Genomic DNA, 272118 nt, shown 5'->3' on the forward strand with positions numbered 1-272118 from the left:
GGTTGCAGTAACTCCCCCTGGTGCACGAGGCAACTGGGATCATTACCCAGGTATACTCCCAGGCAGCACTTTCAGTATGCCCAAGGCTGGGTTTGACTTCCTGGGTCTTTGGGCAAACTCTACAACCTCACAGAGACTCAATTTCCCCATCCGGTCAAAGGAGGTAGCAAGAACGCCCTACATCTTTTAGTGGTTTGAGGATTCCGTGAGTCAGCAGTGAGACAATGGCTGGCACATCTCTGTACCAGGGGTCTGCCCCCAACCCAGGAGGGGAGGGAGTGTAGGACGTATTCTCCTTGGTCCGAGCCCTGCGGGACAAGGATGGCAGGGCAGGGTGGGCACTGCGAGGTTCCAGGGTGGGTGGGTCCCAGGCCCAGGGTAGGGTGGCATGCATGTGGCAGTGGAGGCCCCCATCCCAAAGCTGGAACTGGCAGCACCTGCTGCAGGCTGGCGGGAAGGGGGCCTGGGTGTGAGTCACCGCCCAGCAATGAGCAGTGAGTCACGCAGGGCGGGGTCCCCCGGCAGCCCCCCCAGCTGCTCCCACAAAGGCCCTTTGAGAAGAGCTTCCCCACCCCCTCTCCCAGCCCTTAGGCCCTCTGGTGGGGTGGGCTGTGGGGCCAAGGCTCTGCTGAGCTGCCCCCAGAAGCCCTGACTGGGCCCAGGAGGTGCCAGCCTGCTTCTGCCATGTCTGTGAAAAGTCACCATGGGCAGCTGGATGTCCCTAGGGAGGGGTCTTTCAGGCTGCCTGAGTCACTCTGAGGACAGTGGAGGGTCACATGCACACAGCGGGCAAATTGAGTCAGGCTGCCCAGTGGCGCAGTCAGGCTGAAGGCCCTTGGAATCAGGCTTTAGAGAAACCCCAGCGGCAACCATCATTGCCCCAGAAAGCCTGCAACTCAGAGAAGCCCATGACATCTGGCAGGAAAAAGGGATGCTGGGGGCACAGCTGGACATGTCTCTCTGGTTTTATCACCCTTTTGCCCAGAACCCCGCTCCTTGCCTTCCCGGAAGCCTTCTCGCCTTCTTGAACTTGGTGTGGAAGAGGTAGCAGGACCCTCTGACTAAACGCAGGAGGCTGAGGCATTTCACCAGGATGTAGAAGTGAAGGGGGCACCAAAACACTCAGCAATCAAGAGTAAATATTTTTATAATAGGTTTATTGAAATGAAATGTACATGCCAGACAACTGACCTATTTAAAGTACACAATTCCATGTTTCTAGTAGGTTTGCAGAGTTGTGCAACCATCACCACAATCAATTTTAGAACATTTGCATCATCCCTAAAAGAAACCCCCCCGTGCCCATTGGCGGTCTCTCCCCATTTTCCCTCTCTCCTCCCCAGTCCCTGGCACCCCTAATACACTTTCTGTCTCTGTGTATGAATGGATTCACACAATGTGACTGTGACTAGTTTCATTCACTTTCAAGGTTCATTCATGTCATAGCACGTATTTGTTACTTCATTCCTTTTTATTGCCAAATAATTTTCATTTCCATTTGTCAATTGATGGACATTTAGGTTGTTTCCACTTTCAGGCTCATACGAATATGGCTGCTATGAACATTCTGTACAAGTTTTCATGTGGGGGATTAAATAATATCTGAGCGCACTATTTCTGAAAATCAAAATTAATACGAAAAGCTCATGATGAACAGAATATCAACATTTCAAACACAGGCAGGATCTGGCAGGGCTGGGATTAGGGAGCTGTGAAAGAGGTGAGTCACACAAGGGCAAAAATGGATCCTGTCTAGACCTGAGCTTTCCAATGAGATTGCCACTGGTCATATGTGGCTACCAAGCACTTAAAATGTGGCTAGTCCAAATGGAGATGTATGAAATTATATTCAAAAGAATGTAAAGTATCTAATAATTTGTATCTTGATCACATTTTGAAACAATACTACTTGGGATATATTGGGCTAAATGAAATACATTGTTAACATTCATTTGACCTAGTTCTTTTTACTAACAATTTCAGTGTGTTGCTGTTCACATTTGTGGTTCACCATATACTTCTTCTGGAGGGTGCCATGCTATATTCACTGTCTCTGGTTCCTTTCTTCCCATTTACTTCTCAAGAGGCTGCCTGGTCACACTATTGACACCAAATTGTCCAGTAAGGCCAGCTTTCGTTGACCTCTAAGTAGCATCTGTCCTCTTTGCACACTTCCTCCTTGACTGTAGGATACTGTGTTCTCCTGGTGTCCCTCCTCCTCCTTAGTCTTCTTTGGGAAATGCCTCCCAAATGTTCTTCTCCCCAGACATAGCTTGGATCAGCATATACTGATGACACCCTCTCTGAACATCTCGTCCCAGGTGTTCATAGGTGCCTCCAACTCAGCCCCCAGGGATTTCTACTCTTCCTCCTTGGTTTATCAGCCCCTACACTTGGTCCACCTCAAAGAACTCTCAGCCCCGCTTCCTGAAGCTGTGCTTTCCCATTTGTCCCCTCTGACCCTGCCTTAATCCAGTCCACCTGGACAGCCACACAGATCTTCCCAGTGGCCCTCTGTTTCCAACCTTGTCCCCTTTGCTGTGTGCATGGCCTGGTGTATGTGACCTCATATTCTTGCTTAAAACCTCCCAAGGATTCTGCTATATGATGATTCAGGCAGTGATGACCCACCTGTTGGCATTTGTCAAAACTCACAGAACTGTATAAAAGCTGAATTTTACTTTATGTAAATTATATCTCAATAAACCTAACTAAAATTAAAAACCCTCCAAATTTTTGTCTTACTTAAATCCAGACTCCTCACTAGCCATCAAGTCCCTGCGTGATGTCACCTCCTCCAGAATTCTTCCCTGGTTGTACCCCATCTTCACCTCCCCTGCACTCACTGTGCTTTCAGCTGTCAGCACGAGGCAAACTCTTCATTGCAATTGGCAAGCTACGTGATTATTCTCCCACCAAGCAGTGGCAGACAGGTGCGATGTCTGCATTGTTCCCCAGCGTGCCAGGAACATGGAATTAATAGTATGTCAGCTCAACAGATACTGTCTGAGACTCTGTCCTCGGTGCTACAACAATGATCAAAACAAAGCTTCCTGCCCTGGAGGAACTGATATGTGAGGACAGGAGGCAGACAAGAAACAAGGTATATAGTAAAACATATAGTGTGGTCAAAGGTGATAGGGTAATGGAAAAACAGCAGGATAAAGCAAGGGGGTGCGACTTTAAATTGGGAAAGTCGGGGGGATTCTCACAGACGAGGTGATATTTGAACAGAGAACTTAAGGAGGTGGGGGAGGCAGCCATGTGGATGTATAGGGAAGAGAGTCCCTCACAGAGCAAGCAGCCAGTTCCTAGGCCCTGAGGCAGGACCATGCCTGGTGTGCCTGGGGAAGCATGAGGAGGCCCATGTGGCTGGAGCAGAGTGAGCAAGGAAATGAATGGAGGAGGTGAGGGCAGGCACAGGACAGAGTCTGAAGTTCCGTGGGGTTGGACTTGGGCTTTGCTCTGAGTGAAATGGGAGCTATGGAGGGTTCTGAGCAGAAGAGGCTTGTGGTTTGACTCAGGTATTGACAGGCACCCTCGCCCTCAGGCTGCCCTGGGAAACAGACTGTGTAAGACTGGGGCGGGGAGAGCAAGGAGGTGGCATTTGCACTGGATGGGGAGGTGGGGAACATGCTGGGGGCTAAGGGGGTGTCCTGGAGAGGGTGGCATTCTAGATGTGTTTAGGAGACACCGTTCACTGAATCTGTTAATAGGTTGAATTTGTCAAGAAAGATTTTGGCTGGAGCAGCTGGAAGATGGAGCTACCATTTCCAGAGACGGGGAAGCTGGTTTGTGGTTGGAGGAAATAAGCTTCCAGCCCAGGGCCTTGTGCTGGCCCTGGATGTCCCAGCGGAGACTCTGGTGGGGCGCAGAGGAAGGCATCCCCACCTCCTGTGCCTCGCCTCCTTGAGCTCTCCTCTCAGCTGACTCCTGAGGGTCCAAGCTACCCACACATATCTGGGCACATATGGGCACCCAAGACCCCCACCAACTGGCACGGGTCACCTTGGGGCCCTCTGGTGTATGGAGCTCGGTGTTGACGGAGCTGAGAAGGGCCTTCTGGTTCACACACCCTCCTGGCCCACATCTAGGTCCCTGAGGAGACCCCCAAGGGGCCAGGAGGTGACATTGGGTGGGAAATCTCTCGGGGAGAGGTTCAGGAAGAGCCGCCACTGAGTCACAGCTGTGGGTCTCCTATGAGTCAGCACTGGCAAGAGCCCCGGGAATTGGGGGCTGGGGCTGGGCTGGGGAGGGCAGTTCCCACGCCCGAAGGAACCAGGCGGCCCGGCGGCTCTCGGGCACTGGGGCTTCCCCTACTGCCTCTCCCATCCTGAGCTGGGCTCTAGGGGATAGTCAGAGGACTCGGGGAGGCGGGGAGGACTGACCACTGAGCCGGGCTCCAGGAATCCTCTCTCCTGGTCTGACCCAGTTCAGGAATGCCGAAGCTTCCCGCCCTGAAAACATGTTGCAGCAAGAAGAAGTAGAGTTAGACATTAAGAGGGACCACGTGCCAGGGAGGCACTGGTGGGGACGGTAATTCTAGAGGAGTCCATTGAAGAAGAGCTCCTTCCTTCTGGGGCCTCTGCGTTTTGGCAGTGGAGGTTCCAGCCCGGGAGGTCCAGGCGCAGTCCTGAGCTGCTGTGGGGGTGGGGAGCGTGGGAAGCAGAGACTGCTGAGATCCACCAGGCCCCCGAACGAGTAGAGAGGAGGCGTCTGCTGCCCCCTGCTGGTATACGCGGGAAGCCCAGCGGGCGGGAGAGCCGGCGGGAGGGCTTCTTCACGTAGGTACTTGGAGGGAAAATACGGAAAGGCCTCGCACACAATCCCAGCTCTGCGGCTACCAGGCTGTGCCACCCTGGGCAAGGGGCCGCCCTTCTCTGGGCTTCTGTTGCCCATTTGGAAAAAGGGTAGTTGGGTTTTCTCTTCGTTGGGTTGCTGGGGTGAGTCTGTGATGATTGGAAATGAATTAATGAATGTTGTATATTCCACAACAACCCTCTTTCCCATTTCAGTTAGAGGTGGGGGTATATAGGAGGGAGACCAACAAAATTGATCTCATCCACGGAAGCCTGATTACTCTTTACTCTTAGCCTCTTCCTTGCATGCCCCCTTCTCCTGGTGAATTAGCCTCTGTTTAGTGGGAGTATGGGGGGACCCCAGTGGCCTCTGTGGGTCCTGGGGACCCTACCCGCCTGGGCCAGCTGGAGCTTGGCTTTCTGGGCTCAGAAAGGAAAGGGGGAGAGGGTGGGAAGGTGGCCTGTCAAAGAGAAACGCAGGCAGGACATGGTGAGGGGGACAAAGGGGTAGGGCATGCCCAGGTGGAGGGGGGGCCGTAATCCCCCAAGAGTTAAGACTTGGGCTTCGGGGGGGGTGTCAAAAGTTTCTCCGGCCCCCTCTCAGACTGTGGGTAAATAAATAAACAGAATGAAAAATCTGTCAGCTCAGCCCTGGCCAATGGGAGGCCACCTGGCACCACCATCTGCCCTGAAGTGACCTCCCTTTACCAGTTCCGCCCCCCCACGGTAGTGTGTTTTGGGGAGTGTGTCGAGGGTCTGTATGCAGATCCTTGGAAGGAGCCTCAGGCAGTGTACAATTCCTGCTGCCTGCGTCTGGGCACCTGGTGTGTGTGTGTGTGACTGTGTGGGCACCATATAAGCATCTCCAGGAGGTCAGGAGACCCCTAACCTGGTACAACTTTGAGCCCACGTGTATGTGGCCCAAGCACCTGGCCTGTGTGTATGCTTACACCAGATGGTCCCAGGCACACATGTCCCGAAGTGCCTCTGTATTTCCAGTGTGTCCTTATGGACCCCTGCGGCCCTGGGGACTTGTCCCAGGGCATTTTGTGGCTACTGTTTTATGAATTCCAGTGTGCCTTTAACCCTTTGTACATGAGTAATTGTGCATGTATTTGTTGAGTCTGTCAACTCTCTCTGTGTGTGCTCCTGAGACTGTGCCTGGCATGTCCCTGTGGGCATGTTCCTATTTAATGATTTAATGGATATATTTATGTGTTATATTTATTTATATCCAAGTCTGGCTGTCTTTGTGTGTGTGTGTGTGTGTGTGTGTGTGTGTACTCTGCAGCCATCCCTGAGAGTCTGTGTATGTGTATGTATTTTCTGTGTGTGCCCCTGGGCTCCCTCTCTGTGTATTTCAGTTCTGAAGCTCTTCTTCCTGCCCCCTGTAAGTAGTGTATCTGTAGCTTGCATGTCTGTGAGCCCCGGTTGTCGCTATGTGTGTAGCTTTACTTTATGGACATTCTCGTGTGGCCAGTACCCCAAGGCCCCGGCATGTCCCGCCACCATGTCCCCTGGGTGTTTGTCTCCAAGCCCCTCGCACACCCTTCCCTGTGTGTGCGCGGTTCGCGTGCCTTTGTGCGCGTGTGCTCCCCGTGCGCCTTTCAGGTCTGCGTGCGTCTGGGTTTCTGCGTGTGCCCGCTCGCGCCCCCGTGTCCCCTTGTCCCCCGCGCGGGCCCCGAGAACTGCGTCCTGGCGCCCCGTGGGCATCCCCGCGTGCGTCCCGGTGCGCCTGGCGGGAGGCCCCGGGGCTCACGCGACCGGGGCTGGAACCACAGCTCGGCGCCGGGAGGAGGGAGGGAGCGGCAGCGGCTGCGGGGTGCGCGGGCACGTCACCGAGACAGACAGGCGGGCGGGCGGGAGGCGGCGGCCGCGGGTTCGAGCCGGCGCCGAAGCCCCGCAGCCCCCTCCCCCTGCCCGAGGCCTGGGGAGCCCCCGCCCAGCCCCGGAGACGCCGAAATGCAATTTCCCGTGCAGGCGCCTCGGCTGGGGGGCTTTTCCGGGCGGGTTTTGGAAAGAAGAGGGGAAACGCGGCGGTGGTCCAAAACGAGGTGAGCGCGGGCGCCAGGCGGGCCGGGGGCCGCCCGCGGGGAGAGGGCGCGACGGGGCGGGGCGGCGGCGGGACCCGGCCGAGGCCCCCTCGCGCACCTGCTCGCGGCCCGGGGGCTGGCGCCCCGGCCTCTGCGGCCCGGCCCTCCATTGTTGCGGCGGCTGAGGAAGGGGGGCGGGGAGGCCCCGGCGGCATCTCTGCGTCTCGCCTTCCGGGAGAAGGGAGCCGGGGGTGGGAGGGACGAGACCCCCAAAGGGGAGAGACCCATAAGTCCTCGAGTCGGGGCTGCCGTGGGTAGAGCGGGCCGGGATGCCCCGCGGGGCGGGGAAGCATGACAGGGGGCGCAGGGGCAGCGGTGCCCGGGCCGCCTGACACCTGACCGCCGGGAGGCTCCGGGACAGGGCGGCGACGAGCTTTGTTCTTGGGGGCGCAAAGCGGGTGAGGACCTTGGATATCCAAGGCTGGGAGAGGCTCCGGCTTGGCGCGCGCGTTCGGAAAGGCGCCCCAGGCCAAGTTCACGGACGCGCGGGCCTGCGCGGGCCCTGCAGAGACCGATCCCGGCGGGGGACCCGCTCGGGCCTGGCTGCGGCCGCGGACCCGAGGCTGCAGCGGTGCCGCCTGCAGGATCCCGACGCCCTCCGCGAGCTCTCTGCGGGCTCCCCGCCGGCCTGTCATTACCATCGGCGGCTGCAGGGCATTTTACTGGGGCCAAGGCTTGCTAACAGGAACACGCTCTCCAAAACTGGCCATAAAAAGGAAAAATGGCCCGGAATCCCACTGCTGGGGAGCCCTTTTAAAGTGACAGGGCGCCTTTTAAGGGCTCTGGAGGACACTCCGGGGGGTGGGGGATGGAGAAGACCCTTCATTGGCTGTTGGGAGCTGAGAAGTACCCCCGCACCCCACTACACTTCAGTTCCCCATCTCCTTTCCCAGACATTCCCCACCGCCCCCGACTGCTAGCAGATACATTTCCGGAGCCACAGTGAGATATTCCCAAATCCCTGCTGGAGACCCCCAAATCCAGACTCTATCCTCAGGCATACATCGCTGTCGGTATTACATCACCTGCAGGGACACCGATACAGCCATGTACACACACAGTCCCCCACAATAACACTACCACGTGTGCACACACATCACCCCTGATGACGCGGTCTCTGCCACTGGGAAAAATACAACCGCCACTGACGATGGCCAGGGCGAAGGCACAGCCTTGCATATGACACTGACACACAGAGTTCTCTGTTACATGCACACATGGATTCCCAGAGGCTCACTGTTGTGTCACACAGAGTAATGGGGACAACCAGAGATGTGTTAAATGCAGTGACAAAAGGTACAGATAGACACCATTATCCACCCAAACTTGGGCACACACACACACGCAGACATCCATGTGCCTGCATGAGCAAGGACACACCTGCTGTCACCCACGGTCTCCTGGGCAACTGGACACACACACACAGACGGTACAAGGCCCATACAGACGCTGACATCAAGTCATGGCAATCTTGATAAACACACATACAGACTCCCAGTTGCACAGCTGCACCTGGTGACGCACAGTTGCCCATAGTAAGACTGTTAGGTCACTACCACCCTCAGATAGGAACACTCCAGTAGTACCTACATCCATGGTTACCTACCCTGACCCCTGATTATACACTTGGACACACCTACATAAAAATGGCACAGAGACATGCACAAATCCACAGTCACCTGCTGGGCCATAAATCCAATTTTTTTTGTTTATTGAGCATCTGTTACATGTTGGGCACTGTTCTAGAACTGGGGATACCAGAGATCGAAATCCTTGCTCTCCTGGAACTAACGTTTCAGTGAGGGGGATTCAGGGGCATCATAGATGACACACAGACTACAGTCGCCCACAGTGACATTGACAGATGCCAGACACCCACATTACACTGGCTCACACATCGACCTGCAATTACCCACAATTAGCCTGACAAACACCCACAGTCACACTGACATCCACACACAAACAGAAACCCACAGGAGCACCAACACATGCCAGCACACACACACACACACACACACACAGTGGGCATGGAGAGAGCCTTCCACGAGGCACATACCCACCTGCATTTACAGACACTCAGACCCCCCTCAAAATAGCACACCAGAGTAGCTTGGACCCCAAGCCCACGGCAGCCCTGTAGTGACAGGCTCGTACACAGCTGCTGCCTGCATTTTGGCAGATGGAGCTGACCCTGACTCACACCCAGGGTGGCCTTGCACCATGAGCCTTAGGAGAAACATCTGAATTTCCCATCAATCTGTCCCAGGCCCTTCCACAACCTCCAACCCTAACCCTGGAGAAGCTAGAGCTTCTCACCCTCCCCCCTCCCCCAGCCCTGGCCCCATATCTAGTGGGCCTGGGAAAGAAGCTCAGGCTTCCAGGCAACTGGTTGCCCCCAGGTCTGGGCGGGACAGACAAGCCCGTTGTTTGAGGAACGGAATGAAAGGCCTGGGCAGCTGGAGAGGAAGCTAAGGAGACAGCAAGGGAGGATGGTGGGAACCTGAGAGCCCATAGCAGGTTATTAGGGAAATGAGGTGCCCCTGCCTACCTGTCTAGACAGCCTGGGCCATCAACAGGACCCCACTTGGGGACCCCCATGTGCGCTTTCAGCACACACCCCATAATGGGCTCTTTGTCTGACAGGCCCTGACCACTTCTTACCCCACGTCCCCTCCAGATCCACGCGCATGCACACCAGGACACACATGGGCATGTATACCGGAACATATGCACAGACACACATACAGAGGCTGCCGGACACCCTCTGGCAGCTCTGCACCTCTGACCTCATGCCTCCACCCTGTTCTTCAACTTGACAGCAGAGTGGCCATCCATTGCCTGCCCATCTGGCTCCTGGCTCCACCAGGACTTCTCACCTCCAACCCCAACCCCCAGCCATGCCAGCTGCCCTGCCTTCCTGGAGCTTGGGGGCGGGGGGACAGGGCCTGTGTCAGCATGGTTTTGGGGAGGCTCTCCTCACCCTACTCCCTCCCATCCACCTGTCCAAATAAACCCTCCCAGCTGGGGTGTGGCTGGCAGTAGGTGGGATCCCAGGGACTATGGATAAAGCAGCAGCAGAACAAGGGCCAGAATGGCCCTGAAGGGCACCCCTGCCTTGCACCAGGGCCAGGGGTTGCAGGTGGAAGGAGGCAGTTTCCCCCCTCCACCTTGCTAGGCTTCAAAGTCAGATGGAAGCCCATCTTCACAAGGCCTTAGGACACTTGAGAGAACAGTCAGGTTCCCCCTGCCTCACAAGTCCAGACAGTGAGGTGCAGACAGAGCAGAGGCCACCCTTCACCAATGGCAAACCCTGGAGGAGGAGGAGACCGGTGGACAGCCGCAGATCAGGTGCAAAGGGCCAGCACATGCAGGCAGACCCAGACAGCCAGAGACAGGAGCACAAGCCCAGCAGGGGCCCCACACGAATACAGGACCGTAGGGGGCAGAATCAGACCCAAACAGGCAGACCCAGACAGACACCGGGGAGGGCGGGAAGCCTGCGCCTACCACCGCTGACAAAAGGAGACAGTCACACCCCAGGTAGGCCCGAGGAGCCCCTCCCGCATAGGATGGGGGGGGCGGTGCCCCTCCAACCCGTCCCTTTGGCTCAAAGCCATGCTTGCCCCAGCCCTGCCTTCCTGACAGCCCAGACCAGGCATCCCCGACCTTCCAGCACCTGGTTTAGGGAAACCCCTTCCAGGGACCTCCCTCCTTAGTAGGTCAAGGTCAAAGCCCTCAGGGAATCAAGCGGCACAGAAGGAGAAGGGGTATCGGGGAGTCACCAAATGTGGCCAGAGTGCCTCATGCCTGATGAACCCCTCATTCTAGCTTCATAATCATCGAGAACAAAGCTTTTGAGGAAACGCCGAGAACCGTGTTCCCAACTCTCAGAGCCTCTCCTTCCTCATGGATAAAATGAATTTCCTATTAACAGGAGGATATATGTAAAGCGTTATTATTGTTACCATTCCTACTCCCCAACTCAGAGTTCTAGGCATCATCAAGACAGGAGACCCCACATGCTCGGAAGTGCCTGGGTACTCTGTGGGGGTAAGGGGGGCAGCCCCGGTCGCTGCCCACCCACCCCCGTGCCTGGATGGGGCCCTGCTGGCCGGGTAGATGGGCCACAGGGGCGGACGCCCCACCCGGAACTCCAGGCCAGGGTGGGAACGTGACCTGATCCCAGCCTGGGGGCAAGGGGGTAGGCTCTGGGGAAGGGGCTTCGGGAGGTGAGGGAATGTCGCCGGGGCGAGTCCTGCACGGGTCGGGCCCCGACGGGATCCATATGGGGGCAGGTGCCGTAGGAGCGTTGGGCTGCAGGGGTAGGCCTTGAGGACCTGACAGGTTCGCGGTCGGTGGAGGTCCTAGGGGACGGGACTCCGTGGCCTTGGTCGCTCCCGGAGCCGACGACTGGTGGGGTGCCAGAAGGGGTGGTGTCTGGGGGCGAGGCCCGAGGGCAGGCCTCGGAGGAGTGGAGCTGAGGACAAGTTTAGGGGGCGGGGTTTATTGGGCATTGAGTTTGGGGGCGGACTTCAAGGGAGTCTATGTGGGCGGGCCTCAAAGGGAGGGTCCTAGGAACCGGCAGTCTGAATGGGCCTTAGGGCACGGGTCTCGGGGGAGGGGACTGGGGCTTCCGGGGGACGGGCCTCTGGGGGCAGCCTATAGGCAGGGGCCTCGGGGGTGGGGCTTGGAGGGCCGCGTTGACTCTGCCGCCTCTGCCTAGGGCGTTTTGGGGTTCACTCAAATTCAGAACACAGATGTCCCCGATATGCCTTAGAGTTATGCTCAGGGTTCCTTTGGGGCTCGATATTTCCCTCAGACAAATGGGCGGGGACTGGAAATTTTAGGCCCCTCTCTAGGCCGTCCTGAGGTCCCCAGCCCTAGATGGGAGGCGGCCTCCCATGAGTGGGCGGCGCCCAACTCCGCGCGCCCCCGTTTTAGGGCTCAGGAAATGGGAGTCCCAGCAGGGTTTTGACCGCAAGCCTACTTTGAGGCCGAGAGTTAACGACACTGCATCCTACATCATGGAGGCAGCCCTCGTTCGCGCGTCTGTGAGCTTGGGTGCTGACCCCAGAAAAGCCTAAATTCAGATGCACTGAGACCCTGCAGGTGGACTGCGGGTGTCCCCTCTGGTCCTCTCCCTGTCCAGTGGAAAAGTGGACCCGCAGGTGGGCCCCACATTTGCAAAGTGGGGACTCTTACAACTCCCTGGGGGTTGTAATTCACGAACAATCTTGCCCGGAACTTGGTGGAGCTCACGGAAGTTTTACATTGTATTAAAATGACTTGTTTATCTCTTTGTTGCATGGATATCCTGGGGCCAGAACCTCCCTGGGGCCAGAACCACTTGGCAGCCGGACATCCTGGGGCCACTCACTAGGAATCCCTCTCTGCTGCTCACTAGCTGTGTCAGTTGGCCTGAGTCTTCCAAACTGACAAATGGGAGTACTCCACACTTTTTGAGGACGACTTGAGTAAATGCAAAAAGAAACAAGCCTTCCGCCCAGTAGTGCTACATCTAAATAGCAAAGGCTACATAAATGTTTACTGTTACTATTATTTATATTTATCTCCTGCTTTTTCCAGGTGTAGAGCAGACAGTTGGTATCCAGTAACTTAATGAGTCAATACGTCTCTCAGCCCTCCTCCCCTCCCTCACCCTATCTGATTCCCTGTCCCCGCGCCACTCCTGGTCCCCCAAGAAGTTGCCAAGGGTTTGGGGGAACATTCAACCTGTCGGTGAGTTTGGGCAGCTTAGGCAAACCATCGACCGTTGAGTGGACCCCGAGGCCTGGAACTGCCGTCCACCCATGGTGACCCGCACCTTCCGGATATGGGGACCCCACATCTGACCTGAGCACATCCCCTCCCTTAGGCCACAGCAAAGGTCACAATCAACATTCATTGTTGTCGGTGGGTTGTGAGGACGCAGGCCAGACCCACCGAGGGATGAATGTCACTGTGGCTGGGCCAGGCACAGCCTGAGGGGAATGGGCTGGGGGACACGACCCACCCTGGATTCCCCCACAAAGTCTCTCAGCCCATACCTTGCCCTGACCCTGGCCTCTCACCCCTTGGGGAGGGTAGGCAGCTAGGATCCTAATGGACACAGGCTATATTTTGGAAATAAATCCTGGAGGAGTAAGGGGATCACCAGCTCTGGACTGGGCAGCAGATAAACCTTTCTGAAACTGGGTGGTGAGCCCTGCTCCCAGAGGGCTCAGTTAATATTTCCTGAATGAACGAACGAACGAATGAATGAATGAATGAACAGGGTGGGTAGGCAGTGTAGACCCTCTTCTGTGTACAAGTCTGGGTCCAGCTTTCTTTCTCTCCTTGCCCAGCAGCTGCAGACCCCATTTACCCTCAAATTGCCCACCAGTATCTTGATGCTGGCTGATTCCTCCACCTGCTAGTCTGTGCCCCACCTGGGTAACTCCTGGACACACCCCACCCTTCTGAGACTGAGCTGTCTCATTTGAGGGGGTGGGGATCACAGTTCCTGCTAGTGCTTGCCCCCCCACATTAGCCCAGCCTCTGCTTCTGCTAACCCCCCAGAGCCAGCATATAGTCTTGGGGGCTCTGGTAACTGGATGGGGGAAGCAGGCTTTTGTGCTTCTCTTTGTGAGCAACTCTACGGGTAGGTGGCTTCCTACCACAGTTTATACTTCCATTATATGGGTTTTGAAAGCTCCCTAGGGGGACCAGAGTTGGGGGTGCCTAGTCATGTTTCCCCCCATCCTCCCTTCCCCCACCCCACGAGCCAGGTACCACCTTCTGGAGACAGCTGGAGGGGCAGCAACTCCCTGCCTCCCCAAAGAGCCCAGGGGCACCTGGCCCCTCCCCACCATCCAGGGGAAGGAAGAAAGAAGTTACAAAGTTACTGGTTCAGTCAATGCTTATCTTTGGGGAGGGGCTTCCAAACCCACCCCCCATCACCCTGTGGGGCAGGAGTGGCCAGCTGTCTCAGGAGGGGTAGACCAGGATAGTCCTCCCATTGTCCTTTGGTAGGGGGTGGTTCCAAATTGTGGGAGCCCCCTGCAGCCTGTGTTCCGCCCCTCCCTCATCTGCAACCCACCCAGAGATCATGCATTCCCCTGGCAGGTGCATTTATAGGGGAGATACAGCAAGACGCCTGTGACGGTATGGAGCCTCCCACTGCCTGCTCCTCCCCCTTCACACTCCCTTGGAGGTATAAGGAGGGAACCGACAGTCCAGACGCTTAGGCTCCAGAGAGGGCAGGGGAGGGGACGGGACGGGTGGGAAGGGCTTCTCTCTCTGCCCCTCTGCCTGGCACACATTGCCCAGCCATGGGGACCTTTGACCTGTGGACAGATTACCTGGGTTTGGCAAACCTGGTGGGGACTCTGCATGGAGAAGAGGAGCCCAAGACCAGGTCGGATCCCCAGCCAGAGCCAGCTCCAGGACTGCAGGGTCAGAGGCCCAGCCCAGAAACTGCACCAGCTCTTGAACGCCTGTGCACTTTCTGCAAACACAACGGCGAGTCCCGGGCCATCTACCAGTCCCACATGCTCAAGGACGAGGCAGGCCTGGTGCTGTGCCCCATCCTTCGAGATTATGTGTGCCCCCAGTGCGGTGCCACACGTGAGCATGCCCACACCCGCCGCTTCTGCCCACTCACCGACCAGAGCTACACCTCCGTCTACAGCTACACCAACCGCAACTCTGCTGGCAAAAGGGTGGCCCGGCCGGACAAGGCGAAGACACAGGATTCAGGGCATCGCCGAGGAGGAGGAGGAGCCGGAGGAGGAGGTGCCTGTGCAGGTGGCTGGGGGACCTGCTGTGAAGGGCATCTGCCCTGGGCTAAAGGCTGAGCCCCTCAGGGCCTCTGGGGAGTGGAATTAACCCCAGTACCCACTTCAGAGGGTTTGGAGGAGATGATCAGTGTAGACAGTTCAGAACAATATTCTAGAAGTGCTGTCCAATGTGGGTAAGCTGAAGCTGGGGTTTGCTGTGTGGCGTTAGGCAAGGGACTCTACCTCTCTGGGTCCATGCGGGAAATGCCATCCTTTTCCGGGTATGGGGTGATCTGGAAGGGAGGCCAAGGGCACTAGTGGTGGGAGCTGTGAAGAGTTACAACAGGAGCTCCCATTGCACTTGGCACTCAGGAGCTGTGTGGTCTGAGAGAAGTTGTCAACCTCTCTGAACCTCAGCTTCCTCATTTGTTCTCCCTTTGTTCACTCATTTGCCAGATAGTTGTGTGCTTTTTCTGTGCCAAGCACTGGGTTGGTAGATGGAAGAGAGGTAGTTATGGGTGCTGAATGGGACTAGGGGGTTGCTTGGTCCAGATGAAGGGATCCAGGAGGGCTTCCTGGAGGAAGTGGCTTCTGGAAGTCTAATTCTGTTTGGTGGAGCGCTGGAAGTGTGGCCGGGGCATCGGGGCTTGTGCAGGAATTTAGTGAAGTTCAGTGTTTCTGGGAAAGAACGTGTGTGCATGCATGGTGGACAGGGAGGTGTTAGTGATTTGGGCACAGCAGAAGCACCTATAGGTCTTGGACTTGGGCACTAGGGAGCCACGGAAGGGGCAAGACCAGGTCTGCATGTTAGAGTGTTAGATCGAGGCTAACTGGCTGGATGCTGGGGACGGATTTGAGAGTGTTAGAAGGGGGGAGGCCTGTCTTTCAGGCAGGGGTGTCTAAGAGAGTGAGAAGGAGGGAGAGGCCTGGCACCTGGGAAAACATCAGGTTGGAGGGGAGCTCTGAGTTTGCTGTGTGGGGATCAGCTCAGGAAGGCAGCTGGGGCTGTAACTTACGGAGCTGCAGCTGGAGCCTCCTGAGGTCTAAACCACTTCTCCCCATACTGCACGGGGCCACCCCATCTTGCTCATGAAATGCAGACTCCAATTCTGCAGGTCTGGGTGGGACCTGAGCATCTATATTTCTACCCAGCTCCCTGTGACACCACTCTGCTGCAGGGCCAGACACCAAGCCAGACTGCAGGCTTTGAGTAGCTAGGGCTTTAAATGGAAGTAGTTGTTATAGAAGCCAAGACCTCAGGTCCTGTGGGTTTTAAAGGAGGAATCCACTTTAGCAACTTTAATTGCGTTTAGGGAAGTCAGTGGCAGAGGAGGAGGTTTTGCCTGGTGGTATCTACCCATTTGGGTGTCTTGGGTGCGCAGTGCCTCCCCACCTCAGACTGGGAGGTGACTGGGCGGGATGACCCCTCCCCATCCTGGCAGCCACACAGTGAACATTTGCTGTAAGTGAGAGACATGGCCCCCAGGAGAAGAAAGCATTCCCTGTGCGGCTTCCTGAGGTCCAGATGGGACACCCGGGAAGCTAAAGGGACCTGGAGATGAGGGTCTCAGAATCTCCCTTTTCCCCCTTAAGTCCGAGGGAACAGAAAAATCGCCTCCCTGCGTGTGGAGGATGGATGGGGGAGCCCTTACCACACTTTTGAAAGACCGGCCTCTCTGGTAACTCCTGGGTATAACAAATCTGGGGTTTGGGGGCCCTGCGGCAGCAAGAAGTCAGCCCGGCAGGCCAGAGTCTAGTTTCTTGGGCTTTCGGCTCTGGGTCCCAGGCTGGGCAGCCCTGTCCTGGTACCGGGAATGTCACTGGGGTGCTATTCCAGGAGCATCCTCCAGGTGGCGCCAGAGCCTAGCAGCCCTGCTCCTTTGAAGGGTACTTTGGGAGTCTTGAATCCTAGCCGTTATTAAGTGTTCTTCTCCTTTCCTCATCGCTTTTAAAATCCAGGTTCCAAAGGTGCTGGGGAGCCTTCTGGACCTTCGCCCTCCTTCTGCTGTCCCTCCACTTCTGCCTAGGAGGCTGGTTCGGGGAGGATGGGAATGCTGCCTTCCCGGGGTCATGGGGACCCAGACTCGGTGGAGGCTGGATTTGGGGGAAGATCCGTCTGCAAGGAGCTGACTCTGGGGACCTGATGGGGGAGCAGGGCCTGGCAGCACAGCCGAAAGAGCCCCCAGGAGGAAAGAGATGGTCCTCAGGCACCCCCACTCTCCCTTCCTCTCCAGCCTTTGGCATCCAGTCAGCACTCAATAAACGCTTATGAATGGATCAATGTCAGCAGAGGCCGGATCTTGGGACAAGGTAGCATAAACAGCTCTGGAGGGACTCGGGCACCTTTCCCCCTGGCTGCATCTGTCAACCCCCACATTAATCTGACCTCCATTTTCCTAGCAGCTATTTGGACTTCTGTTCACCCCAGGTGAGCTGCTTTGAGCTGAGAAATGGGAGTGGGCACCACAGGGCAGCATGGGCTTCTGAGGGGCCACCCCAGCCCGGGACTTCGGAGCACAGTGCTCTCTGCTAGGTTATTGCATTTCTGTGACATTTGGTGTTTTCAAACTCCCTCCTGACCACTCCTCAATACTGACATGCCAAGTGGGCAGAATCCGCCCCTGGATGTGGGGACTTGATTTCAGGGGGGATCGAGACCAGACCTACCCCCTTCCCAATCATCCTCCCCAAGGAGGCCCTCAGTGAATGTTTAGGTCCCCAGCAACCGATTCCATGGAGTTACATGCCAGGCCCTTTGCGGGAAGGACTTCTGGGGAGGTGGGAGGACAGGGAATGGGAGTATGTCCAGGGAGGTTGGGCCAGCTTGGGCCTTGGGGCAGTTTGGCTCTGCTTGGGCAGGAGCAGGCTGGAGATGGAGACCCAGCCCTACTTGGGGAGTGTGATCCTATCCCCTTATAGCTGCCCTTGGAGGATTCCCCACACTTGTCTGCCTCCTTGTGCCCCAGGCCTCTAGAGGGCAGCAGGTGGCAAGCGCCAGGGCACATTCCTCCGCAGAGCAGAGGACTGGCCCAGGGACCTGGATTCCACTCCCAGCCCACAGAGTCTCCTGGAAGTGGGTGGGGGGTGGGGGCTGGATTTGGACATCCCAGGTCCTCTCTGCACTTGGATTTTGCCTTTACTGGTACCTGAGGCCACCCAGGAGGGCTGGGGTGAGCCAGGGAAAGGAGGTGGCCCTTGAAGACAGCCTTCTATCCAGGTAGTTTCAAACCGAGGGGACAACATCCTGGCCACTCCCAGCTGTCTGTGACTGCTAATTGTATAAGCCTGAGCTGCTGGGGCTGGAGACCCAGGAGATGGGTGACAAGGCATGTCCTCATGGGTTCAAAGGAGGAGCTACATGTCCAGCTAGGAGTGGCGGGGGACCCAGACCTGCCTCGTCCCCCCTCATGCTGGGATCTCTTGGGGTGTAAAGCAGTGGGAGGAAGACCCTGCCTTGGCCATAGGAGTTGGGGCACAGGGGCCACAGGCAAGGTGACTAATGTCTTGGGTCTCTCATTGACTGATTTAATAGAAACAATGTTTTCTGTAAAATGGGTTTGGCAGCAGCACCTGAGTCTGCTTATGATGCTGGCTTTGAGGTGGCAAGCAAAAATTAGTTGTGTTTGCGTCACTGACAACCCTCCAGGACTGCCTCCTTCCAGATTGAGGCTTCTAAGCAGCTTGTCTCATGGAGGATGGAGCCCTGAAAGCAAACTCCAGGTGGACAATCAGCCACCGCTGTCTCTGGGCTTCTTGCTCCACAGACACTAGCGTGTATGTGCTTAAATGTGCATGCACACACCTGTGCACTTACAAACATACGAGCTACCTGCTCCTGGAGAATTCTACACACTAGCTAACCCGTGGGGCCCCCCTCAACTGATGGGGCCCAGCATAGCCCAACTTTCCTCCCTGGAGAGAATAGCAAGTAAAAGGAGAAAGGTTTGGGGGCAGAATATCAAGGAACAGAAAATGCCTCAAATCCCAGACAGCAGGTCACAAGGTCTCACTAGGGAATAATTTATTATTAATAATAGCCTTCCGGGAAGAAAGAAATAAAACGGAAATCCGGAGAAAGACAAAAAAAGATACAATCAACAAAGAGCCCTTTCTCCTCTGGGAAAGAAATTCGGAACCTTTTGTAACCTCCCTTGAGCCGAAATTTGCAAACCGAGATAAACATCTGGGTTGTGCTAGGCCTGGCTCTCAGGCAGTGGGCTTTCTGGGGCTCCAGACTGCTGCCTGTAAAGAGCCTCAGCCTTGGGGAGGAGCAGGTTCCCTCCCCACCCAGACTCCCAAGAGAGGATTCTGATACAGCACCAGCCTCCTGTGTGTTTCTGTGGGAAGCTGACTTCCTGATCGCCTGAGCAGAGGTTTCTAGAGACCCCTGGAGCATCTTGTAGGGTAACAAAATAGCACGGGGCATAAGGAGGCCTGCAGGCTTTTGGGGATCTGCTGAGGGATTGTTTCCAGCTGTCTGGCAGGAACATCAGGCACTTCTGGGGGTGGGGTTTGAAGGAAACCCGCATTTGCACTCTTGGGAGTGATCTTGAGGCGGTCTACAAATCCCTCCAGGATTGCTCCCCTCAGGGGAGACTCCCAGCCCCCTTATGTGTAGGGTGCCTGGGCTTTCCCTGCTGGTTTCACTTTCCTGTAGCTGAGGCGTTTGAGAGCCTCCAGGTCCCGGTGGGTGCTCATGATCAGCCGGCTGCAGGGGGATGGAGGCATAAGCTGTGTACTGTACCAAGCAGGACCGCACCTCACACTCAGTCAGGTACATGCACACACACACATGCACAATCAGAATCAGCCTGTTACAGGGCATGCTGTGACTATTCTGGCCCCTCCTCAGAGGCTAACAACCCTGCAAAGGTTGGGTCTCAGATGCATTGGGCCAGGGCCCAGGCATGAGGCCTTTCCAGAAGTCCCTCCCTGTGGATCCAAGCCGGCCCTTACTTGAGATTGGAAAGCTCAATGATGAGGCCGCGTACAGTGTCTGTTGCATCCTCCATCCTGACAGCTTCACAGGCCTCAATCCCCACGTGGGTCCTGGCGACAAAGGAGGCAAGACATGGGACCTGACCTTGTGAGACAGGTTCGCCAAACTCCACTGGGGGACTTTTGCTGTGCCTCAAAACCATCGTCTTCTCCAGATATCCAACCTGCCCTTAGGCATCTCACCTTTTCCAGATGGGAGGCCACCATGGGCAGCATCCTGCCCTGATGGCTGGTCCAGCTGGCTCTGCCATCAAAAGCACACCTAGGATCCAGCCTTAGCCCCTCTCTGGACAAACACCACCGCCTGTCAGGCCCTGGCTCCTGCCAGCCCACGGCAGTCTCCGCCCGTGGCCTGCGGTATCTGCAGGTACCTCCACACCCCAGGTACTCCCTCTTATCCTCTTTCCCCCTGCTCCAGCCACATGGAATCCCTGGCTATTCCCTGAGCACTTAGGACTCTGGAATGTTCTACTCCAAATGTCTCCTCCTGGGGGTGGGATGGCAGTTGGCCTTGGTTAAAATTTAAAGGCTCCCCTACTCCTTCCCCAGAGCCCAGAGCAGTTCCTGGAAGAGCCAGCACTGGGTGGTGTTAACATCTACGGAAGGGGTGTGGCCCCCACTCTATCTAACACTTGCTCAGGGCCTGCGGTTGTGGGCAGAGGGTTAGCCTCCTGGCTTTCCCTAAAGCCTCCCATCCCAAAGCTTGGCTGCACCTCTGGGTGTCACTGGGAACTCCAGTTCTGGTCCACCTGCCTTGGTCACCCCAAGATGGCCAGCCCAAGCCTCAGCCTTGTGCCTGTCTCACTCAGCCACGGGCCACTGAATCAGACCCCAGGACCTGTCTGGGGGCTTCCAGGTGTCTATGTGGGGTTGCGTGGGAGGCCTTTGCAGCCACCTTGACTAAACTGCCTGTCGTCCGTGAAGGGCGCGTGTGTGACAAGCAGTACAAGTTATTGTTTACCTGTGGGCTAGGGCAGAGGTAGGGACACATACACTCTCTGCCCAGAGGAGGAGAAGGAGGAAGACACACCCGGCCAAGGGCTGTCTCTAGCTCCTCCCTGACACTTGCCGGACAGAAACAGGCAGAAACAAAAACTTGGCCATAAATAATTGATAAGCCGCTGCCTCTGCAGAGAAGCCAGTCCAAGTACAGGGTAACAGGAGAGGGTTGTTGCCTGGTGCTAGCTGCCGGCAGGGCGGGGACACAAAAGGAGGTGATGGGTGGGGTAAGGCGACCCCTGACACACTCCTGGGCCTGCCTCCAGGAGGGAGAGAAGTTGGCCTGCCTTGGGATACAGAGCCAGGAAGTGAGACCAGTCAGGTCAGAGACTCCAGAGGGCCTGTTGGTGCCAGACAGGGACCAGCCTGTGGTCGTGTGGCCCCAGGTTCTTAGGCCTGAGTCCCCTCCCCCTGCAGGGAGATTCAGGGGAAGCTCGGCCCTGTCTGCAGAAAAACACCCATGTGTGTATTAATTCTAGAGCTGGGGGCACGGTCCCAGGGCTCCTGGGGAGGGACGCTGGTTTGGGTGCAGATGGCTGATCACAGGTTCCCTCTTTGTGAGGAGCAGGGACCACACAAAAAGTTTGAAAGATGGGCTGACTCCCTTACTGGACTGAGAAAAGTGAGGCTGGGGGAGGGAGAGCCAGGCGGCCTCAGTCACCCTCATCAACAAAAGGTTTGCTCACAGGGCTGGGATGTGGGACAGCATATGGTGCCGGGAAAGCAGGGACACTCTCCCCTCCCAGGGACGAAGGAAGGACTCCCACCCTGCCTACCTCAGCGGGGCCTCAGTGAGGGGACCTCCATCTGCATGTGGGCTGGTGCCAGGCCAACAAGGGTCCATCTCGCTCCCTGCAGGAAACAGCTGGAGAGAGCACATGTGAAGGCCTAGCCTGGCCAGCCCTGCATGGGGCAGGGAAAATCCTGCAGGGGTTGTCTCTCTTCCCCTCGCCCCACTCTGGGAACACTGCAGCCAGGACTCCTGCAGAGGAAAAGTGGGTTGGGGGAGGGACGCCATGATGGCTAAACCTGGGGGCCACCAGCCCTGGCCTGACCCTGGCATCCTCTCTGGGGCCTGCACCTCCCGCCCTTGGGTGGCAGCTGGTGGGTGGCTCCATCCAGTCTCTGTCCTGACAACTGAGGTATGGTGCTGTCTCCCACTTGTCCTGCAGTATCTGGAAGGGTACAGAGAAGACACCCTCAGAAGTGGTGACTGTGGCCAGGTGGGCATCTGGTATCGAGGGGAAGAGGTTGGCCAGGTAACCTCATGTTTCGTGTCGAAGAGATTTTGCAAACACATTGTGGGGGAGAAATTAATAATTAATAAGGGAGAGAGCCAGATAACCCTGAGCAGCTTAAATTTCTAAATGTCACTGTTTTAATCTTCCTGGAAAATGTCAGGCTGATCACAGAGGTGACATAGGTCCCTCCAAAAAGAGGCAGAGAGGCTGAGGTAGGGTGGCAGGCCCAGGGCCTCATCTGAGGAGTCAAGTCTGAGGAAAGATGGGGCCTGTTCCAAGGACATCCTTCCTGGACGGAGCCCCTCTGATGGGGAGCTGGGGATTGGGGAAAACACTGGGAGCCTTCGGTGTCACACAGTCAGTCAACTCACCCCCACAGGGTTGTGTAAATGTTTTACTTGATGAGGGCAGTCCTTGTCCTGAATGTGCTGGGGGCCATCTGAACCTTCCCATGGGAACCTGCTTGTGCCTGGATCGCCCCAACTCGTTGAGGAACGCCCAGTGTCAAAACAAACCGTGCCTGGGCGCCTCCTCCCTGGCAGGCCTGCCAGGTCTCCCGCACAGCAGACTGCTCGGTGTTCTCAAAGCCTCAGGTCCCTGGCGACCTGACCAAAAGGCTTGTTCCTTTGTCTGCTGGATGCCACCAACTGTCCCAATGGCTTTCCCAGCCTTCTCCCTTAGCCATTGCCAGAGGCCAGGGTAACTCAGTTCTTTCTGAGCCAGGGGTTTGTATTTTTCAAGGGATGGGGCCCCAGTTATAAAAGTTCAGCTCTGCCAGAGCTGGAACACCTACCTACCCCCGGCCACCATGTTCAGGCTCTAGAGCTGAGCTGCACTGTGGCTTGGCTGTCCAGTCTTGCTCATTTGGTGACAGAGAAATGTGTGGCACAAGGAACCGGGGCCCGCCCATGGCGGTGGGGGGCTGGGTCTGAAGTCACCTTGTGGGTGAACACTGTGGAAAACGACCACCCCTTGGGAAGGCAGCCCCTTGGAGACTCCTGTCAGCCCGACCCAGCCCCGTTCCCCTCTGCAGGCAGAACAGCTGGCTTTCCTTAGATGAAATCTTTCACTTGTTTTGGGGCCAAAAAGACTCTTTAAGTGCTGAAATGCTAGGGCACGAAATGCTAAGGAACAGAATGAGCATTTTGTTTGCTAGCATTTCAGCACTTAAAGAGTCTTTCCACTGTGGGAGAGGTGAGGCAGAACATCTCGGGGGCAGGGACCACACCTGATCTGCTGCTCCTGGTGCAAAGCAGGCTCTTGGTAAGCATGTTTCGAATGAATGCTTAAAACATCTCCAGAGGGACGGCTGGAGAAACAGAGGCTGATGTTTGTGAAGCAAGCTGGGCTCAAGTTCTGGGACAGGGCGGCTGAGGCACAGCTGTAGAGTCAGGCGGACGTGGGCACAGGTGGCTGGGATACCTCAGGCAAGTGCCTGACCTCCTTCAGCCTGTTAGCCGCACCCAGTGTGTAGAAAGAGGGACACCTACTCCTGGGGCAAGACAACAAAGCACTTAGCCCAGTCTGGGTGCGCCACTCGCCAGGGGTGTGGTGCTTTACGCAGGGGTGGGGCTGAAGCAAGGTGGTCGCCTGCCAAGACAGGTGAACGCCAGCAGCCCGGGCTCAGCAGCTGGGGAAGGCAACATGGGGCAGCTCGCTCTCCCTGCCTGTTGGGCAGACAGATCCCTGCAGGAGGCAGAGTCCCTACAAATCCCAGCAGGAAAACAGAAGTCCATGTATATATTTGAAAAAAATCATTATTGGGGTCCTGGAATGACCCCTATAGATGGGCAAAAGCTCTTTCTAGTTGGGACACTAAGTCCTCTCCCCTGGGTCAGCGTCAATATCACTGGCCTCTCCAGGCCACCCATCTCAGTTTTAGAGGAGGACCCTCCTTATACCCCTTGGGAATAAGGGCCAGGGCCAGGCCCTGAAGATGGGTGCACCTGGGGGCTCTGGCCAGACGGGGGAAGACTGCCATCAACTCTGCTCCAGCTGACAAAATACACCTGGGTCTCTGCCCAGGGCTCCAGGTCCCGACAGCCCCTTGCAGAAAGGTAGGTCTGTCCTGTCTGGAAGATCACTGACCCTACCCCCACTGGAGCTGCAACTCTGACCCCAACTCCAACCTGTGTGCCGTATAAACAGATGGCCACGTGCCCCATCTCCTAACCCCCTGCCACACCGGACAGTTTGGGAGAGGGCTGGCAGCCATTTGGCTCTTACCTGCTCAGGTGAGGCACCGAAGTCGGGGGCCTCCAGGGCATCCTGTATCTGGCTGTCTGGCAGTAAGTCAAGTTCCATGGCTGGGGACTCCCTCGAGGTAGCCTGGTTGGCAGAGTCAGGAGGGTGCCTGGGCCAGCATGCAGGGTCAGTGGGAGTGTCTGAGCTGCCCTGACAGTCCCCAGTCTCCTTGCAGGGGGCATCCACCGCTTCTCTGTGCACCAGTGGAGCAGAGGCTCTAATAGACAGACTGAGTTCCTCAAGGTCTTGTTCAGGGCACTGGCTGCCTAACTGAGCTGCGGTTGTACAGTGTGGTGGCAGAGACAGCACGCACACACCTTCCAGACCCTCTTGAGCCCAGCCAGGAACCTCTTTCGGAGCAACACCAGGGCCCATTTCTGAGGCCAAAGGACTAGAATCTTCATCGCCTATTGTGGATTCTTGGACCCTGTGGTCCAGGGCTGGGGAGGCTGCAGGCACCTCTGGGATGTTGCCAGGGGGCCTGTTTTCCCACTCTCCCTCCCCTCTGCCTCCTGCAGTCTCCACAGCAAGAGGCATGCTGCTTAGCAGGGCCCTGCTGTGGCTTCCATTGGGGGCCTTTCCTCCAGGAGAGGCAGGAGCCCTGGTGCTGGCCTGCCCGTCTGGCCTGCCCACCTCTGGAGCCCTCTGTCCTGACTGGATGGGGTCTGTGCTTATGTCTGCAATGACCATGATCCCAAGGGAAGAGCACCTTGGGCTGCTACAGCTCTGCTCTGCATCCCTGACAGTCCTGTTGGGCTTTTGCATGGGGTCAGGGGGGTCCTGGGCTGCAGATCCAGGCTCTGGGCCCTGAGTGACCAGGCCCAGGATGCTGTCTGCTTCCTCCAGGTGCCCCGTGGGCAGGTCACCCTCTGTTCCCCCTTGGGCACCTTCCTCCTTGGGGGCTCCTTGGTCTGGCCCCTTCTCTTCAGCATCATTGCTCAGCAGGTGTCCTTTCTGTCTGTGATCTCCTGAAACCCCACCCTGCTCCAAGTGTCCACCATTTGGACTATTGGTCCCTTGCTCTGACAGATGGTCCTGGCTGTGCCACTCTGAGGCTAAGGCCACAATTCCGCATTCTAGAGAGACATGGATGGAGGGCTGAGGATCCTCCCAGACAGGCAGAGGTGTCTTGGGGTTTTGGCTGCTGTGCTTGGTGTCAGTGATATCTGCCTGGGTCCAGGCCCCCAGCTCCCTGGCCTCCCCAAAAGCAAGCCCAGGGGACTCCTCCTGCAGCTGGCTTCTGTCTTGGGCACTGGGCTCTGGCACTGTTTCCTGTGGAAAGAAAAAGATTCAGTCTCGGGCCTTCAATCACCAACCACTCTGAAGATATTTCTAGTCATTAATGCCCCTGGTACAAAGTCTTGGATGCTGTGATAGAGCAGTGACTCAAACAGGGTTCAGGATCAGTGCCAGGCAAAGTTAGAGTCAGGGGCTGGAGGGGGAACTGGAAGCCCAGAAATCCCTCTTTCCATCACACCATTCCCCCACCAGCACTGGCTGCATGAGGTAAGGATATAAAAGTCAAGGGGGCCTGTGGGTCGTATTGATGTAATTGTCTGGTGTTGACTGTGGACTATAGTTTTGCACGATTTTACCACTGGGGTACGCTGGAGGCAGCACACAGGGACCTCTCTGTGTTTTGTTTTTTAAATGAAGCAAAATATACATTAGATAAAATTCACCATCTTAGCCATTTTTAAGCATACAGCTCAGTGGGATTAAGCACATTCATGTTGTTAGACAATCACTGCCACCATCCATCTCCAGAACCTTCTCATCTTGTATAACTGAAAATCTGTCCCTGTTAACCGGTAACTCCCCATGCCCCCATCTCCAGACCCCAGTGACACTCATTCTCTTTTTTGTCTCTGAATTTGCCTCCTCCAGGGACCTCTTAAAAGTGCAACCATACATGAATCGTTGCTTTCTGTCTAGCTTATTTCACTGAGATGGATGTCCAGGTCCATCCACAGTGTTGCATGTGTCAGAATGTTCTTGCTTTTTTTAAAGGCTAAATAATATTCCACTGTATGGATGGACCATAATTTATTTGTTCATTTGACAGACACTTGGGTCCATACTGCTTTTGTAGCTGCCTATTAGTTCATAATTATTTCAAGACAAAAAGTTAAAAGAGAAAGACAGAGAGAAATGAAATGCCCCTGATGGAGGTGGAGATGACCGCAGCAGGGTGGGAAAGAGGAGGGTTCCAGCTGGGACATAGGTGGACACTGTCCCTTAGGTAGATGGCAGCTGCATCCAGGTGCCCAGCCTCAACCTACAGACTCACTGCAGCCCGGAGGTTGCACTTATCCTCCTGGCATCTCCTGGTCACTTCCAACGTTACAAAACCGACACCAACTCCTGAGTCCCATGAGTCTCCATCTCAACCAACAGCAACTCCATCCTTCAAGCTATTCAGGTCCCCATCCCTGGAGTCAACTGTCATCTTCCTCTCACACTCACGACACTGTCAGCTCTCCCTTCAAACTGGACCACAAATAAATAAACTCAATGGCTGGAGACTCAGATCTGGACCCCAGGGCACCCTATAGACGGCAGCTGCCCCCCAGGTCCTCTCATACAGTTATCAGCCCTGGAGGAGATGTCCTTTGCGGTGACCTCCCCCACCAGTCAGGGCCAATGGTTCTAGGTTGCAAATATCAGACCACAGAGGTCACGGTCTGTCAGTCTGGCTTCAGCAAAGCCACTGGCAATCAGCCTGCTGAGCTGCACACAGCCTCTCTGGCATATCTACCATCGATGGGGAAGCTTCCGCCTCTCTTTTTTTAAAAACTAAGCTTTTGATGAGATCATTGCAGGTTCACATGCAGCTGTAAGAAATGATAGGGAGGGATTCATGTCCTTCACCCAGTTTCCCCCACCAACGTAACATTTTGCATAACCAAGGACAAGATCACAGCCAGGATATTGACACAGATAAAGTTTACTTATATTATTCACTCTCTCATTTGACCTGCGTTCCTGTGTGTGTTATATTCTATTCAGTTTCCTCTCTGGCAGAGGCTGTGTATCCGCCACCATGGCTCAGATAACAAAAAGCTCCAAGACAAGGATGGTTCATGCTGCCACCCACCTGCCTCCTTCCCACAAGAGCCCACTCTGTCTCCAACCCCCTGCAACCACAAACACACCTCCATCTCTGTAATTTTCTCACTTCAATAAGGTCATGTAAATGGGCTCCCACTTAAGCAAACTTTTGGGATAGGCTTTTTTTCCAGCTCCACATATTGCCTCAGAGAGCCATCCAGATGGTTGTGCATCCCTGGCTGGGTTCCTTTTTTTTATCACTGGGCTGTGCTCCACGGTGTGGATGGGCCACGGTTTGTTGAACCATTTACCCAGTGAAGGATATCTGGGTGTTCCCAGTTTGGGACAATCATGAACACAACTGCTAGGGACATCCCCACTCATTTTGTGGGGGGCCATTTGCTGAAGACATCATCATCCCCGGAGCTCACAGTGGAAAGGACAGGAGAACATGCTGTAAGACCTCCCCAGCCTCAGCTCTGACTCACACAAAGGCTTCTGAGAAGCAAAGGGGTTCAGAACAGAATGGGGCTGCCTATCTGAGTTTTACTACTGCTAAGCAACCTAGGGAAGAGGACTGTGGCCTCCACGGCTTCCAGGCAGGCCCAGCTATCCTGAGCAGCTGTTGCAGGCCTGGCACACACTCACAGGCATCTGCAGCATGGAGCCCAGAAAGCGGGGCTGTGCAGAGGTGCAGGTCTAGTCATTGCCAAAGAAAACCAAGGCCTAACCCGGGGTGCAAGTCTGGGCCAAGAGGTTGTGGGTCTACAGGGCTCAGTGTGGCTGGATTAAGGGCCTTACCGAGCTAGAGGCCCCACCCCCGAGGTCCTCTTCCCTTGTCTCTGCTGGTCTTGTCACTGTCTTCCTGGGTTTTGCAAACTGGGGGACAAACCTCCTGACTGAGTTCTGTGAACCAGATACAAGAACCAAAGCAGTAATAAGGGTAAGGGTGGAATGAGGTCTCGAAATACAAACACCAAAACCGATTCATTTCTTGCAGCCTCAAACACGGCCTCTGACCTCATCCGCTGTGCAGTCACCAGCCCATTGATGGCCATGAGCAGCCATTGATGGATGGAGACAAGAAGTCCAGCTTCAGGCAGGCTGTGTCTTTTGTACATACATGAGGTTACAAAATGGGCTCACCTGGGAAGGAAGAAAGGGAACTGGCTCCTTTTTCGGTTGTCCCAGGAGCCTGGAGGGAGCTCCTGCTTCCTTGTCGGGGGAACTGGGTAGAAAGAGAAAACAGAGGAGACCCTGAAGTCCGTTGAGGCTGTCAGTGCATGTAGTGAAACACACAGGGGGCAAACCCAAAGGCAAAGCAGTGTGCTCAGAGGGTCTGCCAAGGGAGGCCCGGGGCACCTGCTTAGACAGGGTGGGATGGAGAATAGCCCCAGGAACATTTGTCTGCCAAGAGGAGTGCAGAGTCCCACATACAGAATCCAAGCCACCTGCCCTGAGAGCATGTTACTCTTAGAATCCCAGAAATTGGTCCCTGAAGTAAGAACAAGAATACTCATTTGGAATGATCCTCCAGCTCTCAACTCTGTAAATTCTAGAGAAAGAAAGCTGTAGATACAAAAATCACAGTGTCTAAGAAGACAGGTGTATTCATGATTGCCAAAGTGTGGAAGCAACTGAGGTGGCCTTCCTTAAGTGAATAAAGAAACTGGTGCATCCCGACAATGGAATATTATTAGTCAGCACCAAAATGAAATGAGCTGTCAGCCATGAAAAGACACAGAGGAAACTTAAATGCATATTACCAAGTGAAAGAAGCCAATCTGAAAGGCTACATATTGTAGGATTCTAACTAGAGAATATTCTGGAAAAGGTAAAACTATGGAGATAGTAAAAACATCAGTGATTTCCAGGTAGGTGGGGAGAGATGAACAGGTGGAGCACAGAGAATTTTTAGGGCAGTGAAAATACTCTGTATGAGACTATTAATGGTGGGTACATGTCATTATACATTTGCCTAAACCCTTAAGAACATACAACACACAGAATGAACTTAAAAGTAAGCTGTGGACAGTGGGCCAGTGTAGGTTCATCCTTGGTATAAAATGCACCACTCTAGTGAGTGGTGGTGACAACAGGGGAGGCGCTATATGTGTGGGGGCAAAGGGGATACAGGGAATCCCTGTACCTCCCTCTCAATTTTATTATAAACCTAAAACTGCTATAAAAAAATGAAGTCTTTGAAAAAAAAAAACTGGTGAGACTCAGTTATATCTAAATAAATGTGAATAGATACGTATGCTGTAAAAAAAAAAAAAGATAAAAACCTGGAATGAAAACTTGATGATTTCAGCTTTGGAAATGGAGCAGGAAAAAGCAGGACAGTACTGGTAAATGGGCTTGAATTGTGCCAGGGGGAGGCCACAGAGACAGATTAAGTCTAGATACTGATAGCAAAAACCTGTTTGAAAATTCTTAATTGGGGTGGGTTGTTTGGGTGGCTCTGGGATACTGGCGAGATTTCATTTCTTGACATACACATGTGAAGTCTGTTGATGTTATGTTGCTCTTTTTCTTATGTTTCTGTGCATATGGCATTTCTTAATGAAACATTTAAAGAACAAAAGGCCAGGAAAAAAGAGGGTGGGATCTGACTGTTCTGACAGGCTCAGACAGCAGCGTGGGTGGCAGCGGTGGCCCCGTCGGCCTTGCTGGCCCCTCTGGGAGTGAGGAGCACAGTGGGTCTGTGGTGTCTGTCTGGGAGAATGGCTTAGGGGTGACATGCAGCCCTTATTCATCACACACCATAAAACAGTTGTCATTCTAAGGGAACTGGGAAACCATAGTGGTTAGGAACACAGGAGCCAGACACAGCCAGAACCCCAACCTGCTTTGCACCAGCTCAGTGGCCTTGAGCAAGTCATTTGATCACTGGAAGCCTCAGGGTCCTCACCTGTCATGTGGGGATAAAAACCTATTTCACCATGAGGGTTATATGAATGGATATGTGTCAGTTGCCTGGCAGGTAATGATTGTTATTCGCTGTTGTGAGTCATTATTTCACAGACCTGCAACTCCTTCAGTCCATTCGTGATGGAAGAAGGAATGTGGGATAAATATGGATTTGACCAATGGACAGGACAAGGTGCATTCTGTAACTAAGAGATCTTGAAAAATTTGAGGTTTTCCTTGTCTGTGGTCAAAATACCAACTTTCCATGCATTTCAGAGTGTGGGGACAGGCACAATCCAAGAGCCCTGAACCCCCAGGGGAGGCACGACATTGGTTATGTGGGTCCCCTCCTCTCTGCATCCTGTGCACTGGGCCGTGCCCACTGTCTGCAGGGAAGCTTGCTGGAATGTTCTGAGCTACCTACCTGGAGGCTGCCTGTCCTGGCTCCTCCCCGCTCTGATCTGCACAGGGAGCAGGTCCTGATCCACCTTCTGCCTCTTCGGGATGGCACAAAAAGCCCAACTCAGAACTGTGTGGAGGCCTCTCAAAGTCTCCTAGTCTTGGACTCTTTGGGGGCTTGGGGGGCTGCACCCCTTCTCCTCCTGATGTAGAGACAAAGGAAGATGAAGGGGTGGGGGATGCAGGGACTGTGCACTGCCAGGGCTGACAACCAAACCTGGCAAGGTTGCCGCTGTAACATGAGAAGTTCTGTTCCCAAGATGGGAAACCCCCTGACAATCACCAGGAGACCAAGAGATGGGATGAAAACTCATCCAGAGGTGGGACCTAGGAACTTACTTGGCCACGGGATTCAAAGGCTTTTTACCCAAGGACTAGCCTTGACTGAGGCTGAATCCTGGAGTGGCCTGGCCTGCTCCAAACCACAGGAGACAACCCAGCCGACTGTCTCTCTGGGGAAGCAGTGAGAGGTATGGGTCTCAGCTCAGATGTCCCTACAGAGGGGCCACCCCCAATTTCTCTAGAGAGCATCCCCTTTGAGGCCCATGCTTTACTTTATTTATTCACTTCATGGCTTTCTATGTATATCCGACTTCCAGGGTCATGTTCTGTCTCGCCTGCTGCAACCTGCTCCATACAAGGAGGGGCCTGGCTGCCTCACTCTCACTGGTGCCTAAAAGAGCATCAGTTGAGCCAGTGCTCAATAAATACCTGGTAAATTACTGAATAAACATATATGTAAAACCACAGATCACCTCCTGGGAGGCAGAGACAGACTAAACTGCGGATCACTCCAGTTTTCTGCAATGCCCGCAGAACGCCCACCCTGGGAAAACTGGGATCAAGTGTCACTGAGTGCTGAGGAGGTGATGTGTCAACTGTCCTTTGGTCCCTCGTAGCTCTGTTAATACCTTCTTCATCACTGAGAGCAATTTAGAGCCTGATGGTGCTTATTACCATCTGACAAGGGTTGACTCTATTGAGTTCGCCAGTCACTGTGCTAAGAAGTTGGGGGTATTGTAATAAAATTTTGAGGCAGGGTCCTGGCTGTTATGACCATCTTACAGATGAGAACCCTGAGGCACATGGAGGAATATGGAATGGGATCTAGGCAGCCCACCTCCTGAGCCCATGCGCTTAAGTGTACCTGAGCATTTATTGAGCGCCTACTACATCCTGTGCTTCTGATCAGGTAGCGAGATTGAAAAAGGCAAACCAGACCCAGGCCTGACCTTTCTGGGGCTCAGCCAGGTAGAGCCTTTCCAATCTCACTTCTTTATATCTTTGAAGTAGACCCACTGAATGAGCCCCGTTCACACAGAGGAGATTGCTAGCATTCTCCTCAGCACTCACTCAGCTGTCTGAGCTCCACCGGGCCACAGCGACTTCCTGTAATTTCCTCCACTTCGGCCAGTTACAGTTTCTGCATGCCCGTTTAGGACTGTACCCCACAGCTGCACCTTTGGTCAGTAACCATCATGAGAAGGGTTTTCCTTTTCCCCTGATCAGACCTTGAGAGTCTCAAGAGCAGGGACTGAGTCTGCTGGACCCTTTGAGCTCATCCTCACCCTGCCCGCCACCCCACCGCCCTCAGGTGCCCACCTCAGTGTCGCACCCAGAGCAAGGTCCTGCTGCATTTTCTTACGCAAACACATTCCCACCTTGTGGCCTGCCAAAAAAGGCAAAATATAGCGGCTTCGTTTATTTGGTTTCTTAAGATGCCTGAACACTAACCTGCCTTGCCGATCCAATAGACATTTGTACCAAAAAGCAAAAATATCTACAGAAGGGAAGAGCCTCCCATTTCCTTCCTGTGATCTGTCCCCACAGGACTAATTAAAGAAAAACTAAGGCAGAACCTTGTATTTGACACCAAAAGCCAAAGACATTGGGTGAGAAAGGGCTTCTTTCACCACGTGCCAGAATCGTCTTCCTTTCTCCCCACCCCATCCAGGACACACAAAAACAGCTGTCCTGGGCCAGCCTGGGGTCCACTGGGCTAGAGAGTCCACTGCCAAGAGTCTCCAGATGACCTGCTGTGGGTGGGCCTGGCTGTCCACAGCTTCCCCCTCCAAGGTCAGAGAAATTGCTGTGCTTCCAAGAGTCTGTTGTTCATCTCTACACAAAACATTTTCAATCCATTGATCATTTCTTTCCTGTCCCACTTCTTGGGAAAAATGTGAGTGCTGCTCCCTCAGTTCAAAAAGAAAGTTTCTAAACTTTTAAGTTTAGGTTACCTTAGACAATGACAGGGAAATGGAGCTATACTACGTAATGCTGGATGTATTTCTTCTCAAACCAAGAAATTCTATATCTATATTGACAAATAAAGGTAGTTGTGACAATACCATGGAGTGAAAAATGGAGGTTGCAGACCAGTATGTGTGATGATTCCGTCTTGCAAGAGAAACACTGCATTTGTGTACCTGAAGTATCCTGAAAAAGTAGTGTCCTGAGGTGCATTTCCTGATTTTTCACGCTGTACTATATGTCTGATCATTGCCCTGTGGTTATGCTGGACGTTAACACTAGGAGAAGCTAGGTGGAAGGGGAGACAGAACTCTGAACTATTTTTACAACTTTCCTCAGTATTGTTGACATTTGGAGCCAGATCATTTTGTGTTGTGGGGGCTGTCCTGAGCATTTGTAGGATTTTAGGCACATCCTTAGCCTCAACCCACTAAATGCCAGTACCCCTCCCTGCCCCACATCTGGCACATTTTGGACATTTTCAAATGTCCTCTTGGGGTAAAATCCTCCTCCAGCCAGGTTGAGAATCACTGTTGTAAAAGGAAGGATAGGTGCTTTTATTATCCCCTATTTACAGAAAAGGAAAAGTAAGGCACAGAGTAAGTTATCTGCCATCACACAGTGAGCAGGAGAGCTGGGATGAACTCTGGGTCTTGGTTCCAGAGTGAAACACTTAGCCACACACCCAATGGCCTTGTGGCAAGTCAAGCTCTATTCAGGGGTTGCCTCAGACTGGGCCTGCAAGGAGGCTGCAACCCTGCCCTGAAGCCTGGGAACTCCCCTAGGCTGTGAGATTCCACCAGAAACTGGAAAAGCTCCAGATAACTTTCACTTTTACTGCACATACTTCCCCATAATTTATACTTTCCTTACGAGTGTGCATCAAGTCATTTTTTTTAATGGAGTTTGGTGTGGTCATGTTAGCATTTCTGCCATAAATAAGCCCAATTCTTCCTAAAAGCGGAAGCAACAATAGATGTCGACTCGAACGTCCACATACCTGAGGTCCGAAGCTTTTTCCTCTTACTCATTTTGCCCCTCCCCTCAGAAATCTGAAAACAAGCAAAATCTCATCATTTTCAAGTAGTCCAGGTCTGGTAGACCCAGTGACCTTGGCTGAGAGCAGAATCCACCCCATCCCTACCTCGGCCCATCTGGCTGCCCCTGAGGAGTCAGCTGGGCCACCTAAGGACACAGGATAGGAGTCACATCTACCTTGAGCATGGTTCGGAAAGAATGCAAAGCTCCTCCACACCAAGAGCAGAGGCAACTGCCCCAGAGCCTGAGAGCACATGGGCTGGTGGAGTGGGAGGCCCTGGGAACTGGGCTCTAGTCCCTAAATTGGGGTAGCCTGTGTGAAGCCCCCACCCTCCAGGCTGGGGTCTCTGGGGCCCTTCCAGGGGTACCCCAAGGCTTTCGAGGGGACACCTGAGGCCCTTCAGGGTCATCTGCAGATTTTAGAAGGGCCACCTGGGCCCTTCGAGGGGTCCGGGAGCCCTTGCGGGTATGGATGCCTGGAGCCGTGGAGAAGCGGGAGTCGCTAGAGGCCAATTCTTTCCAGAACTGGGGACCTGAAAATCCAAAACCGACCTGAGCCTAGGACGCAAGGTTCCTCTGTCCTTAGCAGGAAGTAGGTAGATCTGCCTGGATCTGTTGGGGGTACAATTCAGTTAAATTTTCTGCGTTAACTTTTGTTCAGAAAGTAAAACGCAAAGTGGGCCCTCACAGAGGGCGGGAGACTGAGGGTCTGGAGCTGAACGACCAGGCTCTGTGGACCCGACTTCCGATAACCAGGCCCACTCCCACCCTACCCCGGCCACCGAAAAGTGAGGGCTGCCCACACCGGGACCGCCAGCAGAGGCCAAAGGCCGCAGATGGCCGTGGGACGCAAGAACTCGGCGGCTGCCACAGCCCTCACACCTGCAGGCGCTCCGCCTCTCCCGCGCACTGCGAAGCTCTTCGCACGCAGGCGCGATGCTCCAGCACCGCCCCGCACACCAGGCACGCCCCGCCTCTTTTCCCCCCAACCGCTCAGTCCGCGGCACCACCCACCTCCCCGCAGGCAGTGCGCCGGCGTGCCCGCGCCCCGGCGCAATGCCTGCCGGGAGTTGTAGTTTCAGTGCGGCGGGCCCTGCAAGTCTGGCGGTTGCGCTCCGGTGCCGCAGCGCCCAAGGGCCGAGGCGGAAGTAGGGCGGGCACCCCGGGGGACGAGGGCACAGGGTCAGCGGTCGCAGGGCGCCAACGAGGGGCGCGGTGCTCAGCAAGGGCGCGTGCGCGGCCATAGGCCCCGGGGGAGGAGGCAGGGCAAGGCCAGGCGAGGTGGCTGGTGGTCCCGACATACAGCCTGGAAGATGCACAAGAGGAAGGGACCCGCGGGACCCCCGGGTCGAGGCGCCGCCGCCGCCCGCCAGGTGAGTCTGCACCCCACGGCCTTACCGAGGGAAACCTCCCCACCACTGTCAAACGTTCAGGGTAAATCAGGGTAGGGCCCCACCCCCAGGGGAGCTCGATCTCCGTCCCAAGGTGAGCCCTGGTTCCCAGGTAAGGTTCGACCCTCTCCCCCAACGAAGTGCGGCCTATTGGCCCTTGCTCCCCAGCTCCTGACGCTCCGCCCTGGGCTCTGGGCCACCTGTTGCCGCAGCAGCTTCAGTTGCGCCGAGGGGAAGGCCTCGGACCTAGGGTGAGGATAGTTACTGCTCCACTGGCCTGATCAGGCGTGGAACCCTGGCATTAGCCGGGCCAGGTCAACCTCGTTTTATCCCCATTGTACAGTTGAGGACACTGTGGTGAAGAGAGTTGTATCACCTGCCCAAGATCATAGAGATTAACAGCCTGGCCAGGGCTAAATGCTAAGCTGCCATGAGCAGGCAAGACTCTGATTGGGGCCCTTCTCCCTCCCTGTCTCCTCTGGCCCAGGCACCTGGAGAGTTTGATTTCTCTTAGCTCTGATGGAAAGAGCCCAGGTCATAGCTAAGTGCCCAGGTATTAAAGTCTGGATAATCTGAAGTTCCCTCTTGGTCTCTGCATACTGGATACTTGTCTTCACAGCTCTAAGCCTCAAATTTCTCTTCCATAAAATGGAGACACTAAGAGTCCATATGTCACAGGACAGTTGTGAAAATTCATTTAGATGTTTTATGGAAACTGCTGAAACATAGCCCTCCATGAGCGTTATCATCTTCATTACTGTTAGAAGGAGCCATACATAATTGTCAATATTTGGTCATTTTGACCTACAGAAAGGGCAATTCTGTGTAGTTTAACATAATATTATTATTAACCAGAACAGAATAGAAAGACAGGTCTGTTACACAGCAAAGATGCTGCTTTCAACTTTGACGCTGTTGTCAGGGCTTCACTTTGCTCTTGATGCCTCCACTCTTCCTGCATGGCCCTCTCTGCTGAGGATGCTGGAAGGAAAACCCAGGTGTGCGGAGTGACTTTGCTTTGGGCTAGGTTTGGGGCCTACTTTCCCTACTGAACGCAGCTAGCAGTGCATCGTGGATGTGGGCTCAGAGCAGGAAGCAGGGTCTCTCGCTTGCCCTTTGTTCCATGTTGATCTGTGCCAGAGGTTCTGGCCTATCTTGGGACACCTGTTATGTCCTGGACCTGTTCCAGCCTCCGGGTAGTCCCCAAGGGAATGGCTTTCCCCAGGAGGCCTGGGTTTCCTTCCTCCTGAGGGGACTCTGGATCCCTCATGGCTGCATCAGGCCAGGTGAGGTGCATCCCAGCATATTATGGGACCCTTGCTATTCTTGCAGCTGGGCCTGCTGGTCGACCTCTCCCCAGACGGCCTGATGATCCCTGAGGATGGAGTGAATGATGTGGAACTGGAGGCTGAGTTCTTGGCCTTAGTGGGTGGCCAGCCCCAAGACCTGGAGAAGCCCAGAGAGAAAGGTGAGACTCCCAACACACCCCTGAACATTTTCTGAACTCCTGTTATGGGTGGATCTCTGAGCTGAGCACAGGGGAGATGGGGAAATTTGACAGAGAAGGTCCATGCTTTCCTAAAACCCACAGTCTGAATAAGAGGTTAAGTGATAACTCTGGACTCAGGGTGAAGGTTCAAATCGAGCTCTGCCACTTACTGACTGTGTGAGTTGATAAGTCCCAGCACCTGCATAAGCCTCAGTTTCCCCATCTGTAAAATGGGGATAGTGACTACACTTAACATCACAGGAGTTAACCTTTGTTCATAAAGTGTTCATAAAGCACTTCACACAGGGCCTAGCATGTCCTCCAACCCACTGGTGCATCATGGGCTGCAATCGGGGAACACAGAGCAATGGGAGAGATCTGTGAGCCAGGGCAGGCTTCCCAGAGGAGGCACTCACAGTGGGGAGGGCCAGATGAAGAGTTGGGGAGCACTTCTGGGAGGAGTCATGGCATGTGCAGAGGCCCTGGGGCAGATGACTGGAGACAGTTGACGCTGTATCAGTTAAGCAGGGCTGGAACTCAGAGGGCAGACAGAGCCTTTACATTTTTTAGTTAATAGAGTCAGCCCTAATTATTCACAGATTCTGTATTTGTGAATTTACCTACTGGCTAAAATGTCTTTGTAACACCAAAGTCAATATTTGGGGTGCCTGTGCAGTCACTCCTTTGCTCAGGCATGAGTTACAGTGCTGTTGGCCTTGAGTTCAGTGTTAACAAATCAACAATATATATTAAATAAGGTGTCCTGAAGTAAAAACACACATACAACAAGGTTACATCTTGACTGATGAACAAAAATGTTGTGCCTGGGGGCTCATGGAAACCTAACCCTATCTTTCTTCCAAGGGCAGTGGCTCAGTATTCCATAATTAGTGTTTGTGGCAACTTCATAGAGTGCAACTAATGCAAATGACGAGAATAGCTCAAATAACAAAATGCTGACAATGTGCTAAGAGCTTTATTTATGTTTAGTTCCCACAATCTCCCTGTGAGGGAGAAGCTTGTCCCCATCTAACAGATGGGAAAACTGAGGCCAGGGAGGTAAGGTGACTTGCCTGAAGTTCCACACTGAGAAAGTTGCAGAGCTAGGGTTCGAACTCTTGGTAAGGAAGAGGTGAGATCAGAGAGATGGGACCATGCCTGGCAGGCCTGAGGGCAGTGGGGTGCCATGGAAGGGCCGGGAAGGGGACACATTGCCCCACTGCCTGCTACCCTATTCTTCGGGGCTGTGGGATGGGAGCTGGGGACTCTTGAAGGATCCCAGTCTAGCTGGGGCCTCCCCTTGCCACCAGGTCCCCTGCCCATGGAGGCCATTGAGAAGATGGCCAGCCTGTGCATGAGAGACCTGGATGAGGACGAAGAGGAGGGCTCAGACGAGGAGGCTGTGGAGGCTGACAATGACCTGCTGGTGAGCTCCCGGGGCAGAGCAGGGGGCCTACCCTCTGGCTGTTGTTGCTTCCATCAGGCCCTCATGCCTGGACCTGGCTGTGTGTCCCTGTAGGCAGAACTCAACAGGGTCCTTGGGGAGGGGCAGAAGTCTTCGGAGTCCCACCCTCCTGCAACTCAGGTACAGATCTGATGACCTGCTCCCTACAATTCAGGGTTCAAGGCCCCCCCTTGCCCATCTCAGCTGTGCAACTTTGGGCAGGTGATGGGCCACCTCTGAACCCTTGTTCCCTGCACTGGGAACGGGGACAATGATTTCTTCCCCACCGGGGTGGGAGCCACCAGTGGCCAAGGGGGAACCTGCCTGGTTTGCAGTAGGCACCTGCCTGAGTGGGGTCACCATCCAGACCAGGCCCCTGGCCCTGCCCCCAGCCCAAGGCCACAGCCCCCAGCCCAGGGGTGGAAGCCACCTTGCAGGAGAGGCTGGCTCTCTACCAGACAGCGATCGAAAGTGCTAGGCAAGCTGGAAATGGTGCCAAGATGCGGCGCTATGACAGGGGGCTTAAGGTGAGCCAAGGTATAGGAGGGGTACCAGGACCACCCCCAGTCCTCAGCTCTGGGCGCCTCTGAAACCCATGTTTATATCTCCTCCCAGACACTGGAAAACCTGCTGGCCTCTGTCCGGGAGGGCAATGCGATCGATGAAGAGGACATCCCACCACCTGTGGCCCTGGGGAAGGGCCTGGTGTCCACGCCCAGCCACACCCCCGCACTCACCCAGCCGGCCCCCATGAACCCACCAGCCCTGGAGCCCAGCGTCCCTGTGGAGGGGCCTTGTCCTACTGCCCCAGCCTCATCGCTAGGCTTGGCTAAGCCTCAGCTTCCTCCAGGTAGGCCAGGGGCAGGGGGCGCTGACATGGAATGTGCTGGTGGGTATTCAACAGTTGGCCCCTCTGTGGGGATACAGGCCCCACACTGACTGTTAGATATTCTTCTTTTTTTTTTAAATTAAGATATCATTGATACACAATCTTATGAAGGTTTCACATGAGCAACATTGTGCTTTCAACATTCACCCATATTACCAAATTCCCCCCGACCCCACCTTGCAGTCACTGTCCCTCAGTGTAGTAAGACGCTATAGAGGACTGTTAGATATTCTTAACACCCCTCCTCTTCCCTGGTCCAACATGAGGTCCCAGAGTTCTTCAATGCCCTTTTTTCCAGTGGTGGTAAAGTATATATAACATAATGTTTGCCATTTGAACCATTTTTCTGTGTGTAATTGAGTGACGTTTCATACATTCACAATGTTGTGCCACCATCACCTCTCTTTCCAAAACTTTTCTTCATCCCAGATAGAAACTCTCTCCCCTTAACACTAACTCCCCAGCCCCTCCTGCAGCCCCTGGTAACCTCTAGTCTGTCTCTATGAATTTGCCTGCTCTAGAAATTTCATGTAAGTAGAGCCAGACACTGTCTGTCCTATTGGGTTTGGCTTCCCACATCTGTCAGAACTCTGTTGCTTTTTAGGGCTAATGTTCCCACACAGAGAATTTTAAGTAGATAATTCCCAAGCCCTTAGCTTGTTGTCTTGTCCCCTAGAACTCACCTGCTGGAGGACGCACTTCCCAAAAGGTTTCGCTTCCCAACCTGTCTGTCCCTGCAGGTCCTCTTCCACTATAGGAGGGGAGTGCCCACCCCCTCACTTCTAGAATGTCAACACCAGGGTTTGCCCTAGGAACAAACACCCCCAGGCTGGTTCCTAAACTGTTGTTTTGTGTTTATCCATTTGTTCCTCAAGGGAGGCTGGGTTGCTTCGGGGCTGTTGTGAATGATGCTGCTGTGCACATGAGGGTACAGATACCCTTCTGTGTCCCATTTCAATCCTTCTGAGTATATGCCGGCATCTACCTATTAAAGACATCTCTGGATTCAAGTTTAAGGAGGACTGTTGGAAATCAGCACCTGAAATTCTCAGCTACAGTCACCCCACATTTTTTCAGGCTGGGGCTTTTTGGCTTGACAGGGGTTCAGGGAATCACTCCACGTTCAAAAACAAGACTCCGTCTCTTCCCGTCTACTCGTTGGTGTGAAGTGGGTTTTTTCGCTGCACTTTAAAAACGAAAAAAGCTAAGTTAGAAATGAATACACAGGAAAGCAAGCTAATTGGTAGGGGGCAGACCCAGCACTGGCCATGTCAGCAAGAGGTGCCTTGCCAAAACAATTTTACTCTTGGTATATAAAAGTTATTGCTTTATTGCTTTATATATAAAAGTTATTTATCAGAAAGCTCGATACATTTAGGCTTTCCTCAGTTATGGGCTAATGACAATTCTAACAGTAGCCTCACCCCAAAGAAAGTTTTTTTTAATACAGAGCTTCAAATACAGGAAACAAAACCAATCAGATGTCAAGGTGTTTTGCTTCAACACCTTTACAGGCTGATGTAGGTAAACTGAAAGCTGTGGGTGTGGTTGTCAGTCTGAAAAAGCACAATGCATACTGTTTTCCAAGTGTTCCCAGGATTTGTGGGTACTGGATGGTGTATCTGTGGTACTTTGATTTTTTTTGCACCAACAATTGGACCTATTGCTTTCAGTTTAGAAATACATTCCCTGAAAACGTACTGAGCATATTTGGTACTGTAACTATCAAATGGAATTGTTCAAAAAGCAGTTTAATCCTGCTGCCCAACTTTGCTGACACACTACTCAGACATCTTTCGGTTGTGCAAATGTATGAAAGTGTGAGCCCAAAAAGGGCTTTCTAGCACCCCCACAGACCGTGTTAGGAGACAGTTCTGTGGGGGATGTGGATGTACTTAAGACATGAAATCACTCACTGCTAAACGTGAATGCAGAGATGTCTTTAATAGGTAGATGCTGGCATATACTCAAAAGGATTGAAATGGGACATGGAGAGGTATTTGTACACTCGTGTGCACAGCAGCATTAGGCACAATAGCCCGAAGCAACCCAGTCTCCTTTGAGGGACAAATGGGTAAACACAGTGTGGTCCCTCCGTATGGTGGAATACAAGGCAGCCTTAAAAAGGAAGGAGATTCTGACACCTGCTGTAACGTAGGCAAGCCTGGGGGACGTTTTGTGAAGGGAAGGAAAGCCAGTCACCAAAGGACAAATACTGTGTGATTCCACTTGTATGAAGTCCCTAGAGGAGTTCAGGTTTATAGAGACAGAAAGTAGTGGTGGGGCCAGGGGGTGGGGAGTTGTGTTTCATGGGGAGAGAGTTTTAATTTGGGAAGGTGAGAAAGTTCCGGAGACAGATGGTGGGGACGGCTGCAAGACAATGCAGATGTGCTTAATGCCATTGACTCACACACTTAAAAAGGTTGGGTTTCACGCTATGCATATTTTGCTGCAGTTCAAAAGAAATAAAATAAAAAGTGAATATTGGTTGAGTTTCAAATCACCATGGCAGTTAAAATTCATTAGATTTAAAAGTGGCACAATGGTTTCCTTTTTCCAGTGTCAGTATTTGCAAGACACTGGGAATGCCAGCTCTGGCCACTTTTTAAACTTAAGATGAAAAAAATTGTAGATGTCCATTTAAAACTGCCTGAAGGTTCATAAAGTTTTCCAAACTTTTCCCGGGGAGGTTAAACAGCAGTGGCTCTGGGAACCTGCCAGTCCTGGGGTTGAGACTCCGTAATGCTGTCTTCAAGCTGTCTGACCTTGGGGAGGCAGCATGCCCTCTCTTGAGTCTCGGTTCTTGAATCGCTAAAATGGGCCTAAGAACTACCTTTGTTGTGAGAATTAAATAGAAGTGGTGTGTACGCCATTCCCCCTTCTAGGTCCCTGCAGCCCTGGCCCGCTGGCCCAGTTGCAGAGCCGCCAGCGTGAGTACAAGTTGGCTGCCCTCCACGCCAAGCAGCGGGGAGACACTGCCACTGCCGCCAGACACTTCCGTGTGGCCAAGGTGTGTCCAGGCTGAGGGATGGGGTCAGAGGGAAAGGACAGGATGCTTCCGACATTGCAGTGTGGCAAAGAACAGGGGCTTTGGAGTTACACAGCCCCGAATGTGAATCCTGGCTCTTGGTCACTCTGTGGCTGTAGTTTGTTGTGCCTCTTAAAGCCTTCATTTACCCACTCTGGGAAATGGGCACAAGCGTTGGAAAAAAGGTGGTGGAAAGGGACAGAGTTAGGAGTCCTCTGTCACATAACAGGCTTCCCACAGGGTCCTGGCCCCCAGCTGCAGCCTCCTCTCCTGACCTCTTCCCTTCCTTTCCCAGAGCTTTGACGCCATCCTGGAGGCCCTGAGCCAGGGGGAGCCTGTAGACCTGTCTCGCCTGCCCCCACCACCTGGTGAGAAACCCACCCTGCCCACCCTTCAAGACTGGTAGAGGCCTTCACCAAGTTCTTGATGCTGCCTCCCCGTCAGGCCTGGGAGCTTCCTCCACACCAATGTGGTGGGGGGGCCCAAGCAAACCCCTCATTGGACCTCTCTGCCCCCAGACCAGCTGCCCCCAGACCCACCATCACCACCACTGCAGCCTCCAGCTCCTGCCACGCTGCCCTCCACACCAGGTAAGCTCTGGAACCCTGTCGGGTGGGCAGGCTGGGGCAAGACAGCCTCCTTCCGAAGACGTAACCCTGCTCCCCAACTCCGGCCTGGCCCAGAGGCTCCCCCACCCCCGCAGACTCTCCTGGAGGCACTGGAGCAGCGCATGGAGCGATACCACATGGCTGCAGCCCAGGCCAAGACCAAAGGGGACCAGCGGAAGGCCCGTATGCACGAGCGCATCGTCAAGGTGTGCAGGGGGCCAAGTGGGTGGGTGGGCAGCCCCTGGAGGCCTGGCCCAGGTGGCCCCAACACTGTGTCCCCCGCAGCAATACCAAGACGCCATCCGAGCCCACAAGGCTGGCCGAGCTGTGGATGTGGCCGAGCTGCCGGTGCCCCCGGGTAGGCCCTGCCCCTGCCCCCACCCCTCCAGCCTCTGAGCCTGTTGAGGTGCTATTCCCTCCGACTGACGTTCAGGATTAGGGAGGTGATTGCCACACATTCAGGAATTCTGCAGGCTCCTTAGACAGTTGGTCGCAGGTTGAGTATTTATGCCACAGAAATTGGCAAACACAAAAATTGGGTAGTTTTATTTGGAGAGCCTGTTCACCAGCCCCCTTCTGTCTTACTCCTCCATTTCTTCTTTGTTTGACTCGCTCCTTCCTAGTTTTCGGGTCTCGGCTTCATAGACACCTGTTCAGCCTCCTGTCGGACCCCCAGTAGCTTGAGGCCTCCTCTGGGTTCTCAGAGCTCCCTGCGCATTCCCCACGAGAGCAATTTTCTCTCTACACCTTGGTCCCCTGGGAGTCCCTCCAGGCCCAGGACAGTCCCTTGCACCCAGCCCCTGACATCCTGCTTGCTGTTGGAGTCTGGTCAAAGGCCAGGGTCAGGCGAGAGACGCCAAGAGGCACAGGGGTGGTTGGAAGCAGCTCTTCTCTGGCTTCAAAGTAGATTTAAAGTCCTGAGGCTCCTTAGAAGAGAGGGGAGCCCATGTCTCTGCCCTTACGGCATGGTCTCTCCCTTCTGACTGGGCCCCAACCGGCCACCCAGGCTTTCCCCCCATCCAGGGCTTGGAGGCCACTGAGCCCACCCAGCAGAGCCTGGCAGGGGTCCTGGAGACTGCCATGAAGCTGGCCAACGAGGACGAAGGTCCAGAGGACGAAGAGGATGAGGAGCCTAAGGAGGTGTGAGGGGCCGGGGCCTTGGGGTGAGGCAGGGGAGTGGCCGCAAAGCAAAGCCCTGATAGTCCTGGCCTTGAGCCAGAAAGAACCCACATCCCATCCTGGCCCTGCCACTTCCTGGCTGTGTGTCCATGGGTAAGTCATCTTGCTCTCTGCGCCTCAGTCTCCCCATCTGTAAAGTGGACACCATAACAGTTGCTGCCTCCCAGGGCTGTTGCAAAGATTCAGCGAGAACAGGATGGTGCATTGTATTTGATGCCGAGGCAGTAGAAACCAAGGGGGTCACTATTGTCAGTGTCAGGCCCTAACCCTTTTGGGAGAGGAGTTGTTGCAGATGCTGGGAAAGCTCTGACTTCCTCTCTGTCCCTCAGCAGCCCAACAGCCCTCCGGCTCCCACAGCCCAGCCCAAGGCTCCCCCCTCAAGAGCACCCCAGTCAGGCTCCACCCCAGCAGCCAAAGCCACCTCCAAAGGCACATCCACCAGAGGTAGGTGCTTCCTCCGCATCCTGCCTCTTGCCTGGCCAGGGCAGGGTAGCACCCACAGATGCCCCTGTGCCCACAGCCCAGCAACAGTTGGCCTTCCTGGAGGGCCGTAAGAAGCAGCTCCTGCAGGCTGCACTGCGAGCCAAGCAGAAGAACGACGTGGAAGGTGCCAAGATGCACCTGCGCCAGGCCAAGGGGCTGGAGCCCATGCTAGAGGCCTCACGCAATGGGCTGCCTGTGGACATCGCCAAGGTGAACCCTCTAGGCCTATTGGATCTTCCCGGGCACCTGCCTGTCAGCCTCCAGCCACCTAGCAACCATGTGACTTGGGGTGTCAGTCAGGGTGCAAGTTAAGCTGCTGTAACAAATAGCTTCCTCCACCCCGCAAGACAGTGGCTGAAACAAGACAGACATTTTTAATATGTAACACTCAGGCAGTCTGGGCTCTGAAAGACAGCCTTCCAAGGCCCAGGTTTCTTCCATCATGTTCTGCCCTATCTTAAGAGGTCATCCTTGTCCACACAGTCAAAGTATATTGATGCTTGATCTGCATTCAGCCCGTGGAAAGCAGTGAGAGAAAAAAGGACAGGACAAAGTTTCCTTTAAAGGAAGTGGCATGGAATTGCCATCACTTCTCTTGCCTCCCGTGGGACGCAGGTCACGTGGACACACCTAGCTGCAAGGCAGGCCGGGACATGTAGTCTCTTGCTGGATTGCTGCCTGTCCAGCCAGAACCCCACCACTAGGGAAGGGGTGGGGGTTAGATTTGGGAGAAACAGTTACAGATTCTGCCACTTTGGGAAGATATCAAACTTTGTTATCTTTTCTCCTTGGGGAAGAAGAAAGAGCGCAGAGGCAGTGGGTGAAGCAGTGGTCGGGGAAGGCCTCTCCGAGTAGAGCCCTGGGGGGGCCTGCTCGTTGCTGACCAGGAGGGCTCTCCCCAGGTGCCGCCTGCCCCCGTCAACAAGGATGACTTTGTCTTGGTCCAGCGGCCTGGCCCTGGTCTGTCTCAGGAGTCCACCCGGCGCTACAGTGAACTCACCAGGCTCATAAGGCAGCAGCACGAGGTGGGGAGGGGTGCCCCTGGTCCCCATCAGCAGGCCTAGCTCTGGGTCGTGGTCCTCCCAACCTTGCCCTCACTTGTCTTCTCCCCAGATGTGCCTGAACCACTCTAACCAGTTCACCCACCTGGGCAACATCGCCGAAACCAGCAAGTAAGTGCCCCTACCCCCACCTCTGCCTCTGCCAGACGTCTGCATCCCAGCCTGCTCCCGGACCAGCGACCTGAGCAAGACCCTCTCACCTGCAGATTTGAGAAACTTGCAGAGGACTGTAAGCGGAGCATGGAGACTCTGAAGCAGGCCTTTGCCCGGGGTCTCCTCACACCCACTGCCCGCTTTGAGCAGAGAACCTTCAGTGTCATCAAGTAAGGCCCTTTCGCCCGCTGGCCCAGATGCCCCTTTGGAGAGGGGTTTGCACTCCCCAGAAGCCAGCAGAGGACTTGCTTCTGCAGGAGCATTTGAGTGGGTGGTGGGAGCATAGTGCTGTGCAAGGGTCCTGAGGCAGTCATGAGGTGTGAGTGAAGGGTGGCAGTGGGGCATTGATGGTGACAAGAGAGGGGTCTTGTCCCAGGGGCCTGGCTGAGCCCGTGGGATGGTTGTTGATCTTGCTCCTGTTAAACCTTCCCATGTGCTGGGAGTTGGGATCCTTGCTCCCACTTACAGATGAGGTCAGGTGCCGCTGCTGGAATAACCTAGGCTAACCCACACCTCTTACCCTGGCTCCCCCCTGTCAGCACAGCCTGGCTTCCTGTCACCTCACCTTTACCTTCTGTCCCTACTTTGCTGGCCTCCTGCTGCGAGGGCCTCCTTTTGGTCCCTCAGACACCCCAGCCATGTTCCCACTCGGAGCCTTGGCAGTGTCTCCTCTGCCCAGACCCTCTTTCCCGGGTCTTAATGAAGCAGCCCTTTCTGAACATCCAGTCATCTGCCCTGAGCCCCTGAGAGGCCCCCCCTGGCCACCCTGTCTGAAGCGGCCCCTCCTGAGCACATTCCATCTCTCCCTTCCTTTAATTCTCTGTGGGGTTGCTTGATTTTGCTATACACTCACCAGTCATCTGCTCACCCAGCCAGTTGGGGCTCCATGAGCACAGTGTCAGGGTCTGTCTCCTACATTTATGCATCCCCAGTAGTGAGGACACTGGCTGGCACAAAGTAGGTACCAAATAAATAGAGGCAGACTGAAGAGAGGGCCCAAATGTTAGCCATTGGTGGAACTGGACAGAGAACTCCGATTGTGAAACTGGAACCCAGGAGCTAAGACACCCCCGGAAGCCAGCATGGGGTTCATTCCCTGGCTCCGCCGCGGGAAAAGAAGGCGGGCAGGTAGTGGGGCTGAGGTGTCTCTGTCTCCCCGCCTGCCCTGCCTGCCTTCCTGGAAGGATCTTCCCTGACCTCAGCAGCAGTGACCTGCTCCTGTTCATCATGAAGGGCATCAGTTTGCCCACACCCGCAGGTGAGGCAGCGTCAGGCAGGGGTTGGGCCCGTGGGGGCCACCTCTCTGCCTGGCTCTGACCCTTGTTCACCCACAGGGCTGTCCCCCAATGACCTGGATGTCTTTGTTCGTTTCGACTTCCCCTACCCCAATGTGGTATGTGGAGGGCCTAGGAGGGATGGGCTCAAGCTTGTCAGGCTGGGGAGTGGGTTGGGCAGGGGTCCAAGCGCAGGCTCCACCAGCCCCTGAGTTTTCCAGCCTCCTGTTCGTTTGCAGGAAGAAGCTCAGAAAGACAAGACCAGCGTGATCAAGAACACAGACTCCCCCGGTGAGCCACGGAGGGAGGCACCCACCCAGCCCCATGCAGAAAGAGCCTGAGGCCGCAGCCTGACCCCTCCCTCCTTCCCTGAGCAGAGTTCAAGGAGCAGTTCAAACTCAGCATCAACCGCAGCCACCGTGGCTTGCGAAGGGCCATCCAGACCAAAGGCATCAAGTTTGAAGTGGTCCACAAGGGGTGAGCTGGGGGTGCAAGCGTTTCATGGTTCCAGGGGAGGGGAAGCCGCCCTGGGCCAGCCATCGTGTTCCCCCATCGCACACGCAGGGGGCTGTTTAAGACCGACCGGGTCCTGGGCATAGCCCAGCTGAAGCTGGATGCCCTGGAGACAGCATGTGAAGTCCGGGAGATTCTTGAGGTGAGAACGGACGTTTGTCTGAATCCTTTGCTATGGCCGAGCCACTTGTTAACGTTGCTCGAAGTCTCCTTCCAAGTCTCCTCCCCTGAGAGTGTCAGATCTCCCCCCTGCCCAGCACTTAATACTCCCAGCACCCTGCCCCATCTGATTGGGCTCGTATTTTGGAAATGGCCGTTTCTTCCTGGTCCGGCCCTGGACCTCCAGCCACTGCCTGCTTCCCGACAGACCTCTCCTCACCCCCACCCAGGTCCTGGATGGTCGCAGGCCCACAGGGGGGCGGCTGGAGGTGATGGTTCGGATTCGGGAGCCACTGACATCCCAGCAGTTGGAGACCACAACTGAGAGGTGGCTGGTCATTGACCCTGTGCCAGCAGCCGTGCCCACAGTGAGACTCCTGCCTGTCAGCTACCCAGGGGGAGGTTTTGCTCAGGGGGGCCAGGACTCAAAAGACTTGGTTCTATCCTCTGAAGCAGGTTGCTGGGCCCAAAGGGAAGACCCCTCATGTGCCTGCCCCTGTGAGGGAGCCAGGGAACAGGTAGGTGGCCGGGCCAGGCCATGTGGGAGAGAAACTCCCCTCTTCCCATCTCAGCCCCTCTTGGACAATTTCCCAGCAGTCACGAATTGTAGCATGTCCCTCCCCTGCTCTAAAACCTTACTTGGCTCTTCTGGAGCATCAAGTTTAAACTCCTCAGCTTGATCTTTAAGACCTTTTGCAATCTGACCATTGTCAGTATATGCAGTCCTCTCTCCACTTGCTTCTGTTGGCTCATGGCTATGCACACCTAGTTTTCACTGGCCTCTGGCCTTTTCTGTGTTTATCTGATGCCCTGAGCACCCCTACCCCCACATGTGCTCCTTGTTCCTCTGCCCAACTTGGACTCCTTTGGGTTCCAACTTGGCTTTCATCTCCTCCAGGAAGCCCTCCCTGATCACCTGGCATTGCAGTTGCCTGAGTGTACGGCCATCGTCCCTATTAGGGCTGATGAAACACCATGGGCTTAGCAACACCGGGTGGGCCTGGCTTGTCTCCTGCTGTTCCCCAGGACCCAGTGTGTCTTTGAGTTAACGGAGTCAAGGGTTGGGAGAGTCCCTGCAGCCTCTCATCCCCCTATCTCCCTCCATAGGTCAGCCCGGCCCCTGCTTAGCCTCAGTGTGCTAGCCTTTGATCAAGAGCGTCTGGAGCGGAAGGTGGGTGCCCACCCTGCTGGGCTTGGTGGGGTGGAGTTGGAGGTTCTGCAGGGCTGGGCAGGCCCCTCACAGCCCGTTCTGCACCCCCCAGATCCTCGCCCTCAGGCAGGCACGGCGGTCAGTGCCCCCGGAGGTGGCCCAGCAGTACCAGGACATCATGCAACGTAGCCAGTGGCAGAGGGCACAGCTGGAGCAGGGGGGCCCGGGAATCCGGCGGGGTAGGGCCTCAGGAGTGGGCACGCAGGGGAGGGGCAGGGCAGCGGGCCCCATCCTGACCCCCTCCTCCTCCCATCAGAGTACATGGCCCAGCTGGAGCGTCAGCTGCAGTTCTACACGGAGGCTGCCCGGCGCCTGGGCAATGATGGCAGCAGGGTGAGTTGGGTGAGGGCCCAACGGGCAGTGGAGGCGGGTGCTACAGGGGCTTTCCACTGACCTCCTGCTTGTCCCCCAGGAGGCTGCAAAGGAGGCCCTGTACAGGCGGAATCTGGTAGAGAATGAGGTAAGCAGCTCAGGTATTGGGGGCCGGCAGGGGGGAGGTGTCACCATGAGCTCCCCCTGACTTCAAGGGCCTCTCCCCCAGCTGCAGCGGCTCCGGAGGTGAGGGGATGATAGGCCGGGCAGTCCCTGGAGAGTGGGGAGCAGGCCCAGGACCCCGGCGCTGGGAGGAGCTGACAGACTGCAGCCGAAGACCAGACAGACAGACAATCAGCGGACAATTGGCTTTGAATGGACGCAACCCCCACTGGGCCCACCCTGCCTGGCCACAGCCTCCCTGGCAGGGGGCATCAGGAATGGTGCCCTCCCCCTCCCCACCCCCGGCCAGCATTGCCCCTCATCCAGGCCTGGCTGGGCGGCCCGGAGAGTCCCATTTGCACAGCCCAAGGTGGGAGGGCAGCTAGGATCAAGCCCCGAGGGCGCCTGCAAGCACTTTACTTCCTGTCCCTCCCCAGCCTTAACCCTGAAGCCCACCCACACCCCAAAGAAGCTGCTGAGGCCAGCCAGAGCCCCACTGGCTCCCCAGAGGGTGGTCCTGGCGCAGCTGAGCTCCCGGGCTAACGCGAGGAATAAACAGCCAGGGCCACGCCCAGCCCACTCTGTTCCGTCTTTGTTCTTGCTCCTGCCCTCGGTGGCTGGCCGCGGGTTGGCCTGCACAGTTCCCCAGGGTGGATGGAGAGTTGCCTGCTAGAGGGGCAGGCTGGAGTGATGGGGGTTGCCTGCTAAGGATGTGTTCACCTCACACCCTTGCTGCGGGAATACTTGTGGAGGTCTGTGCGTCTGCCATGGGGTCTGTGGCCTGCTTGAAGGCATCTGCCACACCGTGTATTTCTCCATCTAGTGGCCTTGGGTTTACATACGTGGTCAGGTCATATGTGGTGGTGCTTGGTGGCCCACGTGTATCTCAGGGCCTCGAAATCTAGCCCTGCCGCTCACTGGCTTTGGGACCTGTACCAAACTGCCTGACCCACATACCATCCCAGAGCCTCAGTTTCCCCAGCTGGATGCAGGGGAAACTGCAAGGTGTGATGGGCCCCAGGTCAGCTGCAAGCAGTGAAAGGGGTAGGCTTTATTGTCGCTAGCCGGGCCAGCATGGTCTGTGTTCCTGGTGGGCGAACTGCATGCTTTAGTTCCTCCCAGTGCTTCCTGTGTGTAGAAGCAGTGCCCTTGTGCCAGCTTCCTGGCCAGCGCAGGTCTGGTGGACCAGCCCTTGAGCCTGGGAGAGCTAGGTCATTGCCCTCGATGGGCACTGTTTCCTTAGTCCACAGCCCAGTGGAACCCCAGGGTCTCAGCTGCACCGCTGGGCCCCTCCAGGCTCAGGGCCCCCCGGCCCGTGGGTGACGTGGAGCTGTGGGAGGCAGCTGGACCAGGACGTGCTCAGGGTTACCCTCCGTGTCCACCACTCGCAGGTGCAGAAGGCCCAGGAAGGCCTCAGGCGCGATGCTGGTCATGTGAAGCCTGTTGGCTCTGGATGGAAGAGGCAAGGTGGGGAGGGGGGAGGTGCAAGGGAAGGTGGCCACCACAGCTTACTAGGGCCCTCCCCTGTCCACCCGGCCACCCTTGGCGCACCTGAGGAAGAGGGCACGCAGGCACGGCGTGCTGAGGAAGGCTTCAGGACCGATGAGAATGATGCGGTTGCCCTGCAGGTGCAGCTCCTCTAGGGCCTCTGGCAGGTCGGGAGGCACGAAGGACAGTTCATTGTGGCTGAGGTCCAGCACCTGGGCAGGTGGGCAGAGATGGTGCATTGGTGGCCACAGGCCCTGGGCTATCCTCTCAGCCAAGCCCCAAACTGCTTCCTTCCTGGGCTCCCCTCCTCTGTGCCCAGCCCCATCCTCTGCCCTGTGTCTTTGACCCCCTTTGTGGCCTCCAAATTACAGAGGTAAACGGAGTGTCCTCTGGGGCAGACCCTATTCTAGGCGCAGGGGGCCTGGACAGACTGGGACCACCCACTGCAGGAGACACTGACTCAGTCATCCTTCTGTACAGGATTGTTTTTGCTTGCTTTCTCCCTAACTAGGAGGTTTGTGCCAGGGACCAGGAGCTATGCAAAGCATCCCCAGGGCCTGGGATGGCCCCTGGCACCCACAGATGTTCTAAATTCTGGAATCGATAGTGCTCAGAAGGAGCTAAGGCGTGGTGTTCACTGGGGAGGTGGAAAGGGTGGTCACGGAGGACCAGGTGTCAAGGACAGTGCAGCCAAATGTCAGAGGCTGGGTGTCTTAGGCACCTCCAGGGCCAGCCCACAGTGGAGTGTTGGCCACAGCTCTCTTTGTGGCATCTCAGGGCCTTGGGGAGGGACACTGGGCAGGCATGGAGGGGCTGTGGGGACAGTCAGTGAGGCTAACCAGCCGGCCCCTGACCTGGAGGGCCTGTAGCTCATGCCAGGTGCCGGGCCCAATGTCACCAACCCGGAGCCGGTTGTGTGCCAGGCTGAGCTCCCGCAGTTGGTCCAAGCCGGCCAGTGGCTCAGGCTCGAGGGCCCGTAGCTGGTTGCGTTGTAGCTGCAATGTGTGCAGGCCACTGGGCAGGCTACCAGGCAGCCGGGTCAGCTGGTTGCCAGCCAAGTTGAGGCTGCGCAGGGCACGCAGAGGGCAGAAGGCCCAGTGGTGCACACGGGCACTGGCTAGACGGTTGTAGGCCAGGTTGAGCTCAGCCAGGCCTGGTGTGGCAGCCAGATCATGGGCGCCCAGTGTGGCCACATGGTTGTGGGGCAGCACCAGGGCCTGCAGGCGGCGGGGCAGCATGGGAGGCACGCGGTCCAGCCCGTTGCTGTATAGGTGCAGTGTGTGCAAGCCCTGCAGTGGCCGTAGCGCCCCAGCAGGCAGCCCTGTTGTCCCCAGCTGGTTGTGCTGCAACAACAGGTAGCGCAGGCCCCGCGCCCCATGCAGCCGGGCCACCTCCACCCGCTGGATGCGATTGCGGCCCAGGTGCAGCACAGCCAGGGTGCGGGGCAGGCCGGTGGGCACCATGGCCAGCTGGTTGTAGGACAGATCCAGGTACTCGAGGCAGTGCAGCTTGCTGGCAGGAGAGAGAGGCCTGGCATCAGGCTGGGCAACCAGAGTCAGGGCCAGACAGATCTTGGGGCTGGGGGTTAAGGAGTGGTGCTGAGATACAAGCTGGAGATTCCATCTTGGGGCTGATGAGCTGAGAGATCTGAGTAGGAAGTAAACTTAGGGTGACCAGGGCAGATTCTGGCCTGAAGGTTGACCAGGACAGAGCTCTGCATCCAAGATCCTCATCTGGCAGCTGTGATGCTGGATGATAAAACCAGTGCAGGCTAGTCAGGAACATGGGCAGCTGCAGGTGCTCTCCCAAGCTGCACACACAGTAGGTGCTTCCAAATGAAGACTTGGATTTGAAGTCATACAGAGGAGGGGGACAGAGGGGTGGGGCCCCTGACTCTGAATCCTCTGAATCTATAGCCAGCAGAAGCCTGTCCCCCATCCTACCCTGTCCTGTCCCCCACCTGAAGGTGGTGGCGTCTAGGCCACTGTCCGTCAGCTGGTTGTGCTGAAGGTAGAGCTCACGGAGGTGGGTCTGGCGGCTCAGAGCTCCTCGGGGTACCTTGGAGATGAGGTTGTCCTGGGAAGTGGGAAGAGTGAGCTGGAGGATCAGGAGAGGGCAGCTGGGGGCCACGGAAAGCTCATGAGTGAGGGGGTGGCACGGCACCCGCTTTAGGAAAACCCACTCAGAGCGCGCTGGTCAGAGGCCTGTGCTGGTGGAATTCTGAGGAGGCGGAGGGGTGCCCTGGGAGAGAGGGGAAGGGGGGCACCTGCAGGTGGAGACGCTCCAATGAGGGTGGCAGGCTGGGAGGCACATAGCTGAGCTGGTTGCCGGAGAGGCTGAGGGTGACAACCGCCTCGGAGCCGTGGAAGGCATCAGGGGGCAGGCCCGCATTGCTCAGCTGGTTGTTGTGGAGGTACACAGACCTGCGGGGAGCCGGGCTCCGGCCACCAGCATGGCCCTGGCCCTCCCACCGTCCCCCTTTCCTGCCCCGCACCCCAGCTCAGGCCACCTTCAGGGCGCTCATGCATCTCTGCCTATCTGGAGTTCTTCAAACAGAGCAACCAGGGCCCTGCCTCCTGCCTCAGACACCCCCAGTGTAGGGCTCATGACCCCCCCTGGAACCCCTAGGGTGGGGAGTCACCCCAGGCATAGCTGAAGCTTGTGGGGGCTGGGCTGGGCTAGGGGCTACCTGAGCTCCGGCTTCTCCCCAAAGGTGAGTGGGAAAATTTCTGTCACTTGGTTGGCAGCTAGATCCACCACTCGAAGAGAGCGGGGCAGAAACTGGGGGGCCACAGAGAGCTGCAGGAACACAGCATCACTGGTTCTCGTGCCCCTGTGCCCCTGCAGCCCACGCTGTCCCCTCTGCTGTGTGACCTGGCAGCTTCACCCCTGCAGGGCCTGGCCTGGGCAAGCTCACCTTGTTGTGGGCCACGTAGATGTGCTGCAGCTGTGTGAGGGACTCAAAGGCCTCATCAGGCAGGCCTGGAAACGGGGTGGGTGGAGAGGGGACCCCGGCCAGCCCAAGTCGGAGGCAGGGGGAATCTGTGCTCCCCGCTGCTCCAGGCTCCTGGCCTGGGACTGGCAGAGGATCCTCCAGGCAGCCCTCCTCCCTAACCTCAAAAGCCACACAGCCCCCACCAGTCCCCTGAATTTCCATCCTGCTCAGCAAAGAGCAGTTCTGGGAACTGAACTGCAGAGCTGCCTGCAGACCAGGAGGGAGAGAGAGGGTCTGCCCCCCAACATCCCCCTCACCCTCTGAGGAGATGAGATTGTTGTAGAGATTGAGGGTCCGCAGGCTATCGAGGCGTGACAGCTCATTGTAGGGGAGCTCCTGGAGCTGGTTGTTCTGCCGGGGAGGTGGGGGGACAGGCGGGGAGACATTCACACCCCTGTCCCAATGGCCCAGAGCCCTCCATATGTGACCCCAAGCCCTGATTCTCAACTCCCAACAGCCTAAGCAAGCTCCAGCACCCCATCACCCCAGCGCTGGATCCCAAATCCCCAGCACCCCACAACAAAACCCAACCCCATTACCAAAAACACACTGATGCCCAACACCCCATCTGCCCCTGAAACCCACCACTCTCACCCCAAACAACCTTGTAACCACCAAAACGATGACCCCTAACACTCCAAAATCGCTTCCCACTCCAGTACCTGTGTCTGCACCTCCTCTTGCCTCTGGTACACAGATCCCAACCCTCTCGTCTAGGCCAGTGTCCATCAGTGCCAAGACCCACATGCCTGACTGGCTCTCTACCGCTGCACGTGGACACCACACCCCATCACGGTCAACCCCAGCCCGTCCCGCTCAGCCCCCACCCAGGGCCCACCTGCAGGGAGAGGTACTGAGCTGCCCTGGTGATGTTGTCCGGGAACACCTGCAGGTCCAGGCCACCGCAGTCCACCGTGTCTGGCTGGGGGCAGGAGCAGCGTGGGGGACAGGCCCGGGGTGTGGGCTGCGAGCTCTCCCCGAGGTGGGGAAAGGCGGCGTCCTCCATGCCGGGGGCGGGGGACCAGGGAAGCAACAGGACCAGCAGCAGGGGGCTTGGCCACTGGGAGCAGAAGGTGGGTGGTGGGTCCCCAGGCCCAGCACCCTGTCACCATCGTGACAAGAGCATCCCCATGGGGGAAGGGGCAGCAGGCTCCCTCCTGTCCCCACCTTACCATAGCCAGCCCCGGCTCTGCCTTCTTGCCCGAAATGTGGACCAGGGCTCCCTAATGGAAACCAGGCGATCACCTCCCGAAGCCGCTGCTGTGGCCGCCACTGCCCCCCATCTCCTGGCCACCCTCCCCCAAGCCTGTCCTCCCAGGGGCTCAGGGAAGCTGGTCCACCTCCTTCCCCGCCCTGGGGAGGGCGGGCAGATGCTGGACTGGGTGGCGAGGGCAGGCCAGCCCGTCCTCCTCCATCTTCCCCGCCCCCCAACCACCCTAGTTCTGCTTGCGTAACTTTGGCCAGCCTGGGGCCGGGCCACGGGAGCAAGGAATGTTTGGGGGAAAGCTGAGATTCGCTCTGTCTGGTATTTGGGCCAACCACAGGAGTAGGGGTGCGAGCAGAGGGGTGAGGGACACTTCAGGACACAGAAGGGTCCCCAAAGAACTGGAGCTGGCAGTGTGGGCTCAGGGCAGGCCTGGGTTCAGCCTGCCAGCCCAGGACCCAGCCTCAGGGCTCTTAGCTGGGTCTGCCATCTGGGCACCACCCCCCCCGCCCCCCCCGCCCCCCCCCCCCCCGTTCCCCTACACCACCAGCTGGCCTCACTGGCGAGCCAGGCTCCCTCCCTCCCAAGTGGCCACAGCTGCAGCCCAAAAAGGAGGAAATGCCACATATTGAGGCAGCAGCCCTGTGTTTAAAGATGAGCGCTCAATGCCGGCCTGCCTGGACTTGATCCTGGACCCTGCTGCCTCTCCAGGCCTTTGTGAAGTGGGGGCACTGCTGTCTCACCTGCTAGGAGGGGCATAAGGATGAAAGGAGATACTGCGTACAAGGTGGGAAAGACAGTGCTGGGCACATCCCAGGCCCTCAACACCAGGGCAGGGCTGGGGCAGGGAAGCCAGTCTCTGCCCTAGGTTCCATTCCCCAAGATATTCCACTTCCTGGAGGGTGACTTCAGGCAAGTTGTTTTCCTGACCAAATCTCAGCTTTCCCACACATAACATGGAGATGACAGAAGACCCTCTCCTCAAAGGGCTGTCATGGGGCAAACCAGGTAGTGGATGGGAAGTTCTATCTGCTTGGGAGTGGTTAAGCCTATGCACTGCACAAAGGGTGTGAAGGTGGTTGGGGGGCGTCTCCCAGACGCAGAGCTTGAGATGAGGATTAAGTACATTTGTCTCAGAGAAAGCAGCTGTAGGGGAGCAGGGAATTAATGGAGGGAAGGAGGGGAGCAGTCAATAATTGATGAATGATTATATTCAGATGGTTAGTCATTCTCGTTATCAAGCAAGTTCCCTTGGCAGCTGGGGCTGTCCTCCTAGGGGAGGCTGGAGGTTTGTGTAAGACCCCTGTCTCAGAGTTGTCCCACCTGAAGGGTGAGGGACTGTGTTTACTGCTTGAGGGCTGCCCCCCAGGAATCTGAATTGTCTGGCACTTTGGGTAAAGCAGACTCCAACCCCAAAGAGATATGGGTGTCTGGTGGCGAGGCCTGAGGGGGGCAGGCCCTGGAGAATACCTGTTACAGCCATGGGGACATGGCAGTGAAGTACATCAGGTGAGCAGGATGAAAAGACCAAGATGTGAGACAATGATGGATAGAGGATATCTGTAGTATCAATCCCCCTTCCACAGAGGAGGCAACTTAAAGCCAGAGAGGTGGTCATGTGTTTGTATTTCCCAGGACTGTGTTGCCTTGTGAAGGGCTTCCCCAGACCCTCTCGGGCTGCAGATAACAAGAGACCTGATCCCAAGTTCTCCATGCAAGACTGACAGCCACTAGTTTGGCATTGTGCAGAGGCCCCTCAGTCTCCCTAGCAGAGTAAAGGGGCCAGCCCAGGGAGCCAGTGAACTACTACACCGATCCTAGCCCTGGGGAAGCAGCAATGAGAACCAAGGTGTTTGAGTTTCTGACAGGCCTCTTCCAGTTGTAAAAGATGGAGAACCCAAACCAAAGTAACGAATGCAAACCAGGGCATTTATTAACTCATGAAGGGACATGTTGTGGGAGGATCCTTCAGGCATAGCTGGATCTAGGAGCTCAAATGATGTCCTCAGCAATTTGGTCTCATACACAGCCCCCAACAGATACATACAAGGACATTACCTATTTGAGTGAAATTCTCTCTTGCCCTGGATCTCATGTAGCTTACTTCATGTCACTTCCTCACCAGGGGCCTGAATTCCCCGGCACTTGGAAGCCCTCACCAGATCCCCCATCAGAAGCAACATTTTTGTCTCCCCTTCTGTGATACAATTAATCATAAGTAATACATATTTGGTCACTCATATGACCAAATATGTATTTCCCAGGTATATTGGTCTTCATCCACAGTTCCTGAAAACACTGCAGTCTTAAAGATGAAACAGGTATTTTGTCCTGTTAATGAAGACTTTTGGACCTCACCCAAGGGCAGGGGCTGGAGGCTGAATCAGCCAAGGGCCAATTTACTCAATAATGGCTATGCGATGAAGTCCTCACAAAAACCCCAGAGAACTCTGTTCTGCATTTGTTTGGCTCTGATTAGCTTAGTCTTGCTTCTCAGTTGGGGAGATCTTCCATGCCTGGGGAAACTGAATACCTACACATGCCACTGAGCCAGGTCCCAAGCTCCACAAGGATAGGAGCTTCTTTATTTGGGACCTTGGCCTTTGTCTGCATCTGGCTGTTAACTCATATCCTTTATGGTATCCTTTATGAAGTGAGTAAACTTAAGTGTTTTCCTGAGTTCTGTGAGCCGCTCTAGCAAATTAATCGAACCTGAGGGAGAGGTCATGGGAACCTCCAATCTTTAGCTGGAAGGTCAGAAGCACAGGGAAATGCCTGGGGCTGGCGACCGGCATCTGGAGTGGGGGGTGGAGGGCAGTGTTGTAGGACAGAGTCCTTAGCCTGGGGAATCTGGCGCTGTCTCCTCCAGGAAGATAGCCTCAGAATTGAGTCCTCTGACACCCTGCTGTTTGAGAATTGCTTGGTGTTATGTGTGGGAAGACCTGCTCCCACATACTTACACGGGTCCGGGAACCTGAATGGAGTTCTACTACTATTACTGCTGTGTATAATATTGTTATTGTTATACATATATGTAGGCAAGAAATACACCATAGCATTTGGTGTTGGAGGAGAGGGTGTAAGTCCAGGGAGAGGAAATCCCGGAGCAAAATACCTCTAAAAACCGAAATCAGTCCAAGGGAGAAATAAAGTTTAAAATCCCTTTATTGCTTACAAGCTGCAGTCCCGAGTTGTTTCTATTTCCTGCTCCAGCAAAAGAAAACTGCCCTTCTCCTCACCTCTCAGGTACAGAAAAACCCTCCATTGCCCAGGTAATTACCCAGTGACAAGGAGATGACCTTCTTCCACCCCTGAGGATATGCACATGCCCTAAATAAACCCAGGCGAGATATTCTGGAAATGTTACAATTTTACCCACAGGGAATTACACCTTCCCTGCCTTATTTTTTCTTTCTGGAATTTCTCACATCATGATCTCAATATTTGCCCATTGTCCATTTTCCCTTCCCCCCACTGAGAAGGTGGGCACTTGGCCAATGTCACTGCTGTCCCCCAGCACGTAGAACAGTGCCTAACACATCCCAGGTGATTAATAAACATGCATTGTGTGAGCTAATGAAAAAATCCCGTAAGAGGGGAATAGATTAAAAAAATATATATATATGTCCTATTAAAGTAATAGAGAACCAGGTCTGGGATACAGAAGCGGCTCCATCTGCATATACTGTTTAGTTTCCTGGGGCAGTCATAGTCAAAGACCCCAAACTGGGTGGCTTAAAATGACATAAAGGTATTCATTTCAGAAATCCAAAAGGTATTCATTTCAGAAATCCAAATTATTTATTCGGACTTGTGAATGTTAGAAGTCCAAAGTCAAGGTGGTTCCTTCCGGAGGCTTCTTCCCTGCTTTGTTTCCAGCCTTTGATGGTTACTGGCAATTGATCACAATCCGGGGCTTAAGGAAGCATCACTGAAATCTCTACCTCAGTTTCCCTATGGCCTTGTCCTCTGTGTGTGTCTATGTATCTGTGTTTCTCTTCTTCTGTCTCTTATAAGGACACTGGTCATTGGATTTAGGCCACCGGATTAATCCATCTTAATCTTATCACAAAATCTTTAATTACATCTTTTTTCTAAATAAGGTTAAAAATCACATGTTCTGCGGGTTTAAGACATCAACATATCTTTTTGTGGGTCGCCATTCAAACCATTACATGGCTCAGTGTGAGTAGAGCTTATTTGCAAGAAAAAAAGTTACAGAGCAAGGCTAATAATTTAATAATTTTCGTAAGTTAAAGAAGATACTGGCTGTCTCTGGGGGAAGAACTGGGCGGCTAGGGCCTGCCACCATCTATCCTTGCATAGCTGTTGAATTAAAACAATGTTACTGAGTTATCCATGAACGAGAATATTTAAAGTGAAATGAGCCAAAACTCATTGTGCCAAAACCTAACATGTATGCACCCGCAAAACCATCACCATGGTTATGATAGTGAACATTTCTCTCTCTCCTGCAGGTGTACTTCTGCCCCTTCATCCCTCCCTTTGAACCTGCCTGGGTGGACCTTTGTGAGTAATGCAATCAACAGAATTTGGTAGCTGTAATATGATGCCATTTCTGAGCCTCTTCATAAAAGGTGACACAGTTCACTCTGGTTCTCTCTCATGATGTTTACTCTTGGAACCCAGCTGCCATGCTGTGAGGAAGCTGGAAACACTTGGACAGACTGTTCTGTTCTGTTCTAGCAACAGCCCCAGCTGAGGTCCCGCTACTGGCCAGCATATGAAGCAAGAGGAAGCCTTCAAGGTGACTTTGTCCCCAGACACCATCTGACCGTAGCTGCATGAGAGACTCCACGTGCGAACCACCCAGCTGAGCCCAGTCAACCCTTAGAACCATGAGAGAGAATAATACTAAATGATTACTATTGTTTTACACTGCTGCATTAGGGTGTGTTTATTATACAACAGTGAATGATGGACCCACAGTATTTTCCATTAGGATAGGTGGAGCTGGGGCTCAGGAGAGTGTGATAAGGGGTTCCCCTGCATGGTTTCCTTCATTCTGGTTAAGGAGGTCACTGGCTGAAAGGGCCTGAGGCTGCCAGGAGGTGGCTCTCCCAAGACTTGGGGTCTGCAAGAGGGATTGGAACCTTTTGTCCAATTGACTTGGCCCCAGTCAGCTCCTCCCTGGTCTCCCCACATCAGAAAATGGCACCACTATCCACCCAGGCTCCAAAGCCATCCTCAACTCCCTTCTTGCCTCTACCCCAATAGCCAGTCCGTGAGTGTGTGACCCACTGGCTCTGAACATGGCCGCTTTTGTCCATCTGCATTCAACTGCCTGGATTCCAGCCACCATCACCTCCTCCTCTGGCCTCCCTGAGGCCATTCTTGCTGCCACCCGCTGTCCCCTAAACCAAACCACCCGTAATACTTGCCTCCCAACTCTTTTAAAAATGTTTCATTTTGAAATAATTTCAATGCACAGAAGATTTGTGCTATGGATGGAATGTTTGTGTCACCCTCCCCCCAACACCCCCACGCAGTCCCTATATTGAAGTCCTAACTCTCAGTGGGATGGTATCAGGAGGTGCGGCCGTTCGCTGGCAATTGAATAGGATCAGTGCTCTTATAAGAAGACACCAGAGCTTTCTCTCTCCCTGTGTGTGTGTCTCTCAGTCGTGTGAGGGTACAGCAAGGAGGCAGCCTTCTACAAGCCAAGAAGCAGGCCCTCACCAGACACCAAATCTGCCAGGGTCTTGATCTCGGAATTCCCAGCCTCCCTCCAGACCTGTGAGAAATAAGTGTTTATTGTAAATCCACCTAGTTTGTAGTTCTGCCATTTTCGTCGCAGCAGCCTGAACAGACTAAGACATTTTTATGGAGATGATGCAGAGAGTTCTGGCTGACCCCTCACCCAACTGCCCCAAATGTCACATGTTGTACAACCACAGCAGGTCTGTCACAGCTAACAGGTGAACCCTGGCGCAATACCATTCCCTAAACTACACTCTGCATTAGAATTTCATCAGTTTTCCCTTTGATGTCCTGACCTGCAGGATCCCATCCAGAATATCTCAATGCATTTCTTTGTCATGCCTCCTACAACTCCCCTAATCTGCCAGTTTCTTGGTCTTTTTTGTTTTTTATTTCTCACAACCTTGACCTTCTGAAGTGTTCTAGTCAGATCTTTCGTAAAATGTTCCTCAATTTAGGACAAACATATGATGTTTTCTCATGAAACAGATTGAGGTGATGGGTTTGGGGGACGATACCAGAAACAAAACTGTGTCCTCATCACGTCAAATCAGGGGGCCATGCGTGTGACTGATCACTGTGATGATAAACTGGGCCTCTTAGTTGAGGTGGTGTCTGCCAGGTTTCTCCACTGTCAGCTTAATTTTTCCCTTTCCATACTTTATTCCTTAGGAACAAGACAGTAGATCCAGCCCATACCCAACAAGGGGAATTAACTTCCACCTTTTGGAGGGAGGTGGACATATACTTAAAATCTGGGGTATATAATCTGTGGACATATACTTAAAAACTGCCAGTAATTCATAAATATTTTAAGAGAGATACTTTTAGGGTGGGCGAATGTCCTATTCTTCTTAAAGTTTCATTCACTTATTTTCATATCAGTGGTCGATCTTGCCTGCTGCAATTATTACTGTGGTATTTCCCTGATGGTGATTTTCTATTTCCCTCATTCCTTCTACATTTATTAATTGGATATCTTCTATTGGGAAGATTGGTCTCTCCCCACCGCCTTTATTTATTCAATCATTATTTATACCAGGATGCACTCCAGGGTGTTTAATTCTTTGGACCACAATTATTTTTTAAATCTCATATCAGATTCCATCATCTTCTACTCAAAACCTTTCCTTTATGCTTAAGAGTAAACTCCAAGTGTCTTCCTTACCTACATGCCCCATACACTCTCTACCTGTTTCCAGTCCTTGTCTATTTTCTTTGCATACTTTTCCCCTTGCTTATTCCTGATCTGGCCCAGCTGGCCTTTTTGTAGTCTCTCACTCATGCCACCCTCATGTCCCTGAAGCCTTTGTCTTTGCTGGAGTATCCCTCCTCCTCACCTTTACAGGGCCCTTCCCTGCCCTGTCTAATCAGGCTTCTTCCTTCCCCCAGATATTGAATCCTACTTGGAATTAGATAACAGAAATTTATTTCCTTGTTTATCATCTGTCTTGTTCACTGCCACATCCCCAGCTTGCAACACAGTAGGTGCTCAGTAAATATTTGTATAAATGAATGTGTGAGGCTGGAAGAATACAGAGAATGAAGTCCTGATCACATCTGAGGGATATATGTGCTAGGTACTCAGCGCTACACTGTAAGCCTCAGTTTCATCATGTGTAAAATGAAGGTAATAAACGGACCTATCTCTAAAACTGTGGGGAAGATTGAATGAACTAACATGAGTGAAGATGATACTCAGCAGATAGTCGACAATGTTACTGTCATCTACAAAGCGGGCATGATAGAGACCTGCCACATAGAATTGTTGGCTAAGCACGTGCTCAGATCCGTATCTGGTGCACATAAAGCACTGTATTAGTGACTGTTACTATCATTTCATCACGATTGTTATCAGTGTCATAATCTCACCAGGCCGTCCCCCACCCCATCTGAAGGATCTCTTAGTAGAATATCATCATTTTTTTGCAAATCCCCTTTCTTGGCCCAGCCTGCTGCCCCCGGGATGCTTGCCAGGCCTCCGCGCACCTGAACTGGACGCCCACATCCCTGGATGGGGATTCCGGCCATTAGAGACCACAGGCTCCCACCGCCCCGCCCACGATCCTGGACCGCCTGCGGTTTCCATAGAAACCCACCAGCCACAGGGGGGCGTGATGCCGCCGAGATGGACAAAGCCTTTCACCTATCCGGTCAAAGTTATCTCGGCGTGGGGCGCAAACGGGGCCTCTGACAGGTGCGTCCTTGTGGGAAGGCGGGAATACGGCGGGCTCTTTCTTTTCTGCCAATCAAGGGCTGAGGTGGCTGTGATGGACAGGCGTAGAGGGAAGAGGCCCCGAGTGAGGGCTTTCACCCAATCGGCTGGCCGCAGTGCCAAGAAAGGGCCAATGAGGCGGCAGCGGGGGTGGGGCGAAGAGGCCGGTTGCTCCGGAAGTGGAGGGAGGGGGTGAAAATGGCGCCCAGCTCGAAATCGGAGCGGAACAGCGGGGCCGGGAGCGGCGGTGGCGGCCCCGGGGGTGCCGGGGGGAAGCGGGCAGCGGGGCGGCGGCGGGAGCACGTCCTCAAGCAGCTGGAGCGAGTTAAGGTGAGGCCTGGAGTCTGGGAGGAGCACGCTGGAGGGTGGGGAGAAGGGACGAGAGAGGCGAGGGAGGGAGGGTGTTCGCGGGGTGAGAGGTTGGGGGCGGAGCCCCGGTGGGGGGGCTCGGTTGAAGGAGGCTGGGCGGGACCCCGGGAGGGGGGTGGGATGGAGGGGCTGGGGGCGGAGTCCCGAGGAGGGGGCCTGGATGGAGGCGCTGGGGGCGAGGCCCCGAGAAGGGGGCTTGAATGGAGAGGTCCTTCGTGGCCCCTGGAGGAATAAGGAGGAAGGGGGTGATCCAGGGTCTGGCTCATTTTTCAAAACCCTGCTCCCGTGGCCCCTCCGTTGTGGAGCCTTCTCAACCCCTTCGGCAGAGCCCCTGCTGCCGGCTGTGCGCTTCCCCTGCATGGTGTTCCTCTCTCTGCCCCGACTGACCACACCGGCGCTGGGAGTTCCTGTACCTGAGTCGGCCTCCCCTGTTGAACGGGAGGGAGCTCCCTGTGGAAGGCCTGGTCTTGCCGCTCAGACTGGGAACTAGCTGCCCGAGCAGGGCTCTATCTCCCCATACAGTAAACCCCCAGTGTGCCAGTATCTTTACCCTGTCAGTTTTGGGAGCTCTGGGAAGGCAGGCATAAGAATCTGCTGTCAGGTCAGCAGCGATCTAGGTAGGACTGTGTCTCCGTGGATAGGGAGAGCGTCTTCTCCATTAGGTTGGGAACTCGAGGCAGGGCTGTTCTCTTTCAGACTGGAGCTCCTTGGGCAGGGACGGTTTCCGCCCTCAGCCTGGTTGCTCCCTATGTTGGGCCGTGGCTCCGCCTTTAGCTTGGAAGCTCCCTGGACAGGGATGGTGCCTTGCCTGTCAGCCTGGGGGGACAGGGCTGTTCTCTCAGACTGGACTCTCTTGAGGGGCAGGACTGGGTAACAGGACCCAGGTGCTCTGATTCCCTAAGCTTCCAGCCTGTGCCTGCCTGTCTCCCTAAATCCTTGAAGTTTTTGAGATAAGGGAGTCAGCTGGAAGGTGGCTATGTAAATTGAGAAGGGAGAATTGTCCAGGGATTGGAATGTCACTGGGCAGTCCCACCTTCTGCCTGTTTGAACTGGGCTCAAGCTGAGGCCAGGGCTGTCCTGAAGGGCCCGAGAACCCCATGTGTAGGCTAGCGGGTTGAGGACAGGTGAGTGTGGTTTGTTAAGCCCCAATCCCAGCCCAGCCTTCTTAGCGGTAGGTGACACCCACAGCACAGTGCTCCGTGAGAAAGCCTTCAGGAAGGCAGCCAGGTGGTGCAGAGTGGCTGGGGTGACCGGGGAACCTTCCTGGGGGAGGTGAGGCCAGTGCTGGTCCTTAGAGACTGAGGTCTTGGGTAAGAGGGACCCTGAGGCTGAAGAAGCCTGGGGCTGGGAGGCGGCATGGGTCCTAGGTCCCTGGAGAGGGAGGCTCAAGTAAGTAAGGTCCAACCAGTCCATCTTCCCAGCCATTCCCACCTTCTCGAGCTTGGACCACCCTTAATGCCCACCCACTGTTAGGGTTGGCAGGGAGTGGGCCTCTGTGGCCTGGCTGGATCCCAGGGTGCTGTTCTGCTTTGGGCGAGGGGACTGGGGGGCGCAGTAGGCAACCTCCGCCGATGGTGCCTCAAGAGCCCCCGGCCGCTCCTTCCCCAGATCAGTGGGCAGCTCTCCCCTCGCCTCTTCCGGAAGCTACCGCCCAGGGTCTGTGTCTCCCTCAAGAACATTGTGGATGAGGACTTCCTCTACGCAGGGTGAGGCTGGGGCCAGGTGGGGGGTGGCTGTGCAGGGGGTGGTGGGCTGGCCCTGACTTGGTGGCCCTGCCCTCCTGACCCTGCAGGCACATCTTCCTGGGCTTCTCCAAGTGTGGCCGGTATGTGCTGTCGTATACCAGCAGCAGCGGGGATGATGACTTCTCCTTCTACATCTACCACCTGTACTGGTGGGAGTTCAACGTCCACAGCAAGCTCAAGCTGGTAGGGCCAGGGCCAGGCTGGGCCATCCCTTCTGCGGGGTGGCTCGGCCAGGTCATGGCACTCCTCTGAGCCTCAGATTCCTGGTCCGTAAAAAGGAGAGCACATACTTGTGGGGTCATTGTCAACACGCTGTGTTAGCTTGAACCATATGAAATTACCGTTTTCAGAGTTGAAAGTAGGTAGATAGCGGTGATTTCATGTGGTTCGACTCGGCATATACAACCCATAGAACATTGCAGGCTCAGGCCAGGTGGGACCTGGCTTTGTTGGGACCAAGCAGGCTGCCAACCCTGCTCTATCCCTGACCTTGACTCCCCACGCCCCCACCCCAGGAGATGAGTGCGGTTACCCCAGTTTACACATGAGCTCAGAGTGGTGACTAGGTTTCAGGGTGATCAGGATGGATTGGGCTTGGAGCCCATGTTCTGGCTGAGTCCCTTCTGTTGGGGCAAGGCTCCCATTGGTGTCCCTGTTCTGGGCCTGGCCTCCCTGTTTCTCCCCTTGGGAGGGGCACCTCCCCAGCCTGTCCTCAAGAAGGGACTTGGGACTCCCTGGCCTGAGCCATCCCCAGGGTGGTTCTCCTTCCTGCCCCGCACTGTGCAGCTTTGGGTGGACTCCCCCTGGGCCCTGCACTGACCCGAAACGCACTGCTCAGGTCCGGCAGGTCCGGCTCTTCCAGGACGAGGAGATCTACAGCGACCTGTATCTGACTGTGTGTGAGTGGCCCAGCGATGCCTCCAAGGTCATCGTCTTTGGCTTCAAGTGAGACCTGGGATGGGGAGTCTGCGGGCGTGGGGGTGGGGGTGCACAGGCCAGGCTGCTGAGGGTGTGCCGGCCCCCAGCACCCGCTCAGCCAACGGGATGCTCATGAACATGATGATGATGAGTGACGAGAACCACAGGGACATCTATGTCAGCACCGTGGCAGTGCCACCGCCAGGCCACTGTGCTGCCTGCCGGGAAGCCAGCCGGGCCCATCCAGGTGAGGGGCTGGGGGCCTCAGGCTGCGGGCCGCCTGCCTCCTTGCCCCGGGGCCTCGAGTGAGCCCGTGTGGCATGTGTCGTTGCAGGCGACCCAAGCGCTCAGTGCCTGCAGCACGGCTTCATGCTGCACACCAAGTACCAGGTGGTTTACCCCTTCCCCACCTTCCAGCCTGCCTTCCAGCTCAAGAAGGACCAGGTGGTGCTGCTCAACACCAGCTACTCCCTGGTGGCCTGCGCTGTCTCAGTCCACTCGGCAGGTAGGTCCCCAGCCAACGAAAGCGCAGCATGCAGGGTCCCCCTCAGGGCCTGTGATCTGCCGACACCGAAGTCGGTGGCAGCCCTCCCAAGTCGGTCCTGTCACTGCCTCACATTACAGAAGAGGGTGAAGACCCCCGTCCATGGTCACACAGTAGGAAGTGGGAATGTGAGTGCAAACTCAGCCACGCGTGCTTGTGCTGCTCACCAGGACTGCCCACAGGGCAGGGATGTTCTGTATCTGTAGTGTTCACTACAGCTGCTGCCAGTAGCCACCTGAAAGCATGAAAGCAGCTAGTGTGATTGAGTTTTAAAATTTTATCTAACTTTAGTTACATTTAATAGGCACATGTGGCCAGAGGCCACCATGCTGGACCGCACAGTGCTCCTTTCTCTTAAAAGAGAAACGCTAAGCAAACATTTCAGGGAGTGGTTGGCAGACAGAGGGCTGTCTTACATCTTTGGTGATTGGAGAAATGCTAACGAACGAACAAGGTGACGTCCCTTGACAAGAGTGTGGCAGATGTTGAGAAGCAGAGTAGTGCCACTGGGTGGTGGGGACAGGGTCCTGGGGCAACAGTGTGACCTTGGCCTGGCAGCCGTGTGCATGGGCATGTTCTGGGCAGCCTGGCGTCCATCCCTGGGGATCCCTCAGATCAGCAGGCCCAGTGAGTGCTTCAGCATGCATGTCCATAGAGTGTGCCTTTAAGATGTGCTCAAATGCAAGACAAAACACAGGAGGTCTATAAGCAAATACGGATGTGGTTTATTTGTAAATTAAAAATAGGTTCCAATTTTGCAAGAACCCAGTCAAATAAAAAGATACCTGCTCGCTACTATGAAATGTGTATTGCTCAGGCCACACAGCAGCAAGGGTTAGGGTGCCGTGGCCCCAGGCCCATCCAGAGGCTTCCTGCCTGTGACAGTGTAGGCAGGGCTCTGCCCTTTGCCTGGCCATGAGCCCCCAGAGAGCCGGGCCTAGAGAGGCCTACTGCCTCCTGCCCTCTCAGACAGCGGTCCCATTCAGAAGGCCCACAAGGGACAGGATTCAGCCCTGTGCCCACAGCCTGGGGGAAGGGCACCATCGTCCATGTCTAATGCTCATCTCATCGTAGGAGGATATTTACAAGATGGAGGGTTTTGATTCAGCCATTTTCCACAGTCAGTGGCCCTCCCCCGGAAGCGCCTCCACTCTGGCGGATAGCACTGCGTCGGCAACGTGTATTATCTTGTGTGTGACCTTGGACAAGTTTCTGTCTGAGCCTTGGTCCTGAGTCTCTGAACCAGGAGGGCATTCCCCCCCATCCCAGGGTGGCTTGTGGGGAGTCTGAAGGAGGTCGTACAGGCACAGGCCAGGTCTGCCATGGTACTGCTTGGTAAACACGTTGGGGTTGTCTGTGTTGACCCCGCATTCCCCTGAGGGGGTCTGGCCCCTAGTCGGGCAGAGGTAGAGGCCCAGGATTTGGTCAGTCTCTGCCTCAGCCAGTCTGGCTTGATGTGGGGAGGACAGAGGGCTGTATCTGTGTTGCAGACTCTCGAACTCATTTGTGTGGTTGTCATCTGTTGTCACCATAGATTGTCAGCTCCCCAAGGGCAGGGATTTTTGTCTGTTTTGTCCATTCCTGTGTTTTCAGTGTTGGTATACAGCAGGTGCTCAGGAATAAGGTTTGAACAGAAGTGTGTTTATGCTCTTGGGTGTGTGCACGTGTGTGAGAAAGGTCTTGTTCCCTTCGGGTGATTCAGACTGATCTCTCAGCATAGGTATGTGTGTCTCCTAGAAGGGTCTACTCAGGAAACATTTCTACGAATTACCCCCCAGGGCAGTGAGGGAGGTTGGGAGATTGTCCTAGTCTTGAACTCTTACTGACCTCTCTTCCCATCTCCATTGCCTTTTTTGTTCCAGGCGACAGCAACTTCTGCCAAATTCTATATGATCACACTTCCTACCCCCCAGCCCCTCCCAGCCCACCTGGGCCCCGGAGTCCAGAGGTGCCCCCTGCTCTCCCCAGTGTCTGCCCTGAGGTGGCCCCAGCCCAGTCCCCCGGAGCCCTTGAGCCCTCACCTGCCATCGCCAAAGCCAAGGAATTTGTGGCTGACATCTTCCGCAGGGCCAAAGAGGCCAAGGGTGGGACCTTGGAGGAAGCCCGGCCACCCCCCTGTCCAGGGCCTTCAGGCAGCCACTGCCGCCTGTCCTCTGAGCCCCTAGCCCCAGGTGGGGAGGTGGTGCCCCGGGATAGCCCCTCTGCAGCGGAGGCACTGGCTCCTGAGCCCGGCTACGTGAACTACACGAAGCTGTATTATGTGCTGGGGTCTGGTGAAGGGACAGAACCAGAGGATGGTGAGTGGGGAGCCTGCCACTGGGTAGGACCCCAGGTGTGGGAGGCTGGCCCCAAGGGGGCCGCCAGGCCTTCCACCACCCCTTCCCCTACTTGCTGCCCCTCAGAGTTCGAGGATGACAAGATCTCCCTGCCCTTTGTGGTGACTGATCTCCGTGGACACAACCTGCGGCCCATGAGGGAGCGGGCTGCCGCCCAGGTTGGTGCCAGCAACAGGCCTCGGCGGCCCCTGGGGATCCGCAGGGGTGGGAGTTGGTGCAGCCCCCCCTGCCCCTCTGCCTACCGCCCACAGGGTCAGTACCTGACAGTGGAGCAGCTCACACTAGACTTCGAATACGTCATCAATGAGGTCATTCGACACGATGCCACCTGGGGCCACCAATTCTGTTCCTTCAGTGACTATGACATCGTCATCCTGGAGGTGGGCCCAGGGGTGGGACAGGCAGGCCCAGGGCCTTCCCATTCTGGGGGTCACTCAGTAGCGTTCACCATCCACCCCCCAGGTCTGCCCAGAAACCAACCAGGTCCTCATCAACATCGGCCTGCTGCTCCTGGCGTTCCCGTCCCCCACGGAGGAGGGCCAGCTCCGGTGAGTGGGCAGGGGCCCTGCTCTCATCCTCACCCCGCAGGCTATGCTCAAGGCCCTGGAGTTGGGATGTGAGGAGACTGCCCCTGCCCCCAGAACCTGCATGGGGTGCTCCATTACTGCTTCAAAGACTAAAGCCCCTTGGGGTAGACTGGGTCCCAGCTCAGGGATCCTTTCTCCTGCTCCCCACCCCTCTGCAGACCAAAGACCTATCACACCAGCCTCAAGGTAGCATGGGACCTCAACACAGGCACCTTTGTGACAGTCAGCGTGGGTGAGCTCACTGAAGTCAAAGGGCAGACCAGGTGAGGCAGGGCTGGGGGGCAGGCCCAGGGACAGGGCAGGTGGGGTGGCAGGGTAATGAGCCCTCACCCCATTGTCCTCAGTGGCAGTGTCTGGAGCTCATACCGCAAGAGCTGCGTGGACATGGTCATGAAGTGGCTGGTGCCTGAGAGCAGTGGCCGCTACGTTAACAGGATGACCAATGAGGCATTGCACAAAGGTGGGCCTGTGACCTGGTGACTGTCAGGACTGAGGGCCTCATCCTGGGGCCAGGCCAGGCCAGGCCCGGCTTCCAAAGTGTTGCTGAACAGATGAGCATGCTGGCATGCTAGTAGATTCCGTGAGGGGAGGGCGGGCCAAGCTAGCCCAAGGGTCAGCTCAGAGAGGGCCTGGCAAGTGTGGCATCCGGGGCCCCCAGCTAGTCATCCATTCATTCAGCAGACCTTTAGCATGTGGCTGCAGGTGGGAGCCAGAGGTGACTCAGCAGTAGCCCTGCCTTCTGGAATCTGGGTCCAAATTAAGTCAGGGAAAGAGGCAGCTCTCTGCACCCCCACCCACACCCAGGCTGGTCCCAGAGACTGCATGGCTGTGTCTTGACCCTTCCCTGCAGGGTGTTCACTGAAGGTTCTGGCAGACAGCGAACGATACACATGGATTGTGCTGTGAGGGCCCGGCCACCCTGGACACTGACTCCAACTACCTCCGCGGCCTGGGAGTTGGCTGCCTTCTGGGCAGCCTCTTTCTAGCTGGCTGGCCGACCGATGACCGGCACTAGTGTTAGGCTGTGGGAAAGGGGCTGGTCTGGGCAGCCTCTGTTGGCCTGAGAGTCTGGATGCTTCTTATTTATGCCTATTTAAGTTGGGAAGGGGCAGAGGGAAGGAGACCCTTGCCCCACCAGCCTCACGTGCCCGCCTTCATCCTGCACTGGGCACAGGCCCTCGCTCTTTGCGCATTTGTCCTTTTCCTCGGCTACAAGTGCCGACATTGCCCCCCCCCCAAGGTCAAATGGACCCCATTCCCCTGCCCTGGCTGCCTCCAGCCTTCCCCTCCAGAGGTTGCAAACCTTACGGGCACCCCTTCACCCCCACTTGTCATTCTTCAAGTAATAAATGTTTTATTTCTGAACCTCACCGAGTTCCCTTCACTGCCACACAGGGCCCAGCCGGAGCCCCCCAGCCCCAATGCCCAGCCAGTCAGCAATAGCCAAATATCACAGCGGAATTTATTGTTTTAAGAAAGACTACAAAAAGGTAGAAAACAGTTCGGCACACTAGACTACCACAAATGTGGACGCTTTCACCGCCAGGAAAGGGGAGGCCCCAGGGGGTGGGGAAGGGGGAGTGGCAGACCACCTCCAAAGCTGTAGCACGCGGAGCACACAAAATACTGATTTTTATACAATAGGTCAGATTTTTTTTTTGCTTTTTTCTTGGTTTTTGCCATAAACATCTATCTCACAGGTTGAAAACACTTGAGAAAACCGGAACAGATAAGGCCATGATGGTTGGAAAAAAACCCAACAAGTTACCAGCTCCGCTTTGGCGGGGCACACAAATCGCACAATAGTCATGTGGGGGGTGGCAGTCGCACAGCACGGAGGAGAAGCACGTCTCCAGGAAGAGTAGGAGTGCAGAGGTTCCATTACAAACCAGAGGCTGGGAGGGCCCGAGATGCCGGGGGTCTTGGATCAGAGGGAGTGGAGCACCCAGTCCTGCCTGAGCAAGCATGGGCACTTCAACCCCCTGCTGCCTGCAGCAGGCCCGTCGAGTTTCCGCATGTGGCCAGCCTGCTGCTCTTTGGAAGCTGGAGGTGGTACCCCCTGCCGCCCTCCTGGAGCCAGGCGGGGCAGTGTCTCCCTCTAGGGCTTCGGGGCAAGGGAGGGCCCAACTCTGGAGAAGATGCGACACCCACGGCTTTAATTGCACTTATACCAAGGAAGGGGAAGCAGTGGGGTTGCTGGGGTAGGGGGCCCGGGGCTGCTGACTGGGGTAGTTCCCAGGTGATGCCCACCTGGGGCTCAGGGCTGGGCCCAGGGCAGGCTGTGCAAAGCCAGCGAGCTGAATAAGTTAACAGTTCTGCAGGGGAGGGGGCCTGCCCGCCTGCCCCCTGGGGTGGCCAGAGGGTGGGGTTGGTGGGGGGGAGAGGCTGCAGCCTTGGGGCCTAGGGGCCGAGCTGGCTGCCCCAAACGGCAGCTGGGCAAGGCGGCGGGTTCCTTAAGGCACGTCTTTTGGGTCAGAGTTTGCAGCTGCGGCTCCGCGCGGCCCTGGGATTGTGCCGGCCCCGTCGGGGCTGGGACCCCCAAGCCTTCCCCGCCTCGGAGGCCCCCTCCCCGCCCTGGCCGAGGCCGGGGCGGTGACAACGAAGCCACGGAAGCTGCGAGGGGCCCTGGCGTGGAGGGGCGGCGAGGGCGGGGCTGGGGAGGCTCAGCTGGAGGGCAGCGCCTGCACGAAGAGGCCGCGCGTGTCAGTCCGCGCCAACTTGGCCGGCGGCTCCAGGGCCTCCATGTCCTGCGGCAGCTCGTCCTCGCTGTCCTCCTCCTCCTCCTCCTCCTCGTCTGCGCACACGGACCGGGCCCGGCTCAGCGCGGGGCGGGGGGGCTTCCCCACCCCGTCCCCTTGTCCGCCACCCCGGACCCGGGCCCTGCGTGGGGTCGCGCCCCGCTCACCTTTGTCGGGGTCTAGGGGGTTCAGTGAGGTGGCCAGGTTGGCGAACTGCAAAGAGTAAAGAAGAGGGGTGAGAGTCTCGCCGAGGGGCGTCCCGCCCGCCGCCCCCTCGCCCCGCCGGGCGCACCTCGCCCATGACGGCGATGGGGGTCTCGCCCTTGGCCTGAGCCACGCGGTGCTCGATCAGATAGTACATGTACTCATCGTAGAGCAGCCGGATGAGGTGGAAGGAACCGAAGCTGGCGGCGCTGCGCAGGGTTAGGTCCCGGATCACCATGGAGCTGGGAGCGGGGGCGGAGAGGAGGCCATCAGGGCCGGCCTCACCCTTCGCCCCTCCACGCCGCTAGGACCCCAGCAACCACGTTTGGCCCCGCCCGCCGCCTGCAGAACCTCCGCCTTCAGAAAAGGGGAGCTGCTCCCCGCGGCAGGGCAGGGCTTTCTCCAGTCCCACCCTTGCCGAACAGGCGGGGCCCTCCCCTAGTCCCCGCCCACCTCAAGGCGTGGTCCTCCCTAGCTCCGCCCGTTTCGGGGAGGTGGAGCCTCTTCTTGTCCTAACAGGGCCTGCTACCGGATGGGACGGGCCTTCCCGGGCCACGCCCCTGAAGGAGGGGCCTCCCCAGGCCCTTCCGGCCCCCGACAGGCCCCCGCGCACCTGTAGAAGGACCACTTGAGGAGGAAGAGCTTGGCTGCTTTGGGGAAGCCGGCGCTGCCCTGGTAGGGCTTGAGCACCTGGCTCACGACGCCGTCCAGCCAGGCTGCCCACTGCTCCAGTGAGTTCTGCTGCTGCAGGGTCACCTTGAAGTCCTGCTCCAGCCGCTGCACCACGCGGTCTTCGCAGCGGCACACCCACGAGGCCTGCTCCTGGGGCACAGAGGGTGGCGGGCGCCTGCGGCTCAGCCGCCGCCTCGGGGCCTCCCCCGCTGCCAGGCCTCCCGAAGCTCACCAGCCGGGCCCCGCGCTCACCTGCACGTTGGCGAAGTCCACGCGGTTGAGGTCGCTTAGCATCTGGTTGATCTGCGCGGTGTTCTGCAGAACGGCACGTGCCGCCTGCGCCAAGTGGTTGAGCGACGTGTAGCGCCTCAGGGTCTGCGCGAAGGCGCCAGCCGCTGCCACCTGCGGGGCCGGGGTTTATAGCTTCTGTGGAACCCAACCCCGCTGTCCTGCGCCCCACCCACATAACTCTCTGAGCCAGTTTCTCTCCCCTAAAAGGGTGGGGTGTCCTGCCACCCAAAGTGTGGGTCAAAAGAGCAATGTGCCTGGACAGCATTATTTGTTTTAATAAAGGGACACAATAGAAAATCTCGGAAGGCACTGCCCATAAAGGGGCTTGTTTCCATAAACGTTTGTTTCATTTTTGGATTGTTATTCCCTTGAACATTATCTCCAAGGGTGGTTTTGTTCATCCCGGTCATTGCTGCGCCGTGGTGTTGAGAACCATGCTGGCCCACAGTAGGTGCTTAGTAAATGCGTGTTGAATAAATGAATGTGTCAGTCTTGCCAGTTCTGAAGACTTCCCCCCTGGATCCAGCTTCTGCTCTCCACAGGCCAGACCCCAGCCCTGTGTCCAGCGCACCCAGAGGTGAGTCTTCAGACATCTAGTTCTGTTTAGCTGTCTTGTTAGCATTTTAAGGACCAAGCCCCCCACCCCGCTTTCTACTTTTTTTCTCTCTCTGAAGACCAAGCATATGCCATCTAATTGCTCACATGTAAGTAGAGAGCGAATATGCAGCAGAGGGCTTCTGCTCTGCTTCCTTATAGATGTAGCTTTTCTTTTATTTTAAGATTTTATCTATCTCTGAACACCTAAGGCACTTTCTACTGAAGCTATATGAAGAAAACCACTTCAAGTTTGCATTTGGTTTTTATTTTTTTAAGATGCTGTGTTGTTGCATATAAAAATACCACAAAGGGGTTGTTTCAGAAGTGGGCCCCTGAGGAAGTCGCTTTGGAAGGACAACGCCCAGTCTTACCCCAAAGGGGGACAGATCGTCAGGGCAAATCTTACTGTCTCTGTCGGGCAGAGATCCTAAGACCCCAGCCTGAGGGCAGAGCCGCCCGTCAGTTCCCCGCCCCGCAAAGGCCTTGCCCCTCCCCTCGCTCGTGCCCCGCCCCCTCACCTTCACTCGCAGCATCTCCTCGGGGATGTTCACCATGGCGTGGGTGAGCCAGCTCTCCAGGCTCTTGGCAAAGTTCCGGATTGCTTGGGTCAAGGCACCTGTGCGCGACAGTGGGGGCTGATCAGGACTGAGGTGGTGCGGGGTTGTGAGCAGTGGATGCGGGTGGCCCTGCACTCACTGGGGATGGGCCGCAGCACATCCGGGATGAGGATCTCTACCAGGCCCTGGTACAGCACGTTGTCACAGTGCTTGGTCCACTGCAGCACAGGCTCGAACTTGGAGAGGAGCACCAGGCTGGCCTTGGGCAGCCGCTTCTCAGCCTCGTCATGCCTGTGGGTACCCACCCGGCCCCAGAGTCAGGCAGTTCCCTGCCTCCCACAGACTCCAAAAGTTGGGCTGTCACAGGCCCCAATGCCCCCAGGGTGAGCTGGAGGAATGGCTTGATGGGGCACACCATCCCACACACTGAGCATCAGTCACACTGATATACTCCCCCACTCTGCAGGGCAGGTCAGAAGGTAGTGTGCACCCCACAAACAGCCGGAGTCAGGCAGGCACCCCCCTCCCATGATGCCTAAGGTCCAGTCACCCCAGCCCTCAGTGCTGACTTTCACGGTGCTCCCCCTGCCCCGCGGGACTCACACAGCCAGTGGTGGTGCCTCACCGGGCTGGCTGAGGTTGTACCTCCAGAAAGTTTTCCACAGCGTCTCCACCAAGGTGAACTGCAGGTTCACCATGACGTCAACAACAGCCTGTTGGGGAGGCCAGATGCTCAGGGGGGTGGTGGCCAGCGCAGCCCTCCCTTGCTCCTGCCCTCCAGCCTGCCCAGCAGCCTTACCTCACAGTGTTCCCGGTACAGGACCTGGAAGGCTTTGATGTCTCCAGGCCCGAGGCCCTCAGGCAGCACTTTGCCTTGGAGGTCAAGCTCTGAAAAGTCAGGGAGGCTCCTCGAGGCATCTGGGGGGCAGGAGGAGACACCATGAGACCCTTTGACCCCAGCCTGTCTGCCTGCCCCCTTCAAGCCTCTCCTTGGGATCCCATTAACTTGACACCAATTTCCTACCAGGGAGGTGTCCCCCATGTGTATACTGGGGGATGATAAGGCTCAGGTTGGACAAATGAATCACCTACATGCTTTCTGGGCACCACAGACCCCTTCCCATAGGCCGGGAGTGCTCACCCAGGAACTGCTGGTACTGCTGGACCTGGGCGCTAATGTCCGACAGCCCGGCGGCCTGCTGCGGCCCCACGGCCACGCCGTTGGTCATGCCCTCCATCTTCTGGATGGGCTTGAGCCTGGGGGAGAGGGAGTGTGGAGGGCCCTGGGTGGGAGACGGGCCAGCATGCCCCTCTCCGCCCACCAGCATGGGAGCGAGCCTGCCCGCCTACCTCTGCTTCTGCGAGAAGGGCTGACCCCGCATGGCCATGTGCTGCTGGTCCTCCATCAGCCGCAGCAGGGGCGAGCTGGCCTTGATACGCAGGCCGTAGTAGTGGTACTTGGAGTTTCCCCTGGGAGGACGCAAGGGTGAGGCTGGCTGGGTGGCGGCACTGGCTGTCACACCTGCCTTCACTGTGTGGGAGGCCCAACAGGGCCTGGGAACGGGCCCCGTGTCCCACATTGCTTGGAGGGCAGCACTGGGGAAGCACAGTGGCTGTGGGTGCCAGGACAGGCCCCTGGGCGTGACCGAGCTGTGATGACAGGGCCAGTATCTGGGTCACTCCTGCACCCTGATCCTGACATGGGCAGGCGCTCAGCAGGTATCTGGGCTCCTAGTCCTAACAGTGTGCTGGGTGTGCTGTTCCAGGCACTGAGCACATTCCGACCCATGTGTTCCTCGTCCCTACCCTTTGGAGGGTGCGCCAAGCATCCTCGGTGGACAGATGAAATAAGGCGCAGAGTAATACACTCCTTTGCCCAAACTTTGCATGTATGAATGAATGAGGAGACCCTCAGTTGGGAACTGGAGGTGAGAGGTGAGCAGGGGTCAGACTGGGGAGGTGTGGGGGCTGCAAGGGATGGGGGGAGTAGGTTCGTGGGAAGGCTCCTTGTCCCTTCCTATGTGAATTCACTGACTCGAAGGCCCTGCTTAATCAGCGACTGTGTGCAGCCCCTGAACTCCCAAGGTCTCTGCACTTCAGCATTGGAAGACAGATCAGAAACAAGACACATAAGTGACAGGAAAGGCATGTTGGGTGCTGCTAAGTGCTAAGGAGAAAGAGTAAGCAGGGAAAGGGGCAGGATGAGGAGTGTCTGGGAGGTCAGAGAAGGTAGGCTACAGTTTCTCTTCATGGGGCCAGGGATGTCTGAGTGAGAAGATGGAGTAGTGCACTGGCAGAAGGCATAGCCAGTGCAAAGGCCCTGGGGTGGAAGCGTGCAGGTGTCAGAGGAGCCCTGAAGAGGCCAGTGGGCCAGAGCAGAGTGAGCAAGGGCATAACGGGGGAGCTGGGGCCCCTTAAGATTGGGGTGGGGGTTGGTCTTGTGGCTGTCAGGGGCAGGCGGCCCCACCTCGTTCCAAGACGTCGAGTGCGTAGGCCCATGAAGACGGAGCGGATGAGCTTGCCGAAGGAGGCGGCGTTGACGGGCTCTAGCTTCTGCTCCTGGCAGTGCAGCAAGTAGTGGCAGTAGAGGGTACTCCGTGGCAGGCTCACCCCCTCAGCCGTTTCATAGTTGTCCAGGAGCCACTGGACCTAGGACCAGAGCAGGGACAGAAGAGCACTAAGAATTGATTCTGAGTCCCTGTTGCCAAGTGCTGTCTATACCTATTTCCAACCATGGTCTTAGCAATCATGCTGTAGGGAAAGGTGTACCACAATCACTCATGGGCACTAAATTCCATGGAACTTTCTAGAACTGAACTATCCTGCAGTCACCGCAGGCCACATACCACTATTTAAACACAGACTTAAATGAATTTATGCCAAGTGGAAACAGCCCATGTCAAAAGGTCACATGGAGTATGATTCATAGAACATTCTCACAATGAGAGCATTACAAAAATGGGGAACAGTGGTGGCGGGGGCTTAGAGACGTTGGGTGGGAGGAGAGTGGGGGTGACTAGGGGAGATTAGCAAATCTTTGTGGTGCTGGGACAGTCCTGCGTCTTGATTGTGGTGGTGGTTTCCCAAATCTACACACGTGATAAGAAGACACAGAGTAGAACACCCACACTGTGCCAAGGCCAGTTTCCTGGCTGGACACAGTACTACTATAGTCATGCAGAATGTAGCCAGCATGGTAACCTGGGGGAAGGGCCTACAGGGATCTTGGTACTATTTCTGCAGCTTCCTGTGAATCTACAGTTGTATCAAAATGGTTTTGAAAAACCAAAAATGTCAACTCTGTGACCCCAGCCACATTTCAAGCACTCAACAGTCACACGTGGCTAGAGGCCTCTGTATCGAGCAGCTCAGAGAGAACGTTTCCACCACCAAGAACATTCTATCGGACAGCACTGTTCTAGGGACGCATGTCTGTAAACTGCAAGTGAGGACCCAGTAAGGGATCATGAAAACAGGTGGGTCACAACCAGCATTAAGAGACACTAGGAGCCAGGCTGCATGGGTGCATAAGAGAGGGCCTGCCTTCTGAGGAAGCTTCCATCTTGGTTACCTGGCCCACAGTGGGCTGCCATGCCCCAGGTAGTCATTAAACGTGTGAGGAAGCCATTGGTCCAGACCCCAAGCTCAAAGCAGACGGGGACCACCTGGGGACTACAGGCCCTGACCCTCCCACACCACGGAGCTGGTAAGGGGCTCAGTTTGCTAGGACTCAGGGCTGCCTGCCTGACTCCACACAGCTGCCTCTGGGTAGAGGGAGGTCATCTGGCTGCCTTCCAGATGGACAAGGAACCTTGCTCTGGGTAGCTCCCCCCTGTGCTGGTGCCTGCCTCTCCCTCCCCCCTTGCTATCTATCCGCCACCATCAATTATAGTCAGAGTAGACAACATGGCTTGAGGCACTGTGCTATGAGCTTTGTGCTTATTAGCTGAGGCCCAGAGAGGCTGAGTAACTTGTCTGAGGCCACACAGGCCACCTTCATCCGAGTGCTCTGGTGCCAGGCAACCCAGGTCCCACTGATGGTGGCTGGTGACCACCTCCCCCCAGGACTCCCCACCACATGGGGGCACAAGCCGGCACTTACCGTGGCTGGTGAGGCACGGGTGGTGTGGGAGTAGGACTGGCTGGCACTGCTCAGCACGTAGCCGCCTTGGATCACGTAGGTGCCTGCTCCGCCGCCCCCACCACCCCCGCCCCCGCCGCCACTGCCACTGCTGTTGCTGGTCCCAGACCCGCTGCTGGTGGAGCTGGCGACAACCTGGCTGCCGGACACATACATGGGCACGGAGCCACTGCTGGCCACCGCCTGGGAGGTGGCAGGTGTGCTGACCTGGGCGGCCGCGCCCGCTGCCTCGTAGTAGCTGGTGCCCGCTGTCTGTGGGTACAGCGGCGTCTCAGGGTAGGGATAGGTGCTGGAGCGGCTGCAAGAGAAGCAGAGGGAGGGAGTCAGGAGTGACAGGTGAGCAGCAGAGGGACATGATGGAGGGGGCTCCTGCAGGGGTGGGGGTCTCAGGAGGGAGGTGGGAAACAGCGGCCCGGTGCAGCCAACACTGACCTACGCTGGACCAGGCGCCAGCCCAGTTGCGCGATGGGAGGCGAGTGTTCATGTACTCGTCAAAGCAGCCCGACATGGGAGTCCCCACCTCAGCCGCGAGGAAACCCAGAGGGAAGAGTGAGGTAACTCGCAGGAGGCAACACACTTCACTCAATCAAAAAATGAGTGCCTACTGTTTGCTGGGCACTGTTCTAGCCACTGTGGATGGAAAGGCCTGGCCCCAGGGGAGTGGATGTTCCGGGCTTCTCCATCTACATCCAGGGGCCACCCTGAGGGGCCGTTTGGCCTTGGCTGTGAGACTGCCGAGGCGCTGCCTTTGGTGCGGCGGCCGTTCCACCTGGGGCAGTCAGTGATCCCAGGACCCGCGTCAGGTGAAACACACTTCAGGCTGCAATTTGTAGCAGGAGAGTAAAGACAACTGGGGACCCATTTTTAGAGGGCTGTACAATAGAAAGCGATGGAATCCTACACAGGGGTAAGGTGGGGAAAGGAGGAGGAAGGTTCTGAGGTCCTGCTGAAGAAGCAGCTCCAGAACATTCTGTAGGTGAATAAAAAAAAAGATGGGGAAAGGTGAGGATGGTGTGTGTGTGGTGGGGGGGCCTGTGCCACACTTTATTCCTACACCTGCCATCCATGGGGGTGGAGGCCCTATGAAGAGGGGCAAGTGTCTCATTAGATGTCACTGGACAGTTTTGATTTTTGAACCCTCTTGGTGTGTGATTAAAAACATTAAATTTTAAAAGCCAAGAAAGGGACCTAGGCTGAAAGGGCAGGGCTGGCTCAGAAGGTGCTGCTGGAGTAATCAATCTCCTAAAGGGAGCAGGGGAGGGAACCTGGGAGGGGCAGATATGATGGAAGCATGGTCCCCCAAGGTGAGCAGCCCTGCCCATGTGACACCAGGAAGCAGCTCTTGATCACTGCACGCTGGTCCACAGCTGCCAAAGAGCTAACACTGAGTGACGTGGAGAGCATGTGACCTGAGCTGGCACCTGCAAATGCACCCCCACCACACACCCCCAGGCATGGACCACTGCTGGCCCTGCCCAGAGCCTCCCATGCAATATGTGCTCCAAAAATGTTGCTTTGATAGCTATTTGCCAAATGACTAAAACGAATGTGTGTCCCTGCATTCAGCCTGGACAGACCCAGGAACAGAGGCGCACGGTGATTTCGGGCCAGGGTGGAGATCCAGACGGCAAAGGGCTGGGAACCCAGTAAGCACTTACTGTGAGGGACAAAGAGGGACACAGTGCCCCCATGAAAGTCACATAGCAGAAGAATATGGCGGTAGCGATGGACTGTGTGTGATCACATGTACTTTACTGTCATGGAGGGAAGAATTCTGACAGAAGCAAAGTATGGATGCTACCAGGGGAGGCAGAAGGAGCCAACCTAGTACCCCAAGGCTGGGACTGGGGCTCAGCTCTACTTCTAACCTCCCTGGGGGCCCCAGGCGACCACTCTCCTCTCTGGAATGCCCTCTGTGGTCCTTGCCAGCCCTGGTCAAATGCATGGCTAAGAGATTGGCAGCTCTAGAAATAAATCAACGGAATGGTGAGGTAGTTGAGTGCCACGGACCATGACTCAAGTGTGGGGTCATGCCCTTCAGGGTCAGCCTCAGCCTCATGATGCAGGGACTCTGCTGTTCCGTGAGCTAATCCCGGCTCTACTGCCAGCATCATGCCCATAGGGACAGGTAATGGGAATGGAGGAAAAAAATCAGACAAGTGCAAAGAAAGCCAAATGCAACTTCCAAAATCTGAAACAACTATAGTCCTGGAATTATTACGAGGGAGGATAGGAAAGGGCAGGAAGGGGCCAGTGCCAGGGATAGGGCAGGCCTAGGGCATGGCATCCTGATTCGGCACTATTAATGCTGTGCCATGTGTGTTACCAGGGAGAAGTCACCCAGGCGTCGTCCAGGTGGGCACTGGCCCCACTGTTCATGCTACATCTACGCAGTGGAGCCCTACATGGCTGGTGGTTAAAGAGGGTGACTGGGGCCCACGTGGACAGACAGGGGCAGAGTTTGGAGATACTTCGAGTGGGAAGAAATAAGGGACAGAACATGCTGCCTCCATTTCAGAACAATAAAAGGGGGCTTGTTTCTTCTCTCAGAGTATCACCAGGAGGAAACAAAAACAGGTTGCAGAATCCCCTCTGGTATAAAGTTGAGGGTCAGGAGTAAAGGAGATTTCTTTTTCACTGTTTAATATTCTCTATTACTTAGAAATTTTTATCTTGTAAAAACTAGTTTTTTTGGTTTTGCTATAAACCAGGTGCATCAGACTCCAAAGCCCCAAGCTAAACTGGGATGCCTTTTCCAACCTGCCAGGTCCCCTCTGCTTTGCCCTGCCTGGTGACTGCTGGCCACCTTTGGGGAGCAGCCACCAACTGTCACTTGAGGCCTTGAAGGCTGGCTGGTCCATTGGGGCCTGGGGCTGAGGCCTCAAGTCCTGGGAGGGGGTCCTAAGCCGCCCCAGGGCCCCTCCCCCATCCTTCCCAGTGCCCCGCCGACTCACATGGCACTGGCAGAGTAGCTAGAGTCGCCGCCCTCCACATACTGCACTTGGCTGGAGTACACATGTGGGACAGGCACCTGCTGGAGCTGCTGCACCTGGCGTGGGAGGAAGGGCACGCCCACGGTCAGGGGAGGGCTGGCTCCTCAGAGTCTGCCTCTGCAGGGCTGGTAGCTGCCCAAGCTAGCCCGGACACCTGGCTCCCTGGCTGCACTTCTGGGCTCTCTGCACACACCCTGTGTGGGGTCAGGGGTCAGAGGCCCAAGGGCTGTGGCCTTGGCCAGGGCAGGGAATTAGGCACAACTGTGTCAGGAGAAGCAAGGGCTCTGCTTGGGCTGGGGGCTGCACAGGTGGGGCCGGGGGTAAGGTAGGTGGAGGGGACCCAAGACAGAGTCCTACTGTGGGCGTGAGAGTTGGTCCCCAAGGGACAGAGCCAAGCACTGAGACAAGGCTGTCGCTAAAGCTACATCTGGAGCCCCGAACTACAGACAAGGACTCAGGGGTGAAACCTGAATAAGGGAAGGACCCCTATCTGCAGGGGAGGGGCCTGGAACCCGTGCATAGGATGTAAGGGGCGAGGCTAGGGGTGGGGCCCCTTGGGGCCCCGGTTTGTGGGGCAAAACCTTGAACCACTGACAGGGCCCTAGGGGCGGGGCCTGACTTCCTCGCCCCCTCCACCCCTTACTCTATGTCGGGGTTAAGCCTGGGACCTGTAATCCGCTTTAGGGGTCAGAGGCGGGTCCCCAGACTGGCCCGGGCGGAGGTGGGGTCTACAGGACCTATGGGGCCTGGCGGGCAGCCGGGGGCCGGGCGCGGGCCAGCGGATCCCGCCCCCGCCCGCTCCATGTCCCCCGCCCTTTGAGGGCCGTGGCGGCCGTGCTGAACACTAGCACTTGGGGGACTCTCTGGGTTCTGACCCTCTGGTAGGGGCTGGCTCGGGCCGGGAACCCGGGCAGTGGCTCGAGGACCACTTTCTGCTGCGGCAGGAACAGGTGTGGGGGCGGCACGCCCACCAGCTCCACCCACTGCTCGGCGCGCAGCTCGCAATGGGGCGGCGGTGGCTCGGGGCTGCCTAGCTGCGGGACCTCGCCGCTGCTCGCGGGCCGAAGCGGCGGCGGCGTGGGCCGGGGATCCTGCTGCTGTTCTGCTTTCCTAGCGGGAAACTGACTGCCTGAGCTCTGGAGGACAAACAGAGACACTGGGGGGTTACCGGGGGCGGCCGCGGGCGGGGCTCCAGGCCTCCGCCGCCCACCGGGCTGCTGAGCTCACAGCAGCCCAACCGAAGTTGCCCGCCCGTGATTTAGGGAGGGAAGAATCCAGATCTCTTAGCCAAACCTGGTCCCTGAACTGCCAGGTGTCGGGAGAGGGGAACCGGGAAGAGTTCGGGCCCGGGTCTGCAGGCAACAGCCAGAGGTGGAGCCCCGGGAGCCCCGGGTGGGCGGGGGTGGGGCCCTGAAGGCTCCAGCTGCCTGGGACCTTTAGCATGTCCCTTCCCCCGGGTGGCGCCATTCCCTCTCTGGGGCCTGAGGGTCCTGCACCCCCTCCCCAGCCCAGCCCTAGTTTATGGGGAGCTAAGTGGGGGAGGCACGCACCTCTTGAGCCACGTGGACTGGCTGGAGTCCCTGCACCGCCAGCTGCTGCACGGGGCCAGTTTTGGGAGCTTGTGGAGTGGCCTGGACCACAGACCTCTGGGGAGGGAAAGGCGGGTCAGGCTGTGGCAACCGTGGCGATGATGGCTTCCCACTCATCCCTAAGCACCCACTCCCTGCCTGGTGTGGGGAGGCTGCCACTCTCTGGATTTTCACTGCCAGCCCTCAACCAAGTATTTTCCAGGAACCATGTTGACTTTGGCACCCAGTTACAAGTGTAGGATCCTAGGCTCTGTAAGGTGAGGCTAATGACAGGTGACAAACCCGAAGATGAACCTGGGACTGACTGAGGGAGGCACTGCTTTCCACCGCGACTTCCTACAGGGGTTATTCTGCACTCCCAGGTCCACAGTGCTGACTGTCCTCACTTCCATGCTAAGGCGGAGATGCTGGGGATCACCCTCAGGGCACAGCATAAGGGACAGAGGCTGGGTGGGGTGTGGGAGGGGGGCAGCGGTGCTGGGTGGTGGATCTGGACTCAAATCCAGGTCTGGAAGGTTCAGAGGGACTGTGCTGCCAGGCAGGAGAGTATCTATGAATCCCTCAGGGCAGGTCTGTACTTTCATCTGGGGTAAGGATCTATGTCTTTCATCCAGTTTTCCAAGGGCTGGGAACCCCTCAACTTGACTGGTAACAATCAAATGGTAGACAACTCTTGCCTCTTAACCTGCTCTGGCTGCCATGGCTGGTGGCTCAGAGTGCAGCCTCCTTCGGAAGGCTGAGCATGGATTTGGAGGCTGGGGTCTCTCCCTGAGCCCCTCAAGGATAAGCCAGGACTTGCCCTCAGGGCTTCGTCCAGGCAAATGGATCCAAAGAGGCCAAAATTGTTTTCTGCAGCTCTTCCCAGTATTCGGCGCCATCCCATCATCCCCACAGACCCTCAAACCACACTGCTCGCAGGACCCCAGGGCAGAAGCCATTATTTAGCCAAGGATGCTGAGTCTGGTGAGAAGCAGAGGCGCTTGCCAGAGGTCCCGGTGGTGAGCTGGGGCTAGGCCCCCATCTGCTTGATTCTCGTTGGCCTTCTGTACTGCAGCTCCCACAGATGGCCCAGGAAGCTGCAGAGGCCATGCAGCCAGGACCCCTCACCCCAGCCACCACCCGCCTTGGCCTGGCACCTCTGGGGTGACGGGGACACTCCGCTGGACACTGTGGACCTGTAGCTGCTGTGGCACCGTTCCCGCGGGGGCCCCAGCCGTCTTGCTGGAGGAGCTATTGGCCTGCACCGGCGACCGCTGCAAGGGAAGGTCAGACACGGGGCATTGTCTGGAGCACCTGGGCCTGCATGTAACTTTTCCCAGGAGGGCTGCCCCTGAGACCTGTTTGGGGCAGGGTTGGGGGGAGTGAGGGGGCCTGTCCCAACCACCTAGGCTGGTAACTGGCCACATCCAGATGCCTAGTCCCTGCTGCAACCCCAGGCAAGGCTGGGGTTTGAGCCAGAGGTGCTGGCAGGGGGAACCTATTCTCCCCAAGAGGATGACCAGGAGGAGTCTGGCCTCAGCTCAGGGCCCACCTGCTGCCTCCACGGTCAGAGCCACGGCAGCCCTGAGGTGAGGAAGGGGTAGGTGATGGACTCCCCACCTTCCACACAAGGTGCTGAGGCACAGATGGGAAGGGACATGCCACGTAGCTGAGTGGTGACACCAGGCACTGACCTGTTAGCTCTGGGCCACGCTGTGCCACAGCAAGCTAGTGGGCACTCAGTGCCCTTAGTTGTTTTACCCATGGGGGCAGAAGGCTCCAAGGGCCTGGCCAGAGTCCCTTGGGAATAAATGGGTGAGCCAAGGGTCTGACCTGAGTTCCTGGTGCCAACACCCATGATCCCAGCCACCCACAGCCTGCCTGCATGCCTCCAACATCCTCACTGGTGTTCAAGAGTCCCCAGAATCCACCCTGGGGCCCAAAGAGGAGCCTCTACCTGCCCTGTAGAGGGAAGGGGGCCTACTTTGCTCTCCAGAGTGCAGGACCTGGCTGGGGCTGTGAGGCTCCCTCCTCCCTAGGGAGCTGGGCTCAGTTCACAGCTGGCAGGGACAAGAGTCAGGCAGTCAAGCCATCCTGCCTGGGGTCAACAAGGACTTTGGAGGAGCCCCAATATGCCCTGGGGGTAATGGGTGACCTGGGGAGAGAGGAGCAGGGAGGGGCAGCCGACGGGGCCAGCACCTACCTCAGGGGGTGTGTGCACCTGCTGGGTACTGTGCACTGCCAGGGAGACCTGGCCCCCCTTGCCACCTGGGGCTGCGCTCTGCACCACCAGCCGCTGTGTGGGGAGAGCCTGGAACCGGGAGGGAGAAGGACCACAGTTCACTGATGAGCATCTGTGCCGTGTGGGCAGCATCCCTGTGCTGCCGCCTGTCAGCTCATGGAGTTGCCCCTGTGGCCCCCACACAGCAGAGGGAGGAAGTGCTGGCCTGAGGAGCCTGTAAGTGGCGGAGCCAGGCTTTGTGTCTGGGGTCCTGGCTCCCTCAGAATGTACTCTCCCTTTTGAAACCTGCCAGGACTTTGTTCTGTGCTGAGCCCCAGCTGGGAACATAACACCTTGCCCTTGCAGTCCCTCTGCTGGCTAAGGGCTCTGGGCTCTAACCAGCTTTGGGACATGGGGGTTGCACCTGAAAGCCACCTTCCTTACTGTCAATCCTCAGGTCTCTGCTAGGATAATTGGTGCAGCTCATCCTTCCCTGATGGCCCTGACTGACATGTGTCCCCTGCTGGAGGCACTGGTGGGGTGGCCCCTGGATGGAGTCTGTGTCCTTCATGCTGGTGAGGGCAGATGTGGGCAGGCCACAGGGCATTGTTTCTGCACCCAGGGGAGGCTGCAGGGTCTGGTGGCCTTACCTGCTGGGGCAGGGGGATGCTGGTGAGCTGGAGGGGTGACACATGTCCTGGCTTGGCTTGCACACTTGTTTGGACCAGCAGCTGCTGCAGGGACAAGAAGCAAGCACCTGAGCCATGCGACTTTCCCAGGAAGGCCTGGCCAGGTGGGTGGAGGAGTGGCTGAAGGGAACACCTTGGTAAGAAGAGGTCAGCAGATGGCTCTGGAAGCAGAACAGAGCAAGAAGGCCAGGTACCAGCAGCCACAGCCCCTGCTGCCCTTTGTGTGCCCTCCCCACCTGCCCCTGGGGGAGGGGTGCATCCTACCTGCTGGGTGGCCTGCACCTGCTGAACCACCTGAGTGGGGACTCCAGTCTGGCTGGTGGTGGAGCCCGGGCTGGCCTCTGACACAGTCTCGCTGGCCCGCATGGTACCTTCTGTAAGGAGGGGTCACTGGATCAGCTCTGCCTGCAGCCTCCGCTGCCACCTGAAGCCTGAGCCCATCTGGAGGGGGTGGTACTGGCTGGAGCCAACCCGATGGGGCCAGTCCTCTCCAAGAGTCCTGCCCGACACCCTGGCCGGCCCTGCCCACGCCCAATGGGATGGGGCTAGGAGAACCCAGAATTCTTAATATCCAGAAGCAGCTTTACCCCCGACCCTGAGCCTCCTCATCCATAAGCCAGGCCAGAAGGGATGACTGAGGAGCTGTGAAACTGTGGAGGCCCAGAGGGCTGGTCCCCTTTTCCTAACGGAACTGTGACAGTGACTGACTGCCACTTCAGCATCCCAGCAGCCCTGGAAGGACCAAGGAGCTGGGGCCATCCTCCCTGAGATGACCCCTGGCTTCCCAGGAATGGAAGCTGGTCAGAGGAATGGCCCCAGGCCTTGCTGGCCTGTGGCCAAGTGCCCCTCCCTCTGCCCTGGCCTGTGCTCCCTGTCTTCAGTGGGGTGGGGCAGCAGGGGACTTGGAGCTGGGCAGGGAGTACTCACGCTGACAGGCAGCTGAACAGAGGCAATTATAGAACATGGTGCACATCTGCCCCCACTGTGCCCTCCCCAGTCCATCCAGGGGAGTCTGCCCAGCACTCATGCTCCTTGCCCACCTCTTTGTGAACAGCAGGGTGTGTGGGTGGCTTTATACCTGTAACCTTAGGGAGCCAATCCCCACCCACCCACCGCCCCGGGGGATGCAGAGCAAACAGCTGCCCTCTGGGAATAAACACTCCCCTCCCAGCGGGTGCGGCCAATCCAGGCCTTCATGGGGCTAAAGCCTTGCTGCAGAGTCAGGAGAGAGCTGGTACCCGCAGATGCTATCAGGTGCAGGGCGAGGTTCATGCACTTGGCTGAGTGATTAACAGGGGAGCCGGGGAGGGAAGCAGCGCAGAAGGCTATGTCCCGGTGAGGCGCTGGCTGGGAGACCCTCACCCCCGCTGGATGCCATCCATCCCGCCAACCTCAGCAGGGCCTGGCGTGCTTCCAGCAGTTCCAGGAGCCAGGGTGGGGCCAGAGACATGCATGTGCCTGCCCTCCTCCAACACAGGCCAGGAGCTAAGGTCCCCGCCCCTCCTGGGGAGCCATCAGCAGGGCTGGAGGCAGTGGGCAAGGAGGGACTGGGGTTAACTACGGCACTTCCAGGGCCCCAGGTGCTGGGTGAGGGTCTTCTGGGCAGCTAGGGACAGAAAGCAACCGCAACTGGAGAAAGGAAGTGACTTGTCTAGGATCACCCTGCTGGGAACTGGCAGGCCAGGACACAGGCCCACAAGAACCTCACATTGTGTGCAGAACCCAGAGTCTCAGGTCATGCCAGGCTGAGGTTCTAAGGCAGTGGAGGACAGTAAGATGGGGGTCTCAGTGTCCCCACAGACCCCACAATATCCAGGGCATCTCATGGTGGGGATCAGCCCCCAAAGGGAAGAGCTGGGCTTCAGTTGTGTAGGGACCCAGGGAGAGGAGCCTGGCCAGGGCAGAACAGCTGTTCCAGAGAGATGTGAGGACCTCAGGGGCCAAACCTGGGCAGAGCACGTGAACGTGTGTGTATGTCAGGTTGGGAGGGGGGTGGTCAGATGTGGGAGGCAGTGTCGGGGGAAGCCTTCCATCTGGCACCTGTGGAGCAAGCATCAGGGCAACTCCAGGCCTGCCAGGCCAGCTGCCTCTACGGCCAATTCTGGGAGGCACTGATTTCCACGTTTGGCTGGAATCTTCCCTCACATGCACTGAGGCTTTCCTGAGCCATGAGAAAGGAGGCCTGAGAAACCAGGAGAAACCTGAAAAAGCCCCAAGTCACGTGAGGGGCCCGGCACACCTGGGTGTCCCCGAGGCACGGGCAGCCTGGCCCAGCCCAAGGGAAGGTGCCTGACTGAGGCGGCACACAGCAGGGTTACCTAGTTCAGGACGGGCAGTAAGTGGGGCGCTGGCGCCAGCCACCTCCTGGGCTGGGGGACTCTGATGGAAGTGCCAAGGCCGACCCTTGAGAAGGCCCTTCAGCAGCTGGAGGCCCAGGGTCCCAGGAGATCGGGCATCTACCTGGGACAAGGAAGCCCTGGGAGGCTGTCCCGCCAGTCTCCTCCCTCTGGGGTGGCCCTCAAGGCTGGGCACCCCCGTGCTTGAGAGGCCTGGAGGGCACATAGGATGAGCAGGTGAGTTCTGGACGAGGAGCTTGTGTGTGAGGTCTCGCCTGCCTGTGCCCTGCCCTGGCTGTGTATGTGGATGGGGAGGGGGTCTGTGAGTGGCTCTGTCTGTCTGCTGGCCACCTCCATTCTGGACCTGTGCATGAGGCCAGGGAAGCCCCGCTGTCTCAAGTCTCAAGAAGTGGTAGCCAATTTCCTGTGCCCCAGTCCGATGAGTGGCCCTTCTTGCCTGTGCCCTGCACTTCCCCCTTGAGACCCAGTCTCACCTCAGATGTCACCAAGACCACGACTACTGACTGTGGTCTGAGATGCTCTGTTCCAAGCCAGGGCCCGCTCCCCACAGGTGACAGGGGGGCAGTCTGGCTCTCTCCCGCCTGGCCCTTTGCTCCTGGGGCTATTTTCAGCTAGGGGTGCTTTGGGGGGCGGTTCTCTGGGACCCTGCTGCCTCCAGGAGACTGGGTCCCTTACTTGCCCTGACTGTGAGTCCCCATCTGGGCTTGGGAATGCTGACAAACACCCTCCCAGTCCCTCTCCTGGACAGTGATCCTGGATGCCCAGGGCCTCCGAGTGAGGGAAGCAGCAAAGGGAGGCTGGATGTAGTCCCTCCTTCCCGGGGGGCGCTGCCAGGGCCCACAGCACCCTCCTTTCACCACAAGTTAAGGGTGAGAGTCTGGCGGCGTCTGAGGATGGGGGTTTATGGATCTAGTGGACTGTCCTCTAGAAACTTCAGCTTCCTTCCCATCACCTGCAAAGGCACCGTAGGGTCGAGCCCGCAAGGACGGGGCAGGACGAGCCGCCTTCAGGTGCTGTTCCCGCTGGTGCCTGCCTGGGCTCCGGGCCCCTCCTGACTCACTTCCCTCCCGGAGCCCCACTGGCTCAGATGGCTCTGGCACTCTGGTGTGGGAAAAGCCCAGGTGCCTTGCTTGCTGCAGCCTTTGCTGGTGTCGTTACCCCCCACACCCGCCCCTGGGGCGGCTCACCAGCCCAAAGGCCACCTTACACGAAAGGGACACTAACCCGGGAGACAGTCACGGAGGAACACAGGAGCCACTGCAAGGGGCCAGAGGAGGGGCTGGCGGAGCAGCAAGGGCCGAGGCAGGGCCGAGCCAAGCTCCTCTTCCCCAGAACTGCTCCAGGATGCGCTGCCCAGTTACCCCTCTGGGGACAGGTCTGCTCCCACCAGAACTGGGAGCAGCAGAGAATGAAATTCCCTAAGACCACCGTGAAAGACTGTTAAACCACCACCGGACAAAAGACAGGACCCCGAGAATCACACCAGCAGCCTGTTCACTATAGCCCGTCTGCACCCAGGGGAAGGGGGGACGAAGGCCTTGACCTCTAAGCACCAGGGCCTCCTGAGCTTAAGACTCAGGGGACAGAGCCCTGCCCTCCAGGACAATGGGGACGGGCATCATCATCACCTTCACCACTAAGTGGCGATAAATGTTAAGAAAAATAAAGCAAAGTAAGGAGATAGGGAGTGGTGGGGTGTGGGGAGGTGTGGGCATCAGGGAGGTGGCATCCAACCAGAGACCCAAAGAACACCAGGCCAAACCACCGGGAGGTTGGGACAGGGCGCTCCAGGCAGAGTGCAGAGGTCCAGAGGCTGGATAGAGCCTGGTGGGTTTCTGGAGCCACAGGAAGGTCAGTGGGGTTGGAGCAGGTGTGGGAGGGGGCAGGTGGGAACAGGTGGGGCTGGGTGGCCAGCAGGCTTCACGGGCCAGAGTCGGGAGATTGGGCACTTTTCAGCAGGGGCACAGGGAATGTAGAGCTTTTAAAGCCCTCTCCTTGTTAAGGAGGCCACAGGAAGCCAGCTCTCCAAGAAAATCCAGGCCAGGGTTTCTCAGAGAGTGCCCCCAGGGCCACCTGACTCAGAATCATCTGGTTACACTGGGGACATGACAGGACCTGAATGTCAGTTGTCACCAGGCTCCCTCTGGGTGTTGTGGACTGTGAAGGTGAAGGCTGGACCAGGGCAGGGGATGTAGAGGTGGGAGAAGTGGCAGGTTCTGGCTGGATTTCAGAGGGTTCAGGAGGCCTGGCTCAAGGATGGGTAGCATAGGAATCTAGGCTGACCTGGGCCTGGGGTGGTATTTATAAAAACAAGGAAGTCTCAGAGGAGAACAGATTTGATGAGGGGGGAAACCCAGAGTGCTATTTGCCCACGTAAACTTGAGTGGCCTATTCATCCCTGAGTGGATGGGTCACAGGTAGCTGGGGTTCAGGGCAGTGGCCCAGGGTGCAGACCTCAATGTAGGCACGTTGTCACTAAGAGATACTGGACAAGGCCACCATGAAGGGGGAGTTACCCAAAACATCTGTGAGAGGGGGTCTCGGGCCATGAGGACCAAGATGGCAAGAGCAAATCAGGAAGGGGCGGCTGGGGGCAGTGGGGGCTGCTCACCCTCTGAGCAAGAAGGCAGAGCTGGTGGGTGCAGACCAAGCTGGGAGGCTGGCTGTGAGGGGATGGGTCCTTCTTGCCATGTGGTGGTGCCCTGTTCCCAGTGAGACAGGCAGCAAGGTCAGGGGTCAGGAGCGTGGACTGAGATAGCAATGGGGTTGGGGAAGAGGGGCAGTAGGCTCCTTGGAGGGTGGGGGCTCTGCTGGCTAGGAAACATAGGCGGGTCACTGGGCAGTGCTGAGAACCCCCTGGAGATCTGTGGCCTGGGGACCCTGGCCACATCCGAGGCCTGGCCTTAATGCGATACGCTCAGTGGGGCTTTCATGTCACATCCTTCCATACCAGTCCGTGTGGTAAAGAGTCACTGCTGTGAGCCTCTGCATGCCCCCGGCCTGGCCCTCCCTGGGGACCTCAACGCCCAGGGCCCGGACTGCCATCTGTCCTGCTCCCATAGCGCCACGTCAACTGTCACATATTTGATCCTCTAAACCCAGTCTCGACCTGCTCTATCCACAGCCTCCTGGGGTGCCTTTATGATCCCTGCCATTTCCTTTCCCACTCTGGAAGGACCCTGGCCAGATTCAGTGAGGGGTGTCGCCCCACCCTCCCGGCTCTATACTTGAAACTGCTAATGATGCTCAGTCCTGCTCTGAGCTGCGTTTCTCCCTCAGGGAGTGACTGCCTGCCCACACGCTCTGCTCAGCCTGTCCCCGTCCTGGGAGGAACTGGAGTGTGGGGAAGATGGTCTACGCAGGAATCATGGACACCATGACCAGAGCTTTCTGATCATTTTCCCCATGGCCGCAAGCACAGACACAGTGAGAAAGAGGGGCTGTCGGCCACACGTTTGTGAACTTGCCCGGCTGACAGCCTGCTCAGCTCCTGGGTCCTGGGAAAAACTGAAGGTGATGCTTCTGAGCCTCCCAATCCACCTCCCTAAAGCGCCTCCAGGAGTACCTCATATACATCCCCCGAGCACAAGAAGCCCTTACAGTACCTGGATGGAGGAGGAAACTGAGGCGGACTTGCCAAGGGGCTGGAGAGCAGCAAGGCCAGGCCCAGAGGGCACCAGCCAAGCCCCAGTGGGCATGTGCAAACTTTGATCCCACTACCCAATCATTTTCTTCAAGTGACAAGTCACTTGAGGAGATAAACAGAAATAGATCTAAGAGCTGCCTTGATGGGAAGAAGTTTGGGGGGACAGAGGCCTCACTGCTTGGCCTGATTCATTTCCCCAGAGATGCCCCCCAAGACCTGCCTGGGAACCCCAATGAGTTTGAAAGCTGCTGTGCTGGTGACATGCCCAGTAAACGACAGTGATGTGGGGCATCACTGTGCCCCCACGTCCAGGATGCAGGACTTCCCAAAACTCCTCTCAGAGCACCCTGGCTTTGAACACACGCCCACTTACCAGACACGGTGACCACGATGTACTGCTGGGATCCTGGGGATGGAGTGGGTGCGCCGGCCGGCTGCGAGGGTGTGGGGGTGGCCGGGAGGTCTGTCACATACTGCTTTTGGCTGCCTGGTGGCTGCGCCTGGGGCTGAGTGCTCTGCAGCTCCGTGACATACTGGGGCTGGGGGGTGGCAGGCGGCTGGGGGGGCTGGGGCGCTGCCGGTGGTGGCGGTGGCGGCTGGGGCTGGGCCTGTGGTGGTTGGGATGGCTGTGGGGCTGCCTGTAGCTCAGTAACGTACGCCTGTGTTGCCATGCCAACAGTGGGGAAAATGATAATAAATAAGGCTTTTTTTTTTGCTTCCTTGGGAAGAAGACAGGGAGGGGGTAAGAGGAAAAAAGAGGAAAAACAAGAATTAATCTACAGGCAGAGGAAACCAGGGACAGCTCCTGACTCCCTAGAGACATGTTTGGGCTCATCACTAACTTAATTAAATCCTGAAGCTGGTGGCCAGATATAACCAGCCCACCACAGCAGGATAACTGGGTACAGGCTGAGGCTGCCTGGAGCCTCTTCCATTCACCCTTACCCAGGACTTTTGCCTTCTACCTTCCCAGTCCCTCATGCCTCGGGGACCCCTGTGCCAGGGTCAAATGGTACAGTTCTCCTGGGAACTCCTGCAGACTGGGCACTGTGCTGAGCACCTTCTTTACATTACTTAATTTTAAACTTTGCAACAACCACTTCTGGGTTTGTTAGTCTGCCAGATGAGGAGCTGAGGCTCAGAGAGGTTAAGGAGCTTGCCCCAGGCCACACGGTAGGGAAGTGGCAGGGCTGAGTTTGAACCTGGTTCTGAGCACTTGACTAGTGGGCTAATTGCTGGAAAGGAAAGTCGTGGGGAAGGCTGTCTCCCAGTCAGCCCATGCCAGTTCCCTACACGCCTGCCATCTGGACTTGGGTTCTTGCCTAGTATTCCCATCAGGGTGCGAGACACAGGGAAACTGTTGGAGTCCAGAAAGCCCCTGAGCAGCCGGTGGCCACAGGGCCTTTTAGGCCCTTGCCCAGGGGCCATCACAGGTCACATCAGATGTGAGCTCATCCCAGGGAGAGTGTCCATCTGGGGCCGGGTCACTGGGCTGGGAGCAGGCCCTGGCCACAGGAAGGCCCAGCAGCCCTGTCGACCTCCGAATGTAACTGGCCATACCAGACAGAGGCAGCTTTTCTGGTTGCTAAAGGTTCGTGGTCTCTCTCCCAGGTGCTAGGCTAGGCACAGGGTCCCCTTGATAAGCCCCACCTCCTTCTTGCTAAGTCCCGCCTCAGCAGGGGATGGGCCTGGGAACAAAAGCTTGAACCGCTAAAAGAAGCTCCAGCCCTCACCTCTTGGTGGCCCCAGGTTGGCCCCTGGAGGTATTTGAGTTTGACGGCCCTGCCTGTGGTGACCCTTGGAGGCACTATAGGCCTGGAGGGTGGCTAAGCCACAGGCTCTTCTGCATTAAGCAGCAGGCAGGGAACTAAGTGGGATTTTCAAGGAGAAAAACCACAGCTGCGCATTGATCAGAATCCCCAGGAGGAGCACTTTGCTGTGATTACCTCCCCACAGCAGCCCTACAACTGAGGGGCTACCCCAGCCATTTTACAGATGAGCAAAGTGAGGCCCAGGGGTGAACTTGGAAGGGCATGCAGCAACTGGAGAGGACTTGAACCCAGGTCTCTCTGACCCCACATATGTGCCCTTAGCCCCAGCCCTGATCAGGGAACCAGGCACAGGGCTCATTTATTGTTTGCAATCAGGAGGGGCTGATTTTCAGATGGGGAGGCCCGAGCCCCACCTACAGAGCTTAGCCCTCATTAGAGCAGCAGAACGGGGGAGCGGGGTGCCTGCGTGAGCAGCCCGAGGGATGCTGGGCAGCGCAGTGGTTCCCAGGTTATGCGTGCCTCCCTGGATCTCCCTCTCAGGATCTGGGCTCTGCTGTTTGATGCCAAACTCAAGAGGCGTCCGAGTGAACAGGGGCAAGGCGGGTGTGAAACAAGCCCTGGATGCAGATGATGCACAACTTGAACTTGGCCTCCTCCTAGCTGTGTGATGTGGCGGGAGAGCCTCCACTGTCCCATCTGTGAAATGGGAGGACCTGCAGGCCTTACAGTTCAGGGTTGCTGAGGAATTCACTGTGGTCGTGTGACTGGGTGTCTGGTGCAGGATACTTAGGAAACGGCTCTTGCTCCTGTCATTGTCCAGGGCCCTTTAATAAATCACAAAGCCTCTAAGCCCTGACTCCTTTCTTTGGGCTGCTGAGTACAAAGGGAACAGGTGCTTCTGTCTGCCCTTGGGTATGCTCGCTGGGCTTGGGGCGACTGGGGAGGGGCCACAGGGCTGTGCTGGTTGGTACAGAGCTGGTAGAGCCCTGGGGCCACCTGCCAGGCCAGCTTATAATGGTAGAGGGGCAGAGGCAGACAGGGTGGGCCCTGGTCCAGGTTGTGGGGAGCCATCTCGGGCTTTCCCACTGGGCAGGCTGGCAGGGACTCGGGTGGCAGGGGAGCTGACCACTTGGGAAGGGAAGAGGCTGCTGCCTGCCACACATGCAGAGGTGACATCCCCCAGCCTCTGTGCTCCTCAAACTCCTTCCTGCTGGCATCAGAGGGGCCACCTCCTGGGGGATCCTCGAACCCTCAGGTCCAAACTCTGGCCCAGCATGGATGCTTGAGTCCCTGCAGCTGATCAGCACTTTCCTGCCTGGTATAAGGCTCACCTCAACATGAACACTGGCCTGACTGGTCTCTTAATTCATGATCATGTTACTGACCTTCCTCTGGGCCTCAGTTTCCCCCATCTGTCACCTGAAGATGAGAACACCCAATTCGCAGGACTTGTAAAGATCAGCCCAGGACCCACTAAGTGCTGAGAATTATTAGCAGAAAGCTGTTACTATTACTAGTCTCTTGACAGGTATTTGTGTAGAGGGTGCAGGGAGATAGAGAAGGTAGGAGACACACAGTCCTCCAGCTCTTGAAGAAAGTGCTAGGGAGAACCTGCCCCTGTTGTCCATCAGCATCACCTAGGGAGCTAGTTCATTGCAGGCTCCCGAGTCCCACTGCCCGGAGTCTGAGATGGCCCTGGGGTCTGCTCTTTGAGCTAACCCTCGCCCAGGAGATAATTCTGAGGCAGGTGGCCCTGGGGCCACTCTGAGATGCCCTTAGGAGAACTGGCCCCTGTGGTCCCTCCCATAAAGGGCTTTAGAAGTTCCACAGTTCCTAGTGTTTCCTTCTCCTTGATGTGCAACAAGAGGAGGGGCAATAAGAGCAATAAGAAGGGCTGAGAGGCTGAACTTGAAAAGGAGAGGGGAAGATGAATGAAACTGTTAAACCAACTTCTCCACTGGAGGCCTACTCAGCACTGCCATTGTTAATCTCCAGGAAGGGTGATACAGGATGCCAAGTTTCCCGCAATTATTTGATCAGGGATCCCTTTTTTTCCATTTGTGGAGGACTAAGTTAAGCAGAGTTATGTAGGTATTCCCTAGAGAGGACTATGTCACAAAGATCTATACCGCATGAGGCATTCCCCATCTTTGAGCATGAGACTCCTTTCTTTACAAAGCACATGAGAATCCCTCAGCAAATCTGTTCCTTGGCAATGAAACTTCCAAGAAAAGCACCAATGGCTGCACCCATCTTCAAAGCCAACAGCTGTTTTTGGAGAATGCTTATCAACTACTTTGATCAGGGGCTGGCAAACTTCAGTAAAGGGCCAGTCAACAAATGAGTGTGGCTGTGTGCCAATAACACTTTCTTTCTAGATGTTAAGATTTGAATTTCATATAATTTCCACACGTCATGATATATTATGCATGACACAAAATATCCTTTTGTTTTTCCCCATTCATTAAAAAAATGTAAAAGCCATTTTTAGCTTACAGGCCATATAAAAACAGGTGACAGCTGTAGCTTGACAACCTCTGTTTTGGATGCCAGACCCTATAACCAAATAGTTTACATCTTGGATGAGGCCCTCCCAAGAAAACAAAGAAAACTCAATTTCTTCATCTGCTTAATTACTTCAATAATGAACTTTCAGTAGAATGGGGAAATTAAATATAATGCTGTGGGTTTCCCTCATCCCTATGTCCAGTTAGTTTTGAAGGCTTGTCAATAATTCCTCCAAAATATAAGGCTGGGCATTTCTCTCCAACTTCACCAACACCATGACAGTCCAAGCTGCCATGCCATCATCTCTTGCCTGGGGCCCTGTAACAGCCTCAGCACTGGCTCCTGGCTTCACCCTTGCCCCTGTAATCTACAAGATCCTTTGTAAACACAAATCCCATCTTGTCACTCTATTCAGAAGGTCATAAGGCCATCGCAGAGAATAAATAAAATCCTGAGCCCTTTCTATGACCTACAGGGTCCTGCAGGATCTGGTCCCTCTAGTCCCTGCCTTTCTCAACCTGGATGTTCTAGTCATACTAGCTCTAGTTCCTCGAATTCTCCAGGCCTCTTCCTGCCTCAGGACCTTTACACCAGCTCTTCCGCCTGACTGGCACATCCTCCCACCTGCCCCCATCCACCCCCATTGCCCATGCTATCTACTACTTACCACTCAGGGCTCAGCTCATGTTACCTTCTTGGGTCTCAAGTATGCCCCACCTCCCCACCCCACCCCTGCCCCAAGCCATCTAGAGCACATATTCGTTTGTTGTTTTTTTTCCTGGCTATTTCCTTGTTTATTTTCTTATTCTTATGACCAGAAAGGTAACCTCTCTAAGGGCAGAGACCTGGCCCGCCTTACCCATCACTTCATCCCCGGCTCCAAGAACTGGGGATCACTGTGGGCACCTAACTTTTACTGTCAAATGAGTGCCCATGTGCCAGGAATATACTGCTACTGAGTGCCAAAGGCCCGTGTCAAACTACCAACTGGTGAGACCTTCCGAAAAGTTACTGCCTCCTGCCTCCTGCTTATGCCACAGGGGTGGGCAATGCCTCCTGGTCCAGAATGAGTCCACACTATGCAGTTTTATCTGCAGGCTGCATCTCTAGGGGGCGGTCTGCCTGGTGCATCCCCCGCCCCTGCCCAAAAATGCTGGAACATGTGTGGGGAGGGGAGGGCAAGGACCTCAGCTCCAGAGACGCCTTTCCCACGACACTCACACCCCTGGCTCACACAGCTGCCTCCTGGAAGGCTTGGGCTGAGTCTGGGCCCAGGCCCAGGGAAGATTTTTCTTTCTGGCTATTCTCCTAAAGTGGGAGAAAGAAGGGCTATTCATGAGCAAGGGGAGTAACACTTCCCCACTAGAAACTGTAGTTCTGGTATCAAGCTTCCTGGGATCCCTGTCATCAGTCCACACAGCCCAGCAAGTCAACCTTTAAAGCCACTAAGCTTTCACCCGATATAAAATGATAAAAATAAATGCAAGCCTTGTAATTCCCAGGGCTGAGCAGGAAGCGACAATCATAACAGTAGCAGCGAACATAGCTTGAGCAATTACTGTGTTTGATGCTCAACGTGTATTCTTTTCTTTTATGGGAGCCACAGCACAGCGATCTCAGATTAAAATCATTACCACTGATCAATGCCCCAGCCTGGATGAAACTGAAGTCCTGAGACATTAAGTAACTCACCCAAGAGAACACAGCTAGAAGCAGTTGATTGTTTCAAGGACAAAGCCGGTGTTCCCTACCGGAGTCAAATCACCTCTTGGGGCTTGTGCACTTCAAATGTAAAAATTACGGGTGGGGCGAGAGGCAGTTAACAAGCCTAGATAATCGGTAACATCACTTTCTTCTCAAAGTTTGCCTTTCTAACAGGGGTGATGGTCTTTCTGGCAACTTGGTATTTATTTATAGTTTTACTGAAAATTGATCTCTGCCTTTAACTTTCAAGGGGTCCTGCCACCTCTCAAGGAGGGCCTGGCCTAGAAAAAGGCCCTGAAGAAGAGAGACACCCCCCACCCCTGACCAAGTTCTAAGTCAAATTCTTGGGGTAAAGCTTTGGGAGAGCCTGAAGCTTTTCCTTGAAGTCTATTGATTGACTTTAAAAGAAAACAGCTGAAGTTTGCACACGTCACTCGACTCTGCTGATGCCAAACTCCACAGCAAGGGAGAGAATAGACAAAATGGACTTGGCCCTGAAGGCTATTAAAAAAAAAAATTCTTCCCCGAGCTGGCAGATCTTTGTTGCCCAGTAGAGCAGTGTCTGGGATTCTCCTCTAACAAATGTTGAACACGTCCCCTTGCCTCTGACCTCGGTGTCTGGCTCCCGCCCACGTGGCTCTGGAGGCTGGTACCTCCTCAGTGACATGTGACCCAGTTGACACTGACTTGATTGACACAGAAACATGTGTCTGGCCATGAGAATTAGCTTAAGAAATCTAAAAAACTTCCTCAAGCACCAATTGCTCCCCATTCCTGGAAAGGGAGACCTTAAAGGGCTGAACAGTTAGGATTGTCCCTTCACTAGGAAAAAGCCCCCCTCCCAGGGACAACACCAAGTCTAAGAGAGAAGCCTCCAGAGAAGCAATCAAGTTTCTGTTCCTCTAATTCAGTCACTCAAGATCACTCCTCCCTGAAACGGGTGTTGGTTTTCTGCAAACCAAATCCTCCAGGTTAAAGCCAGACTCGCCCACAGCTTCTCCATGAAACTGTCTTTCTCTGCCTCCTCTCATGAAAGAAGGCAGATTTAGGAGGCAACAGTAGTGTTGAACTCAAGCCTGGCTAACAGTTAATCTAGCAAACCATACTCAGAAGTAGTAGATGGGGTAAAAGTTTAAAGATGAACCCCAAGAAATTCCTGTAAGGAATTAGAAGTCCCTGATACGCAGAAAAGAGGAAATGCAAAGATTCTCCCCACTTAACAGAATGGAAAACTGACGCCTCAGATGAGGCAGGCACTGAATCCTGAGGACAACTTGAGGGTTCCAAAGGGACAAGGCACAGGCGGCCTCCCAACGCTCGGGGGAGCGGAAAGGCGGAGACCGCAGCCGCCGCACCCTTCTCCCCAGGGCACCCTCCAGCCCCGCCCACACACCACGAGTCCCCGCCCACATCCCCCACGACCTCGCCTCGTTCCTCCCTCGCTCCCATTGGCCCTGCCTCCCCAGGCCCGCCCCTCCGCACCTCCCGCATATAAAAGCACCCCCTCCCCACCGCCCCTGCCGGCCGACCTCCACTAGCTGCCGGCCTGCTAGCGCCCGCCCCTCGTGGGGGCCGGGCCCAGGGGCGGGAGGTGTCGCCCCAGACGGGCCCCGGCCCCCTCCCCCACGGCCCCGGCAGTCGCCGCCGCCATTTTGACCGCCCGCCCCTTACCCCTGGACTCTGATTACAGCGACACCCGCCGCCCGGGCCCCGCCGCCCTCTCCGGCTCGGCCCGCCACCCCGGGGCCGCCCTGGTTACCTCGGCTTCTCCCCACTTCTGTCCGCGAACGGGCTTTTCAGAGGTCTCGGAAGCGATGCTGGGAGGGGGACAGAACGTGCCGGAGTCCCCGGGCCGGGCCGGGGGTGTGGGGATGGGGGTCGGCAGGGCGGTTGTTGTTGTTGACTCGCGTTGCTTGGTCGCCACGACTACCGTGGCTATGGCGCCTCCGTTTCCCTCACCGGGGCAACTGTTGCTACCCACCCTACTTACGTCACGGGCCGGGGCGGGGTCCCGGGTGATTGGCGGCCCCGGGCTCTGCCGCTAAGCTATTGGCCCTAAGGAACGCTTTTCAACACCCTCTCGACTTCCCGGCTCTCTGATTCATCGGTAGGTAAGTACATCAAGGACACTGAACTCTCAAAGGCAGCGGGGCCTGTCACTCCCGCACGGAAGTCGCGGGCTAAGAATAAGGGGGTGGGGCCTATGAGGTCGGGATTGGGTTGCGGCTGAAAAACCTTCCTTCTGGTTCGGCCAGAAGGACGTCTGTCTCTGCCAAAGGTTTGCCGCGTTCTCTCGTTGGAGGCCGTGCGCATTCGCAGCACACAAGGCCAGCTGGGACTAGTAGTCCGTCCCTTCGCACTTTGAGCGACTTACCAAAGATAAAGGGCGAGAAAGGAAAGATCTTTCCCTTCAAACGTCTCCCTTCCCCAGTGAGCCGGTTCCTGGCCTTGCGTGCTGACATCACGGGAGGAATGCGGTGATGCAGCTGCTCGCCTGTGACGTTAGTGACGGAGGCCGGCCTCGGAGTTCGATGATGTCACCTGGCTCTCTGCCCCGCCCCCGCGGTGCCCTCAGAGGCTGGGACAGGGCTCCAGGGCGGGGTTCGATCCTAGGTCCCAAGCCCGAGCCACCTTCCCGCCGGCTCCGCCCAGGCCCGACTGTGGGCTCACCGCCCCGCCAGCCGGGAAAGGTCACCGCTGCTCGGGCGACCGCGGTTATCGCGGCCCGGCAGGCAGTACGGGCCGCCCCGGGAAAGGTCTTCCTCAGGCGGGGGACTTAATTAGAGGCTTCTACAGCGGGCGATAAGCAAAGGTGAGCGCCAGGCCCCTCCCAGGGGAGCTCGGGCCGCTCAGCAGGTCTCTGCTCCGCCTCCCCCAACCCATCCCGGTCCTCCGTTCCTCGGTTTCCCCAGGGGAGAAGCGGCTCCGGGACTAGGGTGAGCGCCTTGGGTGCAAAAACTGAATCATCTAGATAAATAATACCCTAAGGCAGTATTTTTAGAAGATCAAAATTAATGGGGGGAAAAAATCCATGATGAACAAAATACCAGAATGTTAAAGACAGGGTCCTGTCGGTACCCCCCTGCCTCTGACCCACAGATAAGGGAGGAGACGCGATGAGATATCGAAGACCTGAAAGGACCAGCCAGGGGACTCGAGGCGTAACAGCGCAAGAGTGGTGCTGGGAGGGCACCCTTCGCATTCATTGAGCAAATAAATGTTAACAACAATAGAATTCTGTGTGGGGGGCTTAATACACAATCATTAACTAACTAAACTTAATTCTCGTCAGTCTCCAGTCTCCTGGGGCTCGACGTCTTACATGGTATTAAAACAATAGCAATGGCAGTTCTGTCACAGAAACTGTTTTGGTCTTGTTTGTTCCGTTCTTGATCACGTATCAGGAATTACAGGAAAAATAAGTCATATGTGATTATACATTTGATTTCTATACTTGATTTCTATATTAATCCCACAGGGTCCGCTAAGACTGGGATCGGGGTGAAGTGAGTCATGCAAGTGCAGGGTCCGAGCTTGTCTTTTACTATTTTTTTTAATCATCGCATATTTTTTTGCATTAATTTTTAGTTTTTAAAATATCTTGACGGCTGAGTTTTTTGGCACCCCCTCCCCATCTAACTTTGTGCCTGAGTCCCACCAGAGACAGAGGAAGGAGGAGAAAGAAAACAAAGGCTCAGAGCTCGTGATTCTGATGCCAGTTTTGCTGTGTGACAATGAGAAAGTGGTTCCCTGTCTCTGAGCTTCCATTTCCTACTTCACTGGACACTTTCGTTACACTTAGTGAAGAAGGCAGACAAGTCCCTGGACATTGCATTTTACTAAGGGAGACACAATTATAAGTTAAATTAATACATATGCTCGGTTCTTAAGGGTTGTAAGAGCAACATTAAAGGGTATAGGGTAGGAGGGGAGGATGCTATAGCCTGCATTCCCTGAGGAGGGTCATTTGGACTGAACCTGAGTTGGGGAGAAGCAAGCCCCACAAAACCGATGTGGAGGGCACTGCTGGGGCAAAGGCCTGGGGCCAGGAACAAACATTTGTCTGGAATAGAATGAGCAATAAGGAAAGCACCAGGGGTTGAGGTCAGAGGGCTCAAGGTAGCCAGGTGATTCTGCAGAAATCTCAAGAGCTCAGCAAAGCAGAATAGTCCCATCATGGCCAGGTAAGCAAGCAGAAGCTCAGAAGTGGAAGTAGCAACCCCCGGGATCACACAGCCGGAGGTAGCAGAGCCCAGACAGCCTGTTTCTTTTTCTGGCACTTTGTCCAGTGTGCTGCCCCTGGGTGTGACACTTGATGGAAAAGGAGATGCAGCTCTCCTAGTCTTCCTAGAAATGCTGGCTGAGCTGAAGCCCTGAGAAGTTCCCCCAAAGAATTAATAAGACTTCTAGGCAGGAGGTGCACAGGATAAATCCCAGCTGGCAAAGCAAGTGACTTAGCCACTGCAGCTGCTTTAATGAGATGGATCAGTGTCCCAGGGCCAGCCGTGGTGGTGGTGGGGTAAGGGTCGGGGGCCTACAAGGCAGTATGGGGCTGGTAGTTGCATGAGTAGGTAGGCGTAAGAAATCCCTGAGCTCTCCGTTTAAGATCCGTGCACTTTATGTATGTCATGCCTCAATTTGAAAGCTAAAAACACACACATACATTTATTATATATGACTGGAAGTAGCTCTCAGTCACCTCCTTTCTGAAACATTGCTAATTAAAAGTAAGGAATTAGGCATGAACTGGCCTTCCCAGTATTTGCTGTGGTAGCCGTCAAACAGCCCAAGAAGAATGCCAGCTAAGAAATGGAGAAGGAATAAGAGAATTAGGGGAGAAAAATGTCACCATTTTGCAAAAGCCAATTAAATAATTTATTTAGGTAGTGATTCTCACTTGGCGTTATAAAGCATCAGATGAGAGGATGATGGGAAATAAATAATGTAAACACAGGGCACCAGAGGTCTTGCTGAGTGTTAGGGGAGCAGACTTCTCCACAGAGGCCAGACTCACCAGCGTTAGCTATGATGAAGCTCAACATCACAGTAAAGGGACCTGCAGGCCTGTGGGCCTCCTAACATCATGCAAAAGGAAGTTCCCAACTTCCCCTAGGACACGTCTTGCCAAAATGTTAAGCCTGACTCTGATCAAGTCTTTCCATCAACATCCAATTTGCAGGAAATGGACAAGGTAGAGAAGCAAGTTAAATAACAACATCTGGAAGCAGCAGACAAATCCAGAGGATGGGATGTACTACAGGACTGCTGTGCTGGTCAGTCATGCAAAAAAGGAAGGGGAATTATTCTAGGGCAGGTGGCACTGTTGACATATGGGTCCAAATCATTCTTTGGGTTGAGGGAGAAGGGGGCTGTCTAGTGCATTGTGGGTATTGAGCAGCATTCCTGGCCATCACCCTCTAGATGCCAGCAGCACACCCGCCCCCAGGGGTGACAACCAAAGATGTCTCCAGATATGGCCAGATGTCCTTGGAGACACTCTAGAGGATGGTAGAACAACTGACAGAAGGATGTGGGGTTCCTAGGCTGTCTGCCAGCAGAGACACTTAAACATTCTCTCTTGTTCAAGCCACTTATTGGGTCCCTGTTAAATGGAGAGATCTATGGGTGGTTCTGTCCAAGTTTTTACATTAATTGAACATTTTGCATGAGATATGGATGCTCACTGAAGTGGGAAGTTTGAGGCAATGTAGGTGTGCATCCCTAGAGAATGGGAAACATGAAATAATAAGACAATGATACAGAATACTGAGCCAACAGTGAAAGCAATGAAACCGCTCTTAAAAATGCAGTGCTGAACAACAAATGCTGGCGAGGATGCCGAGAAAGGGGAACCCTCCTACACTGCTGGTGGGAATGTAAATTAGTTCAACCATTGTGGAAAGCAGTTCGGAGGTTCCTCAAAAAACTAAAAATAGAAGTACCATTTGACTCAGGAATTCCACTCCTAGGAATTTACCCAAAGAAAACAAGATTTCAGATTCAAGAAGACATATGCACCCCTATGTTTATCACAGCACTATTTATAATAGTCAAGGTATGGAAGCAACCTAAGTGTCCATCAGTAGATGAATGGATAAAGAAGATATGATACATATACACAATGGAATATTATTCAGCCATAAGGAGAAAACAAATCTTACCATTTGCAACAACATGGATGGAGCTGGAGGGTATTATGCTCAGAGAAATAAGCCAGGTGAAGAAAGACAAGTACCAAATGATTTCACTCATCTGTGGAGTATAACAACAAAGCAAAAACTGAAGGAACAAAACAGCAGCAGACTCACAGAACCCAAGAATGGACTAGCAGTTACCAAAGGGAAAGGAGTTAGGGAGAGTGGGTGAGAAGGGAGGGAGAAGGGAATTAAGGGGTATTATAATTAGCACACATAATATAGGGGGGGCACGGGGAAGGCAGTACAGCACAGAGAAGACAAATAGTGACTCTCTAGCATCTTACTATGCTGATGGACAGTGACTATAATGGGGTATATGGTGGGGACTTGATAATAGGGGGGATTGTAGTAATCACAATGTTGTTCATATGAAACCTTCATAAGACTGTATATCAATTATACCTTAATAAAAAATAATTAATTAAATGTGCAAATTAAAAAACAAAAATGCAGTGCTGAGGGGCAGAAGCCCAAACACTACAGCCTGTTCAAATAAGGCAACCTTGCTCCTGACCCAAGTGGCAAGAGCAAGAGGCCTCAACGGCATTTTGCTAAAAGGGAGAAAAAAAGAAAGGCATTTAAAACTATCTACTATCCACTCCTGTACCAGCGAGTAGTGAAGTAAGAATCTTGACACTTGATGCCCTGCAATGCAAACAAGATAGCCTTTTGTTATGCTGGCAAATCATCATAAAAGCTGGTGCGTTTCTGCTAATTATACGTGAGGTATAGGGTGTGATTCGCAGGCTGTTTCTTCTAACAGACTTCAAACTATGTATGCAATAGGGTAAAGGAAAAAAAATAAGTTTTGCTATGTAAACACTGTGCAGAGATATCCATGGATAAAGTGGAACTTAGCGTCAGGGCAGCACTCAACAGGTTTTGGGAAATACATTGCCAGCAGAGTTTGGATGAGTGAAGATAATCTTTGAAAACTATTGCTGAATCATCGCAGTGAAAGGATCCCCAAATACTTGGGCTTTTAGCGAAAATGCCTGGGGCACATGCATAGCTACATCAACATGTCAACCTGTTCCCCTCTACCACCACCACCTTCAGTGGTCAGACAATGTTCTGCTGGGAAGAGGATGAAGGCACTAAGTTACCAAGTGCTTTGACTCTCAAAAACAACCTATGGGGTATCACTGAGATACAAGGAAGCAGACATAGATCTAGTATGCAGTGTCACTGTGCAAATTACAACATGCTCACATAAACATACAAAGTAAATATATAAACAAAATCATACATCCTATTGTTCAAGATTGTCTATGGGTTGGGGAACACAGAGCAAATGCCTTAGAGATGCTGGCGCTGGTTCGGGAAAGGCAAGAAACTGGGATCTGAGATGAAGAGGGCAGAAACTACGCCAGGAAGGGCTTTGCATGGCCCAGTGAAGGTGTGATAGAGTTGGGGAGAGGCAGGGCTGGGGGAGACCTGTGTTCACAGGCACTGGGAGGGCAGATAACAGATGGCAGAAGGCTGAGAGCCAGTTGGGAGGTAAGGAATGTAGACGGTGAATATGGTGAGATGTGTTTGGGTCTGAAAGATTCTAAGTCCGCGCTGTTCAATATGGTTAGTGGCTAGTTCCATGTGCCTATTATTTTTGCTGGGCGGTGCCTTGTATTTCTTCTCCTTGTCAAATTGCCTTGACTAGGACTTCTAGTACTACGTTAAATAAAAGGAGGGAGAATGGATACCCTTGTTTTGGTCCTGATCTTAGAGGAAAAGCTTTTAGTGTTTCACTGTTGTACATGATGTCAGCTGTGGACATGTATACAGACAGCCTTTATCACGTTGAGATGTGTTCCCTCTATACCCAGGTCATTGAGAGCTTTTATCATGAAAGGATGTTGAATTTTGTCAAATGCTTTTACTGCATCTGTGGAGATGATCATACGGTTTTATCCTTCGTTTTGTTAATGTGGTGTATCTGTTAATTGATTTGTATATATTGAACTATTCCTGCATCCCTGGAATAAATGCCATTTGATCATGGTGTGTGAACCTTTTATGTATTGTTGAATTTGGTTTGCTAATATTTTGTTGGTTTTTGCACCTGTGTTCATCAGGGATATTGGCCTGTAATTTTCCATGTGACTCTTAAAACTAAAATAAAATACAATGGACAATTCAGTTTCTCATTTTTACTGAACACATGTAGCTAGTGGCTACCATATTGGAAAATGGCAAATTTTATGTTATGTGTATCTTACTGAAATTTTAAAAAATAATTTAGAGCTGTTTAATTAATGTACATAGAAGAGCAGTGCTGGGAAATGTTTAACTGATTTGTAGCAGTTACGAGTTTCTGGCCAATTTCCAGCTACCTGTGTGACATCGAATGTCACCAGATCCTCACCAGTCAGTGTAAGTGGGCTCCAGGACTCCACTGGAATGTGAGAAACATACACGAGCAATTTGTGTAATTCCAAGAATCATTATAAACAGGACACCCATGTCATCATCACCCAGAGCAGGAAATAGGACAGTGCCAGGGCCACAGATGTCCCCCACTGCGTATCCTCTCTGGTTACAATGCTTTACTCCGCAAAGAGGTAGCCACTATCCTGATTTTAGTCATCACTTCCTTGCTTTTTATTACCGTTTTAACACACCAACGTGTGTGTCTCTGAGACAGATAATGCAGTCTGTCTCCTTTCCTTGCGCCTTCTGACAAATTGGACTTCTTTTCAAAATCTGATACACGTCTGGAAGATGCACGGATCCTCAATGGACACCTGCAAGAGTTTTCACAAACTGAACAGACTTCTTTTTTTGAATTTTGTTTTTGTCCTGAGGTACATACAACAACATGCACAACTCTTAGTATAACAGCTTGATGAATTTTGGCATGTCTATACACTCAGGTAACCATCACCTAGATCAAGATGTCAGACATTCTAATTTTTTCTCCCTTCACCGCTTTCATCCATCTCTTAAGCTCCCCTCCCCTATGGCAACCACCAGTCTGTTCTCTGCGTTTATAAATCTATTTCTGTTTTGTTTGTTCATCTGTTTTGTTTTTTAGATTCCACATGTAGATGAAATCATACAGTATTTATCTTTCTCTGTCTGACTATATATATATATATCACTTAGCATAACATCCTTTGGGTCCACCCATGTTGTAGCAAATGGCAAGATTTCATTCTTTTTCGTAGCTGAGTAATATTCCGTTGGGTATATGTACCACATCTTTATCCATTCATCTATCGATGGGCACTTAGGTTGTTTCCATATGGTGGTTATTGTACACAATGTTGAGATAAACCTAAGAGTACATATATCTCTTCAGGTTAGTGATTTTGTTTTCTTCGGGTAAATTCCCAGAAGGGGAATTGCTGGGTCATATGGTATTTCTATTTTTAGTTTTTTGAGAAACCGCCATAGTGGCTGCACCAATCTGCAATCCCACCAACACTGTATGGAAGTTCCCTTTTCTCCACATCCTTGCCCACACTTACTACTTCTTGTCTGGTTTGATACTAGCCATTCTTTTTTTTTTTAAGTGTATTTTTTCATTGAAGTATTGTCGATATACAATATTACATAGGCTTCAAGTACACAACACAGTGATTCAACAGTTACACCCATTATTAAATCCTTCCCCCAACTAGTGTAGTTACTGTCTGTCAACATAGGAAGATGTTACTGAGCCATTGACTATATTCTCCATGCTGCACTTCCGTCCCTGTGACCAGCTTATTTTATGATTGAGATTTTTGTTACTAGCCATTCTGATTGGTGTCTGAACACACTTCTAACTATCAGTCGGGTCCAGAAACACAGAACATTCTTAGCTTCCCCCAAGACCAGGGGAGTGAAGCTCTGCCTTCAGAGAGGAGGGGCATGGGAGAATTTGTGGACAGACATCAAAACTACACCAACTGATAAATGATCAGTACTTTGGAAGAGACTCTCTTGAATCTATACAAAAATCCTGTTTCCCTTTTAAGTTCACCCACTAATTTTAACATTCACTGGTGGATCCTGTGTATAGAAATTATTACTATGGGGTTTGTTACATAGTAAATTTCCATTTACTTTATTCTTTCTCTCTTTACTATTATTTATTATTTGGGATTCTTCCATAAGGAAGAGTTGTTCCACTTCTATTTATTCGTTTATTCATTTCTTTATACCAGTATGGATTCATGAATAGTTATTTTATTCTTTGGGTTATAACCCAATACTATTGTTATTTATTTTGTTGCCACATTGTTCCAGCTTTGGCCACTGGGTCATTTGGCCCCTGCATTAAGCATTTTATTTGAAGCACTGTTCTTTTAATGTGACTCCTTATGGTTATTATTTTTTAGCACTTCCTTATTTTTCTGGCACCACAATATATTCCAGGCTTATTTTGGGTTTTCTCTGCCCTAGTCCGAGGATTGGCCATTTCACCGAGGATCCTGGACTTCCTCTGTTGGAGAATGACATTGAGAAACCAAGATCTGGGTGCTGGGTATGCTCATTGCTTCTGAGAGGGCCAGGTAGGTCATTGCTTCTACGCTCTCTCATTGCTTTAAAAAATATGGAGGTAAGATTCATACAAAGTAAAACTAACCATTTTAATGTTACATGTTCACCCATGTGCATAGCGGCACTATTCACAACAGCTAAAAAGCAAGCCAATCCAAATATCTGCCAGAAGATGAACGGATAAATGATGGAATATTACTCAGCCATAAAAAGAAATGATGTTCTGATATGTGTGTTACAATGTGGACCAACCTTGAAAACATCCTGCTCAGTGAAAGAAGCTAGACACAGGTCATATGTTGTATGATTCCACTTGCACAGAAGGTCCAAAATAGGCAAATCCATAGAGCCAGCAGCCTAGTGGTTGCCAGGGTGGGAGGAAGGAGGAATGGGGGCTGGGTAACTGCTACTGGGTGTCCTTTTAGCCCGAGAATGTTTGCAACTAGACAGAGTGGTGGTTGTACAGCATGGGGAACATACTAAATGCCACTGAAGAGCTCACTGACACAGAGCCATTCACCTCAATTTAAACGAACAACAATAGAGGCTCTGGTGATGGGCAGAGCTGGGTTCTCATCTCTGCCTCTTTCTTGCTGTGTGACCTTAGGCAGGGTACTTAACCTCTCTGTGTCTTGGTTTCCTCCCCAGTAAAACGGGAAGGATTCAATGAGTGCGTCAAATTCTTAAAACAGTCAGTGGCACACAGTAAGTGCTGCTTAAATGTTATTTCTACTTGACACATTCCCTTTGGATTTGAACTTTATTCCTTTGTCCTTTTCTTCATGACCAACTCCTGGCCTCAGTTGCCCCCTGTGGTGGCCCGGGCCAAGGGCAACACAACAGAAGGCAGGAGTCATATCTGACTGTGCTGTTTGGAAAAGGGCTGCTGAATAATAGGTTCCTCTCCTCTGCCTTTTCTCCCAGTGGCTCCCCAGGGATGCACCCTTCTGTCCTTTTCTCCATGACCCCTGTGCCTGGCTCAGGGGATGGTGCAAAACAAACACGCCAGGAAATATTTTCCACCCAACTCTCTGACTTTGGCCCAGAACCAGAAGCCTTTTTTGTCTCTCACACGGAATCAGAATGTTGAACCCAACACAGCTGCATTTGAATCCCAGTGCCTGTGTGACGTTGAGCTAGGTGCTGCACCTCTCTGAGTTCATCAGGAAGATGCAGATAGTGAGTGTATCTCCTTCATGGGGCTCTGTTGGGGACTTATGTGAAATTATATAAAGTGCTTAGCATCCTGCATAGCACCCAGTGAGTACTGGGCTGAAAGGCGACCTGCAGAAAGATACATCCTGGCTCTCTGATCCCTGAGACCTGAGAACCTTGATCTTATTTGGAGAAAGGATCTTTGCAGACGTAATTAAGGACTTTGAGAGGGGATCATCCTGGATTATATGGGTAGGCCCTAAATCCAGTGACAAGTGTTGAAAACACAGAGAAGAGATACAGCCTCGTGAAGACAGAGGCAGAAATCGGAGGGATGTAGCATAACAAGCCAGGTCATGCCTGGAGCCACCAGCATTTGGAAGAGCCGGCGGAGGACCTTCCCTTAGAGCCTTAGGAGGGGGCCTGGCCCTACTGACATCCTGACGTCAGACGCCTGGACTCCAGAGCTCTCAGAGAGTAAATTTCCGTGTCTGTCAGCCACCCAATTTGTGGTGATTAGTCACAGCAGCCACAGGAAATGAATACATTAGAATTAGGAAATGTTATCTTTACCAATATCATCATTATTTTCGTTATCTTATTTTTTGTTAGCACAAAAATGCACCCAAATCTTACCAATCCCAATTAAAGCCACTCTTTCCAAATGTCTGAACTAATTTTACTTATGAACAGTTAATTCAGATGCATCAAAAAACAAAGTGTAAGGTTTATGCTGTGGTACCTTCCTCCCAGTCTCAGTTCACCCCCAAAGGTAACCCATTACTCTTAATTTCCTATCTTTCCAAAATTTCTATGCACCCTATCCAAACAAACATGAATATAGGTCCTTATTCTCACCTTACACACCTGCTTTTACAGTAAAGGCAGCATTAAAATTTTTTTTTAATTTCCATGGAATAGACACTTCAGCCATTTTTATGTGTCCAGTGCAGTGGCCTGAAGCACATTCACATTGCGTGCAACCATCCCCACCATCCATCTCCAGGACTTTTTCACTATCTCATGTCGACCTTATTGACATCATTTTTCACCTCTAAATGCTAAAGCATGCATCTCTGAAAAATAAGAATATTCTCCTACATAATCATAATGCCACTCTCACATCTAGCAATATATGTGATCATTCTTCAGTATCATCTTACACCAAGCAAATGTTCAAACTTCTCTGAGTCTCTGAAATGTCTTTTTAGAGTTGATTTTCAGCAGCCCTGGCCAACAGTCATCATTACAGAGGATATCCAGGACCCCAGCCCTTTGAGGATGGGGAGCTCTGGCACTGCCCTCTCTCCCAGTCTGGTAGGGGCCTGGGTTCCTGGTCCCTGCTGGATGGAGGCCTTCTCGCCTGTCTGTTGAGATTGGCAGCGAGCTGGACCACGTCAGCCCATCTCTGGCAAAAGGTTATCGCTTGGTCCGGGAAACAGGAAAGGTTGGGGTTGGGGGGACATGCCCATCTCCCCTCTGCTGGAGGAGATAAAGGAGGTCACCTGGCTCATCTGTGACAGGCAGAGGAGCTCAGATGTATAAATGGGGGACCAGGAGGGAGCAGAGGCACCAGCCCCCGAGGAAGCTGCCTCGCTGTGCCCACTCTCGCGACCTCCACGTCCCTGTCCAGCATGGCCAAGCTCCTGCTGCTGCTGCTGGCTGTGTGGATGCTCGCTGGGGAGCTGTGGCTGAGGGCTGAGGCTCGGGCCGCCCCCTATGGAGTGAAGCTTTGTGGCCGGGAATTCATCCGAGCAGTCATCTTCACCTGCGGGGGCTCCCGATGGAGACGGTCAGACATTCTGGCCCAAGAAGCTATGGGTAAGGCTTGGGAGGTAGTGTGTGTTTGCTGGGGGTGGTGGATGGGACCGGAACAGGTCCAAGGAGCCAGGGATGGAGATGAGACAGGGGCTGGGAGAGGAGAGTCCCAGCCTTACCACATGCAGCTGAGGGTTTCTGCCCAGCCCTAGAAGCTGTGCAGACACTGGGGGAGCCGGTTAGCAGAAATGCAGGGCAGGGATGAGGGATGGCAAGCCATCCCCACAGGTTCAAAGGCAGAGAAGAGGCTCCTATTTCCGGAGCATCTGCTGTGTGCCAGCCCTGCATTAAGCAAGGGCTCTGCTTGCACTATTCCGGGCAGGCGCCATTCCAGCCCTTCCAGGAGGTAGTGTGATGGGTATGGTGTAGATAAGGCCAGATTTTGCCACCAAGTGGGTGACCCCCCTTGCAAGTTGCTTCCCCTCGCTGAGACTCTATCTGCAAATGGGAAGCACAGTCCCTGATCTCCCAGGATTGTGAAATGGCAAAATTGAGTCAAAACAAATTAGAACATAGTCAAAGCAGTGCAGGGGGGCCCAGTCCAGGCTCATGCTCGGGGGCAGGGACCTGACAAAAAAATAGATGTTCCTGACGGTGATAATACAAAGGTGGTTTTAGAAGACACACTGCCTGGGTTCAAATAGCAGCTGTGCAACTGAGCAGCTGTGTGTTCTTGTGCAAGTTACTCCACTGAATTGTGCCTCAGTGTTCTCTGGAAAATGGGGGTGATAATAGCTACACCCACCTCATGGGCTTGTTATTGAAAAGAATAAAAAGAATTAACCCACTAAAGCCCTTAAAACAGTGTCTGGCACACAGTTAAGTGCTCAACGAATGCTCAATGCTATTTTGAATGCTTATCATGTGCTAGACACTGTTCTAAGTTATTTTTAATGGGTATTAATTAATTAATCTACTCCATATAAAACCGAGACGGTAGGAGTTATTATCCCCACTTCGTACACAAGGAAACTGAGTTGTAAATTCACTTGCTCAGGATTATAACTCAGAGAGGCTGAATTGGTACTTAGCAGTTTTGGCTCCCAAACACATGTTCTTAATTATCAGGCTGTCAATAAATAAAGAGTAACGGGAAGGAAATGACAGGAGAGGAAAGTCAAGCTTAGTGAGACTGAATAATGTGCCCATCAAAGCTGAAATCCAGGCCTGAGTGGAATCAAAACCTTTAACCATGAGGCCATGTCACAAGAACAGAAGTAGCTGGGCCAGCCAGGGGCCAGGATTCTGGGTGTGACAGAAGCTGAGTCCCATGCAATGACTCTTTTCGTATCTTGCAGGGGACACCTTGCCAGACACAGACCCTGACGCAGACAGTGAGCTGGATGAAGCAGTGGCCTCAAGCGAGTGGCTGGCCCAGACCAAGTCCTCCCAGTCCTTCTATGGGGGCCCACCCAGCTGGCAGGGAACACAGGGGACTCTGCGAGGTGGCCGTGACATCCTGGCTGGCCTCTCCAGCAACTGCTGCAAGTGGGGTTGTAGTAAGAGTGAAATCAGCAGCCTCTGCTAGCCCAGGGACTCAACAGTTGGAGGCAACAGGGTGGATGCCCAGCTCTGCTGCCCACTCAACAGGTGTCCAGCTGGGCACCTGTCTCTGGCCCCTCGTGCATTCATTCATCAGCAAGTCACAGAGATCAGGCACTTTGGCCTTAGACACAGTCCCCCCAAACAACCCTGACCTTTGGGCACCTTATCTTAATCCGAGCATGCTGTCCTCTTACCTGGCCAAACGGGGATCTCTGATCCTAACCCCCCACCCACTCTCCCCAGCCGGTACCATGGCCTTTGCCTGGCCTATACAACAGTTCCCCTATGCTATCCAAACTGGCCACACGGACACCCCTGCCCAAATTGTGACTGTCTCCTGCTCTAACTGTGGCCACTGTCCCCTGGCCAGCCCAAATGATGCCCCTGCCTCATGCCAGCCTTTGCCCATTCCCTTCCCCCTGCCTTCCAGCCCTTCTCCCTCCTTCGCCACCTGCTGGGGTTCTAAGGCTGTAGGTTGGTGTCAGGACCCCTGGGTCCCCTTCATATGCTGGGCTGGGAGGCTCGCAGTGGGTGGAGGGACGGATCAGAAACTTCTCCAACTCGAATAATAAAAGATTCAAAGGATTTTGCAGTGTGTGTGTGTGCGTTGCGAGGGGTGCAGGTTTCAGGGGCGCGCGGCCCCGCCAGCACCCCGCCCACACACCCCAGGCCTCCTCCCACTCCCCCTCCGCACCCCAGCGAGCCGGGCGGGGGACTTCCCGCCGCGGGGGAGGGGCGGGGATCCGCGGCGCAAGGTGCGGAGGCGGCCGGGAGGCGAGGCTGCGCTTCCCGTCGCCGCCCGGGTGCTGCGGCTGGAGAGAGGCGAGCGGCGCGGCTGGAGTTGCACGGCCGCGCGGGGCCGGAGCGGGGTGCACAATGCGGGGGACCTGGGCCGCCCCCTTCCGGCAGCTGCCGCAGCTGGCGCTGCTTCTGTTACTGCTGTTCCAACGGGCTCGGCCCCACGGTGAGTTCTGGGACGAGCTCGTGCGAGCGCTCTGCGGGTAAGCGCGGGCCCTCCAGGGTGATCCACGTGTTTGCAGAATGAATGACCGAGCTCCGGGGCAGGCGCAGGCGGAGCAAGGAGTTGGGGAGGGGGCACGCGGGCAGCGTGGTGGGAGACAGAGCCCGGGAGGTGGAGGATGGGGGTGGCGGCGTTTGGGGTGGTAACAGGATGTGGCTGGCTGAGGGAGGGGAGGAGTTATGTCCAAAGCCATGGTAGGGGTGCCCGGCGCCCCCTTCCTGCTGCTCACTTCCGTAAGGGACCCTGGATCGCCCTCCACAGTTGTCAGAAGTCGGGGCAAGTTCAGGTTCTGGGGTGTGCAAGAGGCTGGGGGTATTGACCCCCTTCCCCGGGACCCTTCCGCCCAACTCCTCAGGCAGCCCTGGGCCACTGCAGTGCTATGGAATTGCACCCTTGGGCGACCTGAACTGCTCCTGGGAGCCTCTTGGGAACCTGGGAGCCCCCTCCACACTGCATCTCCAGAGCCAGAAGTAGTGAGTACAACAGGGCGACCTGGGGGAACTGAGGCTTTGGAGGGGTGACAGCTGTTGACCCTGGACCATTCCCTTTCCCTCTCTGAGCCCTTGTTGCCTCCTCTATCAGACGGCAATAATAATAGAAACTGCCTCCTTCCCGGGCTTGGTTCTGAGGGTTCAACGTGTTAGGCATTTGGCATAGAGAAAATGGCTAATAATTAGAAGCTGTTTTTTACTGCTGTGTGACCTTAGGCCAGTAGCTTAACTTCTCTGAGTATACGAAGAGATCATTTGGTCTAGTGCTGGGGATGTAGCAATGAAAGAGGCAGACAGAAAGCCTGGCCCTCGTGGAGCCCACAGTCTTGAGAGGGAGATGCGTTCCTTCATGATGAATCACGCCTGGAAACTAGAATTCATTTCAAATTTGGCAAAGTGATGGAAGAGTCAAAGGGGCTTTGAAAGGTGGGAAGGGAATTTTTATTCTAATGGTAGTAGAATACACAAATACAATTTACCATCTTTATTTCTCAACCATTTTTAAGTGGACAGTTCAGTGGCAATAAGTACAAGCATTGTGAATTCAGTCCACACCACCCCAGTATGGCAAATATGGCATTAAAGCCAGTCAAATGAAGTTTTTGCTTTCCCAGTGTGCATAAAAGCTATGTTCACATTATCCTGTAGTTTGTTAGGTGTGCAATAGCATTATGTCTAAAAAAAAAGTTGATACCATAATTAAAAAATACTTCATTGCTAAAAAAAAACTGCTAACCATCATCTGAGCTTTCAGCAAGTCATAATCCTTTTGCTGGTGGAGGGTCTTGCCTCGAGGCTGATGGCTGCTGCCTGATCAGGGAGGTGGTGGCTGAAGGCTGGTATGGCCATGGCAATTTCTTAAAGTAAGGCAACAGTGAAGTTTGACTCGCTGATGGATTGTTCCTTTCATGAACTATTTCTCTGTTGCATGTGATGCTGTTTGATAGCATCTTACCCACGGTAGAACTTCAGAATTAGAGTCAGTCCTCTCAAACTCTTCTGCTTTATCAGCTGAGTTTCTGTAATATTCTCAATCCTTTGCTGTCACTTCAACAAACTTCACGGCATCTTCCCCAGGAGCAGATTCCATCGCAAGAGACCACTTTTTTTGCTCATCCTAAGAAGCAGCTCCTTATTCATTCCAGTTTGCTCATTTCTAATTCTACTTCTCTTGCTATTTCTGCCGCATCTGCAGTGACTTCTTCCACTAAAGTCTTGAACCTTTTAAAGTCATCTGTGAGGACTGGCGTCGACTTCTTCCAAACTCCTGTTAATGTTGGTATTTTGACCTCTTCCCATGGATCATGAATGTTCTTAATGACATCTAGAGTGGTGAATCCTTTCCAGAAGGTTTTCAATTGACTTTGCCCAGATCCATCAGAGGAATTGCAATCTACGGCAGCTATAACCTTACAAAACGTATCTCTTAAATAAGAAGACTTGAAAGCTGAAATTACTTCTTGAACCATGGGCTGCAGAATGGATGTTGTGTTTCCAGGCATGGTAGCAACATTCATCTCATTGTCCATCTCTGTCAGAGCTCTTGGGTGAATGGGTGCACTGCCAATGAACAGTCATATTTCAAAAGGCACCTCTTTTTCTGAGCAGTAGATCTCAACAGTTGGCTTAAAATATTCATTAAACCATGTGATAAATAGACGTGCTGTCATCCAGGCTGTGTTGCTCCATTTCCAGAACAAAGGCAGAGCAGATTTAGCATCATTCTTAAGGCCCCTAAGATTTTCAGAATGGCCAATGAGCACTGGCTTCAACTTAAAATCACCAGCTGCATTTGCCCGTAACAAGAGAGTCAGCATGTCCTTTGAAACCTTGAAGGCAGGTATTGACTTCTCCTCTCTAGCTATGGAATTCCTAGATGACAACTTCTTCCGATAGTAGGCCCTTTCACCTACACTGAAGATCTTCTGCCTAGTGTAGCCACCATCATGAATAATCTCAGCTAGATCTGAATAACTTGCTGCAGCTTCTCCACCAACACTCGCTGCTTCCCCTGCACTTTGATGTTCTAGAGATGGCTTCTTTCCGGAACCCTCTGAACCAACATCTGCTAGCTTCCAACTTTTCTTCTGCAGCCTCCTCACCTCTCTCAGCCTTCATAGAATTGAAGAGAGTGAGGGCCTTGCTCTGAGTTAGGCTTCGGCTTCAGGGAATGTCGTAGCAGGTTTGATCTTCTACCCAGACCACTCAAACTTTTTTCATATTAGCAATAAGACTATTTTGCTTTGTTATCATTGGTGTGTTCACTGCAGTTACACTTTTAATTTCCTTCAAGAAATGTTCCTTTGCATCTACTACTTGGCTGCTTGGTGCAAGAAGCCGAGTGTTTGGTCTGTCTCGGTTTTCCAGATAAGCTTAAACATTTCTAGCTTTTGATCTAATGTGAGAGACGTGTGACTCTTTCTTTCACTCAAACACTTAGAGGCCTTTGTCAGGTTATTAACCCGTCTAATTTCAATACTGTGTGTCTTAGGGAAAAGGGAGGCTGAGGAGAGGGTGGGAGACAGGGGAATGGCTGGTTGGAGCGGGCAGAACACACACAACATTATTGATTAAGTTTGTTGCCTTAAAAGGGCGCAGTTCAAAACAACGGTAGCCCAAAACAATGACAATAGTAACATCAAAGATCACTGATCACAAATCACCACAACAAACATAGTAAGAATGAAAAAATTTGAGACATTGCAAGGATTACCAAAGTGTGGCACAGAGACACGAAGTGAGCAAATGCTGTTGGAAAAATGGTGCCAATAAATTTGCTCAACAGAAGATTGCCACCAACCTGTGATTTGTAAAAAAATGAAAATCCCTGAAACACAATAAAGTGAAGTGCAATAAAAGGAGATGTGCCTGTACGTTCACATTGTTTTGCAGCCATCACCATCCTCTATCTCCAGAGAGGGGGCCTCACTTTAATTGTTAGAGGATGCGAGAGTCAGAGAAGGCCCTTCCTTTTTTTAATGAGGTGAAAAACACATAACATCAAAACAACCATTTTAAGTGGAACAGTTCAGTGGCATTTAGGACAGTCACAATGTTATGCAACTACCACTTAATTCTGTCTAATTCCAGGACATTCCCATCACCCAAATGGAAGTTCTGTCCCCATGTGCAATCACTCCCCATTCCTCCCTTCCCCAGCTTCTAGCAACCACTGATCTGCTTTCTGTCTTTATGCATTTGCCTGTTGTGAACTTTTCATAGAAACCGAATGATACAATATGTGCCCTTTCGTGTCTAGCTTCTTTCACTCAGCATAAGTTTTGAGGTTTGTGGCTGAGTAATATTCCACAGTATGGATATGCCACCTTTCATTTACCAGTTCATATCTTGATGGACATTTGGGTTGTTTCCACCTTTTGGTGGTTCTAACTAGCACTGCTATGAACCTCTGTGTACACGTTTTTGAGTTCCTATTTTCAGTTCTTTTGGGTCTCTACCTAGGAGTGGAATTGCTAGGTCCGTGGCAATTCTGTTGAACTTTATGAGGAGCCGCCCAACTGTTTTGCACCGCAGCTGTAACATTCTGCATTCCCACCAGCAGTGTAGAGGGGCTCTGATTTCTCCACATCTTCACTGCCTGTGTTTCTGTTGTTGTTTTTATGAAGGCCTTGCTTTGAACTTCTGAAATTCAATCCTTTGGGATGTCCTTATCCTCTCTCTCTCACTCACATCCGATCCATCAGCAGGCCTTGCTGGCTCCAACTTCCACATCATATCCAGAATCTGGCACTCCCCACTTCCTCAGCGCCTGCCTGGTCCAGCCCCCATCACCAGTGGCCTAGACCTTGTAAGCTCCTGCCTGGGCTGGGTTTTGGCCCTCAACCATACAGTCTGTCCTCCCCTTTGCAGCCACCAGAAGGCGCCCTGTGACTGCCCCAGTAGAGGAATCCCTCTGCTCCCAGCCCTCCAAGGCTCCCACCTCACTCACAGTAAAAGCCAAAATACTTCCTTTAGGCCACCAGCCCCTACACAATCTGTTTGTCACCTGCCTTCCCTCCCCTCCTCCTACTCACCCCCTCACTCCACTCCAGCCATAGGGCTTCCTCCTCACTGTTCCTCAAACACACCAGGACATTAACCCCAGGGCCTTTGCACTGGCTGTTCCCTCTTCCTAAAACGCTCTTTCCTCTAGTCCTGGATGGTTCTGCCTTCATATCCTTCAGGCCTTTATTCAAATGTCTGGTTGTCTGAGAGATCTTTCCTGACCACCCTACCTAAAATAGCACTGTCACTCCTTACCTTATCCTCACACCACACCCTCTTTACCCTGCTTGATTGTTCTTTATATTGCGTATGCCATCATCAAGTCTATACTTATGTGTTTCTTGTCTGCCTCCTCCCACTGGAACACCAACTCCAGGGAGCAGCTCCTTGCTTGCTTTGGACATAGTCCTTTTTCCAGCAACCACAACAGTGCCTGGCACAGTATGTATTTGCTGACCGTATAGTCATATAGATGTGAATGTGCATATATATATATATATATATATATAGTAAGTGCTCAATAAATACAACCAGTGTTCACTTAACATGTACTGTGCACTCGATGCTGCTCTAAATGCATTCCATTTATTATTTCATTGATTCTGTTCCTGTTCGGCCCTTTCGGCTTACACTTTCATTGCCCACTGAAGCACAGAGAAGTTAAGCCATAGGCTGAAGGTCACACAGCTCTGCAGCAGCAGTATTGGCATTTGAACTCAGGCAGAGCAGTTGATACCATTACGTTCCACCCCACTCCCATGCCTACATCTCTCCTCACAGCCATTCCAACAGAACCTGGACTGTGGCAGTGCCCCCCGACCAGAGCTGGGTAACCATTCCTCGAGAACAGCTCACCACATCAGATGAACTCCTTGTCTGGGGAGCCGAGGCAGGCCAGCCTCTCTGGTCCCCAGTCTTCGTGAACCTGGAAACCCGAAGTAACAGGCAGGGATGAGGGGGTGTGCTTTATGTGGGGTGGGTAGCCCTGGAGGCTTTTGCTCAATGCTCCCCTACCTCCCCTTCCTCAGTGAAGCCAGATGCCCCCCGACTCTGCCCCAAGGTGGACTTTCCAGAGGATGACCCCCTGGAGACTGCTATCCAATGGGAGCCTCCTGTGTGGCCGCCCCATAAGATCCTGATCTGCCAGTTCCACTACCGAAGATGCCAGGAGATGGCCTGGACCCTGGTGAGTGTCGGGGCCCTCTTCCCCCCACCCTCTTCTGGGCAGGGCCCAGGCTGTCATGCCCAAATCAGAGACCCAGCCCAGCCCGCCCTCCCCCGGCATCTGTCCACATCCCACCCAAAAAGCTTCTGCTGTACATACATCTTGTTCAGCTAAAAATTGCCTCCCAAAATAATCCATGAATTCCATGTAGGCCCAGTCTCAGTTCTACATGGAATTTATGAGAAACTCAGTAAACTTCCTCTAACATTTCTGTGACTGAATGAAAGTCCCTTATGTTTATGTTTAAGCTTAAAATAAGAATGACAGAAGAACAGAAGACATGTAGAGAGCATCTCATATGTGCTAGATACTGTCCTAGGCTCTTTATTGAATATTTACAAGAACTCTTTGAGGTAGTTGCATTTTATACCTACCCATTTTGTAGATGAGGACGAGCAGGGCCTGGTTATCAGTAAACACTCAGAAATAATTAATAAGAGCAGCTGATGTTTCTGAACACCTGCTGTGTATCAGGTCCCAAGCTAAGCAATCTGCACAGATTATCTTGGCGAGTCCCCCACCAACTTCCCTATATAGTAGATGCTTTTCAGCTCTCTGTTTTATAATTGGGGAAGCCAAACCTCAGAGAAGTTAAGCAACTTACCAAGCTCACACAGCAAGAAATTGGAAGACAACTCTAGAGCAATGGGACCCCGGAAGGAGTTGAGCTACCTGCCCATGCACCATTAAGAGCACCACCTTAAGTTGCATGTATCATTTCCTCTTATCTCATTGGCCAGAACATAGTCACATGGTCTCACCTGATCGCAGTAGAGGCAGGGAAATGTAGTCTTTATTTTTGGCAGCTATATTCCCAACTGATACCCAGAGGCTCTCTTAAGAGAGAATGGTTGGAGAGAATAACCAACTGTCTCCACTACAGCTTTTGATGCACACGCCACCTGTATAGAAGAGTTGTCATTGTCATGATTCATGAAATTCAAAGTAACACTGAGATTCAGGCTTTGGAAGCTGCCTGCCTGGGTATTGGATCTCAGCTTTAACACTCACCAGCTGTGTGACCTTGCACAGGTCATGTCCCTTCTCTGGGCCTTAGTTTTCGTTATCCATAAAATGGGAATAGTTCTAGAATTGATTTGCTATTGCTATATGTGACCCACAGGGTGACTGACTTGTCTCCTTTTGCCAGGGATTGTCTGAGTTTTGAAACCAAATGCCCCACATCCTGGGAATGTCCTGGACAAACACAGACAGTTGGTCACCCTATGCTACCAGGCTGGCACAGAAGGTCAAGTAGCCTCAACTCAACCTTTGGCCTCATTCCTGTCTACCCCAGCTAGAACCAGAAGTGACGTCCATACCCCTGGCCCCTGTTGAGATCCAGAACCTGGAATTAGCCACTGGCTATGAGGTGTCTGGCCGCTGCCGAATGGAGAAAGAAGATTTGTGGAGTGACTGGAGTCCCAGCCTGTCTTTCCAGACCCTGCCCTCTGGTGAGGCTCTCCAGGCCTGCCCTTATACCCTCTTCCCCCTGCCTGGAAGTCTGTCCAACCAGGCCCCTATCACTTGTACCCCCTTTCCTCATCCTTGCCAGCTCCGAAAGATGTATGGATATCAGGCAACCCCTGTGGGACACCAGGCAGTCAGGAACACCAGCAGCTTCTGTGGAAGGTGAGTTGGGACAGGAAACCCCAAATAGTGATGTAAACAAGACAGAAGTTGTTATGCTGCTCTCTTGAGGTTGTTTTAAAACTTCCAGGAAGGGGGTGCTCAGAGAGGTCCTGGCACAGTGCTGGGCACAGAGCAAACAGCCACTAATGTCAGCTACTTCTGAGAGATCTGAGCTGACACCTAAAGATGGGTGCAGGTGTTCTGGGGGTGGGGGGACAGCAGGTGCAGAGATTTGGAAGCAAGACTAGACTCAGCTTGACAAAATGTAGTATGCTAAAGGCTTAGATGCTGTTAAGGAAAGGGAATTATGAGATGACAGACAAGGATGCCATAGTCCCCATGGATCTAAATATGTTGAGCACCTACCATGTTCCAGGCATTTCCAGGCCCTGGCTCATAGTAAGTATGGCAAGGAGCAAAACAACATGGCCCATACCTTCTTGGGCCACACAATCTAATGTCATTAGTTTTAACCATACATACTACTTGGAGAACTTACTAAGTGCCAAGTTCTAGCCTACACATTTATTTATATTAACTAACTTTACAGATGAGAAAAATGATACATAGAACGGCTGCCCCAAACCCTGCACAACTGGCATCCGAACAGCGCTTCACAGCCCCAGTGCCTCTATTTCATACTGAGTACTTTACAACACCTCTTTACTCTATGGAAATGAAATACATACATAATATAATCTATGAATGTGCATGTTCTTAAGTATATATAATACAATGTTCTAACTGTAACATTTAGTAGAAAATAAAGGGGAAATAAAGTTAATACATAATGGCAAAAAATTCAGTTCACCAGTGTGATATAAGAGTACCAAATCTGTATATACCTAATAACATGGCTTTAAAATACATAAAACAAAACTTGACAGAGCTACAAGGAGAAATATATGAATCCACAACAGTTGTAGGAGATTTCAACACACCCCTCACAAAAATTTCATAACAAATGGATGCAAAATAAGTCAAGCTGTAGAATATTTGAACATGGGATTAACAACAACCCACTGGACTCACATAAGGAATGCTAGAACATGCATTCTTTCCATACACAAACAGGACATTTACCAAAATCAATCACATTCCAGGCCATACAGCCCAGTTTCCAGGAACTTCAAAGTGGTGAGATGACGCAGAGCGCGTTAGAAAATCCTTTTAGCAGAGCACAGATTGTATTGGGAATTGATAATAAAAACTGCTTAGAAAGTCCCCATATGTTCTGAGTATTTTTTAAATTCAGTGAATATAAAAACCAGGTCCCCAAAAGATTTTTGGATTTATACCTCAAAAGGAGTTTGGTTTTAAGATCAGTTAAAATTATTAGACAGGTTTTCATCTGCAGAAGTTTCTAGCGGAGATGACATTAAAAAGTCACAAGGATCATGGAACAATTTTTTGTTTCTAGGACCATGTACCATCCCTGGCTCTCGCCAATCAGATAAGAATCATTATGGCAACCAGAAATTCTCACAAGTTTCTCCAAAGCCCCGTGGAGGGTACCGTCCTGTCTGTTATACATGACTACTCCTCCATACAACAGTGGGAATTTTGAAATCCCTAAGAACTGTACAGGCAGATTAGGGTGAGGCAAGTGAGGCAGTCATACAGTGCCGGGTTGGGCTCTGCCTTTACTTGAAATTTTGGTATTTTATTTGTCATGGGGTTTTTTTGCATTACTATTTGTTTTGGTTCATATATTTTGATTACTAAGTTTTTTGTATCTTCGTCCCTTCAATTTTGCACCCAAGGTAAGTGCCTCACTTACCTCGCCCTAGCCCTAGCCCTGGAACTGTGTTCTGACCCCAACTCTGCCATGGAGCCCATCTGAGACTCAGTTTCCTCATCTGTAAAGTGGAGCCAACAAAAATTTCACTGGCGGGCTTGTTGGGAGACCTCCCCAAGACACACAGCGTGTGCCTATGAACGGGGGATACTAACTCCTTTTTCCCCTCCTTCCTCAGGCCCCAGGGCGCTGTGCGCAGGTGGCCTACAGAGTGTGGTTCCACGTTGAAGGTCGGAGGCTGACCCAGGGTGGGACTCCCTGTTGCAACTCCTCCATCCCCGCCCAGGCGGAGTGGGCTGGGGTGTCCGCTGTCAATGCCACAAGCTGGGAGCCTCTCACCAACCTGTCTTTGGCTTGCTTGGGTAAGAGGCTATGAACTTCCTCTGAGCAGTGCCCTAGAGAGGCAGGAGGGGTCTTCCTGAGTGGGCAGCTAAGACTTCTCCTCCCCACCCCCTACGCCCTCTAGGTCCAGGCTCTGCCCCGCGTAACGTGACGGTCAGCAGTGTTGCTGGGAGCATGGATCTGCTGGTGACTTGGCAACAGGGGTCTGGGGCACTGCAGGAGTACGTGGTGGATTGGGCTCAAGATGGGGACCCCTTGGAGAACCTCAGCTGGGTCCGGCTTCCTCCTGGGAACCTCAGTGCTCTGTTGCCAGGTGAGGCCTTGGGACATCTGGGTTTCCATCCTAGCAGTTGGAGAACAGGCTCATAGGTGGATCTGCAGGAAGGAGTATTATACTTAAAGAATCATTAATATATACAATAAATATTCATTGACCACCTGAATAATGTGCTAGGCCATGTTCCAGACACCAATGCACAGTATGGCAGTGGGAGTCCATTTTACAGTAAGCATTAAATTATTCAAACTTCCTTATAAAGTAGGTTTATTATTATCATGTTCAATGAACAGATGAAAAAAGGCCCAGAGAAGTTAAGTGACTTTCCTGAGGCCACACAACAAGTAGGTGGTAGCACCAGGATTTGAACAACATAGTTAGGCCCCTCTGGCCTAAACCTGAGCCATCACACTGCTCTCCCTCCCAGCAACATCCCCATTCTCATGGAACTGATATCCTTGTGGGGCCGGCAAACAATGAAACAAATAAGAACAAAAAACAAGGACATTCATCATGTAATTGGGGGAAAACAATGCAGGGTAAAGGGGAGGAGGGAGAATTGCTGTTTTAGAAAGATTAGAAAAGGCCTCTCTGAGAAAGTGGCATTTGAACCAAGACTTGAAGGAGGTGAGAGAGGGAGCCAGGAGGATGTATGAGGGAAAAGCACAGGGAACAGACAGTACAAAGGCCCAGAGGCAGGAACGTGCCTGATGTGTTAGAGGAATGGCAAAGAGGTTGGTGTGGTGAAGTGGAATAAGTAAGGGGGTAACTGGGAGGAGGGGAGGGCAAGGAGGTGATGGGGCAGATTGTGCAAAGCCTGCGGGCCACAGGGAGGACTCTGGGTTTTGCTCTGAGTGAGGCGGGAGCCACAGAGGGATGCACCCTGATACAGGTGCCCACAGATGCCCTGTGGCTGCTGTGGGGGAGCAGACCGGGGAAGAGCAGGCCAGGGTGAGGAGCTGATAATCCCTGGAGAAGGGACTGTGCCTGTTCAGGTGGGAGATGATGGGGGCTGGACCAGGTGGGGACTGAGGAAGGGAGATAAGCAGGCAGGTTCTGGTTGGGGAGTCTTGGGGCAGAATTTGGGGGACCCATTTGTCATGTCTGAGATGCTCGTCCAAGTGGAGTCATCCATGCGACTGTTGGATATTCAGGTCCAGGGAGGGATTAGCAGTGAGTTCCGGGCTGGGGTTTGGCACTGGGGAGTTTGACCCTGGTGGAGAACACGAGTGAGAAATTTCAGACAGAGTCTTGCCTAGACAGAAGACTGAAGTATTGGGAAATTAAGGCCCCTCAGAGGCAGCCCTCCAGCAAAAACTAATAAGCATCGGTGGATAAATACCCCAGCTCCCTCCCACCTTCAGGTGGGATGCCCCAGGTGTGCGCTCTCTGCTGCCTCCCATAGGTCGCTGGCCAGATTGGTAACCGTTTACCATTTACCGGCTGCCTTTTCTTCCCTGTTAGCCTTCCCAATCACCCAATTGGTATTCTCTGGGGCACCACCCAGAAAAATTACTTTTGCCCAAATCCTTCTCTTAGTATGTTCTTCTGGAGACCCCAATGAAGACTCCTACCAAATAGGAGCCAACTCTAACCGGTTCTTGCTTCTCACCCACCTAGGGAATTTCGAAGGAGGGGTCCCTTACCGGGTCACAGTGACAGCAGTCTCTCCTCAGGGCTTAGCCCCTGCTCCCCCAGTCTGGAGTTTCAGAGAGGAACTAGGTAAGCGGTAGGGCTGGAAGATGGAGTATACTGGGACGCCAGCAGACCTTGACCCATTGGCTTTCTCCCCAGCACCCCTGGAGGGACCGATGCTTTGGCGACTCCAGGATGACCCCCCAGGGACCCCCGCCGTAGCGTGGGGAGAGGTCCCAAGGCACCAACTTCGGGGCCGTCTTACGCACTACACCTTGTGTGCACAGAGTGGGACCAGACCATCTGTCTGCATGAATGGTGAGCTTCACTGTCCCCTGGCCCCAATGCTACAAGACCCCCCCCATCAGCCTGCCCCCCCTCCATCCCCAAACGAGCCCCTTTGGCCCCCCTCTCAGCTCCTTGGGGAACACATGGTATCATTAGTTCCCTAGTGGACAATAACCCACGTGGCTCTCAATGTAATGGCCTATCATCTGGCCATTAAAATGAAGACTCTGATCTATATTATTGACATTGAAAGATGCCTGTCATATTTTATTAAATGAAGAAGACAAAAGGGTTACAAAATGCCATGGAATGGTTCCATTTTTTGTTAAATAAACCCAGCATTGAGCAAATCAGAGGCACACAAATGAAAGGTAACTCCCCACCATGTCAACAGGATTACAGGATTGCATATGATTTTTCTTTTTTGTACCATTGGGTATAGGCCTAATTTTTACTCTGAGCACAAATTCCTTCTTAAAACTCTTATTATTGCTCTTTTACCCCCAATTACACTTATCTGCGCTTGTTACAAAAGCTGACACATTAAAGGAGTATGTCACCAAGAATATTGACATTTTCCTCGTTTCATGGACACTGACAATGCAGCTTCCAGATTTTTCCATACATATGTTAGCATAGAGAGAGGAGTTTTTGAAGATTTTCAACTTCATATTATAGATCCTTTCAAGTATATATGGAAGTAGGGAGAAGGGTATAACAAACCTTCATGTAATCTCCACCCAGCCTCAGCAATTACCTGCATCTTGCCAATCCTGTTTTAATTTATCCTGAATACTTTTTTTCCTAGTCTTTGGTGTCATTTCATCCCTAAATACATCAGGACATCAGCATTTGTTTCTAGCTGAAAAAGCCTATTTTTTTTAGATAATTACTTTGCCATGATTGCACCTTGTGAAAATCTATATAGATAAGTTTAAAGCTGTATATATGTTACTAAATATATATATTTATTTTATTTTATTATTATTATTATTATTATTATTAAAAGAGGACAATGTTACAGGCTATAGTTTGGCCCCTGAATCTTAGGACTGTGATGTTTTGCAACTTACCTTGTATCACCTGATGATTTAGCTTAATTGTCTTTCTAGGTATTATATCAATGGCCATTATTTCTATGGCATTATATCCACGTTCATGGCTCTATAATCCTATAACAAACCCAAAAGCTACTTCCTCTCTTAGCTAAAAAAAAAAAAGAGCAATTCGGTAAAAAAAGTATATAGAAACAGTTTTGAGAGGTCCAAATATCTTTCCCTCCTTTCCCTTTACTGGGTTCTATGTGGGTGAGGGATATGATGATGCTCATTCATTCATTCATCAGTTCAAATATATACCATTTTTGAGAGCTTTCTATGTGCCAGGCACTGATCCAGATGCTGGGAATGACCCTTGTGGAGCTAACTTTCCAAGGACAGACATACAGGCATAGACAAAGTAAATAAGCAGTGTGTCAGCTGGTGAGAACTGCAGGGTAGAGAATGAAGCAGGGAAGGTGAGTACTGAAAGAGGTATAATTTTAAATGTGGTGAGGTCAGGGAAGCCCTCACAGAGGTGGTGAAATCTGAGCAAAGACCTGAAGGAAGGAGTCAAGTGCATATCCAGGAGAGAGTGGTGTGGACAGAAAGAAAGCATGTGCAAAGGCCCTGAGGTAGGATTTGACTGCTGCCCCAACCTCTCTGGGTGTGTCCTTCAGTGAGTGGCAGCACCCGGAACATCACCCTGCCCAACCTTCACTGGGGTCCCTGTGAGCTATGGGTGACTGCATCCACCATCTCAGGAGAGGGCCCACCTGGTCCCAGCCTCCAGCTTCACCTACCAGGTAGGGGGGCTGGGGTGGGGCTGTCATGGGTGGGGGCCTGCTCAGTCAGTCTGAAGGGGCTGTGGAATGATTAGTTTGGCTTCAGCGAGTGGGTAACCTTTTGACTTGGGGGGAGTGGTTACTGATGACGCCTCAGTGGCTATTGATTGATGATGCCCTGGTGGTTATTGACATTGATTCCTGCTAACTACTGCTGTGGACTTACCAGGCGGTGTATGTCTCTGATCCTGTCACCCATCCCTTACCTTGACCTATCACCCTCACAAGCCCAACTCCCATCCCCAGACTTCCCTCATCCATGAGACCTACCTGACCCTTCCCCCTCCCTGCTGTCCAAACGTGCTTCTGCCCCTCCCCCCACCAGATAACACCCTGAAATGGAAAGTTCTGCCTGGTGTCCTTGTCCTGTGGGGCTTGTTCCTGACGGGATGTGGCATGAGCCTAGCCACCTCCAGAAGGTGAGGCTGCCAGACATGTGGGTCTCTGCCTAGGTGGGGAGGGTGGCTGGGCATTAGCTGAGCTTCCAGCAGGGAGGCAGTGGTGGTGGTTGTGAGGGGCCACCGCAGGGCTCTGTGATGTCCCTGGAGTCTGTGACCTGGGCATGGGCACCCGCCGCCTGGCTTCCCTGCCCTGACCCTGCCTGTGTGCGTGCAGATGTCTCCACCTGCGATACAAGGTGCTGCCCCGCTGGGTCTGGGAAAAGGTTCCTGATCCTGCCAACAGCACTTCCAGCCAGCCCCATGTGGAGGTGAGCAAAAAGGCTGGCTGGTTGGGGCCCTCCTGCAGGGCTAGCGGGTGTTGGGTCAGTGGGGAGCAGGTGGGAGTGGTGAAGGTTATGAGAATTAGGTGCAGAATCTCAGCCTCCCTCTTCTCAGGAGGTACCTCAGGCCCAGCCCCTCAGGGACTTACCCATCCTTGAAGTGGAGGAGATGGAGCCGGTACTGGTGATGAAGCCCCCCGAGGCCTCCGCCCAGCTTGACTCTGGGTATGAGAAACACTTCCTGCCCACACCTGAGGAGCTGGGCCTCCTGGGCCCCCCAGCCCCAGGCCCCAGGTTCAGGCCTGAACTGACCCCAGGCCAGGAGTGTGGTGCTCATTTGACAGATGAAGACTTGAGGCTCAAAGAGGCTGAGTCACTTGCCTGAGGACACCCAGCCAAGAAGAGCTGAGATTGAAGGACCCGAAACAGAGAAGGGCCTGGCCCTACAGGGAATATATGGGCGAGGGAGCAAAAGATAATATATGAGATTATATTCATATATGGAGTGGCATTCCGGGAAAGTCTCCCCAAATCTGTCCTGCTGGTTAGATGCACTCCCAGCCTCCCTCAAAGCTCAGGCAGCCATGGGCTGAAGTCTCGCCGATGGAATGGAGGTTGATGCATGCCGACAGACTGGGCAGGGGCCCCTCTGTTCTCTTCCCTTTCTGGTGAGCTGGAGCATCATTGCGCCCGTGGCCCGGCTTTGGCCACACCCACGGGGAGGATGGATCAAGAAACGGACTTGTGGATCCACCAAATGACTGTGGATCAGAGCAGCCCAGAAAAATAAACTTATGTTTTTTTATAGCTACTATAGCTTGAGAACTTTGTCAGCAGCTGTGTCCAAACTGTTATTGACTCATCATCTCTGTGGCAGAGTGAAGCCCTCAGTGTCCCTCCAGATGGTGAGGTGGTTCTGTGCAAGCCACATACACACTTACTCCAACTGTCCAAATGCTTTCACGTTTTATTTTCAAGTATAAAGGCTTCGTCACAGAAGGGGGCCAGGGTCACAGGCAGCTGGCAAGGGGTCCGGAAGCGCAGATGGAGGCAGATATGTGGGCCAGCTGGCTCCCAGGGGCCGCGGCCAGTCCCATGGTGCCCTGTCTGTGCCTGGGACCCTTAGCTGGGTGCCAGGAGGCCGAGGTAGCTGTGAGAGGAGCTGGGTGTGGGGCAGAGGGCGCAGACTCACATAACCACACAACACTGGCACGTCTTTTGCTTGGGGCCACTCGCCTCTTCGCCCTCAGGAGGGGCAGATGGCTCAGGCTGCCGCGCAGGCGCATAGGTGGGCACAGGGTGGGCACTGGGGTTGGCCCTGGGCCCCTCCACATGAAGCAGTGGCTGGCACTCAGTGGGCTGCTCCGGAGCTGGGGTCTCTGCCAGGAGGGTGGTGGGGTCCCCCGAGGGTCCCTGGCCCTCAGCAGGGGTTTGGGGCATTGCTGCTTCTTCCTCCAGGGAGCCTTCCTGCTTTTCCTGGGGCTGGGTTCCTTCCTCCTCTGGCCTCAACTCCTCCTTGGCCCCAAGGGGAGCCCCTCCCTCCCTCACCTCCTCTGCCTGACCTTTCTTTCCTCCCCCAGACTCTCTCTGCTGTTCTGGAGTCTGATCTTCCTTGATCTCTTGGGCTTTCTCTGCCTCCGAGGCTTCCTCACCTCCTGTTCTGTCTACTGACTGTGATTCCTCACCTTCCTTTCTCTCTGTCACCGAAGCATCTTCAGTCGCCTGCAGCTTTTCTTCATCTCCCTTCTCTGCTCCCAAAGGTCCCTCAGCCTCTTTCTGTGCCCCTAGCATTTGCTCACCTTTCTGTTCCACTGCCAATGGCTCTACACCTCCTTCCCCCTCTGCCCCCAGAGGCCCCTCCACTGCTGTCAGGGGCTCCTCCACTCCTTCCCTCTCTGTCCCCAGCAGGGGCTCCTTGACTCCTTCCCTCTGTGTCCCCAGCTTCTCCTCCCCTCCTCTCCTCTCCAGCTCTGAGGAGTCTGCACTTCCCTTCCTCCCCACGGCCAGCAACCTCTCGGCCCCCTCCAGCTCTGCCCCTGCCTTTTCCTCACTCCCTTGCTCTCCAGTGCCCACAGGCTCCTCTGCCTGGCTCCTTTCCCCCTCGCAGGTCTCCCCTGCCCTCCCCTCCACCCCCAGGAGGCTCTCTGCTGCTCCCTCCCTCCCTTGCACCCTGGGCCTGTCCAACCCCTCCACCACCAGTTCCTCCCACTCCTCACTGAGGGTCACTCTCTCCACCCAAATGAAGGACCCCTCCTCTCCTCCAGAGCCCCCCGGCCCATCACCATCAGGGATGCCCCTGGGAGCACCTGCTCCAGAAGCTGCCCCCTGGAGCCTCAGTGAGCTGCTCTGCAAGGCCTCCTGGCCCCTACCCGCCTCCTGCACCACCTCTGAGTTGCTGCCCTCCGGGCCACCCATCCCTTCCCAGACCACCTCCACAACGCCCCTGTCCACCTTCACCCAGGATGGGAGCTCTGGGCGGCTGGTTTCCTGCCTTTCCCCAATGGCTTCCAGCACCATCTCCTCCACCTGAGCCTCCAGCTCCGGGTCCGTGGGCCCTGTGGCACTGTCCTCTGCGGCCCTCAGCCCCTCCCATACCACCTGCACCACACCCCCTCCTTTGGCGTCACCCATGCCCCCCTCCAGTGCAGCCACCCCCTGATGAGGCTCCCCCCCTGGAGAGGGACTGGGTCCGGGGCAGGGGCCATTGGCTTCTGAGGAGGCCCCTGCAGCTCCAGGGACCCGCCCTGGGGCTGGCAGAACCCCAACAGCCTCGTCTCTAAGCTCAGAGGGAGACTCCGGGGATGTGCCCACTGGTCCGGCTGGCAGGGAGGCTCTTTTGTTCAGATCAGGGTGGCCTGGGGGAGTCAGGGGAAGAGAGGGGGTGGCAGGGTGAGGCTCAGGCCACCCAGCTTCAGGCCTCTCCTCTTGAGACCCCAGACTGAGGGAAACATGCACTCACCAGCAGAACTTGCCTCCACGATGGGCTGGGAGAGAGGACGGTGACCCTGCAGGATGGGCAGAGACAAGGTCAGGCCAGTCCCTGTCTCTGCCTGCAGCTCCCTCCATGCCTGTCCCCTTCCCCAGCTCAGACACCCTCCATGGTCCCCCGTTGCCTTCAGGACCAGCTTCTACGGCACTCGGCCTTCTTCACCTGTCTAATTGCCCTCTGCACCAGTACTGCGCACACGGAAGGTGATTAATCAATGTGTGCCTGTGCAGCCATCCCTCTGTATTGGGGACCTATTCTGCCAACTACTGAGACAAAGGACACTTAAGCCTTTTGTTATTGGAAGTTACATTTGAGTGTCAGGAGGAAGGTAAATAAACACAAATAAATACATAATGTCTGGGAGTGAGAAGGACTATGGTAGAAAAAAAATGAGGAGCTAGGGAGTGCCTGGGAGGTGATAAAGTGCCTCTTTTAGGTATAGCAGGAGGGCCTCTTGGGGGAGGTGACATTGTACAGAGACCCAGAGAGTGAGGCCCTGGGGCTGCAATGAACTAGGCAAAGTCAAGGCATAAAAAAGGTGGTCAGTGTAAAGGGAATAGAGGAGGGAGAGGCCCTGGGGACAGCCAGGCGGACTGCCTAGGCCAAGCCCGTGGATCTCCTCCTGCAGTTCTCTGAACCAGCCTCCTCTTTTTTTCCAGCCTCCAGGTCTTTGCACAGGCTGTTTGCTCCTGGTTCCCGCTCAGATTGAGCACAGAAGCCACTGGCTCCAGGAATCCTTCCCTGAGCTCTCAGCCTCACTCAGGTGCTTCCTGTGACCTCCCCCCACACAGGGCTCTCCCCTCAGAGACCCTGCACCCCATCTCCTCATTTGGACAGTGAGCTCCCCTGGGCCAGGAATCCTGCCTTGCCCATCTCCAGCCAGGAACTCTTGGCTTATACTAAAAAGGCAACAAATGTTTCCCACAGCAATGAACAGGTCACTCCCTCTCTGCCCTGTGACAGCACCTGGGAGCTAAGGTAAGACATCAGGGAGAGGTGGGGACTGAGGAAAACTCACACCTCACTATGGCCAGGGGTACATGTTGCCGGATCTTTGGACATCAAGGACAACCCTGATAGCCAGATTTTAATGTTCCCTTGTCCTGGTGTTCCAAAGCCTATGTGTTGTGTGGCAAGTGGAGTAAATCTTAATAAAGGTGTTATCAAAACAAAAATCAAAAGAATGAAAATCCATGTGGATCCTTAAATCATAAGAGCATCTCATGGAGACCCTTTCCCCTCTTGAGGCTGAATCCGAGAGCACCTCCCAAGCCCATACTCCGACTGCATTTGGGCCATCGGAGCAACCACATATCCAAACCTTCTCTTGCGCCTTCCTGGGTTCTAAGCAATGATCTTGTCCACCCCACTTCACACCTTTTCCAGGTGTGTGTTATTTTCATTTTAGAGATGAGGAAATGAGGCTCCGACAAGGAAAGCAACTTGCGCAAAACCACAGAGCCAAGAAGTAGCAGAGGACCTTGTCCTTAAACTGTACTTGGAGGATCCTGTTTGGGGCTCTGTTGCCCACATCCTCCCCCCACTATGTGCTCTCTGGGCTCTTCACCTGTCTGCGCCAGGTGAGTCTGCCTGAGGGCTTGTGCTGGGCACCTGTAGATGCGCTTTGCAACAGCTGCAGCTGGGACTGGAGCCTGGGGGGAAGAGAGGGACACGCTGGGAGCCAGGCCAGCAGGCTCAGTGAACCCCCACTCTCATTGGATGCACCCCTGGGGTGCACCTGGGGTCCTGCCAGACAAAGCCCGCAGGCAGGGGCTACACCCACACTCACGTGAACAAGCTGTCTTCTAGGTTCCGGATTCGGGCCTGAGCCTGGTCCTCAGGTGACGGTGGGTCCTTCAAGGAGGAGCCCTCAGGCCGCTCTAGCCCCTCAGCTGCCCCGTCCATTAGCCAACGCTCTCGGAGAGACTTCCTCTGAGCATGGGAAGGGAGCTCCGGCTGGGCACAAGGACCATCCCACCCAACGCAGGGTCCTTCCCGATGCCCTAGACTGGGCAGATTTCTTACTGCCCCAGAACCATCCAGACGGGACAGATATTTCAGTCTGGGATACATGCCCTTATTGCTCCCCCAACACTGCCAGATGGGACAGACACCCCATTACAAGCCCATAGCTTTTGCAGCCTGGAAAAAAATCTCCCAACCCCTCCACACTGGGGCAGACACCCCCAAAGGTTAAATCAATGTCTCTCTTGGCCCATCCCTACCCCAATGCAGGGCGAATATCTCCACTGTCCCCATACCCTTCCCAAAGGGTAACAAATATCCCCATCGCCGCCACCACCCACCCTCCCAAGCGGGGAAAGACGCCCACCCCCAACGCTGGACCCAATGCCCCCAACTGTCCCCCTAAATTAGACAAAAGCGCCTACGGTGCCCGAACAGGCTCTGACGGACACCCCCACTTCATTGCCCAGGCCAGAAAGGCTCCTCCGTCCGTCCCCCACCTTGAGCCGCTCCACGCGGAGTTTCTCTTCCTCCAGCTCCCGGTGCGCAGCGCCGATCGCCTCCTGCAGCCGCCGCTTCTCCTGCGCACAGAGGACCCGGGGTGCGGGTCGGGCGGGGCGGGGCCGGGCGGGGCCACCGCCTCAACCTCTTCCCTCCCTCCTCGCCGGGCTCGCAGGCCTCCCGGGCTGCCAGTCCTGCCAGCCGCGGAGCGCACGTCGGGGCGCGGGACGGGGAGGGGGGTGGGGGGGGTAGGCCGCGGAGGCGCTGACTCAGCAGCGGGTGGGGGCGGGGCGGGGGCGGCCGCACCCGGGATGCTGCGGAGGTGGGGCCTGTGGGTGGGGGTGGGAGGCGGGGCCTTGGAATGGAGATCCGGAGAAGGGACCGAGCTGTGAGGGTCTGAGATACAGGGTTCAGAGAGACGGGGGTCTGAGAGATGGGGTTCAGACATGGGGTGGGTGAGAGACCGGGGTTCAAGAATGGAGCATCTGGAAGTGTGGGGTGTCTGCGATGGCCAGACAGAGGAATTGGGGAGCGGAGGGGGCCTGAGGAACTGGGGGTGTCACTCCAGGCAGGGCTGGAGATGAGGGTGCCTCTCCTCTCCCCCTTCACAGCGCTAGGCCTGCTCCCCGGGATGGAAGGGAGGCGAGGAAGAGACAAGGGGCCAGGCTCGGGGTGCCCAGGGCTCCTGGCAGGGCGCGCCCCGAGGGCGTCACTTACAGCGATGACCTCTAGCCGCTGCCGGTAGAGGGAGCTCTCGGCCATGGGCCTGCGGGGAGAGGTAAGGGTGCGGAGGCGGGTCTCCCAGGCCCCACCCCTCAGCCGACAGACCTCTGGAAATGCCCCTCTGAGCTGCTTGGAAACCGTCTAAAGCCCAGCATTTCCCTTTTGCACCTGGGAGGAGTCGGGGCAAAGCGCGGGGGTTCTGGGAGGCGGAGAGAGCCCTGATCATGACCCACTGAGCTTCATAGGCCAAAAGCCTTCACAGTCCTGATATTACCTCTCTGAGCCTCAGTTTCTTCATCTGTAAAATGGGCCCGGATAGATCTCACCTTGAGGAGAGATGCCCTTACAAGAAAGTATCCCTTCAGGAAAAAACTTAGGACATAGGGCTCCAAATACAGTAGCATAGTTAATTATTAGTAAGAACTTTAGTGATCTTCAAAACTAATGTTTATGATTAGTTATAATAACCATTCCCAGTCCTTCCTACAAAAACTCAAATTCCACAGAGCCCCTAACATGCTGTATGTCTCTTTACAATTCCACACCCTCTCTGGACCTCGGCTTCTACCCAGGATCCCTTAAGTGCTGAGGGCTGAGGGAGTCTGGGGAGAGAAGTGTCCACTCTGGTGTGACACTTGCGCCCTTGCGCCATTGCCATAGTAATTCTGGAGCTGCCTTCTCCCTGGGGGCAAGGGTCATGAGGTCATGCTGCCTAGCACTGGACTCTGAGCTGGGAGGAGGAGGGTTCTTGTTGTTTAAGGTTTAACTCGAAAATGCCCTCTTTTTCCTTTACAGTATCTAGGGGCCTTACTTCCCAGCTTACAAGGCTGCTCTGGCTCCATCTGGGCTTTCCCTGGCAGCTGGTGGCAGGGCACTTAGGGGACAGCTGTGGTCACATCAGCCTCTCATCGCGCACATGCGTTGAGCACTGACCACGAGCGGGTGCTTCCCAGGCCCATATCTAGAAGGATTTATCTATCTGCTTGTTGTCCCTGACATAGCCCAGGGCAGGCACAGGGTAAGCCCTCAAACGTTTATTAATTTGAGCACTAACCCTGTTGGGTGAGCATTAGCCTCATTACCCAAACTCTGGTGGTGCCTCCCAGATCTTCCCTGGCCACACTGTGAAGGCATTATAGGTGGCACATATTTCGCACTTATTTTCTATAGTGCTCTACGTGCTTGATGGGGTTTGGGGCTTCCGCTAGGCCCCCACAGCCTCCTCTCCCTCCCCCTCCCGCCCTGACCTTGAGATGCTGTAGTTGACTCTGCTGAGTTGACAGTCCACAGGAGAATAAAATCAGCCAACCATCAGCCAGTGCATATCATGTGCCAGGTGCTGTTAAATGCTTTACCTACAGTAACTGGTTCAATCCTCTCCACTATCCTAGGAGGTAAGTAGTACCACTGTCCCCATTTTACAGATGTGGAAACTGAGGCTTTAGAGAGGGTGAAAAGACTTGTTTAAGGTCACTGAGTCAGGATCAGAACTCAGTGCTCTCAGGAAACATGGGGATTGGGTGAGGAGAGTCCAGGCACCCTTGTCTTGCCAGCCGGAGGCCAGAGATCAGTCTGGGAGTCCCTGATTTCATTTGGGGCAGGGGGCTGAAGTCTGCTTTGCAGGTTATCCCAAAGGTAACACAGACCCCCTGCTAATAGGTTTGCCCTTGGGGGAGAGCTGAAGTCCCCCTTCAGATGTCTCAACCCCAAGATGTAATCTCCCTGTCTCTCCCTTGCTGGGGGGGAGATCGGGTTCCCGTTGCTAGGCAGACAGGGTTGTAGTTGATGCATAATGCAACAGGGAACCCAAAAGAGTGAGGAACCAAATCGGGGTCCCTAGAGGGGGGAGCCCCTTTCTTTACAAACCTCTGGAGTTCCTCCACCCCCTTACCTTAAAAGGCTCTCACATCTCAAATAGTAAAATACTCTGCCCAACCCATTGGACATTGTTTCTCTAACTCCACAGGAACAGCGTTCATGGCCCATGGCCTGCTGCCACCAGGAACAGTTGGTGGCCATTTCATTAAACTGGTGATCAGCTTGATTTTGCTGTTGTCATGTCCAGTTTGAAAGCTGTTAAACTTTTCTGTTAGATTGCAAGCTATTGCCCCTGCCCTGAACACTGGTGGTGATTTTAGAGGCAAATGTGGGAGCAAGGGACCCTGGCATTCTCCATCGCCCATCCCCATTCCCCGTGATAGCCCCACCCCCAGGCTGGACTTTGGGCTTAAAGCCTGCAGGTGGAAAATCCCCCAAAAAGAAGAGGTGGGGGTTCACATCTCCCACCCAACTCTCTGGGGAGGGGGTCATGTAAGAGCCTTCGGGCTCTTGGCTGCTGGGTCCCCTTCACTCCCCCCAGGGCCCGTAGGAGAGGCCAGCTGGGACTCTTACCCCCTTGGAAAGGCCAGCGTCCCCCAGGAGCCCCTCCCAGGCCCTGCCCACCGGCCCCCCTGGCCCAGGACACTTACATGGGTGTGGCCGGAGACCACACCTGACTCTGCAGGGCCATCTCTGCCCAGAAGCCCACCACGATTTGGTCTCCGAGTTGAGAACCCACCACCACCCGCTTCCCCGAAGGTGCCCTGGAGGCTGTGGCTTGGCTGGCAGCAGGAGGGGGGGCCCTGCAGGCGAGCACCAGGAGAGCTGGTCCAGCTGGTTTGGCTGGGAGGCAGTGGGAGGTGCGAGGGGTGAGGGGGGTTGGGGGCTGACGGGCAGTTCTGGGGAGGTACTATCAGCTGTCCTGATAAATTATTTACCAGTCATTGGCCTCCTTGCCGCACTCGGCTGCCTCCCGGCAAGCACCCTCTCACATGCGTGGTGGGGCATGTGGGTCACAGGGGGGAGTCAACCACCCCTCTGCAGAATGGCACCCCCACTTGGCACCCTGGACACCTCTGGTCCAGCTGCCCACCAAGGGTCACCCACACTTGAGCATCCTTGCACACTACACACACCCGGTAATTCTTACACACCACTGCCCTCCCTCCTCAGACCCTGGCTCCAGAGTGGGAAGGAGGAACTGATCCAACTAAAGGATTCTGGAGACCAGACTGTGCGCAGTTGGAACCAGGATGCCAGGGCCCTGGGTAACTGTGGGAAATGTGTCCCAGATTTCTAGGCCTGTTTCCCCTTTTGTGAAATGGGGAAATTAACCAAGCGGCCTCTAGGACCCTGGACACCCCCTTGGGTGTTACAGTAGTTAGGGGAAGGGTGGTGATGAGGAAGGTCCAGAGAACCTCCTACTTAAATCTTGAGGGTCTCTGTGCTACCCTCCCAATCCTGTCCTTAAAGGGCCAGTGCCCCTTTTCTCAGCTCACTGCATGTTTCATTCAAACCCCCTTGGGGAAATCATCTCTTGCTCTCCAGGTGGGTCTCCTGCAGCCCCCAATGCTTTCTCCATCCACCCTTGGTCACACTGCAATTCTTACAGGAGCCTCAGCAAGAAGGGTCCTTGACCTTGCCTTCCCACTCCCCCACCACTGCTTTCAAGGGCACACCCAGTTGGGACCCTCCCCATTGGGCAAAGGGAATCCTTCCACCTAAATCTTCCTTCCCTCTTCTGGATCCTATTCAGGGTACTTGGGAATCCAGAATTCCAGATCCACATGGAATGAGCTCATGGATAAGGCCTGTGTAGCTTCCTGAGGGCAGACCATGCAGCCAGGGTTGCCCCATCCTACCGCCCAGGGCACCTGTTAGCAGAGGGATAAGGAAGGCGGGGTCCTTAGGTGCATACACAGGGGCCTGGCTACACAGGACAAAGCTCGGATGGGCAGCAAAGGGAGCCAGACTGATCACAGGAGTTTACCTGTACCCCACATTCTAGCACAAAGCTCCTTTGATTCAAAATGTTTTCCACTGAACCTGGCCTTCTAGGTCATTCTGAAAATACATTTGCCACGATAGGAAGAGAGAACATATATTTTTAAAATTAGTTCTTAATTGTGGGAAAATACACATAAAATTTACTATAAGTGGCACTGGGTACATGCACAGTGTTGTGCAACCACCACCCCTATCTAGTGCCAGGACATTCCATCACCCCAAAATGAAACCCCATCCCCATAAGCACTCACTCACCAGCCTCCTCCCCCAGCCCCTGGCAGCCACCAATCTGCTTTCTGTCTGTAAGGATGTGCCTGTTCTGGACATTTCATGTAAATGGAATCATACACTATGTGGCCTTCTGTGTCTGGCTTCTTTCACTCAGCATGTTTTCAAGGCTCATCCATGTTGTAGCGTGAATCAGAGCACCATTCCTTTTTTTTTATTTTGGTGTCATTAATATACACTTATATGAGCAACATTGTAGTTACTAGATTGCCCCCATTATCAAGTCCCCACCACATACCCCATTACAGTTACTGTCCATCAGTGCCATTTTTATGACTGAGTGATTATTCCTTTTTTATGGATCTACTATATTTTGAAAAATCCATTCATGTGTTGATAGACATTTAGGATGTTTCTTCCTTTTGGAAGAGAGAATATATTTTACTTAATTGTTTGTAGTTTGAGTTCACAGCTGATCAATATTTAGATGTATAGTCTGTAGGCCTCCCTTCTAATTCTTGCCCTCAGGCAAGACTGTTCTGTTTATAATTGTGTCTGTCTCCCAAACCCAACTGTGGCTTCCAAGTCAGATTTTATTCTTTATTCCCTGTGCAGGAGTTGGGGTAGGCACCTAGTGAGTACCACTAAGTAATAATTCTTAAGTAACAGTTATGTGTCAGGCACTGTTCTAGGCACAGGGGATTTGGCTGTAGAGGTAAGCAAGACAAACAGAAAATGTTACCATGCAGGTCACTTCCTAGTGGTGGTGGTGGGGAGACATCATATACAAATAAATGGAATAAAGGTGACTGGTATAACTGCAGTATAGGGTTAGTTACAGGAAGTAACTATGGAGTTATGGAGAAGGGCTGTATAGGGTGCAGGCTGGGTGATCAAGGACTACTTGTCTGAAGTGACATTTGAGCCACTAGCTGAATAGCAGAAGCCAGCTGTGTGATGAGTCATTCCAAGCAGGAAGAAAAGCAAATGCAAAGGCCCTGCGGTGGGAATGCAGTTGGGTGGTTTGAGAGAACTAAGGCTGGAATGTAGGAGGGAGGAGTGATCTAGGGAGAGAGTATCAGAAGATGAGATCGGTGAAGTGGGTGGGGACTTCTGGGCCCAAGTAGGGATTTTGGATTTTTCTTCTAAGTTTGGTGGGGAGCCAGTGGAGGGTGGTAAAAGTGGCTGGGAGAGATAGTGGATACATTCAGAATATGTTTTGGAGGCAGGGCCTCCAATATAGGGTGGTTTGGAGGGGAACTGAGGGAAAGAGAGAAACTGAGGCTGAGTCCTAGGTTTGGGGCATGAAAAACAGAATGGGTGAGTTCCCATACATAGTAGGGGAGAGTTAGGTTGAGGGGGCAACCAAGAGTTCACTTTTGAAAGTGTTCAGTTGGACTTATATATTAGACTAGAGGCTTCTGGACATGAGTCCAAAACCAGGCGAGAAGTCAGAGCTAGAGATATAAATTTGAAAGACATCAGCACACAGATGACGATTAAAGCATGAGATTGGAATTTGTCAGGATCTGAGTGTGGGCAGGAAAGAGAATGTGTGTACTCAAACAGTAATTGATGAGAACTTAGTAAGGAGAGGGTTTACAAAGATTTAAGGAAATGATCAAGGTATTGTAAACACCCTAGGTTAGCAACAGCCAGCAGCTCTTAACACCCCTTGGACCTAGAGAAAGAGTCAGCTGTGTGTAGCTCCACAGAGGGAAGAGATGTGGGATAAACATCCTGACCTCACTCTCCTCTCTCCCATCAGCCAACCTCCATGGAAGCCCGAGGGGAAGGAACCTGTTGAGCAGGTGCAACACAGATCTGAGAAGAGATGCGCTGGAGATAGGAGGAAAACAAAGAGAGTGGTGTCCTTGGAGACGGAGGGGCAAATGGAGAGGAAGTCAGGGAAGAGCCAGTGACCAGGTCTGGCAAAGGGAGTTCATCAGTGTCCTTGGATGGAGGAATCTCAGTGGGATGGTGGGACCAAAAGCACGGCTGGCATGGCCGAAGGAGAGGCAGGAGGTGATAAAGTGGAAAGAACATTATAAGAAACAACTCTCTCCAAAGGCATACTTTAATCATCATCATCTCACAAGCAAGTAGGCAGTGCTATTCCCATTTTACAAACAAGGGAACTGAGAGAATGGGATGGAATCCAGTAGGGCCCAATTCCAATTAGGCCAATGAGGTCAGAGGGAGGAGGGCAGCAGGTTGAGATTGGGACTCAGGAGGGAGTAGAATAAGAGAGGAGGAGGGGAGAGGGGACACCAGGGCAGTCAGGGAGCTGGGGGAAGGAGTGATCAGTTGGATTATTGGGGGTTCCTGAGGCTGTGTGGCCTCCCACTTTCTCTAGATAATTAAATCTTTCTTCCTGGTCACCCCAGTATGGAAAGAGAGGGACGGAAGGGGGTTTTGGAGAGAGCCTGCTGGAAGAGAGTGGACAAGTCCCTGGGGGTGGGTCCCCTCTGTGGGAGAGTTGATCCTGCCCTGGAACGCACGCTCTGGCCCCACCTGCAGGGAGCTGCTCCCGCCGGCAAGCTTGAATACCTCTTTGGGACTTTCCCAGCCGCCTGGGCCCAAGGTGACCGACTTTCAACCGCAGACGCTGGGCTGAGCCCTGGGCACTCTCTCTAGGTCCGTCCCTCCCTCTACCCTCAGTCTGGGAGTGCGCTTGGCTGCGGAAGCCCCGCGGACTTTCGGGAACGGGGTGAGGGCAGCGCGGGCAGCTTGGCGCCGGCAGCGGCGTACCGCTGGAAGCCTCGCAGAACCCAGGCTCCGGGAGGAAGACCCCGGCACGCCTTGAGACGGCTCCTGGCGCCCTCACCAGCCCGCGCTGAACGCCGCAGGGGTGAAATGTGAATGGGCTGACCAGAGGCCAGGGGCGTCGCTGCTTGCTGGGTGGTACCGGCTGGGCGGGGCTGCCAAGGCCCTGGAAAGGTGGCTTCGGGAGACACCCCCAGCAGAAAGCCATTGGTTCAGAGCCCAGCCCAGCGCGCCGCTGGGGCCAAGCCTTCTGGCAATGCGGGGATCTCAGGGCCAAAAAGGTGCCGGGGTGGCTGGCGTCCATTGAGTGAAACAGCACCTGGACTGGCCCCACCGGTAGCGGACTAGTCTAGGGAAGCCTTCTTCCAAGAAGTCCGGTGCCCTGAGGAGCGTCAGTGGACGAAATTCGGTGCCCTGTCAAGGCTCTCCCGCCTCGAGGGCGGGGCCAGAGCCCTTCAGGCAGGTGCAGGGGGCGGTGCCCGGCCCTGCCCCCGGGGGCCGTTCTTGGAGGCCAGGGGAGGGTCAGAGAAGAGGCCGGTGCAGGCGACGCCTTGGAATCCTCGGGCGGCGACGACGGCCAGAGGTGCCGCGCAGAGCAGTGTTCCAGCTCTGGGCATCAACCCTCCCGGTGCTGGGAACTAAGCCTTCCGCATTGCTCCCAAGCCTGGATACCGACGACCCCGGGCCGGAAAGCGGAGCCCTGGGGTCGTTCGAAGAGTGGGGCCCCGAGTTCCTCTAGTCAGACAGATAAGTCCGAGCAAAGCAGGGTTCGGAGACCACCAAGCAAGAGAGCAAAGTCCTCGGGCCATCAGCCGGGCAGGACGCAGAGCGCCCTGAGACGTCCGCAGCTGGGAGCTTTGAGAGTCCTGGCCCAGGTAGCCACGACGCCGAGCCGTCTGAAGAGCGAAGCTCTGAGGTCCCGGGACAGTGTCTCCCTCCGGCTCTTCCTCTTCAGGGGCAGACTTGGAAGCTCCTTGGCTGCGTTTGCTGAGCCCCGAGACCCCACAACAGCCCCCAGAGGAGCTGTTCATGGAGACGCCCATCGAGCTAGAAATCCGCCGCAGCTGTGAACGCGAGGAGAGCCTGCGCCGGAGCCGGGGCCTGAGCCCGGGCCGCGCCGGCCGCGAACTCGTCGAGCTGAGGGTGAGGCCGGTGCTCAGCTTGCCGGGATCCGGCCCCGCGCTGCCGCGCGCCTTGGAGCGCGCGCGGGCGGGCGCGCAGATGCAGCGAGACATCGAGCGGGAGGCCCACCGGCAGGCGGCGCTAGTGCGCCCTGAAGCCCCGGAGCAGTGGGCCCGGCAGCCGCCGCAGCCACTGGGCGAGCTCAAGCGCTTCTTTGAGGCCGCGGGGGGAAGTGGCTCCTCATCGGCGGTGGAGGGCAGCGCTGACCCGCAGAGGCTGCTCGAGTACGGAGGCCGGCCGCCCTCGGCCGTGCAGGGCCGCTGCCGGGTGCTGGCCCGCATCCCGCCACCGATCGCGCCGTCGCTGCTGGAGCAGGAGGTGCGCGAAGTGCATGAGCGCGAGCGGGAGCTGCAGCGCCAGCGTCTCAGCGTCTATGGCACTGCCGAGTTCAAGGAGCCCGCGCCGAGCCTCATGGGTAAGCCATACGCACTCGGACGTCGGGACCCCCGTAGGGCTCCGGCCTCCCTCATAGATTACCCCCTCTCTGGCCTCCTGATTCCCAGGGCCCGCTTCCTGGCTCGCAGACTCCTGAGACCTCCTCTTAACTCCCCGTTCCCTGCCTACCCTCCCGGGCTGCCCAGTCCCTGTGCTCCAGCCCCCGCTCGCAGTGCTAGACTCCGCGATCCGCTCCATGGACTCGTGGTGGGGGAAGGGAGGAGGATTCCAGGTGTCTTTGTCGGGTTGCAGGGGACCCTGCCTGGGTTCTCACTCTTGGGTCCTCCCAGTGAATAATTCGGGTCTCTGCCTCCCTTCCTCCCTCCGAATGGAGGCCTCCATGGGGCCGGGGGAGGTAAACGCCTGTGTGTTTAAGTAGCGCGGCCGGCTTCCTCCGTCCCGGCCGCCTCCAGCCGGTGAGAGGGGCACCCCCGGCTGAACACCTCTTCCCCTGCAGCGAGCGGCGGTGACGGAAAGCTGGCGATGATCTGGCCTCCCCGCAGAAGGGCTTCGGAAAACGGCCTGGGGCAGGTGAGCTCTTCCCTCGTGGCGGTGGCGTTTGTCGGTGCCCCGCCCCGCTCGCGGCGCCGAGGTGTTGGCGCCCCCTGGGAGGTTACTCTGGGGTAGGACACAAAGTCCCGGCGCGGCCAGAGGGTAACGAGGAGGCGGTGGTCCTGGGATCCAAACTGCCCCAGCCTGCGCCTGGGTGCGCGATGCGCGGTCCCTGAAGCTGGCCCTCGGTTTGCCCCCCCTCTCCCAGGAAGAGCAGAAAGAAACCTTGAGGTTCGAGCCGACGGGGACCCACGGCCGGAAGTAACATGCCCATCAGAGGACCCCGGCAGGGGCGCCCAGGAGTGGCCTCCGGATCGGCGGGAGGCCAAGAGAACGGCCAGCGGTCTGAGCCAGGGAAGATGAAATTGACTAGCCCATCTTTGGACCTTTGTGAAACTGACCAGCCTCTTCTATAAAACTGCAGTGCGCGTTGGGAAACGCCACCACGCACAATCCCGCCAAGTGAAACTGTCCAACCCATTAATGCCTAACTGCAAACCTAACTAGCCTCTGGCTCCGGCCTTGACTGCTGGAGGACCGCCTTGTTTGCCCATCCCCTGTCCCCAGTAAAGCCCTTTCTTTTTGGGCAGTGCAGGCTCTTTTCTTCTGGGTCCTATTTTCCTGGGGTGGGGCGGGAGCGCGGCGAGCGGAGGAAGTCTTAAGAAAGCCTCAGCAGAGGAATGCGGAATTGTGCCCTTATCACCCCGTTCCCGGGCTGCTGGTTTCCCACTGCCCAGCCCGGGTCTTAGTGTCCCCTGGCGGTGCGTGCGCGAACTGCGGCGTCTGGACGACGGAGTTCAAGCCCTCCTTTACTAAATTTTGTCTCCGTTTGGTGCCAGTGGAGTGCCCCGCACTGGGCGCTGGCTAAAGGGAGGTGATGAGGCTGTTCCTGTCCTGGAGACGTGGACAATAGCGACTTCTCAAAAAAGGCGGGGCTGAGAGTACATGCTTATTAACAGGGCATACAAAGCCACTTATAATCTCCCCAGTGATAGAAAATCTTAGATGCCTACAGGCCCCAGGCAGATATTATGAGAGATGGGTGTGCTGGGAAACAAATGCCCCGTTTCAATGGGCAGCTAAGTTTCTCCCTATCAGCTGTGTTACCAATGAGTGATCTGTGGTGTCAGAGCTTTTGCTTTTCCAAAGCAACTGGAAACCCAGCCTTTAAAAAAGAAGTATGCTGAACTTTAAATGTGACTATTGGAACATTTTTTAAATGGGGGACACGCAGGAGGGAGCAGCAATAGACTTTGTAGCTGTCAATCAGCAGGCCCTCCTTAACTTCTGTCTCAAGACAAGGGGTCCAAGGCCCTTCTAGGTGGTATTCAAGAGGCTGTTAACACCCCAAGTTTAAGAGTCTGTCTGTTCAGTGTATTCCCTTGTTTTTGGTGTACCAGCTTCATAGAGGTTCACTGAGAACCAGAAAATGTTGAGACTCAGGAATGTTTTGGAATCATTGTTTAAACTCCTGTATTTATCCAATTCTGTAGGCCCTGGATCTAGCAACAGGCTTGAACCTGCATAGGGACAACAAATGGCCAATGAAGGATGAAAGATTGCTCACACAGCATTTACCCCAACAGCAGCTGAGCCCAAAAAGGATCCATTCACCCCCCAATCCCATCATCAGCCTACAGACCACATGCTTGACTGACTCAGGGAGGCCTGGAGAGAGAGGATGAAAGAGCCAGCACTGCCAAGATGGGCAATGGAAACCCCCAGATCCTGTTCTTAATTCCCATCAAAGGATCTAAGAACTAAGCATGTAGAGCTGACAGGACTGCTTACGTGTAGACCTGGGTTCTTGAACTTTCCTGAAAATTAAAACCACCCTTATACCAAATAAATCAATCTGATGGGGGCCTTGGCATCAGTACTTCTTACAGCTCCCCAGATGCTTCCAACATGGAGCCAAGTTTGAGAACCATGATACAGATGTAGGCTAGCAGTTCTCAAGGTGTGGTGCTGGGACCAGCAGCATCAGCCTTACTTGGGAACTTGTTTGAAACACACATTCTTGGGCTCCATCCAAGACTGATCAAACCTTCCACATGATTCTGAGGCCCCCTAAAGTTGGAAAATCATGGGTGTAGAAAGTTCCCAAGCAACAAGGACCCAGAAAATCAGTCCTGTTTTATTCCTTTCCCAGTAACACCTCCAACCACCTGAAACCTTTAGTCTCAAGTCACCTGTGGATTTTTCTTAAGGGAGACAGCCTAAGGCTGCATGTGGCTAGTCTGAATTAAGATGTGCTCTAAGTGTAAAATACACACCAGATTTCAAAACTTAGAGAAAAAAAAGGAAGTATCAATAATTTCTAACATTGATTATATTGAAATATTTTGAATATATTGGATTAAATAAAAATATCAAAATCTGCCCTCTTTCAAAAACACGGTTACTAGGAAGGTTGAAATTACATATGTGACTCAAATTTGTGGCTTAATTCATATTTCTATTGAACCAGGCTAGTCTAAAGAATCTTACAGAGTGGGGTTTGGGTAAGGGAACTCACAGCAGCTACCTCAAATGGTACTGGGGAGCTTCAGAACCCGCCTGAACTCACTCAGACCTGGGCTGTAGACTGAAAACTTTGATGCAGTAAGAAATCGCCACCAGAAGCACCGCCCCGCAAAGAGCAAGAATTTTGGTGTCCAATCCTTAATTACTTCACCTCTCCCGTCCGTTTTTGTCATCTGTAAACTGGGGCTTGTGATAATACTATGTGCCAGGGGCTATTAGGTAAGCGAGAGTTTTGCTCAAAAGCCTAAAGGCAGGGAGCTCTAGGTCTCTTCTCCGACTCCGAAATTACCAGGGGGACCCAAAAGGGGTCTCTTAGTTGAAAGGCGATAACTCGAAGCTGAAGAAGGGCACCCCTCCCCTGGCAAGGGATCAGATGCGATCAGAGTGACCCAGTTCAGGTCCAGGCTCCTCCACTACCTCGCCATAGCTTTGGACAGGTAAATTCACCTTTGTCCGTTCGGGTGTCCTCTCCAGTCCAAGGTGGGAGTGGGACTTAGAGATCCCAGGGTGGAGTTCCTTACCGCTCTGCCACCACCCCCCCGGCCCCCGCCGCTACCCGAACACCCCGTGATTCAAAAGCTTGGAAAAGGAAGACCTGCCTCAGCCCTTAAGAAACTCATCTTGGGCCCTCTCCTGGGGCATATCGGGAAATACAGTCTTTTACGGTACAAAGAAGTCACTTCCGGGGTAAAAATATGAGAGTGGGCGTGGTTCAGGATCCCTTCCCACCCAGTAGGCGTTGAATTTCCCGGCTACCCGAAACTTGCGGTTTTCTGGGTTCCGGTTGTTGACAGGCGCCGCTACTTCCCTTTTTGCTTCAAGTGCGTCTCTGCGCATGCTCTGAGTTCCCAAACGCCCGTGGGAGGACTTTTTCCAAAGACTACATTTCCCACAAGGCAGCGCGAGTGGGCGGGACTTTCTCGCCCCAAGAGGAGGGGTGCGGCGCCCTAAGAGGAGGGGTGCGGCTCTCCAAGCGGACGCTGAGCTGCTGAACTCTATCTTTTATTTAACACAAAACTTGGGTGTCCACCCGCAGGGCTCCGCAGCCTGGCCGGACCTGGTGAGGACAGGCCAGCTCGACTTGGCCCTTTGGAAGGCGAGGCCTAAGTGCACTAGGAGAACGAGTGAGCCCCTCCCTTGCTCCCTCTTCTGGAGTTTGAAACTGTCAAGCTCCAGCCCCCACCCTCTTTCCAGGTTGGAGACCCTGGCGCGGCTCACGCCGCCAGCCCCGCCGCGCTTGTGGGGTGGGCCGGGCCTGACTGGCCGATGAGAATTTGCACCAGGAGGTCGGTGGCCAGCGTGTGCGATGGCTCCTCGAAGCCGATGATCAGCATCTGCTGATAGTCCCCAGGAGGCTGCGGACACAAAATCCTGGGGGCCGGGACAGACAGGCCTGGACATGACCGCCCCTGCTTCTCGGGAGCCCCTCCCCTAGGATGAGAGGCTGTGGCTGAAAGAGGGTTTGTTTCAGCTGGGGTTGGGAAAAACCCTGAGGGAAAGTGGTTTCCTTGTTGATCAGAAACTTAGAGGGTAATGGCTCTGGGTGGCTTGACAACTCTAGTTGTAACCTGGCCAATCATGCAGCTAGCTGTGTGTCCTTGGGCAGGTAACTTAACCTCTCTGAGCACCTCCTTGAAAATGGGGCTAATGGTATAAACCTCAATGGTTGCTACACAAGTCTGCACAAAGCACTTCTCACGGCACAATAAAATGCTATCAAAGCAAAGAGTGTGGGGAGGGAGGTGGATGGTGTCTGCTGGAATTCTGCCTCTCCCTTCAGAGCACAAAAAGCCCATCTTGCCATCACCCTCAGTCCTACCATGAATAGAGGTCATCCTCAGCTGGTCCTAGTGGCACCCACCGGCCAATGGACCACAGCTTCTGCATCTGGGGACATGAATAGGCAGGATGCTGGCCTGTGTCTTCCCATGTATTGCGATAGCACAGGAAGTAGCTGGGAAGGAAAGGGGCAGCAATAAAGAGTGAGTAGTTTCCTTGCTTCTTCAGTTGAGGGCTTTAATTTCGAAGGTGAGATGGAAACTCATTAGAAGTTGCCCTCAAAGTCACAGGCAGGGATATGACTCAATACTAAGGCCTTTTTCCTTGCCAGCCTACTTTTAAGATGAAAACTTTTATTTTGATGGGAGGATTGGTTTTTTTAAAAGGTGGGAATGGCCTTTCAAGGGTCCCTGGCTTCCTGTTTGGTTTTCTATTCTTTAGTGGTGTGGGTTGAGGGGGGTGGGGGTCGTTCAGAGGCCCATACTGGCATTCTGCATAGAGAGGGGAGGACTTTGATTCTGGTGAGGGGGACTCACTAATCCACATGGGAATCTTGTCCCCGGCCACTGGGCTTTGGGATGGTTTCCAGGTTCCAGCGCATCTTCTTATAGAGGTATTGGGGGAAGTGGCTGGCTGTGTATGCAGCTGGGGCACAGTATCGGAAGATGGACACCTCGTGGGAAGGGCTGATAGAGAACCTTCCACAGAAGAAGCAGGAGACGCTGGAAGTTGATGGGAGATTGGGGAATGAGGCTGGAGTCTGGACTCCCTAACTCTACCCCCATCCCCACTCTCAGTCTCCTACCCTTTTACCTTAAGGGGTCAGTCTCCTCCAGGACAACAAACCCAAAAGAGGCATACATGCGGACCAGCTGTTCCAGGCGCAGGGTCAGATGCTGGGAAATCTCCAACAGCTGCAAAGAGGGGCCATAATGAAATTAGCTGGTCTGCCAGGAGTACCTCCCCCAACATCTACCAGCCAGGCCTGAGGGATGAAGAAAGGTGCATGGGATCTAGGAAAACTGCTCCACACACCCCCTTTTGGACCAGCTTTTGTAGGGCTCCATTGATGGGGGGCACACTCCGTGCAACTGCCTCCACATACAGGAAATAGGGCTCACACATCTTTAAGAAGGTGGGCATGGCCTTTGCCAGCTGCTCTTTCGGCACCCAGTCCCTGCTGAAAGTAGAGAAGGGTGCCTTTGCTGAGATCCCTCGCCCCACCCAATCTCTCCCATTCTACTCACCTGCCACCTGTATCCCAGGCCCAGACCCCCACCCCCGCATTACAAAATTCCCCAGTGCCAGGCCTTTCCCAGAGCATTCTCCAGGACTACTTCATCAAAACCATTTGGAACACTTGTTAAAATGCTGACACCTGAGTCCCACAACTGACTTTCATTCAAAATTCCCTGCAAGGTGGGATTCCAAATATTTAGGGTTTAAAGAACCTCGCAGGAGATCCCAGTGGGTATTGGGAGAATCACAGCCCCCCCCCACCCCGGACTGGGAATCCCATTATCCTTTGGGGTCTCAAACTGGTAGCCAGCATCACCAGTAGAGCAAATAGCTCTGGAAATCATCTGCCTTCTTGAGCAGGTAGCGGAGCTGTTCGGTGATGGGGCTGAACATGGTGTCCAAGCTTAGACGAGAAGGAGTAGCGGTCCCAGGGCCCAGGGCCAGACACTTGGTGGATGTAGTAGAGGTGGGAGCCTCCAGCGGCTGTCCCTGAACGTCCTCAGGCTCCGGCTCTGGTGGGTCCCCAGGTTGGCCAGTGGGTGTCGACCGCAAGGGGTCTCCGCAGGGCTGTGCCCCAAGTTCCAAGTCGTCCAGAGGCGGCGTTTCCCCAGGGCCCGGCGGCAGCGGCTCCGCGAACCACTGCTCGGTAGCCATCGTGGGGCGGTAGGCGGGGATCCGAGCGCTTTAAGCCTCCAACGGTCACGTTGGCCGCGGTTTGGACCCCGCGCCAGGAACCTCGGACTCGCGTGGGCTGCGAGCGCGGCTCCCACCAACTCGCCCCTGCTTTGACCTCTCTACCGGTGCCGTGTTCGTTTGAAATTTCAACACGCGGGAGGGGCGCGCCGCTCAGGTCGGCGCTGCGCGCCCGCAGGGCCCAGCGCACACACGCGCTCCCGGAACCTGGCAGGGGGACGCGTCCGAGGGGGGGCGACCTGGGCGGTCCCTGGCGCGGTCAAGTCTTGGGAGTGCAACCCGGGGGACAACTATCTCTCTGAGACAGTTCCTAGGGAGGGGCCTCTACCGTGCATCCAAACCCGGATCGCCCTGACCCTCACTCGCAGTTTCTGACTCCCGGGCCGCCCAATCTGTATATATTTTTTAGAACTCTGATGGAGTTGAGAAACTTAGTAGGGACTTGTAGCTATTATTACTACTAACAATAATAAAAAGCTTCACTTGGAAACATTCTGCTGTTCCAGGATCTCATCTGGTCTAATCCCTTCTGTTCCGTTAATGCGGAGGACCGCGGGGCGTTTAGACCCTACCATCGTAGGCCCAGAACAGAACCCTGACCCCAATAGTTGTAGACTGCATTCTTTGTAGCTTGCAAAAACTTAGATACATAGTTAGGAAGCCAAATACATTAGTTATACTGAAGGACTTGAGGGTAAATAACTCAGGTGTCTGACTCCACCCTGTGTGACCCTTAGAAAACAGTATCTTTGGCTGAGCCAGTTGTCTCATCTGTAAAGTGTTTTTTTTTTTTAATGAGCTCTGCCTCATGTGGCTGCGGAGAGAACAGTCGAGGAAATGCTAATAAAACCTAGAGTTAACTGCTAGTCACTCAACAAATATTTCAGCACCTACTGTGCACCCCCACCTCCCATGGGGGCAGATGATAGAACTAAGCAAATAGTCCTACTTTCCTAGAGCAGTTACTATTACAGCTGGCTACGGGGTAGCCTGGCACTACTGTCTCCCTCTTTAGATAATTGTCCTAACCCTAGACGTTTCCAGAGGCTAGTATCTCTTCAGTGCCCCTCCCCCACCCCATTCATAAAATGGACTCGTAGTATTTTGTTCTTTTCTTTTAAAACTTTATTTAAAAAACCTTCGGTGCAATATTAAAAAGCAATACAGCCAGCTGGAGCGACAACCAACAGAAAGAGAGAAGAGGGAAGACGCAGGGACACCACCCCAGCTGCTCCCAGGTGCTGCAGGCCAGGGGCAGACTGGGGTGGGATATAGGTGGTAGGGAGAGAGGAAAAGCCACCCACCAAAAAGAAAACAGGCAGAACAAAACATTTATATAGGAAACACCTGGCTGAACTGAACAGGATTTAGGGGAGATGGGAAGCCCCCATTTTTTTTTTTTTTCCCAAAAATGTCCTAGGCTCTGGGGGAAGGTTGGCCTCCTGGCAACAAATGAGCAGTCTCTGTCCCACCCCACACTCCTCAGTCATGAAGTGTGGCATATGCTGGGGGCCAAATGTGTGTGTGCTGGGTAGACACAGGGAAGGGATGAATAGGGAAGAATGCCCCCTTACTGGAATCTGTTAGGAGGGCTAAGGGTGACCCCGTCCAGCTCCTGGACTCTAGAGGTCTTGGTGAGATGGGGGCTAGAATGGGTCGGGGCAGGGTTGAGGCTGGAGGCTCAGCCTAGAAAGCCATCAGAGTCATCCTCCTCAAAGTGGCCTTGCTGTAACACCTTGATGTGGTGCTCGTAGATTTTTAGGGCTGGGCCGAGGCGGATGGACAGGCCGGTCAGCACATCTGTGCGCTGCATGAGCAACAAAGACTTGCCATCGATTTCCTGGGTGGGACAAGGGGAGAGAGAGCAGGGTCAGTGCAGACCCCCACTGAGGCCCAGGGAGGGAGGGGGCAAGTCCAGGGCTGGGGACACACCTGCTCTTGGAAAGCTGTTGCCTGCTCGGGGAAGCCAGCCTCGGTGAAGTACTCTACCACGTCCATCACCGTCCACTCCACAGGGTCAGACGGCTTCTCCTTGCGCCCAGAACTGTCAGAACAGAGGGAACCAGTGAGCCATGATGCTCTCCTGGTTCTGTTACAAACATCTGGGCAGCAACACCCATGTCATAAACACTCCAACTTACGGGCAGCCAAAGGGAGTCCCATCAGTCCCAGGTAGGGCTGGTTTTCCGGGGGGCAAAGGCACAGGGGATGGGGAGTCTGGCCCAGTGGTAGCAGAGGCTGGGAAAGAAAAAAGCATATACCTGTGGCTTTGTCTTGAGGCTTGGTTCCTGCCCCCCAGGCACCCTCCCCAACTCAGAGGAGTCTTACCTGATCCCCCTTCCTTATTCATGGCTGCCATGGAGAACACCTGGCGGGTGCCACTGCCTGGTGCTGGCCCCCGCCCTTCATCCTGTCCCTGGTGGGGACCACAGGGCATCCACTCCTTGACCCTCTCCTTAGCATTCTGAGGGCCCCGCTCGCCATTAAGCTGGTGGTGCTGGGCATCTGAAGGACGGTCACCTTCGGGCACCTCGGAACCCTCAGACACGTCATCTTCATCCTCATCGTCTTCTTCCTCCTCTTCTTTCTCAAGCACTCGCTCTTCTCCACTTCTCTGGGGCCGGAGAGAGATGCACGCGAGGTCGGGGGCTGTTCTGGCCCCGGGCCCCGGGGACTGGGATCCAGGGCTGAGAGGTGTGCCTAATAGCCACCTTTAATATCCACTCGGACTAACTTTTACGCATTCACTTCGTGCCAGGCTCTGTGTTAAAGCCCTGGGTAACCAAATTTTACTAAACTCACTCAACAACCCCAAGGGGTCGCTACTGCTATCAAGTCGTGTTTTAGAGCGGAGGAAACTGAGGCTCGGGTAGATTAAGTCATTTGCCAAGGTCATCACGCGCCGAGCGGAAGACGCTCAAAGCCGGGGCTGCCCGGCGCCCAGTCCTCCCGGGACTCGCACCCCAGCCACCAACTTCGCCCGCACCTGCCCTCCGCGCGGCGCCCCCCCTCTCCGGCGCGCTCACCTTGCTCCGCGACGCGCGGGCGCTAGCGGCCGGGGGCGCCCGTCCGGGCCTGTCCCCGCGGGGCAGCGCGAGCGCTCCGAGGCGGGTGCGCTCCAGGCGGCCTCGCGCCGCCGCCTCTTCCTCTAGCAGCCCCTGCACGCGGCCGCGGGTCAGGCGGCCGCCGGCGCCGCCGCTGCCCCCGAGGTAGCGCACGACTTCCCGCAGGCTCACGGGCCGCGCCGGGCCGCCGGGCCGCGCCGCGCCCCCCTCCGGCGGCTGCTGTGGCTGCGGCGGCGGCGGCAGCGGCTGCTGCTGCTGTGGCGGCGCCGGCGGCTGTGTCGGCGGCGGCAGCGGCGGCTCCCGGGCGGCGCCGGCGGGCGGGGGGGCGCGGCGCGGGCCGGCCGGGGGCGCCACTGCCGGAGGAGCGGCGGCCGCGGGCGGCGGCGCGGCCAGGGGCGCGGCCCGCTGCGCGCGGGGGCCCGGCTGCGCGGGGCCGGGCGAGGGGGGCGCTGTGGCGGCGGCAGCGGCGGCCGCGCGGGGCGCCCGGGCCGGGGCGGCGGCGACGGGCGCGGGCGGTGGCGGCGGGGCGGGCGTGGGCGGCGGCGCAGCGGCGGCGGGGCCCCCGCGGGGGGCGCGCGGCGGAGCCGGCGGGGTGGCTCCCCGCCGGGGCGGCTGGACGCGCGCCGCGTTGCGGTACGAGATGCTCCCCTTGTAGCTGACTCGGAGCACGGCGCGCTGCTGGATCAGTTTCTCGAGCTCGGCGCGCGTGCGCTCCGGCTCCGGGCCGTGCCGCCGCCGCACCATCCGGCAGATGCGCTCCAGGTCCGGCCGCGCCTTGCGCGAGCGCAGCGAGTCGATGGTGTCCAGGATCCACTCTTGGTAGTGCGGGGAAGCGGCGGACGACGAGGCAGTGGCCGCCGTGGTGGCGGCCGCCGCCGTCTCCGGCGGGGGTAGGGCCGGGGGCCCCGCCATGCCTCCCGCCCGGCCCGGCTGCACCGTGCGCGCTGCCTCCCTCCCAGCGCGGCGCCCCCTCCCTCCGCCGCTGCCCGCCTCCTCCGCCTCCCCCCCCACGGGGGGCGCAGCGCCTCGGCGGAGCGGCGGCGGCGCTGCTGTTTCTTTGCAAAAAAAAAAGCGAGAGAGGGAGCGAGAGAGAAAAAACAGTGAGAGAAAGAAAAGAGAGAAAAAATATGCACACACTCACTCACTCGCACGCACGCACACACAGACCCGCTTCTGCTGGGCGCGCGCGGGGCCGGGGATGCGAGGAGGGAGGAGGGGAGCGCGGCGCGGCCGGCCCCTCCCCGCCGCCGCCGCCGCCGCCGCCGCCGCCGCACGCGCGCCCTGCGCCCGGGACACTCCGGCCCCCCTTCCTTCCTTCCTTCCCTCCCTCCCTCCCTCCCTCTCCCCGCCGCCCGCCTTCCTCCCTCCCACCCCGACGCGCCCGCTTTTAAGGTGGAGCCCGGCGCCCCCCTCCCCGCCCACCCCCTTTACCCTGCGATCTCGCTCACTCCGGCTCGCTCCGGCCCCCCCTTACAACTCCCGCGCGCTTTTTAAGGAGGCGCCGCGGAGTTGGCGCCGGGGCGGGGGCGGGGGAAAGCAGCGGGCGGAGGAGGGGGAAGGGGGCGGGCGGGGCGGGCGGGCGGCGCTCGGCCGCCCTCCAGCCATTGGGCGCGGGACCCAGACGTTCCCGGCGCCCAGCCCCCCTCTCCACGCCTCCCCGGCGCGCTCCGCTCTCGGACCGCACTTACCGGGAACTCGTCGCCCGCCGGCTGGGTGGCCGCGGTGACCATCGGCCCGCCCCCGCGCCCCTACGGTGCGCTTGGCCCAGCGCTCCGCGCCGAGGATGCGGGAAGGGGGCGCACACTGTCTCCCCCTTTGCCCCACCTCAGCCAGGGCCACCCCCACTGCCACTCGGCCTCCTGGCGTGCCGGCCCCAGTGTCTTCCTAGAGCGCCCTCTCGGCCAGGGGTGGACGCGGAGGGGGCACGCCACAGATGTGGGGTCCCCAAATTAGGGGTCAAAGGGCATTTTGGCTCCCCCTTTTCCTTCGGGGCGGGGGTGTGTGGGGGAGTGGTGGAATTCCGGCCCAACCCGGTCTTATAAGGACACCAGGCCAGGTCCTGATCAGCTTGAATGCTTGGGTCCTGAAATCCTCTTTACAACCCCCCGGTGTTGTGTGGGTGGGTGACCGAAGTCGGGAACACCAGCGACACTTTTTTTTTAAACGAAACCTTATTGGTAATAATTTTCAAATGTTTACAACAGTACACTGTTTAAGAGAAAGAAAGTCGCGACCTTCGTGGCACACAGGTTGAATCGTCCCTGCGCCTGTAGGCCCACCCCAGGCCTGAGAGCTTCTCCTGGGACGGGGAGAAGTTAGGAAAGGGGCAAATATGGGGATGAATGGATGGGCTGGCTCCTCAGCGGCTCCCCACTTTTCTATTAAGAGAAAAAAGCACAAATGGGGCAGGGGAGAAGGGATGATGGACAGCTGACAGCCAAGCAGAGGAGGGGTGCCCAGGAAGGGAAGAGGGGGGCCGCAGGTTGCTGGGTGAATAAAACAGGCAGGTCCTCCCCAGGAACCATGCTTTCTGCTCACCCTATCCTGGGGGTGGGGTGGGGGTGAAATCAGGTGCAAGGAACTCTCTGGCCCTCTGGCTGTTCAGTCCAACCCTCCCACCCCCACCCCACTGAGAAAAAAAAAAAGAGGAACAAAACCCACCAGGGCACTGGTATACTCCTAAAACTCAGAAAACTCCTTGCCACACTTCTCACTGTTGGAGATTTCGATCTCTTCTTCCTCATAGTCGTCAAAGTTACTTGTGTCCCCAGGGCCTTTAAACTTTGGTACAAAAGGAGCTTCCACCTGCAGAAGGGTCAAGAACCACCCAGACCTCAGCAGTCCGCACAGTCATCATTACGACAATAAATGCGAATGGCCTAAAGTTTGTGAAATGACTTACTCTGACCCAGGCCAGAGCTCAGCATTAGCGTGTAGACTCATCTGAACAAGCCGAGCATCCTATTACAGCCAACTTACCAATGGGGAAATTACTTTCCAGAGAGGGGCATCTCCTGCCTAGGGTCACAGGGGGGCCAAATGACCCCACAATCCCATTTACAGACTCTCATTGTTCTTCACTGCCTCATCTAGATTGGCCCAGCAGCCCACAGCCTATTTCCAATCCTTCCCTTTCCGTCTCCCCACTGGAAGCCCTCCCTGGCTCTTGGACTCCCCCCAAAACCCTCAGGGCACCCAGGAAGGGGAGGAGAGGGGAAACCCACCTTTCTCTGGTAGATGGCGATCCAATCAGTTGTGGCAAACCACTTGTGGTTCTTGATATCGTTGACCCCATTCTTGAGGTTTTCAGAACGTTTGGTGAGGTCCACCTGCAGGAGGTTCCGTAGCAGATCCTTCAGGTCAGAGCTGGTGTGACGAGAACCGCACCTGGACAGGGGAAAGTGACACAGAGTGGGGAACCCAGAACACTGCCTTTGCCATCCAACAGTCCTATTGGGTGGGGGACCCCAGACTTGAGCATGCAGAGCATCCCATCAGGCCCATTGGAGTTTCTGATCCAGGAGGTCTGGGTGGGGCCCAAGAATCTGCATTTCTAGCCAGTTCCGTGGCCATGTTGATGCTGAAGAGGGCACGACTTTGAGAACTGCTGCTCTAAGGTTAGAGCTGTGATGGTTCTCATTTTAGAGGAGACCGAGGCTCAGTGGCTACTTCCCACAGGACAGCTCGAATTTATACATGGTCATTGGAGTACGTGCCTGGAGGGGAGACGTTTTCGCACCTGTAGCGGACTGGAAGATTCAGGTGAGCTGGCCACTCCCTGCCACAAGAGGCCTGGGGGTTGACCACAGACAACTTTGCACAACCAAGCCATATGTCTGGGAATGTGGAAGTGGCCTCCCTGGTCCCTGCAGGTCACTGTTCCCTCTGAGTTAAGGAATCTGCAGTGTCTCAACCACCATGAAACAAAATAAATGTGATGACCTAGGTGTCCCCATTTAAGTCCCCATCGAATTCATGCAGTCTAGAAATGTTTTTTTTTTTATTAAGGTATCATTGATATACAATCTTATGCTCAGGTTTCACATAAGGAACATTGTGGTTATTACAATGCTCCCTATTATCAAGTCCCCACCACATACCCCATTACAGTCACTGTCCATCACCATAGTAAAATGCTATAGAGTCAGTACTTATCTTCTCTGTGTTGTACTGCCTTCCCTGTGCCCCCCCATATTAATGTGTGCTAATCATAATGCTCCTTAATCCCCTTATCCCTCCCTTCCCACCCACCCTCCCCAACCCCTTTCCCTTTGGTAACCGCTAGTCCATTCCTGGGTTCTGTGAGTTGCAGTCTCTAAATTTATGCTATTGTTTATTTATTGACAGCATTAAAATGCACAGGTCTTCAATGTTCTGTTCCAGGAGTTCAGACAGTTGCACACACTTGTGAAACCACTACCCGATATACCATGTAGAACATTTCTGTCATCCCAAAGGAAACTCTCGGGATCTTCCCGCAGCTCAGTTCTGCAGTCATCTAAGGGCACTGCCATTTCCCACAGGAGGAGCCAGGAGGAGGAAAGAATGGCTGTTGGCCTTCTTAAAGCCATGTACCAGGAGTTGGTGACCTTCACAGATGTGTCTGTAGACTTCTCCCGAGAGGAGTGGGATTGTTTAAATTCTTCTCAGAGACATCTGTACATGATGTGATGCTGGAGAACTACAGGCTCTTGGTATCACTGGGACTTTGCTTTTCCAAGCCAAGTGTGATATTATTGTTGGAACAAGGAAAAGAGCCCTGGATGGTAAGGAGGGAGATGGCAAAAGGCTTGTGCCCAGGCTGGAAATCTATGGGTGAAACTGGAAAATTAACCCCAAAGGAGGACAGTTATGAAGCACAGTTATCTCAGAAGATAATAGAAAAATTAGAAGCTGTGGTCTTGAGTAGTCTAGTTTGAGAGAAGAATGGAAATGTGAGGCCCATTTTGAGAGGCAACCAGTGACTCAGAAGGCATGTTTCAAAGAAGAGGCAATCACTCATGGGGAAGCCCCTGTTGATAAAAGAGGACAAGAATATAACAAATCTTGGGGAAGTTTCCATCTGAACACACTGCTTCATGCACAGCAGATAATCACCAAAGAGGAGAAAGTACATAAACATGACACACATAAGAGGAGCTTTAAAAAAAATTTAGTGGCCATTAAGCCCAAAAGTATCTATACAGAGAAGAAACTTTTACAATGTAATGACTGTGAAAAAGTTTTCAGCCAGAGCTCATCTCTCACTCTTCATCAAAGAATTCATACCGGAGAGAAACCTTATAAATGTGTAGAATGTGGGCAAGTCTTCAGCCAGAGATCAAATCTTGTTCAACATCAGAGGATTCCTACTGGAGAGAAACCCTATGAATGTAAGGAATGTAGGAAAGCTTTCAGTCAGAAGGCACATCTAGTTGAACATCTGAGAGTTCATACTGGAGAAAAACCTTATGAATGCAAGGGAAGTAGGAAAGCCTTCAGCCAGTTTGCCTACCTTGCTCAACATCAGAGAGTTCCTACTGGAGAGAAACCCTGTGAGTGTATTGAATGTGGGAAAGCATTTAGCAACAGATCATCCATTGCTCAACACCAGAGAGTTCATACTGGTGATAAACCTTATGAATGTAGTGTCTATGGGAAAGCATTTAGCCTTCGTGCACACCTTACTGTACATCAGAGGATACATACTGGAGAGAGACCCTATGAATGTAAGGAATGTGAGAAGGCCTTCAGCCAGAATTCACACCTTGCTCAACATCAGAGAATACATACTGGAGAAAAACCTTATAAATGTCAGGAATGTAGGAAAGCATTCAGCCAGATTGCTTACCTTGTTCAACATCAAAGAGTTCATACCGGAGAGAAACCATATGAAAGTAATGTTTGTGGAAAGGCTTTTAGTTACTGTGGATCCCTAGCCCAACATGAGCGAATTCATACTGGAGAGAGACCATATGAATGTAAAGAATGCAAGAAAACTTTCAGGCAGCATGCACACCAAAGAAAACTCTCTCCTTTCTCTTTCTGGGAAAATCCCCGCCCCAGTGAAGGCACTTGTCCTTTTTGCCTTCACGCGCCATACATGTGTTTGGTCTGGGTCTGCACTTGATATAAATGGCATCACACAGTTCATATTCTTTTGTTTCTTTCTACTCTTGCTTCTGACATCCAGCCACGTTGTTAAGTGTATTCATCTTCTGTCCTGGTGGTGATGGTGGGTATGATTCCATTGTATGTATCTGTCACGATCTGGAGTTCCAATCCTTTGCTGATGGACATTTGAGCTCTTTCCAATTTGAGGCTGTACGTGAATAAGTACTCTGCTTATATATTTTAGATAGCTGGGCTGGAGGCGGCCTTGTAAGCTCAACTGGAATGTTTGGGGGCCGGTGGGTCTTACTGGGCGTGGCCACCCACTCTCACCCATCCCCTCCCTAACTGTGCCTGCCAGTAAGCCCCATGCCCACTTCTATGCGGCCCAGATCATCCTGACCTTTGTGTACCTGCACTCGCTTAGTCTTATCCACCGGGACCTGAAGCTGGAGAACCTCCTCATTGACCAGCAGGGCTAAGTTAAGGTACCCACTGGGCTGGGCAAGGGGTAGCCCCAGGTGGCCACAGCCTGAACTCTCCTCCCCAGTGGCTAACTTCCCGTTCTTGTGCACAGGTGACAGACTTCGGTTTAGCCAAGCGGGTGAAGGACCGCACCTGGACTTTGTGTGGGGACCCCTGAGTACCTGACCCCAGAAATTATTCTTAGCAAAGTAGGTGCTTCCCTACCCTCTGACTGCCATGAAGCCTGCCTGCACCCACTTCTCACCTCATAACCCCTTCTTTCTCCAGGATTACAACAAAGCTGTGGATTGGTGATCCTGGGAGCTCTAATCTATGAGATGGCTGGTGGCTACCCACTCTTCTTTGATGACAAGCTCCTCCGTATCTACAAGAAGATTGTCTTTGGGAGGGTGAGGCCTGGCTGCAGGAGGATGGCTGGGTCCTAGGCCATCCTGCTCACTGTAGGGCCCTGCTTGTTGTCAGACAACTTAGAAGTTCGTTAAGTCAGGCCAAGTGGTAAAGCTGGGTGCCCCCACCATGCCAACTGAAGCCAGCACCTCACACCACCTGTCTGTCTAATCCTGGACCCAGGGTACTGAAGTTGCAAGGGCTCTCAAAAACCCTAAGCTTTACTGAATTCCCACCCTGCCCGATTCAAGGCTCATGTCACCTCTTGCTATCCCCCTCAGCATGAGTTTTCAAAATTCCCAGCAGAAAAGCAAGTGTGTTCTGTTCCCAGGTGCTGCCCCAGGCCTCACTGTGGACTCACTTGGGGCATACAGCCCAAATCCCCTTTGCCAAATGCAGACTTCCTAACTCTAAGGGTATGGGTAACGGGTGGCAGAAGCATTAGAACTTGCAGCTACAGAGCATGCTGAGTGAGTGCTACCCCGTGCACCCCCATCTGAGTCGAACCCCACACCCCGAGGGAGGGAGGAAGCTAAGGCACAGGGAGGGGGTTTCTCTGGTCTGAGATCACACCAAAGAATCACTGTAGACACCAAGCGCCAGAGAGAGATTGGGAATCCCACTGCTGCCCTCAGCGCAGCTCACCCACCTTGCTAGCGGGATCCAGCCATCCCGCCACTTGGCTCAGGAAATAGAGGGAGCAGCTCCCAGCTCAGCCTGTGGGGGCTCATGGGGCCCCAAGCCCCCACTCTGCCACCCATTGGCTTTGAAACCTCGGCAAGTGCCTTTGCCCCTCTGAGCCTCAGCCTACCCATCTGAAAACTGGGGAACCAGCTACCTGCCTCTCAGGGAGATTGAAGGCAATCACCAGCTGCAAAGCAGGGTCACTAAAAAGGGAAAGATGAGGTTTCTGTCACCAGGCAGAATAGAAATTGCCGAGAAGATGGCCCAGAGTGGAAGAAAAGCCATAAAGGCTCCAAAGAGGAAGAGGAGATGATGAACGTAACTCGCTTCTTTGTAGCATTTCAGTTCCCACACGTCCTCAGCAGTATTATCTCCCTTGCGCAGTCCTGGGATATCTGCCCCATGCCAGAGAGGTTAAGGGCTGTGGCCAAGGACACACAGCGTGTAAGGGCAGAGCGAAGCTGGGAGTCAGTTATTGTGGCTGTAAATCCAGCAACTACTTTCAGACAAGGCTGTGGGCTCAGAGTCTTTGGGGAATGTTTCTGGAAGAGTTGAATGGCGCCTCAAAGAATGGAAGAGCTATGCAGAGAGGAAGAGAGAAATAGAGAAACATTCATTTATCTTATAAGCATGAATATTTCCAGTAAGCACGAGTATTTCCAAAGTCCCCAGGCCTCTGCCAAGCCATTTTAGGGAGGAGTGGCTAAGGTGAGTTTTGGAGTCCCAACGGACCCTGATGGAACCACCCTGTCCTGCTCCCCTGTGTGACCTTGGGCGATCTGTTTAACCTGAAGGCCTGGTGCCCTCGTCCGGCAGGTGTTCAGAAATGAAGTGGCAACGACAATCCTCGCTCCCGTGTAAGGCATGTTCTGGCGCCAGGTGCTGTGTTCTCATTTCCTCCTGCCCACAGGGAGAAGGGACAGCCGTCATCCTGTTTACGGGCAGTGAAAGCGAGGGCCAGCTAGAGAGGCCCAGGGAGCCCTGCCGGTAGAGAGAACTCTACGGCGGGCGGCCTGCGTCTGGGACTGTCTTGAGCAAGGCTCTTGGGGCCACAGTTTTGTCATCTGTAAAATGGGACCAGGGTAGCTACAGAATTGGTGGGACCCAGAATAAAAATGTGAGGCTCCTTGTTAAAAAAGAGTATTACAAATTATAAGGTGGCAGCATTAAATCAAGCCTGGGGTCCCTGTGACTGCCCGGATTGCAGGCCCTGAGTGGCCTTTTCCAGCTCTTGTACTTCCGGCTTAGGTAGGATGCTCACAATGAACTCAGTCCAGCTCGGGGCTGTTATGATCCCCATTGTACAGATAAGGAAACTGAGGCTCAGGGCAGTGAAGCCCCTTGCCAGGGTCATATGACCAGGAAGTACAAGAGCTGGGATTTGAACCCAGACTGTGTGGCACAGAGTTTGTGCCCCGGGCATGAGACAGGTTCTTGCTGTAAATGGAGCAGTGGTTTGGAGTCATGTCATCCAGGTTGGGTGACTCACCCAAGGTTATCAAGCTAGAAGTCGGCAGGCCCAGGAGTCCCAGGAGTTGAACTTGGGTCTTCCAGAGCCCCAGGCTGAGTCCCATCCCTACAGCCTCATCCCCCACCCTGGGAGGTCTCCTTCTCGGACAGCCACTGGCTGTCCTGGGCCCTAGCCCCAGCTCTAGGAGTCCAGAGACAGTAGCCAGCAGTGGCCCCGGCCCCTGACCACTAGGGCCCCACCTTGAAGGAGAACTCAAGCTTCACTAAGAATGGAAAGTTGACCACTTGCAGGATGCACTTTTCATTTGGTGTGTGCTCAATCTGTTTTAGCTTCACCACCTGCAGGGGTGGGCAGGGAGGATGGAGAGAAGGGCATGTGAGAGGGTCCTCACCTCCACTGGGCGCTGGAGCTGGCCAGGATGGCTCCTTCAAGAGCCTGTCGAGGCCTGGGCTGGGTGCTGAGGACATACACAGAGGGCAGAGGCTGCCTGTCCCTTCATGGCATGTAGTTCAGGGCAAGAGCACATGAGTCACCAGGCCTGATGGTCAGAGTTGAGGGTGGGGAAGCTCCGGCCAGTGGATGCCCAGTAAGGCGCCTGGTGAAGCCTAGGGGCAGGGAAGGCTTGCTGGAGGAAGAGACAGCTGAGCTGAGACCCAAAAGACAAGTAGGAATAGTGCCCAGCAGGTAGAGGGTCTAGAAATACCTTCCATGTGTCTAGAGTACTCCCCACACCCACCTGAACCTAGGCTCACTGTTCCTCAGCCTGCAGCAGGTGACTGACGCATATGGATCAACGCCCTGAGGGGTAAGCACATCAGTTTGGAAGCCCAGGTGCAGAGAAAGGAAGTGACTTGCCCAAGGTCACATGCAGCTGGTCAGCATCAAGCTGGTGTCACATGCAGGCAGCCAGGCCCCTTGGTCAGTTCTGATCAGCTATGCCAGGGCTTCTTCCACTCTGCCCTCAGCTGAACCCTCTGGGTCTATACCTCCCTGTCCAGTGAGGTCTACACAGGCTGCTGAACACTTGCAACATGGCCAGTTGTCTAGGGAACTGCATTTAAAGTGTCTAAAATGAAAAATCGAACACTGACACTTAGCACGGTTCCTGGACAATTTTTAAGCCTGCTTGGAACAACTCGGGATATGTGAATCTGCTTTTTCGACTTCTCCACTTTTTTTCATCTCTCAGGTGAAAGTTTAACATCTGAACAGAGACATGTTGTAAATATAAAATATGTGCTGGATTTTGAAGACAGTACAAGCAAAAGAATGTGAAATGTCTCATTAATGCTATTTTTGCATGGGTTACATATGTTTAAACTATAATATTACAGATATACTGGCCTAATTAAAACATGTTCAAATTAATTCCCCCTTTCTTTTTACTTTTTTAATGGGGCTTCCAGAAAATGTATACTTATGTGGGTCATGTTACATTTCCACTAGACAGTGTTACTCTAGACTCATGCCTGGCATAACATAGGGTCTCAAAAACATTTATGGAAAGAAGGTCCATGTCAACACTACTTCCTGATACAGGTTTAGATGTCTGACCCTGTGTCCACTGCCTGGATTCCCATTGGTGGTTGGTTTGGGGGAGCAGCTTCATGAAGGCACTATGGGGGGCCCTTCTGGCCAGCAGGTCTAGCACATTGTGGGGACTTAGGAAATGAATGGTGAGTGCATGGTCGGGAAGGGCACTCTAGGTGGCAGGGACAGCTGGGGCAAAGGTGGTGAGACTGGGGCCACGTGGAGGCGCTGGACTTACCTTCTGTTTGTCCAGAATTTTCATGGCACAGTGATTCCAGTTCTCCCTGTGTTTTACGAGCATCACAAGCCCAAAGGAGCCCGTGCTAAGGGTCCTGATTCTTTTGAATTGTTCCAATCAGGCTGTGTTCTGGGGGCAGAGGGGTTGGGAGGGCCAGGGACCTCCTCCTCAGTTGCCTGCTGGGCCCAGGTCTGGGTCACCTCCAGGACCACCAGCAGAGGGGGCACCGGGGAGCAGGTGGAGAGGATGGGGTGGAAAAACAAGACAGCAGAGGGCAAATTCCTCAAGGCGGGTGGCAGGGGCCAGATCCGGCTCTGGCCTGGGGCCCAGGAGCTGCTGGCAGCTGCATGGGGGGTAGGGGCTGCTAGTTGGACGGGGATGGTGGGTAAGGGAGCCTGGCAGTAGGTGACCAGGTGCTTCTACCTAGGAGCCCCCATGGGCATCTAGGGAGCAAATGGGGGCAGGTCTGGAGCCCTCCGAGGGGCCCTAAAATCACAGCCATGTCACAGGGATGCAGTTGTGGTTGGGGGGCCATAACTCCAAGGGCTCTGTACCTGGGGGGCTTACCTGAACAGGGTTTTCCCATTTTTTGAAAATCCTCTTTCGCTTTTGCCAAGAACTCTTTCACTGAAAGGAAGAAAGGGAGAGTTAGATGGAGACCCCATCTCGTTGGGGTGGACCAGGCTATTCCTAGGGAGATGCTCACTTGTGCAAAGTGGGGCGCAGTTGTCTCAACCCCAAGACTGACCTTTCTCCAGTGCCTGCAGATGCCCTGGCTGAGCTCACGGTAGCTTTGGGGGGTCCTGACCTGAGTTGTGGCCTGGCCCCACCTCTACTCGAGAGAGGTGGGGCCCAGCCTCAACTCTGTCCAAAAATGGGATGCGGGGTGACTCGGGGGTCACTCTTGGGGGGACAGAGAGCAGTGTCCAGGCCAGCCCACCCCCACTTGCCCCAGTTCTGACCAACATTCCATGGCCGCGGACAACGCCAGCCGAGGTATTTATAGCCTTGGGATTTGGCCGCTCCTCCAGCCCCTTCTCTAGACAGGCCGGCCCTGGGTGGAGGCCTCTGGGGCTCGGGTAGCAGGCGGCCTTGGGGGGCTCAGCTGTCGCCTTGGCCCCCAGCTTGCCCTGTTCCCCCTTTCCCTCATGCCAGAGCTGGTTCAGGGGAAGCCTTGCCCAATGCCCACTTCCCATTGGCCCCTCAGCACCCCAAGTTGAATATCACCATCCTGCTAACAATGACGACTTCCCAGCAGACTCTGAACTGGTTGCTTTGTCTCCACAATCTTATTTGGTTTGCTGGCCAACTTTCCCTTTATGCATTCTCCCCATTTAACACCATAGGAAACTGAAGCTTGAAAATAGGCATTCTCACCAATGCTGAGAGGTAGCCTGGCAAAGCAGTTCAGGGCCAGGACTCTGGAATGAGATCAAGTTCAGATCCCAGCCTGGTCCCTGATGAGCTGTGCAACCTTAGGTAACTGACCTCCCCTCTCTGGGCCTCTGCTTTCCACATCTGTAAAATGGGGATATAATAGTAATGACCTGGTGGAGTGGTTGTGAGCACTGAATGAGTGAAACTTGGCAAAAGGGGCTGGACAGTGGCTGGTGTGGGTTTAGTGCCATGTAAATGTTCAGGGATCCTCCCTCTACACCAGCCTCATGCTGAAAGATTTCTGTGCTTCATTCCAACCCTAATGGGTTGGAGCTATTCCTCTCATCGTACAAGACCGACCAGGCTTGACGCTATTTGCCAGACTCCAGTGCCCACGAGATGAACTGCTTCATTCCACCTTGGTCCTAGGACACCAGGGTGGCCCACAGACAGCACTGTCCTCAAGTCCCTGAGATTCCTGAGGTGGCTGCCACCCTGAAGGGTCCTGCACACTGTACTTTGACCTTGCCTGTCATCGGCCTGTCCCACCCATACGCGGTGCCAGGAATCCGACATGACCTTGTAGGGAGCCACCCCTGCTCCCCATTGTCCCCTGAGGCTCTCCATCGGCAGAGAGAACTTTCTGTGGGGCCACAAGAATGGCAGATGGGGGAAAGACCACTGGCAGGAAAGCCCTAAAAAAGGGTGACTGAGCAGTGGGGGTGGGCGAGGCTGGCTGTCAGGGAGTGGCCAGGAATCCCAGGCTGGTACCTGGCTGTGCTACAGCTCTCTGAGACTCTCTCAGCCTGGGGGCTGCACAACATCCAGTGCTTTCACTGGCAGGAGCTTTTTGGACACACCACACCTTCCTTGGAAGCCTCCAAACATACACACTGAATTTTGGATGAAGCTGGGGGAAAAGGGTACCCTTTCAGGACTTTACCTTCATCCACCCAAGAAAGGGGAGAGGATCAGGCTTGGGAGGAACCTGGGGGAACAGCTGTTCCTACTTCTCCTTTCACTCTTAGCTGTTCCTGAGAACTGCCATGTCCTGACCCGGTGGGCCTGCACCTCTGGCCGTCGGCTGGTATTCCATCCAGAGGCTCCATGGGGTGTCTTGGCCCAAGCACACCCCTTCTCTGGCCTCTCAAAGTACAGAAGGGCCCTGGCTGCATCCCAGCTGGTGCCGTCAGCCTGCCTGACTGGGGGTGGGGTGCTGGCTAGGGACAGTGACAGGAGGAACAGGCAGATAGAGATGATGACTGGGGGGAGGATCCCGAGCCAGGAACCGACGTACTCACCTCTGGTTCCTGCCTCTTCCAGCAGAGGGTGCAATGGGGGATGGAGTGGGATGGGGGTCATCTGGGGCCCATCTGCGCCCCTGGGCAGGGAAGCTCAGGGTGCTGGCTGTGGCTTAGGTGCCCAGAGGGTGTGGCGCAAGTAGCCCAGGAAACGGATCATCAAGTGGGCCCAGAGGAGCAGCTGCAGCCACAGCTGGAAGGTGGTCTCTGAGCCCCCACCCTGGCCACTGTCTGACCCCAGATCCATCCCAGGCCACCCTAGGCTCGCCCTAGAATCTTCCTTTTGCAGGGGAACCAGGAATACGCCGTCTCTGAGCTGGCTTCCTCGGGAGGGCCTCGGGGGGACCAAGGAGGAGGAGCTGGTTGCCAGGAAAGCATTTAAAGGTGCCTGCTCCCAGCTGGCCAAGGTTTGCAAAGGCCCTTCTTGGCAGAAGGTAGTGGGAAGAGTCTCCAAGGGTGTCCCTCCTGGCTGGCCTGTGCCTGTCCCTGGGGTGGGGTACTAAAGCTCACTTTCTGTTCCAGGGACTTCACGGCTCCCAGGATGCCAGGCCTTGCTTTCCTCAGTGGGTGCTGGGCTGCCCCGGGGATGGCACCCAACGTGCCCAGGGCGATGTCCACTGGGCAGACGGGAAGGAGTTAAGGCTCAGGCCCAGGCAGCAGCCAGGGGCTCCCTGGGGGCTGAAGAGGCCCCAGAGCCCCCATTAATTAGCTGAAAGAGCAGCTGGAGAGAAAGGCACGGAGCTAGTGTCACCCCATCTCCTCCTGCGAGTCCTCTTTGAACCTGAAGCCCCCAAATCCTGCTATTCCGAGAGAGTAATGGGTACACCTGGCTTTGTCTTGCTCCTGCCCGGGGGCAGGGAGGGGAATGGCATCCCAGGATGCCCTCCGCCTCTGTCAACCCTGCCCTGTACTCGGCTCTGCTTTCAGCCATTAACGCGCAAACCGGAAACAAAAGGCTAAACCGAGGCGTGCGGGAGGAGAGGCAGTTTTGACCATCTTTCTCCTCCTTTCCAGATCCCCAAAGTGGAGGGTCAGTGGCACTGTCTCTGAGGGTGCCTGGTACCCGAGGCCACTGGTGACAATAGGAAGTGGCAGAAGAGGGAAACCCAGCCAGTTGCTGGCTTGAAAAACCTGCCACCCTGTCCATTTCTCCCACAGGTGGGGAGCTGCCTCTATCCTAGTCTGGATTAGATTTGGGCTCCCAGAGAGAATCCAGGAACACCACTTGAAAAGCCAAAGCCACAGCAGGAAGCAGGAGCCCAGCCTCAGACCACCTCCCCATCACCCCACTGACCCCCAAGACAACAATCTCAGGACACTGCCCTCCAAAACGTGGTTGTCCTGGGACTTCTGGGGCAGGGATGCCCAGCCTGGGCTGGGACCTCAAGTCTGTGCTGGCTGATTCTCCAAGTCTAGTCTGGCTCTCCTTTTCTGGGCTGGCCCATCCCACAGTCTGATGGACCTCTGTTCTGTACTGGACCTGGACTCCCGTCACTGAGCCGAATGAACCCCAAGGCCCAGGCAGCAGCCAGGGGCTCCCTGGGGGCTGAAGAGGCCCCTCTCAGAGCCCCACTAATTAGCTGAAAGAGCAGCTGGAGAGAAAGGCACAGAGGCTAGAGCCACCCAGTCTCCATCCCGGAGTCCTCTTTGAACCTGAAGCCCCCAAATCCTACTATCCCAAGAGAGAAATGGGTACACCTGGCTTTGTCTTGGTCCTGTGTGGAGGCGGAGAGGGGAATGGTATTCCAGGATGTCCTTGGCCTCTTGTCAACCCTTGCCCTGTACTTGGCTCTGCTTTTGGCCCCAGTTGAACCCCAACAATGCGCTGGAACACCCCCAGTCTGATGGATCCCTATTTTGTACTGGACCTGGATTCTATCACTGAGCCGAACCAACCTCCATTCTGAGCTGAACTCCAACACTTGACTGAACCACCACACTGTCCCAATCTGAGCTGAGCCATCACCCCTTGTCTGAACTAGGCTCCCCTGACCCTCCTCTGCCCCAGGCCCCCAGCCCAGGGTTATTAGTAAGGGAGGTGTTTCTAGGGCCAGCCAGGGGTCCACAAATCCCTGCTTTCCACCTGCTCCCCAAACCCTACTGCAGTCCCTTCCTGTCTGAGGGGCAATGTCTGCCCGGTAAGTTGCTATAGCAACAGGGCTCAGCCTCACCATTGTTGGGGTTGGAAGCCATCATTCAGCCTTCCTCTCTGTGCACCTGGACTACAGCGGCTGGGAAGGTTCATGAGACCTGCTGCACCAGCTTGGCCGCCCATCCCCAAAGCCCCGCCTACAGGGGGAGCTAGGGAGTTGTTGGGTGGTGGCAGGAAGAGAAACCCAACCTGGGGGCCAGTGGGTGCAGGGACACGCAGGTAAGGCCCCTCAAGCTGCTGTAGACGGGACTGCGCTACAGGGAAAAGCTGCTCTGGCGGGACCCTCTTGGGCACCCACACAGCTGCCAATGCAGAGATGGCTTGGCCCTCTCATAGTCTTGTAGGATGTTACAAGGTGAGAATTCTTCCTATCCAGGGACCTCCTGGAGGATGTCCCAGTCTCAGAGTCTGGACCTTTTTGTCCCTGGGGTCTGGGGGCCTCCCTCTCACCAGCCCTGCCCCTTCAGTGGGCTAGCTCCAGGGGTGCCTTTGGCCAATGCCAGCCAAGGCCTGAGCTCCACTTGGCCTCCTGTCCCCTGGGGCCTCTTGGGGCCACTGTCCCCTCTCAATTCCTCCCGCTTGCTCAGAGTCTGGTGCTTGGTCTTTTTTTCCTCTGCTCCCTTAGCATCTTACCTGGGCCCCTGACAATGGCTTTGGCATCTTTGGGTACAGATTTCCCCCACCCCACCCCAAGGCTTGTTCTAGATCCCTGCCCTCTTTGAGGAGGCCAGCACTGTCCTGCCCTGGCATGGGGACAGCAGCACAGCCTAACTGGTGCCTACTAAAGCTTGGGCATTTTCCTTACTCCAGCCCGGTTGGCATCTGGCAGTGGAAATCCAGGTGCCCCCTGCAGGCTGGCCTGGCTACTGGCCCTACCCGGGCCCTATTTCCAAGAGGGCAGATTTTGTCTAACTCGAACCTTTCAGAATCTGATCGTCAAAGCAAAAATGGGCTTCCTTCCTTATCCTGTTTCCTTCCCTGAGAGCCCCTGAAAGCCTCTAAAAGGAAGTGCAGATTAGGGCATTTCCCAAAGTGTGACATGGGTCCCATCCTCAGGCATGAAATTATTTTAAGGGATATTTCATTTTTTTAGACACTGTATTTTAACGTGTATCAGAGAGAATATAACTGACACAGCAATTCCGTGATTTTATTTCTATTACAGCTTAGGATGGACCAAAGTTTGCATCTGAACAAAAGTGAATCAAAATTTTTATTATCTTAAGAAAATATAGGTGAATAGTATCAAAATCGGGGAGGAAGCTTGAGAATATCTGGGTTGGGAAATCTGGGGTCTAGGAAATTGGTAGGCAGATCTGGATGTGAATCCTGCCTCTGTGACATCATCTAAGTGAAACTCAGAAAGATCATTTGGAAAATTGCAGTAATATCCCATTATGAAAATCACTCCAACAGATAGATTCTGTGGAGACTTGGTATATCCTAGGTGCCTAATAAATAGTAGCTGCATTTCATCAGGATAGTCCAGGCCTGTGCCCTGATTCAGCATTCTTCCCAGAGCCTCTGATCTTTTTCTTGGGGATCCTTTTCCCTGTGTGGCTTTCCACCCCCTACTGCTTTTGTTTGATATGCCTTGAAAGTTTTCCAGGACTATGTCATCTCCCCAACTTTCAACCAAACCACTGTAATATATAGTTGCTAGCTCTACCTTCCACCTCCTAGTCAGCCAGCCTCACCTGCTGGGGGTCTGGTCCTTCCCCCTCTGCCTAGTTCCATCCAGGTTCATGCCCAGAACTTTTTTGGTCACTACCCACCTGCTCCTCTGTCATCAAGCACTCAGCTTGCCTTCCTGTCCCCCACCCATTGGTGACATGTCTCCCCATGGCTGCTAGGTGACTCGAGTTCTGCCATTGGAATCATGTGGGAATAAAGTTCCTTGGCTTGCATGCCCAGGTCTTACTGGGAAGGGGGAATTAAGGGGGACTCAGATGCTGGGGTTTGAGATCAGTAATCAGGAAGGATGTACTTGGACATGATCTCCCTTTTCAGCTCTATTTCTGATAACTGGATGGGGATCTTAGCTAAGGTCCAGATTTAGGCCTGGAGTGATAATAATTTAAGAGCTGGAGGAATTGAGGAAGGAGCTTGAGGCCATTTCTGGAGGCATTTCCAGATACAGAATGGCTGGCTGGCTGGAAAAGGCTAACATCATTTGGGGGTGGAGAAGGAAACAGGCCTGTCTCTGGCTAAGCCCTGAGAATGATCAGAATGGCAAAGCAAGTCGTTAATGTCCCCCACTACCCTCCCCACTGTCATCCCGAGTCCCCTTTCTCACCATCTCAGCTCAAGCTGAATGAGCTTGCTAAACCCAGACACTCCACCCCCCACTTTCCATCCCGAGCCAGTTGTGGGTGAAGAACCCCAGGGGATTGGGTGAATGATGGGGCCTCAGTTGTGGAACACCGTTTACTGAGGGGCCCTCCAAGGAGCCTAGAGCTCTCTGCACAGCAGGAGAGGGAAGGGGCTCTGCTGCTGCCCACCCCCAACCTGGGAAACAGGACACAATGAATCCCAGCAAGATAGGCTCACACTTGGCTTTGGAAGCACTGAAGCAGTTCTTCAGGTTCATAAACACCCTGCTACCCCATCCAGGGACAGACGCTTGTTTGGAGGAGGGAGCACAAGAAGAGAGGCAGGGTGACAGAGACTGACAGGATGAGAGGGGCAGAGGGACCCAGAAAGATTCTGTCCCCCATGCCAAGTGACATAGAAAGGAAAAACAATGCTGGAGGTGGCTCAGGGAAATGTTTTAAGGGGGGCAGAGTGGGTCTGTGATAAGGTGAAGAGGGGAAGGGCAGGAGAAAGATGGCGGGGGCTGGAGGGGAGAGGGGTGTGGTCATCAAGTGGCCAAAGTCTCTGCGTGGTGGAGGCAGACCCCACAGCATTCTCAGACTGGCAGCAGCCAGGGCTGGGATCTGGCAGCGGTTCCCATGTATGGGAGAAATGAGTGAGGAAGTGGGGGGAATTAGAATCTGGGGAGAGGGACCAGGAAAGGAGGGGGTGGTGTGGTGACAGGGCCCCATATGGGGCGTCATACACGCCACGGTTGGCAGTGACAGCTGGGGGAGATGGTCTTTGCAGTGGGGGGCGGCCTTTGGCAGGGGGGCTCCTACGAAGGTCTTCTGCGGGCCCTGGGCCTGAACCTTGGACCGGAAAGGGGAAGGGGCGCTGGAGAGCAAGCAAAGAGAAATGGGGGCTGGGGGCCCATAGAAGGAGGGGCCAGGCGGTGATGGACAGGGCAGGGGCTGGCAGCGCGGGGCCGGGATCGAGGTCAAGCCCCGGTCACTCACCGCTCTCCTGCTCGCTACCCTTCTTGGTGGCGGCTGTGTTGCCCATCGTGGTGGCGGCGCCGCGGGTGCTGACGGTCCCGGAATGCGCTGGGCGGCGGCGGCGGCCCCTTGGGTTGGCTTCGCTGGCAGCGCGCCGCGACCCCCGCCCAGCCCTTTCTTCCCGCGTCTCTACGCGCCAGCCCGCCCGGTAATCTCAGCCCAAGTCTGTTGCTGCTGTCCGGGACGCCTCCGCAGTCCGCCGCTTATTGGCCTGGGCCGCCTTGACTAACGGTGCCGCGCTGCAGCCCGCTGGCCCTCCGCGGCCCTCCCTCCGTCCGGCCACTCGTGCGCTCGCGAGGCCTCTGCTGGGCGGGTTAATGTGCCTGATTGGCCGAGGGTCCCGACAGCGCGGGGGCCCGCCCAGCGAGGCCGCCAATTGGCGGAGGCGCACTGTCCGGCAAACCCCAGCAGAACGTTCAATCCCGGGGTGAGGGCGGGGCGGAGGCGCTGCTTGCTACTCAGGCCAGCTGGGCTGTGTGACGGAGGCTGGCGTTCGGCCGCGCGGAGCTCCCAGGCCCAGGAAGCAGTCCAGGCGGGCTGCCACTCGGCCCCTTGCGCGCCGCAGTATCCTGCTCCCGCTCAGTGCGGCAAAGGCTGCCGGCCAGCCAAGGTTGGCGCCGCGGAACCTCCAACGTCCCCGGGCGCAGCCGTTTTGTCCACCTGCCAGAGGGAGTGGCGCGGCCGGCACCGCGGGTCAGAGGTCACCGGGCCGCCGGCCGTCGTCATTCATTAGGCCGGTGCTGAATAGGAAAGTCAGGCTCAGGGACCTCCTGGGTCTCCCCCAACCACAGTCTGAACTTAAAGAGGATGCTGGGCCCACGGAGCAAGGGCTGGTTGGGAGGTGGTGCTCAGTATCCCCTCCGTTTGCTGGGTGCCCATCCTGGGCTTGTGCCAGTCAGCAATTTAAGAGCTGGCACTCGTTAAATACATTGCTTTCCACCATACTCCTGTCATGTGGGCACTATTATCACTCCCATTTTACAGATGAGGAATCTGGGGCACCACCACGCTGAGGATGCCCTCTGACTCGGCAACGCAATGGGAACCTGCCTTCACTGAGCAGAGAAGCAACAAGATGTTCCTTCCTTCAGGATGACCTGTTAACACACACGCAGCCTGAGGAGTTTCCCATTGCCACACAGTACTGACATCTGGGAGGTTGGGAGGGGTTCATTTTCTGCTGGGGGGGCTGTGTTGTGCACTGCAGGGTGTTCTAGCAGCATCCCGTCTCTACCCACTGGCATCCAGTGGGTAGAACCTCCCTCTCTGCCAATTATGACAACCAAAGCCATCCTCAGACATTGTTAAGTGTGCCCTGGGGGGTGCGAAGGTGCTCCCAGTTGAGAACCACACCACTTAGAGGAAGGACCAAAGAGGAGGTGCTCAGAGGGGCTAGCTGGTCTCAGGTCTACAAGCTGCTCTGCTGCTCTGCTAGTAGACTTGTATAGCCCGCATCCTGCCCAGCAGCTGTCTGCACCCACGTTCCCAGGGAGGGAAGAGTTGGGGCTCTTCTGTGAATTATAGGGAAAGGGCTCACCAGCCAAACCTCTCCACCTTCGGCTGTGCAGTTACAAAGTAAGGTTAAATAAAATTTAGTAAAAGTGTTGCTTTGTGTGTCCTTGGAGCACAATGTTAGTTTTTTCCTGTGGGTCAAGGTCCAAGTCTGAAAAAAATCACTGCACATGCTCAATCTACAGAACAGTTGGGTTGCTTAACTTTTGACAAAGAAAAACCCCTCCCCGAAGAACAACTATACAACCAATAAGACCAGAGTAAGAAGCTGAGCAAGGGAACAAGGGGCAGTCAACCCACTGGCTGGGCCAGGAGTTCCCCCCACCCCTATCAGGAGGAGAGATGGACAAAGCTGCCTCAGCCCCTCCCCTGGACAAAAGCAGAAACAATCAGTCTAGATGAAGTGCTTTTTAATTTTGGGCCAACCAGACATATTTAATATAAAAACCCTTTAATATACAAACTATAATCACAACAGCATTCAAGTAGCAGCAAGGGGATGGGGCGAGGCAGGGGAGGAAGGTTTTCAGGGTTCCTATTGCTTCCCGTGTCTGCAATCACTCTGAGGCCTGAGTGTGGGGTCTTTGCAGAGGGCAGAACAAGGCAGCTGGGCCAAAGGGACCCTGATGCCAACAGACTGAGCACAACATGTCCCTCCAACATACATGCCAGCTCCCCACCATGGCTGCCTCCAGGGAAAGCCAGATCCAGTGAGGAAGGTGGTTGCGACTGAGGAGAGTTAACAACCATCATTCCTCAGCATCCTGCTGATCACACCTTTGGGAACAGAGTTTTCTGGGGGCTGCTGGATTGAAAAGACCTACAAATCGTCCTGGGAGGAAAGAACTTGTGTCTGAGTTCATCTTCGAAACAAAATTCCCTGCCTTTGACTCCACAAATCTGGGTAGATCTGCTGAGATGGCTGGGGAGGAAGTGAAATGACAGCCTTTGGCTCAACAGGCTGGAATCTTGCCAGGCATTGACAAGGAAAGCCTCAAGGCAGGCCACGGAGGCCTGTGGGAAGAGCTCTGGGTCAATGGGACTCACATGGGCATGGTGGACAATGGCCTATAGGTGGAATTTGTAGTGTGTAGAAGAGAGAAAGGACACATGGCAGAAGGAATTAAGAACTAAAGTACCTGCTTCTTATAGGCCTGGGCAGTAGAGGTAAGATGATCCTTCTGGGCCACGACTAAGAGAAACCTGAGGCCCCTTCCTTCCTTGGCACCAAGTTCAACTGGCCTGGATGTAGCTGATGGCCCCAAAGTCTTCCACATGGCCCTATCTAGGAGGCCTCGGTGCTCCCTCCAGATGTGCTGGGAGACTGGCCACAGTTCTGGCTGGGCCCAGGAAACCCTAGGTTCCTGCAGTTAGATGCAGTTCATGGAGTTCTCAGGGAGGAGGCCGGGGATGCAGGCAGTGAGACCCAGGCCCTTGATAGGAGCTCAGCTGATGGGGAGGCCACAGCAGAGGACAGGGTCCTGGTTCTCTATGGCCTCCAGTCTGTCCATGTTGTTGTCCCAGTTGATGTGGAAGTGGGTCACTCGAGGGTTCGAAGTCAAGATGTTCCGCTGGAGCTGGGGGAGGGAGGGGATGTCAACCCTTGTTAGCATGCCCTCTCATTACTCCCAGTGACAGGGCACCCTGACCCCCACCCCAAGCCCAGGAAGAGCAGACCTTGCTTATCCTATCAGTACCACCACTGTGTACAACTCCAAGGAGCACTTTTGTGCCATGATTTAGGGCTGGGACCTATCTAATCTTGATTCTGTGAGGCGCCCTTCTGAGAAACAAAGACCTTTCTCTTTCCCGTTCTAGCCTGGCACTGCGAGATCTGAGCACTACTTGAAAATCTTAAGAAGTGACCTTGGCTCTCAATTCCAATGACTCAACTCCCAAGTATCAAAGAGCTTCAGCCAGTCTGGAGCAGGAAGTGCAGAGACAGGCCCCACCTGAGAGAAGTCTGGCTTCAGGGGTGGGTTCTTCCGCAGCTCAGGATTAGGGTATTCGTTGTTGACATAGTAGCCCACCCGGATGAACTCCTGTCCATGGTAGATGCAGGTGATAAGGACCACGGTCACACCCACAGCATCAGTCTCAGGGATGAGAGATGGATTGGGGGCATCAGCCTTGGGGAAACACATCCTGGGCCTTAGCATGGATTGCCACCATCAGGCCTCAAGCAGTAATACAATGATTCTCAAGCAACATGTATTTAGGGAACTAAAAGTCTGGTCTCTGCCCTCAGGAGTTTTCAGTCTAGTGGAGAAAACAAAATTAGTCACATAAATGCCTGTAATATACTGAATGTGACAGGTGCCACAAAGGAGAAGGAAATGGTGCTGAGGTGTAGTGAACAGTGGGAAGGGTTCAGTGAGAACAGTGGGAAGCCTATAAGATAAGGCTTAACAGGTAGGCAGGTAGGTACCAGGCTACCCAGGGCCTGTTAGGCCAGTTAAGGGCTTGGGAAAAAGCGGGAGTGGTTAGCAGGAGGCAAGTGCTCCATTACCTACGTGGTCTGAAGAGACCGGCAGCCTGTGGAGCTGCGGTAGGAAGAAGACTGTGGAGGGACGACAGGGGAGACGTGGTAGGCTACATTCTGGAGTAAGGACAGGGGCCCAGAAGTAGAGGACAGAGGTGGACAGATTTGGGGTGTATTAATATGGACAGTTCAGGACTAGCTACTTAACTAGTGCAAAATGAAACCAATACAAAATGAAAACATCAGGCCCTGTGTTCGAAAATTAGCCAGTTTCAAGCCACCAACAGAACACCACACCAAGCAGGGGGCCCTTGTGACTGCAAGGCCGGCATGCCCGGGAAGCAGGCCCCAGCTGGGAAGTGGAGCAGATGGGGCCTGCTGGCGGACTAGACGCAGGTGGGTGAGGGGCTTGGGATGGGATGGGGTGGAAGAGCAGAGATGGAGGTGAGTGAGTGGATTTAAGCAGAGACTCCCAGGCTTTAGTGTAAGTAAAGATCACCCTCAATCTGCATTTCTAACACTCTTGTGATGATAGGTTAGGGAGCCTTTTAGCAGCTACAGTGGATCCCTACTATTTACAGATACTGTATTTGTGAATTTGCCCTCTCACTAAAATTTATCTGTAGCCCCAAAATCAATATTCAGGGCACTTTCATGGTCATTCAAGGACATGTACAGAGCAGGGAAAATTTGATCTGCTTGATGCGCCTGTTCTCAGCTGATGTTGAACAAAGCAACACTCTGCCTTCTTGTCTTGGTGCACACTGTAAACAAGTGTCCTTTGCATGGTTGTTTGGAGCCATGTTTTTTGCATTTCTGTGCTCTGCTGGTGATTTTGCTGTTTAAAATGGCCCCCAAGCATAATGTTGGGTGCAGTTTGGTGTTTCTAAGCATAAGAAGATTATCATGTGTTTTATGAAGAAAATATGTTGTTAGAGAAGCTTCACTCAGGCATGAGTTAAAGTGATGGTGGTCATGAGTTCAATGTGAATGAATCAGCAATTATACTAAAGGTGTTTTTAAGCAGAAACACACATAAAACAAGATTATGCACTGATTGGTTGACAAAAATGTGACTTGCAGGAACCTAACCCTGTATTTCCTCTGGGGTATTGGTTCAGTATTCACTAGTTTGCTAATGCAGTGTTCACGGCAACTTTATAAAACATACTCTGGAAAATAATGAGAATCAACTGTAAATCTGGCTTCTGTTAACAGCAAAGACACAGAGGTGGAGGAGAGGGAAGTGTTTGAAGTACCTCTGAGAAGTCAGACAGTTCTTAAGAGCAGAGCCTGGATTTGAACCTGAACTTTCGACCACTGAACTACACTGTGTGCTTTTGGGTAGAAGAGGATGTTTCTAGGTATCAAGGACTAAGACCTAAGGCTTGTCTTTCTTACCTGGAAGATGAACATGTGTATCCCTGCTGGGACAGGGCCGACTAGCACTGAGTCTAGGATTTGATCAAACTCTTCACTCTCCGCTGAGCCAACATAAATGATTTTCCACTCCAGGTCTGCAAGGATACAGTGGATTAAGGAACTGAAATAGCCCAACAGCAAGAAAGTAGAGAAAGGGTCTTCTCATCTTAGTTTTAGACAGATCCGTAATATTCTGAAAGATTCTATTCTCAAGAGCACCTGACATCTACTGGGCACTGATTACCCGGCACTGTGGTCCTTAAACATGGGGACTGGCGTGGGCTCTTCTTCAAGAGGGGAAATTCCTCCTGTGGGCCTAGCTTTACCAGGTGACCTTGACTCTGCACCTCTGGGGAAACTTGGGTCTCTCAGAGCCAGAGGATGAACCATATTGCAGAGGTTGAATGAAGAGCCATGTGATTGGGACATGCTGGGAAGGGAAGAACAGGGAGTTGGGCCATTTCAGGGCCCTGGCCCGAGTGCTGAGATTGGAAACAGCATCCTCTTTCACATACAGGGGCTGCTGCCACCGAACTGAGTAGATCCCTCGACAACTGGGGCAGGGCAGCAGATTCCAATCCAGCAAGAGAGCCAGCCGGCAAGGAGGGAGAAGCCGAGGCTGCTGGGGAAGCCAGCCAATCCCCGAGCCTTCCAGATCGGCACCAAGTCATGCCTACTCTCAGACATCTGGGCAACAGCAACACAACTCAATCAATGCACGTGGAATTCTGGGGCCCATCTGAATCCCAACTACCTTGCATCCCATCCAGTATGGGGGTATCCCCCATCCCTGAGTATGTTCTGGCAAGATAAAAGGAAAAGTATCTAAGGAGACCCTGCCCATCAATCACAGGAAATTCCCAGTGACCGCTGCCTCTTGCGGGAGGTCCAAGTATATCAGGGGCAAGGTCACACTAGTACACAGAACCTTGGTAGGAGACCTGAAACTTATTTTAGGTTCTTTGAAATTGCACAACCTACAGCTCCAGCAGCTGGGGGAAGTTCCACAAACTGTCAGTTTCACGGGAAGCAAACTGTCGTTGAAGCTGTCCTGTTCCTTGGTCCAGTGTTCTCCAAGAGCATCCAACTTTGCAAGCACAGTGATGCCCGGCCAAGCCAGGGAATCTTGTCACCTGAGCCCCACACTCTTCATCAATACACTGGCTTCCTGTCCCTTCGCAGTTTCACCCAGACCTTGTCCTCAGGGCCTTAGCAGGTCTTTGGGACACAGTGACCATCAGGTTCACTGGGCTGCAATCAAACTCCAGTCTGAGTTGCAGGGAGGAGTTAAGTTTATCGATTTGTTTTTGTTACAAGTAGTGACAGAAATAGATGTAACATGTCTTTGGACGAACAGAAAACCAGCTAGCTCTGTTCTCCCTTTCCTAAACTGCTGTGTGTTTTGGTAACTTTCCTTCTGGCCTTTCCTCCAGTGCAGGTAGTGTCCCGTATGTGTGCATTTTAACTAATGTGCTGGGGGGAGAAAAAAAGGGAGACAGAAACAGAGCAGGCCCTGGTAGTGTACAACTCAGTCACTCAGCAAAACTTAAGTGAAGATTGTGGGGTACTGACTGGAAGAGGAAACGCAGTGCCCGGGCAGCCTAGAAAATGGGCTGCCAAGGCTCCCTCGACACTGGCCAGAAAGAAATCAGAGAGCTGGCCGAGGACCATAGAGAAATAAGGACTCAAGAGTTCAAGGATCTAACAAAGTAATCTATGGAAGACAAAAGAAGACTGAACCAAGGGCCTACAAATCAGAATCATCTTAAACTTGCCAAAGTGTTTTAAAAGAACCCTACTAAAGTGATTTCCTTTTTGAACATAATCCTTCTTTAGAATTAGATATGGACATCAGTCACCAAGACAGCACAAATTCATTTCTATCAAATACAGCACACAACTGTACATGTGTGGTATTGTGTGCCTAACCTTCTGGGCAATTTCAAGGGTAACTTGACTGCATTACATTTTGTGTTTATGCCCTGACTTTACAATCTAACCACTGCTCAAGATGCACCTCCACTATGTATGAAAACAAAACCAAAACCAACAGCCTGATTAAAGGTTGGTAAAAAACTGCAGTGAAACTAACTAGAGAATGTTTCCTGCCTTTAAAACAATGATGACAACACTTATGTCATATGCTTTCTTCTGTTTATCATTCCGTTCATCTTCAGAGATGAACCCTGGCCTGACCACAGCAGGTTAGCTGTGGGTCAGAACATCTGGCTCCATGACCTATTCAAGCAGTGGCTGGTGAATTTCTCAATGAAATAAGGGGAAAACGCATCTAATGTATTAAATGTGGACCCAGGCCTTGGGAGCATCTATTTCCAGTTACTGAGGAGAAAAAAGAGCAAAAGGGGTTGGGGTCCCTAGGAGATGGGGTCCAATGACTGACTGGGGGGTTGGGTTTTTTGCCAGATCTTCAGTTGCCAGTGTCGAGGTAGATGGACTGAGATTTCTGAAGGATCTGAGACACTTCTAAAGCCAGGCTCCCTCCGTTTGGGAGGCAGGAAATGGATTCCCTCTGTTCTATGGGCAGAGGGCCAGGAGGAGGAAGAAAACAAGTTGGCAGGTTAGAGTCCTGGCTAGCCCTAGGGGTAGAACCAAAGTCTGGATTTCCAGGCCAGAGTTTACTTTCCAAGTAGAATTTCTCTGAGCAAAAAGCTTTGTTGTCCTGGTGTAATTAATAATAGCACCCTCTTCACTCTTTTTAGAGTGTCTTGATGTGGAAATAAGTACTCTGGTCAGTCCTATTCATGCTCCACTTCTAAAATAGGAAATGCATATTTTTTTCCTAGGTTATAGCAGAGAAAAAAAAATTCCAGACTCAGAACTGAGAGACAAGCTCTAGCTTCTACAATCCTTCTACAGATTGGGCTGTGTGACCTTGGAGAAGTCATTCCACTTCTATTAAAAAATAATGACCAGCAGGTTGACTTGAGCCTTTCCTGCCGACTCTATTATAAACAGCGTAGTAAAGTAACAGGGCAGGGCCTTCTGAGGAATAAAAGTACTAGATCATGACCATGCAACTAGTTTTAAATGCAAGGAGCACCAACGGCCTGACTGAAACCGAATCTTCTGCCATCTGGGAACTGTGAATCCCTTAACCTATTAGCTCCTTACATCTATCTCCTCCTGCCTTTAAAATTAAATCTTATTTCACAGTGTCATTCTACATTTTATTCATTTATTTACACCCTGCCTTGTTCAAGAAAGGATTTTACTGGGATTAAGTCACAACTAACTATATTTTAATTTAAAATAATTTAAACATGAGAGAAACCAGGGAGAGACGATTCACAGGCCCAGCCCAATCGCACGTCTCCAGCTGTTAACAGTCCCCAAGCTAATCCAAGTGGCCGCCTTTGCATGCAAACCACCCACCTACCACCGAGAGGCGCTAGTCAGTACACCCTGGCCTCCTGGATCTCCATCTCCTCATTTGCTGCTGCTTCTCTTTTAACCATCCAGTGCAGAAGGGGCCTAATGGAGCACTTCCTCTTGAAAGTGGTGCCAAGACTCCCTGGGTGACCTCACATTTCCCTTTTTTTTTAAACCTTTACTTGAAAAGTCTTTCACTCTTTGTAGCTCCCATCTTCTTGTCTGTGAGATGACAGCCATGTCCACCTTTTTGCCACAGATGAAAAAGACATCTTGAAAGCATCTTGGAAGAGAGACACAAAAGGTTCTGACCTCCCAGCTGACTGTTTGAAGCCAGAAACCATCATGGCTCAGGCAGCCCCACCTACCCACCAGACTGGGTCAGACCACCAAAAGTGTTGGAAGAATTGCTGCAATAGGTCAGCTGGAACCTGGTGGGCAAACAGCGGGAATCGGCTAACTGGTTCCCACCTGGCTGGCTATGCCACCCCTCAGATTTGAGCATGTGCATCGAAGTCTACAGCCAGAAAAGAGGGAGGAATGAAAGCTAGGAAGGCAGTTATCCTCTAAGACTGGAGCTGGAAGCCGGGTCATGCCTCCCAGGTGGAGCTCAAGAATGGGGGCTTGGGGCCAGGCTATGGAGGAGGGAAGCCAGATTCTAGGGTATGTGCTTTGGGACAGAAAACAAGCAGAAGTGGGTAGGTTACAGTTAACTATCAGCAGATTGGGAGGCGATGACTGGTAGACAAACAGCGAGACAGGGGTGAATGAGGTCTTGCCACGAAGAGGGGTTTCATTGGGGGAAAGGGCAGGGAGGTGGGGGAGAGGTCTCCACAAGGGAAATGGGGGAGGGGTTGGGGTCTCCATAAGGAAATGGGAAGGGCCTGGAGTCTTCAAAGGGAAAATGGGAGGGGGCTGAAGGTTGGGGTTTCCGTAGGAAAAAAGTTGGCCAGGAGTGTCTCACTACATGGGAGAGGGGATGTGTGGGGACAATCGGGTGGCTGAAACGGGGATCTGGCCATACAGAAATAGTGAGTGTGTTTGGGAGGTCCTTCCTACAGGGAAGACGGTGGCGGAGGGTCTCTGCAGGTTAAAGAAAATGGAGACTGGGAAGGTTTCTACACAGAAAACGGGTGCCCAGGAGGAGCTTCACAGGAAAAAGACGGGGGTGATGAGGTCGCCAAGGAGGAAAAGGGAGTAACCGTGAGGAGGGGGTAGAGTTGGCCATGGGGTGCGCTGGGGGTAGTCCCTACGGGTAGGCTGGGGTTGGCGGGGAGGGAGGGGGTAATATCGGGGTTGAAGGGGTTGTGTTTCACGAGGGAGGCCGGGGTTGGCCTGGGGGAGGGGGAGGTCTCCACACAGGCCCAGCCTCACCGTCCGACAGGGCCTCACTGCACTCGAAGCTGATTTCGAACCGTAAGGGGCTGTGGAAAGGACTCGGATTCTCCAGCACCGCCACGTTCAGCACCGACACCTTGGCCATCGCCTCGCCGGGCCGCGGCAAGGGCCAGAGATGGGGCCGAGCCCGCGTCGGGGTCCCGTCGGGTTAGCAGGACAGTGTGGTCAACTGTAACTCAACGCCTCCTCTGTCCGCGGACTGAAGTGCGTATCTGGTCCGCGCGCCTCCTTCAAATAGTTGACTCCACCCTCCAGCCAATCACTGTCAACGCTCTCCGTCGCATCCCCTCAGCTAATCCTGGAGCGCCGGTCGGCGCGCGCCGATACTCCCGGGACCAATCTGTGAAGCGCCCTCTCCGGGCCGCGCGAGGAAGGCGGGACCATCTCCTGGCTTCTGCGTGTGCCCCCCGGGAACCAATCCCCAGCGTCTCCGACTCGGAAGTTCAGGGTGGGAGTGGGCGGAGTGAGAGCCTGGGCCTCCTCCTGGCCAATCCCGAGGGTTCCCGCACCGAAATGGCTCGCGCTTCGCCCCGCCTTTCCGGACGACCTGTCCCGCGGGTCAGCGCCTCCAACTGCCTAGCGGTGGCGCGCGGCGCTCGCTTAAGAGGGCGGGAAGGGCGGTGCTCGAGCCCGCGGTGATTGACAGGTGAGAGTGGGGCGGGGATAAAGCAGTTTTCTGAGAGGTGAGTAGCTCTGTTGCCCTCGGGGAACGGGAGGAGAGGAAAACTAGGCTGGGGATTCGCTGGAGAGGAGCGGAAGTCGGCCGCCGGCACGGTTGAGCCGGGTGTGAAGAGAAAGGAGGAACGTTTGCGGCCTGGCTTCTGTCAGCGGGGGAGCGTTGCCTAAGCTTCTCCTAGGGCCTCTTGTCCCCTCAGTCCCAGCGGCCGGGGAGTCCGTGGTGAACGTTTATCAACGGCCCTGAGGCGGGGCGGAGCGGTGGATCCGCGTCCCCGGGAGTCGGGCCTGGTTCGAATTCCTCTCCCGCCCCCTCGAAGGGCGGACGACGCTGTAAACGTGAGTTCGGGTCAGGCCTCTGCCACTCAGCCCCCGAGGCCACGTTTCCTCCTCATTGAACCGGGCCGTGAAAATTCCGACGTGACTCAAGACTACATATTGCGTCTGGAAACTTCTCTCTGCCCCCGCACCTGCGCCGGACCCCAGTCACCCGATACCTGGAAGACTCCGGGCACCTCTGCACCCACTCTCTCTGCTTCCACCCGCCACCAGTGGAAAAATAACTCAAACCATATACCTAGTTTTACATTATTTCTAATTGCATTTTTTAAAGTAAAACAAAACAAAACAGGCGAGATTAATCTTAATATGTTGTACTTAATCCGGAATAGCCAACATATTTCAACATGTGATGGGGAAAATAAATATAAATGAGGTGTCATTACATTCTTTGGCTCGGCACCAAGATCCTGTATGTGTTTTATGTTAGGAGCTGTATTTTCCTCAGAAATAGTTGATCTGGCTTTAAGGGCTCATAAAATTGACAGAAGGGTAGATTCACACGCCTATATTGTTGCCAGCATAAAAGTTTTCCACAAACTCAGTTTCATCGTGGTTTTTAACTTTAAGCGTTGACTGAAATTTAAGGGACAAGGAAGGTTCCATGTCACAGTTGTACTACCCACATCTAGGTGCTCATGGGTTGGTCCCTGTTGCGAGTGGCCACTATATTATTGGAGGCAGAGGTCTGAGAGAAACTGGATCAGTCACTCCCCTGCTTGCAATGTGAGTGCTGAGATGAGGATAGTGGTGTCAAGACTCTGCATGCACTGTTTCTTACTAACCACCCAGCCCCAACTTCAGCCAAGCAGAGCCCCCTTTTTGTTCCCGTAGAAATCCGACATGGCTTACCTAACTGCGCAGAGTCTCTCCTGGAACCTCCTCCCCCAGCTCTTGGCATGGCTGGTGGTTTCTTGTCATTCAGGTCTCTGTTCAGATGTGCTCTCCCCAAAGGCCTTCCTAGGGGTTCCCTAGACAGTGTTCAAACTCCTAGAGCCTAAGCCTGCACAGTGCTCATCCAAGACACTAGGCAATTCTTACCCAGCTACCTATGTGGCCTTGGTAGTCTGAAGGCCTCGTGACAATAGGCATTTTTTTTGGTGTCTATATCTCACATGAAGTAAAAAAAAAGTGTTTCTTTCAATTAAAAAAATTGAGAAAGTCTTTTTCCCTTTGAAAGGATTTGGCTGTGAGAAAATCCACATTTCCACATTGATGATTGGCTATGATTTCCTGGCAGTCGTTGGGCATGCTTGGGAATCTTTGTGACTCAAGAAAATGTAATTTTCAAATTATCTCCAAATATAATTCGATTGTTTATGAATACTAAACTCAGTGGTGAAGTTGCCATGATGTTTTTCTAGACATTTAATTAAACATTTACTCATTCCAACTTTGTAGTTTTCTTTTTGTATTGTGGAGCTTTTCTTCCCTTTATCCCCAGCATCAACCTTTTCACAGCCCCTGAGCTCATCAGCCACAAACATTATGGCTGTGGTGCTAATGAAGAAAATGGGCCTGTCTATAATGTGTTTTCCATACAGCTGGCTGAATAATTTTCCATTGTAAACCAGATCATGTCATTCTCCTGCCTAAAACCTTCAAAGGCTTATACTTAGAATGAAACCTAAGATCTTTACTGTGGTTTAGGAGGCCCTGCACCATGGCCTCAGCTGACCAGTCTCCCTCTTGTCATCACTTTCAAACCCTCCTGGCTTTATTTCCCATCTTTCAACACCACACTTATTCCTGCTGCAGGGCTTTGCACTTGCTCTGCCTGGAATGTTTTTCCTTCAGATAATTGCATGACTGTCTCTTTCTCATCATTTATGGCTCAACTCAAATGTTCTCAAAGCTTTCCCCAGCCACCCTAAAGTGGCCCTTCTTTAATACCATCACCCTGCTTTATCATCTTAGTAACCCTCAGAATCTGAAGTTTTAAATTGTGCTTATCATCTCTCATTATCCCTCAGTAGATTCAAAGCTGGTTGAGGACAGAGATCTCACTTGCCTCACATTGACCTTTCCAGAACTTAGCCCCACACATAGAAAGTCTAAAGTAAATTTTTTTCAAAAAAGAGTAAGTCCATGTAAAGGGCTTAGCATAGTATCTGGAATGTGAAAAATAGTCCTGTTTAATAGTCTAAAAATGATCTGTTAAGTATTATCTAGTAATAAGGAGATAAGTCTTGATTCTTATGTAATATTTCAAACACACACATTACTCAAAAAAGTATAAGAAATGCTATAGCAAAATACGTTTTTACCCATTATCCAGCTTAAGAAGTAAAACATTAGCAATGCAATTGAAAGACCTTATATACCCTTGCCTCAAACTCCTACCTCTCTTCTTTTCCTCAAATCTATAGCCCTGAATTTGTTAATTTTTCTGTGCATGTTTGTACAACATTATATATGCACATGTCTTTAAACTATGTAGTGTTGTATGTCATGTTCTACAATTTTATATAAGTGATATCTGTGCAAAAATGTTAGCATACCAGGCTTGAGACTGCTAGCCATAGAAAGGCCTGTTTGCAAGGTTGGCTGCTGTCTAGGAACTTGGATTTTAGGAGGCTTCCTACCATTCCCTAAATGATAGGAGTGCCTCAGGGTACCTAAGCTGTTTGTACCAAGAGTGTAGTGTTTGTTGAACACCTGCTTTCCTTCTGATGTCTGGATGTTTAGTACTTTACCAGCACCCAATAAATAGCCTGGGCGTTGAGTCTCTAATGAGCTTCCCTGTGGGCAACATTTCACATGTGGTGTCTCAGCTCCACTGTAGGAATTAAGTGTATGCTTTGTGACTTCACTAGGAGAGGACTTGTGGAAGCTGGTGCCTGGTTTCCTCCAGACTTTACCCCACATGCCTTTTCCCTCTGCTCATTTGCTTTGTATCCTTTCACTCTAAGAAGTCATAGTGTGCACAGACTATATGCTAAATTCTGAGTCCTAGTGAGTCATCAAATCGGAGGGGGGTGATCTTGCCCCAGACCCGCAGACACAGTATCATCTGATATATCCTGACAGGGCCAGAAATAGGGTGAGGCCAGCAAAGCATCCAGGACATAGCACCAAAGGAGGTGCTCACTACTGGGGTTGCACATGTGCCCATCCTGTACCTGCACAACCCTGAAGGTAATATGGGCCTCTCAAAATTTCCACATGTATTTTCATTACTATATAGCTGTGCTGGCTGATGTTGTAGCCATTAGCCACATGTGGCTATTTAGGTTTCAATTAGTCAGAATTAAATAAAATGAAAATTCAGTTCCATAGTGACACTTAACCACATTTCACAGGTTTAATAGGCACCTGTGGCTAGTGGCTACCACATTAGCAAAGATAGAGACTGCTTCCATGATTGCCGAAAATTTTGTCAGTGTTTGCGTATCTATTCACCTCTTACTTGATATCCTGGAGTTATTTCCGGTTTTCTGCTGTTGCAAACGTGCTGCAGTGTTCACTGCCACGTATGACTCCTGGTGCATGCATGCCAGAGCTTCCCGAGGATGCACACAGTGAAGTTGAATTGCTGGGCTGTGGGAACATTCGTCTTTATGAGATACTGCCAGTTTGCTCTTCAAAATGATTGTTTCAGTTCTCATTCCCACCAGCAGTGTTGCTATTGCTCAGTGTCCTTATCAACACTTGGTATTGTGAGACTTCTACATTTTTGTCTTTCTGATGGGTATGAAATAGTGGTTTCAGTTTGCACTACCCTGACTACTAACTAGTGAGGTTGAACTTTTTTCATCTGTTTATTGACTAGTTGCCTTTCTTCCGTGAATTGCCTGTTCATATCCTGGCCCATTTTATCTGCTGGATTGTTTTCGTCTTACTGAGTGCAAAAGCTTTTCTCACATTTGAGGTTTGCCATTTCATTTGTATGGTGTCTTTTGGTATTCAGAATTTATTATGATGATTATGATTATTATGCCGTCAGAATGGTCAGTCTACTTAGAGTTTGTTTTTTGTGCTCACTTGAGAAATCTTACCCTGAAGTCAATAAGATATTCTACTGTGTTTTCTTCTGAAAATTTTACTTTTCATATTTAGCTTAAAAAAAAAAGTCTCCCTGGAACTTATTTTTGTATATGATGTGAGGTGGGACTGTGACTTAATTTTTTCTATGTGGAAACCAGTTGTCCAAGTTCCTATACTGAGTAGTTCAATGGTTTTCAAAATGTAATCCCCTGGGGATCCCCAAGACACTTTCAGGGGATCCATGAGATAAATTATTTTCACAGTAATTCCAAGGCGTTACTTGCATTTCTCAACTGTGCTGTGTTGTCATGTGCACTATCAGTACGAGGGTGATGGTGGGTGACACTGTTGGTGTCTATGCAGGAATCAGTGCCATGTTACCTAATAGCAGTAGTAGTTGTCGTTGTGTTCCTCACTGCCACACGCTCAATGTTAAAGCAAAATAGCTCCACTGAAGAAGGTCCTTAAATAAGCAGTGAAAAGTAATAATTGTGGTGAAGCTTAGCCCTGTGAGCAGAACTTTCTAAGGGTCTGTGTAGTGAAATGGAAGTTTACAGAGAACACTTCTATTGCCTGCTGGAATGATGTCAAAGTAATGCACTTGGACAGTTTGATTTGAGGTAGAACTGGCAGTTTTTTTTCCCATGGAAAAAACATTTTTACTTGAAAGAATGATACACTGTGGTTTTTCAGATTAGGATATTTGGCAGATATTTTCTTAGAAATGAATGAAATGAGCGGGTCGCTTTCAAGATAACTAATGGTTTGTTGACAATAACAAAATTCGAATTTTCAAGCATAACTTAGATTTTTGGAAAACTTTTTTTCACCATCATGAACCTGACAGCTTTTCAATATCTAAGAACTTTTCTGATGAAAGCAGTGGTAATACTAACAAACAAGATTTGAAATATATTGGATAGTGAAATGTAGTAACCCAGTAGATCGGTATTTTCCAGAAGACCAATGCCTGATGTTATAAACCATGTATGGGCAAAAGATCAATTTTTAATGGTAAGATAGAGAGGTTTTGATGTAACAAAGTATGAAAGGTTCACAGTGTTAGTTTCATAGTCCACATTGTAACTAACTTTAACACAACACCACTTGTTGAGTTTTGGTATAGTAACAAAGTAGAATATCCCCAATTAGCTGAAAAGACTATAACACTTTTCCAACTATGTATCTTTGTGAGGCTATATTTTCTTCCAAAGAAAATTTTCTTCAACCAAAAGAGCATATTTCCAGTAAATTGATTACAGGAACCTATGTGAAAATCCAGGTCTTTTCCATTAAGCCAGACAGTAGGAGTTTTAAGAAAATGTGAAACAATACCATTCTTTTCACTACTTTGTGTTTTTTTTTAAACTATAGTTATTTTTTTAGAAAATAGATTATGTTAACATTTAATGAGTTTATTAGCTAATTTAAATCAAGTATTTTTTTTAAGTTTATCAGTTTTAATTTCTAATTCAGTAAATATAAATAGATATATTCCCTAGCCCCATAAGTCACAGCTCTTTAGGGTCCTTGTTAATATTTTTAAAGACTTAATTTTTTTAAGAGCAGTTTTAGGTTCATAGCAAAATGGAGGAGTAAGGTATAGAGATGTGCCATACATAGCCTCCCCACCATTAACATCCCCCACCACAGTGGTGCATATGTACCCGTGGATGAACCTACATTGACACATCATTGTCACTCAAAGTCCACGGTTTATGTTAGGGATCACTCTTGCTGTTGTGCATTCTATGGATCTGGACAAATGTATGACACATATCCATCATTATAGAACAAAAAAGATATTTTCCCTGTCCCCCAAATCCTCTGTGCTCTGCCTAGCCACCTCCCTCCCCAATACTTAATTTTTAAGAGGGCTAAAGTGATCCCCAAACCAAAAAATCTTAGATCCTCTGGATTAATCTGTCCTTTTTCTAGCGATTTGTAACCTCTGTCTAGAGAAAGTTCCCACCTAGTCAGGGGCCTCTTGCACAGGACTGTTTGTCTCTTCCTGTGCTGCTCTGTCACCACACTGTCACCAATTTTGGTAACACTAGTTTGAACACTTTGTTCTTCTTCCAATTGTATTGGTTACTCTAGGCCTTTGTTCTTCCACAGAAAGTAGGACACCACTACTTGTTGCTATTACAAAAGTAACATATGTTTAATGCAAAAAGCTGAAAAAATACACAGAGTTGCACAAAAGTATAAATTGCCCACTCCAGATAAGCTGTTAATATTCTGGTGTATATCTTATATTCTGTGTATTATATGTGTATACACACACACACATGCACAGTTTTATATATGTATACACACACTTTTTGCATATAAATGTCATTTAAAAAGTGGGGTCATAGTTTGCCTTGTCTTTTATATCCTACTTTTTACAGGATATGAAGTCTTATTGTGAATATATTTCCATATCATTTAATGTTCTTCAGCACTGTCATTTTTAATGGCTGCATGGTATTCTGTTTGTATGGATGTGCATGATTTATGTAATGATTTTCTATGCTGAAATTTCAGATTATTTACTGTGTCTCACTCCTAGAAGCCTGATTACTGTGAACCTTCTTGCCACTGAGTCTTCATGCACATGCATGATTCCTTAGGCTTAAGTCCCAGAAGAGGACTGGTTGGCTTAAAGTGAGGACTTCAGCTGTGAGAAGCTGGGATCTTTTGAACTGAGGCGAAGGCAAAGACTGACAGAAAAGAGTACCAGCTGCAAGGGTTTTGGTTAAGAGAGTCCTGGTGAAGTGAGAAGTGATAGGAACAGGGATGGAGAAGCCAGCAGGGCCTGTCATCATTGCTGGTTCCATGACTATGAACTTTGACATGTTAAGAGTGGAGCAGAATTAGCCTGCAAATGTTGTAGGGATGGGGGACTGCCCTCAGCCTGGCCGCCCCCCCACAGACCTTCCCAAGAGTTTGTGGGAGAGAAATGCTCTCACAGGCAGAGGCCCCCAGTGCTTTCAGTCCTTTGGGGATCTGAAGAGAAACTCCTGGTGCCCTGCATTAAGTTCTTCCCTCTGGCTCGACTAACATGGGTCCACTCTGGACAGTCCCAACACTAGCTATGTAGAGACCATCAGGGGTGGCCCAGTGAGTGGGCATCTCTGACAACCCATGTGGGAGCCAGGTTGTTAGCCTCCTTTATCACGTGCCAGGGTGTCGATGCTGGGGAGTGGGCAGCTGCCCTGAGTGCAGACAGCCTAAAAGCAGCCCCTGTGATCTCGAGACCCAGTGGAGGCCTGCCCAGCTCTTTCCTCTTAGCTGAGCGAATGTGTGGACAGTTTCTAACTTTTCAGGGCTTCAGCTTCTACAGCTATTAAGTGGGCCTAAGTAATACCTGCTTCACTGGGTCACTGAAAGGAGTGAATTCGATGGTATATGTGAAAGGTCTGTGGGGTGCAGCTCTTTGAACTGCTTAGTAATCTTGTTTGAGTAGGTCATTTTTTCTAGCTTCAGTTTCCTCATCTGATAAATAAGCATAGTACATACCTTGTAATAATTAAATGAAACATAGGAAAGAGCTTTGAAGTGGTAAATTTCAACACAAATGTTACTATTCCTGGGCACATGCAAATAGTTGTCCCAGGGATGTACAGGTGGTACTAACAACCAGGTACAGCAGATCTGGTTTGTGCATACTGGTAAAGGATGTGCACAGGGCTGGGAGAGGAAAGGATGCAAAGGTGAACAAACTGGCTATGTTGTAGAATCTTATCTCATGCAGGAAATTTATTTCAAAATCAGGGCATGAGGTCGAAATCATATATGGCTAAATTTACCTACCCTTAAAGCCCCTTTAAGTCCCTACCCTTAAAGTCACAGCATTTCTCAGTAAGTCCAGTAGAATCAGTTCTAACATAGGAACAGATTGCCTTCTCCTAGGTTGGGCACCAGCTAAAATACAAACTTGAACTTAGGTTTCAGGGCAATGCTGAATTAAAACCCTAGCATCTCACAGTAAAGGGCATGTGGAAGCTGAGACCAGCTGGGACAGTGGCAGATTCTGACTCCAGTCATTCTTAATTCTCATCTCAGGCTCCCTCTGGGTCATAAACTCAGTTCGGCTCTCTGTCCTTTAACAAATATTTATTGACCACCTACTGTGTATAAGATGTTGTGCTAGACTCTGGGAACAGCCATGACAAAACATGTCCTCATACATTACATTCTAGTGGAGGGGGCTGATAAACAAGCAGAAGAGATACTTAGGTTTGTTAGTTGGGAGTAATACGGGGGACAGAGCAAGACATGGGTTAGGAAGTTCTGGAGTGACCAATGGCAATTTAAATGGAGTGGCTTAGGAAAGCCTGCTGGAAGCTCTGATTTTCATAGGCCCCGTAGGAGAATAATGGACGTTCAGGAGAATAAGTGAACCCTGTGGAATGGTCAGTGCAAAGGCCCTGGGGACAGGCAGGAGTGTGCCTACATTTGTGGACAGTGTGGCTGTTGTGGAGGGAAGGAGGAGAGCTGTGGGGATAGCTGGTGCTGTTGGGCCTTGCAGGCCATTGTGCTGACCTTAGCCATTTTTTGTCCAGTGAGAGAGGAGGCCACTGGAGAATTTTGAGCGGAGGGGACAAAATAACCTTACCAGGATCACTCTGTTTTCTGTGTTGAGAAAAGCCTGAAGAGGGACAGGGAGCTAGTTAGGACTCTGTTACAGTGGTCACAGTGGTCTTGGCAAGACAATGGTAGCTTGAACCAAGGTGTTAAGAACTAGTTAATTCTGGATATTTTTTAAGTTAGAGCTGCCATCACATTTACTGTCAGGTTAGATATGGGGTTAGACAAGATGAGTTCAAGGGAAGCTCCAAGGGTTTTAGCCTGAATTTTGGGATAGACTTGCCGTAATCTGAGGTGGGAAAGCCTCTGGAAGAAGCTGGAACCAGATTTAGGACAGGTTAGGTTTGAGATCGTATCAGACTTTACTGGGAGATGTGGAGTGGGCAATTGAATGTTTATAAATCTGGAGCTCAAGGTAGTTCGGGCTGGAGCTTTACATTAGGGCGTCAGCACATAATATTAAAACCATGAGATGGGACAAGATCTCCCAGGGAGTGAGTGTAGGTGGAGAAAAGGCCCAAGGCTGAGCCCCTCTCATGAACATTAAGAAGTCAGGAGATGAGAAGCAACCAGCTATGGAGGCTGGGAAGGTGGGAGAATCGCCAGACCATGGGGTTCTGAATGCAGGCGTTGAAAGCAGAGGGGCATGGAGTTACTTGACGTTTGAATAGTCACTCCTGTCTCTGCGCATTGGCAACTTGAGAATGTGAAATACACATGGTGCAATTGCCACATTCAAAAGATGCACCATTCCAGCAGCAAGGGGAGTCTAGGAACAGCAGTTGCAATCAGACAGGCACAGAGCACTGTCCCTGAGCACTGCTCTAATACAGCCTGAGGACAGACTCCTAGGAGGAGGGCTTCTGAGATGTGACTTGGCCCAGAGACTCGGGCATGTATCCAGGTGCTGTAAGCCTCTGTGTCCCCATCTGTAAAATGGAGCTCTGATAACCTGCACCCTAGAGCATGTATGAGGATTCAGAGAAAAACTGCACCTGCAGTGCCCAGGCAATCACATAACGCAGTAAACATTAAAAATGACCCTGTGACTTGCTGTGGGTTCTAACCAGCAGTGTAGATCTCCAGCGTCAAGTCTCATGGGGGTACTCCCTGCAGATCCACTCACCTGCTTATTGCCCCCACAGTGAGTCACACCACTCTTGTCATTCCAAGAAATCTTAATTTCTTTATTTTTTTTTTTGACTCAACAATTTTTTTAACTTTTTGTTTTTTTCTGAAACGTTCTTGTTGTTATGAGCCTTTTGTTTTCTCGTTAAATGCACTCGACCCAAAATTGGTTTGGCATATCGAAAAGGAGACCAAGGAGGACTGGGGGCTTGGGAAATGGGGGGAGGAGGCCCGAATGGACAGAGAGAAATTGAGGGTGAGAGAAGAGGAACACAGAGACAGTGAGAAAGACACAGGGAAAAAGAGACAGAGAAAGGAAGGCAGGAAAACCAAAAGGAAGAAAAAAACAAAAAAGGAAAACAAATAAAGAGATTAAAAAGCAAATGATTTTAGGAGCCCAAGGAAGGGAGTAGGAGAGGAAACCAAGACCCTTCCTTCTCTAAACCATCCCAGCTGGGGTTGGGGTGTCAAGGCACCAGGTCTGCTTGGGGTTGGGGGACACCTGGGCTCTGGGGGTGGCTTAAGCTGGACTGTTAGTGGTGTCCAGCCCCACCAGGGGGCCCTGCCACACAGCTGAGGCCTAGGAATCCTCCGTGATTCCAGTTAGAATGGGCTCTAAGGGACCCGCTGCCCATTCTCTTCCCCCTTGATTGTCACGTCTGGAGAGCTAAACCGAGGGCTGGACAGGGGAGAGGAAGCAGGCCTCCTTGCAAGCCTCTAGTCCTCCTGGGGACTCTCCCACCCCGCCCAGTCTTCCAGCCGTCTTGCTGGTGTCAGAGGCAGCCTCCGTCTGGCTCTAGCTGGGCAGATGTCATCTACACCGGGCTCCTGCCAGCTCCTCACAGACCTCTAGCTGCCCCTCCCCACAGCGGAGTTCCGGCCTAGCGAAGCCAAGGAAGGCCACGGAGCTGCCTCCTGCCCTCCTCAGAGCCGTCTAGAATAAGACTGCCCCCATCATTACTTCTCTTCCCCAGCCAGACTCACCCACAGTCTGCTGGTAAAAGGGGTTAAATAAACCTTCCTACCAGAAAAAGCCAGAGATGGAACCTAACCCTTCCTTCTCCCCACACTTGTCCCCCTTACATGGGACAACCACCATCTTTGGTCTGGCCCCTTCTCCCCTGATGGGAACAAGCCAGCCCCAATGCCCCAGGAAGAGGGGGCTTTCTAGCAGCAAAAAGGGTCCCTCCAGCCACCTTCCTGTCCCTTTCTCCCAGTTCCTCCCTACAGTCCCTCCCCCTTAACCCAAAGAAGTTCATGGCAGCAGCAGGCTGAAACCCGAAGATGTCTGAAAACTCATGGCACTTGTGAGAAAAGAGGGAGGGGGCGAGAGAGACAAGGGGTCAGAGCAGAGGTGGAGGGCCACCCCTGGGGAAATGGTGGCAATGATGGAGCTGGGTTAGTGTGGCAATGGGACTACGCTACCCCCAAAGAGTTGGGGAAGAAGGGGCTGGGGAGGCCGGGGTGACAAACTGGAGAGGAGGGAGGGGGCTGAGAGGTACTCAGTAGACATCCTGGACCTGCAGCTTCCTGGGGTCTGCAGGTTTGGAGGGAGAGCCTCCAGAACAAGGGTGCCCTGACTGGAGGCCCTGGCTTTGCCTCTCATGTGGGTTGGTGTGTAGGGTAGGGAAGGTGATCTCTTGCCTTTGCACCACCCCTGACCCCATGAAGAGAGAAGACAGCCTCACCATCCCCAGCCCTCCCTCCTTGGTCAAACTCATCTCCACTCAACCCTGATGCCTCATTTTCCCTCCCCCATCAACCTCCCCAGGTGGGAAATCAGCCCCTTCTTCCCCAGCCCAGACTCCCAGAAGCAATCAATATGCAAGAAGCAGGACCTCAAAGGGACAGCGCAGCCATCTAGGCAAAAGCATCTTTGGGTGTGAGGGTGCCTCCCCCGGGCCGGTGGGGAGGGGACAGGGAGACAGGCCCCCGGTCCTGGGGCAGGCAGTGAGGTACACGCCCCAGGAGGGCTGACTGGTGCCAGGGGCCGGCAGAGCTGGGGAGGAAGCGACAGAAACGGGTGCCGGGAAGGAAACGGGTTCTTTGTTTCGCTGTTGCTTCTAGATTTTGTTTTCTGTCTCTGGATTGTAAAAAGCTGCTGTGGCAGCCCAACCACCCCGGCTGGGTATGCACACGAACACGGAGAAGTCCTGGCTGCCAGGGCCCAGCGGCGCCGCTCTGCTCCGGAGAAAGCCGGGCTGGCCGGGCCGCAGGCTCCCGGTGGCTTCAAGTGATGAAATTTTCTTTTCTTTTCTTTTTTTTTTTTGTCTTTTTCTTTTCCATTTCGTTGAAATATTTACAACAATGGGGGAGGAGGAGGAGAGAGAAAGGGGTAAGAGGGCCCCCTAGGGAAAGATCCAAGCCCAGGACCCACTCCCCAGGAAGATCCAGACCCAAAATCTGCTCCCCAGATAGCCAAGCCCACAGGACTGGGAACTGCCCAAATATGGCCACCCCTGTGGGCTGGGGGCCCTGTGGGGAGTTGTAGTTGTGCTTCATCAGGAGTCGCCCCAAGGGAGGGGGTCATTGGGTGCACGTGAGAAGGGCTGAGGGGGCAGGCTTGCTGGGGAGGCAGGGACGAAGAGCAGAGGGAAGGACCTTCAGAGAAATTTCCACCTTTAAACCACCAGCCACAGCTGCCCATTCCTCTTGCTCTGGGGCTTCCTCCCGGGCCAGAGGTCCCAGTTTCCGGGGAGCAGGGAACTGTAGTGCAGGAGGAACCTGTCCGTCTGTCCCTCTGCCCCCGCTGCTCCTTCCTGGTGCAGCTGGGAACATTTCTGGCTGCAGAGAGGGGAGCAGCTGACAGGTTCCATCCAGCAGAGCCTTTGACCCAGGGAAACCAAAGCCCTCACTTCCCTCCAGGGGGTAGGAAGAGTAGGGGGAAGCGGGGAGGGTCGAGAGTGGGCTGCACCCTTTCAATTTTCCCTTCCTTACTCCCCTGGGGACCGCTGGCTCCTCCTCACTGCCATCCCCCCAAACTGAGCTGGTGCACATGGCTGGTGGGAAACCCTGTCTGTGAACCCTGTGCCTCAGGCACTCCCCCCGACCCCCTCCAGGCAGAGATCTCGAGGGGCCTGCAGGGCCCACAGGGAGGGTGCTTGGAGAGAGCGGCTCACCAGCCACTGCTTCCTCCATCAGTCTCCCTCTCCCACCAGAGCCCCGCCGGGGTCTCCTCCCCTGCCTGGGTCACCAGCCCCTAGTCCACGAGGTCCCTCAGAGACTGGTGACCAGCTGCATCTGCCCATCCCCATCGGGCCCTGGCCCCTCAAGGCCGGGAGCCGCCAGGTAGCCCTCATGGCTGGGCCGCTGCACCTGATAATAGCCCTGCAGGGGGTTCCGGGCCACCAGGGCTGGTGGGCGCGAGGTGTAGTAGATTTCCGGGGGGCAGGGGGGCGCAGGCGGGGGCGGAGGCAGGGCCTCACTGGGCCCTTCGGGGCTGCTGTCCGGGTAGGAGGGCGAGTCCCGCAGGTTGGCCCCACTGGCATAGAGGGAGTCCCGGCCCGGAGGGGAGGAGAGGGGCCGGCTGGTGGCCCCATCCTCCACCGTGCAGCTCTCCGACTCGTCCAGGTCGCTCTGGTACAGCACCGACTGGGCCCGGGGCAGCAGCAGGGGCTCCTCCAGGGCCTTGTAGAGAAGTTCAATCTCTGCCCGGTCAGCACCCCCAGGCCCACCTGCTTCTTCCTCGCCGCCACCCCCTGGCACGGGTGGCACAGGGGGCTCGGGCGGTGGAGGGCCCTTGACCCCGCTGCCACCACCTCGCAGGTTGTTGTGCACCAGCTCTGAGATGATCATTTTCTCGAAGGCTGCAGCGTCGGCCAGGTTCCGGCCTCGGGGCGGCTCAGGGGCCCCATCCCCTGGAGGGAAATCCCCACTTCGCAAGGAGTAACTGTTGTTGAAGTTGCCATTGAGAGGCAGCGTGTCCATGCCGCAGGCTTCCCGGCCCCCCAAGGGGTGCTCTGCAGGCAGAAGGGGGTTGGCTCAGAAGGAGGGTGGACGGTGGGGTGGGGGGCTTTCCCTGGGTCACTCCTGCTGCTGGGGAATAGGTCTTCCCAGTCCCTCTCTTCCTCACTCGCAGTGGGTCAGCAGCCCAGCAGAAGTGGCTGGAAGCCAGTTCCCCCAGGGTCCCCTCCCAGCTCGGGGCTCAGAATCCCAGCAGTTTGGGGAAGCCTGAGGAACCGTGATTGGGTCCATTTCCTGTGCTCTGACCCTCACCACCTTCACTCCCCACTTGAGGCCCCAACACAGGCCAGCCAGCCAGCTGCCAAGCTGGAGCCTGTGTGTGTTTGTGCTGGGGCACCCTGAGGACTCCTCCCCAGGTGAGTGTGGCCGTTTGAGGGGGCCTCTACTGCATTCCCCTCCTGGCCGTGGAAATGTTACCATGAAAGTCACACTTACTGGGTTCCCGGTAGCTCCCTGCAGGTGCCGGCCAGGAGGGAAAAGAGAGAAAGGGAGTGGGCTTGAACTTGGAGTCCAGGCTCCGGTTCAGGAGACATGAGGATGCCCCGCGTGGAGCCCCAGCCTCCCTGGCCCACTCCCTGCACCAGAGTGCTCTCACCTGGGGAGTTGAAGACGGGGGGCGAGGAGGGATTGAAGCCGACCGACTCGGCGATGAGGGTGTTGTAGGGGCTAGTGCCCCCACGGGGCTGCAGCACAGGGTTGGCCAGCAGGTGGTTCCCCATGGTACCTGCCCAGGTGGTCAGAGGTCACAGGCGGCCCAGAGACACGGGTCCGGGAATCTTCAGAGACTGGAGCCAGGGGCAAGGGACACTGACTCACCTCGGTTCAGGGTAGGGGTGCTGTTAATGTCACCTGCCATGAAGGAGGACTCCGTCTGTTTCCTCACAGTATCGTTCCACATCCTCCGGATTCGGCTCTGGGGACACAGCGCGGATGTGAGGGGACCCTTAGGTCCCCCACCCTCCAGGATCTCAGATCACATGCCTGATAAGCACCACCAGGGACCCTGCCTGGCACCCTGGCCTGGATACCTGGGTCCCCGTGTAGTAGCGGGTGTTGCTCCGCATGGCTGAGGTCTTGAGTGAGCCGTGGGCACCCCCAGGTGGGGAGCGGATGCAGCAGTAGGAGTGACGCAGGCACTTGCTGTACTCCTTGTGCACCTGGGAGGCGAGGACAGGCAGCGGGCCTCAGGAACCTGGCTGTCTCCTGTCCCCACAGCCAGCCAGGCCAGCTCTGTCTCTTCTCACTCAGGTCCATCCTTTCTCCACCTCCACCAATGGTTTCTCATCCTCTCACTCATTTGACAGATCTTTAATGAACATCTGCTCTGTGCCAGGCCTGGTTTAGGTCCCAGGGCTGGTACAGAACAAAGCAGACACAAAGCCCTAGCTTTCAGAGCTGACGTTTTGGGAGATGGAGATACAGTATAGATGCAAACATGGGCACTTCTTGTAGAATGTCTGCTTGTGTTGGATGCTGAGAGAGAACCTTGGCGAGGGACGGGGTTAGGCAGCGCTGGGTGGGGGTGGTGATCTCAGATCAGGGGAAGCCTCACTGAGGAGACATTTCAGCAAGGAGACTGCTTTCAGGAAAGAAGTAAGGGAGCAGGCCCTGTGGATGACCGGTGAGCAGCAGGGATAAGCCCTGAGGAGGGTCCACTTCTAGGTGTCTGAGGCAAAGGAGAGCACAGCTGGAGGGGAGGAAGGGGCCCAGGCTGGACTGTGCAGAGTAGGCTGCGTAAGGATGTCGCTGTGTGTGAAGGTGGGGGCCGTGCCAGGCACTGGCTTTGTGTACCACGGGCCATGTAAGGATGTCAGTGTCCCTGAGTTGCCCCATGGGTTCCCCAGGCCAGTTTTGGGCAGAGCTGGGATATAGTCAGCCTTGCAGATGGCATTGCTGTTATGGCTGCCTCCTTCATCCCCACCTTAGTCTTTCCAACCTAACTGTGCCCCCGGACCAACAACCTGGCTCCCCACTGCCCTTGCGACAGAGTCTGCAAACACCCTGGCTCAGCTTCCCCGGCTTTAGTCCTGCACATGGCACCTGTAAACCTTTTCCATACTCCTCTGCTTCTCTTTCACATTTTTAAGATTCAGATTTTACATTTTATTCGAAAAGGGAACTTTCTATCACCACAAAACTCAGTTCATCCCATAACTATTAAAGTAGGAACAGTTCTGTGCGAGTGGCACCAAGTCATCTCCCTCCTGCATGTCAGGCCCCACACCTAGGATACAGTCCCCTGTCCCTGCTCTCTCACTCCCCCAGGCCACCACATCTTGCTCTTTTCCAGAACCCTCCTCATCCCTGCCTAAATCCTCCCTGACCAGATCTTGTGCTCCCCTCCCAGTGGACACAGGTCCCACTGGAGCTGGCACATACCCAGGCCCCCTCTGGACCTCACCTTCTTCTGTAAGGCGCAGTGAAAGACGAAGATGAAGACCCCCTGGAAGGCGTTGAAGGTGGTGAAGAGATAGGCCATGACCACCGACTCCTTGTTGATGAAGAGGAGGCCAAAAGCCCAGGTGAGGCCCAGCAGGAAGAGCAGCGCAATGGCCCCCAGGGCCCAGGATCTGGGAGCGGGAGAGGGGACAGGCATGTTAGAGTCCCAGCCAGCAGGGACACCTCCCCTCCAGCGCTGATGCATCTCCCTCCAGGAGGGGGCTGTTGGAAAGACCCACCTGGGGTGACAGCCTGGGGGCGTGGGGGGATGGCCTTCCCAGTGACACTTTCACCCAGCTGGGGCCTGAGAGGCAGGCAGAGGTCAGGTTTCGGGGCCCTGTGAATAGTCAGCCATTGCCCTGCAGCCTTTATCCTTGTGGGCATATTTCCAAACCCTTCAACTATCTTATGCTGCCTATTTCTCTTTAAGCTGCCCTGAAAGGGACTCACCTTTTGAACTTAACCTTGCCCTAAGCAGTTATGTCCTAAAACCACAGGTTGGATGTGCCAATACCATGTTTTACTCGTGATGTAGATGCTTAACGTGCACAATAAAACACCGTCTTTATCCTTCAGATCACTTCGTGGGACCCCAGGGGTGAGAGCACCACATTTTAGGAAGCCCTGGGAGACACTTGGCCAGGTGAGGGATTACAGGGAGCAGGGATGTGGGGAGGGGGTGCTCACTTTATGTTGTCAAGGCGACTGGAGTCGGGCTTGAGCACGGATGAACTCCGGATCATCTTGTGCAGCGTCACCATGAGGAACACCAGGTTCACCTGGGCGGGAGGAGGAGAGGGGCTGGGCAGGCTGGCTCCCGGCCATGACTCAGCCTGGACCCCCTCCTTCAGGGCCTCCTCTGCTGGTGGACCTGCTCCCAGGTGCTGGGATGACAGGGCCCACGGCCTGACAGAGCAGGAGCTCAAGTCCAGCCCCTGGACAGACGGCCCTCGGTGCTGGAGCTCTACCAACCTGCTCTGCTCCTGACCTTAGTTGGCTGCTCAGTTTCAACGGTTTTCAAACCAGAGCCCTCCCAGGGGGACTCGGGGATCGAGGTTAGTTTGGAGGAAGGATAGAGACACAGAACCAGGGAAACCCGCTTCCAACTTACCACGATAACAAAGGAGACAGGCCCGATGAAACTCCAGATGAAATAATTGTCTACTCGGAGCCAGCAGCTATAAAGGAAGTGGGGTGGAATAGACAGAGGCGGGGAGGCCCTTCTCTCCCACTCTGGGGGCCCAGGGCCCAAGGGGTGCTGCTGAAGAGGGAGCCAGCCACGGGGAAAGCCCCGCGGGGCATGGGGGGGGACACTCACGCCTTCTCGGTGCCATAGCTGCGGTAGTCGACGGCGGCCGCAATGCCCACCACCAGGGCTGGGAAGCAGTAGCCACCCAGGTAGTAGTACTTGGTGCGGGAGTACTCGCTCTCAAACACCTCCACCAGCAGCAGATAGAGGTGCACGCCCTCCAGGCACAGCCAGGAGAAGGCGGCCAGGAAGAAGTAGTGCAGCAATCCGGCAAAGATGGGGCAGGCGATCTGTGGGGTGAGCACGCCAGGTGAGGGGCTGCCCTGGCCGCAGTGCCACTCCTCCTACCTGCCCCGCGCCCAGCCCACCTCGTACTGCGTCTTGTCTATGCCGACCAGAAAGAGCAGCTCGGCCAGGAAGAGGTTGATGCACAGGTTCTTGTGGATGGTGTTACGGTCAGTCTGCAGACCCCGCAGGAAGCAGAAGGTGGAGATACAGATGGCCAGGCAGACCAGGGAAATCACGATGCCCACCCAGGTGATGACCGACAGCAGCAGCTCGTTGATGCGGCCCTGGTACTGGGAGACAGGAGCAGGACGCACTCAGCATCTCAGGCCTTGCACGGGGCAGGCTCGCCCTGGGCTCAGCCAGGTGCTAGTTGTGGGCAAGGCCATGGGCCATGAGCACCACCAGTGCCGCCCACCCGGCCGTCTGCCCCACCCCAGCTGGCCCCCACCCCTCTGTGGGCGGCACGCTCACTTCCTCATGCTCTGGAAGGCTCGTGGAGAGATGACAAACGTGACACCAACTTGCTTTCCCAGAGTGCCTTGGGAGAAGGTGGGACCATGACCAGAGAGAACCGGGAGTATGGCCCCATGCCCCGGGCAAGACTGGTGGCCCCCCATGCCCATGGGGCTGGCCTTCCCTGGCACCTCCCATGCAACACTAGGATGCCATGCAAAGCCAGGATAGCAAGCAGCCCGCCTGGAGAAGAGCACCAGCCAGCTTACGATCTCGCGGTGGGCCATGAGCACAGCAAAGTTGGTGAGGTGGCTGCAGGCACACGTGGTATGGGTCTTGTTGGACTCCACCAGGCGACAGCCCTGGGTTGACCAGTAGCCCAGCATGGAACGTTCTGAGTAGTTCCAGAAGGAGCAGTTGGCATTGAAGTGGTTCTTGGCCTGTGTTGTGGTGGTGGCCCTTGAGTCAGAGCTGGGCAGTCCAGTTCCAGCCCCCTCACCCAGCCAAAGGGATAGCAACCAGCATGACAGAAATGCTGAGGCTTCAGGCTCCAGGTGACAGTCTGAGACCTCTGGGGACAAATGACCTAAGGTGCTGAGGAGAGGGCTGGTGTCCCAAGAAGGGCTAGAACTGGCTCTTGGCATAGGTGAACACACGGGGGTAAGGTGTGCGGCCTGGGAACAAGCCACTGGGACCCCCACGGACATGGGTGGCCAGCTCAGCTCACCTCCAGGTGGGCCACAGTGAAGATGACAGGGTCCATGAGGAAGACACGGCTGGACTCCTTGTTGATGGATGCTGCGATTACTTGTGAGTTCACCACCAGGGAGGCGCCGCCCGGGCCCCCTGTGCCCGCTTCGCCTGCCAACTTCACTGTGGCGTTCTCGGTGGACAGGAAGAGGCCCAGGTTGTTGTAGAGGATGAAGACAACTTTGACCACCCCTGGGAGGACAGGCACAGCGGGGCATGCTGTCACCCCTCAGCGGCCCCACTCCGGCCTCTGAGGCCAGGCTGCCACCAGCCAAGGTGACTTGGGGAGCCCTTCCAGGTACCGCTGCTGAGCTGCAGGTAGTTCCAAACAGCAGGGCAGCGGGCCAGGACACACTGGCCCACCTCTCACTTGCCCTGTGACCTTGAGAGAATCCCTAACTTCTCTGAGCCTCAGTCTTAAATGGGACGGATCCTGCTGAGCTTTGAGCATCAACTGCTGCTGCACAGGAATGATCCCTGCAGTGTCCTAGGCCCTGTGGGGTTTGGCGGGGACCCACAAATCCCCTGAAATATTACACTAGCTCAAGCAGAGAACATCTCTGTGTGTTGTTACGCATCTCAACCTTTTCTCAAATTCCTCAACCTGTTACTGGTTAGGAGCTGCTATTTCCTGTGGGTGGAGGAGGGGTGCCGTGCAGGGCTTGGGCACTGACCGTTGCGGCTGTTCTGCTTGATGGTGTTGGCGGACAGCTGGATGGAGTTCTCGCTGGGGTACTCCTGAGGGAACACCAGCTCCTGCACTTGGCCCTCTGTGTTCAGTACTGTGACCTCCAGGACTGCGGGGAAGGGGATGGCAAGGCGTATGTGGTGGGGGTCTCCCCCATCCAGGGGACTGGACAGCAGCAAGAGGCCCAAGGTCGAGAACCAGGGTGCCAGGCATCCCGTTCTCTGGGCCGGGCAGACCCCAGGGTGCAAGGTTTGTGCCTGAACTTGTTCCAGCTTGTGTACGGCACTCACCCACATTTTGCTTGGCAGCCAGGAAGCGGGCGGGCTCCCTGACATTGTCGGCCAGCAGGAAGGCGCCCTCCTCCAGGACGTCCAGGAGCATGGTGGCCGTGTGCACTTGCTCTGTGGCGTTCATGTCCTTCCAGGACTCCAGAGCCTCAGGCCGCAGGAGGTTGTCCACTGTCTCCACCACAGCCTGCACAGGCGGGGGTGGGACCATGACTGCCCGCCATCCTCCAGTTCCTCCGGCTGGGCTCCGCCCCCATCTCTCAGCCTCCCTCCCCAGTGCTGCCTGGGGCCACCCCCTCAGCCGGGAAGGTGCCCAGGGCTCACCTTGATGTAGTCCTTGCAGGTCCGCTCCCGCTTGTGCATCTGCGGGGAGATGGAGGCGCTGGCAGGCCCTGCCTCCCAGTCCCAGTCCCCTAGCCCGGGATGCTCACATCCACGCCCCAGAAAGCTTGCTCTCCTGTGTCTGCCACTGCCCTGGGGCTTCCTCATGAAGGTCAGACATTCCTAAGGGACTCCTCAGCCCCCAAGGCAGCCCAGGAGGGACACCCAGCAGGCCCGGGGTCTGTCCTTCCCTCCTCCGTGACCACCATGGGTGGCAGCCCAGCTTGGAGCTCCCAGGCTGGGTACTTCCTGAGCCCCTGCAGTGCCCCCCATCCCACTGGTCCTGCTGCCAGTCCCCCACCTTGTTGTAGTTTTTGCCAGCTGACTCGCGCTCAATGGGCCGCAGAGCCTGCAGCTGGGCATCTAGAATGTCCAGCAGTTGCTCCATCAGCTTCACGGAGGAGGACACATCGCCCGCATAGATGGAGCCTCGGGTATGGCGGGCCAGCTCACTGGCAATGTTGGCCGCATTCTCCCCACTCTTGATCTGTGTGAGGCAGGAGGGGGGCCCCCAGCTCTGTCAGGGACCATCTTACTTCATGCACAGCCCTTTTTCACATGCCTGGCCTGCTTGGCCCCTCTCATCCCTCTCTGTGGCCCCTTTTCCCTGTCTGCCCTCTCCCTCCCAGTCCCACCCAGGGCCTCCTGCGAGAGCAATGTGCCTGTCTGGGAAAGGAGCTGCCGCTGGTACCTTCTGGGCCACCTGGTTGACCCAGGGGGAGGTGCAGTTGCTGAGGTCAGGGCCCCGGGGGTTCCAGAGCCCCAGGGCCGGTAGACACTGGAAGGAGGCAATTCCTGCAGGGACAGACAGACAGGAACAGGAAAGGAGAGAAGGATGGGCCAAAGCAGGGAAGGGAGCAGAGAGAGAAGGGGAAAAGTGGGTGAGGACAGAGGTGAGGGGAACACGGAAGAACAGATATGAAGCGGCTAGACAGCCAGGAAGTGTCATTCTGAGGTGACACAAGCCACCCCTCACTTTCCCTAAGCAACCTCGGCTTCCCTTCCATCTTTGCTTACCAGGATTGAAGCCTTCTAGCGAAGCCCATCTTGGAAGCCCCCCTCTGTCCATGAAGTCTTTTCTGACCCTTGCCTCAGATCCTTGGAGCATGTGGTCCCAGCCCCAGCCCCTCTGTCACTTCAGCTGCTCTCTGTCCTGCCACTGGGAGCCCAGGTCACCTCTCATGGGCTCCCCAGAGGATCTTCCCAGCACTCTGCATGCAGCAGATGCTTGGTGCTGCAGGAGGGGACAGGGCAAGGGGACTAACTGGGCTCTGGGGACATACTGCAGATGTCAGGTGTGACCCCTGTCCACATAAAGTCCACACTCTGGCAGGTGAGAAGGACGGGTAAGCCCCTCTTTGCTGAATGGTGGGTGTGGGCATATCCCCTGACCCTTCCCTGGCCAGACCAGCAGTGCCCCACCTCTGCACTCACCTCGAGTCCCTTTGGGGCAGGGCCTCTCCACCAGCATGCCCTGCTGGGTGGCTGGCCACTGGACCCGCCGCACCTCTCGAGGTTCACAGAAGAGCTCTGGGGACACGTGCAGATTGGGGGCCAGGGGCCGCCGGGTGCTAGGGGCTGGGGCCGTGACCGGAGGCAGGTCAGGTCCCAGTTGGTTGATGGCACCCACAGGGTGCGTGGTAAGGGGTACCCGACGGAGCGGGGTGGTGGCCGCGGGCGAGGCCGTGCTGGTGAGGGGTGTGGGGCGGGCTGTGGTGGTCGTACTCAGGGGCGGGGAAGTGGCTGGGCCTGAAAGGGAGAAGGTATACGAGACAGGGTCACCCCCTCCCTCAGGGCCTCACCACGGTGTGCCCAGGCATGCAGTCCCTGACGTCCTAACATCTCCCTTGCCTATTGGAGCAGGAGATCCTGGTCCCTACTGGGTCTGGGAGATCTCCCCCCGGCCTCTGCCCAGAGGGCCCTCCCACCCACAGGACAACCTAAAGGAAAGCATTGCAGTGTGGTAAAAATTCTCTCATGTGTACCCTGAGGTCATGGAGGACAAGCCAGAAGGAGGTGTCTGGGGGCTGCTGAACACAGCCATTTCCCACTCTTGTTTACTCTTTGGCCACACCCTTTCCTGGGGGCCTCAGTTTCTCCTTCTGCAGATGAGGTTGGATTAGGTTGCCTACCTGGAACCCTGGGGCTACTGGCTTAGGGCAGCTGAAAGGGCAAGATGAGACTGCCTAGGGCCCTGATCCTGGTGGGCATCAGCAGCTTGACTTTTTTGTTTTACGGTGTTGGGCTTCCACCCAAGATTTTGGTTGATAAAGGTTCCAGGGCTAAAGGTGCACAGGCCCCTTGGGGAGGCAATGCCACTCGGTACTTAGGAGCCCAGGGTCCTGGGCCCGAGCCTTCAAATAAGTAAACTAATCCCCCATTCACTCAGTGCCTCGGTTTCCTCGTCATAAAACAGGGCATCAACAATCCCTGTCTTATAGACTGAAGATTAAGTAACAACTTACAGCAGCCTGTCACGTGCGTGATTGACCTCCAGGGCTCCCAGGCCACCTCTAGATCCCAGCTCCTAGCTCAGAGTGCACCCCCGCCTCCCCACCTGGAGATGGGAGCAAAGGGAGCCGTCCTCACCGGCACTGGGGTCAGGTGGCCCGAACTCCAGGCTGTAGCGCACCACGAAATAGTTGTTCCAGACGTAGAGTTGGTTGTCGCGAGGGTTGTAGTCGACGGAGGAGACGAACTGGTAGGGGTTGGGGAAGGCCAGGCTGACGGGCTCCTCGCGGTTGGCGTTGGTGTTGAAGGCGTAGTCCACGCGGTTCCCGGCCGCCTCGCTGTCATCGTCCACATACACGGAGCGCAGCACGTAGAGGACGCCGCACACCATAAAGGCATTAGAGGCTGAGCGCTTGTCATAGCCCGTCTCCCACGTGCCCTCGAAGCGCAGTGTGTAGGGGTTGAGCTGGCTCACTACCAGCCGCCCGTTGTTGCCCTCGGTGGCGTAGATGACCCACAGCCCGTTCTCATCCACGGCCAGGTCAATGTCGGTCTTGCCCCCCCAGCGGTAGGGCGAGGTGTCATGGTAGTTCGCTGTGTTGATGACGGTCTCCCCGCTCTTGATGCGCGTGCGCAGATCGTACTTGACAATGTTGCGCGTGCGCTCCTTGTTGTAGAAGACGGCGCCGTCATACACCACGAAGCCTGTGCCGTCCACGCGGTTGGGCAGGCGATAGGTGGTGGTGTGGCGCGCGGCCACGTAGTCCTCCCACGAGGCGTACTCGGTCAGCGTGTCCGTGCGGTAGGGGATCCAAGGCATGACGTAGATGCGGTCGCCTGCCTGCAGCGGGTCCTTGCACCATGCGCCAGACTGGTGCTCCGACTCGTGCGTCGAGGTGGGCTCCAGCACCTTCTGCAGGGTCCCTGGGCACACGAAGACTGGGCCGGGCGGGTGGGTGGGGAGGGCATGGGAGAGGAGCAGGGGCGAGGGAAGGGGAGAGAGAGAGGCAAGTTGGTCACGTGGCCAGAGGATCCGGGCTGTCCCCTCCTGCTGCTGCTGCAGTCACGGTTGCTTGGTAGGGCTGGTGATGGGAAGAGGGTTTTCAGGCTGGGACCCCCGCCCCGCCCAGCTGCCCCTCTCCCTGGAGATTCAACCCTGGAGGCCATTAAGAGCAGGGTTAGTGGGGGGAGGTGGTGCCCCTCGTTCCTTCCCTGGCTGCTAGAGACCCCACAGGCTGGGGATAAGGGGGTTTAGCAGGAGCCCTCCCAGAGACATCCTCAAGTGCTGTAAGTGGAGGCGGAAAGAAGTCACTGCAGCCACTGGCAGCTTTGGGGTTCCAGGGACTCAGCACCCTGCCCCTTGGCCATGGTCTCCGCCCCCTATTGAAGAGCTAGGGTTGAGGGTCCCATCCTTCACCAACCACACCAGGACAGATTTTTTTTTTTAATTCCACTTTCTTCCTCCTGCAAAAATTGCAAGGTAGAGTGATGTTTTGGTACCCACTGTGAGTACCAGGAGTGCCCCCCTATTCCAGGGTCGGGAAGGCACCCAAGGTTCCTGATGCAGCCTGTGGCTCCCCCACCCCCAGTACCCACGCAATCAGAGGCTGAGGAAGGGTTTTTGGAAAATTCCAGCCCCTCCTCAAGGACACCCAGCCCTGCCCCCAGCCGGCAGGGTCTCTCATGGGGTTTGTTCAGCAGCAGACACTGACACTGGTGCACAGGGGTGGGGGGTGAGGGGACACGGGGAGGGAGGGGACTCCCCAGGAGAAGGGGGAAGGAGAGCTGTGTGGAGGGAAGAGAGACACGGTGGGGAAGGGCCATGGCGAGGTCCTGGCTCCGGGGGGGAGGTACACTGGAGACGACCTGGGAAGAAAGGGTTAGTGCTGGCAGAGGAGAGAGGGGTGAGCAGAGAATTCACTCCAAGGCCCAGGCCCGACTGAGGGTCCCCCAGGGGGGGCAATCCCAGGTCCACCTCAGAGGGGGCAAGGGAGGGAACCGGGTGCTAGGATAAAGACCCAGCCCACCCCAGCCAGGCCCCCCCACCTCCCCTGCCCTGGACCCCGATTTACCTGCAACCATCCCCGGCTCGGGAGGAGGGACCAAGGCAGCGCTGATGTCAGAAAGGTGGGGGGCCCCGCCCCACCCCCCCATTCCCTGAAAAGGAGGAAAACCTCAACTGCATCTCTTTGGCCGCCGCTGGCCTGCCCACCCCTTACCCATCACATCCCCATACCACCTTCTCTTAGCCTCCCCTTACTGACCCAGTAGGGGTTTAGACTCAGAGTGGTGCCATCCAGACACCCCCATCCAGGATGCTGGGGCCTCTCTCTCCCCTCCCTGCTAGCAGAACCCATGGACAGGCCAGGGTGAGGGTTTGCAGTGAATTCTCTGCTTCTGCTTGGCCTGTCACCAAAGCAGCTGGCCCAGAGGGGGACAAGGATGGCTGAGACCTGGTGCCGGCTTGAGAGGCAGCCCCAGTGGCAAGAGGGGCTTGGACGAGACACTCCCCGACTTCCAGCATCACTCAGCAGGCTGGGGTAGGGGTAGGGGTATCCAGCCCTCCCTTCACAGCCTTAGGGACAGATGGGCCCAAGGGTCCCCTGGCACAAAGCAGTCAGGAACATTCTCTGTTTTAGAAAGGGGGAGGGGAGCCTGGGGCACAGAGGTGGGCCGGAACCAGTAGGCTCCTGGGGCTCCACCATCTCCCTGTCCCAGTGCCCTGCGGGCGGGCTTGCACCCTCTGTCCAGCACACCTGGCATCCGCCCTTTTCCTCTGTGCCCAGGTCTCCCCTCTCCCCAAGCAGTGCCCCCCACTGCCAGCTCTCTGGCACCTAAGCAGATGAGTTTGTGTGAGGGACGGGGGCGGTGGGAGTCTCAGGGCCTGACCTGGTGAGAAGGGCGTGGAGGAGGAAAATGTGGTTAGAGGTTACCCAGGGGAAGGGGGAGAAGATGAGGAAGGCTCTGCCTGGGGCCTCTGACAGGACCCCTCCCCAGCACCAAGCTCCCAACACCTCCTCTTCCCTCCCCCCTCCGCTACCCGCCCCCTCGAAGAGGAAAGATCCAGGGCTCCAGGGCCGCCGCATCCAAACCACCACGGAGCCTGCAAGAAGAGTGTCTGATGCTGGGTGGGAGAGAGACTCCAGGAGAGAGACAGGGAGAGAGTGGGGGAATGGGCGGTGGGGGCCTGGGCTTTGGGCTGGCGGCCCAGGCCTGAGATGGGGAGGGGGGCACTGGGGAGGGGAGCAGCTCGGAGGGACCCCACCCCACCGCCCTCGAAGGGGACGCTCCACAGACCACCGTAATTTCCAAAAAAAAGGACGTCTCGCCCAGCACTGCTCCGGGCTGTCAGCCTAGGAGCTGTCAATTTCCCAAAACTTTCGGGGGAAAACGAGACTCTCCAATATCCCGCCCTCAAGGCCCCAGTTTCAGCCTCGCCCCTCCAATGCCAGCCAGCCCCACCCACCGTGGGGTTCTCACCTCCCTGGCTGAAGGTAAAACCCGCAAGAAATTACGGTGCTCCTGGAAGTCCCCAGACCCGGCCTATACCTCCCCCGCCCCGCTTCTCCCTGGTCCTCTAAGCAAAACAGCCCAGAAGAAACCCTGACTGCAGCTTCGCAAGTGTTTCAGAACCAAAGAAAACGCTCCCCCAGCCCCCGCTCCCCCCCGACCGGGAGACCCACCCCCGCCCCCTCGCCCGTGGTTTGACAAGGCTACCCTCCCAGGGCTGGGGGCAGTTGACGCCCTCCCCAGGGCTGGGCCCCCCGCTGGTCAAGAATGGGGTCTGGGGATGGGGGGAAACGGGTGCTCCGTGCTCCAAAACGGCTCTGGGCCTCGGAAACGCCAAACCAGAAGGAACTTAAGCCACCAGAAGCCCGAGAGAGGAGGAATCTGCTCCCCAAAAGGAAAACAAAGGTGTCCCCGCCAGCCCGCCTCCCCCAAACCAGGCACAAGTAACAAAAGTTGGAGCAGGAAGAGGAGAGGAGAGAGACAGTCCACCGGGCCCACCGGTGCCCTCTGCCCCCTTCAGGAGCCAAGGAAGGGGGTCCCTCCCTCCCCACCCACCCTGGATGCTTACACACTTCTCCTGAAGGAGGCAAAAGAAGTATGAGAGAAGGCCAGGTCCCCCAGCAGCGGCCAGGGACTAGGAGGGAGGGGCAGGGAGAGACAGAGGGCAGAGAGAGAGAGAGAGAGAGAGACAGAGAGAGAGAGAGAGAGAGAGAGAGAGAGAGACAGAGAGAGAGACAGAGAGAGAGACAGAGAGAGAGAGGGAGAGAGACAGGAGGTCCTGCCTGGGCTGTCTGGAGGGTGGTGAGGTCACCTGGCCACACCAGGGCTGGTCCCGCCAGGAGGACACCCGGGGTGGGGGATACCGACTGGACCAAGTCGGGGGTGGGGAGAAGAAGGGGCGAGACGGGAGGGCGGGTCACATAAGTATGGCACAGGTGAGAACAAAGTGTGAGTTAGGGGTTAGCATTGGTTAACAGTGCGTTTACCTTTCTGCTCCACTTCTACTTTAAGCATCGGAAGAGAGAGAGAAAACAAATTGAAAAAAAAAATGTGCAAGAAAAAAAAGAGAAAAAAAAAGATTAAATTGCTTTTGTTTTCTTTTCTGGCAACATGCCCCCTTTTCCTTTCTTTCCTCAACTCCTGGTCCCCCAACCCCAAACGTAGTATCAGCTCAGCCCCCTCCCCCAAGCCCCTTCCTCTGGGGATGATGTCAGGGAAGACAGTCACAGGGAGGGGGAGGCACTTGAGGACAGAGACCAAGAGAGACATGGGGGTGGGGTGGGGTACGGGCAGGGGTGCCCTCTGTGCGGTGGGGCCTAGTGCTGGGGCGGGGGAGCCCCAGCTGGAAGGCGGGTTCTGGCTAGGGGGGCACCAGGGGGGCAGTGGGGGTGGGATCCCCTCCTACCCCGCCTGCTGCCCTGCTAGAACCAGGGGCCCAGGGGACCGGCTTCAGTGCCTCCAGGGGGCCTGGGCGCCCCCACCTGGGAGCACACACTGAACGCCTTCCCTTTCTGTGCTGGCCTCTAGGGTCCAGCTGACTTCCCCCAAACCCTCACAACCCAGAAAAAGCCAACACAGAGAGAGCGGGCTTCGGCTGACCAGAGAATAACGGAGAGGCAGACAGAGCCCCCTGGGCCTCAGATGAGGCTGGTGGGGGGTGGGGGCAGAGGCAGAGAGGGAAGAGGCTGGGGTCAGACATCACAGAAGGGGCGCAACAGCAGGTGGGGGCACAGACAGGCTCCCCCGCTCCCCCAGGGCCAGCCCAAGGCTCGGTTTCTCTGCCCAGCCCCCCACTGGGGGCCCAGGAGCAGAGGCTCCCGTGCTCACTGCAGGCCGCACCTGGGGGAGGAAGGGGGCGTGGTTAAGCTGTGCAGCTGCAAGGCAAATCCAGTGTTAGTCAGGCCTGCCCGGTGTGTGTGGGGGGCGGCATGTCCCCACACCCTTCCCACGGTGGCCCCCGCACCCAGCCCCGACTTGCCCACATCAGCACTGGGGGCACCCCAGCCTCTGAAGTCCAGGGCACGTGGCTGCCCAGGCCGCTGCCCACTCCTTGCTCCCTCTCCAGGCTCTGCCTGCCTGGCCCTTCAGACCAGGGCCTCACTCTCCTGCCACCTGTATGCAGTTGCAAGCAGGGAGTTCTACAGGGGCGGCATTTGACTCCCTTGCCAGCGCCTCATCCAGGGCCTGGCACACAGGAGATACTCAGTGAACACTGGGGCGCAAGTGCGTGCCCGGCCTCCCTGTTCCGTGGCCTAAGCTTCCATCACCCTTGCACAGGGAGCTAGCCCAGCCTCTCAGCTCTGCCTGCCCATGGCCCTGTGCATCCCAGACACTTTCACAATGGGTGTGTGTGTGTGTCCTGCTTCCCTAGGGCTCAGGCCAGCTCTCTCCCCTCAGACTGGGGGCTGCCCATCCCCAGGGTTTGCCCTGCCCTCCCTCCCCAAAGCCCTCCTGGTCTCTGTGGCTTGTGCCCCCCACCTCCAGCCCACACCCAGGGGGTCAGCTCCAGGAGGTGTCTAAGCCCCTCTCCTCCTAGTCCCTCTAACTTTTTTATTGCTCCTTTACCTGTGTGGTGCCCGGCTGCTTTGGATTCCACTTGGACCAGGGGATTTTTTCCCCTGCTCTTAATCTTGCTCACCTCAGGAGGGGCTGGGCTCATCACCTGTTATTGGTTTTGATTCCCAATAGCAATAATAATATTTGGTAAAAGTCATGATGAGTGACAATAAAAGCAGTGACTACCAAGTGCCCAGCACTTACTAGGTGTCAGGAACCATGCTAGGCACTCCCCAGGGCAGTCTTTTGAGAACCCCATCTACACCTGGGAAAACAGGCTCCATGCAGTAAAGCGAAGTGGCTGCGACCACACTGCTGGCAAAAGCGGGCACATTTCCTTTACACCCATGGCTTCCGGAGGAGCCTTACCCACATTCTCTCTACCACTGGCAGAGTCCGGGGGAAGGCGTCTGATACCCTCCTGTCCTTACAGGTGGAGGCAGGGGCTCAGCTGGCTTGCAGGGCACCTGTACCATCACTGAGCACATCCTGGACCAGGCTCTGGTCTGGGCACTGGCGGGTGAAAACGAGACCTCTGCCCAAGGGGGAGTTTACACCCAGCACTCTGCCACGAGGAGTGGGCTCTGTGGCGGGCCCTGGGCCAGGCGCTTTGCATGTATGATCTCTCGGACTCCTGCCTCCTTCTGCAGAGGCCCAGAGAAATTAAGTCATTTTGTTCAAGTTTCTGAGCCAGAAAGTCCAAGGGCCGGGCTGAGCCTCCCACCCAGCCTGATTTGCCTGCTGTGTTATGCTCTTCCGCCTGCTGCCCCCCCTCCCTGCTGCCCCAGCCGTGGGCTTGGGCAGTGTCCCCAGTGCTGCGGGGAGGCTTCAGGGATCAGTTGGGCGCCCCCCTCAGGCGGTGGCTGGAAGCCTTGGCTGCTGAAAGGAGAGCGTGAGGAGTGAAAGAAGGCGGTTACAGAAGCACATAAGCGGTCCTGCTCACCCTGGCGCAGAGGCCCTCACCTGCGAGGAGAAATCAGAGGTTGCGGGGGAGGCTGGGGTGGAAAGGGAGAAGAGGGAGAGTCACAGGGCCTCCTGTTCCCCCCAGCCCCCCACTTTGCCATCCTGGTGGCTCTGCCTCCACCCACCTCTGCCCAGAGGCCCGACCTCCAGGCTGGCGACAGGAAGCTGGGGTTGGGGGGAACGGATGGTGGGGAGAAGGGAGGGGCCGTGAGCACAGGAAAGAGGGGCCATATCTAGGGTGGGGTGCTGAGGAGGAGAGACCCTGTCTTTGTTCGCTCCCCTTGGCCAGACGCAAGAAAGCCAGGCCCCTGGCCCCCTAGATCACCCTCCTCAGGCTTCCTGGGTGGTGGTGGTGGGGAACACCCTCAGTCCAACGTGGGGCACCCCCCTGCAGACAGCAAGTGCTGTCCTGGTGATGTGCGGCCTGACCAGGAGCTGTGAATCTGGGAGAGTCGCCCCGAGTCTTTCCCCCCAGATACGCCCCCAGCCCCAGGGGGTGGTCTGCCTCGCCACAACTTGGGGACTGGGAAAGGACGTGTGAGGGGGCGTGTGAGGGGGTGGGAGGAAGGACAGGGCGTTGAGAGAGGACAGAGGACGGGGGGTGAGTGGGTGAGAAGAGCAGGAGTGCTGGGAGGAGGTCAGGAAGGGAAGGGGTCTGAGAGGAGGGGGCAGGCAGAGGGACAGAGGGCATCGAGGTCAAGGAGCAGGGAGTGAGGAGAGGTGTGTGGCCCTGGAGGGCACAGACGGGCCAGGGGCACAGGGAGAAGCAGGGTAACAAGAGCTGAAGAAGGTGCCCTGTGAGTGGGGAGAATGGGGGGAGGTGGGTCGGGCACCGAGTGTTGGCAAGGGCACCCGGGAGAGGAGAATGTGTAAGGGAGGGAGCGGGCCCAGCTGTCCCCCAAGCGCCTGGCTCCAGCTCGGCCCTGTGTCCGTACGGGGCGGCTGCGTAGGGGGTAGACCAAGGTGTCTCCTCCTTGCTTGCTTCTGGGAGGGGGGAGGGCCCGTGTTTGCACGAGGAACAAGATGACTCACTGTAGGGGACACAGTCGTACTGCACCTCCAGGTACTTGTAGGTCCCAGGACAGGGGTCGGGAAAGGCGTCAGAGCCGGCAACGACCACACACTGGGTGCGGTTGTTACACCTGCAGAGGAGAGACAGGGAGCTGGGGAAACACAAGCCTAGACTCAGGGGCCCCCGGGGTCAGCGGAGGAAGGTGCTGTGGAGACTGCGGCGAGGGGTCCTGTCTGTGGGCACTGTTTGCTGTTTCCTGCCTGCTCCCTCTCACATCCCACAATGGGGTTCCTCTGCTCCCAGCCCCAGCGGGGCATCAAGTCCAGGGCTGGGCCAGAGATGTCACCCCGTAAACGTCTTCCGCAGCCACCCTTCGTGACGTTCATCCTGCCTGAGCGTCACTGGTGCCATTCTACTCCTGGTGTTTTTCCTAAGTTGACTCTAAAGCCCCTCCTTTGTTCATGGAAGAGTAAGATGTGAAGCCACGCGAGGTGGTATCTCTGCAAAGAAGCTATTCCTGAAATCCTCAGTGTCAGTCTGTCTGTGTCCACCTCTGACCGTGTCTCGGACACGTCCTGTCCTTTGGACTGCCATGAGGGCTTGCAGCCAGCACAGGGGCCGTGATTCTCGATTCCCCATGGGGAGCTCTGAGACCCTGAAACCTTCTGAGGAGTCTGGCTAATGTGTACAGGCAGGCCTACTTCACAACAGCAAAAAGGTGTTTCCCCTCTGCTGCCCGTCCTCACAATCAAGGTCTCAGCTGGGCAGGACAGCGACCTGACCGTGGGCATGCAGGAAGCAGTTTGGGGGGCATCCTGACAGGTACAGGGGCAGATGAGACTCTTAAGACTTCTCTTCCATCCTGCCCTTAACCAGTAAGTGCTTGAGTACTGAGATCTGCTCATACCTACCCACTTCAACCCCCATTTTTAAAAGCAATGCAGGCCTCAGAAGGTTAAGCACAGTTACCTATGACCCGGCAATTGCATCTCTAGGTATCTTCCCCAAGGCCCTGGAAGCAGGCACTCAAACACCTGGACATGAACACCCACAGCAGCATCATTCATACAGTCGCCTGAAGGCGGGAACAACCCACATGGCCACCGGCAGATGAATGGATAAACAAAACGTGGCACACGCATCATCACTCGGCCAGGAAAAGGAAGGACGCTCCGACACACGCCACATCGTGGGCAAAACTTGAAAACACAATGAGTGAAAGAAACCAGACACAAAAGGCCACAGGTTTCATGATTCTGTTTATATGAAACGTCCAGAAAAGGCACATCCACGGAGACAAATCAGTGGTTGCCAGGGGCTGGGGAGAAGGATGTGGAGTGACTGGGTTTCCCTTTGAGGTGATGGGAATATTCTGGAACTAGATAGAGATGGCGGTCACACAACATTTTGAATGCGCTAAATGCCACTCAGTCGTTTACTTCTAAATGACGAGTTTTATGTTATGTGAATTTTACCTCAGTAGCAAGAAGAGAAGGGAAAACTGCTGCCTCCCCTGCAGCTGGACACGCACACGACCGACTAGGGCTGGGAGGCACGGAGACAGAGGAAAGCGGGTGCTGAGGGTCTTCTAAGTCCAACCCTGTTTGGGTCACTGTATTTATTCTGGGGTGACTCTGTCAGAGCAGCAGAGCTGCACCCTAACTGATACACAGAGCCCCCAGGTTTTAAGACAGTGGAGCAGTGCTCTCACTACAGTTCCTTGGCCAGGGTGACCACACTGCTTAGCGTCCCCCCAGAAGTGAGAGTCCACGAGCCCCAGAACTGGGCCAGTCACTGCACTAAGAGACTGTGGGGGACACCACAGACCCCAAAGCCTGTGCAGAATGAAAGAAGAGGGCTGGGAGAATTTGGAGAGGCAGGACTGGGCCCACCCATGCAACGGTGTCCAAGATGAGAAGGGGCGAGGGGCCGGACCGTCAGAGGGGGATAGACCTTTACGAGAGCAAAGCAGAGGGGAGGAGGCAGCTCCATTCAGCCCACCTGTCTGAGCCTCCAGACCACACCTGTCCCCTGCCCCAAACAGGAGGCTCCCAGCAACCCCCACCCAATGACATACTCTAGAATCCTCAGCCCGTAGGCATTCAAGGAACTGCAGAGCTGGCCCCAGCCTTCCTCCCAGTGCCTGTGGGGCTGACAGCCCAGTGAGGGGAGCAAATAAATGTGATAAAGAGGCAAAGTATCTGACAGAACTGTGGATGGAAGTTAGGGCCAGGAACATGGAGCAGGGGAGGGGTTGAGGGGGACAGCGATGATTTTACAGAGGCCTCAGCTGAGAGGACAGTTAGGTCAAACCCCAGCCCCTTCCACCAGAGGGAGGAGCCCTGCAGGTGTCAGGAAACGGTATCCAGGTAGGGGGAACAGCCAGTGCAAAGGCCCAGAGGAGGCCTTTAGTGGAAGATGCCTGAGTGGCTGGGACTGAGTGAGCCAGGGGAGCGTGGAGGAGGCGAGGGCCGGGAGAGGGTGGGGCAGAGTGCGCAGGGCTTTTGCTCCAAGTGAGGTAGGGGGCATGGAGGGTTCTGAGCAGAGGATGTGCCCACACTCAGGTGCTCACGGGCGCCCCCTGGCCGCCGTGCAGGTAACATGCAGGAGGTGGGCGAGGAGAGCAGGCAACCCGGGACATAGTTGGTGGTGCAAGCAGTGGTCAAATCTGGATATAATTTGAAAGAAGAGCCAATCATCTCTAAGTGGACTGGCCAGGGGTGAGAGGAAGGCTTCTGCAGTGCCTCGGTCCGGCACACCCGCCCCCACCAACACACAGGCGGAGAGAAACACGGTCTCGCACACTCAAGCACTTGCTCATTCACAGGCACATACACTGTCATCTGTATTCAAAGGTCACTTCCTCAGGGAAGGCTGTGAAGACCTCTGGGCTCCCCTTCAGCTCCCAGGACACCCTCACCTTGTCCTGCCACTGCTTCTATGTTGCAAGCCCCCATGGCCTCCTGCTGATTTTGGAATGAGGGCTCATGTGGTTGGGGTGGGGACAGGCTGGGCAGGGGAGGGGCTGGGTCTCACTGGCTGTTTGCACAGGACCGGACACCAAGCAGGTGCTCAGGAGATGTGTGTCTAATGCATAAAAGTAAAGGCGAGCGGGTTCACTGGCCAGGGGATGAGAGGGAGCTTTCTTCAGGGTCCCCAGTAACTGCCGTGGCCCCTCCGCCCTGGGAGCCCAGTGGGGCGGGGCCCTCACCTCTGCGACATGATCTTGAAGGCGTCGGGCAAGTAGCACTGCACGTTCTCCATCTGGAAAGGGTCTGCATCACAGATCTTATCGTCTGTGCGCCCGTAGTTGGCGTTCTCCACCATGATGACGTCGCTGCCTGGGCACCGTAGCTCGATGGGGTAGCCTTCGCAGGCCAGCTCCCGGCGCATCAGCCCGAATGGGAGCCCCGCCCGGCTCAGGCCTGTGGGAGGGAAGACCCTGCTGAGGAGGTGCCTCCTGCAGCTAAGTTGTATCCCGGATGATGAACAAGCAAACCTCAGTTTATCCACCTGCAAAATGGGCTTCTCAGCATGCCCCACCTCCCCATGTAGTAAGGCCATTAAACTGGCCCAGAGAGAGTCTGTCTGCCTTTGCCCTCGGCTCCTGTGTTGGGGGGAGGGGGGAGGCTGTGCCTCCAAGCCCCTGGAGTGTCCTGCCTGATGAGAATGTCTCTGAAAGGGGGCATTTGGACAGAGAGGCATGCACAGCAGGAAGATGATGTGCAGACACAAGAAGATGGCCATCTGCAAGCCAAGGAGAGAACCTTGAAGCCCTGGGAAGGAACCAACTCAGCTGACACTTTGATCTTGAACTTCCAGCCTCTAGAACTGTGAGGGGTATGTCTCTGTTGCTTATGTAGCCCTGTCCATGATACTTTTTACAGCAGCTTTAGTAAACGAGCACACTAACCATGTGATTTGCAGGGGGAGTTTGGGGCCAGGGTGATTTGGGGTAGGTTGCGGGGCAGCTTCTGGGTATCAGCTGACCTCTGGAAGGGCTGGAGATTGAGATAAGCCATGTGGGTGGACAGCCGTGTCTCCATGACCAAGCCCCCGTAAAGACTAGACAGCAAGGCTCATCAGGGGAGCTTCCCTGATTTTGCCCCATGCACCTCTTTTCTTTTGCCTTATTTTAATCTTTCTGTTTACTGTAATAAATTGTAACCGTGAATACAACGGCTTTTCTGAATTCTGTGAATCCTTCTAATGAATCACCAGTCTGAGGGTGATCAAGGGGGCGCTTGGACTTGTAATTGGTGTCAGAAGAGAGGGGGCTCTTGGCCCCTTCCTTGACTTCACACTGCCCCACAAGGTGCAGAGAAGGCATGGGAGGAAACATACTCAGGTACTGGAAAAGACCAGAGAGCCTGCCTTTGCCCCTTCCCAGCTGAGAAGCCAGGTGTGTCCTTTGGGCCTGGGATCCTCGTGGGGTGGCCTGGGGACCAACAGCATCGGCATTGTGTGGCGGCTGGTTGAGAATGCAGATCCTGGCCTCCCCCCGCCACCCAGGCCCTGAATCAGAGCCTCAAGCATGAAGCCAGGAGCCTTCCGAGCTGTGTGCCTACCAGTGAGTCTAATGCACACTCAAGTGTGGACAGCCACTGCTGTAGCATCTCCAGGCCTCAGTTTCCCAGTCTGTAAAACAGGCACCAGAGCCCAGGGCTGTACTGTGAGAATTCCATGTATTAGAGAATATTCTAGTAGGATGTGCTGCGCATGGTGCCTCAGTGCATGGTGAGGGGCCTCCTGGTTATCGCCTGGGTAACCTCCCAGGGTCACTGTGACAACGGAAGAACATGCCCTGGGCTGGTCCAGCTCCCAGGGTGGGGGGGGGGGAGGGGTCGCGTCAGTCCCCATCCTGTGCCATGAGGGGACTGAGGACTCTGATTCAGGACTTAGACGGTCGGGTTTAAATACCAGCCTGGCAGCTCTGTGCTGGTGGCCTCGTCCATTCCCTGAGCACCTCTGTGGCCCCAGTTCCTTCTCTAAGGAGCTGGCAGCTCCCACCTCACAGCACCATGCTGACGTGTGGCGTGGGCAGGATTAGGCGGTGGCCCCAGGCTCCCTTGTGGGCACAGTCACTTGCAGGTGAGAAGTACCCGTGCACGGTGTCTGCAGAGCCAAGCAGGCCCCTTTCCAGGACCCTGTCCCTCCAGGGCCTGAGAGGCAACCCAAAGGAGATGGCAGCTAGGTCCCTGGGGTTTTTTGGGGTGAGCCAAGTCTTAACTTGGGTGAAAGTTTTACATGTGTTCCTCTAGTACCATCTGCTCCTGCAGCTAATTTTAACCCTTCCTGGGCCTGGCAGAGAGGCTGGGGGTGGAGGGCTGTCTCAGATGGGTCTGGGGGTGGAAGCGGCCCCTCCTGGACCAGCTGGGGCTGTGGGGCAGGACCCGGATAGGCAGGGAGCATGGGTGCTGGGGGAGCGGAGGGTGCCAGCTGGCTGGAACAATGCCAAGGTTCTGGGGCATGCCTGAGTGAAACTCCCTCCACTTCTGTGGCTTTCTGACAGGTGGGGTGCATGAGGGGGCACTGGGGGATAGGTCTGCCACGTGTCTTTGCCCTCCAGATAGGACTGTGCCCCCAGGGCGAGGGGCAAGGCCACCCTTCTCTCTGCCTCCCTTCCTGCACTGCCCTTGCCCCCACCCAGCCGCCATGGGGACAGTAATTGAGTAATCAGTAAGGGTGGGCGGGCAGGCTTGGGGCACTAATTGTGGCGTGTGCAGGATCCCGGCCAGCATAGGGCCGAGCTGGGTAATTAGTTGTTTTTAAATAAACGTCAGTGGGCATGCTTTAATTAAGCCTTCTTCCCAGCGAGAGTCTCAGAGATGTAATCACAGAGACACATATACGCAACACAAGTACACTGGCTCACTAGGAAGGCCTGCCCAGGTCCCAGGAGGCCACCGCCCATGCCCCCAGGCTCTGGGACCCCTGGTGGCATGGCCCCTGGTGCCCTGGGTGTTGGGGTGAGGGGCTGGTCTGGGGACCTGCCAGGAGTGTAATCTCCAATATTCCCTGGCCTGGTTTCACCAGAACCGAGGGTGGGGTGGGGGCTGTGGTTCCTCACCAAGGGTTTCTTTCTGCCCTCCCCGCTGCTCTCCGGAGGCAGGACTCCTCCCTCGCCCCAGCAGCACCTACCTTGGGTGGCCGAGGTGACCAGGACGGCGGTAATGCAGAGACTCCAGAGCACAGCGGCCAGGCGGGCCATGGTGCTGGCCAGGGGGGCACGTCCGGGGCGCTCAGTAGCCTGTGCGGGGGGCCTTGCCCCACATCACCAGATGGGCACCACGGCTCAGCCCAGCAGCCTGGGGAGGACGAGGAGAGTGAGGAAGGGGCAGGGCTCAGCCCCCAGTGGGCCCAGGAAGATGGGCATTTGGGCTGGTCCTCTCTCCTCCGGCCACCCGAGGGCTTCCATCCTGCAGTTCCTGGGAGGGGCCCCAGGCACCCCTCCTGAGCACTTCCTCCAACAGTCTGTATCTGACAGAAACCACACCCTCGAGCCAGAGGCTGACCCTCCTCGGGGCTTCTGATTTACACTGCACCCCACATCCCACCCAGCAGCAGACCTACCCATCTAGGCACCTCAGACCAAACGGAACGCCGCGGGAGCGCCTCCCGTGGTCTGACAGTCCCCTCAGGCGGCAGGGATGGCTCATTAGGATGCCAGGGCTACAGACAGCCGATGGGCGCCCAGGCAGGCTTTAGACCCTCCATCACCGGGCAGAAAGACCCTCCTGAAGCTTCTTCCCCATCTCCAAATCCTGACCCTGCCCGTCTGTCTCCTCTGCCTGGCCTCCCCACCCAGCACCGAGTCCCGGGTGGGGGACCCAGGCCTCCTGGCCCCGACTTGCAGCATCCTTGTCTTGGGCAGGAATCCGGCCCCTGCCCCCAGCTCCCCTGCTTCCTGCCTCTTGCTCTGCTAGCTAATTAGAATCCAGCTGGCTGGCGCCACAGATCAGGGACCAGGGACAACTGAGTCCCCTCTTTCCCCTTTGGGGGACCCTCTGGGAAAGCTGGAGACAGGCAGGTGGGATGGGAGGTGGCCCCCTGGAGGGCAGGGGAGGGTGACGGGGGCTGAGTGGGTATGCCTCCCCTGCAGTCTTCCCCAACCCTCTGTCTGCCAGTCAGCTCCGCACACTGCTCCAGGGGCACAGGGCTTGGTTCTGACCCACTGTTCCCCCCTCACCGTGGCCCCTTCTATCTTCTTGCTGCCTCCGTCTCCCCTGGACACTCTCAGGGTTGCAAACCAAGACAGACCTGTATTCTCTGCCCTTTGCTTTACCTACATCCCAGTTCTCCAAGTGTGGCTTGGTGGAGCAGCACCAGGCTGGCCAGGAACTTGCAGGAAATGCCCATTCTCTCAGGAGGACTGGCACTGAGTGTTTTAACTGACGCCCCCTCCCCGCCCCAGTATGCAACCCCCACTCTGTCCTCTCCCATCCCGCAGTCTTGATACCATCACCAGCTAACACAGATGACTCTTGAACAAACATGGTTTTGAACCACACGGGTTCACTTACAGATTTTTTTCCAACAAATATACAAGAAAATGTTTTGGAGGTCTGTGACAATTGGAAAAAATGTTTTCTTTTCTCTAGATGAATTTATTGTAAGCATATGGTATATAATATGTGTCACATACGAAATACATGTGAATCAACTGTTGATATTCTCAGTAACAGTAGGCTATTAGCATTTAAGTTTTGGGAGAGTCAAAAGTTACACACGGATTTTCAACTGCACAGGGGGCCCCTCCACCCCTGTGTTGTTCAAGGGTCGGCTGCACTTTCCGAGTCTCTTATTTCCAGTTGGGAATCTCTCAACAGAGGCCCGATTACTATCAATCCCTTGAAACAAAATCTGGTCCACCAGCTCAGTTAGCTCCCTGATCCAATTCCTGCTCCCTCCACACCTAGCCCCATGCCCCAGGGCCTTTGCACTTGCCACTTTCTCAGTTTACTTCTGCCCTTGTCCAATGTAACTACCTATCTCTAGTGTGGAAAGGCCCCTGCATAGGCAGGGATTGTTGGATTGTTTTGCTCACAGCCCCATCTCCAGCTTCTAAAGCAGGCGTGGCACACAGCAATGAATATTTGTTGATGCCTCTTAAACCCCACACCTAGGGATCTTCCTCCATTCCTCGCCCCTCCCCACCAATGCCTTTTTTAGGCTCCACCAGCAAATGCTAAGGGCTCTGCCTGCAAAGTGTCTCACCAACCTACTTTTGGACCCCACTGCCATCCCCCAGTACCAAGCCACCAACATGTTGCCCCTCGATGCTTACGCTGGCCCCTGCCTCCCGGCCTCCCTGGCTCCAGTCAGTGCTAAGGGATCATTTGATGACGCACATCTGAGTATTTAGCTTCCCATCAGCTCTCCACCAGGGTCTCTGCACCTCACCAGGGCCTAGAGGCTTCTGGCGATCTGATGCCACCATGCTCTCCAACGTACCTCCCTCCTGTTCCTAGAATGCTCCAGCCTCTATTCAGCCCCCAGCCTTTGCGTGGGCTGTTCCCTCTGCCTGGAATGCTCTCCCAGGACCCCTGCATACCTGCTGTGGCTTCTCACTGTTCAGGGTCCAACTCTAAAGTCACCCCAGCAGAGCAACCTACCCCAAGCACCCCTGCAACCTTCACGCACCACCCCTTTGCCCTGTTTCTGGTTCACAGCTCTTAACCGCCCCTGAAATTACCTGTTTATATTAGGAATTTTGTCCACCTTCCCCACTAGACAGACCATGAGCTCCTTGAGGGAACCTGGCACAGGTTCTCAAGAAATAAAGATCGGAGCAGCACACTCTTGGGGCAAGGTGCCCACCCAGCCCTGGTCCCCACTTCCTGTTCATTTCACAGCAATTTACAATTTTGCACTGGGAGGGAGGGGCATTTCTCACCACCCCATTTCCCCCCACACTGCATCTTCCAGCCATGGCCAGGCTCAGAGGAGGGACTGACCCCTGGCTGATGGACACTCCCCTGCCTGGCTCTTCCTGACAGAGTTAAGCCATGCTTGGTGGGCGGCAGGGGGGTAGCTGAACCAAGGAGGTCTGGATCCTTACTCTGCCGTTCACTTGACCTTGAGCCAGTCCTTTCCCCTCTCCTCCCCCAGTTCCCTTAGCATCTTGAACTTGCAGGGTTCTTGTTGGGACAACAATCTACACACACAGAAGGCCAGCACAGGACCATCACAGCGTGCCCGGCACAACACATCACGAGTCAGGCCACAAGGAGCATGCATCGAAGTGATGCGGCTCGTCTCCCTCTTCCCAGGTTGCACCCCAGCTCAGTGAGACCCCAGGTGGAATCCCCAGGCCTCTTCCTCATCTACACCCCCATCTTGGGGATCCCAACCCACCTCAGGGATTTAGGCACCATCTATACCATGACAGTTCCCATATTCCCGCTCCACCCCTGCTTCTCCTCACCATCTACACCTCTTTCGGGGTCTCCAAGGCCTCTTCAGCCTGACTAGACCAGAACAAACCCTCCGTGTCAGTCCGTGGTCCCGCTGTCCTCCCAGGTCCTTGGGGTGAAACCCCAGAGGTCTAACCCTTGGTTGCTCTTTCTCTCACCTGCACATCTCATTCAGGAGTAGGCCCTGGGTCTGTACCTCCAGAACACCCCAGCATCCATTGGTCTGTCTATCCTTGGCAGCTGCCCTCCAGACCTGGTATCACTGCCTCCCCCCAGAGGGCCCTGGTCTCCTCCTAAATGCCCTCTAGCTGCCATCCGGTCTGCCCTTAGAAGCTAGGAGGCCTTTAAAAAATGTGGTATAAAATATACATAATAAGACTTGTCATTTCATTCATTTTTAAGCCTACAATTCATTATGCATTCTTACACTGTTCTGCCACTACAATCTATTTCCAAAACTTTACCACCCCAAATAGAGACCCCGTCCCCATGAGCAGTCACTCCCCAGCCGCTGGCAACCACTGACAAGCCTTCTGTCTCTATGCATTCCCCTGTTCTGGACGTTTCCTATGAATGAAATCCAACACCATGTGGTCTTTTATGTCTGGCTTCTTTCACTCAGCAAAATCTGTTTGAGGTTCAGCCACACCATAGCCTGTGTCAGTACGTCGTTCTTCACGGCTAAGTAATATTCCACCGTGCAGATGAATCACGTTTTGTTTATCTGTTCATTGTTGATGGACACTTGGGTCATTTCCACAGAAGAGCTCTTTTAAAGACCATCTCCACCTGCCGCTCTCCTGTTTAAACCCCTGCGATGGCTCGCACTCTGTGGCCCAGGAGGCCAGGCACACCTGGGTGCCTGCTCCCCCTGCCCCGCTCCCGCCACAAAGCCTTCCTCAGTCTGCATCCCTATTCCCGTGGTCCTTGGATCTCAGTTCAGGTGTGACCCCCTCAGAGATGTAGGTGAGCCTCTGCCACCGGAATTGTAGCACCTTGTAGTCAGTGCCTGCCTGTGCACTGCCCCGCCATCCCACAGCCTCCTGTGTCTCCGTTCTCTTCTGGGTAGGATGGGGATGCATCAGAGGGTAGTCGTGCCACAAGCTGAATTCATTCACAAGAAACATTCAGGGCCATACCCAGCACATAGTGACTCCAAAGTGTCCCCTGTAGCAACTGTCACCACCACCAATCATGTCACTATTCTGTGACTTTATTTGTCCAAAATTTATTTAATTTCCTTCGTACCCACAGGAGAATGGAAGCTCCCAAGGCTGTTTCCTAGCACCTAGATACATAGTAGGTCCTCAAATATGTATTTACCAAATGAATGCAAGGTCAGGACAGTGGTAGGGATGTGTGGGGATGCCTGCGGACAGGGCCTCTGCCCTGTGACCTGGGGGCCAAGCCCGAACCACACCGACTAGGCACCATTGCCTCAGGGGTACAGAAAGTGTTCCCCACAGGCTGCCTGCTGCTCCATGAAACCCCCTCCTCCCCAGGAAGCCCCAGGCACCCCTAGAGCCAGCCCGGCTGGGAGCTGGAGCTGGGGGTGCTGGGGACTGTGGCTCGTCTCTGTCACTCTCCTCCTGGCCTGACTGCTGCCACTGGCCCTGGGGAGTTTCGTCTGCCACCTGGTGCCCTCCTAAGTGGGGAGGCAAGGCCAGACATGGATAGTGGGAGCTACCTGGGAGACCCAGGCCTGACCATAGCTGAGGCCCTGGGAAGGGGGTGTTACGGACTGAATTGTGCACCCCATCAGAAAAAAAGAGACATGTTGGAAGTCACAGAAAGATGGAGGCAGAGATCAGGGTGATGAGTCTACAAGCCAAGGAGCCCCAAGGGTTGCCAGCAAGCCACCAGAAGCCAGGACAGACACCTGGGACAGACTCCCTCATAGCCCCAGGAGGACCTGGCCTTACTGACACCGAGCTCAGACTTCTGTCCTCGAACGGTGAGACAATCAATTTCCGCCTCCAAGCGCCCGGTCTGTACTCTGTCACAGCAGCCCTAGCGAACCCACCCGGGGGTCAGGACCCACGGCGCGGGTGGGAGGCAGGGCCCTGGACCACCCGACTTTGGGGAAGCTTTACGAACTATGGGGTGGGCTGCCAGCTGGGGACTCCGGCGCCAGAACCGCCCTTGATGCCAGGGACAGCGGCTGACTCCTCCATGTCCCATTCTGAGTGCCAGACACATACATGCTATTTAATCCTCATGAGAATTTAGTAAGTGGGGGACACATACCCACATTCTATAGATGAGGAAAATAAAGTCCTCACCTGGGAGGAGGTGGATTGCAAGGCGGGCATGAGGATTGGTTTTTATCTCTCTCCCATTAGACGTTGGCAAAATAAAGCCCAGTTGGTAAGAGCTTTGAAGCCAGGCAGGCTGGGCCTGGAGAGCTGGGGCACCGGGGTTGGGCAGGGCCCCCCTCGTCCAGGCTCTGGCTATATCTGTGCTACTGAGCATCGTCAGAGCTGGACACGCCCGGGGGTTCCGCATCCATGGGGCCGGATGAGCCTCTGCATCTGTCCTCACCTAGAGCCTTTGTGGACCTGGGTGGCCCCAATTTAACCCACGGAAGGTAGGGCTCACTGCCCTCCTGCCAAGACAAGGCATGTCCAACCCTGCCCACCCACCCTGACGCTGGCCTCTGTGTCTGTGTCAGGTCCCCGTGTCAGTCTCAAGCGGGAGTGCTGGGGCTGGGTGACGCGGCCCAGGCTCTATCCTCGGGTGCCCTGGGACGGGGCAAGGAGGGTGACAGGAGGAGAACCAGATGCTGCAGGAGAGGGGGCGCTTCTAGCCTGCCCTAGAGTGCGGTTGCCATGGCAACATTCTGCCCGAGTGGGTGGGAGTCTGAATGCCTTGGGGAGGCACTGACAGAGGGGCGCTTGGCCCTTCACGGCCCCTCCCTCCGTACTAGAGTTTCTGGCCTCTTGCCTCCAACCCATAAGCCTGAGGGCCCAGCTCCACAGGCCTACCTCCTCCAGGAAGCCCTGGGGCATGGCAGAGTGGGTACGTGGCAGGCTGCTGGGTAGGTACAAGTCTGGCTCCTAGGTCTGCATCTGCTTTGTGGCCTCAGGCCAGGCTCTTGACCTCTCTGAGCCATCCCCCCATCTCTGCTCGGGAGTAACAGACATATCTTGCAGAGATGGTACAGGTGTCCCAAGAGTGCCTGGCACACAGCCCTCCTCTGGGAAAGGGACTGTGGGCTCTGGGAGGGCACAACCCCTATCTCCCCACATGCCCACGGAGGGCAGCCCAGTTCCTCCAGGCCCTCAGGACCCCTGCCATCCTCCTGGACCCCAATCCTCTCACCTCCACAACCAACCGGAAGTTCTTGTTGCTCCTCCTTCAGAATGTGCTCGCCTCTCCCCAGTCCCCAGCGCCCGCCCTGGTCCAGCTCCTTCATCTCTCCCCTGCTGCAGCCCTGTGGCCTCCTCCCCGTCTCCAGGCTCCCACCCTTGCTGCCCACAGCCTGCCCCCCGGCACAGCCGCCAGGGGGCACCTGCGAGCACCTGAGTGAGGTCCCCGCCCGCCCTCTGCTCAGAAGTCTCCCCAGCTTCCACATCACTCAGAGAGAAGCCGAAGTCCTCCCGGCAGCCCGTGAGGCCCCCTGCAGCCTCGGCCCCAGCCCCTGCCTCCCCTCCCACCCCTTCTGCTCCTCCTGGCTCACTCAGCTCCCACATTCCTGGAGGGAAACACCGGGCACTGTCCCACACTGGGCCCTTGCCCCAGCTGCCCCTCCTCCTGATACCCGCACCGCTTCTGCCTTACCTCTTTACAGTGCAACCCGCTTGGGGAAGCCCTGCTGGCCCAGCACTCCTGCATCCTGTCCTGGCTCTTTTCTCCACGGCACTCATCCTAGCATGCCTGCCTCGCAATCCACCAACTTGCTTTATCTCTCTCTGCCACTAGATGTTGGCATTGTAGTGGCGGAGTGGGGGTGGGGTGTCTGCCTTGGAAGTTTTAAAAGGTCACTATGGCTGTGGAGTAGAGGGCTGGACTGCAGAGGGATGGAGACCGGTCAGAGCAGCCTCCTCCACCCCAGCCTCCTCCCTGCAGCCAGAGTCCTCTTTGCAAAATGAAAACCCAACTGTGCCACTCCCTGCCTATAATCCTCCATGACTCCCAACTGCCTCAGATGCCCTCACATGGCATCTCAGGCCCTGGTCTCCTGCCAGCTTCTCACCACCTTCTCTGCCCTGACCTCCCCAGGTTCTGTCCCTAACTTGCCCCATGCCTGCCCCCATCTAACACACACAGTGCCAGGGCTTCTGCCCCCAGCCTCTCTCTTCCTCCAAAAGGCTCTGCCTGCCAGGACTGCCTGCACTGGTCTCCCCTGTGAGGAAAACTCACAGAACTCTGGGCCTCCACATTCTGCTCCCCTAATGAGACTGGGGCTCTGCTGCTGAACGTCTGTCTTGGCCACCAGCTGGGGAATGATGCAGGGAAAGTTCCATCACGGCTTGGTCTGGCTCCCTGCTGCATGCCCCGCCCTGGGCAAGGAGTGGGTCCTTGCTAATTTGTTTAATGAATGAAGACGACACAGACTCAGAGGACAGGTTGTCTATTCAGTGGATTGTCACCTAGTTCCCATGGGATCACAAGGGCTTTGGAGGAATATAGGCCAGAGGGAGAGAGAGGGTGTGTTTATGTGTGGGTGCAAATGCAGACAGGGTGGTCCGGGGATGCCTCACTAAGAAGAGGATATTTTAGCAGAGGTCTCAGGGAGGTAGAGCTATCTACACACCTGGGGAGTCTCCAAGGCAAAGGGAACAACACGTGCAAAGGCCCTGAGGTAGGGATCAGCCAGAGCCTGGCTGTGGCCCAGTGAACCAAGGTGGGAGTGGGAAGAGGTGGGAGGTTACAGGGCAGAGCATGCAGGGCCTTGTGGGCAGAGCGGAAGACCTGGCCTTCCTCTCCAAGTAAGGTGGGAGCCATGGAGGGTACTGCGCAGAAGACGTCACAGCCTGACTCAAGTGCTCACAGACCCCTGCTGCTGCCGAGGGTAGATTAGCCTGTATGTATTTCCGTATGTTTTTTGGGGTGGGGGATTGATGAGAGCTCAAGGTGCTCCCTACCTCTACCCCTCCTTTTCTCCCCGTCCACCCAGCTGTCAAGGACAGTAACCTGTAGTTTCTGCCATCCCCCACCTTCCTCACCCTCCCACCAACCATCCCCCAAACCATCTCAGGTCCCTCTGGAAAACTCCACACCAGCCTTTATTGTCTCAAGGCCACTACCAGAGCCTTCCCCATGCCCGCGGCCACAGTGACCTGCCCTGCTGCCAGCCTCCGGGCCTCTTTCCTTGCCCCTGTGGTTCTCTTCCAGGCAGGAGCCAGCGGGAGCTCCGCGGAACGTCCTGTCCCTGTCCCTGTCCCGTGGGCTCAGCCCCTCTAAGGGCCTCCCCAGTCCCACAGACAAGTACAAATGCAAACTGGCACTCGGTCCTTCTCCTGAGACCAGCTTCCAGCTTCCTCTCTCCACACCCAGGCCATGAAACATCTTCCCTTTTCTCCCTTGAGCCACCATCTTCTTTCTGACCCCGCGGTGGGTCCTTCCCTCTTACACACTCACCCTCCCCTCCACTTTTTCCCTCCCTCCCCTTCTAGGCTGCAGCTGGAAAGCCCCCTCCTCCAGGAAGGCCTCCCGATTTATAGGCTGGCCAGGCACCTCCCCTGAACTCGGCACCACTGTTGGTTTGTACCATGGTGGCCTGTGGTCTGTTTCCACCCTAAGGTGTTCACTGTCCGTCCCAGAGCCCCACACTCTGGGCATGGCAGAGCAGAACCAACAACCGTCACAGGAGCCAGGGCCCAAGGCAGAGGGTGAAAGGCAGGAAGAGGCTCCTGACCTCCAGATGCTGCAGTGAACAGGCAGGATAAGGGATGCAGGGACTGGAGGAGGGGGAGATGGTGCCCAGCAGACAAGAAGGAAGAGGCTCTGAGCCCGGCACCCCTAAGTCCTAGGGTCTGACTGACATTCAGATCTTAGCTGTGTGTGTGGAGGCCCTGACGTTCCTCCTCTGAATTCCTCAGGAAAACAGGGTGGGAGCTGTGGGGCTTTGAAATAATATTCAGCTATTCCACACAGCCTTTTTAGAGCACCTACTATGTGCCAGGGACTAATTTAAATGCTGGAGAGAGCTGTGGCTGAGCCAGAGTACTAAAGAAGCCAATTCCGCAATGCCCTGGAGTCGTGGAGGAGGCGAGGCTGTGTATGTATGTGTGTGCAGGGCTGTGAGTATGCGATTTTAAATAGGGTGATCTAAGAAGGCCAGACTCTCCAGAAAAGTCCTGCAAAGGTGAGGGAGGAGCTATACAGATTCTGAGGAGGAGAAAAGAATTCCAGGCAGAGAACACAGCTGGTGCAAAGGTCCTGGGGCTGGCCTGTACATCTCTGAGGACCAGTGGGGAGGCCAGTGTGACCATCAGGGAATGGCAGGAGGTGAGGGCAGGGAGGTGACAGGCAGGACGCAACCAGACTTGACTTGTACTTAAAGCATGTAAGTGTACCCCCTCATCTGCTGATGAGGGGGCATCCGTGGGTACCCCAACCTCCACCACTGAGAGCAGCTGGGGGGTGCCCCAGGGCAGGAGCTGCCCACCTAGGGCCTGTTCACTGCCTGTTTCTGCAGGGCCAGGGGGCTCAGAATGGTTTTGCCATTTCCAAAGGGCTGGGGTTCTACAGCAGTGGTTCTCAACGGAAAACAAGTTTGTCGCCCAGCCCAGGCTGTCTGACAGCATCTGGAGACATTTTTGGGTGTTACAACTGGGCGTTGGGACACTCCTGGCATCTGAAGAGTGGAGGCCTGGGATGGGGCCACAAGTCCTAAGGGGTACAGGACCGCCCTCACCAAGAATGATTCGGCCCAGATTCGGGACTGCCCTAGAGTCAGCCCAGGGCCCCTCACAGGCCTGCACCACCTCCTGGACGGCCAGACGGGAGCTCCACTCGGCTTCCCGGCCTGCCCATTCCCAACTTGCTGGGTATTTTTTGCCTCTGAGGGAGGGACTCTGGCTAAAGTTAGCTTTGGGGGGCAGGGCTATTTTTAGCCTGGGCATCTATTTACTGAAACTGTCACCTCCCCCACAGTTTGGAGTTGGGGGTGGAGATGCAGGAGGCTTCTGCTTGGCAAGTGTCCCAGGGCCAGGGCAGACCAAAACAAGGGGGAGGGTCCCATCCCCCCAGAGAGAGGGGCCAGGACAGTACCCCTGAGAGGAGGGGCTGTTCAGGCCTTGACCTTGGGGGTCCTATCTCCAGCAAGGGCAAGGGACCCCCACATTGCCCCTCGACTGTCTAAACCCTGTAGTGCACAGCCCCATAGGGAAGCCACCTGCCCATGCAGATACCCTCACACAGGGAGCAGACACTAGGCCACCTCTGAGAGAGTCCTCATAGATGTACACACAGGACAGGATCAGAGCTGGCCTGGTCCAGGCCCCCGGTGGGCAGCCCTCAACCCTCAAGGGGGCTGGGTCCACAGAAGCCCTCACTGTACACAGCCAGGGGAGTCACCTGGGGGTCTCCAGTCATTTGAGAGGCCCCCTCCCATTCACTCAGGTAAGATTGCTTGAATCACCCATTGTGGGCCAGGTGTGAGTCCAGGCACGTGGCATCCAAAGACAAACCAAGTGATAAACTCCCTGAGCATTTAAACCCTGGTTGGTCCAGGAGACCAACAATAAACCAATAGGCCCCCCAAATCCAGAAATTACACACTATGTAAAAAGCCATCCATGCTATGGAAAGTCACAAGGCTGCAATTTTAAACAGGCTGAACGGGGTAAATAGTACTGGGGATGTGACATCTGACATGGGTGAAGGAACAAAAGCCTTGCAGATGTCAGGGTGTGAATCCCAGGTAGACGAACAGCCAGTGCAAAGGCCCTGGAGTAGAATCGTGCTCAGCATGTTGGCAGAGCAGCAAACAGACAGGGGCCAAGGGGGAAGAGGTGACGGGTTTGTGCAGGGCCAGACCCCAGGATGCCCTGTGCCTGGGACTGCTATAGTGCTGGATGCAGGGGCTTCTGCCTTCGGAGTCTGGGGCTGTCCCTCCCCAGCTGAGATCCTGGCCACTCTGGAGGGGATACAAAAGCCTTTTCTCTAACTCCTATGATATGAGCCCCTTGACTGCAGTCACTTATGTGAGCACCGTAAGAACAGGACCTGGGCAATGTCCCCTCAGCATCCCCAGCCTGGAACCGGCTGAGGACACCTGGCAAGTGTTTACAGATTGCATGTGGAGGTGCACCCAGCCTCACTCCAAGGAGCCCTGTGTACGCACAGTTGGGTGCATGCCTGCCAGTGCACACAAGACACAGACAGCTGCTCGTGCACGGAGCCACAGACACACACAGGACTGCCCCCTCTGCAAAATTCATGAATGCCAGCACACAGGGGACCCTTGTGAACAGAGGACCAGCCCACTGGACAAGTGGTGGCATGCAGGCTCAGCCAGGTCACCACCCAAATCACACACAGAACAGGTACGCACAGGAGCAGAGAGCTGTCTGACAGAGAACTGGATTCCACGGGTGGCCAGACCCTCTTTCTCACCTCTATTCAGCAACCCACTCCCACCCCGGGACTCCACTTTCCTCTTTTATAGGGGTGGCCTGACCTAGGGAGGGTTTCAGACCTAGGGAACCCCCAGTGTGGAGGGGCTTGGAGGAAGGGAAGTGTCTGGCATCTGGAAACTGGGTCCTCAAGAGGAGCTCACTCGGAAATCAGAGCCTTCCGTGTCCTTGGCCACACTGACTAGAGAGCAGCAGGGGGCAGAGACCTCAAGCTCCAGCTTCCCAACAGCCAGTGGGTAGGGCCGGGGGATCCCGTCTTTCCTGCTCCTTACTAGGGGTATCCAGTATGGGGCCTGATCTGCACCCCCTCTTCCAAGTGCCCACACTGGGGCTGAAGCACCTCACACTCTCCCATCAACCTGGATGCGCAGGGAGGTCACAAACACCAGACTAGGCAGCAGGCAGCCCCCGTAAGCAGGTGGAGGCGCCAGACCAGGAGGCCAGGAGTCTGGGCCACTGGATGCAGGATGCAGACAGACGCCTGAGCAGCCCAAGGCTCGGTGGCCCCTCCCCCTTGCGCCCGCTGGGTCCTCCTGGGGGCCCCCCCAGGAGAAGGGGCTCCCCAGGGCAAGCTGGGAATAGAAACCCGGCTTCATGGAGTCTCCTGCCACTCACCTCCTCCTAACAGCCCCAGGGGCACTGGTCCCCAGCTGCCTGCCCTCCCCCAGCCCTGGGCACCAGCTCCACGCCCAAGGGCGGCCAGAGCATCAGCTCAGGAGATTGGCCATAGTGCCTTCTGCCAGCTCCCTGCGGGTGGGTGTTGGGATGGGCACCCGTGGAGGGAGGGAAGGAGCGCCTGGGGGGCATTGGACGGCAGGAGGGGCCGGCATGGGGGTGGGGTGGGGTTAGGCCCTGCGGGAGGTCACTGGGGAGAGCAGGAGGAAGGTGGGGGGCCAGCAGAAGGGCCAGCACTCACGTGTGAGCGCACACGGATGTGGCTCGGGGCAGGGGTGCCGCTACCACCAGCCAGGGATCGAATTAGTTCCCTTTTCCACTTTCCAGATGATTTTTCATCTCTGTAATTAATGGGCAAGTCAGTTCTGAACGGCATGGCAGGCAAATTGCTAGTTAGGAAAATCACGGATAATTTTCTCGATATGATAATGAAGGTTGTATTCCTTCTCTTATTCTCCCTATTTTCATCCTACTTTTAAGTAATAAATTCAGCATTAGGGGGAGGGGAGTGGGGAGGAAGGAGAGGTCCCCTGCCCCCCTGAGCTGGGCCTGACCCAGGCCTACCCCAAGTCCTCGGCCCCAGGCCATGGTGCTGATGGACGGGATGAGCGATACGGACCCTCCACGGGGCCCCCTGACACCCCAATAATCAATTCAGGGTGCCAGGCCTAGGAGAGCCGGTGGAGGGCATGGAGCCCCCAAGCTACTGGGCAGGCCGAAGGGGTTGGGTCCGGGGCCAGGTTACGAGCCCAGGCAGGCTCTTGGGGGTGCTGGAGAGGGGAGCCCAGGGCCCAGCGGCCTCTCCCCAAGCAGCATCGAGGTCAAGAGGCCCAGAGCAGACACCCACCCACGAGTGTCCCCCGCGCCCTCCCCTCATTGTCCAACCCCTCTCCTCCACTATTCTGGAAGGGAACAGGGCAAAGGGGGGGAGGGAGGGAGAGAGGGGGAGAGAGAGAGAGGGAGAGAGAGGGAGGCAGGAAGGCGACCAGCCATCTTGGCAGCCATTTTGAACCCCTCCCCCTGCTCCCCCAGGCCCACCACATGTTTGGATGTGGGCAGACAAACCCAGGTTCTGGGACCTGCAGAAGCCAGGAGGAAAAGGGCCCTGCCTCAGGACTGGGATGGAGGGGCACCCACGCAGCTGCCATGGTGGGGGGAGGGGCGACCAGGAAGGTTCCGCGAGGTGCTGGCAGGAACGGGGCGGGATCAGGATGACAGCTGACTCAGACTGGAGAGTAGAGGCAGGGGTGTGCGTGGCGCGTGCCGGCAGGGTGCTGTTTTCAGATGCGAGCCAGGGGTACACGGTAGCAGTGCCTGCGCGGGGCATTTTCTGGCCACGGGGTGGGGGGTGGGGAGCGCACGGGAGTACTCCCCATCTTCTTCGGCCTGGACTCCAGGCTCAGGACCCTCGGATGGGATGACGACAACTGAACCCTACTGCTCTTCCCCATGAACACCTGGGGGAGGGCTCTCACCCTCGAAGCACGAATCTGTGTGGGATCCCGGTGGAACAAACCCGACAGCTTCCCATGCTTAACTGGGTACCGCGGAGAAAAAGACGCTGTCAGGCTGCACTCATTCTCCCGACAGCGGCGCCCCACCTCCCCTACCAGGCTGCAGCCAGCCGGACGCGCAGACCCCTACCCATCCTCCGCACCTCGGCCTCCAGGAGAAAAACAACCCCCACAGCCTAGCGTCCTGCAGAGCCAGCCGCTAACGCGGCTCCTCCAGGGACTGGGGCTCGCGCGCGGCGCGCACACGCACCCTCTTCGCTCACACCCAGACACCTACACAAACAGGGCGCCAAGCACCCGCGCGCACACGCACCGGGGACACGCAGGCACTGCCGCGCCGCTTCCCCACAAAGGCTGGCGCGCGCGCGGGCACACGCAGCCACGCGCGGGCACACTCGCGGTCCCCTGTCCCCCGCCGGAACCCCCGCGGCCGCCCATCCGCACCCGCGGCGCTCCGTGGGGGCCACTCCTCGCAGCCTCCTCACCGGTGGGGTGATACGCAGGCCGACCCCGACTCCCCTCCGGCTCCGGTGCGCTGACCCACGGCTCCGGCATCCCCTCCCCCTTCGCGGCCCGGACAGGCCGGGCTCCCATCCTCCATCCCCGCCATAGCCCGCACACCTGGCCCAGGTGCGGCGTCCCCCTCGCTCTGGGCCCGCAGACTCACCTGCCCAGCGCTGCTCCGGCTTCGGCCCTGCTGGTCTCTCCGGCGGCTCCGCGAACGCGGGCCCCCCGCCCGACACATCTCCCGGAACCGGAGCGGGGGGGAAATGGGTGAGGGATGGCGGGGCGAGTGCGGCCTCCGTGTCCCCTCGTTCTCCCGGCCTAGCACCGCCACTACCAACCAAAAATTAAAAAAAAAAAAAAAGCGGATTACACCACTCCAAAGGCGGCCCCCTCGCAGCGGCAAAGGCTCCGGGCCGGGGGCGAGCGGGTCCGCGCCCCTCCCGCGAAGGGAGGCGGCAGGGGCGGCGGGGCGGGGGCGGTGTCAGAGCTCGGGGGCTTGGGGCGAGGAGGAGCTCCCCGAGGCGGCGCCGGCGGCGGCCCGCATCTCCCCCGCAGCTCCGCGGCCCCGACGGAGGAGGCACGTGTGCGCCCAGGCGACTTCCCAGCCCCCGACGGCGGCGGCGACGGCCGAGGGGTTAACGCAGCATCCGGGGTGCCCCTGCAGCCCCCCGCCGCCCGGCGGCGCCGCTCCGGGGCCCGCGCGGCCCCATCCGCCGGGGCCTACTCGGCAGACGGAGGGGCGGGGGCGCTGCAGCGCCAACAGCTCCCGCGCCGACGGCTCGGGCTCCCCGCAGTGGCCTCGGGGTGCTCGGGTTGGGGGCGGGCGGCGCAGAGCCGTGGGTGGGGGGCGCGGCTGGAGGCGTGCGGCGGCGTCGAGCTCCTGGGGCGGCCGGAGGAGGGGCTCCGGGCCGGGCCCCTGGGCACCGCAGGACGCGCGGACCGAGCCGGCGCCGGGCACCAGCAATGACAAGCCGCCTGCTCACCCCTTTCCCCCGCGTACCCGCTCCGGGAGGGGGGCGGCGGGCACGCGCAAAACCCGGCCCGGAGCCGCCGCCCGGGACCGGCAGCCGCAACCTGCCCGGGCGCACAGGGGCCGGCCAGAAAACCCGGACTGGACTTTGCTTCCTTTAGCCTCCTCGAGCCCCTCTGGAAAAGCTGGGAGAGGGAAGGCGACGTGCTGGGTCCCTGCGTTGCAACAGGGAATGGGGTGGGGGTGGGGGTGGGGGGCCGGGAGGACGGGCGCCAAGAAGACCCGGAGCGGACTTTCACCGCAGTAAAGTAGAGGAAAGGCACTGAGCCGGGTGAAGGGAGAAATACAAAACCCGAGTTGGATTACACAGAGGAGACGAACGGGGGAGGAGAGCTGCGACAGGGCCGAAGGCACCCAGGGTCGGCAAATTTTGTGCCGGATTCTTCCTCGGGAGACGGAGTAATGCGTCATGCCTAATGCAGTGGCAACAAGCAAGACATGGCCTAGAGTTTCGGGACCTGGGGTGGCAGGGGGCTCCGGAAGGGGGCTCCTTAGAGACTGAGGCTGCCCCAGTCTTCCTGGCAGCGACGTGTAAGGGGGAGGGGCAAAAAAAGGGCTGGACCCCGGCGTCAGTTGGTCCGGAGCGAGGGCTCCACCAAAGCGGGCAGGTAGAAGCGGCTTCAGGATCCAGGGGCGAAGCGAAGGGAACGCACTGAGGCAGCCGCTACCCTGGGAGACCAGACCTACAATCAGACGCGAGGGCGGGACGCAAAGCCAGGACTGGAGTCCGCGGGACGGGACGAGACCCCAGCCGAAGGTCCCGGGCAACCGGACGAGGGCTCGAGCTGACCGGGCGGCAGGAGCGGGGAGGGAGTGCTAGGGAGAGGTTAGTATCTATAAACTCCTCAAACGTCTCACTTTGGAAGGTGTGGGGGTCTGGGGAAGAAAGAAAAAATTGAATTTTAGGTACTCAGCAAGAGCAAAAACCCGGTGTGGATTTCCACAGCCTTGCAACTGCACTGCCGCTGGTGGACTTGAAGTAGGGCAAGGAACAGAGCGGGTTCCTAGGCATCTAGCCGAGTGAGGCGAGGGGCAGGTTTCAGGCTGGGGCTGCAGAGGGAGCCCCGCAGCCCCCTTCCAGGGCTGGGAAGGCAGTCCGACCTGGCTTGGATCCCCGGAGCCAGAACTGTGACTGCCAAGACCCATAATGGGGGCTATAAAACCAGGCCCCAGGCCAAAAATAGGCACCTCAGCAGAATAGACAACTCAAGTGCCGATTGGGGGCTAGGGAAAAAGGGATGGGGGGTGGGCTACAGGAAGGTCCTGAGAGGCAAAATACGGTTAGGACCTCAGGAGACCGGACCTGGAAGGTAGGCTGCTGGCTCCATTCTATGAAAGATGGGCGCAATTCTGAGACTGATGGATGGGAGGAGCAAATCCCTGGCTTGGATTCTTGGGGAAGGACGCCTAAATAGTAAAGCAGCCAGCTCCTGCAAAGTCCAAAGGCAGAGCTGAATCTTGGCAGACCCAGAGTGGTCAGTGAGGTGTGGAAGCAGGGGTAGGGAGATGGGGGCTAGTACAGATAAATCTGGATCTGGATTATAGAGGAAGGGGACAGGCAAGATGGGGAGAGAGGCTAACTCCAGTCTCTCTGTGTCCAGGGAAGAGAATGCATTGCCACCAAAGCCTGGCTTTGCAGAATGGGTGAGGTATAGGGAAGGAGTGTGGAAATACCAATAGGAGGGATTGGATGGCAAATATACAGAAGTTGGGGCCAATTTAGATGGGAAGCATATCTCAAAAAGCCTACATTGAACATCTGTAAGGAAAATAATCTGATCTCAGAGTCCTTTTGGAGAAGCATGTCCTCGTGGCTGAACTTAGGGAAAGGCAGACACCAGTCTCCCAAGTTAGTTGGCTGGGTGAACAGGGGTAACCTACTGCCCTCTCCTCCCCTGTTATGGACATCCTGCATTTCAGGACTGGGCAGGGATTCTTACACCCCAGAATCTAGGCCAAATCTGGCCTCCAGACTTTGGAGTGGAGAGGGTAGGTGAGCCATCTTTGTTTCCCCTTTATGCCAGGGGCTCCGTAGCTGCAAAGCGCCATGGGCTTTGAATCTGGGTGGCCAGGCCCTATAGCTGGATCTGAAGGACCAAATTCCAAAGACATAGAGGTTGGTGGTTGCAAAACGGAGCCCATCCGTTTGGTTGACTGCTGATCAGATTGGTTATGGGGTGGGGGTATCCCACCTCTCCACGCCTCAATTTCCCACCTTGAGATATATTGACAGCACTTGGTAGGACCCATGGTAGACTTTGGGGTGCTGGGAAATGGGGGTAGTGCCTCGAGGGCAACCAGGATATCCTCCCCCCATATCCAGAAATCCAGCAGGATTGAAAGGAAAGATTGTGCAGCCCGGGGGAAACTGAGCACCTCGGGAGCCCTCTGGCTCCAAGTCTCCTCCCACTACCCCAGCCCTGGGCCCTGAGCAACCCACCCTTCTCCCCCTGTGGAGCGACCCTAAGAACTTATAAGCTTGCCTAGGAGGTGCTTCTAACATGCATTCTCCAGAAGCTCCGAGAAGGGATGGATTTTACTTATATGAGAGGAAGGAAAGGCATGCTTTAAGGGACCCCCGGTTCATTTTGGAAAAATCCCTGCCAGGATCACAGCTTCAGCCCCTCTTGCTTCTCCCAGTGCCTGCCCGGGTCAGCGGAGCGTCCCTGGTCTCAGCGGGATAGCTTCGCCAGCTCCATTCCATCCAGTTATTCTCGAACCCGCTGGCTAAGGGCCCAGATGGCAAAGGATGGGAAGAGGCTGGGGACGCGAAGAAGCCCTGGCGCCCCCAGACACCCTACTCCGACCCTCGGCTGCGCAGCCGCAGCGGAGGCCGAGTCAGCCGCCGGACTCGATTCCCGACGCGATCGCGCGCGCGCAGTCTCGTCCGGGCGCTGGCTGCCTCGCGCCCCCGAACGCCCTACTTCTTACTTACGGAGCGCTCCTCGCCTCGCGCACCCTACTTTGCGCCTCTGGACTCCCCCGTGGGTGCCTAGGATACCCCACGTTCTGTGTACCCCACCTTCTGTGCACCCCGTACCAGAAAAAACCCACACCTAGGGTGTCCTGAACCTACGGCACCCCACGTTCTGATCCTCCCAGATGTTGCGTGCATCTACCTGCTGCGCACCTAGCACCTCCGGCACCTGGGCTTCAGACACAGGTAGGCCCACCTGTGCCCTCCGTGTGCTGTGCCTGCTGATCCAGTCGCCTACGCCGAGCCTCCAGGGTGCCGTGCTCTTCCCTCTGTCCCAGGTGCTCGGCATCCTCAGGCCTAGACCCCTCACCCCGGGTGCCCTGCCTCAGGCTCCGCAGGCCCTGTGTGCAGGGCCAGTCCCTGTAATAAGTGGGGGTGGTGGGAATGCGGACAGAAAATGGGAATAAATCACATTCCTGGACTGGGGAAACAAGCCAACTCTCAGACCTCAACTGCCCACCAGGTGTCTGTGGTCCGGCTTTTCCTAGAGCCCACTCCACACACGACTGCACAACCCTGAGCAATCCGTTCATGTATTAGCTCCTTTTTAATCCTTATACAGAGTACCCCGTACATGCCCTTAGTGCAGGTGCGGTGCTAGGCATTAAGGATACCCTGGTGCCCCCAGAACAGCACTGGAAGCCCTCTCAGGGGCATCCTGGTTCTTGACACAGAAGGCATGATGGAATTAGCACTGGAAAGTAAGCAAGATGCCAGGGAAGCGGATGGTGAACCTGTCTGAGTCTTGAGTGGTATGTGGGTAGAGTTCTGTGTGCCCCTGGCCCTCCTAGAGGCACCTTGTACCCCATCTTGGACAATGTCTGAGCCCCATCCCATCCTATGCCCTCATGCAAGGTAAGGAAGTCTCAGAATCGGGCTGGTAGGATAGGGTAGGGGTGGGGATTAATTCCAACTGCTGCCTTAGGTGAAGGAACCAGTTAGTCAACAAACATTTATTAAGCATGTCCTGTGTGCCAGTCTCTGTGCTAGGTGCTGGGCACACAGCAGTGAACAAGGCAGATGAGATTCTCTGTTCTTGAGGCTGACATTCTAATCAGAAAGACAAATGAGAAATCAGACAAAAGATGTAGGACATCAGATGATGGTAAGTGCTGTAGAGAAAATTAAGGGAGACCGAGGCAGTGGTGATGGCTGCAGTTTTAGACAGGGGAAGTTGGGAAAGCATTCCCTGAGAAGGTGTTATTTGGATAAAAACTTGAGATGAGGGAGGAGTCATGGGAGGATCTGGGGGAAGGGCGTTCCAGGTGGAAGGAACAGCCTGTGCAAAGGTCCTGAGGCAAAAACAATGCTGGGTGTTCATAGGATCCATGAGGGGGCCTGTGTAGCTGAGGGGAGTCAGTGAGGGGGAAAGAAGGAGGAGGTGAGGGCAAGGAGGTGACAGGGCAGACTGAGCTGGCCTAGTGGGCTGCAGGGAGAACTCTGATTTTTGCTTGGAGCAAGGTAGGAGCGATGGAAGTTTCTGAGCAGAGGAGGGAGGTGCCTTGACTCAGATTCACAGGTGTCCCGTGGCTGCTGCTGGTGGGCTGGGGGCAGATGGTGGGGGACAAGACCAGCAACTAGGAGACCAGTAGAGTTGGAGGTGACTGCACTAGTCTGATCCATGGGCGATGCTGGAAGTAGGACGAGAGGTGACAGTGGATTCTGGGTGGCCTGAGGGAAAAGGGAAAAACTCAGGAGTACTGATGCTGTCTTTGTGTTGAAGACTTCAACATTTTGTTCATTATGGATTTCTTCTGCATGAATTTTTTTTTTTAATATTGCATTAAAGGATGATTTAATGGCTGAGGGTTTTTTTTGTTTTACCTCACCGTGGTCCTGACCCTGGTTCCAGGCCCAGTTCTGGAAGCCTAGGATATGATGGCGAATAAGAGACACAAAGTTATTGTCTTCCTGGAGCTTACATTTTACTGGGGAGGCTGATGATTGATGAGTAGCAAGAAGAAAACTTCAAGAGGGTGATAAATGCTGTGAAGGAAAAACAATGAGGAAGCATGCAGCTGGGTATAGGTGAGTGTGACTAAGGCTAAGGTGTCTCTCTGAGGAGCCCTGAAAGCTGAGAAGGAGCCTATCCTGTGCCATCCAAGAAAAGGGAACAGCAAGTACAAAGGTCCTGTGGTTGGAACTGGCAGGACTATTTGAAAAGCACAAAGGGCCAGCATGGTGGGACCATCAGGCACAGCCTCAGAGGCCGTGGGGAGGGTTTGGACTAGATTCTCAGTGCCTGGGGGTGGAGGGGAAGGGTTATGAGCAGGGGGATGGCATGTTCTCATTTGAATGTTTAACAGGTTATGAAGGCAGGTCCTCAGTAAATACAGCAGGAAATTACTGTGTGATCCAGCAAGTCCACTCCTAGGTATGTACCTAAAAGAATTGCAAACGGGTGCCCAAATAGATTCTTGTACACCAGTGTTCACAGCAGCATTCTTCACACGAACTAGAAGATGGAAACAACACAAATGTACATCGATGGGTGAACTGATAAGCAAGAGTATCTTATTCATCCATAAGAAGAAATGAGTCCTGCTACAGGCTACAACGTGGATGAACCTTGAAGACGCTATGCTGAGTGAAAGAAGCCAGACATAGAAGGCCAGATATTCCACTTATATGAACCGTCCAATAATGGGTAAATGCATAGAGGCAGATCAGATTAGGGGTTGCCAGGTGCTTGGGGAGGGGGAATGGGGAGTGACTGCTTATGCAGATGAGTTTCCTTTGGGATGATGAAAACATCTGGGGACTCAGTAGAGTTGGTGGTTGCCCAACACTGAGAATGTACTCAATGCCACTGCATTGTTCACCCTAAAATAGTGGTTACTTTTATACTATGTGAATTTTATCTCAATTAAAACAAAATTAAAGGGGGCATTTGAGAGAGGGCTGGGAGACTGGGGAGGTGGCCACCACCATCAATCCAGGTGAGAGGTGATGGAGGTCAGATTTGAGGCATATCCTAGACTAAGACCAACAAGACTACTTAACTTTTGCATTCCCCATCAGGATTGCTCAAATGTCACCTCTTGACCACACAATTGAAAACTGCAAACACTTCCAGAAAGCGAGAGTCCAGGAAGCCAACCCAGTCCAGACAGGACTGGTGATGGATTTCCAGTTAGGCATCAACGGGGAAAGGCGCCCAATTGGGCTGCGCTTCCCTCCCCAGCCGCTAGAGGCCGCTGTCCCGCTGCTCTGAGGCAACCAGGTGAGGAGGCCCCGCCCCTTCCCACAGGTGCTCGGGAGGCCCGCAGGGCCAAGGGAGGAGAGCTGAGAGGGCCAGGGGACAGAGTGAGGGTTTAAAGGAGAGAGCTGAGCATGTCTGAGTTAGGGACTGCTGAGAGGAAGGAGAGAGAAAAAGCCACAGGAAGTTTGGAGGTGAGAAGAGAAGGAGACAGCAGAGTGCAGGCGTGAGGCAGGGAGAGCAGGGGGCCTGGCCAATAGCGGAGTTGGGAGGAAACCACCCGGGGCATGGTGTGCAACGTTGGGGGAGAGAGACAGGTGAGCAGGTGAGGAGTCAGGGAAGAATCCTGGAGGTGAAGAATGACCTTGGGAACTTGACAGGTACATCTGGGCTGGTTGGGGGTGGGCCTGGCCTGTGGGGAGTTAAGGACCCCAGGAAGGGGCTGTGCACTTTGCCAGCCTTGGCTGGTATGGATGTGGGGTGGAGGGAATCTCAGGCCCTGACCCCTTGGGCCAGCAATGGAGAAAGAGCTTCTGTGGAGTGAGGCGGGAATGCCAACCTCATCCTTGGAGCCTGGCTGCTTCTGCAGAAGATATGGCCAGGCAAGGGGTTTGTTCAACCTGGCCAGAGTGCTTGCCCTCTGTCTGCATCATGCCCCATGCCCCATGGCCAGTGTTCACTGTGCATTGAGCTGGGTGGGGGCAAATGCCAGTGAAGGAGACACATGTAGTCCTGGCTGGCCAGGAGCTGGCAAGGACTTGTCAGTGTTAGTGTGGGGGGTGGAAGACAGGTAGGAACTGTGGGATAGTACACCTGGGGGGCCCTCCCCAGTCAGGGGTTCCCAGAGAAGCCTGCCCAAGGGAAGTGACCCATAAGCAGAGAGCATGAACCTGCAGTCTGAAAGACAGAAGACCCTGGACCTTCTAGTGGTCTGGGCAGAGAGGAGGTTCTGAGGATATTGCCAAGAAATAGGCCCACAGGGTTTAGGCTGCAGTAGGGTAATAGGGAGTGGTGGGCCTGAGGCTTGTCTGAAGGGGCTGAAGTCTCGGTGAGACAGTGGAACTGGAAGGTGAGAAGAGAGCTGAGGGTCCCCTAGAGGTCAAGGTCAGGGCCACAGGAAGGTACAAAGTGACCCCCAACCTTGCATGGGCCCAGAGCAGGAGCTGCAAAGCCAAATGGCACCCAGGGTGCAAAAACGTAGGAATGGGGCAGGTGTCAGGCAGCGAGGAGGGAGGGTGGCAGCTGTGGGGAGCTGGAAATGCGCCCTCCTTTCAATCGGGTAGCTGCTTGCTACTACTCAGCTCCAGCTGAGGGCTACCACGTGGGAAGTCAGGCTCCGAATTGCCAGGATGGATTCTTCAAGAAAAGCCAGAAGTCAGGATTTTTGAGCAAAATTCCCTGAGCTTTGACTATCAGACACTGATGTACTAATGTTAAATTGCTCCCACCCAGTAATTCCATCCCTGAATTTATTTCCAATGAGAACAGGCCCCATTATGCCCCCTCAAAAAACAGGGACATGGATGTTCACAGCAGCTTCACTCATTACCACCAGATGCTGGACACTGACCAAGTGACCAGGGACTGGCAAATGGAAACTAACTTGGAGTGTATTCCCACAATGGGATACAACACATCAATGAAAAAGAACAAATCATGAATGCATGTCCAGTACTGTGCATGATGCAATCTGAAGATACTGTTGAGCAAGAGCAGAAGACACGAAAATGATACCCTGCCCGACCCCATTCCCATGACCTTCGAAGCAGGCAGAAGTGACCTGTGGCATCAGGGGAACCCAAGTTTTCCTGACTGGACCATTGACATTTGGGGCTGGTTGATTCTTTGCTGTGGGGGATGGTCCTGTACATTGGAGGGAAACCTCCCTGGTCTCTCCCCATGAGATACCAGTAGCGTATCCCCAGTTGTGACAAATGTCCCTTTGGTGGGGGCACAGTCACCTTTAGGTGAGGACTCTGGGAAAGTGATACTTCACGGCAGGACACTTACTGGAAAGTGGTCCTGGAATATTCTTTATCTGGAGCTCGGTGGTAGTGACACGGGAGAACATATTTTTAAAATTCAGAGCTGTATTCTTAAGAGGTATGTGCTTTACAATAAAAGAGTTAACCCTCCAGCATGCGTGACCCTTGAAAATATGCCAAGGGAAAGAAGCCAGACACAAAAGGCCCCAGATTGCCTGGCTCCATTTATATGAAATGTCCAGAACAGGCAAATCCGTAGAGACAGAAAGCAGGTCCATGGTTACCAGAGGCTGGGCGAGAGGGGTGGGGAGTGATTGCTCCTGGGGACTGGGTCTCCTCTGGGGTGATGGAAATGTTCTGGAATTAGATACCGTATTAGTTGCACAACACTTGGAATATGCAAAAATGCACCGAATCTGTAAACTTAAAAATGGCTAATCTTCTGTTCCATGAATTATGCCTCAAAAAGGAATTATGAAGAAGAAAGTTAGCCCACACAGGCTGTATGAGACATGATAGGTCCCTGGGGCCATCTTGGCCATTTTGCAATGGAGAGAAGGGCCAATGGGAAGATGAGACATCACCATCACCATCCTGGAGAAAGTGCAGAGCCAGAGCTGTGGGCATTCTGGGTGAGGTCAGGCTGAGGCGACTCGGAGGCAAAAAAAAAAAGTATGTCTCGGCTCAGGGGAGCGCTCCCTCTTAACCCAACCTGTCAGCCCTGGAAAGAAATCAGCTGGCAGGTCAGAGGCCAGCCACGAACTGTTGAAGGGAGTGCAGAGCTCTGACGTGTGGAAGAGAAATGACAACCACTCACCCAGCCCCAGGCTGCCACAGAGGAATGATAAAGTGGTGCTTGGCTTGCTGGGGTGTTCTCTGCGAGCTTGGGGGAAATTGGAGGGCTCCCGCCAGCTACCCCAGAGCCCACAGAGGACTTCCTGAGGGCCACTGGATGACATGTGGATCTCTCCCTCCCTCCTGGCCCGAGACCCTCCCCCGCCACTGCGGGCCAGGGGGCAGAGGGTGGGAGTCTAGGGTTTGGGTCTCCACTAGCTTCAAAAAATTGAATGACTGAAGAGAGAAAGCAAGCAAACAAAGACTCCAGAAAGCTGTGGGGCCTGTAGGGGACTCAGTGGTGGCCCCCGCAAGATGACCGTGTTGGAACCTGTGAATGGAACCTTATTTGGAAAAAGGGTCTTTGCCAATGTAATTAAGGATTTTGTGGTGAGATCAGACTGGTTTAGGGTGTGCCTTAAATCCAATGACAAGAGGGGGTGAAGCCAGAGGAGAAGGCCATGTAAAGACAGAGGCAGGAGCACTGTGGCCATAAGCCAATAGCCACCAGACGGGAGCCTCCTTCCCTAGATGGGTCTGAGGGGACTCAGCCCCGCCACCACCCTGACATCAGCTTCTGGTCCCCAGACTGTGAAGGAATCAATTTATTGTTTTAAGCAACCCTGTCGGTGATACTTTGTTACAAAAGCTCTAGGAAACTGAACACAAGCCCTGATACTCAATTTCACAAACATTTATGATGCCCCTGCAGGGGCTTGTGGGACAGCTGGGGAGGCAAACACAGGAACTAATCCTTCCAATATGCTGGCATCACCGTTAATGCAGGAGAGCATCGAGGGACAGATAACGCAGTGGGTGGAGGGCTGCCTGGGAACTTCACAGGACAAGGGACAACCCAGAGCCGGGCCTGGAGCACGCCTCAACCTATAGGACACAGCAGGGAATAGAAACACCAAACAGCCAAGTGAAGAAGACCAACCTCATCCGCAATGGTGCGGGGAACCTGCAGCTTCAGTGTTAGGGAGACAACATGGAATGGTGGGGACTGTGGCAAAACATAATGATTATTAACATTTATCAGCACTTGCTAAGCCCTTTCCTTATACAGTATTAACTTGTTTAATCCTCACATCAACTCTAGAAGAGGGTATTACCATTATCCCCATTTACCAGGTGGGTTGACTGAAGCACAGGGATTTATAAAGTGTGGACAGATGTAGGGAACCATAAGGACTAATGCCACTCCTTGGGCTCATGAAAGTGGGGAGTTGTTAGCACCCCTAGGTCTAATCGGGGAGAGAAGGGAGCAGTTGTCAGAACCTGGGGACACTGCAGGCTAGGTGGATAGCCAGGACCCGTGGCCTCTGACAGGGATGCACCTGGCAGCTGGCTCACAGGGATGACGGGGCAAGGGGCTGAACTGGGGAGTAAATACCCACCACACACCCGCCCTCTGCAGGGGTCTTCAATGGCTGGACCCAACCCAAGGCGGAGGATCTGGTTGCTCATTGGTGGGGTCCACACAGCCCAGCCTCCCAGGACACCAGGCTAGGTGGAGAAGCAAGGAAATCACTCCAGGTGGGCAAGTGGAAGATTCCAGAAAATGAAGGTTGAGTGAGTCCAACCCAGGCAATCTGGGTCCAGAGTCCCCTTAACCACTCACCACATGAGAACTGGCAATCCTGCCTTCTTTCTTCTGGGGGGACCGCCCTGTGGCATGCCAGAGTGCCACCCCCTGCTGGAAGTGTGGTCTCAGCTTTTCAGAGGCTGTGTCTTTTGATGGAAGGCAAGGAATCCAGATTTTTATGCAATAGTCGCCTAGTATCTAAAAGCTGGCAACTTGTTAGAATTTTTCAAAACCATGCCTGGGCCAAACAAATCACACAGGTGGACGGGATTGGCCTCTGGGTGTCAAATTCCCAGGCTCAGGAGGGGGATGTCTAGGAGGGCATCCAGGTGCAGAACTGTGTGCAGAGAGGTGGCAGGGCAAAGCATTATGGGTAAGATGGGGACCAGGGCTCGGCTGATGGGTTTGGCTAGAAAGGGTCTGTGGTCCAGGTGCTGGGTGATGACACCGAAGAGATATTTTGGGTCTAGATTGGGAAGGACCACTGGAGCCACACTGACAGGTTTCAGCTTTGAATCAAAGGAGAGAAGCCACCAATAGCTTTAAAACAGCTGAATGACTCAGTAATGTTCATCTCCATCCCCCAACCAAAGATGGCTGTGGATCAGCCTTTCTTTGAGTGTGGAAAGCCCATGGATGCATAAATGGGTGAAACGGAACAGCCCCCTGCTTCTAGGGTGCTCACAGCTCGGTGGGGAGGACAGAGGCATAAATAAAGTCTTAGGATGCACGGGGTAGTGGTGGGTTAGCCCATGTCTGTGGATATTTGAGCAACTGCTGTCTGTTCCCCACTAGGGATGAAGGGCCAGGACTCGGCCCTGCCTTGGAGGAAAGGGCCAATGAATGAGGGAGGAAATAAAGGGAGTGGAAAATCCCAAGTGGTGATAAGAAAATGCAAAAATTAAAAGGTGATTGAGGAAGGGGCTGAGATTAGGCAACCCACCGGACGCAGAGCAGGCAGCAGGCAGGGGGTCTCAGTGGGGCCCAAGCCGTCCCTCCTCTCCTGAGGCCAAGCAGCCTGTCTGTCATCTTCCTCACCAGTCACTCTCATTAAACCACCAAGAACAAACCCATGGGCTGACATGGATTCCTGACTTGAGCCCCAGCAGGGCGAGAAAGGGGAGAGAAAACACCCATCTGTTCCCCTTCTGAGGGAACACAATTCTTCACCCAGTGCTTAAACCCCGAGCTTCTCCCATTTCCTCTCCGCAGCCAGCAGCCGTGGTGACGTGACATAAATCGTTGCAAATGGGTTTTCCCGCCAGTAGCGGTGTTGTTTTAATAATGGTGCATTTTCTGCTCCAGGAAAAAGTATTTGGTAGAAAAACTGGGGATAGATTGCTCATTCCGTGTGTGTGTGTGTGTGTGTGTGTGTGTGTGTGTGTGTGTGTGTGTGTGTGTGTACGGTATGCCTTCATCTCAGAGAAGATTCCAGAACATCCTGCTTAGACACCAAGTGACCTGTCTTGTTGGGTGATGTTGGTCTGAGGCCCAAAGCATCCCCATTATCTGGACAAAGGAATTCATCCAGAAACCTTCCAGTCACATTTATTGAGCACCTACTATGTGCTGTGCCTGAGCTAGGTTGCAAAGGGATACTGGTCTCTCAGGCACCTGCCCTCCCCAGGCTTACATTCTAGAAAGTGGGAATGCAGTGTTAAAAATAATTGTGCAAAACTATGTAATTACAATTATGGGAACCAAGGAACCCTCCAGATAAACCGAATGGTCAGACAGACAGAGTTGCTGTAGAGGAAGCCGTCTGAGTGGAGGGAGCTTCCTGGACAGACATCTGGAGGTTTGAGAGGATGTGGGACAGGCTGAAACCTAGGACAAAAGTCAAGGGACCCACAACAACAAATGTTGGCGAGGTTGTGGAGAAAGGGGAATCTTCCTACACTGCTGATGGGAATGTAAATTAGTTCAATCATTGTGGAAAGCAGTATGGAGGTTCCTCAAAAAGCTCAGAATAGGCATACCATTTGACCCAGGAATTCCACTTCTAGGAATTTACCCTAAGAATGCAGCAGCTCAGTTTGAAAAAGACAGATGCACCCCTATGTTTATCGCAGCACTATTTACAATAGCCAAGAAATGGAAGCAACCCAAGTGTCCATCAGGAGATGAATGGATATAGAAGATGTGGTACATATACACAATGGAATATTTTTCAGCCATATGAAGAAAACAAATCCTACCATTTGCAACAACATGGATGGAGCTAGAGGGTATTATACTCAGTGAAATAAGCCAGGCAGAGAAAGACAAGTATCAAATGATTTCACTCATCTGTGGAGTATAAGAACAAAGAAAAACTGAAGGAACAAAACAGCAGAATCACAGAACCCAAGAATGGACTAACGGTTACCAAAGGGAAAGGGACTGGGGAGGAGGGGTGGGAAGGGAGGGATAAGGGGGCGGGAAAGAAAGGGGGCATTATGATTAACATGTATAGTGCATGGGGGGCACGGGGAGGGCTGTGCAACACAGTGAAGACAAGTAGTGATTCTACAGCATCTTACTACACTGATGGAGTGACCGTAATGGGGTGTGTGGGGGGGACTTGGTGAAGGGGGGAACCTAGTAAGCATAATGTTCTTCATGTAATTGTAGATTAATGATAAAAAAATTTAAAAAAAAGTCAAGGGACCCAGTGTAGAAAAGGGGCCAGGTGGGGTGCCGAGGAATAACGTGTGTCTTGGGCCTGAGTTCCGAGATCCTGGGGGCTTTCACCCTATTTCTGGGGAACCTCCTGTATTGACAGAGGGCCATGAGAGCCTATGCATATTCAGTCTCAAGGTCAGTGACAGTCTTTATTTTGCTGATTCAGAAACAGCACCACTGGGAGGTCACTTTGCTTACCAAGGTCACCCTCCCATCCCTTCCTGTCCTCAACCCTGTTCCTTTCCTCCCTGTGAACGGTAGCCCCTAAAAAGATATGTCCGCATCCTCACCACCAGAACCAGGGACTGTGCCCTTGTTTGGAAAAGGGTCTTTGCAAAATGTCATTAAGTTAAAAATCTCAGGATGAGATCATCCTGAATTACACACATGGGCCCGACACCCAGTGAGTGTCCTTAGAGGGAACAGAAAGAAGACACGAGAGGCAGAAAACTGTCCCATGAAGAGGAGAGGCAGAAATCGGAGGGCTGCAGCCACAAGCCAAGAACTGCCAGAAGCTGGAAAAGAGGAGGAATCATCCGCCCCTAGAATCTCCAGAGGGCCTCCTTAATTTCTGCCCAGTGTTACTAATTTTGGATTTCTGGCCTCCAGAACAGAGAGGATACATTTCTGTGGGGGTTTTGTTTTGTCTTGTTTTTGTTTTGTTTTCAGTTCTTCTGAAGAATAGCACCCAGTGTGGGGCTATTTGTTACCACAGCCGGGAAACTTGTACGTTCCCTTTCCCAGCAAGGCGCTCCAAGATGGTCCTTCCTCTGCAGGGCTGCTGCTTTCCTCTGATCCTCTGTCCATCCCAGCCAGGGAAGGGCTCCATTCAGCCACTTCTGATGGTCTTGCCTCAGCCTCCTAGACCCTAGGCTCCCCCAAGTTTCCCTCCCACCTTCCTGGCTGCCCTTTCTCTGTGTCCTCTGCTGACTCCTCCTCATCCCCTGACCTTAATGAAGAGCTTCTTCTTCTCTCCTGCATCTAAACTCACCAGCTGGGGCCTCTCTGTGGACTTGTCAATGACACCAGCAGCTGGGACCTCTCTGTGGACCTTCTGCTGTCCCCCATGCCACCCTGTGGTCTCCACTTGGAAGCCTGGTGGGCATGCCCAAGAAGCATATCTGAGACAGAATTCCTTTTTTTTTTTAAATTAAAGTATCATTGATATACAATCTTATGTTGGTTTCAAATATACAGCACAGTGGTTCAACAGTTACCATATTATTAAATCCTTACCCCCTCTAGTGTGGACACTACCTATCAATGTAGTAACATGTTACAGAATCATTAACTGTATTCTCCGTGCTGTACTACGTCCCTGTGACCAATTTAATATTGTGATTGCAGATTATTGTGCCCCTTTATCCCCTCCCGCTTGGTAACCGCTAGTCCCTTCTCAGTGTCTGTGAGTCTACTGCTATGTTGTTTCTTCTGTTTTGTTTTGTTTTTATATGCCACAAATGAGTGATATCATTTTGTACTTGTCTTTCTCCACCTGGCTAATTTCACTGAGCATAATACCCTCTAGCTCCACCCCTATTGTAACAAATGGCAGGATTTCTTTTCTATTATTGGCTGAATAATATTCCATTGTGTATATGTACCACATCTTCTTTATCCATTCATCTACTGATGGACATTTAGGTTGCTTCCATATCTTGACTACTGCAAATAGTGCAGTGATAAACACAGGGGTACATATGTCTTTTGGAATCAGGGGCTTCATTTTTTTCAGGTAAATTCCTAGGAGTGGAATTCCTGGGTCAAATGGTATTTTTATTTTTAGTTTTTTGAGGAACCTCCATACTGCTTTCCACAATGGTTGCACCAATTTACATTCCCACCAACAGTGTAGGAGTGTTCCCCTTTCTCCGCATCCTTGTCAGCACTTGTTATTTCTTGTCTTTTCGATGCTGGCCATCCTGACTGGTGTGAGGTAATATCTCATTGTGGTGTTAATTTGCATTTCCCTGATGATTAGTGATGTGGAGCATCTTTTCATGTGTCTGTTGGCCGTTTATATTTCTTCTTTGGAGAAGTGTCTGTGTGGGATTAATATATTAATCAAGTATGAAATCAAATGTATAATCATACATGACTTGATTATTTTTCCTGTAATTCCTGATACGTGATCAAGAACGGAACAAACAGGACCAGAACAGTTTCTGTGACACAACTGCCCTTACTATTGTTTCAATACCATGTAAGACGTCACGCCCCAGGAGACTGGAGACTGCTGAGGATTAAGTTTAGTTAGTTAATGATTGTGTATTAAGCCCCCCGCCCCACAGAATTCTATTGTTGTTAACATTTATTTGCTCAATGAATGCGAAGGGTGCCCTCTCAGCACCACTCTTGTGCTGTTAAGCCTCGAGTCCCCAGGCTGGTCCTTTCAGGTCTTCGATATCTCATCGCATCTCCTCCCTTATCTGTGGGTCAGAAGCAGGGAGGCACCGACGTGTCTGTTCAGGTCCTCTGCCCATTTCTAATTGGATTATTTGTTTTTTGGATGTTGAGGTGTAAGAGTTCTTTATATATTTTGGATGTTAACCCCTTATCAGATGAGTCATTTATGAATATATTCTCCCATACTGTAGGATGGCTTCTTGTTCTGCTGATGGTGTCCTTTGTGGTACAGAAGGCTTTTAATTTGATGTAGTCCCACTTGTTCATTTTTTATTTTGTTTCCCTTGCCTGAGGAGATGTGTTCAGGAAAAAGTTGCTCATGCTTATATTCAAGAGATTCTTGTCTATGTTTTCTTCTAAGAGAGTTTTATGGTTTCATGGCTTAATTCAGGTCTTTGATCCATTTCGAGTTTATTTTTGTGTATGGGTTAGACAATAATCCAGTTTCATTCTCTTATATGCAGCTGTCCAGTTTTCCCAATACCAGTTGTTGAAGAGGCTGTCTTTCCCTCACTGTATATTTATGGCTCTTTTACCATATATTAACTGACCATATATGTGTGGGTTTATATTTGGGCTCTCTATTCTGTTACATTGATCTATGGGTCTTGTTCTCTGTGCCAGTACCAAATTGTGAAACAGAATTCTTGACTCCACCACTCGCCCCAGATCAGCGCCTCCCCCATCTTCCCTATGGCACCCCTGCTGTTCTCCATTGGTGTAGTGGGTGGAAAATAGTCTCCCCCAAATCTATGTTCACCTGAAACCTCAGAATGTGGCCTTATTTGGAAATACGGTCTTTGTGATGTCATTAGTGAAGGACCCTGACATGATATCATACTGGATCTAGGGTGAGCTCTCAATCCAATGACAAGATATGTCCTTCTAAGAGGAAGAAAGGACACATGGAGACAGAGGCAGAAATTGGAGTGATGTAGCTACAAGCTGAGGAACACCAAGGATTGCCAGCAACCAACAGCAGCCAGGAGAGAAGCAAGGAAGGATTCTCCCTACAGCCTTCAGAGGGAGCATGGTCCTGCTGACACCTTGATTTTGGACTTCTGTTTCCAGAACCATGTGACAATATACTTCTGTTGTTTTAAGCCATCGAGTTTGTGGTAATTTATTGCAGCAACGCTAGGAAATGAACACAGTTGGGTTCCCCAGAAGTCCACCCTGAGACACCCCAATCTGAGCACAAGTCGTTTACCTGGGAGGCAGTCACAGGAAGCCCTAGGGGAGGAGAGGGGGGACAGGAGAGGAAGGGCAGCCGGTAAAGAGTGAGCTTGTGAGCAGGTATACTGGGTTATCTTGGACTTAATCCCTGTGGAGACCTCTGAGTTATCATATGTGAGGGGTCAGGGAGCTGGGTTGTTTATCCACCGACTCCCAGTCTTCGGTGGTTGAGGTTATCCTAGCAGAACTTCCGGCTACCCCTGTGCAGGCTTGACTTCCCTCTACAGCCACCAGGCAAAGATTTGCAAGTGCTGGAGGTATGAAGCCATTGGATTGATGGACAAGGCAGCCTCTCAATGGTCCCCAACGATCCCCATGCTTCCCCTTGGGTATGGATGAGGCTCCATAACTTTCTCCTAACCAACAGAATGTGGCAAAGGGGTTGGGATGTCAACTATGAGATTAGGTTACAGAAAGGCTGTGGCTTCCATTTTAGATGGTCTCTCTCACTTTCCTTTCCACTGGCTTGGAGGCAACCCAGGGCCTGGTTGTAAGCTGCCCAATGAAGAGCCATACAAGACAAGGAACTGAAGGGGGTGCCTGACCAACAGCCAGTGAGGGACTGAATCCCGTCAACAGCTAGGGAGTCAGGAGCAGATCCTCCCCAGTCCAGCCTTTGGATGAGAGTATGGTCCTGGCCACCATCTTTGTTGCCGCTCTGTGAGAGACCCTGAGCCAGAGACAGCCAGCTGAAGCAACTCCTGGATTCCTGACCCCCAGAAACTATGAAATAATAAATGCATTAGGTTTGGGGTAACTTGTTACATGGTGATAAATAACTGGAAATGCTGAGTGCCACAGGGACATGGAGGAGGGCACATAAACAGTGATTAATAAACCATCTATTGTATCACTTTAGACTCCCAACTCTCTCTTCTGTGTCATATCCAGTCCATTAGCAAACACTGTCAAGTTCAACTGTAATCTATCCTGAACTCATGTAACTCTCCCTGTCCCCCTGCACTGCCACCAGCTCATGTCAAGCTATCCTTGGCTCTCTCTTTCATTAAGGCCTCTAAAAGGCATCTCCTTCCCACTAATATCCATCCAAGGGCTTTCAAATCATAAATCAGATGCTGTCACACAGTAGGTGCTCTGTAATGATGGCATGAATGCAGGGGTTAAGTGAGGCTAGACTGGGTCTCTTTCACAACCCTTCTGGCACCTGTACTGGGAAGATAATTATATAAGGAGGGGGTAGGGAGGCCACTAGTGCTGACCTTTCAACCTCTGGAGACAGCTCTCTGGCCTTACTTCTTCCTCTGTGCACGCCCTTAGCAAGTGCTGCCTGCCCATGTGTGGGACCAACACTCATTAGGCACTTACTATATGCCCCCAACTTCTAAGTACCAGACAGGCGTTTTCTCATTTAATCCCTGAAATGAGCCAGAGCAATCCTGAGAATGGAGGACAATGAGGGAGGCATCACGATTTCTGATTTCAAACCATATCGCAAAGCTATAATCATCAAAACAGTATGATATTGGCATTTTAAAAAGACGCATAGACCAATGGAACAAAATTGAGAGCCCAGAAATAAATCATGCATATCTGGTCAACTAATATTTGACAAGGGAGCTATGAATAGTCATTAGAGAAATGACAGTCACTTCAATAAATGGTGCTGGGAAAATTGGATATTCACCTGCAAGAAAAAAATGAAACTAGACCCCTCTCTTTCGCCACTCACAAACATGAATTTGAAATTGATTAGACTTGGTTCTTGAAGTGGCTTTACAAGGTAGGTTTGTCATTGTCCCCATTGTACAATCAAGGAAACTGAGGCACAGAGCAATAAAGCCACTGCCTAAGAGTGACTCAGCCAGTCCCAGGCAGGGCTGGGATTTGGACCCAGGCAGTTGCAACACCAGTGCTGGGGCCTTCACTGAGATTCACCTCATGTCCTACTTGTTCATTCTCATTTTCCACCAGATGGGCATTTTTGAGAGCCCAGAAACCTAAGCGGTTTTCCGTCCCTTGGTTTTGTCCAGTAGGTAGTTCTGTCTTGCGCCAAAGAAAGGGCTATTCCCTGTCCTCAGGGAGGTCCCAGCCTAGCTGGGGAGACAAGGGCATCAATAAACTTAAATCCACAATGACATAGTCACCTACGCCTGCGTTGGGGGTACCTGGCACTTGTTAATTCTGCCTGGGAGATTCTGGGAGGCTGAAAGGGATTCCAGGCACGTGGAGTGATGCTGTGTCCACGGATGGAGGACCCTTGTTGTCTATCTTTGTGACCTGGGCCTGCAGAAGGTACTGAAACATACAAAGGCCAGGAGCAGGCAAATGGTCCAGGTCACATTGCTGAGGCTCCACAGGCCTTTTGCACTGCCTCTCAGCACTTCCTGTATTCATTTTCTGTGGCTGCTGTAGTAAAGTGCCAAACTGGGGGAATTAAAACAACAGAAATTTATTCCCTCGCAGTCCTGTAGGCCAAACATCCAAGATCAAGGTGTCAGCAGGGCCAGGCTCCCTCCAGAAGCTCTCAGGGAGGGTCCTTCTTTGCTTCTTCCAGCTTCTGGCAATGGTAGCTGGCAGTCCTTGGTGTTCCCTGGCTTGTAGACACATCACTCCAGTCTCTGTCTCCATTGTCACACGGCCTTCTCTAAGTGTATTTGCATCCGTTTTTTTTTTTTTTTTCCAGAATGAATGTATAATCCGGTCACATTGGTTTAGGGTTCATCCCACTTCAGTAGAACCTCATCTGAACTGAACCTTGTCTGCAAAAACCTTGTTTCCAAATAAGGTCACATTCTGAGGTATTGGGGGTTAGGGCTCCACATATCTTTAATAAGCATCTATTTATTAATTTACAAGTCACACTATGATCCTCTTATAGACAGCCTCTTGTCCTCTCTTTCTGGGCTGCACAGGGACCCAGATAAATGTATCTACTCTTCCCTTTTTTATGTTGCCGTGCCACAGCCGCAGTCTACATTCTGTTAACTAAAAACAAAGAAAAAGCCAAAAATGGTGACCCTGTCCTGAGCATTTTTACTAATCCAGAGAAATTCAATACCATCATCTGGGAATGCATTGGGCTGTAAGCACCAAAATACCTGAGCTGTAGTGGCTTAAACAAAAAGGTTGCTTTTCCCTCGCCAAACAATCTGAGTTCCATATGTGGTGGAAAGCTAGATGGCTTCAGGGCCAGCACCACCCAGATTCCCCTGGTCACCTAGATGTCCTCTAGGTCACTTACATGATGCTCCCCACAGCAAGTTGCTGTTTTTAATCCCCATTTTATAGGTGAAGCAACTGAGGTTCAGGTAGCACGTGCCCACCCTGTTCTAGCCCCTCCCCCACCCGTCCCCCAACCCAGCTGACTTCTGCTTGGGTCTCATGGGCCAGAAGTGTGTCGCTCAACCATCCCTAGAAGCCAGGCAGGCTGGAAAGCAAGTGCAGAACAAGGCACATTGCTGCTCAGTGAGCAAGTGCTATTTGCAAAGGAAGAAAACCAGAGTCAGGGTTGAAGGCAACAGTGTGTCTCCTCCAATTCTCCCTGCCTCTAAATCTAGGTCAGGTACATGAATGCTCTCCAAGTGCTAGGTGTTTTGCTCTAGGCTCAATGTGAATTATACCTGAAACCAAACAATAGCACTTATCCCACAGAATCCTCAACATCTTTGACAAACATGCTATTATCCCATCTGACAGATGAGAAAACACTCAGGTCCAGCAGGACCTCACTTTGTCATTCATTCATCAAATATTTATTGAGTACCTACTGTATGCCATGCCATGTGGGCACTGAGGATACATAAGTGAATAAAATGAATACTACCCCAAAGTATTAGCCCTCAGGAGCACTTTCATTCTAATTGGGGAGGGTACCTGGAAATAATGCAAACTATTCATTCTGGAATAACAGTGTGGAACAAGGCTGTTCTAAGGGCTGTTCACTAGGTCATCCCAATAACTGTACATGGTAGGTTTACCACCATCCCCATTTTATAAATAAGGGAACCGAGGCTCAGAGAAGTTAAGTAATCTGCCCAAGGTCACACAGCCAGTAACTGAAGCCAGGATTTGTTCCAAAGCCTGAGCTCAGGTGAGTAGTATAATGTGAGGAGGCAGTAAGACACGCCACTTGGGCTAAGGGGCAAGGAAATTTCCTTCTGTGGAGATGTCATATGAGTAGGGTCCTGAATAGGATGGAACTGTGGGAATATCCAGAAGGAACAGCCAATTTCTAGAAGGAAGCCTGGGGGTGGGAGGACATCACATGTGGCTGGGGCTCAGGGAGGGCCCCCCAACCCCTGTGCGGCTACAGGAACACTTCTAGGGGTTGTTGTACACACTTTGCATATATGACTTCCTTTCAGGAACATAAAAGTCATGACATGGGTTTTCATCATTATCCTCATTTGACAGATGTGGAAACCCAAGCTCTGAGCCAGAAGGATGTGGGGTCTGGATGTGACCCCAGGCAGTCATATCCCATTGCTCAACCCCAGGGGAAAGAGTACAGAGCAACTCCCTGCAGGCTGGGAGGGCTGCCTGGAGGAGGTGACTGTCTCCAGGACTTAAGAGAGATTGGAGGGGTTTAAGGAGGGTACTGCATGAAGACCCTCACTGAGCGTGGTGAAGGAATACTTTCCATCCTGGGGGCAGTTCTTCGAGAACACATTTCTGATTTCCAGGCACAGCTCTGCCTAACGGGAAGACAGCTACAGGAGCTTCATTAGCACCTCAGAGGCTCTAGCCGCCCCGGGGGGGATGAAAAGAGCCCCAAGAAGGAAGCCATCCTAATTTTGGCACACCTGGCAGGGGGCACAGGACCACTGAAAAGGAAGCAGCTGGGGCCGGCTAGGCAGATCCCTTCATTGTTTCAGCTGATCTGCCGTCAGGGCTTCAAATGCAAAACCAGAGTAAGGGGGAGGGGGGGTGCCACTGGCCTCTGCTCCTCCTTTAATAGACCAAAGGACCCTGGCGGCTTAGCTCTTTTTCCTAATTTAAAGATATTTTCAGGCATTTGGGAGCTCCCCTATGGTGAAGCAGGAGGTTGGAAGGGGGGGGTTGAAACAGTCATCATGTTTGCCCATGCAGGATGGGGGAGTAGGCAAAGAGGAGGGGGTCTGACGGAGGCTTGGGGCCAAGGGTGGGATCCTTGAGGGAGAAAGAGGTCAATACTGTGTTCTCGGTTCTCTTCTGCCTCAGTTTCCCATTTCTGGAATCTCATCTTGCCTTCCACAAGGTAGGACCCGTGCAGATGTACCCAAATCTCCTCCTCTGCTAAGGGAAGTGGGGGGCCCTTTGGGGCCTAGCCTGGAGGCCTTGAGTTGGGAGTCAATGGGGGTCCTGTCCCTTGCCGGCCACAGGGAAGCAAAGCGGGGTTGGAGGCTGACCTTTGCCCGGGGGAAGCCTGATGGGGACGGGATGGGGCTGTTTCCTTCACAGTCTGACACCCCCGGTGCTGGGGTGCGAAGGAGGGTGGGGAGCCAGGACAATGCGGTGCGGATGCCCCACGTCCCGTGGCAGGGTCCCTTGGCCCGTCTCCACGGGGGTGGGGGAAGGCGCTGGAACGAAGAGATCCAGGCCGGAGGTCAGGGTGTAGCCTTGGGCCTCCTGACAGCTGGGGGAGTGGGGGGGGTCCATTCCTTCCCGTCCAAGTTTCTTCCCTCGCTGCGTTTTTCTCCCCCACCCCGCCACCCCGTTTCTTCCTCCTCCTGCCCAGCCCCCCACCTCCCCTCTCCCCTCCCCCACCCCGCCCCCTCCCAGCTCTCCTGCCTCCCGCGGAGCCTCCCCGCGCACCCGGCTCTCCTCCACCACCCCCGCGGCTCCCAGCCGACCCCCCTCCCCTCCCCCTCTCGCGCCGGCCCGCCCTCCCCCTCCGACTGGCTCCTGCCTCCCCTGCGTTCTCCCAGCCGTCCAGCCCCCCTTTCCCCCTCCGTCTCTCTCTTCCCTTCATCCCTGCATCCCGGCCTCTCTCCCCACCTTCCCCAGCACGAGAGGAGGCCGCTCCCCGCCTCCAGGCCGCTCCCTGCCTCCAGCCCCCTCCCCGTCGGGGGGCTGGACTCTGCGCTCTCCCTGGGGCCGCCGCCATCTTGCAGGATGCAGGGGAGGGAGCCGCGAGCGAACCGGGGAAACAATGCATCTTTTATGAAGCCTCCCCCCAAGCCCCGCCCGCCTGGAGATCTTACGGTTCCGCGGCATTGATTTCCCTCGGCAGGGAGGGGCCTCTCGCACCGAAGGGCGGGCGGGGGCGGAGGCGGGGGCCATCCCCCATCCCGGGGCTTGTGGGGAGTCACTGCGCCCTCCCCCCGGAGTTCCCCACCCCCGATCCCGGGGCTCCTGGCCGTGGAGGACGCCGTGGGCCTGGGGCGCTGGTTCTCTGAAGCGGGGGCCCCGCACGTGGCATCCTAGCAACTCCTGGGCTCAGGACGCCCAGCAGAGTCCCTCCTAGGCCTTGGCCACAAAGGGCGCAGGAGACCCTCGGGTGCCCTTGGGGTCCGCGGTGTGCAGCCCTGCCCCCCGGGACACGTGTCTCCCCACCCACCCCGCAGTGCCTCCCCCCTCCCTGTCTCGTCTCCATCCCTTTTGCTCTAACGTCTTGCCACCTCACTCCCATCTTTTCCAGCTCCCGCCTCCCCCCCTTCCCCAGGCCACCTCTTCTTCCCTGCCGACTGCGCCCTCCCCCTAAGCCCCCTTCCCGGCGTGCTAAAGGCCCGCTGGCGGGCGGCTCCGCAGCTCTTTCCGGGGGCGTCGGGTTTGCAGCCAGGAGAGATGCCGGAGCGTTCCAGGGATGGGGGGAGGATTATACACACATAAATCTGGGATAATGATGGTGGTGCTAATGGGGCTGGCAGCCGCAGCTCCCCAGCACGCCCCCCCACGTACTCACTCAAAGATCAACCAGAGCTTCTCAGCTCTCCTGAGGGTCCATAGATCCTTGTCATTTCTCTGAATGGGCCCCGCTGGGTATACAGGGGACAACTCGTCCATGCCTTGGGTCTCAATTCAATTTGCAACTTGCCACTTGTCTGCCCTGCGGCCCAAGTAGGGACCACCATAAGCACAGGTGGATTTTCCCGGGCTGCAGGCTTCCTCCCCCTATTATCCCCCCACCAAGGTGGATCCCCACATCTCTAGGTTACCCGAGGCGACACCACCCACACAACATGACATCTTTCAAGTCAGACTTGGGTTTTCTTGCCCTTTCCCCATTTCTTAGCTGTGTGACCTTGGGCAAATCCTTTAACCTCTCTGAGATGCAATTCCCTCTAAATTGAGGATGATAATAAGCACTTAAAACAGAGCCTGAATTCACCGCTTCTATAGCCCCCCACCCTGGTCCTGCTTCCATCGTAGCTCCCGTGGATTACTGGGTCGCGTCTGCTCTGAACTCCCTGCTTCTGCCCTACCGCCATCAGTCCTTACAGCTGCCCAGAGGGGTTATTGAAAAGACATGGAAATTCATGTTGTCTTTCTGTTCCGAATGCTGCAGTCCATCCCCATGGCTCTTAGATTCTACGCAAATCCTTCACTCAGCCTCCTCTGGATGCCGCCCCCTATTGCTTGCTCCACTTCAGCTCCACTGACTGAGCTTTTGTACTGGCTGTTCCCCCCTCCTGGAACACCGTTCCCCCTAGATCTCACGTGGCCCACTCCGCCTCCTTCCTCAAGCCCCTGCTCCATGTCACCTCCTACAGGGGACCTTCCCGACCACCCTTTCTAACCACCACCTTTCCAGCACTTCCACCCTCTGATATTGCCTTGTTAATATGGTTTCATGTTTATAGTTTTGTCTCACTTCTCCCCACTGGACCAGTCTCTTTCTAGACCTTGACACTTGTTCCCAGTGGGTCCCACAATATCTGGCATCTATCAGATTTTCAAATTGGTGTTGAATAAGGGAATTAAGTTAGAATGTTGTAATTATATAAGGATATAACTGACATAAAGTCCTTGGCATGTCACAGACATTCAAGAAACCAGGGTGTCTGCCTTCTTCATAAAGGTGGAGCCAGAAAAGAATAATCTGAGGCTATTTGCTTTTGTGCCCTCTCCCAGTCCAGAACCTGGGGATAACTTGGAGTAGGAAATATTCCCCCAGAGGGAGGTTATTTGCAATAGGTATATCTGACAAAGGACCCATATCCAGAATATATAAAGAGTTCTTATAAATCAATAAGAAATGGCAAACAACCAAATTTATAAATGATAGAAAACTTAGACAGCTAAATGGCCAATAAGTGCATGGAAAGATGTGCAATGTCATCAATGATCAGAGAAATGCAAATAAAACCACAATGAAATACTACAACACACCCATCAGAATGGCTAAAATGAAAAAGACTGATGGGGAGGGAAGGAGAAAAAAAAAAGACTGATGCTGGCAAGGATGTGGAGCAACTGGAACTTTCATACACTGCTGGTGAGAATATAAAATGACAACCACTTTGGAAAACTGGCAGTATCTCCTAAAACTGCACATACACCTGCCCTCTGGGCCATCAGTTCTACTTCTGGGTATTTACCCAACAGAAATGTGAACTTGGGTTCCCTAAAAGACACATACAGTAATGTTTGTGGCAGCTGTATTCATAACCAATCACTGAAAACAATTCAAATATCCATTAGCAGTAGAATAAATAAGCAAATAGTGGTATATCCCGGCAATGGAATATTACACAACAAAGAAAATGGATAGTCTACTAAAACTTGTGGTGGCTAGGATGATTCCTTTGAGCTTAAATGTAATTTCAAAGACACCAGACACAGAAGAGGACACGTGGTCCAGTTCCATTTATTCAAAGTTCAGGGACAGGCAAAAGTAACCTATGGTGACAAAGTCACTCTGGGGGCAACTGACTTCCGGAAAAGGGCACGAGGGAGCTTTCTGAAGGGATGGACACATTTTCTCTTGATCTGGGTGGTGGATGCACAGGTATACACATGTAAAAATCCATCAAGCTGGAAATGAAGATCAGCACAAGTTATACCTCATTCAGATAAAAAGCTGTGGCAGGGGGGAAGGAAACGGAAAAGGAAATGCCTCCTAGAGCTCTGTGTGACCCATATGCTCTGTGAATCCTGACACCACCCTCCTCAGAGGTTTTGTGGCAATCTTCCAGGGTAGATGGAAGTTGCAAAACTGAAACAGTTGCCCCAGATTCAGGGAGAAGGTCCAAGGAGGGAGGCCCCTCCCCACATCTCTGGGGTGTGGGTGGTCCAGTCTGAGGGGAAGGGATGTTCTTGAGGTCTTCCTACCCCTTGATCCCCTTCCAGCCCAAGCTGTGGGCCCAGCCAACTCCTGTATCAGAAAATGCGAGTGAGTCTGGTTGCTATGGCAACAGGGCTTCCAGGCCCCCAGGAACCCGCTGCTCTGCCTCATCACATGGGGAGTTTTTCCCCCTAAAAAATGAAATGGGAGTTGGAGGAGAGAGGAACCCCCCTTTCTTCCAATCTTGAAGGATGTGCTTGCCGGGCTCCAGCTTTACCCCAAGCCCCTGGTTTGGAGAGGACCATCTGAGTGGAACCCAGACAGCAGCTGAGGATGGAGAGGGGAAGAGGACCTGCCCCTGGGGTATGCCAGCCCACCTAGGTTCCCAAAAAAGCCCATGAAAACAGTCTTTCTCCAGCTCCGACTTTTCCTGTTTGTTCATTTGTTTCTTCCATGGGAGACATGGACTGACGGGTAGAAAGAGCACTGTGTTTTGAGTCAGAAGGAAAGGAAGGTCAATGGTCTGGCAGCCTGGCTGTGTGGTCTTGCCTCATTCCTCACCTTCTCTGGTTTCATAGACAATAATAGTTTCTATATTACAGTGTTATTGTGAGGACTTACATGAATTAAGTCAAAAAAGCACAACTTCTAATACACAGCTGTCACTCAGTACATCTATTACTGTTCTTAGGTGCCCGTGCCCACCACTTTGATGTGTAATCATGTGTGTGTGCCTCACAGCAACTTTGTGAGGTAACCATTATCATGCCCATTTCATAAATTCGGTAACTCAGTCTTGAGCACCCCTTGCAGGTAAGGGCATTTTCCAGTCTCCCAGGAATCCTGGACCCTTGAACCAGCCGAGTCCGAAGCTCAGCTGTAAAATGGGCTGGTGGCTCCCCAGGGAGGGTCAGGGATACTGCTTCAGCCTGTCCTCTGTGTCCTGGCTTCCTGTGTGTGTTCAGGGAGTCACAGCTGCTGCAGGGCTAGTGTGTCCTGAGGTCACAAGTGCCTCCTGCCCCTGCCCCTCCCTCTTTTACATTTCCCAGGGGATGCAGGAAATCCCTCCTTGGGGCAAAAATATCCAGATATTACAGATGAATGCTCCTGACCTCTATCGCAGCTCCCTCATTAAAGCACCCGCTGTTGTCTCTTTGGGGTATATTCTTATGGATCTTTCTCTGAACATTTATATATGCCTATTCCCACCTATATAAATGTAGTACTGATTTGTGTGATGTGTTAATTTGGGTTCCCTCAAAAGCATAGACCCTGAGACAAGCAAGGATGTGGGGGCAGTCTACTGTCCTGGGAGGTGATCCCGGGAAACAGCTGTAGGGGGTAGGGTAAGGGGAAAGGAAGGGCAGGTTGGGGGTCTCAAAGATGGCCACCCCTCGGATTTATCCCATGGCACAAGCTCTTCTCACAATATGCTGATACTTCTCCCGGAAGAGGGGAGGTCTGTGCTCCCTCTCCTTGAATCTGGGCAGAGCTTGTGACTGATGTGACCAATGGAGTAAAAAGGAAGTGATTCTGAGAGGTTTTAGAGGCTGGGTCATAAAAGGAAAGAGGGCTTCCACCTAGTTCTCTCTCTCTCAATCCTTGCCCTTGGAACCTGGCTGCCATATCGTAAAGAAGCCCAGACCACATGAGGGGACAAATGTGGGGGTTCCAGACAATACATAGGTCTTCAACCAGCAGCCATCAGTCATGCACCGGGTGACTGACCCCTCAGAGGACTCCAGCCTCAGCTGTTGAGGCTTCTTTCTGAGGTCTTAGACATAGGGAAGCAGAGAGCAGCCATTCCCCTTGGGCCCTGTCAGAATGCCTGACCCATAGAAATCTGAGAGGTAAAGAGTAGTTGTTAATTTAAGCCACCAAGGTTTGTGTAATTAAGCAGGATTAGATAACTAACACAACAGGGAAAGTAGGAAGCCAACAGGTTGGGGTGTTAATGAGCAGGTGACCCTTGTGGGCACCTGGGGGGTCAGTCCTGCTGGGGAGCTCTGGGACACTCAGAGGGTGGGTGTAGGTTGCACATCTCTGCGCTGTCCCCCACAGGTGAGGGAGGTGGGGCATACCCAGCGGCTCCCACCCCTCCCTGATTGAGGGCTGCTCCTGGGGGCACTAACTGCCTCCCTGGAAAAGCCGCCAAGGTGGGGATGCAGCTACTAGGGGTGGGATGCTGGGAGCCTGGAGGGGAATTGTCTGCTAAAGCTTCAGGTGACCCCAGGGCAATTGGCACAGCATTGGCCACAGCTGCTACATGTCTTTTTAACATTTGAACACATGCTATTATCATACAGCCCACATCGGTCTGAAACTTGCTTTTATCACTGTATTCATTTCTTGGAGATGCTGCAACACATTGCCAGCAAGCTGGGTGGCTTAAAACAATAGAAATATATTTCTCCCAGTTCTGGAAGCCAGAATCTGAGATCAAGGGCCGGGCTCCTTCCAGAGCCTGTATGGAAGGATCCTTCCTTTCCTCTACCAGCTTCTGATGGCTCCTTGCATTCCTTGGCCTTCTTCCCTGCCTATCTCCAATCTCCAATCTCCCCTCTCCCGACTCTTATAAGGACATTAGTCCTTGGATTTCGGACCTACCCTAAAATCCGGGATGATCTCATCTTGACATCTTTAACTAATTCCATCCTCAAAGACCCTACTTCCAAATAAGGTCAGAATCACGGGTACTGGAGATTAGGACATGGGAGACTGGATGTACTTTTTGGGGCAGGGGGGATGCAAATCAACCCCTTACAACCACAATAGGTATTTTGGTGCTTTTTACACCTCTTTTTTTTTTTTGTCTCATTTTCCATAAGGACCATAATTCATGTAATTCATTCCTGTGGCTAAACCTTAGATTGTTTCTGACTTTGTGTCCTTTTCAAAGTTGTTTGTACCGTCTTGAATGGGAGAACAAATATTTCTCTAAAAGGGGTTCCCACAGTAGAATGGCTGGCTAGTTCTGAATTCCAGGTTAAGGAGGGTAGGATAAGCTACTTGCTCCGTGGCCTTCAAGATCCTTGAAGGTTTGGGGTGCTGGAGCAAACTTGGGGGGGCTCCCTGCTTCTCTGGCTTCGCATTCAGCCAGCAGGAGGAGCGGGTTTGAGGTGGAGGGAGGGAGGGGAGTGGGGTCAGCTGCAAACCCACCCTAAAAGCTGGTTACTTGCCTGAGCAGGATCACAGCTCCCGGGGTGGTAATGGCCCCCAGCCTTCCAGATGAACAGACCTAAGTCACCTATGAAACTTGCAGAGTTCCCCCAGGGGGACCCCTCACCAAAAAGGCTTCTTCCTTTAAGCTTTGCCTCTTATCACAAGGGTTATATTTAGGGAGGATTTAAAAATATTTAGCTCTTGATGCTCCACATTGCTAGTCATCAGAGAAATGCAAATTAAAACCACAATGAGATATCACCTCACACCAGTAAGGATGGCCAACATCCAAGACAAACAACAACAAATGTTGGTGAGGATGTGGGGACAGGGGAATCCTCCTACACTGCTGGTGGGAATGTAAACTAGTTCAATCATTGTGGAAAGCAGTATGGAGGTTCCTCAAAAAACTCAAAATAGACATACTATTTGACCCAGGAATTCCACTCCTAGGAATTTACCCTAAGAATGCAGCAGCCAGTTTGAAAAAGACATATGCACCCCTATGTTTATCGTTGCACTATTTACAATAGCCAAGAAATGGAAGCAACCTAAGTGTCCATCAGTAGATGAATGGATAAAGAAGATGTGGTACATATACACAATGGAATATTTTTCAGCCATAAGAAGAAACAAAATCCTACCATTTGCAACAACGTGGATAGAGCTGGAGGGTATTATGCTCAGTGAATTAAGCCAGGCGGAAAAAGACAAGTATCAAATGATTTCACTCATCTGTGGAGTATAAGAACAAAGAAAAAACTGAAGGAACGAAACAGCAGCAGACTCACAGAACCCAAGAATGGACTAAAAGTTACCAAAGGGAAAGGGACTGGGGAGGATGGGTGGAAAGGGAGGGATAAGGGGGGAAAAGGGGCATTATTATTAGCACACATAATGGGGGGTGGGGGGCACGGGGAGGGCTGTACAACACAGAGAAGACAAGTAGTGATTCTATAGCATCTTACTACGCTGATGGACAGTGACTGTAATGGGGTATGTGGGGGGGACTTGATAATAGGGGGAGTCTAGTAACCATAATGTTCAAGTAATTGTACATTAATGACATAAAAAAAAATATTTAGCTCTTTTTTTTTTTCTTTTTGCAGGTGGAAAACGCACAGTGTGTACCAATAGACAATGAAGTCAGCCCACATTTTCAGCCTTGAGGAAATCACTGTTGTTCTTTCTGTGTTTATCCTTCTAGGGCAGGACTTTGGGGTCAAAGTTGAGCCCAAGTCCCAGCCTGATTGCAACAGGCTGTGTGACCTTGGGCAGGTTCATTCACCTTTCTGAGCTTCAGTTTCCTTATCTATAAATGGGGTGACCATAGTACCTGGCTTCATCACTTGCTGGGAGGTGCTAATGCACAGGGGTTGATCAGTGTCAGTTCTTGTTATTGTTTATCAATGGTTTAGGTAGTTTTTCAAATCCCCATTCTGGCTTTCTAGAGATAACGGGATTTCAGCTCTTTCTGTGGTCAAAACAATTTCTGATCTTGCTCAACAGTCCTACAACCTCACAAGATTGTTCCTCATTGCCATGCTTTTTGGAGGTCTTACGTCTGCTTATATCCTTTTTCCATTAGCACCCTTGAAACTTCAGGTTAATGTCTGAGGTCTTACTAGATGCCAGGGACCGTGCTAACCATGTGACAGACATCATTTTCTGTAACCATCATACTAACCATCCTAATAATGAGGTCAGCTAGTAGGTGGTGGTGGTGGGGGGTGTTCTTCCCATCCCTTGTCTTCAGCACTGCTGGTTGGTCCCCGTGGAGTAACTCCCTGTGCCCATTTTACATAACCGATCTCATTACTATTGTGTCTAAACTATGAGTTAACTGGCTGTAAGTAAGGGCTATAGCCATTAGTGTAATTCAGCCCCACAGCAATGTACTGACCATCCACAGGATGCCAGATCTGTTTTATTTTTTTGAAACACTGAGTTGCATTTATTTGGGAATTTAGGGATGGCAATCCAAAGAGACGCAGATTGAGGTAGCACCCTAAACTGTCCTCCGAGCCGCAGACAAAGTTGAGGGGTTTTAAAGATAAACAACAGAAGTTAACTCATTTGCATAAATTATTTTGAACATTTTGCATTTGGAACCTGCAGACAAGTTTGCACACTATTCAGTGTCTGGTTGCACATCAGGCAAGTGTCCGTATAGGTCCATTAACAGCTGGTGCTCTGGGGAATGCTGTGTGGCACTCTTCTGACATGAGATGGCCACCGTGTGCAGACCTCATTTCCTTAGTGGCTTCCTGGCTCCATTTTTGTTTCCTTTAGCCACGCTGACTCCATTTTTATTTGATGTCCCACGGCACACTAGGCTTGCACCTACCACAGCTTCCAGGACATGTATCTTATTCGACCAAACCACTCCCACAGCTGTATGGCGGTGCCTGGGCCTTGAGTTTTCTGGGGGTTCACTGCCCATCCTCTTCCTCGCAGATGTTCCAGCAAAGCCTGCAGAGTGTCCTACAAGGCTTGTGTGGGTGACCGCGAGCCCGATCCATTTCTGCACCCTTCCTCCACAATCTTAAGAGTGTATAGAGAGGCCTGAACTGGGCGCAGTCATGTATATGGTCCAGATGGTCTCAGCACGTCTCATGGCTGTGCCCTTGGGGCAGCTTCCGGGAGCAGGAAAGCAAGCAGGATGCACATTCCAAGGACAGGGGAGCAGGTGAGAAGCCCCTGATTGCCGAGGTCCAGCTCGCGGGTGCACCAGGGGTCGTGCCTACTCGAGGACCTCCCCCAGGAGAGGCTCAGGGCTTGGACTCTGCACAGCTCCATCAGCTGGCATCGACCCAGGCCAAGACTGAGGGAGTCCAGGGGCAGAAGAAGCTGCTGGCGTTCTGACAGCCACGAGGGCTCCTGAAGGACGGGTCGCACCAAGGGGATCCCTCTCCGCAGCAAGCCACGCGGGACTGGGGGATGGGTGCCACAGGTAAAACACCTCCTACGCTTTTCTATGTGGCCACCTTCACATTTTGGGCTCCACTGGGTTGCTGCACTTCTTAATTGCTCTCCAGAGCACTCACGGCTGTTTTCATCAGCGCCTGATTGTTAAATCATTGTTTCAGTGGAGGTCTTAGCGACTTCCTAGTCCACTGTCTGCTGATGTCACTCTCCTAAATTTTCTTTATAAGAGACAAAGATGGTCCACGGGGAACACATTTAGTTGGGCTGCATTCAGGGAGCTAGCCCAGCAGGGGCAAGCCAGGACCCAAGGAAAACTAGCTCATTTCCGCTCTCCTCTCCAAAGGCACCTGGTAACTGTCTTTGATGCTGAAGTTCGGTTAAGGAAGCACCCAGAGGACAGAAGTTGCAGGCAATGACAGAAGGTAGATGATTTTTTTATTTTCCTGCTTACAGAAGAAGATAAATTCCTGGGCCCTGATCCATTTAGACTGGAGTTGACTCATTAAAGGTGTTGGAAATGTCTCTTAGTTGCTCAAGATTTGGATCACAGACCTTTCTCAGGAGCTGTGGGTGTGTCAGCCGTCACACTGAAGGTCAGTGCCAGCCCTACCCCGGCAGCCCGGGGGGCTTTGGGAGGAGGTATTGGCATAGACTGCCGGGGTCATCGTCCCCGTTCATACAAGGCATATGCTTGTATGAACTGATTTATGTCATAGGGAATGGAGGCCCAAGGAGCATCAGAGGCTCCCAGACATGTCTGCTGGAGATCAGAAGGCTGAGGATCCCCTGATGAACTCCCTCCAGAGGCACCAGCCCCTCTGGGTTGCTTGATACCAGGAGGCGAAGGTGACTCATGGTCGCAGTGGTCTGAAATGTCAGGACTCGTGGGACTAGTGTTTGGAGACGTCTCGGCTGAAGGGCTATCCTCTTCCTTCACGGAGGCAGTTTTGTTTGGTGCTTCTAGTGATGGACTGGGTTGAGGGGATCACTGCTGTTTCCTCCTTTGGACACTCTGGTTCTTGCACCAAGTCTGGGGAGGGAGGAGGTGATCAGGAGAATAAAGGGGCATGGGTCCCAAGGAGGGCTCTCCTGTTCCTCAGGAACCAGGTTGCTTGATGTGAGAAAGCTCATCTTGCATCTCTCCCTATTTGTCTAAACAAGGGAATTTCTTTCTATCCTCTGCTGTTCTGGGCTCCAGAGGGCAGAGGGAGTGTGCGATTGTGTCTGCAACGTGTAGGATAGGACAGATCGGGAGGTGTCAAGAAAAGATACTGGTAAGCTCTGGGTTTTCAAATAGAGGATTCTAGAGTCTGAGAACGTGAAGTGGGGGTCTAACATGCGGTTCTTATGCACTGAATACTCTGTGGACCTTCGGTGCAAGGTTCTAGATGACTATGAATGTCCTGATTCAGCAGAAGCTAGAAATAAACAGGAACAGCCCCAAAGGGGAGTGCCTGAGATCCAGCCCCCAAGGGGTCCTGTGTAGCGTTGTGGGTGTGGAGTCAGAAGGTGTGGGTTCAAATTCTAGCTCTTGTGTTTATAATGCTAGGAAGACAGTTCCTCTCTGGGAGCTTAGGATTCCTCAATAAAGTGGTGGTCATGAGAATAAAAATATGAAGTACTTAACATCTGCCCTGGCGCATAGCAATGACTCAATAAGTAGAAACTGCCTGCTGATGAAAAGTGTGAGAGGCTCTGGGCGAGGTGTGCTACCTAGAGACATGTTCAGGGGCACACGTTTATTACGGATTCATCCAGACGGGTAACAGATCGGTTCATTCATGGTGATCCGACTTGGGTTCATGGTCTCTTCGAATCTATCTTTCTGGGCGCGAACCTGTTCCAGAGTGAAGCCGGTGCGGCTCCGGCGAGCACACCTTGGCTTTTCTGCCATAGTCTCCTTCCATGACCGCTGTGTATTCTCTGAGCTGCTGAACTCAGCCTATGTCCGGATGCCAGATCTTATACTTCTCAAGACAAGATTAATGTGATCCTTGTCTTCCTGGAGCTTAAAGACCTCCTGGGTCACATGCTCTTGTTGATACATGGACTTTGTGATGTGCACTTCGGTGCAGTGTTCCCTTGCATTTCGATACTCGGTTGAGTTCCAGATGGTTAAAGGTGCCAGAAAAATGACAGGGGGACAGTACGCTGGTGTCATTGGTGTTGCCTTGTCTGGGAGTTGGAGCCAGTTAGTGGGCGGGGGGGGAAAGCAAAGGAAACCGTTAAGACCAGAAAGTTTAAGGGGCCTAAGCTCTGGCCCTCAAATTCCTGGATTTGAATCTCAGATTCATCATTTACTTGTGACGTGACCTTGAACAAGCTCCCTCCTTTCCTCATGCCTCAGTTTCTCCATCTACAGAGCAGACCTCATGATAACCTCCTAAATCTATGCTGAGAACTCAGAAGCTACATAAAGCTTTAGACAGCTACTGGCACAGAGCAAGCACTTAATAAATTATAGTGACTATTGCCATGTTCCCTGTGGGCTCTCCGGGGAGCAGCGGGACCGAGGTCCAGATTCTGAACTTGCAGGGCTGGTGTGGAGGAGTACGAGGGGGTGTGGACCCCAGCCCCAGCTCTGGAGGGGCTGCCGAGTACAGGGTAGAGGCGGTGGGGGAAGGGCCCCGGCTCACTCCAGCAAGGCTGTTAATTACCTCTCAGGGTCACGGGTATTAAGGAGCCTCCGAGAGGGGATCTTCGCCCAGCCCTCTGTATATTGATCTCATCTAATCTCTCAGCAGGCGGACCCATAGCTAAATCCTCTTTAACTCATTACCTGCCCTTTCTGGGCAAGGCGGCCCCAGGCAGGGCTTACTTAGCTCGCAGCAAAAGAGGCCTGGGAAGCTGAAGCACTTTGAGGGGCATCTGGGCACCCCACCCCACAATGGAGGATGGACAGGGCGATGTGTACGTGGGGGGGACGTCCCCGAGGATGGCAAGCTGCGGCTGCTTCCCCTCTGCCTGCCACCGTGTGCCAGGACACCTCCCATTTCTCTCCCCTGTCTGGGAGTCTGCTGTCGCGGTCACAGACCCTGAGTGAGAGCCCCCCTCTGGCCGGCCGTGGCCTCCCGCCGTCCCCAGCATCCCCACTGGCGCCCAGGGGAGGATTTAGGAGCTGGCCCTAGCCCGCCGCACTGCTTTGCTGCTGTCCTCTTCTTAAAGAAACCAGAGCTGCGGGGTGCACCGCCTGGCCCCGGCCCCCCTGCTCAGGCTGGGTCCACGGAGGGCAGCTGGGCTTCACTGGAGTTGCCAGTGCTCTTTGGGCCCCTGCGTGACGTGGATTGCTCAGGGGGCTCCTCAGTTCCCAGCTTTGAAGTGAGCTCTGGTTTGGGTGATGGAGAAACCAGGGGCTCTGGGACATGTGGGCAGCCCGTGGAGGACACAGAGGCCGCCTTGGAAAGGCAGCTTGCTGACACTTTTTCAAGTTCTGGTGACAGCAATCTGGACTCGAATCCTGCCTCCACCACTTTCTGCTGGGAGAACCCGAGCAAGTGACATTGCCTTTTGGAGCCTGTTTTCTCACCCGTCACCTGTCACCTCCTCTGCCTGGATCAAGAACTGAGTGAGTTCTGAGGGAGTGTCCTGGCCAAGAGACAACCAGTACATGAAGGACGGTGAGGGGTGGCAGCAGGCCACCACCTTCTGGAGGTCCAGGGCTGCAGGCTGAAGTTGACATGACCACTTGCTCTTGCCCAGGCAGCTGGGTGGCACGGGTGCAGGGTGGATCTCTGTGAGGGCAGGGACTGCCTGTTGGTCCAGGGGTGGAGCTGCCCAGCTCACATCTCCCTCCCCAGAATACATGAAGGAGCTCTGGGGTCTGAGTTCAGGGTCCCACACAGGTGTGCTCTGACCTGTGCCTCAGTGTTGGGACATCCCTGGCACACACCTGGGGCACACCTGGGGCATACCTAGAGCCTGCGTGGAGCATACCTTGCAGGCTTTCGGCCACTAGTCCATCATGGCCCTGCTCAACCAGCATCAGGCACCTGGGTGAGGTCATTTTTCCCAATAAAACCCCAAACCAGGAACCTGTAAATAGCTCAATGTGCCAGGCACTGTCCTCAGTCCTTCACATTCATGAACTTATTTAATTTTCACAACAGTCTGTAAGTGGGAGCCCATGCCTGCTGCCAGTCAAGAATTGTGCTCCCTGCCCACCTTGAGGGTCAGGTCACGTGACTAGTTCTAACCAATGAGCTGTGAGTGCAATTGACACGCATCTTTCCCAGGCTAACGCCTTCAATTGCCGGTGCATGACCTTCCAAAGCTCTTAGTTCATTCTGATGTGACCGCAAGCCATGTTCCAGAATGTTCCAG

At 54.3% G+C, this 272118-nt stretch overlaps 15 protein-coding genes, 3 long non-coding RNA genes, 1 other non-coding gene and 1 pseudogene across 55 annotated transcripts; 10 read left to right on the top strand and 10 right to left on the bottom strand.

Moving 5' to 3' along the window:
- Positions 1-6475: 6475 nt before the first annotated feature.
- On the top strand, positions 6476-12451 carry LOC118909315 (uncharacterized). The gene is made up of 2 exons (XR_005023575.2): positions 6476-6853; positions 12234-12451. It is a non-coding gene; the product is annotated as an uncharacterized LOC118909315 (long non-coding RNA).
- Positions 12452-14202: 1751 nt separating this feature from the next.
- On the top strand, positions 14203-16968 carry NANOS3 (nanos C2HC-type zinc finger 3). Of its 2 annotated transcripts, none has more exons than XM_036879544.2 (2): positions 14203-14677; positions 16609-16968. In XM_036879544.2, exons 1-2 carry the CDS (start codon positions 14203-14205, stop codon positions 16674-16676), a joined length of 543 nt encoding a protein of 180 aa, XP_036735439.1. In that variant the 3' UTR covers positions 16677-16968. The 2 variants fall into 2 exon arrangements, with proteins under 2 accessions (XP_036735439.1, XP_036735447.1); XM_036879552.2 differs by having other exon boundaries at positions 14203-14665; positions 16609-16967.
- Positions 16969-18056: 1088 nt separating this feature from the next.
- BRME1 (break repair meiotic recombinase recruitment factor 1) lies at positions 18057-34760 on the bottom strand. 5 transcript variants are annotated; one of them, XM_057490176.1, is made up of 10 exons: positions 34616-34757; positions 34395-34454; positions 33805-33856; positions 30520-30697; positions 28329-28410; positions 27984-28088; positions 24114-25403; positions 21423-21628; positions 19641-19698; positions 18057-19357 (listed from the first exon to the last, which is right to left on the bottom strand). In XM_057490176.1, the coding sequence occupies exons 3-10, from the start codon at positions 33833-33835 to the stop codon at positions 19139-19141; spliced, it is 2169 nt and encodes a 722-aa protein (XP_057346159.1). In that variant the 5' UTR covers positions 33836-33856; positions 34395-34454; positions 34616-34757; the 3' UTR covers positions 18057-19138. The 5 variants fall into 5 exon arrangements, with proteins under 5 accessions (XP_057346159.1, XP_036734895.2, XP_036734909.2 ...); XM_036879000.2 differs by having other exon boundaries at positions 34395-34760; XM_036879008.2 differs by having other exon boundaries at positions 18058-19357; positions 19606-19698; positions 34395-34760.
- Positions 34761-34883: 123 nt separating this feature from the next.
- Positions 34884-49781, top strand: CC2D1A (coiled-coil and C2 domain containing 1A). 6 transcript variants are annotated; one of them, XM_036878858.2, is made up of 29 exons: positions 34884-35215; positions 36566-36701; positions 38033-38148; positions 38242-38307; positions 38559-38693; positions 38782-39016; positions 41941-42065; positions 42379-42451; positions 42602-42673; positions 42767-42897; positions 42977-43049; positions 43698-43831; positions 44200-44314; positions 44391-44563; positions 45256-45378; positions 45467-45525; positions 45621-45737; positions 46752-46825; positions 46902-46960; positions 47081-47132; positions 47219-47318; positions 47406-47496; positions 47744-47881; positions 47970-48031; positions 48621-48684; positions 48776-48902; positions 48980-49056; positions 49136-49183; positions 49265-49781. In XM_036878858.2, the coding sequence occupies exons 1-29, from the start codon at positions 35156-35158 to the stop codon at positions 49283-49285; spliced, it is 2856 nt and encodes a 951-aa protein (XP_036734753.2). In that variant the 5' UTR covers positions 34884-35155; the 3' UTR covers positions 49286-49781. The 6 variants fall into 6 exon arrangements, with proteins under 6 accessions (XP_036734753.2, XP_036734760.2, XP_036734737.2 ...); XM_036878865.2 differs by having other exon boundaries at positions 44203-44314; XM_036878842.2 differs by having other exon boundaries at positions 34885-35215; positions 47967-48031.
- Positions 49782-49909: 128 nt separating this feature from the next.
- Positions 49910-55153, bottom strand: PODNL1 (podocan like 1). 6 transcript variants are annotated; one of them, XM_036879101.2, is made up of 10 exons: positions 54853-55153; positions 54519-54740; positions 53938-54031; positions 53603-53667; positions 53375-53484; positions 52952-53108; positions 52646-52761; positions 51588-52332; positions 50749-50897; positions 49910-50646 (listed from the first exon to the last, which is right to left on the bottom strand). In XM_036879101.2, the coding sequence occupies exons 1-10, from the start codon at positions 54853-54855 to the stop codon at positions 50496-50498; spliced, it is 1812 nt and encodes a 603-aa protein (XP_036734996.2). In that variant the 5' UTR covers positions 54856-55153; the 3' UTR covers positions 49910-50495. The 6 variants fall into 6 exon arrangements, with proteins under 6 accessions (XP_036734996.2, XP_057346167.1, XP_036734984.2 ...); XM_057490184.1 differs by having other exon boundaries at positions 51540-52332; positions 54519-54602; positions 54853-55125; XM_036879089.2 differs by having other exon boundaries at positions 51540-52332; positions 54853-55122.
- A 7841-nt stretch (positions 55154-62994) lies between these two features.
- Positions 62995-70689, top strand: DCAF15 (DDB1 and CUL4 associated factor 15). Its single transcript, XM_036879063.2, has 13 exons — positions 62995-63150; positions 64798-64895; positions 64982-65117; positions 65773-65879; positions 65960-66099; positions 66187-66357; positions 68259-68693; positions 68799-68890; positions 68984-69112; positions 69195-69280; positions 69478-69582; positions 69664-69779; positions 70170-70689. Exons 1-13 carry the CDS (start codon positions 63019-63021, stop codon positions 70223-70225), a joined length of 1803 nt encoding a protein of 600 aa, XP_036734958.1. The 5' UTR covers positions 62995-63018; the 3' UTR covers positions 70226-70689.
- A 72-nt stretch (positions 70690-70761) lies between these two features.
- On the bottom strand, positions 70762-100454 carry RFX1 (regulatory factor X1). 5 transcript variants are annotated; one of them, XM_057490163.1, is made up of 21 exons: positions 100352-100454; positions 92367-92712; positions 86255-86364; positions 85952-86035; positions 85284-85391; positions 84238-84354; positions 83063-83158; positions 81474-81568; positions 78481-78817; positions 76846-77027; positions 75729-75848; positions 75520-75635; positions 75178-75296; positions 74982-75091; positions 74518-74669; positions 74340-74437; positions 73186-73335; positions 72875-73083; positions 72350-72503; positions 72225-72270; positions 70762-72113 (listed from the first exon to the last, which is right to left on the bottom strand). In XM_057490163.1, the coding sequence occupies exons 2-21, from the start codon at positions 92662-92664 to the stop codon at positions 71983-71985; spliced, it is 2832 nt and encodes a 943-aa protein (XP_057346146.1). In that variant the 5' UTR covers positions 92665-92712; positions 100352-100454; the 3' UTR covers positions 70762-71982. The 5 variants fall into 5 exon arrangements, with proteins under 5 accessions (XP_057346146.1, XP_057346147.1, XP_036734696.2 ...); XM_057490164.1 differs by lacking the exon at positions 100352-100454 and adding an exon at positions 99737-99907 and having other exon boundaries at positions 75024-75091; XM_036878801.2 differs by lacking the exon at positions 100352-100454 and adding an exon at positions 99737-99907.
- RLN3 (relaxin 3) lies at positions 99518-113757 on the top strand. Of its 8 annotated transcripts, XM_057490203.1 has the most exons (6): positions 99981-100088; positions 103157-103250; positions 108561-108670; positions 111026-111232; positions 111338-111635; positions 112931-113757. In XM_057490203.1, the coding sequence occupies exons 5-6, from the start codon at positions 111449-111451 to the stop codon at positions 113158-113160; spliced, it is 417 nt and encodes a 138-aa protein (XP_057346186.1). In that variant the 5' UTR covers positions 99981-100088; positions 103157-103250; positions 108561-108670; positions 111026-111232; positions 111338-111448; the 3' UTR covers positions 113161-113757. The 8 variants fall into 8 exon arrangements, 2 of the variants coding, with proteins under 2 accessions (XP_036735481.2, XP_057346186.1); XM_036879586.2 differs by lacking the exon at positions 103157-103250 and having other exon boundaries at positions 99964-100088; XR_008993119.1 differs by lacking the exons at positions 99981-100088; positions 103157-103250; positions 108561-108670; ... (1 more) ...; positions 111338-111635; positions 112931-113757 and adding exons at positions 99518-99779; positions 100409-100789; positions 101077-101526.
- A 162-nt stretch (positions 113758-113919) lies between these two features.
- Positions 113920-132358, top strand: IL27RA (interleukin 27 receptor subunit alpha). 3 transcript variants are annotated; one of them, XM_057490178.1, is made up of 14 exons: positions 113920-114141; positions 114554-114671; positions 119475-119632; positions 119723-119880; positions 121217-121373; positions 121475-121551; positions 123528-123711; positions 123816-124004; positions 125589-125690; positions 125763-125921; positions 127609-127734; positions 128099-128192; positions 128389-128482; positions 132150-132358. In XM_057490178.1, the coding sequence occupies exons 1-14, from the start codon at positions 114054-114056 to the stop codon at positions 132321-132323; spliced, it is 1878 nt and encodes a 625-aa protein (XP_057346161.1). In that variant the 5' UTR covers positions 113920-114053; the 3' UTR covers positions 132324-132358. The 3 variants fall into 3 exon arrangements, with proteins under 3 accessions (XP_057346161.1, XP_036734946.2, XP_036734951.2); XM_036879051.2 differs by lacking the exon at positions 132150-132358 and adding an exon at positions 128610-129301; XM_036879056.2 differs by lacking the exon at positions 132150-132358 and adding an exon at positions 129174-129301.
- PALM3 (paralemmin 3) lies at positions 129442-137430 on the bottom strand. The gene is made up of 7 exons (XM_057490177.1): positions 137141-137430; positions 134667-134715; positions 133949-134029; positions 133273-133415; positions 133051-133135; positions 131454-131499; positions 129442-131349 (listed from the first exon to the last, which is right to left on the bottom strand). The coding sequence occupies exons 1-7, from the start codon at positions 137179-137181 to the stop codon at positions 129683-129685; spliced, it is 2112 nt and encodes a 703-aa protein (XP_057346160.1). The 5' UTR covers positions 137182-137430; the 3' UTR covers positions 129442-129682.
- Positions 137431-142065: 4635 nt separating this feature from the next.
- On the top strand, positions 142066-144254 carry MISP3 (MISP family member 3). The gene is made up of 3 exons (XM_036879405.2): positions 142066-143088; positions 143566-143639; positions 143869-144254. The coding sequence occupies exons 1-3, from the start codon at positions 142521-142523 to the stop codon at positions 143923-143925; spliced, it is 699 nt and encodes a 232-aa protein (XP_036735300.2). The 5' UTR covers positions 142066-142520; the 3' UTR covers positions 143926-144254.
- Positions 144255-146786: 2532 nt separating this feature from the next.
- On the bottom strand, positions 146787-150076 carry C12H19orf67 (chromosome 12 C19orf67 homolog). Its single transcript, XM_036878154.2, is given in 8 exon segments — positions 146787-146819; positions 146916-147026; positions 147401-147557; positions 148006-148140; positions 148502-148687; positions 148779-148879; positions 149001-149145; positions 149521-150076. Coding segments are annotated over 8 exon segments (1206 nt in total). The 5' UTR covers positions 149859-150076.
- Positions 150077-150999: 923 nt separating this feature from the next.
- On the bottom strand, positions 151000-154516 carry SAMD1 (sterile alpha motif domain containing 1). The gene is made up of 6 exons (XM_057490187.1): positions 154394-154516; positions 152924-154017; positions 152226-152511; positions 152039-152135; positions 151830-151941; positions 151000-151737 (listed from the first exon to the last, which is right to left on the bottom strand). The coding sequence occupies exons 2-6, from the start codon at positions 153872-153874 to the stop codon at positions 151579-151581; spliced, it is 1605 nt and encodes a 534-aa protein (XP_057346170.1). The 5' UTR covers positions 153875-154017; positions 154394-154516; the 3' UTR covers positions 151000-151578.
- Positions 154517-155623: 1107 nt separating this feature from the next.
- LOC118909244 (uncharacterized) lies at positions 155624-172338 on the bottom strand. 2 transcript variants are annotated; one of them, XR_008993121.1, is made up of 5 exons: positions 171990-172338; positions 164416-164475; positions 163849-163894; positions 156187-156349; positions 155624-155767 (listed from the first exon to the last, which is right to left on the bottom strand). It is a non-coding gene; the product is annotated as an uncharacterized LOC118909244 (transcript). The 2 variants fall into 2 exon arrangements; XR_008993120.1 differs by lacking the exon at positions 163849-163894 and having other exon boundaries at positions 171990-172331.
- LOC130680095 (zinc finger protein 570-like) lies at positions 157618-159139 on the top strand (annotated as a pseudogene).
- On the bottom strand, positions 164482-171980 carry SMIM46 (small integral membrane protein 46). Its single transcript, XM_057490205.1, has one exon. It carries the CDS (start codon positions 166771-166773, stop codon positions 166621-166623), a length of 153 nt encoding a protein of 50 aa, XP_057346188.1. The 5' UTR covers positions 166774-171980; the 3' UTR covers positions 164482-166620.
- Positions 172339-173949: 1611 nt separating the features above from the next.
- On the bottom strand, positions 173950-183615 carry ASF1B (anti-silencing function 1B histone chaperone). 2 transcript variants are annotated; one of them, XM_036879732.2, is made up of 4 exons: positions 182209-183615; positions 177424-177539; positions 175493-175582; positions 173950-175117 (listed from the first exon to the last, which is right to left on the bottom strand). In XM_036879732.2, exons 1-4 carry the CDS (start codon positions 182315-182317, stop codon positions 174986-174988), a joined length of 447 nt encoding a protein of 148 aa, XP_036735627.1. In that variant the 5' UTR covers positions 182318-183615; the 3' UTR covers positions 173950-174985. The 2 variants fall into 2 exon arrangements, with proteins under 2 accessions (XP_036735627.1, XP_036735616.1); XM_036879721.2 differs by having other exon boundaries at positions 175493-175669.
- Positions 183616-192974: 9359 nt separating this feature from the next.
- On the bottom strand, positions 192975-234963 carry ADGRL1 (adhesion G protein-coupled receptor L1). Of its 6 annotated transcripts, none has more exons than XM_036879797.2 (24): positions 234784-234963; positions 220068-220234; positions 217138-217351; positions 213947-214056; positions 210382-210396; positions 206024-206824; positions 204869-205183; positions 204126-204229; positions 203736-203921; positions 203378-203416; positions 203057-203240; positions 202753-202875; positions 202056-202270; positions 201598-201768; positions 200956-201165; positions 200657-200877; positions 200450-200516; positions 200026-200117; positions 199301-199469; positions 197928-198056; positions 197716-197812; positions 197495-197623; positions 197335-197352; positions 192975-196895 (listed from the first exon to the last, which is right to left on the bottom strand). In XM_036879797.2, exons 2-24 carry the CDS (start codon positions 220135-220137, stop codon positions 196153-196155), a joined length of 4422 nt encoding a protein of 1473 aa, XP_036735692.1. In that variant the 5' UTR covers positions 220138-220234; positions 234784-234963; the 3' UTR covers positions 192975-196152. The 6 variants fall into 6 exon arrangements, with proteins under 6 accessions (XP_036735692.1, XP_036735684.1, XP_057346142.1 ...); XM_036879789.2 differs by having other exon boundaries at positions 210382-210399; XM_057490159.1 differs by lacking the exon at positions 197335-197352 and having other exon boundaries at positions 210382-210399.
- A 664-nt stretch (positions 234964-235627) lies between these two features.
- Positions 235628-244092, top strand: LOC118909404 (uncharacterized). Of its 2 annotated transcripts, none has more exons than XR_005023617.2 (4): positions 235628-236479; positions 240483-240658; positions 240937-242209; positions 243385-244092. It is a non-coding gene; the product is annotated as an uncharacterized LOC118909404 (long non-coding RNA). The 2 variants fall into 2 exon arrangements; XR_008993128.1 differs by having other exon boundaries at positions 240937-241277; positions 243385-244089.
- A 22070-nt stretch (positions 244093-266162) lies between these two features.
- LOC118909411 (uncharacterized) lies at positions 266163-268627 on the top strand. The gene is made up of 3 exons (XR_005023626.2): positions 266163-267559; positions 268252-268391; positions 268515-268627. It is a non-coding gene; the product is annotated as an uncharacterized LOC118909411 (long non-coding RNA).
- Positions 268628-272118: the final 3491 nt, after the last annotated feature.

This window comes from Manis pentadactyla, chromosome 12, assembly GCF_030020395.1.
Source record: "Manis pentadactyla isolate mManPen7 chromosome 12, mManPen7.hap1, whole genome shotgun sequence".
NCBI classification, from domain to species: domain Eukaryota; kingdom Metazoa; phylum Chordata; class Mammalia; order Pholidota; family Manidae; genus Manis; species Manis pentadactyla.

What these genes read in the sequence shown, in the direction of transcription:
- NANOS3 (XM_036879544.2), top strand. Translation starts at nt 14,203, where the DNA reads ATGGGGACCTTTGACCTGTGGACAGATTACCTGGGTTTGGCAAACCTG. An exon ending in AGGAGGAGGTGCCTGTGCAG is followed by an intron (nt 14,678 to 16,608) that starts GTGGCTGGGGGA and finishes TTTAAAATCCAG; the next exon opens with GTTCCAAAGGTGCTGGGGAG.
- BRME1 (XM_036879000.2), bottom strand. Translation starts at nt 33,835, where the DNA reads ATGAGTAAGAGGAAAAAGCTTCGGACCTCAG. An exon ending in GGGGTGGGGCCTCTAGCTCG is followed by an intron (nt 25,404 to 27,983) that starts GTAAGGCCCTTA and finishes TTCTTTCCACAG; the next exon opens with GAAACAGTGCCAGAGCCCAG. An exon ending in TGGAGGATGCAACAGACACT is followed by an intron (nt 19,358 to 19,640) that starts GTACGCGGCCTC and finishes ATCCCCCTGCAG; the next exon opens with CCGGCTGATCATGAGCACCC.
- CC2D1A (XM_036878842.2), top strand. Translation starts at nt 35,156, where the DNA reads ATGCACAAGAGGAAGGGACCCGCGGGACCCCCGGGTCGAGGCGCCGCC. An exon ending in TCATAAGGCAGCAGCACGAG is followed by an intron (nt 45,379 to 45,466) that starts GTGGGGAGGGGT and finishes TCTTCTCCCCAG; the next exon opens with ATGTGCCTGAACCACTCTAA. An exon ending in AAGAGCGTCTGGAGCGGAAG is followed by an intron (nt 48,685 to 48,775) that starts GTGGGTGCCCAC and finishes TGCACCCCCCAG; the next exon opens with ATCCTCGCCCTCAGGCAGGC.
- PODNL1 (XM_036879089.2), bottom strand. An exon ending in TGGAGCGTCTCCACCTGCAG is followed by an intron (nt 52,762 to 52,951) that starts GTGCCCCCCTTC and finishes CCCACTTCCCAG; the next exon opens with GACAACCTCATCTCCAAGGT. An exon ending in CTAGACGCCACCACCTTCAG is followed by an intron (nt 52,333 to 52,645) that starts GTGGGGGACAGG and finishes CTTCCTACTCAG; the next exon opens with ATCTCTCAGCTCATCAGCCC.
- DCAF15 (XM_036879063.2), top strand. Translation starts at nt 63,019, where the DNA reads ATGGCGCCCAGCTCGAAATCGGAGCGGAACAGCGGGGCCGGGAGCGGC. An exon ending in TGTCTCAGTCCACTCGGCAG is followed by an intron (nt 66,358 to 68,258) that starts GTAGGTCCCCAG and finishes TTTTTGTTCCAG; the next exon opens with GCGACAGCAACTTCTGCCAA. An exon ending in GAAGTCAAAGGGCAGACCAG is followed by an intron (nt 69,583 to 69,663) that starts GTGAGGCAGGGC and finishes CATTGTCCTCAG; the next exon opens with TGGCAGTGTCTGGAGCTCAT.
- RFX1 (XM_057490163.1), bottom strand. Translation starts at nt 92,664, where the DNA reads ATGGCAACACAGGCGTACGTTACTGAGCTACAGGCAGCCCCACAGCCA. An exon ending in CAGTCCACGTGGCTCAAGAG is followed by an intron (nt 81,569 to 83,062) that starts GTGCGTGCCTCC and finishes CTCCCACGCCAG; the next exon opens with GTGCAGCAGCTCCAGCAGGT. An exon ending in TGTGCTGCGGCCCATCCCCA is followed by an intron (nt 74,438 to 74,517) that starts GTGAGTGCAGGG and finishes TGTCGCGCACAG; the next exon opens with GTGCCTTGACCCAAGCAATC.
- RLN3 (XM_036879586.2), top strand. Translation starts at nt 111,449, where the DNA reads ATGGCCAAGCTCCTGCTGCTGCTGCTGGCTGTGTGGATGCTCGCTGGG. An exon ending in TCTGGCCCAAGAAGCTATGG is followed by an intron (nt 111,636 to 112,930) that starts GTAAGGCTTGGG and finishes CGTATCTTGCAG; the next exon opens with GGGACACCTTGCCAGACACA.
- IL27RA (XM_036879051.2), top strand. Translation starts at nt 114,054, where the DNA reads ATGCGGGGGACCTGGGCCGCCCCCTTCCGGCAGCTGCCGCAGCTGGCG. An exon ending in ACCAGCAGCTTCTGTGGAAG is followed by an intron (nt 121,552 to 123,527) that starts GTGAGTTGGGAC and finishes CTCCTTCCTCAG; the next exon opens with GCCCCAGGGCGCTGTGCGCA. An exon ending in ACCATCTGTCTGCATGAATG is followed by an intron (nt 125,922 to 127,608) that starts GTGAGCTTCACT and finishes TGTGTCCTTCAG; the next exon opens with TGAGTGGCAGCACCCGGAAC.
- PALM3 (XM_057490177.1), bottom strand. Translation starts at nt 137,181, where the DNA reads ATGGCCCTGCAGAGTCAGGTGTGGTCTCCGGCCACACCCAT. An exon ending in TGGTCTCCGGCCACACCCAT is followed by an intron (nt 134,716 to 137,140) that starts GTAAGTGTCCTG and finishes CTCTCCCCGCAG; the next exon opens with GCCCATGGCCGAGAGCTCCC. An exon ending in CGTGGAGGCAAGTTCTGCTG is followed by an intron (nt 131,350 to 131,453) that starts GTGAGTGCATGT and finishes TGACTCCCCCAG; the next exon opens with GCCACCCTGATCTGAACAAA.
- MISP3 (XM_036879405.2), top strand. Translation starts at nt 142,521, where the DNA reads ATGGAGACGCCCATCGAGCTAGAAATCCGCCGCAGCTGTGAACGCGAG. An exon ending in GCCCGCGCCGAGCCTCATGG is followed by an intron (nt 143,089 to 143,565) that starts GTAAGCCATACG and finishes CTTCCCCTGCAG; the next exon opens with CGAGCGGCGGTGACGGAAAG. An exon ending in CGGAAAACGGCCTGGGGCAG is followed by an intron (nt 143,640 to 143,868) that starts GTGAGCTCTTCC and finishes CCCCTCTCCCAG; the next exon opens with GAAGAGCAGAAAGAAACCTT.
- SAMD1 (XM_057490187.1), bottom strand. Translation starts at nt 153,874, where the DNA reads ATGGCGGGGCCCCCGGCCCTACCCCCGCCGGAGACGGCGGCGGCCGCC. An exon ending in CCCGCGCGTCGCGGAGCAAG is followed by an intron (nt 152,512 to 152,923) that starts GTGAGCGCGCCG and finishes CTCCGGCCCCAG; the next exon opens with AGAAGTGGAGAAGAGCGAGT. An exon ending in GAATAAGGAAGGGGGATCAG is followed by an intron (nt 152,136 to 152,225) that starts GTAAGACTCCTC and finishes TTTCTTTCCCAG; the next exon opens with CCTCTGCTACCACTGGGCCA.
- SMIM46 (XM_057490205.1), bottom strand. Translation starts at nt 166,773, where the DNA reads ATGGATCTGGGGTCAGACAGTGGCCAGGGTGGGGGCTCAGAGACCACC.
- ASF1B (XM_036879721.2), bottom strand. Translation starts at nt 182,317, where the DNA reads ATGGCCAAGGTGTCGGTGCTGAACGTGGCGGTGCTGGAGAATCCGAGT. An exon ending in CAGTGAGGCCCTGTCGGACG is followed by an intron (nt 177,540 to 182,208) that starts GTGAGGCTGGGC and finishes GTATCCTTGCAG; the next exon opens with ACCTGGAGTGGAAAATCATT. An exon ending in TACACATGTTCATCTTCCAG is followed by an intron (nt 175,670 to 177,423) that starts GTAAGAAAGACA and finishes TGTTTCCCCAAG; the next exon opens with GCTGATGCCCCCAATCCATC.
- ADGRL1 (XM_036879789.2), bottom strand. Translation starts at nt 220,137, where the DNA reads ATGGCCCGCCTGGCCGCTGTGCTCTGGAGTCTCTGCATTACCGCCGTC. An exon ending in CAAGCAGAACAGCCGCAACG is followed by an intron (nt 202,271 to 202,752) that starts GTCAGTGCCCAA and finishes CTGTCCTCCCAG; the next exon opens with GGGTGGTCAAAGTTGTCTTC. An exon ending in TAGACAAGACGCAGTACGAG is followed by an intron (nt 200,878 to 200,955) that starts GTGGGCTGGGCG and finishes CTCACCCCACAG; the next exon opens with ATCGCCTGCCCCATCTTTGC.